General features: G+C 37.0%; 1 pseudogene; it reads right to left on the minus strand.

The window, feature by feature from the left end:
- Positions 1–63,125: 63,125 nt before the first annotated feature.
- LOC131519855 (vacuolar protein sorting-associated protein 29-like) lies at positions 63,126–68,833 on the minus strand (annotated as a pseudogene).
- Between the last annotated feature and the right edge of the window lie 219,525 nt (positions 68,834–288,358).

Raw genomic sequence — 288,358 nt, forward strand, 5'->3', positions numbered from 1 at the left:
ACATTGGTGAAAATTGCTCTCTTCTTCCCGACCCAAACCAAATACAAACGAACTAATTGAAAAACGTATCATATCCGATGTGTTCTAGAGGCCTTTTTTTTCCCCGTTTTAATTTCTAGGAGGAAAGTCAGTTTAGATTCCTTTCAAAACCTATGCTATATTGAATGCACTTAGAAAAATGAGGTGGTAATGGGGTGAGTGGGGATTGTTATCCCAAGAAGTATTACTGGGCTTATTAATGGAACAACTCGAGCTAACAGCTTCTAGGATATGAGCCATCAATGTGGTTCTCAAGCCCTTTCTTGGAAATAGCTGTCTCCGTGCACTTTTGCATCTACGTTTTTTTGTTTGTTTGTTTGGATGGACTGTTCTGCTTAGAATCACCACCATGTGATTATTTAGATATAATTACTTTACATGGAGCCTCCTGGGAAAAGCTAAGTTAACATCTCGCTTTGTGTTTGCCTGCACGTTGGTTGGGGAGGTTTAGGCCATTACTGAAGGAGGATAATGAATAGAATCAATATCAACATTCAACACATAAAAGGAACCAAGTCATGAGAAGGAATATAAGTTATAGGGGCACCTGGTTGGCTCAGTCTGTTAAGCGTCCGACTTTGGCTCAGGTCATGATCTCCCTGTTCCCTAGTTCAAGCCCCGCATCTGGCTCTGTGCTGAAAGCTCTGAGCATGGAGTTTGCTTCAGAGACTGTGTCTCCCTCTCTCTCTGCCCCTCCCCCATTCGAGTTCTGTCTCTTTCTTTCTCTCTCAAAAATAAATAAACATTAAAAAAATTTAAAGTGTAAGTTATAGATCCTGTTATTTAGGAAAAAGTAGTACAGTTATCCATGCAAAGGGTAAAGGTTAGGAAATGAAAGATAAAAGCATGTCTGCGAGTTATGAGGTTAAGAGAGTTAGGGGTAGGCAGCCTACAGAGGTAGCAATCAGAAATTTTTGATAAGAAACCTGAGAAATACTGCTTTTTGGTTCTCCCCAATTTGTGTAGTATGAATTATTACGTATGATAACTTGAAGCTAATTTTTTTAAAGTTTTCTCTGAAAGCTGGGGAATGTTCCCCTTCTGCCTCTTCAAACATCACTGAATGATAAGCCCTTGAAAATATTAAGTAACCGCTGCTATTTTGGATAAAACCAGACACCAAACAAGGAGGGTTCAGAAATAATTAAGTCTAGGTAGAAATATGAGTGTGGACCACAAAATGCACTAACAGCTGCTTGGGTCCCAGCTCAGCTCCCTGAGTAGGAGGACCTTGCTCCAAGGGATGTGGAAGGTCAAGCAAGGAGAAGGTCACCGCTATCCTGCCAATAAATAATTCTCAGCAAACCTACCTATAATAGTTTTCCAAGGCTGCTGTAACAAATTACCAGAAACTTGGTGGCTGACAGTGCTGGAGGCCAGTGTGGGCAGAGCCACACTCCCTTTGATGCTCCATTGGAGAAAACCTTCCTTAGTTCTCGCATCTTGCTTGCCTTCTTTGTCTTGAGAACACATCACTCAAGGCTCTGTGTTCTTCTTGTTGCCTCCTCCCATTTTCTGTGTCTTCTCCGTTTATCTTTTCCAAACTCTCTCTGCCTCGCTTTGTTTCTGTGACTGATCTAAAGCCCAGCTGGGTCCTCCAGGATAAACTCCTCCTCTCAAGATCTTTAACTGAATCACATCTGCAAAGACCCTTTTTTCAACTAAGGTAACAGTCAGAGGTTCTAAGGATTAGGACATGGGTATAAATGGGTGTATATGTATGTATGTATGTATGTATGTATGTATGTATGTATCCATGTATACGTATACTATTTGTGTGATACTTCTGTGAATAAGTCTAATTTGACAGAGAGAGAAAGAGAGAGAGAGGGAGAGTCAGCCACCATGCAGGTCCCATACACAATCAAACATTTTTTTTTTAATACATAGCTTCAATTTTAGAATCCAAATGAGAAAAGAAGGCTGTCTTTTTCTTTTGCATTGTAACCAACTCTAATCCTGTTTAGATACCTTTTCATGTTATTCGTTAGTCTGACATAGCGAGCCACAAGTTTACAGACTTGGAAAGGGACTTGCAGACTCAACATTGCCCTCTTGACAGATGAGAAAATTGCTGACCAGTTACGTGGTCTGTGACAAAGATAACAAAGTTACCTGAAGAAATGGAGCTACAACCAAGGACCTTGGTCTATTGGGCTTTCTGCTTCATGAGATTGAATGACCAGGACATTGCATACTACTTGGTTTAAGTGATTCATTCTTGCACGCTGCTCGATAAAGTTTCTTTTTCATTATTTGTCAATAAAACTAACAAATCTGATGTTTTTGTGATTAACTTGATAAGTAAACTAATAATAGTTAAATATACATGTATGAGCTCTGCACGTGCAATGATAAATGAAATTATGGTACCCTCTCTAAAATGGAGACTATACTAAGCAAACCTTTCACAGGCACTCCTGTGTTTGTTGCCTCTTAGTTTTAGTTTCCTTATCCATTCAAGCATTTACAGTATAACTTCAAAAACTGCCGTTACTTTGAAGAAATGAAGAAATACTTAGTTTTTGTTCTTACCTTTTGGAAGGTCTATTCCTAGCCCACTAGGAATACTCATGTGAACTGCTGTATAAGAATGGCATTTCTCAGAGAAACAATAAATATCTAAACAGAGCATACACTTTCATAATACTAAATTATGCTGTTTGCAGAATTTAGGAATGCATGGCTTTACATAAAAGTACATGTGGTTGTCTTTTCTCATCATGAAGAACTTCTTTTGAAACCAGAGATAAAAGTGGAAGTCAAAGTGAATCTTGTCTACCCATGGGAGGATTCGGATGTCTACAACATAAAAACAGAGAACCCAATTACAAAAATAATGAGAAACTATGTGTGTCTGTGAAGGCAGGAAAAAGGGAGGGAGGGATATCAAGATTGAGCAGGAGAGAGAGTAATAGGAGCTTTATAAATTCAGAATCATAGGGGAAGATAAAAGGTTGTTTACAGCGCTTTGATGAACCCATGGCCAGTCTCTGTATATCTTTATGTTTATGATCAAAAGTGCTATTTGTGTGATACTTCTGTGAATAAGTCTAATTTGACTGAAAGCTAACTTAATGTGATAAATTTTATTGTAGATTTGGCAGTATCCTTCGCACTTCCTACCCCATCTGAAGAACTTTGAGATCAAGGAAGTGGATTAGTCTTTGAGAGTTAAAATTTAATCAACACCCTGGACATTAGGAAAACAATACCTGAAAAAAAAGTTCTTGTCTTCCGAGATGCTAGACCTGATATAATCTGTCTGAAGTAACCTTTTACAGATAGGATGTGTCAATGTGAAGTGGTTTTGGAGATGAGCCAGGTAAATATACATAGAAAAAAAAGTTCTAGAGACGCATTTATTTTAAATATTTATTTTTGAGAGAGAGAGAGAAAGAGAGAGAGCACTCATGCGAAAGGGGGCGGGGAGCAGAGAGAGAGGGCGACAGAGGATCAGAAGGGAGCTCTGCTCTGACAGTGGAGAGCCCAATGTGGGGCTCGAACTCAGGATCTCACGAACTGTGAGATCATGACCTGGCCTAAAGTTGGACACTTAATGGACTGAATCATCCAGGTGCCCCAAGATACACATTTTTGACACTCATGTTAGCACCATCCAAGAAAAAGACTTGGCCCACAAACTTTAAGATCTCCAGCTTATTGTTTAGTGGATTCACATATTTATTTATATTGACAGGGGCAAAGAAAATACAGCCTCTTTTTAAATAATAAAAAAAAATTAATCATTTGAATTTTCATCATAAATATCTTGCCGTAAATGGGGATGGCAGCCAGAGATTTGACTGCAAACTGGTAATTTAATCTAATGCAATAATGAAAGAACCTTCTAGATAAACGCTCAGTCTTAGAACTCTACCCTCTTCCACATTTCTTTTCAAACTGCCATTTGGTCATAAGGGAAAGGGAATGACATGTGTCCTCTTGCTGGTATCTGCTGAATATAACTGGTGTGGATAACTGCCTAACTAATAACAGCTGGCCTCTTTCTTTTTAAAGAAATTAAAAAGAAATTTTTTTAAGCTTATCTATTTTGGGAGAGAGAGCTAGAGTGAGCAGGGGTGGAGCAGGGAGAGAGGGGGAGACAGAGAATCTCAAGCAGGCTCCTCACCAGCACCACAGAGCCTGACGCAGGGCTTGAACTCACAGTGAGATCATGTCCTGAGCTGGAACCAAGAGTCAGAAGCTCAACCACCTGAGCTACCCAGGCGCCCCACAGCTAGTCTATTTCTATGTTGTGTCAAGGCAATTCCCACGTTTTTCGCAGCTAACCTTGGCTGCCTGTGGCAGGATAAACTCCCTAACCTGGTCTGTTAGACTCTTAGTTTTTGCCTTGGGATGTCCCTCTGTTTTGCTGCAGGAGACTGCCAGGGGCAGGCCCAGAGAGTGTCAACTCAGCTATCTCCTGTGTGCCCATGGGCCATATGACATCTGTAAGTTTATGTATACCATGCCACATGGGTACTGAAGGAGGCTCAGTCTTTGTCTCATTGCTTATCTTATTCTGATATGGCTGTTTCTAGATTTGCTTGGGTGTAGTTTATATGACAATCGACTTCAGAATCCTCATTTTTTCAAACTTTTTAACTCCCCTTTCTTTGATTTTTGCCATGAGGAAGGATAGCGGGCATGTGTCTGAGTATCTGGTTCTATGAGAACTGAAATCTTACTATCTTCTGCTTGCTATTTGGCCAACATTATACAATAAATCTGTATCAAGGTCACCAAGCCTGCATCCCAATTCCAAAATGACAGATTAAGCAATTCAGAGCATTTGTTTTTCCTATAACATCACTATTGTCTTAGAGCAGAGAGAAGTGGATTATCTTTTTTTTCTCTTTAGGTTCTTGCTATAACAAGTTGTTAACCCTCTGTTCATCCCCATTTAGGACAGAGGCCTTAGGCTGACTCTACTCATGTCACACAGCTACAGATGCCAAAGAGAAAAATATTCAAATAGTGCAAACAATAGCCCCCCATTTTACAATCCCCATCGCATTATTCCCATTCGGGTGCCTGAAGTAGGCTATGAGAGGGTCAGACATGATTGGCGATATTCATCACAAGTCTCAGAGACAAATTGGAGAAAAGAGAAATCTGTCATGTATTTTCCATCCTTGACACAGTTTATATATAATTTCAGTATAAATTTCATTTCTTCTCATAATCCTAAAGGGTTTGAGATGCCTGCCCTGAGAAATAATTTTTTTAAAGTGAACATTTTCCTAGACATGCAGTTGGGCTGGGTTTTCAAAGTCTGTTTAGTCCTGTCTATGTGAGAGTTGAGGTGATAGGAAGGCATTTTTATGTGAGAGTTTTCTTTTTCTTCTTCTATTAACCATTAATTCCCTTAGGTTATTTGAGATCATAAACACAATTTTGGAAACATGCCTTTGGGCACGAATTACCTAATGTAGTGTTTATATGACTCTGTTCCTATACTTCCCTGAATCAATTTTTATTCTTTGTTTTTTCCATATAGCACTCTATTTTCTGTATGTTTCAAAGGTAATCAACCTGAGATAGACTATAGAATACACTCTTTGGGTGATGAAGCCTGTCCAAGTCTTATTGTGTTTTTTATGAGCATTTACACTCTGAAAGTAAAGTATAGGTCCTCGGCTCTCTGTTCAGTTTTTGCCTGGTTCCTAGCTTTGGCAGCCCCTATTTATTTGTATGGATTCCAAAAGTGTGAATGAAGTGGAACTATGATCTGTAGGCCTCGGCTGATCCTCCTGCTGTTTGAGAGATTCTCAGTATCAAGGAACCAAATTTAAGTATGACCTCTCCAAGGTCATCTCAGACCACTCTCTCTCACCTCCTTGGGCCATGTTGGCCTCATCTGTGTCCTTTGGGGCTCTACGATCAGTCTTCTTTCCCAGCAACATGACTGCACTGCATTTGGTATGATTTCTTCATTTTGCAATGTCATCTCTTTACAAAGGCCTCCTCTGACTTTTCAAACCAAGCCATGCCACTTCCCCGCCAAACTTCTTTCCATCAATCATGTTTTATTGCATCATGGTTTTCTTTCCACATGACATTTATCATGACTCTTTGCTAGCACTGCCCTAACAAAGTACCACACAGACTCAGTGGCTTAAACTACAGAAGTTTATTTTCTCACAGTTCTGGGGGTTAAGAATTCCGGGATCGTTTCTTCTGAGGCTTCTTTCCTTGACCGGTAGATGGCCATCTCCATCTTCTCAATGTGTCTCACGTAGTGAGATAGAATCCATTCCTGTTCAGCTTTCCTCTTATAAAGATACCGGTCCTACTGGATTAGGACCTACCCTAATGACCTCATTTTAACTTAATTACCTCTTAAAGACCCTATCTCCAAATACAGTCACACTCTGAGGTACTGGGGGTTAGGATTCCTATATGACTCCTATGAATTTTGGGGGAACACAATTCAATGATCTGTAACTACAAATAACTGTAATAATACGATTCTTTATTGACTTCTTTGTTTTTCTTTCTTTCTTCTCCACTGGAAGACAAAGTTAGAGCTTTGTCTTTCTTCACAAGAACATGACCCCCTGGACTAGTGCCTGGCTCAGAGCACATACTCACTGATCTTTATTTTTCATGTAAATGAAAATTAGGTAGAAATATGATATATGATTTTCTCCAATCTAAAGATTTACTCACTACTGGCATTACTACAATTCACCTTACTATATCCTTTGATTTGCACATATAAAGAAATGTAAGAAGGGGCGCCTAGGTGGCTCAGTCGGTTAAGCGGCCAACTTCGGCTCAGGTCATGATCTCGCGGTCCGTGAGTTCGAGCCCCGCGTCGGGCTCTGTGCTGACAGCTCAGAGCCTGGAGCCTGTTTCAGATTCTGTGTCTCCCTCTCTCTGACCTTCCCCCCGTTCATGCTCTGTCTCTCTCTGTCTCAAAAATAAATAAATGTAAAAAAAAAAAAAATTAAAAAAAAAAAAGAAATGTAAGAAAAAGATGTAAAGTGTAGCAGTTTCTTGTTCTAAGCTGATCCCCTGAACTAAGTGGGGGGTACTCAGCAATGGCTCCCTTTCCTTTCTGTTGCCACCCTTTCCATGTGATTACACACTAGAAGCTCAGGTTTTCTTGCTGCATCAGTAAAACATAAAGCTTATTTTCTCCTTATTTTAACAGAACATTTCTACTCCTGAAATGCCTTAATACTAAAATGTCTTTGAAGTTATTCTGTTGCATCCACACGACTCCTGAAACAGAATGCTACGGGCACCAGTGGCAGTTGCAACAAAGTTTATTACAATGAGAGGCAAGGCCGACCGATCGGGACCAACTCTTGACAAGAGTGTGGCCAACCGATTGGGACCAACACTCTTGTCAAGAGTGTTGCCGACCGATCAGGAACAACACTCTTGACAAGAGTGTGGCCTCGAACAGCCGGGGTACAGAGTTTTTAAAGCCGATCACATCGTTTTATCATTATCTGGGAACAGAACAGAGAAACAGTTCCCAGATGAGTTAGAAACAGTTGCCAGATGAGTCAGAAACAGTTATCGAATGAGGTGATTATTTTAGACTTTCTGCTGCTAAGTTGCAACCAGTGGATCTCCTTGACCTTGTCTCTGAGGCTCTTTTTTGAGCTTTTGTTTCCTTCATTGGTAAAGCCTGATTCACAAGAGTGTGAAGTATGATTTACAAGAGTAAAAGCAAGGTTGTTATCTTTTGACCTTCAGTGTCAGAACAAAGTTGTTATCTTTCAAGCTAAGCATTAGCCCTACAGTACAATTTAACCCTTACAATTCCTTTAGGCTAAAACATTATTAGCACCATTTTTCTTTCTTTTTTTAATGTTTGTATTTATTTTTGAGACAGAGAGAGACAGCATGAATGGGGGAGGGTCAGAGAGAGAAAGGGAGACAGAATCTGAAGCAGGCTCCAGGTTCCAAGCTGTCAGCACAGAGCCCGACGCAGAGCTCGAACTCACAAGCCATGAGATCATGACCTGACCGAAGTCCGACGCTTAACCGACTGAGCCACCCAGGCGCCCCTAGCACCATTTTTCTATATCTGGCCTTTCCCCCCAAATGAATTCAGTTGTCCCATTACATTCACTCACGATATGGCCGATGTCATGCAGCCCCACGTGACCTAAATGATTTTGTTGCTGTTGTTGTTAATTGTGTGATCTGACACTGCTGCATTTGACTGAGCTTCATAATCTTGGAATACAGTGAGGATCAAGAAATATCCATCTTTATGTCTGTAAAATGACTTACCACAAAGAAACATCCTACCCTGTATGACTTAAGACCCATGAATGCCCGTGACAAGGCCAGACATGTGATTAGCTAATTTGTTTTGCCCCAAAGGTCACTTAGAGCAAAATATTTGTGAATCAGACTTTATATGTCCCTCCTTCCCCTGGGCCCCTGAACTTTGACCCACTTTCAGCTTGAGCCAACATACAGCCTTTCCTGAGAATTGGCTGACTAGGACGTACAACAGTGTCTTACCTGTAGTCAGATCGTGCTACCCGCATTCATCCTGCTTTGTCACATGTGATAGTTACTTGTATGTGTCCACTTGACAAGGCTAGGGGATGGATGCCCAGAGAGCTGGTAAAACACTGTTTCTGGATGTTTTTGGGACAGCGTCCCTGGAAGAGATTAGTGTTTGAATCAGGAGACAGAATGAGGAAGTCTGAGCTCACGAGTGCATGTGGGCATCATCTGATCCCTCAGGGCCTGAATAGAACAAAAAGGCAGAGCAAGGATTACTTTGACTCTTTGTTTGAGCTCAGACATCCATGCTCTGCCCTTGAACACAGGTGCTCCTGTTTATGGCACTTTGAACTCAGACCAGGGCTTACACCTGGGCCCCTTGACTCTCAGGCCTTCTGACTCTGACTGAATGACCCCACTGCCTTTTGTGCTTCTCCAATTTGCTCTAGTATAACTATATACATCCTACTCTTTCTGTTTCCTCTGGAAAATTGTGCCTAATACCCCACTCCTGGCTCTTTCTAGCATAATCTACTCCTCCCTTTCTGTTTACCTTTGGAGAAGCTTGCACATCAGAACTTTCTCCCTATTGCAATTGTCTCCCTCCCCCCACTGAAATGATACTTTTGAATAAAGTCTTTTCTTAGCTAGGTCTGAGTTTGTTTTTTCCTTTTATAAATGTATCATTGGAACATTATATTACTTGAAGACAAGAAAGTGCAATATGTGTATGTAGCTTTCAATACTCTGTCTTGACTTTTATATGAGTTAAATAAAAGAGAACAAAGACCACTCAAAGGACAGGTTCACTTCATCCTGTTTTTGATAAGCTTAAATCTTAGCAGCCACTGCCACTATAGAAAATGCATCTACATTTTATTATTTATTTATTTATTTGTTTATTTATTTAATGTTTATTTATTTTTGAGAGACAGAGAGACAGCACTCAAGCAGGGAAGGGGTGGAGAGTGAGGGAGACACAAAATCTGAAGCAGACTCCAGGCCCTGAGCTGTCAGCACAGAGCCCGATGTGGGGCTCGAACCCATGAACTCTGAGATCATGACCTGAGCTGAAGTTGGATGCTCAACCAACTGAGCCACCCAGGCGCCCCTGCATATACATTTTAGGATGCACATTACTGCTCATTCTTATGATTTTTCTCAATATTATATGTTGAAAATGTAAGTGAGACTTTGTGTGGGTTAAGGAAAATAGATTGGCTTGTTGCTGGTTCCTGGTGAAATGGTCTTGTTTCAGGGATTCAAATTTGTAAAAACACCAAAAAAAATTTTTTGAAAGCTTGCTAATAAGTTAAAAACAATAAATAATATGAATTCTGTAAAAACTTGATATATTTTATTAACTTGAGTACAATAATTTTTTCTCCATTTGACATTTTGGAATTGGCATACTTTTCCTGTAAAGAGCCACAAAGTTCATGGGTCCTGAAGATCACTCCCAGCTCTAATGATTTACTAGAACAACTCACACAACTGAGAAAAGCTATTGTATTCATAGTTACAGTTTATTAAAGTGAAAGAATGCCTATTAAAACCTGCAAAGGTAAAATGTGCAGAGGGTCCAAGAGAAACCAGGCTCAAGCTTCCATTGTCCTCTGTTAATGGAGTTGTATGGACAGTGCTTAATTCCTATAGCAACAATGTATGACAGTGTAGGTTAGTTCTTGCTAACTATTGAAACTTACTCAAGCCTTGGTATTCAGAGTTTTTATTGAGATTGGTCTTCCAGGTTCTCCAGAGGTCATAAACTGACCATTGTGACCTAAGGACCCCACCATAAATCGCACATTTTTAAAACATTTTTTAAAGTTTATTTATTTATTTTTAGCAAGAGACAGAGAGAGGGCAAATGGAAGAGCAGAGAGAGAGAGAGAGAGAGCGAGGGTGAGAGAGAGTCCCAGGCAGGCTCAGATGTGGGGCTTGAACTCATGAACCATGAGATCATGACCTGAGCTGAAGTCAGATGCTTAACCAACAGAGCCACCCAGGCGCACCTGCCCCCCCTCCAATAAATTACAGTTTTAGCATGAACTGTCTCGCATGGCCCAAGGTCTCAAATAAATAAAGACACTGTTACCAGAAAGGGTATTCCAAAGGCATAGAGGCTATCTTCCCAGGGCCAGTCAAAGGCCAGAACTTTCTTTGGAAGCTACAAGGTTTGAACACCTCAGACTGAAGTCTACCCTCTTTCTGTAACGGGCCAGGTGGTAAATATTTTTGGCTGTGTGGGCTATGTGGTCTCAGTCACAGCTACTCAGTTCTGCCATTATAATGCAGAAGGAGCCATAGATAATATATAAATGAATGAGCATTATTGTTGTTTCCAATGAAGTTTTATTCACAAAAACAGGTAGAAGGCCAAATTTAACCCATAGGCTATAATTTGTGAACACTGGAATAGGGAATGCAACAGAAAATTGAATGTTGGGAGCTCCAGACTGAATCCCATTGAGAGAATAGCCTTGCTTTATCTTCATTTCTAAAGAAGACTAAAGATATGATGTTGCAAGGAATTGCTTCTAACATGATGAATAGCTGGTAACCTGAAGAGCTTTTTATACTTTTGGGGTGCCTGGGTGACTCAGTTGGTTAAGCATCCCACACTTGATTTCAGCCCAGGTCATGATCTCATGGTTCATGAGAACAAGCCTTTGCTGGGGATTCTCTCCCTGCCTCTCTGCCCACTCCCTGCTGCACTCTCAAAATAAATAAATAAACTTAAAAAAATTACACTTTTCCAATAAATTTTAAACTGTATGTCTGTTACATAAATAATAAATGACAATCCTCATAGTTAAAAAATAAAGTTATTTTCCCCTTTAGGAGATACCAAAATCATCTGAAATAAGGCTAAACAGGGAATTGTAACATTTTCAGGTAAAAAAGCAGATTGTTTGTAGTAAAAGAATGGTGGAGTTTTTAAATAATTTGGTAAAATTGATAATTTTGTCACATGGTCTGTTGCCTTTTTTGTTGTTGTTTTTCTTAAAGTTTACTTGAGATAGAGACAAAGCATGTTGGGGTGGGGGGCAGAGAGAGAAAAGAGAGAGAGAATTCCCAAGCAGGCTCTCCACTGTCAGTGCAGAGCCTGATACGTAATGCTCTCTCTCTCATGCACTTCGAGATCATGATCTGAGCCAAAACCAAGAGTCAGTTGCTTAAGTGACTGAGCCACCCAGGTGCCCCTGGTCTGTTTACTTCTTTGCAGAATCCTTGTTGTTTTAATTTTCTTTCATGAGTTAGTAAAGGTTTCAAGCTGAGTGTAACACAAAGTTTTGAAAACAATAGTTATTTTCATTATTATGTGGGATTTTCAGATCATAAGCCATCAGAGAAAGACACATCGGTTTGGTTTTATTTTCTTAATAGAGCTAAGAAATCCTGGTCTGGAACTACTCAAATGTTTGTCCAGGACAGAAGATGCCAACTCTGCAGATGAGCCTCTGTGTTTGATCGGAATAGGTGGATGTGCAGAGCTGGAAACCGGGGGCTAGGAAACATGGTCAGGGTGGGAATCCCAGCAAGCTGCTCAGTGGCCTAGTTGTGACCTTGGGCATCTTTCATTTCACTCTGAGTCTCCTTAGACTAACCAACAGATTAGATGGTTCTTACAGGTTTGTGAAAAGATTTAAATCAGGTGTTATAACTGAAAGTGCTCAGCACATAACAGAAAATCAGTTGCTATTATAGTAACTGAAATTTACAGAGTATTTTCTAAGCAGTAAGCATGATGCTAAAGTAGCTTTCACGCATTTCCCCATTTAACCCGCGTAGCAACTCAGTGAGGCAGGCTCTACTGCTGTTCCCACTTTACAGAAGAGAAGCACGTATAGCCTGATTAGGAACTGAAAGAACTGCGTCAAAGGAACGATTGGTGATAGAGCTGTCTGCTGAGCATTTAGTTCTCTCTCCCTGAATCCCCAGTTCATGCTCCTGACCACTGTCCCAGCGCAAAATAGCAGCCTGGAGTTGTGTCATGACCATAATGCTTTGTTTTGTTGTTTTGTCTTTTAAAACTCATCAAGGTTCACATCAGTGTTAACTTTCTGGATTCTCTTACATACTGTGAATATACATAGCAGCAACCATCGCTAGCTGAGAAGTAGCTCTTTCCCCTGGGGTGAGGCGAGTGCTTTCCAGTGTATCTCTACTCCTGACTGCGTTATGCTGGGCAGCCTGTAATCATTCCCTTATCTAATCCTTGCAACACCACACTCTATTCATGTTACTTAGTTTCTTTCCATCAGAGAAGTTAAGGGACAATCTTAAAATGATAAGTTATAAAACTGTGGATTGGGAAAGGCCCTCCAGCCATCTCATTTGGTGGTCTCTAAATTAAAAAAAAATTTTTTTAATGTTTATTTGTTTTTGAGAGAGGGAGACAGTGCGCGTGCACGCTAGTGGGGGAGGAGCAGAGAAAGAGGGATACAGAAGATCTGAAGTGGGCTCTTCACTGACAGCAGAGAGCCTGATGTGGGCTCAAGAACTGTGAGATCATGACTTGAACTCAAGTCAAATGCTTAATGAATGGAGCCACGCAGGCACCCTGCTCTCCAAATTTTTTTTTTTAAATTTTTTTTAACGTTTATTTATTTTTGAGACAGAAAGAGACAGAGCATGAACAGGGGAGGGTCAGAGAGAGGGAGACACAGAATCCCAAACAGGCTCCAGGCTCTGAGCTTTCAGCACAGAGCCCGACGTGGGGCTCGAACTCACGGACTGAGAGATCATGACCTGAGCCGAAGTCGGACGCTTAACTGACTGAGCCACCCAGGCGCCCCGGTCTCTAAATTTTTTGATTGTATGTCTCTATCAAAAATATCGTAAATTTCTGCTCACAATACATGCATATTTGATACCTACAATATTGTCAATTCATAATAAAACTTCATTTCTTTTAAACTACACATGTATTTTTAACATGTTTTTAAACTTTTAATGTTTATTTTTGAGAGAGAGAGACAGAGCGTGAGTGGGGGAGGGGCAGAGAGAGAGGGAGACAGAATCTGAAGCAGGCTTCAGGCTCTGAGCTGTCACCACAGAGCCTGATGTGAGGCTTTAACTCACTGACCTCAAGATCGTGACCTAAGCCGAAGTCAGATGCTTGACCAACTGAGCCACACAGGTGCCCCTCTTTTAAAGAATATTTTATGCAAATATTTTCCAATATTTTCTTCCTATGCTCACTTGATTGTGTTGCACAATTCTGCAGCCATATGCCTCCTGCTTTGGGATTCTCCAAGTGGCCTACTTATAGAAGCCAGGGTCTTCTCTGAAACTAGTCTGGCATTACTTATTGCTAATCTAGTCCCTTTGGTTTTTCTCTGTAATTCCCTATAAAATAGTAAAAACTTGATTTCAGAATCAAAGTTATGCTAGATGACAGAAATGTTCCAACCAACATTGATTTTTAATTTTTTTGATGGAATAAGCCTTATGCTTCTTTTGACAGGTAGGTCAAAAAATCAGATGATATGTTATTACCAGTATGTTATTACCAGCTTGTCTTAGTTATTACCAGCCTTAGTTCTGTGGCTAAGTTTTAAAATAATTATGGAAAAGTAAATCTTGTTTTTAAAAGCTCAGCAACATCTTAATTTTAGGATACTATTAGAGATCTCAGGACAGATTGAGATGATAAGAGAAGAAAGACTATTTTTGATCACTTTCTTAACTTTTACTTCGAAAAATCATGGAGGATAAATTTTTTATTATATGTGCATTAAAATATCAATCATTAAAAGTAGACAGATGTCTTTTCAGCTATCCAGAAAAAGAGCATAAATACAGAGAAGTACTACTCAGCTGCAATGATACTCTACACAGATGTAACATTCTATCATTTCTCAACATTGACTCAATGTTTCTCAGGCAATTTTATCTCTTTTATTTATTTATTTATTTACTTTTTTGAGAGAGAGAGGCTGCAAGCAAGCGAGGGACAGAGGGAGAGAGGGAAGGAGAGAGAGAATCCCACCTGGGGCAGAGAGAGAGAGAGGGACAGAGAGAGAGAAAAAAGAGAAAGAGAGAGAAGCTGGGCTCACCCGAAATGGGGCTCGAGTTTACAAACTGTGAGATCATGACCTGAGCCAAAGTCAGATGCTTAACCAACTGAGCCACCCAGGCACCCAATTTTATTACCTTTAAAGGAATTCTTTAACTGCTTTTGTTCTTTTAACTTAAGAAATTTAATTTGGGGGAAAGGTTTGGCAACATAGTCCCTGTTGAATAATAGTTTATTTTCTCACTTTTAATTAATCAATAGCACATAAATCTGAATACTAAGATTTGGTATTATCACAAGATAATCAGTTAATCCTATTAAATTGATGATATGTTTAAAAACAAAGACATAGGCTTATTTTTCAACTTGTCTGGTATTTTTGAAGATAAATTTCTGTTTTCTTTTTTGTAGTTGTCAGGCTTTGTGAATCACTAAAATAGTTTTACGCTTTTAAAATAATCTTTTTTGTGAGCTACCCCTGCCACTCAGGGGACTGGAAGTGGATGTCTTGTTGGGCTCCCCGGTCCTGGGAATTGCTCTTATTTTATAGTTTGGAATTATTTTTTCTATAGGGAATCTTACACATCCAAAGCTTATTTGATATTACTGATCTCGAGTGTTTGGTCTGAATTTTGCCATAACATCAAATTTTTTTATACTAAGACTTGTGGGGTTTGAAATCTGTTTACAAATGTGACTTAGGGCTAACCAGTGATACATGACGACCAGCTACTACCCAGTGATGGTTTCTTTCTTCTCAATCTAATTGGGAAAGGATTTGAGAAATGAACACAGCAAGAATAGAAGTCTAGGGTGGATTGGACGCTATGCGGTGTTTCCTGTACCAATGAATCTTTTATATCTTACACCAATTAAAGGTTGCTCGATGGCTGCTCTTGCTGGATTCCCGCCTCTTATTCCCCAGCTTAAGTCCCTGTGTTGCCTGTCGGCATCCTTATTTTCCTACAATTCTAGTTCTGCAAACATTTCACAGTTACTCATTATGTCACTGTCTTCCATCATTTACTTATTTATGATAGAATTTTTAACATTTTTACATGAAAATGTTTCTTTCCACATGAGGTTTTGAAATCCTATAAGGAATGGATTTTATCACTAAAAAAAAGGGGTGAGGGATCCCTTTTAGGGCTCCTAGCAACTGTACTCATTTTAAATTTACCAAACTGCAAAAAATGCGTTTGTTTTTTTTTTAAATATTAGTTTGACTTAAAAATTAAGTTTTAACTTACCCAGTCTCTATTTGGATAATTTCTAGAGCACTAAGAATCTTGGTCGCACATTCTCTGTTCCATGCTTCCTTTTCTAATTGGGTTTGATTTTTATTCTGTATCTGATTGTTTTCCCTGATGTTAATGATCTGTATATTCCTTCCTATTCATGCCCTGAGAACAGACTATTTTCTCCCCTCCACTCTCCCTCCTAACTTCAGCCTCAGGAAGGTTCATTTTAATTCTTCATTTTATTATTTCTCAGCTTGGACATTTCACAGTATTGTCTTCTTAGTTTGCTGTCTATAAAAAAAGAGTCTTCAGTTATTTTGATACTACCCAAGTATTTTAAAATAGCCCAACAATCAAATAGAGTGTCAGAAACTAGCAGGAGACCTTCAGTTGTCCATTCTCTCCCTGTCCCCAAGTCACAGGATCCCATGTTTTAGCAGAAGCAAAGGCCAGAATCAAAAGAACATTTTTCTGTCTTTGTGGCACCCACAAATGACTCTGTGACTACATGTAAACATGTGGTGACTTCTGTGAATGTGTCATAGCCTTTTTTTCTCCATTTTTTTAACCCCTCTTTATTCCTGCTGTCCGAAACATGAATCTGATTCCTGGAGTTCTAACGTCCCTTGTGAACCATGAAGATGAGGACTATACCGTATAGGTGATAAAGCAAAGAGCTGAAAGGGACCTTGATTCCTAAAGGCTCCATGAACCAGACCTTCCACTTTCCTCCAGCTTCTTAAGCAATAAAATCTCTCTTGCCTGAACCAGTATGATTTTAGTCTCTGCTACTGTTAGGTGATTCTAACTGATATACACAGAGTTAAATATATTAATATATATTTATATTATATTATGTTTATGTTTGTATTATATTATATATATTTATGTATATTAATATATAAAATTCCTTAATTCTCACACAAGTCCTCTAGAATTTCTGAGATATAGGTCATTTATTCAGTAGAAGTATGATACTCTTCCCAAAATAATCATATATATATATATATATGTGTGTGTGTGTGTGTGTGTAGATGTATATGTAATATATATACATATATGTGTATATGCATATATGTGTATCTATATATAATAGATACACATCTATATATATCTATATATAATAGATACACATATATGTGTGTATATGTATGTGTATAGAGCTCCTAGCAACTATGTATATGTATATGTATATATGTATTAGTAGCTTATTCAAATTTATGGGGTTGTTTATTCATAATGAGATCTGAAATTTCTAATCTGTAGAAATAATGCCAAAACACAGCAGTTATTTACAGTCACAGATCATTTTAGAGCCACGTCTCACCGGTAACCTTGTTTTCATCTTCTCTTTTGCAGTCATGAGCGGTGCTTTCACATCTATCTCTTGGGTCCTTCCTTATAATCTGCAAAATTTTAATTAATGCTTCTGTTACTTGGGTTGACTTGTATAATTTTTAAGCTACTTGGATGAAAACAGTCATTTGACAGAGATGACTTGGCAGTTTTATAAACTGGTAATTGGAAATCAATGCGTTCTCTGCTTCGGGCAGAAAACATAATGAACAGGCCAGACTATAGGGACAAAAGTTTATATGTTAATACTATTAAAAGGTCAGAACTGTACTAATTAAATTAAACCTGTGAGGCATTCCCAGGACCACCTCTGAATTATAATGTCCCCTCAGAGAATATAAGGTTGGGCAAGTGATAGTTGTATTCCCCTGAGTTACTCACCAAGTATGCTTAAGAGATATTGTGCATACATTTAAGTATAGTGTATAGTATGCATGTAATAAAATGTAAGCAAAAATAATTAAGTGAAATAAAATTTCTGTTAAAAATGAGAAAGGATACCACCCTTTAAAGTAATATTCAGGGGTACCAGGGTAGCTCAGTCGGTTAAGCTTCCAACCTCGGCTCAGGTCATGATCTCACACCCCGTGTCCAGCTCTGTGCTGACAGCTCAGAGCCTGGAGCGTGCTTCCTATTCTGTGTCTCCCTCTCTCTCTGCCCCTCCCCTTCTCACACTCTGTCTTTCTCCCTCTCAAAAATAAATAAACATTAAAAAAATAAAAAATAAAATAAAATATTATTCAGATCTGCCAAGACTCAAAATAGAAATACATTATACATTTAAATTTTAGGTTAAAGTTCATTTCTTTAAGAAGGCTCCCTATTGCTTATACTTATATAGCTGTTTGTATTTACCTATAATATAATGCCTCACAAACTTATCAAAGTTAGTTGCATTTATTTCTGTCATCCCTGATTAAGTAAAAATGTTCTTTGAAGGTGGGGTTGCTTTTTTTATATTCTTCACTTCAAAGATCAGTTTTAGACATATGGCGGATAATCAGAGGGTGTGTTGAAAACATTGGATGAATAAATACATGAATGAATGGCTGAAGAAATGACTGAATGAGCTTGGAGAATGCTCCTTGTTTACCTTTAGCTTTGTGAAACATGGTGGTGGTGAGGTGGTTTTTGTCGGTTGTGTACAAGAGTGTAGAAAAGTGTCTGGGTCATAATAATGTTATTTTGTGGAGCAAACATTTATCCAGGTAATGTTATCTGGAACTCTGTTTTTGTTCATTTAATCATGTCAACAGTTTTATGAAGTAGATGATATTATCCCACTATCTTTATTTGGTATATACACCACAGCTGCCTTGCTGGAAAAGTCCAGTTGGTGGGTCTGTATCAGTCTGCTAGGATGGCAGTAGCATTCATTTCTTTAGCCTGCCCCACCTGATTGGCTGCCTGGACCACTGTTGTGACAAAGATTCTGAAGTGTCCTCTAGGAAAGATAGCCTTGTAGGTTTTCCTATCAGGGATGGGCATGTGGGGAATGGAAGAAGACATACCGTATGTCACAGAAATGTGTTTGAGAAAAGTATTCTTCAGTCTGTTTTCCTATAATTGAAAAGCACTTGGGGTGCCTGGGTGGCTCAGTCAGTTGAGTGTCTGACTCTTAATTTTGGCTCAGGTCATGATCCCAGGGTCGGGGGATCATGCCCGGTGTCAGGCTCTGTGCTGGGCGTGGAGCCGGCTAAAGATTCTCTCTCTCATACCATATGATTTCACTCATATGTGGAATTTAAGAAACAAAACATGAACATATGGGAAACGGAGGAAAAACAGAAGAGAGGGAACCAAACCACAAGAGACTGTCAATGGTAGAGAACAAACTGTGGGTTGATGGAGGGACGTGGGTGGGAGATGGGCTAGATGGCTGATCGGTATTAAGGAGGGCACTTTTTCCAGTATTGGGTGTTGTATGTAAGTGATGAATCATGAATCACTGAATTCTATTCCTGAAACCAGTATTGCAGGGTGCCTGGGTGGCTCAGGCAGCTGAGCTTCCAACTTTGGCTTAGGTCATGATCTTATGGTTCAGTCTGTGAATTTGAGTCCCACATAGGGCTCTCTGCTGTCAGAACAGAACCTGCTTTGGATCCTCTGTCCCCCCCCCCCCCACCCCTGCTCCTCCCTGCTTGTGCTCTCTCTCTCAAAAGTTAACATTAAAAAAAAGTATATGAGTTTCCATTAAAAAAAACCAATTTAGCTAACTAAAATTTAAATTTAAAAAAGGGGGGAAAACATTCTCTCTTCCCCTCCCCTCTCTCTGTCTCTAAAATAATAAGAATAAATAAATAATTCAAAAGCTTTCATTTTCTCATCTTCTCTGAGATTGGCATTTAATTCTTGGGTTTCCTTTTTGATTTCTGAGTTAAATGGAATTAAGCATCAATCCTGTTCTCAACATTAATACTTATATATAATGTGATCTTGAGTAAGTTATTCATAAACCTTAAAAACTCAATTTTGTTCTTTCAAAAAAAGGATGTTAATAATAGTACTTATCTCATAAGATTTTTGTGATGATTAAATTTAAAGTATATAAAGCACTTTGATTTGTGCTTGGTTATAAGTAACTCTTCAATAAATGTTAGCTGTAATAATTTTATTCTCATATTAGTGCTTTGAGGTTTTAAAACCAATAAGGAAGCTTTACTATTAAATGGATCTCTGGCTTTTTTTTCCCTCTGAGGGTGGCCATGCTCCCAAAAGTAAGTGATTTCATGTAGAGAATTGCTAGGAAAGAGAAGCTTGACCTGTAAAAAATAAATTGGAAAATGTCTGTGAGAGATAAGCCTTCATGACAAGTATTTTGGAGAAGTGAAATAGAAGTCAAGAAATTCCAAAAGTTTAAATTTGATAAATTCAAGCCCCTGAATGAGATTTGTAGTATTTTAAAAGTTAAAGCCAATGCCAGAACCCAGATATATCTGTGGGCTTAGTCCAGGTATTTAGCAAGCAGCTGGACACTGAGATGGGCAATCTACCGTTTCCTCATAGTAAGTTTAAAAAGGATAGGCAGAAAGTGTCCCTGGGTCATTTTTTCTTTTAATTTTTTTTTTAATGTTCATTTATGTTTGAGAGACAGAGAGATACAGATTGTGAGTGAGGGAAGGGCAGAGAGAGAGGGAGACAGAGAATCTGAAATGGGCTCCAGGCTCTGAGCTACCAGCACAGAACTTGATGTGGGGCTCAAACTCATGAAGTGTGAGATCATGACCTGAGCTGAAGTTGGACGCTTAACCAACTGAGCCACCCAGGTGCCCTGAGAGTGTCCCTGAGTCTTTGACTGTGAAATTGACATTCTAAATGGAAATAGATGAATGGGCCTTCTGGGGTGGGTACAGAATAAACTGATACAGTGTGCATTGGCGTTAGAGTTTAACTGGCTTTCATTCTTCAGTAGATGCCAAAGGTATGTGCTCTTTTAAAGAAAAGAAAATTTCTTACATGCATACATTAAAAAAATTTTTTTAATGTTTATTTATTTTTGAGAAAGAGAGAGAGGCAGAGCACAAGCAGGGGAGGAGCAGAGAGAGAGGGAGACACAGAATCTGAAACAGGCTCCAGGCTGAGCTGTCAGCCCAGAGGCAGATGTGGGGCTCAAACTCACAAACTGTGAGATCATGACCTGAGCCGAAGTTGGATGCTTAACCAACTGAGCCACCCAGGCACCCCATCCATACATTTTTTAAACTGTGAAATTATATTCTATAGAGAATTGATGATCAGATAAACACATTTTTCTTCTAAAAGCTAATAGTGGGAAATGTGGTTAAATACCTTTTGTCACTCAGTTAATAAAATGTTAAGAAGCCATGAAAATGATAATTATTTAGGTATCGCCATGGAAAATTACAATATTAAACATTAAATGAAAATATAGAACAGAGCAATGAATATGAAATTTGAACATAATTACATAAAATATGTGACTAGACAAAATCCTGGTAGGAGATCTACAAATGTTACATTTGGGATCCTATTAAGGTAGAGAGAGATGTCATAGTTTTCCCCCAAACTTAAAGCTGTACAAATCAGTAAAGCTGCTATTTGATAATTTTTGTTTTAAAAAATTAAAAGATGAAGGAAAGTGATTTTGTGGGGTGATCCAAAAAGTTTCTGTTACAAATACATGGTATTTAAAAAATATAACGTACATTTTTTCTTTAAAAAAATTTTTTTTAATGTTCAGTTTTGAGAGAGAGAGCATGAGCAGGGGAAGGGCAGAGAGAGAGGGAGACACAGAATCTGAAATAGAGTCCAGGCTCTGACCTTTCAGCAGAGAGCCCATTGCAAGGTTTGAGCTCATGAACTATGAGATCATGACCTGAGCTGAAGTCAGATGCTTAACCTACTGAGCCATCCAGGATCCTCTTAAATTGTTTTCTCGTATAACAACCTTACATGCACTTTTATTCCCAGGTATCCATGTACTAGCACCTAAAGAGATGCTTTACATCTTTCACATTACTAAAGCCCCAGTTAGGATGGAAAGATACCCAGGTAATCGAAGGAGAATCTGAACTAATTTTTTTAAGTTTATTTATTTATTTTGAGACAGAGGGAGCATGAGTGAGGGAGGGGCAGAGAGAGAATCCGAAGCAGCCTTCAGGCTGTCAAGGAAGGGGCTGACATGGGGCTCAATCTTACAAACAGTGAGGTCATGATCTGACCTGAAACCAACAGTCGGATGCTTAACCAAATGAGCACATAGGTGCCTCAAATCTGCACTGATTTTTGGGGGTTGTGTTTTTTAAAATTCCCAAGGTATTTGATAACATATAAAAAACACTTATATTGTGAATTGTTATGGAAAATGAGTTTCGCAATTCAATAGTGTGCTCTTATACTCCTATGAGGTGCCCCCTCAAGAAATGTCATGAGGTTGATGAGAGTGATACAGAATGAAAGTGGGAAGGAAAAGCTGAGTTATTATGAGGTAGGAACTACCTTGATGCCATGTAATTTAGACCAAAGTTGTGGAAGATTTGTTATCCATTAGGCCCCTAATAACAGAATTCTTTAGAAAATCTGACCGAATCTAGTTTAAAGAAATAAAATAAATATCTTGGTAAAATAAAGATCTGACCAAAACACATTTCTGTGCTCTACTTCTTTGGTTTTGACTTGATTTTCAAATTGACTCTCTCCTTGTGACCCCAGATTTGGCTACAAAAGTGCCCAGGTCTTGGTAAATTATACATTTAGAGCCAGCAGAGAAAAAGACATCCAATTTGATACTCCTGATAAAGAAGGGGGGAAAATTTCAATCCACAGGAAATGTTTCTTCAAATCTAGTTAATTCTGAATGACACACTCCTGTTCTTGTACAATCACTGTGGGCAGGAAAATGGAAAGATAAGATTAGCTTAAAGTAGACAGAGCTTCCTACTGGAGCAGGGAGTTGAATCAATACTTCTAAACAGGATGTGATGAAGGAATATTTTAAATATAATTCAAAATTCTTTTGGTAGAAGAAAAGATAGATGGATACTGAAAAGGCAACTCACAATGGTTTATTACAAATGACATAATGACCATATCCTATCAATTTTGGTAAAAGCCAAAAATTCTTTCATAGTTTAAAAATAATGAAGACTATCAGAAAACATTGTTTTAGTGTGGTTATACTTTAATTCATAGAGCAGGGGACTTTATTAATTAAATAGTTGGAGACTTTAATACCCCACTTAAATTGAGGGGTGGATCATCCAGACAGAAAATGAATAAGGAAATTTTAGCCTTAAAGAACATGTTAGACCAGATGGACTAAACAGATATATAGAGAACATTCCATACAAAAGCAACAAAATACACATTCTTCTCAGTTCACATGGTAGTTTTCCAAGATAGATTTTATGTTAGGCCACGAAACAAGTTTTAATAAATTAGGAGGCATGAAAGCATAATAAGCATCTTTTCCAACCACAGTAGAATGAAACCAAAAATTGATTACATGAACAAAACTGGAAAATTCAAAGATATGCAGAGACCACACAACATGCTATTGAAAAATTAATGGCTCAAGAAGAAATTTAAAAATACCTTGAAATTAAAAAAAAAAATGGAACTATACCAAAAATTGTGGAATATAACAAAAGCAGTCTTAAGAGGAAAGCTCATAGCTATAAATGCCTATTTCAAGAAACAAAAAAAGCTTCCAATAAACAACTTTATGCCTTAAAGAACTAGAAAAGAAAAACAAAGCCCATAGTTAGTAGAAGGAAGAAAATGACAAAGATTAGTGCAGAAATAAATGAAGTGGAGACTAAAAAGACAATAGAAAAGATGAATGAAACTAAGAGGTGGTTCTTTGAAAAGAAACAAAATTGACAGTCCTCTAGGTAGACTCACCAAGAAAACAGAAGTCAATAAAATGAGAAATGGAAGAGATATTACGGATGCCACTGAAGTACAAAGGATCATAAAACCACTGTGAACAATTATATACCAACAAATTGGACAATGAAGAACTGGATAAATTCCTGGAAACATATACGACCCAACTAGACTGAATCATGACGAAATAGAAAATCTGAACAGACCATTTTCTATTGGTAGATTAAATAATTAATCAAAAGACTTCCCAACAAACAAAAGTCCAGGACCAGACAGCTTCATTGGTGAATTCTACCAAACATGCAAAGAAGACTTAATACCAATACTTCTCAAACACTTGCAAAAAATAGTAGAGGAGAGAACTCTTTCAAACTCAGTTTATGAGGCCAGCATTGCCCTGATACCAAAATTAGACAAGGATGTCACAAGAGAAGAAAATCACAGACTATTATCTCTGATGAACATAGAAATAAAAATCCATAAGAAAATATCAGCAAACCAAATTCAACAATATGTTAAAAGAATCATACACCATGATCACATGGGATTTATCCCAGGGATGCAACGATAGTTCAACATCTGCAAATCAGTCAGTATAATACCACATTAACAAAATGAAGGCTAAAATCATATGATCATCTCAGTAGATGCAGAAAAAAACACTTGGCAAAATTCAGCATTGATTTATGATAAAAACTCTTAGAAAGTGGGAACAGAAGGAACATATTTCAAGATAATAAAAACCAAGTTGCCCATTCTCACCACTTCTATTGAACATACTATTGCAAGTCCTAGCTAGAGCAATTAGGCAAGAAAAGTAAATAAAAGCTTCAAAATTGGAAAGGAAAAGGTAAGATTGTAAGTTGTCTGCAGGTAATATGGTAATATATATAGAAACTCCTAAATACACCATCAAATATACCTGTTAGAACTAAATGAATTCAGTAAAGTTGCAGAATACAAAATCGGTATAGAAAATCTGTTACATTTCTATATATTAATAATCAAGTAACAGAAAAAGAAATGAAGAATATCACATTGAAAATTGAATCAAAAAGTATAAAATACCTAGGAATAAATTTATCCAAGGAGATAAAAGACCAATATATTGAAAACCACAAGATATTAATGAAAGAAATTGAAGAAGACACTAACGGAAAGATATTCCATGCACATGAATTGGAAGAATTAATATGGTAAAAATATTCATACTACCCAAAGCAATCTACAGATTCAATTCAGTCCTTATCAAAATTTCAATAGCATTTTTCACAGAAATAGAAACAATAATCCTAAAGTTTGCATGGAACACCAAAAGACCCTGAATAAGCCAAAGCAATCTTGAGAAAGAACACACCTGGAGGCATCACGCTCCCAGACTTTAAACTATATTACGAAGTTACAGTAATTAAAACAGAATGATATTGTCATAAAAACAAACACATGGGTCAATGGAACAGAATAAAGATCCCCAAAATAAACACATGCATATATGGTCAATTAATTTATGACAAAGGAGCCAAGAATATAAAGTGAGAATAAGATTGTCTGTTTAATAAATGGCATTGGGAGTAGACAGTCAGTCAAAAGAATGAAACTGAACTATTATTTTACACCATACACAAAAATTAACTCAAAATGTATTAATGACTTGATGTAAGACCTGCAACTAGGAAACTCCTAAAAGAAAACATAGGCAATAAACTTCTTGACATGGGTCTTGGCAATTATTTTTTTAATCTCACATCAAAACCGAAAGCAACAAAAGCAAAAATAAACAGGTCAATACATCAAGCTAAAAGCTTCTGAACAGCCAAGGAAACCATCCATAAATTGAAAAGGCAGCCTATGAAATGGGAGAAAATATTTACAAATCATGTATTTTATAAGGAGTTAATATGCAAAATATATAAAGAACTCATACAACATTGAGTTGTATGAGTTCTTTATAACTCTGATTAAATAATAGTCAGAAGATCCTAACAGACATTTTTTCTAAAGGAAACATAGAGGGCCAACAGATATGTAAAAAGATGCTCATCATCATTAATCATCTGGGAAATGCAAATCAAAACTGTGATGAGATATCACCTCGTATCTGTGAGAATGGCTATTATTAAAAAGACAAGAAATATCAAGTGTTGGGGAGGATGTGGAGAAAAGGAACACTTGTGCACTCTTGGTGGGAATGTAAATTGATGCAGCCACTGTGGAAAACAGTACGGAGTTTCCTTAGAAAGAGAAAATGTGGTACAATATGATCCAGCACTTCTAGGTATTTATTCAAAGAAAACACTAAACACTAATTTGAAAACCCTCCATGTTCATTGCATCATTATTTACAGTACCAAGATTTGGAAACAGTGTAAGTGTCCACTGAAGGATGAATGGATAAAGAAATTGTGGACTGTATATACAATGGACCCCTATTCAGCCATATGGAAGGGCAAATCTTGCCATTTGTCATTTGTAACAATAAGGATGGACCTTGAGGGTATTATACTAAGTAAAATAAGTCAGACAGAAAAGATAAATATCATATGATATACCCTATATATGGAAACTAAAACAAAACAAAACTTACATGTTGGTGGTGGAGAGTGGGAGAAATCGGTGAAGGGGGTCAAAAAGTAAATACAAAAAGAAAAAATTTAAAAATAAAATACAATGAAAGTAGTGATGACCATCACAAAACATTGTCTTATTTTAATATGAAATTTATTGTCAAATTGTTTCCATACAACACTCAGTGCTCATCCCAACAGGTGCCCTCCTCAATGTCCATCACCCACCCTCCCCTCCCTCCCACCCCCCATCAACCCTCAGTTTATTTTCAGTTTTTAAGAGTCTCTGATGGTTTGGCTCCCTCCCTCTCTAACTTTTTTTTTCTTCTCCTCCCCCATGGATAGTCTTTCCTGCTTTGTCAATGATGAGTTGGCCATACTTTTCTGGGTCCATTTCTGGAGTCTCTATTCTATTCCGTTGGTCTGTGTGTCTGTTTTTGTGCCAATATCATGCTGTCTTGATGATTACAGCTTTGTAGCAGAAGCTAAATTCTGGGATTGTGATGTCTCCCACTTTGCTCTTCTCCTTCAAAATTATTTTGGCTATTCGGGGTCTTTTGTGGTTCCATACAAATTTTAGGAGTGCTTGTTCTAGCTTCGAGAAGAATGCTGGTGCAATTTTGATTGGGATTGCATTGAATGTGTAGATTGCTTTGGGTAGTATTGACATTTTAAGAATATTTATTCTTCCAAATCATGAGCACAGAATGTTGTTCCATTTCTTTGTATCTTCTTCAATTTCCTTCATAAGCTTTCTATAGTTTTCAGACAAAACATTGTCTTAATGTGTTTAGACTTTAATTCACATAGACAACAAAGTATGAAAATGGCTTTGTTAGATAAACTTAATAACATATTTTATTTTTATTTTTTATATTTAATTTTATATTTATTTATTTATTTAATTAATTAATTTTTTTCAAGAGAGCATAAGTGAGGGAGAAGGGCAGAGAGATAGAATCTTAAGCAGGCCTCATGCTCAGCACCGAGCCTGATGCAGGGCTCAATCTCACAACCATGAGATCATGACCTGAGCCAAAATCAAGAGTTGGACGCTCAACCACCTGAGCCACTCAAGGGCCCCTACTTCCTTTAAATTAAAAAAAAAAAATCTTTGGGTTATAGGCAGCTCATATATTAGTAAGAGGGCTATTCTTACTTGTTGCTCACATGGAGTGTCCACTAAATGTTCCCCATACACACACTTATTAAAAAAAATCCCTTATATATTTTGATATAAGAATTTATTGTGATATCTTTCCTTAGTTGATTAATTATTAATTATTTTTCCCTGTTTCCCATTGTAATGAGATCTTCATGAGGGCAGGAATTATATCTTTTTTTTTTTTTTTTTTTTTACCTCCATAGCCCTACCTTCTAGCCTAGTATAATAATATTGAATGATGAATGAATGAAATAGATTTCAAAAAAACATTTAGTGTTATTATTCTAGTCTGAACATAGATATAATATCCATGCCACTTTCACTGCTATAGCTACCACGAATAACAACGAAAGTCTCTATATTGTGACCCATTTTATTTTCCCAGAGTTTACAATCCTTTGATGTTTACTTTAAAAAAAAAATGGATTTCTGGGTTACTTTATATTCTAGTAAATTACCAGTCTAGCAGTTTTCTAGTGTAATTCTTGGCACAACATATAACTGGAAATCAATTAAAAGGGTCATTCATTATAAAAAATATATAAATTTCTTTCTGTACCCGTTGGAGGAAAATTTGAAGCTTTGTCTATCCCTGACCTCAACATTCTTTACTTCTGGGTCAATTTTAATTGTCTTATATTTGTAAATATATATTTTATTTCATTTTATTTTTTTATGAAAACTATGAAGAGGTATACAGTTCTTTTTTTTAAATATGAAAGTTATTGTCAAATTGGTTTCCATATAATACCAGTGCTCATTCCAATAGGTGCCCTCCTCAATACCCATCACCTACCCCCCCCTCCCTCCCATCCCCCATCAACCCTCAGTTTGTTCTCAGTTTTTAAGAGTCTCTTATGTTTTGGATCTCTCCCTCTGTAACCTTTTTTTTTTTAATATATATTTTAAAGAACTTAACTATTAAAGAACTTAAAGATGACAAAATAGCTAGTTGTCAAATACCTCAGGTAGGTGGTCAGCATGTTTTTTTTTTTTTAATTCTAAGATTAGAAAACAGAGTAATTTACTAGAAGAATGTGATTATGTGACGTAAACATCAATGGCAGAGGCTAATGGGTCCTACAGTTTTTGGTTCCAATTCACTTTCTTCTGTATGTGTATTATTGAAACTCCACTGGCATTAGATTTCTGATTACAGTATACTTCAAACAATCCATGTTTTGCAAAATTTATTTGTTAAATACTTTTTGTATCACTGCAATATTGTAAATTCACTTTGGGAGTTTCTCTCTTAAGAAAATCTTTGATAGGAGTACCTGGGTGGCTCAGTTGGTTAAGCATCCGACTTTGGCTCAGGTCATGATCTCACAGTTTGTGAGCTCAAGCCCTGCATCGGGCTCTGTGCTGACAGCTGAGAGCCTGGAGCCTGCTTCAAATTCCGTGTCTCCCTCTCTTTCTGTCCCTCCCCCATTGATGCTGTGTGTGTGTGTGTGTGTGTGTGTGTGTGTGTGTGTGTCTCAAAAGTAAATAAAGATTAAAAAAATAAAAAAAATCTGTGAGAAACTTATTTAAAATAATCATTTACAATATAAGCAGTATTTCCTTAAACTAGTTATTTTGCAAAGAGTGTAGAGATAGGGAAACAGTATGAGATTTGGGATTGAAAGTCTTTGAGTTTAAATGCTGTTCCACTACTTACCACATGTTTTATTCAAGATAAACTGATAAAACCTTTTGCTATCTAGTTTCTTCATCTGTAAAATAATGATAATAATCACTATCTTACACCCTGCTTTTGAAGACAAATTAAATAATGTTTGTAAGTTGCCTGACGTGTAGGGACTAAATGGTAAAATTTCCTTTTCTTTTTCTTTTTTCAAATTTTAATAAATATATTTTCTTATTATGTTTTTGCTATATTAAAAATAAAATGAGAAGATGTGGGTTATGTGGACCACCAAGTTGTAAGAGAAAGATGAGGAGTACAGAAGAAATCAAAAGAAAAAAACCTAGATCCATTTTCTTTCCCTAATGCATTTCTTTGGTCCCAAGTTGTTTCTGTGACTCATGAGACCATGCTTTTAATGTTTATTTGTTTTTGAGAGAGAGAGAGAGAGAGAGAGAGAGAGAGAGAGAGAGAGAATCCAAAGCAGGCTCCAGGCTCTAAGCTGTCAGCACAGAGCCCAAAATGGGGTTCGAATTCACAAACCAGGAGATCATGACCTGAAACAAAGCTGGGTGTTTAACCAACTGAGCCACCCAGGCGCCTCAGTGAGACCAGGCTTTTAAATGGTAAGTTCTTTCAAGATTTTGAGGTCTGCAATCTCTTTTGCTGGTTGTGGAAGCTGTGTAAGTGTTTCAGACGTTTTAAGTATTCGTATATTCAGTATAGTTTATTTGGTACCTACAATGTGTCCGGCGCTGCACTTACCATTGGAGGTACAAAAATCAAACTTTGTCATCCCTGCTTCTAAGGGACTCATAGTCCGTTGTTCTGGAAGGAGTGCACCCCCAATAGCAAATGGAGCGCTGTTTGCTCACTTGGCCTTTGTAGTTTTGTGTCCCTGATTGAACTAACGGGCACTCCTGCTTCATGATTTTAGCTTCTCATGCCCACTTTCTGACACAAAGTTTCTGGTTCTTTCAGACATTTACACCTTAACTCAAACCAAATGCAGTATGGCTAGATAGAAGATTGGATTATATAATGACTGCTTTGATTGATTTTACATAGATAGATATTTGAGAGAGAGAGAGAGAGAGAGAGAGAGAGAGCAAGTTAGGAGGGGTGAAAAGAGAGGGGGAGGGAAGATCTAGAGCAGGCTTTGCTCTGTCAGCACAGAGCCCGACGCGGGGCTTGAACTCACGAACCGTGAGATCATGACCTGAGCGGAAGTCAGACACTCAGCTGACTGAGCTACCCAGGCACCCCTATATATATTGTTTTTGGTGGAAATAAATTCATAAAATGACTGAGCACAAACCATGTGTACTAAAGAGCAAGAAAGTGGAAAATATTTATGAAGAAATCTGGATTTATAGAGTAATAAAAAAATCTTATCCCTGTTCCTATTTACTCAATATAACTGCAACCCAGAACTATCCCTTGAAATTCTAGAATTTTTCCAGGTCATCAAACAATAGTTTATCTCAGATAACAGATTTTTATAGTCACATCCTCTAACTTGGATGAGTTAAACTTTGGATTTTACTTGAATTCACCAAAAACGTCATTCTTTCATTTGTATTCTGGAGTTGAACGATATAACACTATCCTCTTATTTTCTTTTTCCTTCTCTCCTTTTTTTTTTTAAACTCAATCCTTCATTATTGCTTTAAGAAAACATATTTTAAGAAAAGTATATCCAATTTAATTCAGAATTTTAGTTTTCGTCTTAGTTCTAAGATTGGGGGCTAGTTCCTCCAAGAGAATGTGAGAGTAATTAGAGCAAATAGTATTATCTGTGTATATTTATGATATTTTTAAGGGACTTAAAGAGTCATGGGTATTGATTTCTACTAATGTTATATTACACATGTAACTTGAGCAAAAATTTTTCAAGAGAACTTACAAGCCAGTATTATTTGGCAGTTGTGAGACATTTATTTATTTATTTATTTATTTATTTATTTATTTATTTATTTATTTATTGAGTATAATTGGAACCCCAAACATTAGAAATGCATGTAGAAATGTGGTACAGGTAGATAGATATTCTCCTGAGAGAGCTTTTTAGAGAATTACTATTTTTATTTAAAATGTGTGTACTTTTAGGGCATCTGGGTGGCTCAGTTTGTTAAGCATCTGACTCTTGGTTTTGGCTCAGGTCATGATCTCACAGTTTGTGAGTTCGAGCCCTGCATTGAGCCCTTTGCTGACAGTGTGGAGCCTGCTCAGGATTCTCTCTCTCCCTCTCACTCTTTCTCTCTCTCTCCTTCTCAAAATAAATAAATAAGCTTAAAAAATTAAATGTGTGTACTTTCTCATTGTACTGTCACAGCAGCTTTGAATACAGGCATTTTCTTTCACTGTAGGTGAATTCAGATCTGAGAATTGACGAATAGTGGAAATTCTTTGATGTAGCAATTAACAGAGAATCCTCAGAACTATGACAGACAGATGAACGACTTACACTATTGACAAATTTCCTTATTCATTTCGAGAAGAGAGACAAGTCAAGGAACACAATAGAGCTTTGTTCTTTAGTCTCCCTTACCTGTGAACTTCCATGGCCATGTTTGTGAAAACGTTCCTCAGGACTAACATTGCCATTATATTAAAACTGATTCTCATAGCTTTATGCAAATTCCTTATGGGGCCTAAATTCTCTTGGTTTACTCATGCTCAGTCATGCTGGGATCTCTGGAGCTGCCACTTCAGAGCAACAGAAAATTAGAAGGCATCTTAGCTAGTGTGGCTGCCTTTTTGAAGTTTTGATTTTGCCCCCCAGCATTTTCTTCTCAGGATCAATTCCTGTCCTAGAAGGGAGCCTTTTTGGTCAGTATTGACATTTCCTATAGGCATACTGCTTTAGCTTTTTTCAGTTCTCCAGTAACTCTCTTGCAGTGACCTGCTTGTAGAGTGGGAACGTACAGTGCAAGATATGAAGAATAATGGATCAGAGATGAGAGAAGAAGGGAAAAGCCTTGAATGACATACTTTTTAAAAATCTAAAATTTTTTTTGAGAGTTTAAATGTTTTTAGCATAAAAATACAGAGGTAAGCTGGGGCGCCTGGGTGCCTCAGTGGGTAAGCATCTGACTTCGGCTCAAGTCATGATCTCACGGTTCATGAATTCAAGCCCCACATCGGGCTCTGTGCTGACAGCTCAGTGCCTGGAGCCTGCTTCAGATTCTCTCTCTTTCTTTCTCTCTTTCTCTCTGCCCCTCCCCCACTCGTGCTCTGTCTCTCTCTTTCAAAATAAATAAACATTAAGAAAAATTTTAAAAAATATATACAGAAATAAGACTTTGTTAAAAAAGAATCCCATTGACAGTTGAACAGAGAATAGTACAGGGTGGTTCAGCCAGAGACAGAGAGAGAATAATTAATAGGAAAGATCTAATATCAGATATTTTACTTTTCTTTTCCACAAATGTAACATAGATGTTCTTTGTAAAACATTGAGTTATCAATACGTATAATATTAGTGAATTAATATGCACAATAATCATCGACAGCAATGCTGTCCTCTTTTCTGGATTGTGCTTTTGATGTTTTACCTAAAACCACTTCACCTAACTGAAGACTACAGAGATTTTCTCCCACGTTTTCATCTAGATATTTACGGCTTTAGGTTTTGCATTTAACTCTGTGGTCCATGTCCATTTGAGCTAATTTTTGGAGACGGAGCAAAGTAAGGGTCAAGGTTCATTTTGTTTGTGTATGTTTGTGATTGTTCACTGCCACTTGTTGAAAGGAATATCCTTTGAACTGCACAGTTGTAGAAAATCAGTTACCAGTGTGTGTAGGGATCTAGCAGTGGAGTCTAAATTCTTCTCCATTGATCTATATGTTCATTTTTTTCCTCTAATACCATACTGTATTGATTACTGTGGCTTTATACTAAGTCTTGAAATCTGGTGGTATAAATCTACCTTCTTTGCTGTTCTTCCTTACAAGGATTTTGGCTATTCTACTTTTTTGCTTCACCACATAATTTTGGAACCAGCTTGTCAATTTCCATAAGAAATGCTGCTGAGATTTTGACTGGAATTATTAAATCTATAGAAGAGTTTCCAGAGAATTGAACATTTAAAAAATATTTATGTATTTATTTATTTATTTAGAGAGGGATAGAAAGAAAAGGGGAGAGACAGAGGGAGAGAGAGAATCCCACTCCACTGAGTGTGGAGCCTGCTGTGGGGCTCGATCTCAACAAAGTGAGATCATGACCTGAGCCAAAACCAGGAGTCAGACACTCAACAGACCGAGCCGGCCAGGCACCCGGAGAATTGAACATTTCAACAATATAAATCATGCAATGCATGATCATAATTTATTTGCTTATACTTTGTTTCGTTAGACTTTTGAAATTTCTTTTGTCAATGTGCTGTAGTTTTGGTGTACAAATCTTGCATTTTTTTAAGCTTTTAACTAAGTATTTAAAGTTTTCTGTACTTTTCAATTCCAATTTACAATTGTTCATTGCTAGTCTAGAGAGTCCCAATTGATTTTTGTATATTGACTTTGTATTCTGCAAACTTGCTAAACTCACTTCTTAGTTTGAGTAGCTTCTTTGGTAGAACCTTTGAGATTTTCCACCCAGACAAGCATGTTGTCTACATGTAGAAACACTTTTTTCTTCTTTTCCAATCTGTATGCCTTTTTCTGTTCTTACTTCATTGCTCTGACTAGAGAACCTCCATAATGATGTCGAATAGGAATTATGTCAGTAAAAATCCTTGTCTTGTTCTTGATTTGGGGGAGAAAGCATTAGTCTTTTGCTAGTAAGTGTAATGTTAGCTATAGAATTTTGGACAAAATTCCCTTATGTTCTCAGTTTGATGAAAAATTTTAACATCAATGCATATTGACTGTGTCACTTTTCTGTACCTATTATGAATTTTTTTTTGCTTTTAGTGTAGTGATACTGTGAGTTATACTGATAAATTTCTGTATCTTACACCAATCTCCCTCCTGCTAGATTGTAAGCTGTACAGAACAAGGCATTGTTGTACTTGAGCTTGTTCACACTGGCTTGTGAGAATTTGTAATATGGAATTTTGAGAATTAACCATTAAACCATTAGTAGATGGAACTCAGCCGTAGGCGGGTATTCACACAATGGAAATCTGCAAATGCCACCAATCAGGCTCTTCTTCTGGTTTTTTAATACTGCATACCCAACCATCCCTAAACTTAATAACTAAACAAGAGCATTTATTCTCGTCCAAGATATGCCACATGACAAGGTTTCATTCCCACCAGTGTCGGTGTCTACTGGTCCCATTCAGTGTCAGCTGGGCAAGATGAGGTCTAGGGGCTGAAATCATCTGAAGCTTCAATCAGTCACATGTTTGAGGCTTTAGATGGAAAGGTGTGTGTGTGTGTGTGTGAGCACGTGTGTGTGCGTGCATGTCTGTAGAAACCTTTAATGAGGATTCAAGATGGAGGAAAAAAATTGTGTCCATGTCTCCATGGAGATTCTCCAGGTTCTCAAGGTGGTGTTCCACCTGCTGCTTGACAGCCTTATCTCATCTGTGTTCCTTGTAAATGTCATCACCAGTGGGCAGCCCATGGAGGTATAAGGGGCAGGAACTTGTCTTGTTTACACAGGGAAGAATGTAGTCGGACTTGAGGCTAGAACATCTGAGGTTACTTAGGCACCTCTTATTTCGATGTAGCCACGATGATCTGTCTGGTGCACAGCCTCTGGGTAGCCAGACTTCTCATATACTGACTCAGGATTCCTTAGGTGTATATTCCAGGAGAGATACAGTCAGTCAGAAGCTATATCATCATTTATAACAAACCCCAAAGTCACACAAGAAAACGTGGGATGGATTTATAGGTACAGAAATATTTGGAAAATACAACATGCCATTTCAGTAATGTGTCTTAAATGTCTATGTCAATGCTTTGTACAAAGGAAGTACTCAATCAATATTTGTGGAATAAATAAATAAATCATTCATTCATTGTGTTCAGCTGACATTAAATGGAAATGAATGCGTCGTTCTGCGGTCTGGAAAGGACTGTGGTCTGGAAAAACATAGAGATCTCACCTCGGGTGCTCAAGTAGATCGATCTGGTTTCATGGTAACCCAGGCAATTCATTGCTGAGATTTCTTATTCTCTTTGCTACTGTCACAGTCTGTTGGCTCCACTCACAGGTGGGAGTAAACAGGGAGTAAGAGTATTATGTAATTTTATTTTTTCTTGAAAAGTAACTGTGAAGGAAATGAAAAGAAAAAACCCTTTCAGTGAAACACAATAAAGTTAAATGTTTTATAACATTTTTATCTTACGTTGGTCAAGGGAAAGGTTTTTTTCTCCGCATAATTGCCTCCCCTTTTACGAGTCCAAGTTGTTCAAGTGCTTGGCGTCTGGACAACAAATTCTACACACTGAGGGTAGGTCTGATGGAGCATATGGAAGGACTGAGTAGAGTCCCATCTAACTAGGCAACTGATGAGCCATGCATGACTGTTGGCAACACTCATACCAGAAGGCTATGTATGTAGTAGCACAGCATGAATTCTGCTTGGATTCCTGCCCTTGATGTGGTTGGTGCTATTGTGGTTTCTGTCTCTTGCTTTTTTATCTGTGTGATTTCTCTCTCCTCAATTTCCCTGGTCCTTAGAATCTTTTTAAAATCTTGGCTCCAAAATTAGGAAGAGAGAACATTTGCTGTGTGCCAATCTGAATCCCCTAGTTCCCACACTTGTAGTAGAGGGTTTGTAGCGTTCATTTTTGGTTTTAGAGTCATTTGTAGCTATACAGGCTGAGAAGGGTGGAACGGGGAAGTCAGTGATGTGAGGGTTTGAAAGTAGAGGGAACCTGGTTAAAATAAGGGATTCCCTGGCCATTAATTAGAGATAGATTCCCAGTGTGTGTGCATGCATACATGCACGCGCACATGCGCACGCACACACACACACGTGTACTCACATATACACACAGCATTAAGATATAGGAATGTTTTCTTTATGTGTGTCCAACCCATAGGATTACCAATTAACTTATCTTCTAAACCAGAGTATCTCAGAGATAATAAGGGCTATTATTAATTAAAGGCTATTGGTAATTACCTGCTGATAACAAGCATAAACCAGGGCTGTATTGGGCAAACTGGGGCTGTGTTCACCCTAACAATAACCCACGCATCTGAAGTAAAATTTCAGTGGAAATGACTCCCAGAAACAAAACATTTTTTAATATCAAAATCCTTCATGGATGGTCAGGTTTTATCAATTTTATATGAAATGTCCTGCAAGAATCATATTGGCTGGTTGAGCAGTGGTTCAGATGGTGCTGGACAATTTCTAGTTGAATAAAGTTTTTAAAAATAAATACCTTTGGGCATGCATTGCTTCTCAGTAATAGTTCTGAAACTATGGCAACAGTACGACGTTCTTCGAAACCATCTCGGACCAAAAAAAAAATATATCAGAAGGTAGGCTTTATGTGATTTCTGTATGTCCAATATATTTGCAGTATAGTGACCTAGATTGCTATCTTTGGAGCTGAGCACTTGCATTGGAATCCTAGGCTCCAGTATCTGCGGAGTTGTGTCGTCATGGGCCACTCGTTAAGCTTTCCACATTTGTGTTGCTACAAGAGTGAAGTTGGAATAATTCCAGTACTTGCTTCATATGGTTGTTGTGAAGATTAATTTGCTTAATAGGTAAAACAAGTACATCCCTGGCACAGAGGAAGTGCTTGATTGTGCATTTATTGTTATGATTCTTTGCTTTAGTGAATAGCATTACCATCCATTTACTGCCAGAGCAAGAAAACTGGATATGATTATTGTATTCTCCTGTTATTACCAACCACTAGATGTCCAGATAATTGCCAATTATGAAAGTGTACCATTCTCTCAATGAGCTTTCCTCGCCCCACTATTGTGTCTCATCCATGTGATATCCACAGGATAGCTAGCATGGCTTTTATAATGCATAATATAATAACCGCTTTCTACCTAAATCCCTTCAGTAGCTCCTCATCCTTAGAATGGCTTTACAAGAACCTTCACAATTTGGTTTGTGCATCCTTAATTCCCTAACCTCATTTCTTGCCACATTTTCCTTATACTAACAGACTAGCCAGACAAATTTTCTTAAAGCTCCAAGAAAAACTGCGTCATTTGAACCTGAGTTCTTTCATGTAATAGTTTGCTTTTTTCATTCTCTTTCCTTACTTTGGCTTTAAAAGTGTCTGTTTATCCTTCAGGGCTCAGCTTAGCTGTTAATTACTTAAAGAGCTATTTGGCCCACTTAAGTGAGGTTAGGTGCCTTCCTGATATCTCTCCAAATTATCTGTGCATGCTTTTCTCTAGTATAAGTATAGACAGTACACAGTCTGATACTTCTGGTAGAATATATACTTCTAGGGATGAGCTGGGGTGTTCTTTGTTGCATGTATGCTCCATGTACAACGTATGGCATAGAATGTTTATTTGAACGATCCTGGTTGAATGAATGAATGAATGAATAAATTCTTGACTGTGGTGTTGCTCAGTGAATTATAGGAAAAGATTTTTGTATTGGTTATTGGCTTCTTAAAATAAAAATGCTAGTATTTTTTTCCTATACATTTTAAGGCTTTTCTAAAATGACCTTTAAAAAAGTAGGGTTTTCTACTTAGAAAATCCTTATGATGAAATCAATTCTCATTAAATTTGTAGAGTTGTTTAGAGATAAGGAGACAAGAGAGCATAAAAATTTAATTAAGGAAACAAGAATTCGTGGAAATGTTATGTCATCCCTGAAATTGCAAAGAGAATTGAAAACACACTAATTCTCATGCCTTGTTGTTATATATTCTTTTCACTGCAAATACTATCCCATTAACCTGTCTTCCCCCGTCCCAGAGCCATATATCCATAGAGCAGCCTGGGCAGCTTTATGTGGAACATCCAGCCAGATGGATGCCTAGAGAGAGAGATCTCAAATTTTTATCTGGCGGCAATAAGAATTCAAAACTATAACTTGTGATTACATGTCGATACTGGACAACTAGTACATTAAATGAGGACTTGTTTTTGGTGAGATTAAAATCCTTTTAATTATTTCAGAATATTAATAAGCTTGGCATTTTGTGTTATTTTCATTAAGGAATACATTCTCATTACAGAAATAATTCTTTTTATAGGAAATTGCTAGTATCCATTCCTCTAAAGCTGTGCTGTCAACCTGTCGGCCCCTAGCCACATGAGGCTACTGACCACTTGAAACGTGGGTACTCCAAGCTGAGATGCACTCTAAGTTTAAAATTTGAAAGACTTTGTTTAAAAAAATGTAAATTATCTCCGTTTTCTAAATTATCTCAATGATTTTTACATTTTATTATATTTTTACATATAATTGATATGTTCGTTGAAATAATATTTTGGATATATTGGGTCAAATGAAATATATTATTAAAATTAATTTCACCTCTGCATTTTTATTTTTTAAGTGTAGATACCAGAAAATTTGAAATTATATCTATGGCTCACATTATATTTCGGTTGGGCAGCTTTGTTCTAAGTGGTTCCATTTTATAGCTTGTTTTGTGTGCATAGGGTCCTGAAAAAGTTTGAGATAAAAGGGCTTCAAGCCAAGCACTGTTAACAAAGCTAGCAAATATATTTATGTCACTGTGTCCCATAATTAGTCTGCACTGTAGATTAGTGCACATGGGTAGAATATTTTTCTTTTTTAAGGGTATTTCTTTTCTGTTTAATATAAATAGTATTTTTAAAGGAATCTCTACACCCAACATAGGGCTCAGGCTCATGACCCTGAGATCAAGAGTCACACGCTCCACCAACTAAGCCAGCCAGGCACCCTAAGTCTATTTCAAACAAATCAGTCACATGACCTAATATTTTTATTATTATTATTATTTTTAATGTTTATTTTTGAGAGAGGGAGAGAGACAGAGCGTGAGCGGGGGAGGGGCAGAGAGAGAGGGAGACACAGAATCTGAAGCAGGCTCAGGCTCTGAGCTGTCAGTGCAGAGCCCGATGCGGGGTTTGAACTCACAGACCATGAGATCATGACCTGAGCCGAAGTCCTGCGCTTAACCGACTGAGCCACCCAGGCACCCCCACATGACCTAATCTTGAATAGTTACAGCCTACCATCATATCCGAATCAGAATTTTTATGTTCCTTTAAATCTTTAGATATAAAAACCACACTTCTGAATCTTCAGCTGAATTTGTACTTATTTATGCTATTTTCTCTAAAATCTCTGAAGTAAATTGGGAAATTGTAACTTTTATTGCAGTAACTCTTGGCCTTTGCTGTCAATTTCCCTCCTGTCCTTGGGAACAGTGAATCAGGCTTGGGGACGCTCACCAGGGAACGTGATGGATTGGGAGGGACTTGCCTACCAGAGGCAATGTGTGACGCAAGGCCTTCTGGGAGTTATGCCAGGGGAAGCTGGAACCCAAGCCCAGCAGACAGCCCAAGTGTGCCAGTCAGTAAAAAGAATGACAGATTCTACAGAGGTTGTAACAGTTGGGAACTTTGGAGACTAGACCAGAGTGAGGGTAAACAAGGATGGCAGACAGAGCTGGAAAATCCCTTGAGCCTGTAGGACCAGAGGCAGATGGTGTTTTTATGGGGCATCAGTGGCGCTGAGCTGTGTGTAGAGGGGCGGGGAGGTTGTTAGGACACCAGCCCATTTCAGACAACCAATTGCTATTTGTACGAGCTTAATTGTATTGGAAAATAAAATTTCTATTTGATACAGAGATAGTGAATTTAGTTTGTGAACTGTGTCAAACAGTTTTTCTGCATTATAAAAATTGAGCCAATGGTTGTACATAATTGAAAGCTATGGTTGTGCCCCACAGAAGGATAAAAGCCGATATAATCTTTTGCATCAAAATTCTTAACTGAGCCCTCTTGTATTTGCTTTTCATTTAGGCATTATTGTCAAGTGTCTGCCCTCTGGGTTCATTTATATACAATACATGGTTTTCTAAAATAGATAATAACCTACCTGTTTGGGAGCTCTTCAGTAATGTGCTTCCACAGCCACAGAAAACAACTACAATAATCTGTGTTTGTATCTTGCTAACATGATAGCAATTTTAATTCTATTTACTCTTCTTAGATATGGCTTTAGTATAATCGATTTGTGTCTGCTAATATTTTGGCATTTTAACTGGTTCTTTGATAGTTACTCTAAGAATGATGTCAGTTACCTATCCTAGTTATCTCTAGAGGGATAAAATGATTCAATGCAAGTGACTTATTGGCTTGTGACAAGAAGAATGTGGTTGAGCTGGGGTGTGGTTTGGGAAGAGTTTCTAACAGGGTACTCCTTTTTTTTTTTAATTTAATTTTGCTTTAGAGAGAATGAGAACTGGAGATAGGGGCAGAAAGAGAGGGAGGGAGGGAGAGAAAGAGAGAGAGAGAGTGAGAGAGAGAGAGAGAGAGAGAGAGAGACAGAATCTTAAGCAGACTCCATGCCCAGTGTAGAGCTTGACACAGGGCTTGATCCTAAGACCCTCAGATCATGACCTGAGCTAAAATCAAGAGTGGGCCACTCAACCGCCTGAGCCACCCAGGCACCTCGGGGTGCTGCTTTTTAAGTTGGTGTAGAGTTGTGGAGAAGATAAATTTTTATTCTCTACAAATCTTTCTTGATTGATGATGCCTCTATGAAGTCACGGAAGCACATTCATGGAGACATTTTTCTCCTTAAAACTTTTAGGAAAAGCCTGAGGAATCAAGTACTCTCTGGCTCCCAGAATGAGATGGAGACTGAGGAGCTCAATTATCAAACTTCTTCGTTTATGTATCAGCATTATGAGATCAAAGAGGAAGTCAGAAAGTCTAGAACCATCTATTTGAATTTTAACTTTTTTAATGTTTATTTTTTTACAGAGAGAGAGAGAGAGAGAGAGAGAGAGAGAGACAGAATGCAGAGTGGGAGTAGGGGAAGGGCAGAGAGAGAGGGAGATACAGAATCTGAAGGAGGCTCCAAGCTCTGAGCTGTCAGCACAGAGCCAGTTGGGCGGCTTGAACTCACGAACTGTGAGATCATGACCTGAGCCGAAGTCGGACATTCAACCGACTGAGTCATCCAGGCGCCCCTCTTGAATTTTAGTAGAGACTCCCCTGCTCCCAATCTTGTCTCTATTTTTTCCCACACCACAGAATTCTCACCTCTCCAAGTCCCCTTGGGTCTCTGGTTTCCTACTTTCCCAATTGCTTTAGTTTTGCTTCTCTGCATAGAGGACATGGATGGGTACATTATGGTGATCCAATTCAAGAGTGACCTCATGTTGGTTTTGTTCACTGTCTGTGGTTAAAAGCCAGGAGGAAGGGCATATAGGAGCTATATAATTCAGTTGATAAAGCATGGATTCTAGAATCAGACAATGATTGGTTTAGAACAGGGGTTCCAGTGTTTTCCAGTTAGGTAACTTACTTAACTTCTTTATGTCTGTTTCCTTCATGAAATGGCATTAAAAATAGCACTTTTCTTATAGGGCTGCCATGAGGATAGAGTGAAGAGCAAATGAGAAGTGATTAGACAGTTCCTTGTGTGTAATAATTACTGAAAAATGCAGTGTTATGTGTTAGTGTTATATGTGTTAGTGTTATATGTGTTAGTGTTAGTGTTATGATTGAAGAAAAAAGAGTGTCACCATTCACTGCCACTCATCTTCTTTGAGCTCCCTCTGAGTAGCATCATAGGTAGACAGAGTTATAAAGAAGGTTGGACAGTTTGCAGTGTATTGACAATGGACAAATATAATCAGTCGATGGACAAATATAGTCTTCAGGGAATCCTATGTCTAGCATACAAATACACACTATAACAAAAGCCTGTAACTATCATTAAATTTTTGTATATGCAGAAATGCCATGGAACTCAGCTATTTTTAATGAAATTCCCAGGTTCTCAAAACATAAATCATGAACAAGTTTAAACAATTAAGGTTGCCTTAGAGACAGTCAAAATGTGTCTCTACACTGACTTAGATTTATCAATTCTATTTATTCATCTTTTCTCCTTTAATTAAAAGCTGGTGGATAGTCAATCATGCCATGAATTGTACACTCTGTCACTTCTATCAAAGCCTTTGAAATGAGACACAGAAACAATTTCCTGATTGGAATTTTTTTTTTGTTATTGTTGTTGTGTTGGCATGATTTCTGTTTATCTGATTAAATACTACAAAAAGAAGAGTATTTGGTGGATTGAATATCTGTCTTCAAACTGGATGAGTCATAGCATAGCAGAAAAATAAAATCTGAGGAATTAACAAGAATACCTAATGAAGGAGTCAAACGAAATGACCCCATTTGTTTAAACATTCAAGAAAAATACTAGCCTATTTCATGCTACTACAATCATAAATATTTCAAAATAAAGGCTGTAAGAATTTTACAAATCTGCTAGCATCTTGTATTATTGTAAAGGATTTTTTAGGCCAGTTAGCTCCAGAGATTTACAACTTTTCATTGAATATTGGATAGCTAAAGAATGGTAAACTGTTTTCCTCTCATTTTTAGAGATACGGGCCAGATGTTCCCATAGAAATAAGACTCCATTTCTGAGAGAGTAATAGATAGGATGGCATAGTAGATAAAAACAAAGCTTTTGAGTCAGACATTTATGCCTAGAAAATACTCTGCACCCTCAAGCAAATTTACTAATCATGGATAGGCCTTAGAAAAATTTGTCTCAAAGTAATCATTCTACCAATTAATATTATCATCAATGTTAATATTATTATTGGTATTACTATTATTCTACATAAAGGAAATTTTTGACCGAAGTTAGAAACTAATTCTTGTCTACTCAAAACTTACTTTAGGGTTCATTCCTAAGTGGTTTGTTCTAAAACAACAGGGGAGGGCAGGCTTGGGTGGCTCAGTCAGTTGAGCCATCAACTCTTGATTTTCGGCTCAAGTCATAATCAGGGTTGTGGGATGGAGCCCAGTGTCAGGTTCTCTCTTGCTCTCTCTCTCTCAAATAAAAAAATAAAAAAATAAAATAAAATAGAATAAAATAACAGGATTAAAAAAATGAGATGAAATGAGGATATAATGGGCCAGATACTTCTCATCATCTAAATACACCAACACTAAAATTCTAATAATCAATATTAATTTTAGATAAATATGCATTATCCTTACATTATTTGAATTGGTGGGGTGTTGTTATATGTGTCTTGAGTTATGAGATAAGTTACGGATTCATGTTGCTTAATTTCACTTTCTACATGCCTTCCAGAAATACTCTAAGTCTTTTTTTACCTATTTGAGTACCTGCCACTCCCCTTCTAGTCCAAAATTCTACAATTCTGAATATAATAATGAAATTTTTGTAAGGACTCTAATTCACAGAAGTAAATTAATATTAGATAATTAAATCTAAGGCAAACTCAATAAAAAGCATAAAGGCTTCAATTACACCAAGAAAAATAAGAGTTAAAATATAAGGAATCTTATTTTTGAAAAAAATCCATGGTATAAATTTTTATTATTCCTTATTTATTTATTTATTTATTTATTTACTTATTTAGAGAGCACAAGCAGGGGAGAGGCAGAGAGGGAAAGAGAATCTAAAGCAGGCTCCATGTCCAACACAGAGCCTGACGAGGCACTTGATCCTATGACTCTGGACCGTGGGATCATGATCTGAGCCAAAATCAAGAGTCAGATGTTCAACTGACTGAGCCACCCAGGCTCGTGAAGTGTATAAATTTTTAAAGCCATTCTGTACTAAGTGCAGTGAAACCTCGGATTGCGAGTAACCTGTTCTGCAAGTGTTCCTCAAAACAAGCAAAAATTTCTAATAAATTTTAACTTGGCAAATGAGTGATGTCTTGCAACAGGAGTGGTACGTGATGCTGAACATCACATGATCAGAGCTGAGCCAATGGTTCTTCTCTCTCTCTCTCTCTGTCTTGCTGTGGACTGCAGGTGATTGTCTCCTGTGCGCCGATGCTCCGTCTCATGCCTCAGTGTTTGACAGAAATCGGTGACTTTTCAGAACACAGGAAGGTGCCCACAACTGGCACTAGTGTATTTTTTGTCACTTCAAAGTACCTGTGGACAGTCATTTGCTTTTCCATACAAGATTAAGCTTACGAATGCTTTGCTTCATTCTAGGTCAGTCTGCCTGCAGATATAGACCCTTTCCTCTGCTGCCTTGTTGCCAGTTACATTAAATACAGTATATGACAAGAGTTTATTAATACTGTACTGTAGTCAACATCTATGCGAGTGTATACAATGGCCCCATGTAGAAAAAGATTCCACTGGGCCAATAGATAGCAGTGATTCTGTTAGTGATAGTGAAAGTCGTCCTCCACAGTAACCTTCCTCTCTCTTGTCTCTCTCACACCAGCCATGAAAATTTTCGTTTGTTTATTTTTCTTTATATTTTGTATTTTCTTTATTATTTTGTATTGTAATCATTTTGATATGAATATTTTGGGGGAATGAATCGCCTGAATTTCCATTATTTCATATGGGGAAATTCACATTGATATACAAGTGCTTTGGATTACAAACATGTTTCCAGAATGATTTATGCTCACAAACCAAGGTTTTACTGTATTTAAATTCTACTTCCACATGTTGTGCACAGGAGAGGGAGGTTGCTAAAAATATATCTACGTGGCTTTGAAGTGTATGTTCTATTTCCTTAGTTAGGGTGTATATCTCTTAAAATTAGGAAGCTCAAGCATGGTATGTATAACCTAACTGGAAAAATTGGATACGTACTTAAATGTTATGTACAGATGGTTTTATTCAATAAGTGGCTAATGTCATTTTTTTAAAGGTACCTCTAAAGTTGTATAAATATTGTATATTCTAAAATGTGTATTATTCTATTGAGATACGTTTAGTTGAGGAAAGTATACATTACAGGCGAGGAAAATGGTGAGAACTAAGGCTTGATAGTAAAGCTATATATGCTTTGTGTAGGAGTAGTGTGTAGACTGGTTTGGATGGAACAGAAGGTTTGGGGGAGTGGACAGAGAGCTTCAGAGTAGGATGGGGAACATGTTGCTGAGTGCCTTGAATACCAGTCAGGATGTGTAACATCATTCTGCAGAAAAAGTGGAATGAGTACAAATTTTTGAGAAAGACAGTAACTTATGCAAAGTGTTTTTGCTGAGATTTATCTGGCAGCAATTTTTAGGATACATTGGATGGGAGAGAGAGTGGAGTCAAGAAAGCTAGTTAAGTTTGGTTGAGCAGCGGTAAAAATATAGACAAAGGAATAAATGCAAGCGTTGTGAATTCATGAGGTGCCAAGTATGATAGTATTCATCTTTGCACCCGAAGTACACAGTATACAATAAATGCCTGACTTTTTAAAATATAAAAACACTTGATTACTGACTAGGTGTTGGGAGTTTGAGAGAGGGTTAAGTCAAAGTAATTCCAAATTTTTAAGCCAGGGTGTTTGAAAATAATACTGGCAAATGGAATTACCTTTGGGGTCAGCTGATTTGGGGAAAGATCACATATTAAGTTTTATGAATTTTGAGTTTTTGCCAAAATGAATCAGTGCCTAATCTATATTGAATTCAATGGAGAATATGTCAACCTACCTACTCAGATAATCGAGGAAGGTTTAAAAGAAATCCTTATGAAACTAGTTTCTTTATTTTGTTTTATTTTTTTAATTAATGTTTATTATTTTTGAGAGAGAAAGAGAGAGACAGTGCAAGTTGGGGAGGGGCAGAGACAGAGGGAGACAGAATCTGAAGCAGGCTCCAGGCTCTGAGCCTGACACCGGGCTCTAACTCACGAACAATGAGATCATGACCTGAGCTGATGTCAGACGCTTAACTGACGGAGCCACACAGGTGCCCCTAGTTTCTCTATTTTAGACTTGGAATCAAAATTCCAGTTAGAAAATAAGTCGCTTAACTCAATTGTCAGTAGTGACTATGTATCGATAGTGTGGCTCTTGTTTTAGTTTGATAAAAGATTTACTTTTCTTTAAGTTCTTATTATAGTTATAATAATCAAAGATACCAATATTTTTATGCATGTTTGACAAGCGTTGTATATTTAAAGTTATATAGTGGAGGGGGCCACTTTACTAACTATGAATCAATAGGCTGATGATGGCATCAGCATTCTATTTATATACTATATACCATGTTTTCTTTATCCAGTCATCTATCGATAGCCACTTAGGTTGCTTTCATATCCTAAGCCACTCTAAATAATGTTGCAATGAACATAAGGGTACACACATCTCTTTGAATTGAAGTTTTTTGTTTTTTCAGCTAAATACCCAGAAGTGGAATTTCTGGATCATAGGATAGTTCTATGTTTAACTTTTTTGAGGAAACCCCATACTGTTTTCCACAGTGGTTGCGCAAATTTGAATTTACACCAACAGTGTATGACAGTGCCCTTTTCTCCACATCCTCACCAGTACTATATGGCAGGAGCTGGGGTTGGTACAGGCTAGGAGTCCCAGAGTTCACCATTCTGGTGGGGAACACCTTGGCAGAGACAGCTGGATCAGGTGTGGGATGCCATGTCCCAGCGTGCACTGCAATGTGCCTCCTTGAGGAGCAGCTGGAGCTGGAATAGGAGCATGGGAGTGGGGGGGGTGGGTATCTGCCTTGGGAGGACAGCTGGAGCTGGTATGGTTCAGGGACCTGGAGTACATAGAGGCTTCTGTCCACGTTATTAAGGTGGAAGGGAAGTTAAGAAATGGTGCTTGCCAGAATCTCCGACTCCAGAGAGAGTTCCAGTAGGTCCCTCACCTGTTTGGTGGATGATCTAAGGTTAGAAAATGTTATTTCCTTTATTTAGAGTGTAGTTGCCCTTTAGACCACTAGGGGTTTTGTTGTTGTTTTCTTTTCTTTAATTTTCTTTTCTTTAATTTTCTTTTCTTTTCTTTTCTTTTCTGTTTTGTTTATTTTTTTGTTTGTTTGTTTGCTGTGCAGGCTTGCTGTGGGCAAGTCTGTGTGTGAGCCCCCCAGTGATATTCCTTTTTATGGAGGGTTGTAATGTTAGTATGGGATTCCCATCCTTGCTATGTCACCATCTCTCTGCCCTTCCCTGTGTGGTTCCTGTGTTGTTTACTGTGCAGAAGCTATTCTGGTCAGTCTTTGGTTCTTCTTCAAGAGGAATTGCTCTATATGTAGGTAGCGATTCAGTATGTCCATTGGAGGCGATGAGTTCAGAGTCTTCCTACTTTGCAGTCTTGTACCACCTCCCCCAACAACTGACATTTTAGAAAATAAGGAAGATAGAAAACAGATGTTCAGCAGTGAAGCATTACCATTCACAGACAATTTCTAAATAAATATACATTACCAGAATAAATGACTTAGGCAAACAAACTATATTTGGCAATATGCTTTCACAATGACCTGCTATCTGACACAACTCAGCCATCTAATTGTTCTTCTCTACTGTGGAGAGGGAGTGATTCAGAGTCATTGCTTCAAGTAATTCCATTCTTGTGGAAAAGCTCTCTTAGGGCCTGATTCACAGAGATAGTTATTCAGTTACCTTCTTTTTTAAGTCACTTATAATATCAAATAGTGATTCCTCTATGCCATGTAGTCTTTGCAAAAATATTAGTATTAATATACTCTTCAAGATTCCAGATTAGCTGAAATGACTTGTAACAAAAGTAAAGAAATTTGAAACACAATTTTGTGTCCACTGTGAGAAGACTGAAACTTCAGATACTGGGTTACCTGATTAATAAGTTTATTATAGGATGTTGGTATCTCATTATGCTCGTCTTCTTAATGAATACACATTGTGCTTTTTTAAAAGAAAGAATTACATAAGCCCATGAAAAGGGTACAACTGTTTTATTTCAGCAGTAATTACATTTATTCATGTACTCTAAGTTGTGTTCTGTGGTGATAGGTCTACTAAATCAATGGAGAAAGTGGCTTTCAATATCACTTGTTTTATGAAGATAACAAATTTATATCTCTGGCTTTGATTCTCTGCCATGAACTCCACACTTATATATTTAACAGTTAAGCTTTATTAGACACTTGACTGTCTAATAGATGGGTCCAGGTTGTATTTAAAACATGACTCTTGGTGTCCCCTTACAAGCCTGCTCCCCTACCTCTTGTCTATAGATCCACAAATGGCTCTTACATACATCCTGTTGTTGAGTCTAAAATTTTTGAGATATCCGTACTTTCTATAATCCCCTCAAATAGTCTACCATTGGGTAGAATTGGCAAATTTTGTAGCTGTTCTTTACAACTTTGACTCAAATCTGAAAAGATTTCAACATTTTACTTGTGCCATAGAAATATCATATGTCAGTTGACATAAAGATATTGTGTCTATTTTCTTGGAAAATGTTTACCTATTCTCTTTTCCTAATAAGATCTTTGGTTGGGAACCATATCATATGGAAAAACAACCATATGGTATGGGTGAACTCCACTCACACGCCTAACCAAATCAGAGGGATGGGATCTCATTCCCCTGATCTCCACATTCAATGGTTGACAAGGGAATTGTTTGGCTCAAGGAAAAGACAGCCCAAGACTTAGTGCAGGAAGAGAACATATTTCATATTTCTGGTCCCCTTATTTTGGATAAAGAAGTATAAAACTCTGATTGAACCTGGTAACTAATTTGAGAGCACATGGATTTGGGGGTATTAAGTAAAATTCACATAGTGGAAAAGGATGGAGAGTCACAATGAAATTGGAAGCTTATTAACATTATGGAGCAACTATTTCTTTAATTTTCAGTTACCTGAGCCCCTAAATACCTTGTTTTCCAATACTTCAAATTGAAGACAATTTACCTGAGAGAAAATCAAATAGGGATTAAATTTCCTGTTTCTTTATGAGAAACAGTTTTTTGAGAACTGTATATATTTAAACAAATTGGGACCAGATTTTTTATTTATTAGTCATCTATTACTTTCCTCCTCCTGTGTTAGAAATGAAACTTCATAATTTAGTAGGATAAATGGGAAATAATCTGAAAATGATAGGTAGCTTTATGTTGAGATTAAGTATTTTCTGTGAACATAGTGTCAGTTTTTGATAAATAATGATTTTATTCTCATAGTAAAACACAAGGATTGTTTTATTCCTTGGTGATTGAGTTGACATTCAACGTCACCAAGTTTGGTTTGCGTGCCAAAACAGCCCTGTGTCAGAGGGCATAACTGTTGGTAGCAGTTCAAGAATGATGATTTGCAATATGCTAAACATCCAAATGCAATTTGGCTTTCCAAATCAGTTTATATATGTAAATATTGGAAATATTTACTTCAAACTTTCTTTTTCTTTTTAAAAATTTTTCTATGTTTATTTATTTTTGAAAGACACCGAGAGACAGAGCACAAGCAGGGGTGGGGCAGAGAGAGTGGGGCACACAGAATCGGAAGCAGAGTTCAGGCGCTGAGCTGTCAGCACAGAGCCCCATGCGGGGCTCAAACTCACGAACCGTGAGATCATGACCTGAGCCGAAGTTAGATGCTCAACCGACTGAGCCACCCAGGCGCCCCCAAACTTTCTTAACTGTAGGGCTAAGGAAGTAGATTTTTTTTTCTTACACAATGTAAAAATTGAAATCATTTTGTATATTCTTTCACTGACTACCTATTGTCACCATACATATTATATATGTATGCTTATTTATATAAATAATCATTCTCTTTATACATACATATAAAATATACAAGGACACAGTACATATTTCTCAATAAACTTATATTTTCCTGAATGTAAGCTATTTTCTATAGTCTCCTTTTACAAATATACATCAATTGTTTTTATACAACTATTCTTATGTAAATGCAAATAAATCTGATTTGAAGGCATATTGTTTGAATAATGTGGCACTGACTCACTAGTACAGGAATGTTATCAAGTTATACCACAGTTATAAGGAAAATTGTTCAATGAAACATTTGATAGTTTTTTTGGGAATCAATTAGACTTAATTATAATGCAGAAACTGTGTGTATGTATGCAGGTCCTCAGGAAATCTGTGGATAGTGGTAGACAAGTCAGAAGGATTAAAATAAAAATAAAAAGAATGTTGTTGATAGAAAAACTTGTTCAGTAGGTGTTGAGGTAGAGAAACTATGGAAGATATTTTATTTTCAAAATGTTTTCTTAACATTGAAGTATATTTTTATCCCAAAAATGTTTTGCTAAGAGGTAGAATTATCACCTTTTATTATCAGAATATTAGGAATCATAGTTTTAGAAGGCATTTATTTCATCCTCTGAATCTATGTAGTCATTTCCCTGTGATATTCAAGATAGATAAGCTTCTGAAAAAGATGCTCAACATCATTAATCATCAGGGTAACACGAAGGAAAGCCACAATGAGATATCACCTCACATATGTCAGAATGGCTAAAATAAAAAACAAAACAAAAAGAAAACAAAAAACAAAAAAAAAACCAAAAAAAAGCAAAAAACAAGAAACAACAAGTGTTGGTAAGAATATGGAGAAAAAGGAACGCTTATGCACTGTTGGTGGGAATGCATACTGGTGCAGCCACTGTAGAAAACAGTATGGAGTTTCCTCAAAAAATCAAAAATCTAATTGCCGTGTGATCCAGTAATTTCACCACTGGGTATTTACCCAAAGAAAATGAAAGCAAACAAACAAACAAACAAACAAAAAACCCTAGTTTGGAAAGATACCTGCACTTTTATGTTTATTGCAACATTATTTACAATAGCTAAGATATGCAAGCAACCCAACTGTCCATTGGCAGATGAATGGATAAATATGTGATATAGATATAGATGATACAGATTATATAGATATAGATATTATATATATACACACTAATATTACTCAGCCATAAAAAGAATGAAATCTTGCCATTTGTAACAACATGGTTGGACCTGGAGGGTATAATGGTAAGTGAAATAAGTCAATCAGAGAAAGACAAGTACCATATGACTTCACTCATATGTGGAGTTTAAGAAACAAAACAATGAGCAAAATAAAAAAGAGACAAAAACACTCCTGAATACTGAAAACAAATTGGTGGTTGTCAGAGGGGAGGTGGGTAGGGGATGAGTGAAATAACTGAGGGGGATTAAGAGTACACTTATTGTGATGAGCACTGAGTCATATATAGAATTATTGAATCACTATATTGTACAACTGAAACTAATATAACACTGTATTAATTGTACTGGAATTAAAAATTAAGAAAAATAAGGTAGATAAGGTGCATGGATTTGATATCTACTGACAGCAGACTAGGCTCACCAGAAAAGTAGTGACTTCAGGAAGCTGAGTTGTGTTGGCTTCTCAACTGTTCTACTGCCTTAATCCTGTATTGACATTTTGGGGTCTCAGAAAAGATAATAATAACCTCTAAAAAGAAATAACAATTTCAAGTGATTAAAAATGATTGAAAATAGCTCAAAGCCATCCTTCACATAAGTAATGAATTAATCTGCCCCCAGTGATATAATAATTCATAGATAAAGACAACAATCTAAGGTTTCTAGAAATGTTCAGTCTACGATAGCTGATGTTTCCCTAATTTTAAGGAAAAACATAAATGCTGATTTAAAAATTAATCACATACATCCTTTGAATTTTTTAAGTTTAATATTTATATTTAATTTCATCTTTTTATTCAAAAAAGAATATGTGCAATTTTAAGCAAATAAATACATTATTCGGTAACAGTAAACTAATACCCCAGTTTCCTAATCTTGATTATCAGAGGTTATCAGAGTTACTGGTTTCTTATACATCCTTCTATAAGTATTCTATATCCATCTGTATATGTCTTCCTTTTTTTTTTAAAATATTTATTTCTGAGAGAGAGAGAGAGAGAGAACCAGGGAGGGTTGGAAAGAGGGACAGACAGAGGATCCAAAGCCAGCTCATGCTGACAGCAGAGAGCCCAATGTAGGGCTTGAACTCATGAACTATAAGATTATGACCTGAGCCGAAGTTGGACACTTAATCTCCTGAGCCACCCAGGTGCCTCCATCTTTTATATGTCTTTGTTCAGATGTGTAAGTCTATTAGATAAATTTTGCAGTGGAATTTCTAGGTCAAGGAGTATTTATGTCAGGGATGACTAGGTTGTGTTGAAGTAACCAATAGTTTCAAAGTTTTAAAGACTTAAAGCATAAAAGTTTAATTCTGACTCCTGCTATATGTTCATCCATGGTCATTAGAGGTCCCCATACTGCCCAGAGTAATGAAGCAGCAGATATTTGGAATGTCACTGGTCAAGATAAAGCTATGGAGCTGATTCTCATTTGTGGATTCTTTATTTGCAAATTCACCTTCTTGCTAAAGTTTACCTCTAACTCCCAAGCCAGTGCTTACAGTGCTATTGTAGTCTTTCAAAGACATGCACAAAATGGGGGAAATTTTCACTTGCCAAACATGCATTTTTCTAGCTGAGGTCAAACAAGGTAACACTCTCCCTTCCTGTTTCAGTTCTCAGATTATAAACAAGTGTGTGTGTGTGTGTGTGTGTGTGTGTGTGTGTGTGTGTGACCTATTTGGTAACATTTTTTCACATTTTGTTCTGTTTTGTTAGTAATTTTTCTGTTTAAAATGGCCCAAGAATAGTGCTGAAGTGCTGTCTACTGTTCCTAAGCAAAAGAAGGCTGTAATGTGCCTCACAGAGAAAATAATGTGTGTTAGATAAACTTTATTTAGGCTTTAGTTATAAGGCTATTGGCAATGAGTTCAATGTTAATAGATCAATAAAACAGTCCATCTAGAAAAAGGAAGAGGAAAATTGCCCATAAGTACCAGAGGCTGCTCCAGAAAGTGCTAAAGTAATAGCTATAGTATAAATATTCAAGCTATAGAGTAATATCTGAAGTTACGGAAAGTATTGTTAAAATTGTGGATTCATGAGATGTTGACCAGTTGTATTGACAGGTTGACAAAAATGTGACCAGAAGCTCGTAGGAACATAACCCTATGTTTCTCTTAGGAACACTAACTTAGTATTTGCTACTTTGTGATTTGTAGACTTTACAGAAAGTAACCAACTTGAGTACTGAGAGTTGACTATAGCTTGCATTTGCTCTTAAAGCTCAGAAATGACAGGTCATTTCTGCTCATATTTCATGGTTCAAAACAAGTCACAGGGCCATTACTGGCTTCAAAGGAGTAAGGAAGAATTATTTTCTTACAGGAAAGAGAAGTGGATATTTGTAAACAATAACACATTGACCAGAAAGGTCTGAAATAGCCACAGTTCCACCAGGCAGGCTGTATTCCTAATGATGGTTAGAATATCTTTGTCCCTATACACTCACTACTGACACTGGTGAGGTGTCAAAAGTAGGCCAAATATTGCCTTTCACCACACAGTGTGAAACTTCCTATAAATGTACTACTAACCAAGGACAAATACTACTCCTCCTTTGAGAGTTTCCTCTGATAAATTGTTTCCCCCCATTGTCATTTTTCTTTACCTTGTCATACTGCTTATATATCTGTCATACATGTGGGGAATGTCGGGGAAAGATTATTTCTCTGGTTGGCAAAATTAGATTACCTATATTTGATTAGTATATTTTACCTAGATGATTGTGTTTTTAAGAAATATTGAGCATTTTTAGGGTCATAGATGAATTTTGGGATGTAGTGATGTACATGAGCCTCTGGAAGACTGCTGGAGAAATGGTTTCTAGCCCGTTGTCTGTTTAATGTATTAAGATGTATTTTTAAAAATACCCATTTAAAAAACTCTTACTCATAGTATTAAGTGGTGGCAACACCATTCTTGTTTTCAAGGTGAGAACTCAGAATCCGACTTGTCTGTCTGTTCTATAAATTACTGAATGGCATATATTCCTTTGTTGTTTCTGTATTCATGTATTTTTTGCAGCTTTTTTTTTTTGCAGTTTTTTTTTTCAAGTTTTCCTTTACATGTTTTGAGACAATGTTATTCAATGGGAAGAATTTTAAGCTTTCTCTTCCTGCCTCTCTTGAAGTAGTTCTAACTCACAGAGTTTTCCAAGAAAATCCTTTCTGTGACTATTCAGTCTTCACTTTTTTTTCCCTTTGGTGAAGTGGCTGACCTTGAAGGATCTGAGTATATTTCTCATGCTCTAGCATTCATATACTACTATCTCTCTGTAGGATATATGGGTGCTTGGCACCTGTGCTATTGTTTTCAGCCTTTGGAGCCTAAGCCAAATTCTAGGTAGAAAGATTACCATTATATTTTATTAATTTTTTAAATATAATACATGTGACATACCATATTATATTAGTTTCCTATGTACAACATAGCAATTCGCCATTTATATGCATTGCCAAATGATCACCATACTAAGTCTAGTTATGAAAGATTATCATTTTAAACTCCTATTGCCGGGCAACTGGGTGGCTCAGTCGGCTCAGCACTAGACTTCAGCTCAGGTTATGATCTTGCTGTTCGTGAGTTAGAGCCCCGTGTCAGGCTCTGTGCTGACAGCTTGGAGCCTGGAGCCTGCTTTGATTCTGTGTCTCCCTCTCTCTCTCTGCCCCTCCCACACTGGTGCTCTGTCTCTCTCTGTCTCAAAAATAAATAAATATTTTAAAAAAACCTATTACATTAGTTTCTTCAGGATGTATTACATCTTTTTTTTTTTTTTTTTTTTTTTTTTTTTTTTTTTTTGTAGAATTGTACTTTTAAACTTCAGGATTGGTATAGGCTTTTGTATTCCCTTTAATATTACTTGCCTAAATTGAATTGCAGTAGTTTCCTTTTTTGATAGTGGCTATAACATATTTCATAAAAAGCATGCCAGAAAAGTGCAAGTATGATTCAAGTAAAATTAAAAACCCAGAGTTTAAGGGCAGCCTAAAGATTATGTTAATAGAGTGAGCTTTAGATTTGTTTAGGTAAAATTCATAACTGTGGTTTGAAAGAGACTGTTGGCAGTAAAACTCATTCCCGAGTCCTGCAATGGAAAAGATTACTTTCCTTACAAAATTAATTGCTCCTTGCCAACGGCCAAATAAATGGGTCTACTGAGAATTTCAAAGTTGTGATTGCTGTCCCATCCCTTTTGTACCAGGAAAAGAACATACAGTAAAACCCTGGATTGCAGGTGACTTGTTCTGCAAGTGTTCTGCAAGACGGCCAACATTTCTAATAAATCTTAACTTGATAAATGCGTGACGTCTTGCAATACAAGCAGTATGTGATGCCAGATGTCACATGATCACAACTGAGCCAACGGTTCTTGAAATTCACTTTGATATATAAGGGCTTTGGATTACAAGTGTTTCCGTAGCAGATCATGCTCGCAAACCAAGGTTTTACTGTATTTGTATACAACATCCAAACCGCTAGACCGCAGACTATATTGTAATTGGCCTGTGCACAGGCACTGTCCCTTTCACATTCTGTCTTTCTCTGTTGCTTACCTATATACATATTATATGAAGTAGAAGAAAAACTTCTTGAGATATGTAGAGTTCTCCCCTTTAGGATGCTTTTGACTGATTCGTAGAAGGTCATGAAAAATTACCAGCCACATTAATATTTAAGTTCATAGATAGAGGTACATTAGGTGATTAGTAACGATAAAAGGAAACGTTCTTGATTTTGTAATGGAGCCCATGGATAGTGTGATTTTATTGGAGATGATGTTAATGGATAATAAAAAGGCAATTTGCTAGTCTACTGGCATCTACCAAATCCTTGTGCATTTTGCTGGCATTCAGTAAGCACAAGCTGACTTGTAACTGGACAGCCGAAGATGGTTTTGACGTTATCACTGGTATGTCTGAATGAGCTTGGTAGCTTACCCGCATTAGGCAACTTTCTTTTATCTTCTGCTCCCCATAACAGATGAGTTTCACAAACACATTTCTTAATATATGTAAGCTAAAGTAGATTTGCTTTGGCTGCCAAACCTACATTGATCCTACACATTTCCTCCACTTCCAGCAATCCTAATCATGGTTAGTGGCTTCTCATATCCCTGGAGAATGCGGACACAAAAACTCGTTCAACCTGAAAATTATTAGCTGGGCACATGGAAGGCAAATTGTGAGCTAGATATTGGGATTTATGGGTTTTTCTCCCTCTGGTATTCATTAGCTTGGCTGGAGAGTGAGAAAAAGCACTTCTCAGATTCATGCTTAGACAAGAAGAAAGAGGCAGTCTCTGTGAAACAAAACTTGAGATGAATGACATTTATTATTTTTATGTTCACTACATGGATGAATGAAGAGAGGGTTAAGGACTTTGAAGCATTTTTATTTAAAATCTAATGGAAAGATATTATTCTTTTCACAAGTTTCCTAACTTCATTCTTTTTTTAAAATATTTTTTATTTATTTTTGAGACAGACAGAGTGCAAGTGGGGGAGGAGCAGAGAGAGAGAGGGAGACACAAAATCTGAAGCAGGCTCCAGGCTCTGAGCTGTCAGTACAGAGCCCAAAGTGGGGCTTGAACTCATGAACCAGGAGATCATGAGCCACTTAACAGACTGAGCCACCAAGGTGCCCCTCCTAACTTTATTCCTATACCACACTAGGTTATATATCTTTAGAAGTACTTTATTCTTATACCACACTGTATTATGAATCTTTAGAAGTTTCCAGAGGAAATGGCAGTAAGCGTTCTTTTCAAATGCATATTTCCAGGAAGTATCTGAGAGCCTAATTAGCATTCAGAAAGAATCATATAATTTTTAATTTATAAAAGATCTGTAAAATCACCAGCTGCCCTAATTCCTCATTCAATTGATAAGGAAATTGCTATTTCAAATAACTAGATGATTTGTTCAAGGTCACACAACTAATTTGGAAAGCTTTCTGATTCCTAGTGCTGTGCCTTTATTTTTATAACACCCGTCACTTTTGCAGTTGAGAGTTTTTTCCTTCTGCCACCAGTGTCGTAATTCTTAACACTGAATATCTGCTGAATAGAAGGAGTTTAAGATCTGTGCCCAAACTAGTCCTGTGTTTGAATTTCAGCTTCTGCATTTAGTGCTAATGGCTCCATAGCTGACCAAGTTTCTTATGAATCTCCAGCTCTGATTACCAATCTGTAAAAGAGGGATAATAACACCAAAGTTGGATGGCTGTTATTGTATTAGGCAATGCATATGTAATGCCACTACATATTAATGCTATTTATTGCACACAATAATGCACATAATAAATAATATTTGTTTTCATCTTTATATATTTTTTTGTTATGCCTCAAGCAAGCTATCTCACCAGCAACATGAGTGATAGAGAGCAGAGAAGCTTTTCATTGGCTTTTCCATGAGCTGTATCAGAAAGTCATTGTAAATTCTAATGAAGCAAGTATGGGTGTAGAGTGTAAGACTGAAGAGTCTGACTGACAGAACAGATATAGATACAAAACAAATTCAGAGAAGGACAATGTTTTGTCACCTAGTGGGTTATGGTCTTGGTGAGCAATCCACTCACCCTGGGTCCTCAGCAATGCAATTGTAAGAGCTAGGGTCTTGTGCACAGAGCTCCGGGCTCATCAGGGAATAAGGATACTACGAAGTTGGACAAGACAGACATGAAGTTTCTCTGGATGGCCCAACATGTAATGAAGGAGAAGGGAAATACTCAAGTACAGAGACCACATAAGCAAGCCCTTGATGCTTAATCTTAGAACAATGTCTACTTGTCCTATCAACAACATTATCATTCCATGTGAGGAGACTGAGAGTCCTGATCTATATACAATCCAGCAAGAATCTTCCCAGGAGCTAAGAAAGGGGTGAACCTCCCCTCCCTTCTCCAGATAGGATCAGCTCCTCCTTGCTCACAGATGACAGAAAGACTCCTGGATAACTCCACTCCAAAGCTACAAAGGCTCTAGATTTGCTGTGTGTGTGTGTGTGTGTGTGTGTGTGTGTGTGTTCATGTGTTGGGACAGGAAGGGACCAGTGAAGAGTGTAGAATGAAACAATAGTGTTATTTTAAAAATAGAATGGTCTGTATCTTCTATAGCTGCTTCAACCATAGTACTTGGCTCTGGTGTTATTAAATTTAGATTTTTGCATATATATATGGGGGTGTGTGCATAAATATGTTTAATATATATTTATATATGCATAAAATATGTAGATGTGTATACATACATATAAAATGTATAAAATGCATATGTATAAATATGTATAGAATATATAGAATCCATTTTATACTTAAATAAAATGTAATATATATGCTCCATTGAAACAAAAGCAAAAGAGTTTTTAAGCCCTGGGGTGAGCAGTGAAACAGTGCTGAAGGACTTTATCCGGTTGGTTAAAGTGATTAAGTCATCTGTGATTGCTAATTGGCACTTATCAAAGTTAGGATCCTATCCTGTCACAGAGCTTGAAGATGGGCTCTATCTTTCTTGATGTCTGCATTTCAAAGGGATGGCCCCCAGGTCCTTGAGAAAGACAGTCCTGAATCCAAAGACACTGGCAAGAAGTTGGGACAAGATTCACATCTCAAAGGACAAAGAAATAATTTATAATTTTAAGTTTTCTAAAATATGTCCTCTAAAAGAATAGAAGTCAGGGGCCTGTAGTCAGGAAGGAACCTATCTAAAATTTAGTCAAACTGAGGGGAACATTAAGGCCATCTATATGTATATGTATATGTATATGTATATGTATATGTATATGTATATCTATATCTATATCTATATCTATATCTATATCTATCTATATAATATATTATATCATATGTATATATATCATATATGATATCAATATATATATATATGATACGATTGGTTAACTTCAACGTGAGTTGGTTAACTTCAAACAGAAGTAGAATGCAATGAATATTCTAATTTTGTAATAAGCTGTAAACATTTAAATATATTTCTATTATCTTGCTTTCAAAGATTAAGTTTGGCTTATAACTTAAAAAAGAAAAGAAGTGTTAGAGTAATCAAACTTGCTTTCAAGGGAAGCACATAGACTTTAGTTGGTTAATGGCAGTAAAAGATTCAACTTCTCAGACAGCATTGAATCCTTCCCCTTTCAAGCTCAGGTATTTACAAGCCTCATGCATCAATAATGTTAGACAACACACCATGAGTCATGCAAAAACAACGGAATTAACAAACACTTTGTTAGGATTTTTTGCAACCAGAGCTAAAAATAATGCAGGCAGAAAAAAATATTTCCTGGGTAAACAATAACCAGATAATCACAACAAGGAAAAAAAAATGATTAAAAGTTAACTGAAATAACACCCGATTTAGCAAGAAAAAGAAAACCTGTATTTTAAAATCCTGATGGGGAAGTTAAAGAGACTGAAACAAATAAGATGGTTTTGTTTTAACCTTTTAGTCCAGGTTGTTACGCTCCGATGTCTTTTTGTATTTACCATAGTGCTCTCTGTCCCTTCTCGGTATTTGTGAAAAGAAAGAAAAGTGGTAACAAAGAAGGAGAGAGGACAGAAGGATGGGGAACTAAAACAACCTCCACACCAGTGAAGAAGAGAGAAAGAACACATTGTGTTATCGAGTAAACATTATCAGGTTTACAGGCGTGTAAGTAGCATGAAATCAACTACCAAATCTGGACAGGATTTCAAACAGATTTATACAGTAATGCAGAAGATAATTAAGATTTATCTCCTCCAGATACAAGAAGACTAATTTAGGGGTTATGTCCTGTGTGTCTCCTGAGAAACTTTAAGCTCCATTTCAGAGGTGTGGGCTTATAGTCCCACTAGTTAGAAGGCCCCGGATCTTGCCCTGCAAATCAGAAGGTTGGATCCCTAGGGGTGCCTGGGTAGCTCAATCAATAAGCATCCACTTCAGATCAGGTCAGGATCTTGAGGTTGGTGGGTTGGAGCCCCATGTTGGGCTCTGTGCTGATAGCTCAGAGCCTGGAGCCTGCTTTGGATTCTGTGTCTTCTCCTCTCTCTGCCCATCCCCTGCTTGCACTCTGTCTCTCTGTCTCTCTGACTCTCTCCCCTCTCTCTCCCTCTCAAAAATAAATAAACATTAAAATATTTAAAAACAGGTTGGGCCTCTAAAATTTACAAGAGGACACTTTAAGCCAAAGGGGTAGGAAACCAGCTACCTCCTTCCTCTTTATTAAGCAAGCAAACAAACAAAAAAACACATTGTCCCTGTTTGCTAAGGAGTTGAAAGTGGATCATTTCTTTACCTTTAAAGAAGGGAGAGTGGGAGTGAAGAACAGAGGGAAGGAGAGAGAAGGGATGTGAGAGTAGGACAGGGGTAGGAGGACACGGAATGGAGAAAGGGTACAAGGGATGAGAAAGCTGAATCATGGCCTGAAGCAAAATGGGGACCTTTCATTACCCCCTGTGTCAGGGGTGTTTTTCAAGAGCAACAGGCTTCTATTTCTTGAATCCTGTGACAAGACAAACTGCAAAGTACCTAGATTCAGGAAAATGTTCCCTGACCCTCTGGTCCAAACCTGCGAGAAGGGACTAGTGTTTATGAATAGGTTGCATGTGATTTTGTCAATTTCCTGTTGGAGCAGATTCTATCTTTCCCGGGCAAGCCCTGGGATCCTTAGTGCCACAGTTTTCTCCGCCACTGCTTTTCCAGCAAAAGCAAACCCTTTCCTGCCCCATTGCTCTTTCGTTCCTCATTGGCTGCTCATTCCCTTTTTCCACCATCACTGGGCAAATCTTCCATTAAGTGGCCTTAGTTCTAATCTCACATGCAGGATGGCAAAGAAGCAAATGGCTGGAATCTGCCAATGGGACATTCAGAGGGTGCTTCCTGGCCTGCACACCCTTAAATGGGTGGCATGGGCCGTGTTGGTCATTTAGTGGTTTGGGATCTCCTAACTGAAATGAGGTGTAAAAGGAATGCCTTTTCTCCATCTGACAGGTGTGAGGCAGGTCACACGTTCAAACTTGATGGTAACAATTGTGGTCATTAATTGTAATTTACTAAAAAAATTTTTTTCCCCTCAAGCACCTCACTGTCTGAGAAGATAAATTTTCAGAACTTGAAAATGCAGTCATCGATGCGTTTGTGATATTATTTCTTGGGTGGTTGTGGAAATCCAAGGAATTGCTTCTGTAAATACTGCAATAGGACTTTTGGAAAAAAGTTCTTGCCTGGTATCAAAACAAAAAATACTTGTCATTTCCTGTATTCTATTTTTTCTCCAAGGAACCTGTTTTTGTGCTGTATTTCTTCTAGATGAACTGATCATATTTTAAAAATTGTATATCGAATGCAGATTTACTTTCATTTACCTGCTCAAGATACCATGTTTCATAACTAAATTTATCTTTATCACTAATAAACTCATCTTCTATTGAAAATGAAATATTCTTTATGAAATATGCACACTCTACTTTTAGAAACCCCGTTTCCTTTGTTACCGGGAGAAAGAGATTCTTTTCATTTTAATGTGATAACCACCTGTTCCTTGAAATTTCTGTTTGGTAGACAGCCAATGGAATTCACCAATGTGGCTATATATATATATATATATATATATATATATATATATATATATATTTTATTTCACAATCATCCGAACAACTTAAAACCTAGACCAATTTTTGAAGTACAATAAATCCCCAAATTGAAGCACAAATGAAGCTTCTCAATCAGTCCCACTGATCTTTTCCTTGACCATTTAGTCAGGTGATTAAAGAAACATTTCTTTACCGTGTACAGTGCCCCTTCAAACAAGCTTTTGACTTTTGAACATGGCCGTCAAGTCTGGTTCATTCAGTGCCCATGAAACTCAGTGCACTTGTTTCTCTTACTGATAAGAGAGCTCTGATTACATATTTCCACCAGAATTTTCAGAAAGCCGTTTTGCCAAATTCCTGGAGAGGAAGAGTTCAGGTTTAGTGCAATCAGCAATAAGAAATTTTGTCTATTAGCTAGCTAAATTGGAAGGAAATCAGAAATTCTGGGTCTTGTTATGTTTTCTAAAATGGCTACTGCCTGCAGCTGAAATTAAAGAAAACAGAAGCATGTCTGTGAGATGCCGATTTTCAGGAATTTGTTTCAGGAAACAGAGAGACCTTGTGTCAGAGACGAGAGTATCCCTTTTTGACGGGTGACTAACACTGTTCAGCTTTTATGTTAGAACCTGTTTATCAGAATTTACATTTTATTGGTACTTTGGGTATTGATTCTTCTAAGAAAATTGATAAACTAGTAAATTAAGAAAGGATGCACATGTACAGGCTGTGTAAATTAATAAAAATTCCCCAAATTAAAAAAAAAGAAGTTTTAGATCAATTATAAAATATATAATCTGGAAAATAGTAATCCTTCCTGTCGTATTCATCCAATTTTGGTGGATTTATCAAGTAATGATTTTTCTCTAGGACACATGACAACAACAATAGAAATCAACTGACAAAATAGGAAAGGCAGTGCATTTCTGAGTTCTATAAAAATCCTCATGCTTAATATTTTCCTTTCTATTCAGACTCCTATTAATCTACTACACATCTAAATTTCTTTACTATTTATATACACGTACACACACACACACACCCTTGCACTCACACAAATACCATATATTTAAAGCAAAGTTCTGTCTCAGTCACAATACACAAATATACTTAAGCTAAACTGATAGTAGTTCTTGTCCTTCTGTAGCCACACTGAATTTACATAACGTGTGATAAGTAGAAACCCTGCCCAACTTAAATTTCCCATGAACTGCGTTAAAGACAGACATGTGGGCAAACTAAACATCTGGTTGTCTGTGCCTTATCTGACATTAAAAAAAAAAAGAAAGGGGGGTGCCTGGGTGGCTGAGTCGGTTAAGCGTGCGACTTCGGCTCAGGTCATGGTCTCACAGCTTGAGAGTTCTAACCCCACGTCGGGCTGTGTGCTGACAGCTCAGAGCCTAGAACCTGCTTTGGATTCTGTGTTGCCCTCTCCTTCTCTGTCTCTCTCTCTTAAAAAAAAAAAAAAAAAAAAAAAAAAAAGAACCAGAGGTTTTGATTTATCTGGTAAAGGTAATTGACATAAAGGAATCCCTTGTTCCCTAAGAATAATTGTTACCTGGTACAGTCACAAACAGAATCCATCAAAAATAGAAATAAAAATGTCATCATGACCAATAGAAAACATTTAATTTAAATTCTCTGTGGAAAAATAAAGCAAATTTATTTATTGTGTGTATACCAAAAATTTGTCCTCTTAAATATTTGATAATTACAAATAGAAATAACATATGAACCAATAATTCCACTACTGGGTATTTGCCCAAAGAAAACAAAACACTAATTTGAAAAGATAGATGTTTTTTTTTTTTTTTATGGCTCATTAGTGTTTAATTATTTGAACAGGGGAATGAAAAAAAAAGCATGGCAAGACAGGCCTGGCTTTAAGATTTTTTGTATTCAATTCATGCTACTTTCACATCATCTCCAATTAGCTGCTACACATAAGTGACAGCTGTGGAAGGCTGGATATCCATCGACATGAATGAAGGAATCATGTTTATTTCCAAGGCATTATGTGCTCCAGTGGCAGGACCTGGGTTAACATAAAATTTATTTTCATGCTCGAATGCTTCAAATTTGTGTGTGTGTCCTGAGATAAGAATGTCCACATCAGACACACTGTGCAACGGGGCTAAGCTGGCTGTGCCTCCCCAAGGAATAACTTGATGCCCAGGGAACCAGGCAATTCTAAATTGCCTATCAGTCAGCCCTTTCTGTTCTGGATAATTCAGATTCCCACGAACATCTCCTCTCACAATACGAACCTCACTGATCTGAGTTTTGAGATAGTCATAACTCTCTTTGCTCCAAAGGTGTCCCGTACAGAGAAGGGGCTGAATCTTTCCTGGCACCAGCAGTTTCTTGAATGTAGCTGGCAACCTGTTGCACCAGTGTGGGATGTAAAGTCTCCTAATACTAACACTGTGGTCCTGTCACTGGGCTCAGCTCAGTCTTGGCAATCACCACCACCTTCTTCCTCTGTGACCTAGTTTTTAGGATGGACTTTGAGGGTAATTTTGCTGACAAATGTGTAAGACAACACATTACTAATTCCTGTGTTTTACTGTTGACCTTTGCCATGTGACCTTAAGAGAGTATTTTGCAAAACAAACAAACAAACAAAAAATCCAAAAATTTTACAAATTGTTTTCAAGGTTGCTATGGATCCTTTGATATTCCAGTCATTGTTTCTGGAAACACCTTTCCTTCCACCATTCTTACTGACCCCTTTTCAGTTAACTGGTATAATTTGATTAGATCCTTATCTATGAAGAGTTTTGATATGATTCAAGTCATTCTCCAATACAAATTTTATGCAATCTCTGAAGATATTTGCAAATTTACTGCAGAATTCCTTTCCTTTTTTTCTTTTTTAATTTTTATTGGTTGGTCTTTGCAATACCCGGCTACCTGTGGGACGCTTTCTAACAAAGGACTTGATGAGATGAGGTAAGTTACTCACTAGTGATAAGCCACAGAGGGGTGTTTGAGTGTAGATTAAATATTTACAAATATTCGGATAATTGAAATGTACTTTCAACATCTGGAGCTTCAGAAACTTGTGGAATAAACACTACATATAATGGGCAATCTTAGAGCTTCAAGAAATCCTCCCAAACATAAAACATACTTTTTCAGGTGATGATAACCAAACACTGGTTATAAAATAGAAATTCTACCAGCAACTGCCAGGTAAGATATATTTGGCCTGCTTGTACCAGTTTTCATCTGCAGTTATAGTTTTAATCAGTTTGTAAAGGAGGATAGCTCCCATTAGTACCCCAGGTTCCTTGGAGCTCTTTCTTTAGTTATAAATTGCAATTATTTGGGAAGCCAAAATAGTCCATTTCACAGTGCAGAGGAGCTGGTGATGATTAATTACAGAAGGATTTTCAAAAACTTGTGTACAACATGGACAGTTTCTTTCCATTCACAAAGTTGCCATTAGCTTATGAAATATGTTATATTGTAACATTAATGAGTTGACCATGACATAATGATTTCAAAAAGATAACTATAGTTGATCAACCTTAGAAAAACTTCCTGGCAACCAAGGGAAATTGTCTTATTGTGATATAAAAAGAACACCTCTCAGAAACAAATAATTTAAATCTTAGCTATCTTTTAAAAGCCGCTAGTGAGTTATATAAGCTTAAGAATTAAAGGTTCTGGTGTGCATGGGTGGCTCAGTTGGCTAAGCGTCAGACTTTGACTCATGTCATGATCTCACAGTTCAAGCCCCACGATGGGCTCTGTGCTGACAGCTCAGAGCCTGGAGCCTCCGTCAAATTCTGTGTCTCCCTCTCTCTCGCTCTCTGCCCCTCCCCCATTGCACTCTCTCTCTTTCTCTCTCAAAAATAAACCTTAAATTTTTTTTTAAATAATGGTTCTATCTTCCTAAAACTACCACAGTACTAATGTAATTTTCAAAAAATGACAATTAATATGAGGTTCTTCTTCCAAATGATTTCTCAGTACATTTTCTTAAAAAATGAAAGTTCCTTTTAAGATTTTTAGGTTATAATTATATCAAAAGTGGTGAGAAATCAGAGCTTGTGTGTGACTCACACCCTGAATGAAATGAAATCAAGCATCATAAATTAATTAGAAAGGCTATTACCAGGTCAATCCATGATTGCATGCAGAGAGAGAGACACACATTTCTCTGCCCTTTGCCTACTAAAATGCTGAACTCACTTACCTGGCAGGTATTACTTGAAATTTATGATTCTTATCTTGCTTTGTTAAGACACATATTTTATTTATCTCTGTACTCGATTTATAACAACAATCAACAGGAAATGGAATTAGATGTTGATTTTGATGGTGGAGACCAAAATATGAGAGCAAAACTAATGGCCACTGGATTTCCTTCGTATATGTCATTTAATTTTTTTTAAGTTTATTTAAGAGAGTACAAGTGGGGGAGGGGCAAAGAGAGAGGGAGAGAGAGAGGATCCCAAGGAGGACTTGCATTATCAGCACAGAGCCCTATGCAGGGCTCAAACTCACAAACCGGGAGATCATGACCTGAGCTGAAGTTGGCTGCTTAACCGACTGAGCTGCCCAGATGCCCCTGTTATTTAATTTCTTAAATAGAAGTGAGAGCTCTGGTTAGTTCCTTGCCTCATCCTTAGTTTTTGTTTTTAGCTAGCCAGATCCTGTTTAAAATGCTATATAGTACAGACATAAAATTGTTCATGTAGAAAAAATAAAATATAAGCTACTTTGTATCAACTTTAGTCATGGCCACAAGAAACTTCTGATCTTGAAGTTTTTCTCAGTCTACATGAGGTCATCCCAGGTAATATTCTCCATCATGTAAGAACTTCAGGGATTCTTGAACTGACCCAGAAATTGCTAGGTTGCTACATTTCATTTTTCTTTTCTGGTTGCCTCAGTGAGTTTAGCTTCATTCACTTTTATTTTTATTTTTTTTTAATTAATGTTTATTTTTGAGAGGGAGAGAGAGAGAGAGAGATCGAGCTGACAGGGAAGGGGCAGAGAGAGAGAGGGAGACACAGAATCTGAAGCAGGCTCCAGGCTCTAAGCTGTGAATACAGAGCCTGTTGTGGGGCTTGAACTCATGAACCACAAGATCATGACCTGAGCCAAAGTTGGATGCCTAACTTATTGAGCCACCCAGGCACCCCAACATTGTGCTTTTTAACAAGGTTGCTTTTATCACCCTCACTAGACTTTGTGCAGGGCCATGTTGTACGAGTTTGTAAAGGTACAGCATAGGGAATGTGGCCAACAGTATAACAACAGTATTGTTTGGTGACAGATGTGGCTACTCTCCTGGTGAACCTAGTCTAACGCACAGAGTGGTCCAACCACTATACTGTATGCTTGAAACTAATATTGTGTATCAACTATACTTTAATTTTTTTCTATTATTTTTTTTAAGTTTATTTATTTATTTTTGAGAAAGAAAGAGAGAGCACAAGAGGAGGAGGAACAGAAAGACAGGGAGAGAGAAAATCCCAAGCTGGCTCTCCACCATCAGCACAGTCCGATGTGTGGCTCGAACTCACCCAGTGTGAGAACATGACCTGAGCTGAGATCAAGAGTCGGACACTTAACCAACCTAGCCACCCAGGCACCCCAACTATACTTTAATTTAAAAAAAAGACCAAAAAACACTGATGAATGCCTGAACACCTGTCAATCTTCGTAACATTCTCTGGGTGGGAACCTGAAGTTAGGAACCCATCAGAGGTCTCCAGTGGGTCACCATCAGTAGGTAAATTTCACTTGCACCTGCAAAGCTTGTGATCAGGTACCTTTTCCCGCGCACGGTCAGCCTCATATAAATCTGCAAATTTTTCTCTCCTTGCTTTTGATTCTCCAGTCTTTCAGTCACATGTTTGGGTGGGAGTTTGAGGAAGAGAGGTAGGATAGGTCTTCATTTAGAATGTGGCTGCTTTGGAAGGGCTAACATTTTAAAGGCAAAATTTCTGGAAGTTTTGAGTCCTTTCTAGATCATTTCACTCTATCCCCTGCAGTTTTTGCTAGTTACCTTGCCTCTAGCCTCTCAAAGGGACTGCAGCTATCAAGCGCTAACTCTTGCATATAACTTAATCTTCGCCTTGAAGCATCAGAAGAGTTCTATCTATCTCATTGCTTCAGAGGAAGTACATGCCTCTCCATGTTCTAGGTCTACTTCTTTGTTGCTCTCTGTGTCATGCTTTCATAATCAACCCTCCTGTCTTCAGTAACTTCAGTTTCTGTCTTTTCATAGGCTTATTCCCTTCTGCTTTTCTCATTAATAAAACACAAAGTCAGGAGTGCTGGAGTGGCTCAGTCCGTTTGGTGTTGGACTTTTGATTTCAGCTCAGGTTAGGATCCCAGGGTCTTGGGGTCTAACCCCATGTAGGGCTCTGCACTGAGCATGGAACCTGCTTAAGATTCTCTCTCTCTCTCTTTCTACAGGGCACCTGGGTGTCTCAGTTGGCTAAGTGTCCGACTTCGGCTCGGGTCATGGTCTCATGGTTCATGGGTTTGAGTCCCACATCAGGCTCTGTGGTGACAGCTCAGAGCCTGGAGCCTGCTTCACCTTCTGTGTCTCCCTCTCTCTCTCTCTGCCCCTCCCCAGCTCACACTCTGTTTCTCTCTCTCAAAGAAAAAAAAAAAAGAGGGGCGCCTGGGTGGCGCAGTCGGTTAAGCGTCCGACTTCAGCCAGGTCACGATCTCGCGGTCCGTGAGTTCGAGCCCCGCGTCAGGCTCTGGGCTGATGGCTCGGAGCCTGGAGCCTGTTTCCGATTCTGTGTTTCCCTCTCTCTCTGCCCCTCCCCCGTTCATGCTCTGTCTCTCTCTGTCCCAAAAATAAATAAAAAGCGTTGAAAAAAAAAAAAAAAGATTCTCTCCCTCTGCCCCCTCCCCGACTTGTGCTCTCTCTCTAAAAAAAAAAAAAAAAAAAAAAAAAGTCAAACTCTTATACACTTACTGTTACCCTTTTATTTCTATACTTATTTATTTAAAAATTAATAAGGGCTTATTTAATTGCCACCTTGGTGACAGACACATCTATTAGCACCTTCCTAGCTCTGTCTTTCCCTTCTTGGTTCAGTGTCTGAGGTACCTGATCTAAAACTACTTCATCTGAATTCCTTTATAACACTGTACAGTTTAGCTTCATTTCATCACATTGATGATGCTCTGCCCTGTTAGTTCCTATGTATCCTCTAAATAAATTGACTCTTTTTTATTCCTCAGCATTTATTCTTATCTTCATAGAATTTGTCACTACCAAATACCCTTCTGCCTTTTTGTTGGAATACTGTGATTTATTTATTTTTTTTTAGTTTTGCTCTTTCTCTATTTTGATTCTCTTTATATGAATATCTCCTCTCTATTATTTCATCCCCTTGAACCTAAATGTGAAAATTCCTCAAGACTCCACCTTGGACTCTTGCTTGTCTTGTTATACTGTTATCACTGTTTAACCACTCTTTCTGTGACACCCAAATATGTATCTTCAGATATGATCTCTGACCTTAGCTCCAGGTGCAGGCTTCCAGTTGTCTGTCTGAGTCACTCCATTTCTATTTGTGCCGTTAATTGTATCATCTGAAAACTCCTGCATCTTAGCAGGTCCTGGGCACAGTGAGGTCATACGAACAGATAATAACTTAAGTTTTAATGGCTCTGACGCCCATGTGCATAACCCGGGACATTAGTGTCCCTCTGGGGTCTCCCAGTTGTGTCTGGGTTTGCCTGCATATCCTGCATGTGCATATCTGTCCTGTCTTACTCTTTTTTTTCTTTTTGCCTAGTTCCCTGACAGATGTTCAGTGTCTACCGAGAACTGAAAGGAAGGTGCTGCTGTTAGAGATGCCCTTAGTGAGAACCACTTCCTTGCCAGATGATGCCCTGAGAACCCATCTCTTCCTTACTCGATTCTCTTACATTATTTGAGTTCTTTTCATAGCTTTTATTGCTACCAGACATGGTTTTCTTTAGGTGATTTGTTTTTGTTTTTGTTTTAAGCAGGCTCCATGCTGTCAGTGCAGAGACCAATTCGGGGCTCAGTCCCACAACAGTGAGATCATGACCTGAGCCAAAATCAAGACTCAGACACTCAACTGACTGAGCCGCCCAGGAACCCCTCTTTAGGTTTTTTATTTATTTATTTATTTATTTATTTATTTATTTATTTATTTTTATTGTGTAACTTTTATTAGAAAAGACTGTCTTGTTCACTATTCTATACTCAGTGCCAGCAATAGTACCTGACCCTGGAGCGGCTGAGTAAACACTTGTTAAATGAAAAATGAATGAATTAATGAAGAGTTAGGATGCCAACCTAGAATGCCAAGGTGGTGCCATTTTCCCTAGTGTTTTAATTGGTTTGGATACACTTTGAATTGGATTCAGACTGAGAATAATGTCTGTTTCAAAACTCTGTATCACATTTACTACCTGGGCATCAAAACAGTGCTTCTGTGGCCCATGCTCTCCACATGGCAGCCCAGGCCAATCTTGCAAGTAGACTTTCCCAAATTCGGCAGTCTCAGGTCTACTATGTGAGCATAAGAAATGAAAGCCAATAAATAAAACCTCAATACAATTTTTAAGTCTAATTAACATACACTGTTATATTAACTTCAGGTATACAGTATAATGAGTCAACAGGTCTATATGTTTATTAATCAATGCTCATCAAAATAGGCATACTCTTAATCCCCTTTATGTATTTCACCCATTCCTCCCACCTACCTCCCTTATGGTAACCACCAGCCTGTTCTCTTTGCTTAAGAATGTGGTTTTATGTTGGTTTCTTTATTTTTTTGTTTGTTTTGTTTCTTAAATTCCACATATGAGTGAAACCATATGGTATTTGCCTTTCTCTGACTGGCTTTTTTGCTTAGCATTATACCCTCTAGATCATCCATGTTATTGCAAATGGCAAGATTTCATTCTTTTTTTTTTTAATTTTTTAATGTTTATTTAATTTTGAGAGAGAGAGAGACAGAGCACAAGTGGGGGAGGAGCAGAGAGAGAGGGAGACCCAGAATCCAAAGCAGCCTCTAGGCTCTGTTCAAGCCCTCAGCATGGAGCCCGATGTGGGGCTTGAACTCACAAACTGCTAGATCATGACCTAAGCTGAAGTCGGATGCCCAAGTAACATTGAGAGCCACCCAGGCGCCCCTTCATTCTTTTTATGGCTGGGTAATATTCCCTTACGTGTGAATAATATCCATTTCTCCATTTCTCAATCTATTCATGGTCATTTATGTTGCTTCCATATCTTGGCTTATTGTAAATAATGCTGTGATAAACAGAGGTGCATATAGCTTTTTGATTTTGCTTTTTTGTTTTCTTTGGGTACATCTCAGTAGTGGAGTTACTGAGTCATATGGTATTTATATATTTAATTTTTTGAGGAACCTCTGTACAGTTTTCCACAGTGGCTGCCCCAGTTTGCATTCCCACCAACAGCGCATGAGGGTTCCTTCTCCTCCACATCCTCACCAATACTTGTTGTTTCTTGTGCTTCTGATTTTAATCATTCTGATGGGTGTGAGGTGATACTCATGGTGTTTTCAATTTGCATTTCCTTGATAATCGGTTATATTGAGCATCTTTTCATGTATCTGTTTGCCATCTGTATGTTTTCCTTGGAAAAATGTCTATTCGCATCCTCTGCCCATTTTAATTGGATTATTTGGGGAGTTTTTTGGTGTTGAGTTGTGTTAAGTTCTTTATGTGTTTTGGATATTAATCCCTTATTAGCTATATCATTGCAAGTGTCTTCTCCCATTCAGTAGGTTGAAACTTCAATAAAAATATACAATTGCAAATGTTATACTGAATGTATATCCAAATCAAAAGGGCTGATGTGCTTATTCACTCCTGGATGCATGATGTCTAGTCTTTTAGCAGGTTTTTATCCTTCAGTATTGTAGTGGGTTTGCTAAGAATTCTTTGTGCCCCCCAGTATAGTCCTGGTAGTCACTGGCCACATTAGGCACATGTCGTGTTGTGGATTAATGCTGATACTTCCAATGGTCTCTTTTCCCTTCACAAGTCGACTGCTGCCATCTCAAGGCAAAGTCCTCAACCTGCTCATCCTCTCTCCTGTGAAAATGGAGGTAAGGTCGTAAGTTGTAATCAGAACACAGAAGGATTGGGAATAAGGGAAGGGAAGTCTGATGCAAATAAATTAGGATGGCTCCTGAATGTGACTGTATGCAGATGCCACCAGCTGCGATTCGATGTCAGAAGGCTTCCCAGGATGCTCTTCAGCGCAGGTGCTAGCCTGACTCTGCTTGACAAAACCAAGTTTACCCCTCACGGGCATTTTATTCACCTCTATTCGGAAACCCCACCTGGCATGCTGGGAACAGCTTCTTTGGCAGTTTTGTTGGGAGTTGAATGGCTTACATCTTTGTTTTTCATCTTTTGTCATTGAATGACTTGTAGTCAGAATATCCACTCTCCTTAGTTAAAATCTTGCTCATACCCACAGGGAAGTGGTCTGGTCTTATGCTGTCAGCGTAGTCATTTGATATCAGAACATCTACTGTGGTCTGAATCATTCATCCTTAAATACAATCACATTTGATGTAGCACCAGGGCAGAACAACATATTCTTGGGTAGAAGATGAGGTTAGCAGGACTTTCCTGTGGCCTTTTGTGTCTCTGCTCATGACCCCCTTGGTCAAGAATCTATACATATGACCCCCCCAAAACAAACAGTACTATACAGATACAGGGAGGAAAAGAGCCATACAAGAAATATGTCAAGGTTATAGGGTCCAAATAGTTGCAAATCTGCTCACCTTCCAGACAAACTCTTTTATTATTACTTTTATTTTTTTCCCAAACAAAGGATAATTCAAGTCTACACTTCTTGCAAAGAGTGGTGCTTAGAGTTCTGGGATTGCATGATGTCTTGTTTTTTAAACTGTGACACAACCCTCCCCACTGGAAAGAAAAAAAAAATAGGTGTTTCTCTACTCTGCATGAGTAAGTAAAGGATTATCTTTAATTTTTTATTAAAATTAATAAGATTCATTTTAATTAAAATTTTAATTAAAACTAAAATTAAAAATTTTAATTGTCTTTAATTACCATTTTCACATAACTATGTTTAGGCTTTGTATTCTTGATTTGCAAATCATGAATGAGAAATATGGCTCAAGGCACACTAGGGGACACTACAAATGTATTGTTTCAAGTTTCAATTATGTTTACAAAAATGATGCCACGTAGGCAAGTTTTGTCATGTTACAATAAAACTTTTTATAATATAGGGGCACCTGGGTGGCTCAGTCGGTTAAGTGTCCGACTTAAGCACAGGTCATGATCTCACAGTCCATGAATTCGAGCCCCGCGTCGGACTCTGTGCTGACAGCTCAGAGCCTGGAGCCTGCTTCCGATTCTGTGTCTCCCTCGCTCTCTGCCCCTCCCTGGCTCATGCTCTGTCTCTCTCTGTCTCAAAAATAAAAATTAAAACATTAAAAAATTTTTTTTAAATCTTAAAAAAAAGTATATAATACACACACACACACACACACACACACACTTCCTGGAGGCTTCCAGTTATTTGTAGCAAAGTCTTATTACAAAATCTGGATTTTTAGCTTAGCTTTACAGACTTGATACTCTAGAAGTTACTGCTGAGGAGAAGCAAGCTTTTGCAAAGCAATACCAGTTATATTGTCCAGAGTAATACCAATCAAGAGGTAAGAAAGTACCGTCAGAAAACATAATTTTGAGCAGGCTTTGTAAGTACAGAGGACACACCTTGCTGACTTTTTACATTGCATTGATTTAATGTCAGTATGTAAAACAAGGAATATTTTAGATCTAAAATTCGGATATTCAAGTCTTACTTCCCTCGTCGACCTTACCGAAGCTTTGCCAATATATTGACTAAACACTTGCAAAAACTCTTTGAAGAACCTCTAGCAAATTCAGAGAGATGAAATGTAACGCTTGTAAAGAGATGACTTCGTCGGGAGCAGAGGCAAGGGCAGAATGAACTCATTTTGGAACATGTGTGGACGGGGTTGACTCGCTGGCTCATCTGTAAGTCTTTCATAAAAAAACTTGTCAGTATTTCACTGCCAGGTTGAAAGCTTAATGCATTGGGGTTTTTTAATAATGGCTTTTTAATTAGGACCCTAAAGAAAATGTGGCAGTCGGAGTTCATGGAAGCATTTAATTAATTTTTGTGGGGAGTGTCTGACACCAAGTGAAAATGGATGAACATTATTATTGCCATATCACTGTTTTAAAGAATGGCTCCCAATTATGTTATCAGGTTGAGAATAAATATAAAAAAGGCTCCTAGCTGCTTATATTATTTTAACTCTTGCTTATGAGCCAGAACTGTGAGATATATGACAAAGAACTTGCCTAAAGAAACTTACTAAACAAAAAGTTAAAGGAAAATGGTTTTAGAAAGCCAGACTATGGATCCTTCTCAAAAGGAGCAGTTAGCCATTGGCTTGAGGTTTAATTGTAAAGGCCAGTAATGTAGGCCAGGCAGGGAAGCTGGAATTCTGTGATTTGGGTTCACGGAGAGTAAGCTTACTGTCAAAGTTTCCTGGAAATTGAAATACCATATGGTTTCCCAAGTTTCAAAATATGTATATATTGGCCTCAAAATTGACTCTCAGGAAGGAATTTTTTCAGTTTGGCTATAGCAGAAATATTTTAAATAAGACTTTCAGGGGAATAGCATCATGCCCTAACCACAGCTCCAAAGTATGCCAGGCTTAATTTCCTCTTGAGATCATGGAAAATAATGAGTGGAAATATTTATAAAATGGAAACTGGTATTGAATAATTTGTTTATTTTTCGAAGGGAGGAACAATAATTTACCAAGTTAGTGATCACAAAGTAACTTGATTTAGTCACAATGACATATTAGAAAATGTAATTATTTGCTTTCTTTCCTTCCTCACTTACTATTTCCTGATTAGAAAAGTATTTTGTTCTCCTTTGTGGTTAAGAAAATACATAAAGGAACAAAGAAGAAAATTAAAGTCATTCACAATCTTTTATCCAAAGAAATAAACATCTTGATATATTTTCTTAAAGTATTTTGTTTAACGAATTTACTCGAGGGACTGATGTTTTACATTTTAGCAACTACTCATTCCATTGTATGGTGAAGCTCTGGGCTCTAGCAAAAAAGAATTGCCTCTATTTTAAATTTAATTTATGATCCATCTTGCCCCCAGGTCACTGTTTCTTATTCCTTAAAGATTTTAAGTTTCAGCTTACTGTCCTTTTCCCTAGTGTCAGTCTTGACACTATTCTTGATTAAATATTCATATGTTTTATCCATTCAAACCTCCTTGCTTCCACTGATCTTGTCTTGCACTCTCTCTCCGCCCCTTGTCCTGTGTTACCCTCCAGATCTTTACAGTTTCAAGGACCATACCTCTGACCACCACTGTCTCTCTTTTCCACTCACACCCTCTATTTCCCCCATCCACATAATCCTTTAAGCCTGTCAGCATCTTCAGACCAATGAGCTTCCTAATATTTCGTTGTTCCTTTTGTCCCTATGTGCTCTCCTTTCCCCTCAATTGTATGTCCTTAAGTTTCATGGCCCTTCATTTTCATCACCTCTTGGCATGCGTCCTTAATTCTTTTGTCCTTCTGTTGTTTAATTATACTCAGTGAAACCACAGTTCTAGTTAAATCAAACTCTCTGACAACCCATAGGGTTGCAGCATGAGAAAAATACATAACTGGACTGACAGATCTAACCTTCAATTCATGGTCGCTCATTCATGTTGGCCTTTAATGTGATCAAGATAAGCTTAACTGTTTCCCTCAGCCTGACTAAGCTTTTGACAGGTTAGAAAAGTAAGTAACGTAACTATCTGTAACATTTTGATTACTACCTTCTCCTTCAAACAGTTTCTTTACTTGTCTTAGAGGATACCATACTCTCTGTTTCTCTTCTTACCTCTCAGGCCATTATTTTCTTTCTGCTTTATCCATTTTTTCTTATCTCCCTGTCTCCCTGGTCTCTTAATGTTGGAGTGTCCCAGCATACAGTCATTTTTTTTTTCCTTTATTTTTCTTCACAATTCACTTCTTGGGGAGTTTCATAAAGCCTTAAGACTTTTAATATCCATCTAGAAGCTAATTGATCCAACGTGTATTTCTACAATCTACCTCCCTTCTCAACTCTAGAAATATGTCCAATTGACTTCACAAATATCTCCTGCTAGTTGCCTCATGGCCATCTCAAACTTGACACTAAAAAGTCTCTCCTCCTCTAGCACCACCCACAAAACTCTATTCCTCCATCATGGGCAACTTCCTCTTCCATTTGCATTGGCTAAAACTTTTGGAGGCATCCTTTTCACTTAAATTATCATAACCCATGTTCTATCTGTCATCAAAATCTGTCACTCTGCCTTAAAATATGTTCCAAATCTGACCATGTCTCCCAACTTCTATAACTAATGCATTGCCCCAAGCTACTACTGTTGTTTTTCTCATTTTCCCCTTTGCCTTCCTTTGGTCTATTTCTAATAGAGCACCCAGAGTAATATTGTTTAAAAAGTAAAATTAGATGGTATAATATCATGACCATCAAGTCCAACAAGGGCTTCCCACATCATGAGACTAATATCCTTACAAGTCACAGAGAGGCTCCACACGATTGTTCTTTGACCTATCATCTCAGTTCACTCTTCACCAGCCTCCTTGCTATTCCTCAGTCATTTCAATCAGATTCCCAAACCAACGTTTTGATACTTGTCCTTCCCTCTATCTGAAACATTCATTTCCCGGACGTTCACTTGAATTTCTCCTTCACTTCCATCACATCTTTACTCACATGGCCCCATCTGAGTGAAACCAGACCTACCCACTCCATCACAAACTGCACATGTGTTCAACTTTATATTCCTCCTGTTGCTTTATTTTTCTTCAGAGGACTCATTACCTTCTAACATACATGTTTATTTTTTTTAAATCTTATTTATTGTGTTCTTACCTACTAAAGAATAAGATTTTTGAGGATGGGGATTTGTTTTGTTCTATTTTAAGTTGTAATGCCAGTAGCTATAACAGGTACTGTTTCAATAGATAATCATTCCATGTTTGTTGATGGAATGATAGAAAGAGACTACCAAGGTTGCAGCAGAATGTAATCTGATCTGGTTCTTTTTTTTTAACGTTTATTTATTTTTGAAAGACAGAGAGAGAGTGCAAGGGCAGAGACAGAGGGAGACACAGAATCTGAAGCAGGCTCCAGGCTCTGAGCTGTCAGCACAGAGCCTGACATGCAGCTTGAACCCACGAACTGTGAGGTCATGACCTGAGCCAAAGTCACATGCTTAGCCAACTGAGCCACCCAGGTGCCCCAATCTGACCTGGTTCTTAATCAAAGTTTAATTCTCTTAAAGGAGTTTCTGATACAGTATAATGAGAAAGGAAATAAATGGGAAAATCAAAAACCTCTGTGGAAAAAGATTTCAAACTGAGCCATTCTTGGAATTCAAACTGGGGAGTTTGCTAGGGAAGATATTTGACCCAGAACTAGGCAAAAATCATAGCACTAAAAATCTATCATGTGGGAATCAAGTTATGCAGAATGATTTAATGTAATATATCCCCTTGTATCCATTCCCAGGAAAATGTAGCCAAGGAAATATATTTTCATGTGGGTGGGAAAGAATTGCAGTCTCAAATGAAAAAAGTGATTATTTTAATATTTTTTTCTATTTCATTGCTTCTAATAGATGACTTATATCTGAGTCACTTACAGGGTGCTTTGCACAGAACACTTGATCATGGTGTAGAGCTCGGCATGCAGTCAGGATCTTAGGAGCTGCATGGATATTTTAGGGATGCAATAGGGGGAAAGTTGGACTCTGTATATAGTTTACATTAATACAAAAAGTCCATGGGGAGCCTGGGTGGCTCAGTCAGTTGAACGTCCAACACTCGATTTCAGCTCAGGTCATGATCTCACAGTCGTAGGATTGAGCTCAGCATTGGGCTCCACACTGAGCATGGAGCCTGCCTGAGATTCTCTCTCTCTCTCTCTCTCTCTCTCTGTGTGTGTGTGTGTGTCTCTCTCTGTCTCTCTGCCCCTCCTCCCTCTCAAAATAAATAAATAAATAAATAAATAAATAAATAAATAAATAAATAAATATTAGAAATAAAAGTCTACCTGATTGGTGAATTACTAGGAAATCAGAACCTTGGAACAAAATACATATACATACATTAGAAAATACATATATCTCGGACGTCCAAAAGGAGATTTCAGGAAGTGTTTATCCCATAAAAGGTTGATGTTCAGACCAGAAATTCCAAGAGAAGGTTAGCTTGAAGAAAAAGTTTCTATATTTTAATGACACATGGAAAATGTATTTTGATGATTAACATATCATGAGACATCTAAAGAACCTGCAGTATCTGCAGGAACTCTCTGGTCACTTACAACTGAAGTAAGATATAGACAAATTGGAAGGAGGAACACATAATCAAAGCCAAGAAGAATAGCATCATATAAAAGCAATAATTGTCTGAAAGAAGAAAGCCAAGATTAAGCTAAGTTTTCAAAAAATTATATAAGGATAATTTAACGGGTTTTACAGACCTGCTCAGAACAAAGCAAACAATATATATTTGATCATGTACTTACCAAAAAAAAAAAAAAAATTGAATATGCAGCAATAACACAGAGAAAGAAAAATTAATCAATTCTGATTTTACCTCTGTGTCATTAAAGACGGTGGAGTTTTAAAGATGCAAAATATAACACAGCCATAGTTAAACTGATCTGAAGTCTAAGATAAGTGACACAAGGCATAATCTTAGTATCGGGAAAGAGTTATAACTGAAATGAATTGGGGAGAAATGTTTGCCTAAGTTCAAACTTTTTACTCTGGGTAGACTTAGAAGAAAAAACCTCTGTGAAGTGAATCGCACCATTGCAGATTCCCTTCCTCATGTCTACGTCCCAAGGCTTCCAATCTAACGTAAAAAAACAGAAATCTAAGATGTGTTGATATCTACAGTCATCCTGTGAACATGTCTAATATCATTTCTTTCTAGGAAACTATATTTTCCACTACGGTATTTAACTCCCCAAATCATTCCAGCAGTTGTTACAAAACCATATTTATCTTCCTCATTGACTTCATTTTGTTTTCTCCTTTATTGAGATTTCCCTTCTCAATCCCTTCTCAGGTATGAACCTGAAGTCTCAGGGCCCGGGTAAAGCAGCAGTCCACAGTGACACTTGGTGGCGGCCACAAGTTATGGTGGTGAGGACAGTGGCTATGGATACCGGGACCCTTCCAGAATTGGCACTCATTGCTCCCACTGTATAAATTAGAGGGCTCGAGTATTTTCCTGGGAAAGATTTAGGAAATGGGAGCTGGAGCATGTGAAAGATACTTTCAGTCTCTCTTGGAATATGAGCCCTGGAACCTGGATTTATTAGAGTCGTTGGACAACCGAGATGTGGATTAGTATGCTCCCCAAACTAAAAAGCAATTAATAGTGCTAAAATCTGTGGTGGTGGAATATTTGCCATATCTTTCTTCCTCGTCCAAAGTTTTATCGTATTCAGCTAAAAGATGAGATTAATGGCCATTTGTTCCCCAGACAGTTTTCTACCAGTTTTCTACCCAGACAGAAAAAGAAAAGTCATGTTCTAGCTTTATTTAGGTAATGTGTGTTATTTCAACATGATTTCAGATTTTGTAATGTGGCGCTTGAAATTTGGGTGAATTTGGGTGAATGAGAGGCAGAGAATGTCCCAGTTAACCATGTGAGTGACTCAAGGCGCTTAGCTTTTTAGTCAAATTTTGTTTTGTGAAGTTTCAGATCATTCTACTAAAGTTGTAACCTTAGAGAGTTTTTTTAGCCCACCTTTTAAGGTCACTTCATTGTTTTCTTTTTCTGAAGGAAATCATTCAAAATGAATAATAGTAGCTTTTATTATCTAGGTTCATATAGTTACTATTTAAAAAGATAAACTGTCTTGGTATGTAGTTTAGCTCAATGTTTAAAAAATAATCTCGGATTGTGCTCACTGTCCTGAGGTGGTACACAACTCTAAAGTCAGGGTTGTTTTTGTTTGTTTGTTTTGTTGTTTTGTTTTGTTTGTACCTGGTGAATGCTATTCGGCATTGTCACTCGGCTTAAAGTCTTTTTATGAAATTAAGTCTCTTACCCTGCTCATGTGTACTATTCTAAAGTACACATTTCTGATGCTAATGAAAACTATAAACCTGTTAGGGAGAATGTTGGCTAGTGAGCTGAAGAATTCGAGGGTGTAAACCCAAATTTAGTTAGCAGCTGCTCTTGAAATGATTGTTGTCATGAATGTGTCTCATCATCTAAACTAAGGGTCAAGCTAAAAGAAAAATGTGAGAAACTTCCTCTGCTGATGGTTTCTCTTCATTTAGAAAGTGATAGAATACTTTGCTGTTGTTCAGACAGCATTTAATTTGTTGGCTTAAAAATGGATTAATTATGTTTGTAATCATCAACTGGACCCAAACAAAAAATTCTAACTTAAGAAAAGTAATTGATAGAGTAATTAACCAATAAAATAGTGGAGGAGCGGGTTCTGTTGTGAAGGACCAGGGTGGAGGTGAGACCCACAAAGGGCCAAGCCCTGAACTCAAATCGAAGGTGTTCATTGGCTTTGTGATTTCCTTTTCAGGATGACAGCATAATTCCTAACTATCCTGCTGTGGCTCTTCCCAAACGGGAATGTCGAGACTTTCTATGCTGAGTGGATAATCCAGCATTTCCTAATATAACATCTGTTCTAATCTGAAAGCACAGTATTTTTTTTTTAATGCTTCCTTAGAATATAGTTTAGTTCTTGATTGTCTTCTGGTGGAAGCAGCACAGCTAATCCAGATAGCTAATATGAATCACTAATTTCCCTGAATGGGTTTGCTTGGAATTTTGCCACTGGAGGATTTTTCTTACATTTTAATAGAGATGAATCAAAAGTAGTCACTTCTAGTATACCCAATTGGCTAAAACTCAATGCCCTTTTTAATTTAAAATATTGTAGTCGCATCTCAATCTAGCCTCAACGACCTTCCACTCTTCTTTTAATTTTTTCCCCCAACATATGAAAGGTAAATTCCCCCAACATATGAAAGGACCTATTCACATCTGGACAGTTATTAGGTCATTTACAGCATTACTTCAAGTAGTATAAAGCAATAAAACGTGAACACATTACCATGGCAATTACTTTTCCATAACTGAAGCATTGTCATGCCCATTAACTTAGGAAAAGCTAAATGTAATCAACAAAACTCATTAGAAATTTGTGAATATAGCTTCTCAAAGTTAGTGTAAAATAATCTGAAGTCATTTATCTTAGGGAAGAGAAATACCTGGCAAGGGGGGGATGTGAAACTGCTATCCTTAGAAAACTTGGCTTGCGAGGTTGGTCTTTGGCTTGTATCTGGGCATTTGAACTTGGGGAGTATTCCCACTGGTCCGTATCTAATAAAGGTGGCTCCCTGTGATCAGACTGCACAATCAATGTGGCTTAAGCTGAAGAACTGTTTTCCTTCTAGGAGTCAAGAATCCTGGTGTGCGCTAAGTAGAATGTGACCGTGTGGCCTACCCCTAATAAAAATTTAGATGCTGAGGATCTAATGACTTCACTTCACGCATGTTGTCACAATTGGATGCTGGAGGAATTAAGCATATCCTGTGTAAGTCCAACTGGAGAGGACCCTTGGAAGCGTGAGATGGGAAGTTTCTTCCCATCTTTGCTCCATATGCCTTTCCTCTTCGATGCTTTGATTTTGTATCCTTTTATTGTAATAAATTATACTTGTGTATATGCTGAGGCTTGTGAGTCCTTCTGATGAATCACTGAACCTGGGGTGGTCTTTGGGACACTCATCACAAAAGTTTAATCAATCTGTCAGTACTTTGCATTAGTTAAGCTCTTAAGGGTTTTGAGGGGGAATCTTATTTGGGATTCCTTTGAGACAATATTTATTGCAAAGCTACATAATGACCATGAAGGACCAAGAAATAATACAAATTATAGCCCCCTTTTTGACAACCACTCCTGAACTGAGCATTCCCAGCATTGAGCTGTACAATAGCTTTTAGAGAAACAAACTGATGGGGATGGTCTGGTGCTTATTTTTATGTCATAAGCCCAAGGAATTGGGTCAGTTTATTACCATTACATATACAGCACCCCTATTGGGCAGAATTTAGGCCAAGTCACTTCAGAGACAGGCAACCTTCTTCTTGTCCAGCCTGGGCTTCTTTGCCCTTGATTTTGGTACCACCTTCTAATCTTATCATTTGTGGCCAGTGTATCAGAGATAGTATGGCTTGTATGTCATAAGATAGAAAAAAGATAGAAAAAATTAGGGAGAATGATTCTTTTGGGTTCATGTTTTACTGATAGAGGCTTCAGTTGAGGCAGATACTTAGATCTTAGTATTCTCTTTACCAGTACAGACAGAAAGAGCTGTGATGAGTGCATAGTTATTCTCTATTTCTTGGAAGGGGAGAGGCCAGTGGGAAGATCTTCTGGAGCCAGGGCTGGAAAGATGACACTAATTAAATCTGAATTAATGAAAAGACACCTATTAATGTTTAAATAAGAATTTCTTGATTATCCTAAGGGTAGCAGGGCAAAGGAATATAGGAGACTCTAAGTTCTGTGAGAGAAGGAACATGGCATCTACTCGACCCCTCCTGAAAAAGATTGGTCTACTTTATTTTTTTCCGTCCTTTCAAACTCTGTATAAATTGAACCGTATTTTACTTAGTCTTGCGTATTTTCACAATTCACCTACAGTAATAGCAGCCTTTCCTGATTCCTTCAGTGGACATCTTCACCTATATTATGCTCTGGCAATAAAGACTCACAACCAGAATAAAAATGCCAACTCCTAAAGTTGCAGTGTTTAAATTACATTGACAAGGACATGTTTAAAAAGCAACAGGCTCCCCAATCTTGCTGAAAGAAGGCAAAAGAAGGATGGAACTTGACTATTAAAAATAAATCAGTGCCTTTATAAATTGTGTTCTTTAGAAGGATTACCAAAACATTCTTGAGAGGCTCCTGAGAAGATATATATTTCCCTTTCACTTAGAGCCATAATAGATGACTTGAGATAATTAATACAGCTTCTGTAGAAAGACCATTTAATCCATAGAGATTACTGGCAAAAAAAAATGGAAATGGTAGAGGTCATAGGGGCTTAAACGATAATGACATTTTGTGTTGAAAATGCCACAGTATATGTGGGCAAATATTAATGGCCCTTTTACTTGGTTACCCGTTAAAGCATTCCCAACTATGACTACTGGGTATTCAGAAAGAGTCATTTTATTCATGTCAAGAGCAGATAGCTGTTCAGAGTGATCCTGAATAGTGAAAGAAATCAACATCAGAAAACAAAGTGGGAAGTAGTGAACAGTAGACCCTATAAGTATAGGTGCAAAAATCATTATCTTAAAAAGAACATCCTGAGATACAGAGGCAAATGCATGAGAATTCTAACTTCAGTATTATTCTAATAATGCCCAGTTGAAGTTCTAGATATCATGGAATGAAACAAGGCATTGCTATTGTATTCTGCCTGAATCCCCAACTTATAGAATCTATGAAGAAAATAAAAAGGACATGTTTTATACAATAGTGGTGTTTTTTTTTTGTTTTTGTCTTTGTTTTTGTTTTTTGTTTTTTTATTTTGCTGCACAGCATTAACTAAGAGGACAATTAGAGTATGACTCTACTCCCTTGCTTTCCCAGGACCCTTATTGTTCTAAGTATATTATTCTCCTACCTCAATGAATCTTTCACGCGGTCAGATCTTTCATTCACATTGTGTACTCAGTAGATGATCAACCAGTGCTTACTACTAACTTCTGGCAACAGTAGAGACCAATTTTAATTTCCCTAAAAAACCACAAGGCCTTGCTTTCAGAAGGAGTCATTCAGTAAATTTTATTTCAGCCATCTCCCAACCATTGTGACAGCATCAATACTAATTGCTACTTATTTATTTTTTTGGCATTTACTTCTCTCTCCCACTTTCCCTCCCTGCCAAAACCTCGCTTATTCTGTTACTCAGCTAGTGCTTATTACAAACTTTCTCAACGTCGAGCTCTATTTCTGGTCTTAGAGAACTTTCACTCTAAAAAATGTTTGACAGGGGTGTGCCTGGGTGGTTCAGTCGGTTAAGCGTCCAACTCGAGATTTCGTCTCAGGTCATAATCTCATGGTTCATGGGTTCGAGCCCCATGTCAGTCTCTGGGCTGACAGCTCAGAGCCTGGAGCCTGATTTGGATTCTGTATCTCCCTCTCTCTCTCTGCCCTTCTCCCACTCATGCTCTGTCTCTCTTTCTCTATCTCAAAAATAGATAAACATTGCAAAAATTAAAAAAATAATGTTTGGCAGTTTTTAGACCAGCATCATGGTCTAAACTCACTCTCTGCCTACTCTTTCTCCCTCCCCTTATATCTTTTATAGACATTACATTCAATCTCCTACATTGCTAATTCTATCTTGGCATCTATTTCTTAGGGGACCCAAGATGATGCCCTTCCCAACCTTGTTTGTCTGAATAGTTCTTATTCAAAATAAGTATGAAAGAGGAAAGTGTTGAGGAGTAGATGTTTAGTAATGCAGTCTTGATAGAGATAAAAGAAAGTGAGGCAAAAGAAGACAGTCTCTGACCTTCATCCATTATTGGACCTTGTATGAGGCAACTAAGAGTAGAACTGGACTTTCCACAATGATTCTTCTACACGAGGTAATTATGGCTAGATCTACAAACATGTAAGCCTTTGTCATGGGGCAGGAGTTAAGACCAAATCCCTGTGCCTCTCGCTGTGATGTGGTACTAATAGCTTTTCCAGATTTTCCCTCCGAGGCACTCAAGCCACTTACTTGCTGAGAATGCTAACATCTGAAACCAGGATGCCATTATTTCTCTCTGTTCTTCAAGACTGGAAGCCAGAGTTTGTTACCCTTCCTCTGTGCATGTTGCAATTAAAAACTATCTATTTGACTTACTATTTCACTTGTTTATGAATCTTCCAGTGAGAGTGCTGGGCTGCCATTTCTTTAAGAAAAAGAAAGGAGCCTGGCTCATTCCTACACTATCATCACTTACTACAATGACTGGCAAATGGTGTGTCCCTGACATGTCTGAGTGAAATGACAAATGTTTCATTATTTGACTTCTCAATATAAAAACTCTCTCTTTGCTGAGTTGAATTTTTTTCAGGTAATGACTCTGCTGTCACAGATATCTAGTTGGGAATTTGTGTTAAGAAAACAAAGAGGAAGAAGAAGAGAAACAGCAACAAAAAGCTAATTGTAGCATGCTATTTAAGACACTGCATTGCTGAATGATTCCTGTGGTAATGTAAGTATCATTGTCAAAACCTATTGACAAAAATGATATTTAAATTTAGAATATTATTTATTAGCCACACTTCCTCAATTATTGAAAATTAGCATAAACATCTCTGCCAATGCAATGTGAAAGTTATTCTTTTCTCATTAATTATAGAGACATCCATTTCTTGGCATTCAAATCCACTTACACTATTACCATTTAAAAAATAGAAATTTAAAAAAGGAAAACAACATTTAAAGCTTCACTTCTGGGTTGGTTTTCTCCCAGGGCAGAATTCTTGAACATATGGTTACTTGATTATATAAATCTATGGTTGGTATCTACGATGCTATCTATCTATTAGTTGTGCAGTTTTCCTTTTATAGAAGGAATAAATGTCAAATTTAAGAATAAATATATAAAATGCTGGGTATAAGAATTTTTCTACGGATGGGAAAAAATGAAGTTGTATCTCTTCTGTTTCTATAGGTATTTAAGTACACCTGAGGTTGTGATCTGCTTATGGGAGCATCTCATGGTAAATGCAGGTGAAGGGTCCATTAAAGAGTTGAGACCATGTGCCCTAGGGCTGTAGTGTCTTTGGGCAGGGGCCTGATAGGGGCAGGTTTAACCGTCTAGACCAGTCCTGCTGTAGAAGCCTCAAAACGGATTTTTGGAAAATCCCTTATCCAGTTCTGCAAAGTCTAGACTAAAAACAAACTAGATTTTGTTCTTTTATCCTTAATTTTTCATAATAAATCCCTTTCCGCTTTTTATATCTAGAGTCCTTTTTCTTTCCTGTACAGTGAATTGTGGATGATCTTTATGTCCACAGACCCCTAGAACCACCTTCCTATCATTTGTTTCAAGATTGATCAGGGATTTGGGGCTGAGGGTGATAAGAGAGTAGAGCTGTCCGCAGCCAACACAACTACTCCAGTACCTACTAGACAATACACAGAGAACTCACTAGGTACTCAACCATCACAAGACCAGATCACCTCCTTCTAGAATATCTAATGGTTTTCCTAGAAGGAGGTGGGAAATATGCAGGTAATACCATCTAGGTACAAGAAGCACCTCACACATACCAGCAAGAAATAGATGACAGCATCTCTTATCTATTGTGGGTGCTGAGGCAAGAGTTATGCTGAGTGGAGAGGTGCCCCAGGGACAGGAGGAAACCTCCCGGACACCAGAAGCTCTGGATACCTATGCCTGGGGTGCTTTCCATGGATCCGTTACCACCAAGGTGGGCTAACTTTTATGGCTCCTGGCTCTCTATAATGCTTCTTATATTTTTTGTGGATTAAAACATAGTAAGCATACTTACTTTATATTCTGTTTCATAATGCTGGTATTTTAAGTTTTTATAAGTCATTTGCTACTATCTTCTTCATTAAGCCTAGGTGTTTTATGATTTTTTTTTTTTTTTTAATGTATGGTCGTTTTTATTCAGAGCCCATCCATGAGAATTTTCTGATTCTTCAATTAAAAGAGGTCCTTGTAGAGCATACTTATGTTTGCTTCTGCCAAGATATTGGAATATATTCCTTGCCAAACAGGGCCACTTCATACTAACTTCTCGCTGTAAGATTTTTCAGGCCTTTCAGGTTATATGGATTCAAGCTACAAACATATAAAAGCTGAATTAAGGTTGCAAATCCTTTGGAGGGATTTATTCCTCTTTAGTCAGTGACGTTTTGGGGGTAGACCATTTTCTTTGTGGCACCCTGTGTATGCACCTGTGTCTCCAGGACTCCCTTACTCTGATAATATTATCTTTTGGATTGGACATTCTCCCAATATGCTTTACAATTTGGACAGTATCTGGATTTTTTTTTTTTTTTTTTTGCCTCAAGGTTCTAAAAGTCCATTAAAAAAAAAAAGAAAACAAAAACAAGCAAACAAACAAAAAACAAAACATAAATCACGGGTGTTAAGTCAGGCAATTGCCTTGAAAGTAAAAGCTAAATTTAGGGCTCCACCTGTGTTCTAGACTATAGAGCAGAGGTTGGTTGACAAACTTTTTCTTCAAAGGGTCATATGGTAAATATTTTAGGATTTACAGGCCACCTACTTGCAAGCCATGCAATTTCTGTCACACATTCTTTGTTTGTTGTTGTTGTTGTTGTTTTTCTTGTAAGCCTTTAAAATGTAAAAGCCATTCTTATCTCTGGGGACATGGTCTTATCTTTATAGACCACGGTTTTTATTCGGCCCATTGGTTTTGTTTTTGTTTTTGTTTTTTAAGTTTATTTATTTATTTATTTTGAGGGGGAGAGAGAGAGAGAGAGAGAGAGAGAGAGAGAGAGAGAGAATGAGTGGGGGAGGGGCAGAGAGATAGAGAGAGAATCACAAGCAGGCTCTGCACTGCCAGCGCATCATTATGGTCTCTTGTCTCCATGAATTGACCACTCTACATTCCTTATATACGTGGAATCATATAGTAACTATCCTTTTATCTGCCCTACGTCACTTTGAATAATGTCCCCAAGATTTACAAATGCTGTAGGCCTGTGTCAGAATTTCCTTCCTTTTTAAGGCTGAATAATATTTCATTGCATGTATATACAACATTTTACTTATCCATTCATGCATCCATGGATATTTTGGTCGCTTCCATATTTTAGCTATTGTGAATAAGGCTGCTATGAACATGGTTGTACAAATATCTCTTCATGACCCTGCTTTTCATTCTTTTGAGTGAATACCTAGATTTCCTGCATCATACGGTAATTCTGTTTCTGATTTTTTGGGGAACTGCTATATCATTTTCCCCACTTGCTCTGCCATTTTCCATTCCTACCAACAGTATGTGAGGGTTCCAGTTTCTCTTTGTCCTCACCAATGTTTGTGGTTTTCTGTTTGTTAGTAGCTATCCTAAAGGGAGTGAGGTGATACCTCTTGGTTTTATTTGTGTTTCCCTAATGATTAGTGATATTGAGTATCTTCTCATGTGCTTGTTGGCCATTTGTGTGTGTGTGTGTGTGTGTGTATGTGTGTGTGTGTTGGAAGAAAGAATAAAAAAAATATATTTTCTCCTTGTGGTGAGATCACTTAGAATTTAATCTTTTAATGACTTTTCTATACATCATGCAGTAACATTAGCTATAGTCATCACATTGTACATTATACCCCTAGTATATATTTATTTATATATACTTATTTATTTATAACTGGAAACTTTCACCTTTTGACTACCTTCCTTTAGTTTTCTCTTCTCCTAACCCCACCTCTGTATAACACATGAGTCTGATCTCTTTTTCTATTAGTTTAGTGTTTTGGATTCCTCATAAGTGACATTGTACAATTTTTGTCTTTCACTATCTGACTTATTTCATTTATTATATTGTCCTCAAGGTCCATCCACTTGTTGCAAATGGTATGATTTTCTCATTTTTTGTGGGTGAATAAAATTCCACTGTATGTATATACGTTGTGTGTGTTTGCATAACAACTCTTTTATTCGTTCATCCATCAGTGGACACTTAGGTTATTTCCGTGTTTTAATTATTGCAAATAATGCTGTTATGATCATGGAGTGCAGGTATCTTTATGAAATAGTACTCTCATTACATTTGAACATATTCCCAGAAATGTAATTCCTGGACCATATGGTGGTTTTATTTTTCATTTTTGAGAATTCTCTATGCTCTTTTCCACAGTAGCTGCACCAATTTAAAATCCCACTGATAAGGCACAAGGATTTCCTATTGTTTACATCCATGCCAGCATTTCTATCTTTTGTCTTTTTTTTTTTTTGATGCCCATTCTAACAGACATAAGATGATATCTCGTTGCACTTTTAATTTACATTTCCCCAATGACTAGTGCTATTGAGCATCTTTTCATGTACCAGTTGGCCTTTTATATGTCTTCTTTGAAAAAATGTCTATTCAGATCCTTTGCCCACATTTTAATATCAGATTACTTGTTCTTTGCTCTTGAGTTGTATGAGTTCTTTGTGTGGTTTTTGTTTTTTTTTTTTAGGTTGACACCATATCTGATATATGGTATGCAAATATTTTTTTCCTGTTCTGTAGATTGTATTTTCACATCATTGATGATTTCTTTCACTGTGTGGGAGCTTTGTAGTCCAATGTAGTCCCACTTTATTTTTTATTTTGTTTCTTATGTTTTAGAAGTCATATACAAATAACTGTTACCAAGACCCAGGTCAAGGAGTTTGTTCCTATGTTTCCTTGTATGGGTTTGAGGTTTCAATTCTTACACTTAAGTCTTTATTTATTTTGAGTTAATTTTTGTGAAGTGGCTTAAGATTTGGGTCCAGTTTTATTCTTTTACATGTGAATATCCAATTATCTCAGCACTATTTATTGAAGAGACTGTCTTTTCTCCATCAAGTATTATTGGCTTCATTGTCAAATAATAATTTGTTATATATGCTTGGATTTATTTCTGGACTCTTGATTCTGTTACATTGGTCTATTTGTCTGTTTTTATGCCAGTACCATACTGTTTTGATGGCTTTAGCTTTATAGTATAGCTTGAAATTAGGAAGCGTGATACTTTCTGTTTTGCTCTTCTTCCACAGATTTCTTTGGCTACTCATAGTCTTTTGTGGTTCCATATCCATTTTAGGAGTGGTTTTTTTTCTACTTTTGTAAAAAATTCCATTAGAATCTTAATAGGAATTGCATTGAATCTCTACATGGTGTTGGTGGTACAGTTGATCTTAGAACAAACAGGGGTTAGGGGCATGACTCTCATGCAGTCAAAAATCCATGTATAATTTTTGACTCCCCAAAGCGCTACTAATAGCCTACTGTGGAGTGGAAGTCTTACAGATAATATAAACAGTCAATTAACACATATTTTATATATTCTATGTATTATATATATGATATATTGTATTGTTGCAATAAAGTAAGCTAGAGAAATGAAAATGTTAAAGAAAATTGTAAGGAAGAAAAAAATACATGTACAGTGCTATACATTATTTATATAAAAAACAAAACAAAACTATGTAAGTGGACCCATGCAGTTCACACCCATTTGTCAACTGTATTGACATTTTAACAGTGTTAATTCTTTTGTTCTATTAACATGGAATACCTTTCCATTTATTTGTGTCTTCTTCAACTTCTTGCAACAATGCTTTGTAGATTTCAGTATGAGCTCATTCACGTCCTTACTTAAATTTATTCCTAAATATTTTATTGCTTGCAATGTTATTGTAAATGGGATTGACTTTTAAATTTCTGTCACAAAATTTTGTTCTTAGTGTATAACAAGGCTACTGATTTTTGTATGTTCATGTTGTATCTTGTGACTTTACTGAAGACTTTGATTAAATCTAAGAGTTTTTTTGTTGAGTCCTCAGGATTTTCTATATGTAAAATCATGTCCCCTCAAATAGAGACAGTTTCAATTCTTTTCCAATTCTGGTAACTTCTGTTTCCATTTCTTGCTAGGACATCCAGTTCCACGTTGAATAGAAGTGGTAACAGTGGGATCACTAGTCTTATTTCTGATCTTAGAGGAAAACCTTTTATTTTTTCACTATTGAGTATGATGTTAGCTCCACAGCTAACATTTCTCACATATGGTGTTTGTTATGTGGAGATATGTTCTTTCTATGCCTAATTTGTTAAGGGCTTTATCATTAATGGATGTTGAATTTTTTCAAATAATTTTTCTGTGTCTATTGAGATGATCATATGGATTTTTTCATTGTGTTATTAATGTAATGTATCTCATTGATTGATTTGCACATGTTGAAAGATCCTTGCATCTCACTAGATAAATCCCACTTGATTATGTGGTGTTATCCATTTAATGGGCTGCTGAATTCTGTTTGCTAGTATTTTATTGAGAATTTTTGTGTATTCATCAGGGATGTTGGCCTGTAGTGTTTTGTTTTGTTTTGTTTTTCCTAGTAGTATACTCTTTCACTTGTAGTATCAGGATAATGGTAGTCCTGTAAAATGAGTTTTGAAAATGTTCATTTATCTTTGATTTTTGGAAGAATTTGGAGAAGATTGGTAATTCTTCTTTAGATGTTTTAGAACATCTAAAGAAATTAGAAATTTTAGAATTTGCTAAAATTCACCAGTGAAGCTAGGGGGTCCCTGGCTTTTCTCCTTAGGGATATTTTTGATTACTAATTCTATCTCCTTACTTGTAATTGGTCCACTTAGACTTTCTACTTTATTCTGTTTCAGTCTTGGTAAGTTTTTTGTTTCTAAGAATTTTTCTGGTGTTTCCATGTTGTATGATTATTAATTGCAGCTTCTTATGATCCTTTGAATTTCTTGTGTTATCAGTTATGCTGTCACCTATTTCATTTATAATTTTGTTGATTTGGGTCTTTTTAAGATTTTTGCTTGGTTAGTCCAGCTAAGAGTTTGTCAGTATTGTTTATCTTTTCAAAGAACCAACTCTTAATTTGGTTCATCTTTTCTATTGTTATAGTTATTCTCTATTTCATTTATTTCTGCTCAAATCTTTATCATTTCCTTTCTTCTGATAACCTTGGGCTCAGCTTGTTCTTCATTTTCAAGTTCCTAAAGCAGTTAGGTGGTTTATTTGGAATCTGTTTTGTGTTTTGATATAGGTGTTTATTGGTATGAACGTCTCTCTTAGAATTACTTTCGCTGCATCACATGAGTTCTGGTGTGTTGGGTATGTTGTGTTTGCATTTTTCTTTGTGTCAGTATACTCTTTTTAAAATTTTTTTAATGTTTATTTATTTTTGAGAGAGAGAGAGAGAGAGAGAGAGAGAGAATGAGCAGGGGAGGGGTAGAAAGAGAGGGAGACACAGAATCTGAAGCAGGCTCCAAGCTCCGTGCTGTCAGCATAGAGCCTGATGAGGGGCCCAAACTCACGAACTGTGAGATCATGACCTGAGTCAAACTTGGACACTTAACCAACTGAGCCACCCAGGCACTTCTGTCTCAGTATACTTTTTTTAGTTATTGTGTAATCTCTTTTTTGATCCCTTGGTTGTTCAGGAGAGTGTTGTTTACTTTCCATGTATTTGTGAATTTTTCAGTTTTCCTCTTGTTATTGATTTCTAGTTTCATGCCATTATGGTAAGAGAAATCCTTGGTATGATTTCACTCTTCTTGAATTTGTTGACTTATTTTGTGGCCTAACATATGGTCTATCCTCGAAAATGTTCCATGTGTCATTGAGAAGAATGTGTGTTTTGGTATTTTGGATAGAATGTTCTGTATATGGCTGTTAAGTACGTTTGGTCTATAGTGTTGAAATTCACTGTTTCCTTATTAGTTCTGAATGGTCTATCCATTGTTGAGAATGTGGTATTAAAGACCCCAATTATTGTTGTATTGTCATTTATTTCTCCTTTTAACTCTGTTAGTTTTTGCTTTATATATTTACATGCTCTGATGTTGGACACATAAATACTTACATTGTTATATTTTCTTAATATTTTGATTATTATGTAATAGCATTATTTGTCTCATTTTACAAGTTTTAGTTTGCAGTCTATTTTAACCGATGTAAATTTAGCTCTTCTGCTTTTATTTTTTTAGCTGTTATTTGCTTAAAATGTCTTTTTCACCCCTTTATTCTCAGTCTATGTGGGTATTTAGAGGTAAAGTGTATCTTCTGTAGGCAGTATATTGTTGCACATATATATTTTTTAAATTTCTTTTAGTCATTCTATAGCTTCTGTTTGGAGAATTTTATCCATCTACATTTAAATATTACTGATAGATTAAGACTTACTATTGCTATTTTATTGTTTTCTGGTTGTTTTGCAGATTCATTGTCCCCCTCTTTCTTATCCTTCTGTCTTTTTTTGTGTTTTCATGTCTTTTGGTTAGTTGCTTTTTTTCAATATTTTAAATATGTCATCTCATTATCCCATGATTTTTTAATTGAATTATAGGTAACATGTAATGTTATAATAGTTTCAGGTATATAACATAGTGATTCAAAACTTCTATACCTTACTCAATGATCCTCATGATAAGTATAGTCACCATACAACATTATTACAATATTAACTGTTCCCTATGCTGTGCTTTTCTCTCTCTGTTTTCTTTATTTTATAACCAGAAGTTTTTCCCTTTAATCCCCTTCAACTATTTTACCCATCTCCTCACTCTTGTCCTCTCTAGCAAACACCAGTTTATTCTCTGTATCTATGATCCTGTTTCTGTTTTTTGTTTGTTTGTTTGTTTGTTTTGGCTTTTACTTTATTTTATTTTTTAAACAGAGTGCTGACAACCTTCCAGAACAGCAGAGTCTCCAGGCAAGTGCTAGTTTGGGGCAAGCACGTTGCCTCTGCCAGAAGCCAAAGTTTCCATTTTTTTGTAGTTGTTGTTAATGTTTATTTATTTATTGATATTGAGAAAAGAGAGAGAGAGCGAGCAAGCATGAGCAGGAGAGGGGCAAAAAGAGAGGGAGAGAGAGACAAACCCAAGCAGGCTCTGCATTGTCAGCGCAGGGCTCAATGTGTAGCTCGATCCCACGAACCACGAGATCATGATCCAAGACTCAACCACTTACCCAACTGAGCCATCCAGGTGCCCCTGTTTTGTTTTTTTAGATTCCACATATAGATGCAATCATATATTTGTGTTTCTCTGTCTGATTTATTTCCCTTAGCATATGTCCTCTAGGTCCATCCATGTTCTCACAAATGGCAAGATTTCATTCATATTTATGGCTGAGTGTTATTTCATTGCATATATTATACCACATCTTCTTTATACATTCATGTATTGATGGACACTTGAGTTGTTTCCTTATCTTGGCTATTTTAAATAATGCTGCAATAAACATAGTCTTGTGTATATCTTTTTAAATTAGTAGTTTTATTTTCTTTGGTAAAAAAAAAGTGGAATTACTGGATTATGTGGTATTTCTATTTTTAATTTTCTGAGGAAACTCCATACTGTTCTCCACTGTAACTGACCATTTGCTTTACCACCAACAGTGCACAAAAGTTTCCTTTTCTCCAAATCTTTGTCAACACTTGTTATTTCTTGTATTTTTCATACTGGTGATTCTAATGGGTATCAGGGCTATCTCATTGTGGTTTTGATTTGTGTTTCCCTGATGATTAGTGATGTGGAGGATATTTTCATTTGTCTGTTGGCCTTCTGTATATCTTCTTTGAAATAAACTGTATTCATGTCCTCTGCCCATTTTTTATTGGATTACTTGGGTTTTGTTGTTTGTTTTTTAATTTGGTGGTGTTGAGTTGAATGGTTTCTTTATATATCTTGGATATTAACCCCTTATCAGATACATCATGTACAAATATTTTCTTCCATTCGGTATGTTGCCTTTTTGTTTCACTGTTTGATTTCCTTCACTGTACAAAAAGCTTTTAAGTTTGATATAATCAAACTTTTTGTGTTTTTATGATGTTAATTAGTGTTTTGTTTTGTTTTGTTTACTTTTAATGCACATAAATGGTACATTATTCTCTTTTGTCAGGCTGCTTTTAAAATTCTTTCTGTGTCCTTGACTCCTGATGATTTAATTGCAATATATCTTAATGTAGTCATATTTGGGTTTAGCCTATCTGGAGTCTTTAGGGCCTCCTGGTTCTGGATGTCCAGTTCTCTCCCCATGTAGAGAAGTTATCAGCCATTATTTCTTTAAATATACTTTCTGTCTCTTTCTTTTTCTTTTCACCCTTTGGAATACCCATATTGAAAATAGTGTTTCTTATTTTGTTTGTTTGTTTCCCATAGGGACTTTAATCTTTCTTATCCTCCCCCCGCCTTTTTTTCACTTCTGAGTGGGTAATTTCCAATGTCCAATCTTCCAGGTCACTAATTCTTTCTTCTGCATCATCCAGTCTACTTTTGAAACTATTGAATTCTTCACTGCATTTATTGTATTTTTCAACTTTAGGATTTCTGTTTGTTTGGAAGTTTGCTATTTCTTTATAAAACTTCTCGTTTTGTTCATGCATTATTTTCCTAATTTCATTTAGTTGTGTATCTGTGTTTTCCTGTAGTTCATTAAATTTCCTTAAAATGATTATTCTGTATTCTTTCTCTGAAAGTTCTAGATTTTTATATTTTTAGAGTCAATTATTGGAATTTTATTAATTTACTTTGATGGTGTCATAATTATCTGATTTTTTTTTTTTTGTATCTGTGAACTTGAATAATCTGGCTCCTGTAAAAGACTTTACAGGTTTGCTTGGCAGAAACAGTTCTTTACCAGTCAGTTCAGTTTAGTTTTCTGTATGTGTCTGCTGGCGATGTGTTTGGGTGGTTATGGTCTGTTATGGTTTATTTGAGGGTGGCAACTAATCAAGCTCTAGGGACGGGATGGGAGGATGTGCTACTGGCTGAGAAAGGCTGGATAGGACTGCTGGCTCGATTCCCTACCTATATGAGTCTTTAGGAAGGGCTCCATGTCTGTGTGGCTTCTCTGGTCACGAATATGGGCTATATTCAGTAGCAGATATAGCTATGAATTAGCTTTCCTTCCCTGGCATGGCAGCAGGACAGGACTCAGAGACTATAGAGTTTGTTGTTTGAAGGCTCAAATCAGGCCTAAGTCCACCCTGAATTTCTTGGTCAGAGGCTAGCATTTTTGCTCTGCAGGTGGTAGAATCCCAGAATGTGTTCTCTGTTAAAAGGCCAATGCATGTAGGGCTGTTGAATGGGTTACACAGCTTTCTGTATGTTCTGATAAGTTTTCCTGGTTGGAAAAGCGAAACGCTGCATTCAGCAATGAGAAGGGCTACAGATTAGATTCCCTGCTCTCAGAGAAGCAGTTCTAAAACCAGTAAAACTCTTAGTTTATTGTCATTAACTCAAACTGACCCACACCACAAGGTCTCTGGCTAAACAAGGTCCCTGGCTTTACTCTGCAAACTATTAGCTCTGTTTGCCCTTCTCTGAGTTTGTGTTCCACTGGGCTGTACACTTTTCAGGCATTTCTACCACTTCTTTTGGCCAGTTGGGTTGAGAAGATACTCTTCCCAGTGGATGGGACTATGCTTCAGCTCTTTTGCCTAGGTGGGCGAGGAGAGGATGCTCTAAACTACTCTTTCCAGTCTCGCCAGTTGGGGGGCCTGCAGCTATGAGTTAATCATAGTCAGCATGGGCTATGAGTTAAGCCTCTGTCAGTGTATAGCATGGGGAGCCTCTATGCTGGTATTGCTTTGGTATGCTGGTATCTGCTCATCTGCCTCTTAGCTTGATTGCCACCGAGCTGCACACCTTCCAGGAGTTGTCATTAGCCCTTGGGGTCAGATGAGGCTAGAAGGCACTTTCCACAGTGGTTGGGGCTGTGACTCAGCACCTTGAGTGGGTGTGGGTAAACTGGGCTCTAAGGCCAGCAGAACTCCTCATTTAATCAGGCAAATCTGCACCTCATCAAGTTTCTGGGTCAGAGTACATCCCCTGACTTGGTTCTGCAGATGAACATAGCTTCTGGTTGGGATTACTACTTTGGGCACTGCATGTTAAGTTCTGCCAAGATCCATGTGCTTGTTGTTGCGAGTCCCTGCCCTGCTGTCTCTCACAGTCAGACTCCCAGTGGCTGAGCCCACAGATTCCCCTATAATCTCTGTGGCGCAAGATCAGAGTAGGAGTCCCCCACAAAGGGACCCATAACTTCTACAAAGGGAGGGGGCTGGTTGTCCCCTCTGAGTTTTCTTTTCCCTCTGGAGGAACCTGAGTCTCAGGGGAGCCCTCTCCAGGTGGTGCTGTGCTGGCCTGGGGGAAGGGCAGTGTGGCCAACATGTAGCCACATCTCTTACCCTTCTAATGCAGTCTGTGTAGGTCTATGTGGCCCCAGGGGTGCTTCAGCCTCACTCTCTTGTTGTAGGATTCTCTCAGTGGTGTTTTGTTTTTGAAGAGATTATGGTTGTTCTTATGAAAGGAAGTGAAGTCAGGAATGACCTGCGCCATTATCTTAGTGATATCACTGTTCTCATGTGTAATTTTAAATTCTAATTATTTGTACTACTTACAATGATGTATTGTCTTTCTGTGCTACATATTTGCCTGAAAAAGAATGTATTACTTCACCTTCTGGCAAGGGCAATATAGGAAGGCAGCCTTCTTTCTTAACCATAAATTGTTTAAAGTCCATTTGGTCACAAATATGTCTTGTTTCACAGTTATACAGTTGCATTTATGACTTAGAGGGAAATATTATTTTAATACATATATATTTTTGGTTTAATTGTTTGGTAAATACCCAAGAAAATATGATATTAATGTCAGAAGACATATGACCAATTTAGTTCAGTAAGATTTTTTTCTAATTGGGTAAGTTTAAATAATTTATGACAGAGAAAATAGGACCTACTTCCAAAGAGCAAACTGAAAACAACAAATCATCCTGAATCAGAATTCAATTTAAAACATATGTAAGGAGGTTTTATTTATCTGGTTTTAGAAAGATATTATAAAAATTATTCCATTTCTTGAAATAGATAAAAATAGGTGATACTTTTCTTTCAGGTGTACTTCTAAGCACTTAATATTAATATATTTAAATATTTTAATAGCCCTGTGTATCTCTTTCCTACACACTAGGAAACAAACAATATAGTGTGAAAAGTTGCACAGGGTCATTTAGATCATAGAGGGTGAAGTCAGAATTTGAACAAGGCTTTAGAGTCTCTCTCTATTGCCTTCAACAGAGTCTTTTGAGAACTAATTTATAATTTTCTGTTCATAGTAATAAAGTACTCTTTACTTTTCTTGAATATTTGAGATTAAAATATTTGGACTTTGGGGTGCCTCGATGGCTCAGTTGGTTGAATGTCTCATTCTTGATCTTGGCTCAGGTCATGATCTCACAGTTCCTGAATTCTGGCCCCTAGTTGGGCTTAGCACGGTAAGTGTGGAGCCTGGTTGAGATTCTGTCTCTCTGACCCTCCCTTGCTCATTCTCTCTCTCTAAATAAAAATAAATAAATAAATAAATAAACTTTAAAAAACTTGGATTTTAAACGAATGCTAGATAGCTCAAATGAATTTTGTTGATGTACCTTCAGTAAGTATATAGTAAGGCAAAATAAAAGAATTTGAGACAATATAGAGGAACACATTTTATACATGGGGACAACTAGAAAGCATATTCTTTGCAAGAAGTAGTTCCTGACTTTTCCCAGTTGTCTTCCAGTGCCCCAGTCCTGATTCTGGTATCTCTCTAAGTCTATTGACCGAGACAACGTTACTCTTCCCCTCAGCTTCGCTAAATTTTAGACAGGTTTCTAGATTATAGGCCCCTGACCTCCTTTTCTAGGAGTGTTTACCTAAGTGAACTTTCAATTGTAAATTCTTTCTCTTTGAGATGTAAAACTTCTCACAGACTCTCAACAGTTTTACAACCCAGGAGTACCTGGGAACCTTCCCACTGAAAGGTAAACCTCAAGAAAGACAGCCCTGCCTTTCAGACTATAAGAGTAGGAGCTTCACTTTGATAAGAACCAATTGGCCAACAGGATGGCCTCCTCACTTTGACCAACATTCTCTAGTACTTTTCCACTAAACTATAGCTCCCCCTAGTGTTTAAACACAAAAACCTTTTGTTTCAGTGGAGTGGAGTTCATTGCCTCTGCCCCGCTGTAATAGTCCTGATCTCTATTGTAATTTCTTTGAATGAAGTTTTTTTTTTTTTGCTGTTTTAAACCAGGGTCCAATGCAATTTTTCTTTCACATCAAGACATTCCATCACACCTCTGGAGCCACTCTGTGTCTTTTAATTAGAGATTTTAGTCCATGCACATTTAAAGTAATTGTGGATATGAATGTACTTTTTGCAATTTTGTTCATTATTTTTATTTTTGACTGGATATTTTCATAGTTCCTCCCTGTTCCTTTCTTCCCTTACTCTCTTCCCTTGTGGTTTGATAAGTTTTTTTTCCTTTTTTCTTTCTTTCTTTCTTTCCTTCTTTCTTTTTCTTTCTTTCTTTCTTTCTTTCTTTCTTTCTTTCTTTCTTTCTTTCTTTCTCTTTCCATGTTACATTTAGCTTCCTTTCTCATTTTATGTACCTGTTATAGCTTTCTGCTTTGTATTTACCATGAAGCTCACATATTACATCATATGTAAAACAATCTATTTTTTAAAAATGTTTGTTTTGAGAGAGAGTGAGAGAAAGAGTGAGTGGGGGAGGAGCAGAGAGAGAGGGAGACAGAAAATCCCCAGCAGTCTCCATGCTGTCAGCACAGAGCCTGATGTGGGGCTCAGTCCCATGTCCATGAGATCATGACCTGAGCTGAAATCAAGATCACTTGTTTAACCGACTAAGCCTCTTGAAAACAACTTATTTTAAGTTAATAGCATCTTAAATTTGAATGCATTCTAAAAATCTACATTTTTATTCTCCCTCCTACCATGTGTTATGTTTTTGAAGTCATATTTTATATATTTTTATTTTGCATGTTTCTTAACTGATTATTATAGTTACGCTTACTTTTACTACTCTTGTCATCTAACCTTCATATCAGGTTTATAAGCAGTTAATCTACTACTTTTGCATTACTAGTAAGATTTTTACCTTTCTATTCTCCTTATGCCTTACCTTTTCAACTTTAACATTTTTGTAAGGCCAGTTTGGAGGTGATGAATTTCTTTAGTTGTCTGGAAAACTATCCCTACTTCTGAATGATAACCTGCAAAGGTAGAGTATTCTTGTTTGGAAGTGTTTTCCCCTTCTAGCACTTTGAATAGATCATGCTACCCCTTCTGGCCTGTTAAGTTGCTGCTGAAAGATTAGCTTAATAGTCATATGAGGGTTCCCTTGTATGTAACCCATTGTTTTCGTCTTGCTGAATTTTAATATTCTCTCTTTAACTTTTGATAATTTAATTATAATGTGTCTTGGTGTGGAGAAAGGACAAATCTGAATGAATTATTCTTCAGAAAGACAATCTATTTCTGAGAGGAATTTTGTGCAAAACAACTTTGTTCTGCTGTAAGCCTTAAATTAAATCTTGTTACTAACCCGAAAGTTATAGACTATTGATTTTCTTGACCATTAATTCATGTAAGGCATTATCTCTGTCTCCATAGTATTTAGTTACTTTAATTTACTTATCAAAGCTAAGGGATTTCCTTAGCAGTTTCCTTTCCTCTTTCCCTAGACACACTGACAGGGTAATTTTTTTTTTTTTTTTTTGTAATGAGATACTCTTTACTGCAAAGAAACACATCTCACAGAACCCTGGCTGTTACCTTCAGATAACACACACACACACACACACACACACACCACAAAATCTCAATGTAATCATTATTGTAGTTTCATAAAGGGTGATTGAAAATAAAGTGAAATCTTTGCTTTGTGCACTCCGACACCATTAAACATCAAATTTGGGGTTTTTATTTATTTATTTTGTGTGTTTGTTTGCTTGTGCTTTCTCTGTGTGTAGGTGTTTCTGTGTATATGACAGACGTAACAGTTAAAAAGTTGGAATGTATTGGGTTGTCCATTATGTTTACATTTTGAATTTGATTCATATCAAATTTAACTTCTGTGACAGGGAAAACAAAACCTTTACCCAGCTCTACAAGGCTAAATCTCTAGTTGAAAGTTTGGCATTTGTTCTTTTTTGAACTTTGGACGCTATGAGCCCATTGTTCTTCTTTTTAAATCCACTTTACCAAGGAAACTCAACTCTCTTCAAAGTTTTCATTTTAATCTCCAAGGACACACCACTAGTCTTTTTAAACTTGAGCCTCCTTGAATCTCAGCCTTGTCATACTGTAAATGTTAATAATAAAGATAATAATAAAGCATCTTTAATATAAACTATGTTTACATTTACATATAAGCTATATGTAGGCTTGGAAAACACTTTCATACCTATTATCTTGTTATACCTTTGAAATATTTTGAGGTTGGTGGAGAAGATAATATTTTTTTCTTGAAATACAATCTACACAGACTTCTCAAGCCTAACACTGACAAAATTCACCTCAGTTGCCTTTCTGCTCATTTATTCCTACCAGAGGAATTCAAGCTAGACATCTCTGTTGCCTCTCTAGTTCTTTTCTTCCTGTCACCTGCTCTGTCGGGATGCATTATCATTTGTTGGCTCCTGAATCTGTACTTTCTCTACTTGCACATTCATTATACATTTTTGGTCTTCAGGATTACTCAACTAACTCATTCTAACAACATCCAGATTGTTTCCTACAGTTGGCTCTACAATTTTCTGTCTTTACACTGCATATTGAGACCAGGTCATCCTCCTAGGGCGACAGCCAGCGGCCAGGGTCCAAGGACGTTGACATTTTTCCACTTTCGTTTGCATGTATTCAAACGTTTCCTGGGCATCGAAGGAATTCCATATTCTGGCTCTGTCTTGCTTTTCTCTCTTTATTATTGTTTACTGTATCCAACATGGCCACCTGATTTCTGTCAAACTTGACTAGTATTGGGGTACCTGGGTGCCTCAGTTGGTTAAACCTCCAACTCTTGATTTCAACTCAGGTCGTGATCTTGCAGTTCATGGGTTCCAGCCCTGTGCTGACAGTGCAGAGCCTGCTTGAGATTCTGTATCCCTCTCTGTCTGCCTCACCCCTGCTCTCTCTCTCTCAAAAATAAATAAACATTAAAAACAAACAAACAAATCACAAAAAAAGGACTAGTATTATTCCCACACAATTTTTTTTGATTTTGACACCTGGGTTTTGCTTATGGTGCCTGACTTCTGTGACAATATGCCCTTTCCCTCTCTTCATATTTGCTTTTATTCATACCTTAAAACCAAAGTCTCATCTCAGTTTCTGAAATCCTTCTGGATCAGACTTAACTCATCTTTCAGACTGTAGTTTTTGTAGTGTGGAATTTAGGTCTTCATTTTTCATATTGTATTTTCATCACTCACTACTTCATCCACTTAGAAGTCATATTGTAAACATAATTTTTTTCCTGTGTAATATTAATCATCTAAATAGCATGTTTTGGAAAACTAGATGGTATGTTTTTTGAATCAGCCAAAAAATCTTTTGTCCCTTTTATTTTTTTTCCTTTTGCCTGAACTTACATGATTGGTTAAGCTTTAACGTCCCACAGGGAGGTTTATATTAGCATCCAGATGGTGAGAGCTTTGCATTTGATATGGATCCTGGTGATTGTATGTCTCCCTTCCTCAGGCTACCAGTAATTTCCTAAAGCCTTAAATACCAGCATCATGGCAGCTTGAGGCTCTAAGTCACTGTGGTTTAGCATGACATTTTATCTGGAACAAACTAATTTATTTAAATGACCAATATATCTGTAAATATCAATAAAATCATTTATTTCTCCCTCTTAAGATGGGCAGTACTTTACAATGAGTGTCATGTGTGTATCTTAGAGATGATTACTGAACATCTCAGGGGCTAAGTCTGAGGCTAAACGTCATATATGAGATCATTGCCTATGGCGCAAAACAATAACTAATAAGCTTACTTGTAACGTTTAGCTTCTAGAAAAGGGTGAAAAGGAGTCATGATTGGAGAATTGTAGGAATCATCACTTTTAATCCTCTGTTAAAAATAGCTTAAAGAGATAATATTCAATAATCCAAAGCACTTACCTTTTTCGAAGTGGATAAATTAAAATGAAAATAAGTATTTGAAAGCTGCCTCTTTTACAACTTATGTCAACGGCAAATATGGTAAAGAATGGACTCTGTCAAGCACCACAAAATTAACATGACTTGTGCTAGTTCCAGCACTGGATTTGCAGGTAGAAAGGGCACCATAGGAAGTGTGACACTGATGGAACTTATGAAGAGGAACATCAGTAAGATTCAAGGGTGGAAAGTTTTTAGCAACTGCTATGGAGTGTAGAGGGAAAAAAAATGCAATTTTGTTTTTGGAAATAATTACTTTCATTTGAAGCCACCTGTTTTCCTCATTCTATTTCTTTTCCTAATACTTAAAAAATTATGATAAAGTTCATATAAGATAAAACTTACCATTTTAACAATTTTAAAATGTTCTATTAAGTGACATATAATAAATACACGTTGCTATACAACAACTACTCTACGTAGTTCCAGAACATTTTCATCGCCCCAGAAAGAAATCCTGGACCCATTATGCAGTCACTTCCTGTTTTCCCTCTATTAGTGGGCCTTGGCAACCATTGATCTATTTTGTTGTTGTTTGCTTCTGTGAATTCATCTATTCTGGATATTTCATGCATATGCAATCGTACAATATGTGACCTTTTATATCCATCATATTTCACTTAGTATGTTTTCAAGCTTCCTTCATCTGATAGCATATATCAATCAGTACTTGTTTTTTTTTATAGTTGAATACAGTTGTATGTATTCAACTGTATTCGACTATATATATTCAACCATAGTTGAATATAGTTGTATGGCTATACCATATTTGTTTCTCTGTGCGTCAGTTGATGGGCATTTTGGTTGTTTCCGCTTAAAAAAGATTTTTTTAAGTGTTTATTTTTGAGAGAGGGAGACAGAGTGTGGGTGGGGGAGGGGCAAGAGAGAGAGGGAAACAGAATATGAAGCAGACTCCAGGCTCTGAGCTGTCAGCACAAACCCCGATGTGGGGCTTGAACTCATAAACCATCAGATCATGACTTGCACCAAAGTGGGACCCTTAACCGATTGAGCCACCCAGGTGCCCCAGTTTCTACTTTGTGACTGTTGTAAATAGTGCTGGTATGAATGTTTGTGTGCAGATATTTGTTTTAACACTTGTTTTCAGTTCTTTTGGGTATCTAACTGAACATGGAGTTGCGGAGTCACATGGTAATTGCTTGCTTAATTTATTGAGGAACAATCAAACTATTTTCCACAAAGGCTGCACTATTTGATATTCCCACTAGTCGTGTATGACAGTTTTAACTTTACCACATCCTCACCAATACTTGTAATTTCCATTTCCTTTGAAAATTTTGTATATAGTCCTAGGATAAGGGCAGTGTATTACACTGAGGTTTTTACTTGCATTTCCCTTATGTTGAATAATGTGGAATATTGCGTCCTGTGCTGCTGGCCTTTATTATATCTTTCTGTTTCTTTTTTCTTTTACATTTTTCTAAAGATTTTATTTTTACATAATTTCCACAGTCAATGTGGAGCTTGCACTTACAACCCTGAGATGGAGAGTTGTATGCTCTACTGACTGAGCCATCTAGGAACCCCATCTGCCTGTTTCTAGTGCTCGAAAATTATCCTGTGATTATAAACATTTCAATCTATATGTTAATTTTGTTTATTTTAATTTTTTTATGTTTTATTTATTTTTGAGAGAGAGAGAGAGAGACAGAGACAGAGCATGAACAGGGGTTCGGGGGCAGGGTACTGGGCAGAGAGAGAGGGAGACCCAGAATCCCAAGCAGGCTTCAGGGTCTGAGCTGTCAGCACAGAACCTGAGGCGGGGCCCGAACCAACGAACTGTGAGATCATGACCTGAGCCGAAGTCAGATGCTTAACTGCCTGAGCCACCCAAGTGTCCCTAAATTAATTCACTTTAAATCCTTTCAGGATTATCCCTAGGCTAATGCTGCAATATGTAAAAACTTTTTTTTAAACTAATAATTTGAGCAAAGGGTTGTCTATATAATTTTATAAACTTTAATTCATCATTGAATTTTTGGCTTATTTTTATGCCAAATTTATTTTTATGTGCTATTTATTAAGAATTTTGTGCCATTCAAATGATATGAAATAAAAAACGTTTTCTGAAAACTACTCATTAACCAAAATAAGGTTCAAATCTTACCACTTTTTTCCAAAAAAATTTTTTTCCAGATACTTTTTACAAAATTCAGTTAAATAATGGGTAGTTCAGTGTTGGGTATTCAAAGGGGGCAATGTTTTCTCTAAAGACACTTAACAATAGCACAGTTTTAGCTTCGGATTGCCCCCCTCCCTTTCTTCTTTCCTGTTCTATTACTATCTTTTCCATCTCTATCCTTTTTGGCAGAAACAGATTTGCCTACTTCTCAAAGTTAATATTCTGCCCAGAAAGGTGAGACGAATTGTCTCCTATTCTGATGATGCTTTTCTAGGATTTTAGTCATGTCTCTTGAAGATCTTTGCTTTCATACAACCCTTGACCAATTAAACAGAACCTGAGAGAAGACTTTGCTTATGATTACTAAGTTAGTAATGAAAATCTGACTCTTTCAGGGTTTCCATTTGGCCCAGTTTGGTTGGCCACAGGTGAAATGTGAGAGAATCCTGATGGATTTTTACATGGAGGGGTTGGATTTGTTGGAAACAGTGGTGGGCCTTGATTCAATCACGCCGATTTCCTCTAAGGTTCTGTGGAGAAAAAAAGGAACAGCTAAATTCTGCTTTTACTGCTGGTTCCAGCTATTCTTTGTTTTCACCCCGAGTTTTATACTTTTGCTTATCAGTATACATGATTTTCCAAAGAAGAATCTGATGAATTTGACTCTTGTCACAATGGAAAGTTAAAGCAAATTGTTCCCAAAGGATTTCAATATCTCTTCCATGGCCCCAGTTGATAACCATAATACAGTGGGCTTACCATAAGCAATAGTGTATATTTACTGAACATAATATACCCACATACTTTAAAAGATGAAGCCAATTACATTTGTAATGCCTGAAACTTTTCTATTGTACAAAAAGTCCTGTAGATAATTAATACAGTTAATTAACTGTGGATGTAATTGGCTACTTTAGAGAGCAATTCACCACTTCACTGTCATATGAGAGCAGAAAAGACAAGACACATACAAATTAGAGGGCATTCATTTAATTATTTGAGGTTATTGTAAGAGAACTCTTGTCTCTATTAGACATTTAAAATGACCTTGCATCAACACAGGCAAATTAGAGATATCTATTTTGACACTTTGGAAAAATACTACTTTCGCTTTTTTCAACTAATCTGTTTAAAACTTTGAGGCAACCTTAATAACATTAAGCAAATTTAAAGATGGTAGGCAACCCTCAATGATGTTAAAAACAAATTATTTGAGGGGCATCTGGGTGGCTCAGTCATTTAAGCATCCCACTTTGGCTCAGGTCATGATCTCACGGTTCATGAGTTTGAGCCCCATGTGGTGCTCGGTGCTGACACCTCAAAGTCTGAAGCCCGCTTCGGATTCTGTGTCTACCTCTCTCTCTCACTCTCTGGCCCTCTCCCCCCCACCCCCTTCAAACTAAACATTAAAAAGATTAAAAAAGCAAACAAATTATATAAAAACTTGTAGTGTTCATTTGTGTTATTTCCAGAGAATAGGAATTTAGAGAATTTAGAGAATTTCACCTTCTAATTTTATTGTATGGAGATACTTTTTTAAAAAAATATAGAAATATTTATAGCCTGAAGAACATTAATCAGCTTTGAACACAACTTGGTATATATACAAAGAATTGGCCACTATTCAAAGTTCAAAAATTCTGCTTTTCCTTAGCTGCAGAAACAAATCATTAGGGAAGAAATCCCTGATGGGCATTAACTCTGACAGATGGTCCTACACTCAAGTTAATACTAACCATTTTCTTGCTTGGAAAGTTGCTTTCTTTTAGAATTAATTTTCAAATGGTGACTCACTTGCAATTTACTGGAAAAGACAAAGTATGGTAGAGTTCATTAAGGGAATGGAAGAACAATACATCTGATTATTTTTGGCATATGATATACCTTTTAGATGATCTCCAAACAAAAGAATTGGGTATTGAAACAGAGCCAATTCGTATATTCCATCAAAACTTCTTTCATTATAATTGTGTCATTGGGGCAAATCAGTTAAAGTTTTGTATCAGAACCTCAGTTTTGTATCAGAACCTTTTAGCAGAGTCTCCCGAACATGCTTCAAAGAGTGGGTGTGATGAGGAACATTTTCCTTAGTGAAAGACCAAGCACACGAGGGGCAGCAACAGACTGAAGTGTTTTTGCTCGTGGACGTAAGGAATGGTTTGTACAATGCCAAGTTTTGTGCAGTTTTACTTATTTCTGCTTCCTGGTGAACCACATAAACTTACATAAAGCAGTGCTGTCATCAAGGAGGTATCAATCTGATTGGACCTCCGGAGTGTCAAGTTGCCCATTGTTTCACTCATTCATTCAACAGACATTTTTGAGCACCAGCTATGGGTTCGAAATCTTGTTGGAATGAATAAATCATGATGTATCCTCAGGGATCTTGCAGTCCAGTAAAGTGAAGGAATCAAATAAATACATTGGTATCTTAGTTTCTAATAAAGGTATGTGTAGAGGGTACAAAACACAGGGTCTATATCATAGATGTATGTCTCATGAAGTATAAGGGAGGGAGAGGACTGTGTTTGTTTGTTTTGTTTGTTTGTTTTATAGATTTTTTTAATTTTTTATTTTTTGCAAAAGACAGGAAAGATCTTATAGGGAAGTGACAAGAGTATGTCTGCATTAATTTGACAGCTATTTATAGGTTGCCTAGTATTTTCCAGGCTGGAGATAAAACAAGAAACAAGACACAGTCTCTGTCCTCAGGAAGATTGTAGCATTTTGCAAGGTGGATAGTTATCAACAGCAGACGATGGGGATAAAAGTGTATTCCAGGTAGAAACACACAGGCTTTGTGTAGGTTAATCTGTGTACCTTCCACACCCATCTGCTGCTTCCAGCTTAGCTTTCCACCACCTACAGAAATAATGCTCAATATTTAATTTTGTTTTGTTTTGTTCTATAGAGAAAGACACAGTTAGTGAGTGGAGGACATAAAAATTGAAAAAAACCAATACATGGTATAATCATCAATATGTTTTGCTAAGCAGTGATGGTTTGAGCTAGATTTTTAACTCAGTGACATGGAACAGAATAATTAATTGGTGATACGCTCTGGAGCTAGGAGGCATCTGGATCGTGGGCATGCACAAGGTGAGCCGAGTAGAGAAACCAGGTCAAGAACCTGCAAAGAGTAGTGCAGACTTGGGAGACATAGATTAGACACCATGCATTAGATAATAACTTAATAGAAATGTTCTAATTCAGAATTTCACTCCCTACGACCTGAGTTATACTTCTAACCCACATCAGAGTCTATGAGCTGTTCTTACCTTTATCACAAGTGTCCCTTTCCATTTTTGCCTCTAGATATTTTGGGTGACTTTTTGTTGTTTGTATCCAAAAGTGGCATGGGATGCTGGAGAATCTCCAGGTAGTTTTGTAAAACTAGAAAGTAGAATATAGTAAGGGATGAGTCTGGAAAGAAAAACAGGGCCATAACATAAACAGTTTTGTGTGCTAAGATGAGAAGTTTGGGCTTCATAATATAAACAATTGAACTCACTGTAGGCTTTCAAGCAACATGACCAGATTGTGTTGTCTCAAAGTCACTTGGGTGTTTTGGAGGGGTCATAAATGGAGGCAGAGGGGGCCTCTTAGACTTTGAGAATAACCATAGGATGAGATATTAAGAGTCTGTAGTAAGGCAGTAGCTTTGGGAATAGGAATTTTATTTAAGACATGTCCATGTTGTGGAATTTATGTGATGTGGACACTGATTTTGTGAACAGAAATAGTGGAAGATTAATGACAAAGGAATGCGAGTACTTTATCAATAAAGGAAACTCTGGAAATAGTGTTACATTTGAGGGGTGAAAAAAGTATAGTTGCAGAGATGTTAAGATTGGGGTGTTCCTTCAGGTGGGAATCAGTCAGGGAAACAGAAAGTGCAGTAACAGTCATTTGTATTTAAAAATGGTTGAAAGGGGCTCCTGGGTGGCTCAGTCAGTTAAGCATCCAACTTTGGTTCAGGTCATGATGTCATGGTTTGTGAGTTCGAGCCCCATGTCGGGCTCCGTGCTGACAGCTCAGAGCCTGGAGCCTGCTTGAGATTCTGTGTCTCCCTCTCTCTCTACCCCTCCCCTGCTTGTGCTCTCTCTCTCTCTCTCTCAAAAATTAATAAACATTAAAAAATAGCTTACAGTGTCAACGGAGAGCAGAATTAAATACAGGGGTAAAGTAGCAAAGTAAAACTGGATGATAAGCACTTCTTAAGATCACTTATTAAATTACACCTTTATTTAATTAATTTTGTCCTTTTAAAAATTGCAGGTGCTTCCATTTGTAGAAGCTGGTGACAATTCATGTGTATTATTTAATTTTTCCTAATAATCATCCCCTGAGGCAGCTTAATATCACTATTTTTATAGGTGGGGTAATTTGGACATGCAAAGTTTAAATAACTCGCCTGAGGTGATACTAAATAAATATCCAAGCCACCTAAAGCCACTTGTCTAATTCCATACCCTGTGCAGTTAACGATAGTGCTGTACCTTGCCTTCCAAATATCAAATACCAGGTGAACTGGAGAAGGCATTTCTGTCCATAAGATACATCACACCCATATGTCATGTGAACACTGCAATTCTGTTATACCCTGGTACAAACTTTCTTGTGACTCTGTGGCCTTAGTAAGAATGTGCAGGGCAAGGGACGCCTAAGTGCCTCAGTCATTTAAGTGTCTGAGTCTTGGTTTCAGCTCAGGTCATGGTCGCATGGTTCATGAGTTCGAGCCCCACATTAGGCTCCATGCTGACAGTGTGGATGGAGCCTGCTTGGGATTCTCTCTCTCTCTCTCTCTGCCCCTCCCCTGCTCTCACTGTCTCTGACTCTCACAGGATAAATAAATAAATAAACTTAAAAAAAAAATCTTTTATCTAAGAGGGCAGGGGAAGAAGGAAGAAGGTGCCACGGCGGAAAAGTAGATTGAAGGGCAGAGAATTAAATGATATTTTCCTCTTCTTTTGCCTCGTGTCTGCAACCTATGAACCTTACTTTTAGCCTAAGCAGCCTGTGAGTAGAAGAATCATGGAATTTGATTCTACCTGATGGTATCACCTTGGGCAGGTTGGGAGACAGACTTTGCTATTTATTTCTGTATGAAAATTGTTTGCTTTTGACAGATGACAGCATAGGACACAGACTTGACACCAGTCTTTCCTTTCTCTTCTCTTCTCTTTTCTTTTCTTTTCTTCCTCTTTCTCTCTTTTTCTCTTTCTTTCTTTCTTTCTTTCTTTCTAAGTAAGAACAATTTCTCTTTGTTGCAAAGAGTAGATAAGTCACAAATAGTTAATGTGAGTAACATCCTGGGAAATCTTTGCAAATGCCAACTCTTAGCTAGTTCTCTAAATGCAAATGTTAGATACCATTTGAGGAAGCATGTTCACATGTTTTATATCACTTCTCTTTTCATTTAAACAGCTGTACGTGTATATATATAATTCATTGTTTTGCATTAAGGAATAATGCCAAGAGAAGAAAATGACAGATAAATGAAGAAATCGAACTTTGGAGAGGGAGCAAGAAGCCAGGTGTGAACATACTTCTCCACATGCTGTAGTGCCTTTCTAGACAGAATATTACATAAGGCTTAGATGGTTTGTTTGGGGATAGAAGAGAGATAATCTGGTCTTGCACTGTCCATTACCAAACCTATTAATATAACCATGTGTGGCTGTTTGGACTTAAATTAGTTGAAATTAAATACAATAGTTAATTTATTTCCTCACTCATAGGAGGAATCAAAGAAACAGAAAACAGATTTTAAAAAACAGTATCAAGGAGAAGAGGGTTGTCACTTAAAAAAAAAATGCTTAATTAGCCCTGCTTTATGTATGGGAGATTATGTATCAAATACTTATTGTCTAGTTTGACATAAAGTTATTCTTCATTTATCTATTTCCAATTTTTTAATACTTAAAAGTGTGTATGTTAGTAATTACTTCTTCTTGTGTTAGCTAGACACACTTTTGAACAATGCAAAACCTATGATCATTCACCTATCCATTCATCCATCCATCTGTGTTTCTAAAAATTTCTTTAACTTCATAAATGTGAAAAAAATATAATGGTAATGTATCATTTTTCTATCTGTTATTTAAATTCTTTTAAAATAAATAAGTCCCCTAGTATACCATGAGAGATGTGTCTCCATAAGCATTATAGATATCAAATGACCTATCAAGTTAAATATATATAAATAATATGTATAATAGTTATTTATTATATATTTATATGTATCCCTCCTCAATTAATAATGTGTTTATTATATACAAATATATTTTATTATATACATATATAAAATAAGAAGAGAATGTTGCAAAATTATTAATTTTTTGAAAGACAACATTAACTGAGGGACTGCCAAATCCTTGGACCTTTCAATAGGTCCAATATGTAAAATTGTTTGCTGTAACAAAAACTCAAAACTTCGGTTTCCCAAAGTGAGACAATTTGTGTTATTTAACATTTTTACCTACCTGGACTCTTCCCATCCTGTGTCTATTAATAAAGTTCAATAGATGTTGTTAAAAATACCAGCCTACTCATTAGATCCTTTCAAGTTCTCTTATTGCATTCCAAATATCCTCCTTTAATAATCTATGACTATATTCAAATTATCCCATTCATGAGCTCAAACTGTTGAATATTTGATTTTGTTAGCATAGAAAAACAGTGTGAAATTAGATATTTATATAAAAGATTTGTCAACCTGTGGGCTAAAATTATAGGGTGAATTTGTCTAATAGTTTTGGCCAATTAACTATTGAATATTAAATTTTGGGGGTTGATATCTATTTTCAGTGCTTTATTATTATTATTATTATTATTTCTGTTGCAGTTCTAAATTCTTTGGACTCTTGCTCTGCTCCCATGTTTTCAGTTTCTTCCCACTACCCTTGAAAGAATGCAAGAATTTTAGTGCAGTTTTCTATAATTAGATAATGTAATGAAAGTACATGCAAACATGCAAAAATGTATGAAACTAACTTCTGAATTATTGATATTTCTTGTATTACAGAAATTGAGTGCCACATGTCTGAAAAAAATAGTTTTTTGGAATTAAGTTGGATATGATATCAGTGGATGTGAAGCTTACAGATTATAAGATATAAGCTTCCTGTTAAAATTGCTACTTAATTCCTTCTTGGGACAATGAAAAATCTGTTGTTTGAGAATGGAAATCTTCTCGATATGGTCTCAACCAAAAGATCATCTGTAAGATGATAGAGGACAGAATGTCCCATTTTCAGGATGAAAAAGTGTAGTGTTATAAACAATGAATGATTCTTCTGAACGATTAATCTTTGTTGAATGTCAGCACTAATATTGCTAAGTATGTAGAGTTTTCTTTTTTTTAGCAAAGTTTTTGTCCTCGACTGAAAAGAATTGGCATTTACTGGCATTTTGTTTAGATCTTTCATTTTGGCTTTTAGGTAGCATGACACCCTGTTGACTGACAAAGTTGGAGGGGACCTGCAAGGCTATGCTTTTACTAAGTCATACTAGTCATCTCATCAGTGTTTGATCCAAAATGGTACACTGGACACAAACAAGGCACATTAGCTTTCTTTCTCATGGTAGGTGTGTATATGAGTGTGTCTGTGATACACCAATGTATATCACATCATATATATATATATATATAGTGCAATATAAATAGCATAATGCAATATAGCAATATATATAATATAATGTATATCACATTAGTATATGTGTGTGTGTATACACATATGTACTCAAAGGTGTATGTTTTTTGAGTTGAAATTAATCCCGTGTATACTTTCAGAGATGTGCCTTGATAAGCATTACGCATAAAGATATCAAATGATCCATCATATTAAATATATATATACATATATATACATATATACATACATATACTTATATACATATATATATCTAATTATTTAAATCTTGTAATAAATTAAAATTTTAAATATAAATTTAAAATTATTTTAATTTGAGTTTAATTATAACATTATATGTATGTCTTTAAATAGAAATGCAGAATATGTACGTATACATACATATATATTACATACATATTATATATGTTCTTTGCATTATCACCACACACACACACACACACACACACACACACATACATATACACAGAGAGAGAAAGAAACAGAATCAACTTCTTTTAGTAATTGTATCTGTAATAATCCAAGAAGCTTTAAAAAGATATTTTCTATCACATGGCATGGTGCACAGCCGAAGCCAGTGTGTAGAAAGAAATATAATAGGACGATATGTGCAATGAAGCAGGAGTAAGACTCCGCTTCTGTGTCTCCAGCAGTATTTAGGTTCGCATTTGTGTAATCCTGACGCTCTGCTACTTCCCCTCCCTCTCCAAACAGTCATTAAGTTCTGAGAGACAGCCTTATAGCTTTTAGACAGAGCTTCTCTGTTTGGTATGAGCTCCCTCTACACAAAATCAAAGAGTCCAGATGCCATATTGGGGAAGAGAAACATTGCTTAAAGGGCAAGTAACCAGTTCTTCTGAAGATGCCTTATCTGTTTACCTGCTACAGAATGTTACTGTAGAATAAAGTACATTTTGAGTCTGGAGAGAAAGGCTTTATGTGTTTGGCTTTGCTTGACATTTAAAGATGTTTGACTTCTGTGAAAAAGTTTTCATCAAAGATGCTTATAATGGGCCACAGAGACAACTAACTGTTGGGGATCGTTGCTCTTTAATAGGCTCAGTAAAACCCATGGGATTGTCATTTCTGTAGGCTTATGGGCATACTGTGTCATGTAGTAAGAGGAGTTGTCACTGGTTTTTCTTCTTAATCTGCCTTTCTGTAAATATGGAAGTAGCATTTTGGAAACTTTGACAGAGATAGAACATAAAGGTTTTTTAAACTAGTCCTTAATGTTTATTACGTAGAGATAGCCATGCGAAAAATGTCCTCCCCAGAATTAAGAAATTAAGACCTTGATAAGAAATCTGCAGAACTGATTCATATTTATTTGTGATTCAGTCTCTGCAAAAGTGCAGAAAAGCTATAACACTAATTAACATTTTGGGTTCATAAATTCCATATTGCCCATGGCGAATAATAAGATATTCTCTAATGCCTCTCCCCCCAAAAAAGTTGATTTCAGTAAAAACCATTTAGACCCAGCCAGGGAAAGAGTGACTAGAAGGTGATCTGAGTGAACTGGAAAAAAGTTGCCTTAACTTTCAGTGATTGTACAGTGTAAATCTTATGTGTGTTTTCATTAAACTTAAGTTAACTTCCCCTTTGCAGCCCTTTCTACCCAAGTACAGTACAATTGATAAAAATGTGTAAACAAGCAGACTTTTCTTGATTTTCACAATTAAAGCTACCTTTTTCAACCAAATGACAGGCGATTTAATTCAACAGTATTTTATCAAGAGCTTAGTATATGCCACACGTTGTGCTTGGCACTGAGAACATTGAATGGAGTAAGACCCATACTTTCCAGGAAAAGATAGACACATAGGCTGGTAATCACAACAGTTGCAAGAGCTTTTACTGAAACATAGCAAGGTCCTAATCTAATACAAAGGAAATAAACTTAATGGAGACTTGAGTTTCATAGGCAGTTTTCTAGAGGAAGTAGCCCTTAATGAGGGAGACAAATTAGTTACATGGATCAGGAAATTCCATAGATTCCAAATGGCACACCAAAAGCAAAATCACAATAGAGACTGTTTTGTGTGGTTTGAAGATAAGGTATCTCTATGACAAGGGGGGCAAAGGAGACCCAGAAGACAATTTGAAGTGCTTGTGAATTCTCGAAGGCATGGGAAGCCATTGAAAGATTCTATGTTGTGGAAAGACATGACAACACCGAAATTTCTAGGTAAGATATTTTTGCTACTGAAGTATGAAAAGTAGACACAGAAGTGCATATACCAAAACATCATAACTCCATAAATTACTTCCAAGTGAACTCCACATATGTCAAGAAATTAAAATATCAGGTGCACATCAGAAACTCTTCTTATTCTCCATCATAACCTTACTTCCCTCCCCAAGGTAACCACCATTTTAACCTGAAACACTAAAGTTTTAAAACTTTATACAAATGGGATCATCCAGTATGCATCTTTCTGTCTGATATTTTTTCACTGAAAGTTTTACATTCTTGTTAGATTTATCCTATTGGCTGTGGTGGCTGTTGTTCATTAATTTTATTTCTGTATAGCATTCCATTACATAGTGGCATTCCCTAGTATAGCCCCACTTATTTAACCTTTCAACTGCTGATAAACATGATCATATTTCTAGCCTGGAGATATTATAGATGCTGCTGCTACGGACATTATTGTACTTAGCTTCTGGGTCATGCAAATCTATTTCTGTTTGTTATGAATCTAGGAGGATGGATGTATCATGTTCAAAGTTAGTGTATCCTGCCCAACACTTTTTAAAGTGACTGCGCTCATTTATATTTATAATTCCATTAATAGTGGACGAGCTTCCAGTTGTTAAATACCTTTGCCATTATATAATATTGTTAGGTATGTGCATTTACATTTTAACCATGCTGGTGGATTACACGGTGGCATGCTATTGAAGTTTTAATTTGTGTTTCCTTGATCAATATGAATGTTGAGCAACTTTTAAAATGCTTGTTGGTGGGGCGCCTGGGAGGCTCAGTCGGTTGAACGTCCGTCTTCAGCTCAGGTCATGGTCTCGTGGTTCGTGAGTTCTAGCCCCTTGTCAGGCTCTGTGGTAACAAACAGTTCAGAGCCTGGAGCCTGCTTCAGATTCTGTATCTCTCTCTCTTTCCCCCTCCCTTGCTCATGCTCTGCCTCTCTCTGTCTCTCAAAAATAAATAAATGTTAAAATGCTTATTGGTCATTTGGCTCTCTTCTTTTACACAGTGCTGATTCAAATTTCTTGCCCACTTTAAGTATTGATTTTTTTATTTAATAAAAGATCTTTATTATTTTCCTAATATGAAATCCATTGTCAGTTATATGTATTGTAAATATAACCTCCCAATTTAGGCTTACTTTTTTATTCTTTTTGTGTTTTGTGGGTTTTTTAAAATGGAAGTTATAATATTAATGTACTCTAATTTATTTACATTTTTCTTTGTGTTAGATCATTTTTTCCTATTTAATGAAGCATCCCATGCTATGAAGTCAATTTATCTTTACTCTAGAATTCTTATTTTTTAACCTTTTGCATATATAGCATCCACTTGGGTTTGATACTTGTGTATGTTGTGAAGCAGGGATTTCGCTTTTCATTATTTATTTATGTAGTTCATTCATTTGTAATTTACCAAAAGCCATTTATAGAAAAGACTGCTGTTTTCTTCACTGCTCTAGAATGCTAATTTTGTCAAAATCAAAGTGGTTCTAGTTCTGGACGATCTTAGTTCCACTGTCTTGTTTGTCTCTCCTGGCACCCATAAACACACTGGTTACTATAGTTTTATAACAATTCTTGATGTGTTAGGCGTTCATACTTTGTTCCTGGCAATTTATGGCTCTTTGCAGACCTATGTTTTTAGAATCAGCTTGCCCATTTCCACAAAAATGCTGCTTAGGTTTTCACTGTGTTCACATTGTATGTGTACATCAATTTGGAAAGATTTGCAGATTTTCAGTCCAAGGACATGATATTTTCCTTTTTTTTTTTTTAAACTAAGATAGTCTTTAATTTTACTCAATAAAGTTTTACATTCTCCTGATGCAAAAGGTTTTGCATATCTTTTGTCAGACCTATCTTTTATTATTTTATTTTTTTGATGTTATTACAAATGGTATTAGTTTTAAAGTTTTATTTCCTAAGATTTTGTTCTGACAGAGAGAAATGTAATTATTATTATTATTTAAAAAAAATTTTATGTTTATCCATTTTTGAAAGACAGAGAGAGACAGAGCACAAGCAGGGGTGGGACAGAGAGAGAGTGGGACACAGAATCCAAAGCAGGCTGCCCGCTCTGAGCTGTCAGCACAGAGCCCGACGCGGGGCTCGAACTCACAAACAGCGAGATCATGACCTGAGCCGAATTCTGATGCCCAACCGACTGAGCCACCCAGGCGCCCCTGTAATTATTATTTATATTGACTTTAGATCTAGGAAGCTTAATTAATTCCCCAATAACTTAAGTATGTTAGATTTTTGATTTTCTACATGCCTTCTTCAAACAAGGACGATGCTGTATATTTCCATAAGCCTAGCTTGAGCCATATACCACAAATTTCAATGCTATATTTTCAGTGTCATTCAGTTCAAAATATTTCACAATTTCCATTTTGGTTTCTTCTTTCACTAATGGACTATTCAGCAGTAGACAACTCAGCACTCCATGTCAATAATATATGGTTCTTTTCCATTACTTACTGCTATTGATTTGTAGCTGAGTTACGCCATAGTAAGAAAACATGCTCCATATAATTTTATATATATGAAACTTTTGAAACTTGTTCTATGGCTGGTAATGTTTGATGTATGACATCCTAGGCCTTCCGTCATCCAAGTTTTCTCCATTAGCCTCTCGAATCAGTTTAAACCAGCTCTACATCTCATTCCAATCTAATTATTTTTGGCACAACATTGTATTCATTTATTTCTGATATTTACCACAATTTATTGCGTGTGTGTGTGTGTATGTGTGCACGCTATATGATTTCTGGGACTATGCCCATTTTTTTCAGGGCTTCTTCCTGTGCCAATTGTGGACCATCAAAGATAAAGGCATTGAAACAATATTTGATGAATTAAGAAATCTATGTATTGGTTTCTTGAACCTAGTGCTTGAATCTAGGTTCACCGAGGTATAGGTGAAATAGGCTAGGTAGTGCATGTGGTTGTACAGAGACAGGAAGGACTTGGCATGCAAGTAGATTAGGATAGTATCATGGCATGCTTGCCAAAGGAGCAGAATATGTCACAAGGCAGCAATCAATAGCCAACTGTCAAAAGTTACCAGGAGTTCAAGAATATTAAGAGCTGAGGTATGTCTGTTTGAGGTGGGAAGGATATACTGATAATAAGGGTAGAAAATAGATTAAATGATGGGGATGCTGGACTTAAAGCAGATTTAAAAGAGTTGTAATATAGTTTATTTGGCTACTTTCTAAAAGTAAATATATTCTCATTAAAAGAATCCTTTATTTTCACTTTATACACTGTATGTAGGTATTGATTAGATTTTGTGGCTAGGAAAAAACTTGGTTTAGCTTTTCTTTTTGACAAAGGCAAGAGCTAAAGCCTGAAGTTGTGGAACCAAAACTAATTCTGTGCCTTGTTCTGGTTCCATTCTGTTTTCCTCTGACACCACTTGGCAAATGCAAGTCAACCTGCTCCCGGAGGAAAGCGCAACATCAGACCAGCGACCAAGAGCAAGGTTGGCCTCAGGAAACAGAGCTGGTAGTTTGCTGGGGGTACCATTTACTCTGATGGCTAGGGTGGTGTCTGAATTTTCACACACTGTCAGTGCTCTTCAGGTCTCCTTTAACAGCATAGGACTTTGGAGGGGATGAATGTACAGAGCCAATAAAATACTGGCAAGTTTCAGTTGATCTCAATGCTAAATGTGGACAAGATAAGGTGGCCAGTTCAGGAAACAACATGCAAATTGAATGAGGAGATAAAAAGTTCGTGTTGTGATGTAATATGGGACCAAAAAGCAAAACTGGAAAGAACATGATAACCTCGTGGCAACAGAGAGATCCTGAGCTCCTGGGTGTGAGACAGAAGGAAATGGGGAGGAAGAAACTCACATGTAGTGAGGACCCGTTCTATTGGGCATTTTCCTAAGCAGTTTAATCCTTACAGTGAATCTGGGAGTAGGGATAATTGTTATTATATTTACTTTTTAAAGGGAATCTCCAAAGTACAAAGAAGATATAGCAAGTACTCAAGCGACTAAGTGACAATTCTGGGATCTGAGCATTAGCGTGTCTCTCTTCAGAGACTGTCCTATCCGCTGTGTTCATATGGCGGGTGAGGAAACTGAGGCTTGGAGAGATTTTTACTACCTAAACCTGTAGTGTGACAACAGCATAAACCTGAATCTGTGTCCAAGTTTGTCTATCTCTGCAGTTCGTGTACTTCTTCCTCCACCTGCTTTGAGAAACTATTCATAGACACTCTCATTCTTGGGGGTTCCTCATTCAAATTAATATATGGAAAGCTTAGGGAAATTGTGCAAGAAAGCCTATCTTCTTGTACTCAACTCAGCTTTCCTGGTGTGTCCCCAATTTTTTTTTTTTTACCACGTTTTGACTATTTTACTTGTAGAATCTATTCACTTTGTGTCAATATCATATGTTATGGAATGCATTGAGAAATGGTGCTTCAGGGCAGTGGCGTCACAATTGACCAAAAGCTGTTTAATGAAGAAACAAAGACAAATATCTCCCAGACTTCCCATAAAAGCTTTCGTGATGATGGTTGAATATGCACCTCTTATACTGTTGGGGAGGTGGGGGTAATACTGTTTCGGAGACTGGGGCACCTGGGTGGCTCAGTCGGTTACGTGTCCGACTTCGGCTCAGGTCATGATCTCACGGTTTGTAGGTTTGAGTCCCACATAGGGTTCTGTGCTGACAGCTTAGAGCTTGGAGCTTGTTTCAGATTCTGGTCTTCCTCTCTCTCTGCCCCTTAACCACTCACACTCTGTCTCTCTCTTTCTGAAAGATGAATAAACCTTAAAAAAAATTTTTTTTAAAGAATATTACCAAGACATTTGCTACTTTGTTTGATTCAAGTCGTCTACTCCTGAGGGTGAGACATATTGAATGTTTATGATTTCATACTGTGCAAAGAATATTTTAAAAGACCAGAGGGGGGAGACTATGAAAGTATTTTTGATACCTGAAATTCATGTGTACTGACTGAAACAGAGATATTAGGGGTGGAGCTGAGATTAGCATTCAACTCTCATTCCTGGCCTGGGCATAAAGTGGAATTATGTAGCTTCCTGCCCAGTCTTTAACAGAAAACCAGACTTTAAAAAAAATTTTTCACACTAGGGATGAAAGGGATTTAACTTTAAAAACAGACTATCAAAGGAATTTGACTGTTGTTGTGGGAAAGTGTTGTTATTTCCACCGTCCCTGCGAAGAATCTGTTCCTTAAATACCTAAAAACAATTTAAATGCAATCAGATAATATGATGAAGTGTTTGGTGAGCTGTGGCTTAACTCCTACTTGAAATCCAATTGAGTTTGAAACATGATCTGGGTCAAGTGTAGCTTTGTGAAAATGGGAGAGGCAACATCTTCTTACATGATTTTTACCTAAAATTGTTTCATGCAATTGTGCATTACATTAGGATTAAAACTGTGTTTAAGAAAGGCAGACATTAAGAGTATGCTGTATAGGTTAGAAGAAGCACGAGATATTTAAAGTCTATAGTAGCTGTCCACGCAGCTTAGTAGTTAAACTTGTCTGCATAATTAATGAATCCCAATTGAGTACTCAGAATATGGATTTGTATTCAGCCATGATAGGATTTGCCTAAAAATATTATCCTAAATACCATTAAGCATATTATACTTACCTTATTTTTTCTTCTTTTGTGTATGTTTGCATTTGCCCCATTATATAAATGTTAAAAATCATCACATGAATCATTTCTGGGGGAGTCAATATTTTGTTTTCAATTTTGAGAGAGAGCAAGAGAGTGAGCACGTACGCATATGGGCCGGGGACAGGCAGAGGGACAGGGAAAGAGAATCTTAATCAGGTTCCATGCCTACCACAAAGCCACAGCCTCACGACTGTGAGATCATGACCTGAGCTAAAATCCACAGTCAGATCCTTAACCAACTGAGCCACCCAGGCACCCCTGAGGGAGTCAAATTTTTCATTACATTGTATAAAGGGGGAAAGGAATCTTTACGTATAGACTTTTACCAAACATAGTCCCAAAGATAAAATGCGTTGTCGTGGAGCAAGAAAAAGTAAATGGTTTGTTTCCATTTATGGTTAATAGGTTTTCTAAAGTTATCAAAATAAAGCTTTGTTTTCCAAAGCTAAGAATTCATAAAGAAGCAAAAAAACCCAGAAACCTCACAGTGTTATATTTTATTTTATTTTATTTTATTTTGAGAGAGAGTGCGAGTGGGGAAGAGGAGAAGAGGAAGAGTGAGAGAGAATCCCAAGCAGGCTCCACACTCAATGCAGACCCTGACGCAGGGCTCAATCCCAGGACTCTGGGACCATGACCTGAGCTGAATTCAAGAGTCAGATCCTCAGCTGACTGAGTCACCCAGGTGCCCCCCAAAGTTCAGAATTTTAAAAATCACTTTTCTAGAGAGTATTATTGGGGGCTGGTATTATGGAAAATGGGGTGACTAGAATTTATTACGAACATGACTGTTACGGGGGTTGGCACATGAAAAAAAGAAAAAGATTTGGAATAGTTTGTGTTTGAGATTTGGAGTTGAGAGGCATACCTGAATTGAGAGTATGTAAAAACGGGGCAGTATTTGTCTTGTTTTTCCTTTGTCCCTAACCCATTCCATAAACATTCGTGTTGCTCGTGAATGATGTACACACTAGAATGTGGGTAGGGAAGGGACTATGTGTATTTCCACTCCCATCCTTCCTCTTGCATAGGTGCTATAGATGGCATTTCTTCTAGTGAGAATTTGAAGCCATTTCTGAAGTGATCATCAGAAATGGCATGGGGTAAATTCTTGCTGCTTGATTCCAAAGATTGAACAAGCCTTTAAAGAAGCCACATAGATGAGATCACTTTTCACATGGCTTTTCAGTATGAAACAAAGCCTTCACTGTTCAATTCTGCTTTTTAAAACAACTTTTCAGGGCATTGTAATCTTTGTGTGTGCATAGATGAGTGATAGCATTATTCTTTGGTAGTAAAGTGACTTGCAAATAAATCTAAGCATGACTTTGCATCTAGATAGCTCATTAGATTATAGAAATGGAAAGAAAACATTGTTTCATGGATATTGCAACATAAAAAAGTAAGAATATACTAGAATGTAAACTGGGGCAAACTATTGATAGATTCATTGATTTTTTTTAAATGTGTGGGGAAAAATGTATAGGGAAATGTATTTTTTTTCAATAAATGGATCAATGTAATCATATTTGAAAGTCATAAATCACTGAAATTTTCCTTCCTATTTTGGGTTTTCCACAATTTTTATCTACCCTTTTAGCTCAAATTTCATGTTCACATAAATGACTCATTAGCCAGTGTATCTAGCTGTGCTCTCTCTCTTGAAAACATTACATACATTGACTTCTTCATTAACAAATTAGATAACAAAATACAATAAGGTTACTTCCCTAACTTTTGATCATTTGCAGTGTTGTAGCTCCTTTTTGTTTGTTTATTTATTTTGAGAGAGAGAGAGAGAGAGAGCGAGCAAGTTGGGGCGGGGCAGAGAGAGAGGGAGACACAGAATCCAAAGCAGGCTCCAGGCTCTGAGCTCTCAGCACAGAGCCCGACACGGGACTCGAACCCACGAAACTTGAGATCATGACCTGAGCTGAAGTCGGCTGTTCCACTGACTGAGCCCCCCAGGCGCCCCTACAGTGTTGCTGCTCCCGATACTGTGCCAAGATCTATAACATTTACTATCACGTACATTCCCTAAAAAGTCCCACCAGAAGGAAGGTCAAACTAGTTGTGATAAATAAGAAAACAAATAACTAGAAATTGTCAGAACTGGATTTCACATTTAGCTCATGACATTTTTACTGTAGCTTTTCTTTCTGGTAGCATTATTCCAATAATCTATGGGAATCTGTCATTTCATTAATTTATAGCAAATCAATATTTACCGACAATGTGCTTAATGTTATTATGGTAGCAATAAAACATTAGAAACAAAAATTAAGAAACCTGACATAAATGTTATTTATTTTCTTTGGAAAAATCTAACTGAATTCTATCATATCATCACTGAAGACTAAGGAATATTCATATCAGTAAGGCTCTACGGAAATAATGTAAAAGCTATTTGTCTCTGCCTTAGCTTTAGCACAGACCACCCTGTTTACTAATACCCTTTCAGCAGGCTAGATACTGCATGCCTAGTGGTGGCTGTAAGGACCTGCTTCTTTTTCTACCTGTGACCCTCCTTGCCTTGCCTAGAACTTTTTGAAAACTGGGCTCCTTCTCCTTGGCTGAGTTCCAAGGTCGGTGGTAGGTGCTTGGTGGATGGAACAGACTTTGGGCTGTCATCCTGAATGTGATTCTCTAGAGGGAGATGCAGATTGTACATCCATCAGTGTTGTTTGTGTGTGTTTATGTATGTGTGCATATACATATTTATGTATACACAAGCATTCTTTATACACACATATATGGATATGTATGTATATACACATGTATACATGCCCATACACAGATACATATGCTTGTGTCGATGTATTCATAAGTGATGTAAAGGTAAAATGAAATAGTTTCATGAGAGACAATAAAAGGTGGGGATACAATTTAGATGGGGTGTTTCTGTCTGTCATTACTTGGAAGTAATATTCAGGGTGAAAGCTAAAAGATGTGCAGGAATTAACCCAGTGAAAGGGGAGGGGAGAGGTCTGTCTCCTTGGAAGGCACTGTAAGAGACCGTGTGTCTGGAGCATGAGGAATGTGTCAGGGGCCCATGATGTGATATTGGAGAGGTCCTCTGGTCTAGATCATGTGCTAGTCTCCTTTCCTTAAAACACTTTGGATTTAGGTGGAGGCACATTAGAATGGCATTGGGAAGAGAGGCTTTTAGCAGATGACCTGATTTCATTTTTTTTTTATCTTTTTTTCACGTTTTTATTGAAATTCCAGTTAGTTAACGTACAGTGTAATATTAGTTTCAGGTGTGCAGTTTAGTGACCCAACACTTCCAGGCAACACCAGGTGCTGATCACAGGTGTACTCCTTAATCCCCGACACCTGTTTAACCCACCCTCCCCCACCTCCCCCCTGGTCAACTATCAGTTGATTCTCTATAGTTAAGAGCGTCTTTCTTGGTTTCTCTCCTCTCTCTCTCTTTGCTCATTTGTTTGGTTCCTTAAATTACACACGAGTAAAATCATATGGTATTTGTCTTTCTCTGACTGACTTACTTCACTTAGCATACTACTCTCTATATCCATCCACATTGTTGCAAATGGCAAGATTTCATTCTTTTTTATGGATGAGGAAGATGTGGTGTGTGTGTGTGTGTGTGTGTGTGTGTGTGTTTGCATGTACATACACACACATATACACAATGGATCTAATGTCATTTGCAAAAGAATACTCTAGCTGCTGCATAGGAGATGGATAAAAGGAAACCAAAAGCGAGGACTTCAGTCATGAGGCTGTTGTGTAAGGTGAAAGGTATTCCTGCTCTCCACCAAGGAGGCAATAATGCTGTTAGAGAGACACATAGAGGTAAATGGATTCAAAATATATTGCCGGTAGGCTAGATGTCAGAAAAGGGTCCAGGTTGACTCCTAAGTTTCTGAATTGACTGACCAGTAACTGTATCATTTTAGCATGTTTCTGGTTCCCGTAGAGGAGACTTTAGTTGGAATCATCTAAATCTCGATTTTGGACTCGTTCAGCATGAGAGATCATGGAATATGAAAGTGGCTATCTCAATGACATAGTCAGAAATATGTACCTGGGACTAAGAGCGCAGGTCTGTAGCAGAGATGTGCATGTGGCGATAACCAGGTTAGAGGTGGTATTAAAAGCCAAGGGAAAATAAAATCAACTATGGGGAAAGTATAGAAAAAAAGGAAAGAGGTCCAAGGCCAAATTCTAAATTTAGGTGATTGACGCAAAGGGAGATCCAGATGTGTCTGGTGATAATAGAAAAAAAATAGGAGATTTTAGTTTTTTTAAAAAAAGCCCTTATATTTCAAGAAGGGAAAAACTGGTAAGTGTGTCAATGCTTCTATAAATTCTAGTCAAGAGAAGAACTGAAAGGTGTACGTGGGATTTGATAACATAGGGAGGAAAACACTGCATTGGCTGCAAGCGACAGTAAAGAGTAATGGAGTTTATTCCCCCACATAAGAAGGGCAATCAGAGTTGGTCTAAGGTCGTGTGAGACTGTGGCACAATGAAGTAATCATCTTTTGTCTCCATAGTCTTTGCCATGTTAGCTTCACCTTCAGGCCAGACTCCAGGCTGCCACACTTCCAGGTGTCATATCTAGATACAGCAGTTGCTGCAGGGAAGAGACGACCTATGTTTCTGTGAGAACATCTTTCCCAGGATCCTGCACCAGTCTTGGCACTCAGCTTGCAATGGCCAAAATTACATCACACATCTAAACCCAGACCAATTGTCAACGGGAATGTAATGACTGAGATTGGCTTATATCATTTAGGACCCACTTCTTGGGGCTACAGATTGTTCCAGACTTCCCAGAAATGTCAGGATGCGACTGGATCCATGAACAAAATCATACTCTTTAAGGAAGGAGAGAGGGCGTAGGAGTACATGGGGAAGCAATCAACAGTGTATCCTACACAGGAATACAGGGTGGAAACCAACCATTTCACTTGGCTTGGAATATTCCATCGCATTTGAAAATTCTCAGACTGGGATAGGGTCCTATTTTTCAAATATACAATACACCCTCAGGAGATAAAATGAAAGGGATAAATTACATCTTTGCCGCCCACATTTTTCCTTTCTGTTACCTCCAGCTTTCCTGTCATCATCAGCTTTTGGCTTTGCAATCTTACATTATTGACCTTCTCTCTTCTCTTCTATGTCTGAATTTACCAAGCCAGTGTTCCCATCCTCCCTAGGGAAGTATTGAAGTACTTGAAGGTGTTCATTTAGCTTCTCAGAGTACCCCTCATAGGCAGTGTTTGAATTGTGAAAGCCATATTTAACATTAACAGGACAGAATAGAATGGAGGAGGTGTAGTCTGCCCTTGGTAGTTGTTCAGTTAATATAACTAAGTAATACCGACATGCATAAGTAAATAAGTATTCTTTTTGCTTCCACTCATTTGTACACAATGAACATACGCTGAGTTCTTTGTGTGGGCACGTTCATTCAGTGAAATGGGAAACTACGCACAGAATCTTTTCGCTATTTCTCACTTCAGAGGCTGTCCTAGTTCCATTCATACTACCAACTGACAGGCCATGAAAAATATACATTCTTTTTTTTGTTTGTTTTTGGATCTTTTATGTACTTTGAGAGAAAAAGAGAGAGAGAGCAAAAGAGCAGGAGCATGAGCAGGGGAGCGGCAAAGAGAGAGGGAGAGAGAGAATCCCAGTCTGAGCTCCATGCTGAGCCCAACACAAGGGCTAGATATCGTGACCATGAGATCCTGACCTGAGCAAATGCTTAACCGACTGAGCCACCCAGGCACTGCCCCCAAAAATACACATCCTAATTGTATTGTTCTTTGTTACAGACACTGATTGTGCATTGTGTGTTTAGTTTTGATCTATTGACTATAGGGTTCTACTTTCTAATAGAAAGAGGAATACGTTTTAACATTACCTGTGGACGTTAAATCTATATATTTTGAATAAGTGAACATTTATTTGTTGTTAGCCTTCTCTTTATATATCCTACATAGTATAGGTTAATCACCCCCATCTGGATTTATCATATTCTTATCTTCAAAGTTACCCAGAGCATGATGATGATGTTTGGTCAATGTTATGAAATAAATGTTTTTTAATGTTTATTTACTTTTGAGATAGGCAGAGAAAGTGAGCAAGGGGCAGAGAGAAAGGGAGACACAGAATCCAAAGCAGGCTCCAGGCTCTGAGCTGTCAGCACAGAGCCCAGTGCAGGGCTCGGACCCACAGACCGTAAGATCATGCCCAGAGCCAAAGTCGGATGCTTACCCGACTGAGCCACTCAGATGCCCCATAAAGTAAATTAACTAGAGATAAATAATGTTTTATAAGCATGGTTTTGTAAATTGTTTCAGGAGTAGAATGTACTAGCCTATCAGACAGAACTGTTTAGTAATTATAATTGGATTTTTATGATTTGTACCTTGTTTCCATGGAGTATGACAGATTTCAATAGTTAGGGATGGTGTGGTATTATATGTTTGCCAAAACTGGAATTTCCTGAGTAATTAGAGGTGTTTTTGGTTTTGGTTTTGTTCTTTTAATACTAATGAGATGACTCTTCTGGATGGAGGCTGGTCACCAAAGGAAATAGCCATATGATTAGAGCATTGGAACTGGTAACTCTTCTGTCTCCCGATTTCGGGGGAGGAGGGGGGAGGTCTGGAGATTGGGTTGTATAAACTCTTGAATGATAAGATTTGGAGAGCTTCCAGATCGCTGAACACATCAACACGCTGGTAGGGTGGCATGCCTGAAAAGACTCTCTGCATCACCTTTGTCTCTCTACTTTGCACCATACGTCCCTTCCATTTAGATGTTTCTGATTTGTATCCTTTATATTAAGCCTGAAATAATAAACACAACACTTCACCAAGTTCTGTGAGTTGTTCTAGCAAACTTTGGAAGCTGAATGGAGAGGGTCATGGGAACCTCCAAACTCGTAGTCAAGAAGGCTGAACTGCAGATAGCTTGAGTACCCCATTTACAGCTCATATCTCAGGGCAGTCTTGTGGGACCGCACCCTTAACCTGTGGGGTCTTTGCTGATTATGGATACTTAGTGTCACACCTAATGTTGGGAAGTAGAGAATTGGTTGTTGATGTTGGGAAACACATCACAGATGGCCACCTAGCTTGAGTGTGCGTAGAATGTGCCTACATGACCAGCTCACCTCAACAGACCTTCCTCTCCACCAGGGGCAGATTTTACACTTCTTGGTATCAAGGTGTTTTACATAGGCATAGGTAGTGCTTCTCTACTAGAAGAGAAAAAGTATGTCCTTTGGACCTAGATGTGAGAGGACAGGAGGGGCTATATCTGTGGCCTCAGATGCTTACTGATGCATGTTTCTCTTGCTGTGGTTGCATTGTATCTTCTGCTTGTAACTGAGCTCTTCACTGTGTAGAGAGGGTTTTAGTACTGTGAATCTTTTCAGCAGTTGAACACAAGGTGATCAATACATTGTTAATACAGATCCTTCCAGCAATCTTCCATAACATTCTTAGCCATTTCAACAAACAGATGAAGGAAGTCAAATATTTAAAAATCCATACTATCCAGGGAAATATCAGCATAACTGGCTACAATGTGTTTATTATTTTATTTTATTTTTTTAAGATTTATTTATTTACTTTTGAGAGAGACAGGAAGAGAGAGAGAAAGCACAAGCTGGGGAGGGGCAGAGAGAGTGAGAGAGAAAATCCCAAGCAGGCTCCGCACTGTCAGTGCGAAGTCCAACGCCAGGCTAGAACTCATGAACCGGGAGATCATGACCTGAGCCAAAATCAAGAGTTGGTTGCTGAACCAACTGAATCATCCAGGCACCCCCAATTATTTTAATCCTCTATATTTCCAAAAGTGAAAAAATCAGTATGCCTCTGAGGATTTCCCTAGAATATTGAGTTCTTTCTTTTTAAATTTTTTTTTTCAACGTTTTTTATTTATTTTTGGGACAGAGAGAGACAGAGCATGAACAGGGGAGGGGCAGAGAGAGAGGGAGACACAGAATCGGAAACAGGCTCCAGGCTCCGAGCCATCAGCCCAGAGCCTGACGCGGGGCTCGAACTCACGGACCGCGAGATCGTGACCTGGCCGAAGTCGGACGCTTAACCGACTGCGCCACCCAGGCGCCCCGAGTTCTTTCTTTTTAAATCAAAGTATAAAACTTGTAAAAAGAATGCAGAATAAAAATTTTAGTGTAAATTGTAGCAATTGAGCACACTGAATTATTTTCAGCTAGTCATTGTATTTATTGATCTTTCTAAAAGCTATTATTAACAGAAATGCAAGGAGCATGGTCACTGGTAATTATAGGCATTTATTCATTTCATATGCTATTTGAATCACAAAGAAAATTTTGGTAGTCCTGTGAATTTTACACGGAGTTTAGTCAGAATATGTATTTATCACATTCATCTTTCTGTACCATTCCTATAAATTACAAAATTTACATTTGATTATTTTAGAATTTTTGTGAGTAGATATAGTTTTACCACAACATTGCTAGCTATTATGAATAGACTTTTAAAAAATATATGTAAACAACAGCTGTATGTATAAATGACTAATGGAAGGATATATTAACATCTTAGAATTTAATTGTGGCACCTGGGTGGCTCAGTCGGTTAAGCGTCTGACCGCAGCTCAGGTCATGATCCCGTGGGTCCGTGGGTTCCAGCCCCAAGTCGGGCTCTGTTCTGACAGCTCAGAGCCTGGAACCTGCTTCAGATTCTGTGTCTCCCTCTCTCTCTCTGCCCTTCTCCCTCTCGCACGCTCTCTCTCTCAAAAATGAATAAACATTAAAAGAAATTTTTAAATATCGTCATCAAGCACAGATGAAGTTTTATGATATTTAAAAATACTGACGAAGTGAATGATAAGTGCTTTATTTGCTAGTAATGAAATTATGTGGAGTATAAGCACTGTTCTATAATCAGTGATTAGTGTTCATGTGTCTACTTTGAAAAATTAAGAAAATTCAGTTACTGCGGCTAATTAAGAATTAAAGTGTTGTTTTCAGTACTACATGTCGACACAACTGTCTCACTCAAATTACATTGTCTATCGACCAGACAGTCTGTGTGTGGCAGATAAACCCAAGCGATCTCTTGGCAATAAGCAGTTTTATTTTTTCAGGCATTCTGTGGGCATCATCTGCTTTTTGACAGCCATCCTCCCCCATAATCACCCACACATGGCGAGGAATGAAGCAGAAGCACCAGGTTCTTATTATAAAGGGAATAAGGAGTTCCAGATAGGCACTACATTAAAAGAAAAAGAAGAAGAAAAAAATACCATACGGCCATTTGTCCACTCTTGGATTTCTTCCCACACTGGCTACTATTTCTCTAATATCAGTCTTGGAAAATGATTTATCTGGATATGTTTTTCTGAGTCATAGGTTACCAAGGAAATGGGGTTTCATATTTTCTTTGTGGAAAATTCCACCTCCTATTTCTTCCTCTGTAACTTACCAATGGAAACTTCTGAAATTACTTTGGTATATGACATATGTCACAACTTTTTTTTATATGTTACAACTTTAGAGGACTTGATAATTCACTTAAGATCATCGATATGAAAATGTCTGCTTTTAATCAGAGAATGCAGTGAGCGTAAAATAATTTTTAAGTGATTTGGTCTAGGTCAGTTAGAAATAGAAGGCAGAGCTCTAAAAGTAGAATGCATAGTTTTTTCTACATTTGAATTTTGATGACTTGAATTAGAATAATTATTCTTTTTATTACCTCTTAGCTGGATGAATATGGAATAAGCAAATGGATGCTGAGAGCATTTATTAAGTGAGGATAATAGTCACCTCTCTTCTGTGTATCTTCTAAGATTACTGTGTGGATAAAAGCATGCCATGAAGATTATTCATGGAGCCTTTCCTCATGCTTCTGGTATTATTTACCTTTTTCTTTTTTTTAAAGAACATTCATCCCCGGAAGACCTTATCTTCTTTGAATTATATTTACACAGTTGTTTACTTCAATATTAATGTTGAACATTAAGCTCTTTTAGTGCAGAAACTACCTATTACTACTGTTGTATCTTCAACAATAACACACAGAGTGCTTTCTGTACTACAGTGATGATAAAAAAAATATCCTATATATCACTTTAGGAGTATATTCACATTCATTTACCAGTTTATTAGATTCAGTTACTAAGAATATTTGTATAAAATCAAACCATTAGGATTATTTTTAGAGTGTATAGATCCTCTCTCTCTCTCTCTCTCTCTCACACACACACACACACACACACCTGTATATCTGATATAAGTAAGACTTTGGAACTATGACTTTTTTTTTTTTTAATTTTTTTTTCAACGTTTTTTATTTATTTTTGGGACAGAGAGAGACAGAGCATGAACGGGGGAGGGGCAGAGAGAGAGGGAGACACAGAATCGGAAACAGGCTCCAGGCTCCGAGCCGTCAGCCCAGAGCCTGACGCGGGGCTCGAACTCACGGACCGCGAGATCGTGACCTGGCTGAAGTCGGACGCTTAACCGACTGCGCCACCCAGGCGCCCCGGAACTATGACTTTCTAATGTTAAACCATTAGGAACATTGAAAGCGGAGTTTCTTCTCCATCCTCAAGCATACAGCACTAGAAGCAAGCCTGGAGATCACTTTCACCAAGAGTGGTTATGAAGTCTGGAGTGACGTAGTTGAACTTCTTCTCGCTAAATCAGAGTAAAGATACCTGTGTTTTTTCTATGTGTTTCAGGGTTTTGGGGGGTGGAAATGGGATACTTTAGTAATAGGCTGTAAACCTTTTTCAGGTAGGACATGCACAAAAGGTAATGGTCTTGGAGGAAAGCACCCAGGACAGAGAGCCAGAAACCCAATAATCACACCAGGGTCTGGCTTGTTACTTCAGTTCCATCAGTTAATCTCTCTGTGCCATCCTTTCCTTGTCTGAGAAATGATACAGAAGAATGTTTGAGTTTGAGACAGGGAATGGTTGAAGGAGTCATGAAGGGTGAGAGTGAGATTTTAGTCCTGTTTTTAAATGGAATCCAGATCTTGTATTGTTTCTCAGGGCAGGTTAAAAAAAAAGTATGTTTTGCATTAAGAACTACTTATCAGATATGTTATATCCAGGGAAATTTATTGAAATCACTGAAAAATATGGCAGGTGGTTCAGTTTTCTAAAAGTTGATCATTCTGCCCAAAGATCTGTAATTACATCCCAGCTCAGAACAGAAAGCCCAAGTTTTCCCTGATAATCTCCAGACTGTCATCTTTAAAGGAATGGAACCCTTTGACTACCAGGATGGTAATAAGAGACACACTTAAAGATACAAGCTGAGTTAAAAGTAAAAAAAAAATGCAAAAGGTATTACAAGCACTCGATAATGATAAAATTCAGGACAAAGAATACTATTATTAGTAGAGAGGGCATTCGTAATGAATGACAAAAGAGTTTGTTCACCAGAAAAATATATCATAAATGTATATATGTATATATATGTTAAAAGCTCAACTTCTAAGGGGCACCTGGGTGGCTCAATCTGTCAAGCGTCCCACTTCAACTCAGGTTATGATCTTGTGGTTCAAGAGTTTGAGCCCCGCATCCGGTTCTCTACTATCAGCTCAGAGCCTGGAGCCTGCTTTGGATTCCGTGTCTCCTTTTCTCTCTGCCATTCCTCTGCTCACTTTCTGTCTCTCTGTCTCTCTCTCAAAAAAAAAAATAAATAAAAACATTAAAACAATAAAAAAGCTCAACTTCTAAATATGTGAGTGAAAAAGAGACAAACTGAAAAGAGAAATACATTCATGATTACAGTTGGTGATATCAACAATCTTCTTTCAATAACGGAGAAGTAATCAGAAAAGCTGTAAGGATATAAAAGAGTAACAATAATGTTAATGGATTTGATTTAAATGACATTTACAGACCTTCACAGAACTCAGAGAAGTCACTGTACTAATGGTTAAGGTTTATTACTGAGGTAATACGCTAATATCCAAAATTCTTGAGGTGAACTAACGTTGTTTGCTGAAAGCCCTCCAAACCAGTGTGTGTCCAAGTTCACGAAGACTGTAAAGTTGCCTATTTCTGAGCCTGTCTTTAGGCTTCACCTGCTAGAGGCAGTGAGAAGTTTCCCAGTCTTACCTAACCTTATGGCTAAACTAAAGAGATTGATTGTCTGACATTATTAAAGATGAAACTGATGTCCGAAGAGAAGTTAGTACGGACAAAACAATTTTAAGGTGGAGTTTGCTTAAGGAACGTCTTTGGCTGTATCATCCATCTGTAGACTGTTTCCAGGCTACCATCGGACTATGAATGTAAACGGCCTTATTAGTCCTGTAGATGCTCCAAACAGATTCAAGAAACTACTCTCCAAATCCATCCTCCTCTCTGGATGTTCTTGCTTGATAGGCTGAAAGGAAAAGCCCACAATAATCAGCCAGAATAAAGACTTGGGGAAAAAACAGTTTGAAGCAACTATGATTTTCTTGAGATTCACCATTTTCTCTTGATACACTGTTTGTAGTTGAGAAAAACTGAGTGGTTTATCCTTCCGTGGAAGGAAAGGTTTAACCAGCCTTAAATTAAACATTATAAGGGTTTAGAGATGTATTAGTTTTTTAAGTTTTTAAAAAATGTTTATTTTTGAGAAAGTGCGAGTGGGGGAGGGGCAGAGAGTGAGAGAGAGGGAGATGCAGAGTCCGAAGCAGGCTCCAGGCTCCGAGCTGTCAGCACAGAGACTGATGCGGGGCTTGAACTCACAAACCCTGAGATCATGACCTGAGCTGAGGTTGGATGTTTAACCGACTGAGCAACCCAGGTGCTCCAAGATGTATCATTTTTTGCCAGAGGTCATGATATCTTTAATTTCTAGTCATACATATGTCCTAGTGCTCAGTTTTGCAGTTTGAAAAAAGGCAGAACTCTCACTAAAACTGTGTAAAACTGAACTGCTATAAAATTAAAGGAATTTGTTGTTTTAAACGTAGGCAGTTTAATTATTTTTTTATAATAGGGAAAGCAAAGGTAAAAATATTTGGTCTGACGAGAACTTTGTCATTTTCTCCCAATAGACATCCATACCCTGTAGGATTATCTAACTTTGATTTGTTTTCAATATTGGTTATAAAGTAACTACAATAGTGGGGCACCTGGGTGGCTCAGTCGGTTAAGCCTCTGGCTTTGGCTCAGGTCATGATTTCATGGTTTCTGAGTCTGAGCCTCGTATCCGGCTCTGTACTGACAGCTCAGAGCCTGGAGCCTGCTTCAGATTCTGTGACTCCCTCTCTTTCTGCCCCTCACCCACTCATGCTCTCTCTCTCTCTCTCTCTCTCTCTCTCTCTCTCTCAAAAATAAGCATTAAAAAAAAAAAAAGTTTATTCCGCTGATCCAGTCACGAGAAGCCCTGTCTCTGGTGCTCTGTGTATGAGACTTGGTGAATGAGTCTGGGTGATATGTAGTTTAAAACAGAAACAGTTTATTTCTACACCTTTCCTCCTCACCCACTCTCCTATTGCTCATGCCTTCTCTTTTCTATGTTTAGCACCAATGTTTTTTTGAAAGATGGGCCTCTATTTTTAAGAAGAATTTTTTTTCCTCCCCATTTTCTTTACTAAGCATCTTCCCCAGACTGGTTTTAACGTCACTGAATTGACAGGATTGTTTTACTTGTTGCTATTGCTGTTTTAATTTTGCATGAATGAACAGTCAGACCATGTTGTGACTGTGTACCTTTTTATATTTGTTACTTGAAAAGGCACTCAGAGTAATTGCTTTTGTGACAAGTATGTGTGACAACCACAGCATTTCCCAGAAATGAGATGTCAGTTCAAAGAAGTTCATATTCAATTTTGAAAAATGTTTCTTTTATGTGTGTACCAGAAAATGAATTTTGCAAATACAAATGGAGTGAAATGCTGTGCAGTGACCAGGTTTATTATAGTTTCAGGGGTGTGTGAGTTTTTTTTTTTTTTTTGTACATCCATTAAAATTGTTCAATTATTTCCAAATGCTCATGATTTCCACTTAGTTTTAAAGACTTTTTTTAAATGTTTATTTATTTTTGAGATACAAAGAGAGACAGAGTGTGAGTGGGTGAGGGGCAGAGTGAGAGAGAGATAAAGAATCTGAAGCAGGCTCCAGGCTCTGAGCTGTCAGCACAGAGCCTGATGCGGGGCTTGAACCCATGAACCGCAGGATCATGACCTGAGCCAAAGTCAGACACAACGAACTGAGCCACCCAGGCGCCCCAGCTTTAAAGACTTTTCAAAAAACTAAATTTTTTTCCATGATTATTATTAAGATATTATACTTCTGTGTCCTTAAAATGTGCTTCATACAGTCAATTTCCATATTTTTATGTACCACCAAAATCCTAAAATAATCTATATCCATCTCTTTGCCATTTCTCTAAACTGATGATTTTTTACTTAAAACTCCAGTTTTGAATAAGGGGGATCTCCCTAGGGCTATATATAGAATAATACTCATTTTCCAATTTGTGGGAAAACACAGATTGTATAAAAATAACTACGTAGGTGATCACTTTCCAAAAAGGTGTTGTTTGTATTTTGACATAATCTTGTATTAATCAGAAATTACATCTACATGTCAACAAAATAACCATTTCCATTCTGTAATTTAATTTTTACTGTAGGGGCATCTGGGTGGCTCAGTCAATTAAGCGTCTGACTCTCGATTTCAGCTCAGGTCATGATCTCATAGTTTGTGAGATCGAGCCCTGCATCAGACTTTTTGGTGACAGTGGGGAACCTGCTTGGGATTCTCTGTCTCCCTTGCTCTCTGGCCCTCCCCAGCTCACACTCTCACTTTGTCTCAAAATAAATAAACTTAAAAAATATATTATTTTTTACTGTAGTTGCTAACTGATCATATTATGGTTGCATAGTTGCATCCCTATCAAACTCATTCTATGTTGAATAAATCCTAAGATTCCATTTCACATGCTTATTGTGATGTAAAATAAAAATAATTTCACCCACCGCTTGAGTAAAGTGTGGAGGAGCATGGAATTTCTTAACTCTCTCTTTCCCAAACCAACCAAAATCAATATCAATAAGATGCAGCAGAGATTAAAAAACAAAAGTTCCTCTGTAAAAACATAACCTTTAAGGAGCATGATTTATGAAGAAACTGACCTCTACAGTGATCGTTAGGCAATGTGCAGTAAGGATGTTTGGCAACAGTCCACACCGTGGAGAATTTCAGTCATGAGAGAGTAAAGAGCTCACCAAACTGAAACAGAGAAAGAGCAAGTTGGACCAACAATGAGAAAAGCAGCCCAGCAATGATTCAGTCTAGAGAACATACACGGTAAAGCCAGCGGCAAAGTTAACATGAAACATCGTTCTCCCCAAAGGCAAGTTGTGTTGCTGGTGAAGAATGCGAAACAGCCCCCCTCTTTGACTGATGACTGCTTTGTTATCAATGATGATCCCAACCTATATTTCTACACCCATGTATTACTGAGGATACCTTATTGCTAAGCTATTCTTACCACAGAGTAGTGCTCCATCACTAGATTGTTCCCACTGTCCCTAATCTCAACTCAGAAAGAGCAACCAATCCTACACTGATCCCTGCATCTCTTAGGGTCTCCCAAAATGATTCAGAATGCACCCAAACTGAGCAGAACAGCCTTCCCTTCTTCCTCTTGTGAACTATCATTAAATGGTTCCCCTGGTGTGCTGCATTGAATTATACAGAAAAAAATGATAATGACTAATCAATGTATAAATATAAATCCTGGGAAGAAAGCCAATTTGGTAATTCTTTCTCGTTGAAAGAAAGGAATCCCTAAAAAATCCAAGGGAAAAAAGAGAATTGTGTCCTTAGAAAAGAAAAAGACACCTAAATTATAGGTATCTTACCAGGGGAGAAAAAAATAAAAAGGAAAGAAGAGACTTGATTACAAAATTGCTCATAGATCTTCCTTACCGAAATGGCTTGGTCTCATTATGGGTTGACTTGTGTCTCTGCCAAAGATATGTTGAAGTCATAGCCTCTGGTACCTGGACACAGGACCTTATTTGTGAACGGGGTGTTTGCCGACACAGTCAAGTTATAATATGAAGTCATAGGATGGGCCATCACTCAATATGATTGGAATCCCAGTTAGTAGGGAGGAATTTGGATGGAGACACGCAAGGAAATGTCATGGGATGACAGAGGCAGAGATTGTAGTGATAACAGCTGCACACTAAGAAACAACAAAGGTTCATAGAATAACATGGATAACCTTGAGGGCATTATTCTAAGTAAGTCAGACAAAGACAAAAACCCTATGATCTGACTTATATGTGGAATCTAATACAATAAAAACTGGGGTGCCTGGGTGGCTCAGTCAGTTAAGTGTCTGACTCTTGGTTTTGGCTCAGGTCATGATTTCATGGTTTCATGAGTTTGAGCTCCACATTGGGCTCTGCACTGACAGCATAGAGCCTGCTTGGGATTCTCTCCCCCTCTCTCTCTTTGCCCCTCCCCTGCTCATGTTGTCTCTGTCTCTCTCAAAAATAAATAAACATGAAAACATTATTTAAAGAAACAGCAAAACTGAACTCACATATACAGAGAACACATCGTTGGTTGCCCAGAAATGGGAGGTAGAGGGTGGGCAAAATGGATAAAGGGATTCTAAAGGGATTGCGACTATAAAATAAATGAAGTCATGGGGATGTCATGTACAGCATGGTGACTAAAGTTAATAATACTCTATTGCATATTTGAAAGTTGCTTAGAGAAAATCTTAAAATTACTCATTACAAGAAAAAGTGATGTAACTATGTGTGTTGATGGTTGTTAACTAGACTTACTGTGGTTCTCATTTTGCAATATATAAAAATATGGAATTATTATGTTGTACACCTGAAATGAATATAATGCTCTATATTAATGACATCTCAAATTTAAAAAAAAATCCTAGAAATAGAAATTTTCTTAATATAACAAATGTCATAAATGATAAACGCACAGCTAACATCATACTCAAAAGCAAAATATCTGGAAACTCTAGGATCAGGAACAAGGCAAAGATGCCCACTCTCACCATTTCTAGGCAAGCTAAGACTGGTTCTTAAAGAGTCACAATATTTTTCTCCGTGAATCAGCCTCTCCTTCCATTCTTATTAGCACCTGTTAGGGTTTCTAACACAGTGGTTCTCAAGGTGTGGTTTAATGATTAGCAGGATTGGTTTTACCTGAGAACTTGTTAGAAATGCAAATTCTTATGCTCCCCCCAGGTCAACTGAATGAAGAACACTAGCTGGGGGTGTCATCAATTGTATTTAACGAGCCCTTCAGGTGAAATGGTTTCACACTGAAGTATAAGAACAGTCTTAGCATTAGTCAACAGAGTACAGCCAGCCTGCAAAGGGAGGAGCTTTTCCGTGGTATGCTTTACGAAGTGGCAGCCTACAAGATGACTACTTCTAGTATTTATTTTTGTAAATGAAAGGAAGGGGAAAGGATGTAGAAACAAAGAGTAGTGAAGTACTAAATCCAGTAATTAAATTAGCCACACTGGCAGTAGCAGGTCAGATTCCTGAGGACAAAACCCCAGAATTGTTTGGTGATTCAGTCATCTGCGGAGCATGGATTGGTGTTTGGTGCATGGTAAGCTTTCAAAAATATCTATTAAACTACCACAGGCCAATTTTATGGCAAATAATGTGGCTTATTCATATATTTTAAATATAAGTGTGTGTGTGTGTGTGTGTGTGTGTGTGTGTGTGTGTGTGTGTGTGTGTTTTAATAGTTCAGGTCTCTTGCTGTACAGCAGAGGGAAAACCAGCACGAATACTGTCTCAGGGAGCAGATTTGAGGACAGACAACTGAGAAGGGACTCCTCCAGGTGTGGGCCATTTTCTTCTCTGGAGTTCATCATCAAATCATATCACTTCCCTCTGGTGTGAAATTCACGAAGGTATGGAAGATGCTAAGATTTTTGTTGGACTACAAATTCTAAAACAATAATGCTCAAAATTCAGCAGGCATATTTTCTTAATTGTTTGATTAAAAATGCTTTTAAAACTATTGGAAGTTGAGAAATTGATCATCGTTTTTATAGAGTGTACTATTTAAGTTTTGTCCTGTATAAACATCTGGGAAATTACCACTACAATCAAGGTAATGAACATATCACATCCCCGGAATTGTCTTGTGCCTATTTGCAATCACTTCTGTCCATATCTGCACCTCCTTGTCCCCAGACAGCTATTGATGTGTGTTGTGTCATGAGAGAAGTTAGAATTTCTACACTTGTGTGTAAACAGTTCTAGACCGTGTAGGTTTTTTTGGTTTGTTTGGCTATGTTCTCTTTAAAAAAGTTTGAGGTTGATCCACGATGTGGAGAAAATGTATTTAATTGTAAGAATACATCAGCATTTGTCCCTTGATCTTTATTGGCTATTTGGATTATTTTTAGTTCTTGGCAGTTAGAAGTAGAGGTGCTATCAACGTTCATGAACAAACCTTGGTGTGAACAGATGGTCTCATTTCTCCCGAGTGAATGCCTTGACATGGATTTGCTGGCTTATATGTCTTTTGTATGTTTCGCCTTTTAAGAAGCTGCCAAAATACTTTACGAAGTGTTTTCTCATTCGTTCCTTAATGTTTGAGTGTTGGAGTTTGTTAAAAATCTCACTATGCTCAAGCTCCTTTTTTTTCTTTTTAAGTAGGCTTCGTGCTCCGTGTGGAGCCCAACACAGAGCTGGAACCTATGACCCCCAGACCAAGACTTGAGTTAAAAGCAAGAGTCGGAGGCCCAACCAACTGAGCCACCCAGGTGACCTGGTATGATGAAACTTTAAAAATATTAATTACTTAAACATGTGCATGTTATTGTTTCATAGTTTTAATTCACATTTTCTTAATGCTTTTGAATATTTTTTTTTTCATTTAGATGTTGGTGATTCTGTATCTACTTTGGTGTATTAGGGGTTTAAATATTCAATTCAGTATTCGGAGTTCTTTTATAGTCTGTATAGAAGTCCTTTATCTCATACGTGGCTTGGAAATGATTTTTACCGTCTGTATCTTGTTTTTAATTCTTGTAGAAGTGTTTGTTTTTTTTTTTTTAAGTGCAGGCATTGTGAATGTTGATGAAGTTCAGTTTATAAATTGGGCTGATTTATTTATTATTTTTTCTATTAATGGGTCATAGTTTGCCCTGCTCTACCTGCCTAGGGATTTTGTATTTGGATGCCTTTGTGGATTTTACCTTTGTGGGTGCTGGATTCTAATGTGTTTCCATAAATATTTTGGTGCTCTGTTATGAGATGGAGTCAAATTACTTGGAAGCTTTTGATTCTTTGGGGTCTTTCTTGTAAATTGTGTTAGATTGAGCGAGGACAGTGGTTTATTTAGGGACAATTTAATCCTTGTTCTGAGGCAAACCTCTATTGAATGCTGGACGTGTGCCTCTTGAATTAGGTTTTCTGCACAAAAGAGGTTTCTTCCTTTTAATACATTGAGGTGACTCCTTCCTGCGTGTAAGGTAATTTCCTCACATATGTGTGTGATGATTCTCTGTAGGCTAGTGTCTCTGCCCTTTATGATAAGCTACCCAATTAATTTTAGCTGCCTTGGTTTCTCTAGACTTCAAGATCCATTTGGTTAACTGAATGAGATGACTGGGCTCTGCTTTTCCTCCATATTGTGGTTTTCTCTTCACTATACTGTGACTATGATCTGTTCTCTGGGCAGTAAAGTGGGACAATAAAAAGCGATTATTTCTTTTGTTTCTCATTCCAGGCAAAGGGTGACTTCGATAATGTTTACTCTTTGCTTCCCAGAGCAGTTGACCTATTGAATTTCTAATACTAAAAATAAGAGGAATAAAGGTAAATATGTATTACATATGATTTCATACTTATGTGCTATTGTGTTTAATTGACAGAAAAGTTTAACAGAAAGTATATGGTAATCATAAGTTTTTTATATAAAAAACAAAATGGCTGGGGCTTCTGGGAGGCTGAGTTGGTTAAGCATCTGGCTCTTGATCTTGGTTCAGGTCATGTTATCATGGTTCATGATTTCAACCCCTGCATCACGATTCCTTGCTGTCAGTGCAAAGCCTGCTTGGGATTCTCTCTCTCCACATTCTCCTTCTCTCTACCCCTCCCACACTCAAACATGTGAGGGTGTATGTTCTCTCTCTCTCTCTCTCTCTCTCTCTCAATCAATCAACAAACTTAAAAAAAATTAAAATGGCTGCTGTAGTAATTTCACTGAAGCATTAAGGTTGTCAACCTTCTTCACAAAACAGACAAGTTGCTGGTAAAATACATAGGATAGGAAAAATGACAAATTGAAACTTGATACATGATGACTCTTCAGGAATATAGTTCTGCATAAATCTGAGGTAAGTGGGAAGAATGGTATTGGAGGGATTGCAGCTGTTGGAGAAACCTAGGGAAAACAAATCCTACTTAGCCCAAAACAGAAGCTATGGGAAATTTAGTATTCCTATTTACACCAACATCCCCTAGGCTGCATAAATGTCCCCCAGCCCAGAGCTTCCCAGTGTGCTACACATGGGTGATGGACATGTTTGAGATTCGGATCCTGTAGCCCTTGACATGGTTTTATAGAGTGGGAAATTTACAGAACTCTCTCCAGCTATAACTCGCTTCACCTTACCATGTTGTACTTAGAAATGTTACCTTTCCCTGTGTGTGCTCTATTGTAAAAAGGTCAGGACACTATTCCAGCATTTAACTGTTGCAGGTTTTATCTTCTATAATGCTGTGCACAGTTTATAATACGTCTTGATTTTCTTCAAGGGATGACTGACTTCCTTGGACAAGGGATTGAACCAGTGGCAAACAGAAGAATGTGTTTTCTTTAACAGTCCTATTTGTGAACTCTATTTTAGGGAGATACTATTTTTAAATAGAAACTTCCATGTAGGTGTCTTGCCTAATTCACATTTATAGTGGAAGAGGTAAAACAATACGGTGTAATTCAATGCTGCATGTGCTTAAAAAAATGATTCTTTTAAAATTACCTGAAAAGAATTTAATTATTTTAGAATAGATTGGATAATAAATCCAAATATTTATGTCGTTGATTATGATACCCGAAGAGAAAAAAACTGGAACACAGGTTTTGCCATGGATAAAATGTCTACCTAAACCTTGTCATCATTACTGTACAAGGATTTATGTGAAGATGTGGAAAACATGGTATCAGTTTTCAAAGGAGCATTGTTCTCAAATGAGCAACTGAAGTGGAAAAGTAAAGGGAAGCAATACTTTTATTAGGTAGAGGGAGAAGTCAGTAGAGTGGGCAACTTGACATATTCTGGCCTTCCTGTACACAGTGATCATAAAGAAACAGGTGCAACAGTATGATGGAGGTAGAGATAACCTATGATAAATGCATAAATTTCAAGTACATAATCTGATATTTTGACATAGATAAATAGACATGAAGCCATCACTGTTAACCAGATAATGACCGTATCTGTTAATGCAGAGTTCATTGGTGCTCTTTGTTGTAAACCTTGCAAACCACTGAACTTATTCCGGACCATCATGGATCAATTTTGGTTTTTGTTTTTTGTTTTTTTTTTTCCATTTTTAGATTAGTTTTTATTTTACGTAGTTTGATACAAATGTGACCCTATAGTATGCCCACCTTTTCATTCAGCATTATTTCAAATGATCCATGTTGTTACATTATCATTAGATTGTTCAATTAGTTACTCAGCAATGGACCCTTTTTTTGAAGGTTACATAATTCATTTATGATTCACTCGTTGATGGAAATTTGGATTGTTTCCAGTTTGGGGTTATTAGAAATAAGAATGTGATTAACATTCTTGTACAAGTCTTTTGTAGGAACACACCTTTAGATTTATGTTTTATCCATATAGCTAGAAGTAGAATGGCTGGGTTATATGCCAGGCATATGTTTAACTTTGAAAAAAAAATAAAAATTATTTCTCAAAGTGGTTGTACATTTTCTATTCCCAGTAACAGTGCTGAATTTTCTCCACCTTCTTTCCAATGTATGCTGTCCTTCTAATTGTACACATTGTAAAAGGTGTGGTGTCGCATTGTGGTTTGATTGACATTTCACTAGTGAAGCATGATGTTGAAAACTTTTCTTATGGATCCTTGGTATGTCTATTTTGGTAAAGTATGTTTTGACATATTTCATCTGCTTTTTATTTGTGTTCTTATCGTACTTTGATTTTTTTTTTTTTCAAAGAGATACATTCTGCATTACAAAGACTTCTTCAGATATGTGAGTTCTCATTATGGACTTCATTTTTGTTTTCTTGAGTGGTTTTCAAATAGCAGATGTTGTTAATATTGATGGAATACTACTAGTCATTACGAAATTATGCTTTTTCTGTTTGATCCATGAAACTTTTAACCTTAAGTCAGAAAAATTTTTTACCTATGCCTTCTTGAAGAAATGGTACAAGGTTCCCAGCTTTTACATTAAGGTCTATGATTGATTTCGAGCTTATTTTATATGACGGGAGATAATATTAGAGAATTTATATTCATATAAATATCAAATGATTCCAGGAATAGTTTTTGAAAATACTTTTAAATTGTTTTTGTACCTTTTTTGGAAACCAATTGACTCTAGATGTTTTAGTGTATTTTTGGACTCCATTTTCTGTGTATCTATCTTAATGCCAATACTCCGCTGGTTGCTTTAAAACTTTAAAATCGGTAGCGCAAATTCACCACCTTTTTTCTTTATCAATATTTTCAAAATGTATGGGCCCTTGACATTTCTATATAAACTTAAGAATTGGGTTATCAATTTCACTAAAAACAGTGGGATTTTGGTTGGACTGTAAGGACTCTAAAGTTGGGGAAGGGGCATCTGAGGGGCTCAGTCAGTTGAGCCTCCACCTTCTGCTCAGATCATGATCTGCAAGTTGGTGAGTTTGAGCCCCACCTCAGACTCGCTACTCTCATTGCAGCACCTGCCTCAGATGCTCTGTCTCCCCCTACTCCCTGCCCCTTCCCTGCTTGGGCACACACTCTCAAAAATAAAATTTAAACAATGAAAAAAAAAAAGTTTGGGAAAAAATGGCATATTAAGAATGTTGAGTCATCTCATCTAGGAACACAGTATGTTCCTGAATTTCTTTCATGGTTCATTTTCTCTCAGCAGTGTTTTGTGCAAGATCATGTACAGGTCACCAGCATCTTGTGTAACACATAGATCTTTTTGATAACACATAGTAATAAAGTTTAAGAGTTCAAATTAAGCCTTGTCATATATGTACATGTACACAAATGACCAATAAAACTTTCTGTATGTTCCCCTGATTATAACAGAATCTTTGTTGTTAACATGTGAAAAGTCTTGTTTTTTCTTTGATGCAGTGTGGGAAGAAAAATACTTCAAAATCCTTAAGCATTCTTCATGGGCTTTGATTTTGTTTTTTTTTAAGGAGCCATATTTAGTTGCCCATTTCCAAACAAACAAAAAAAACACCTTGCCTCATTCCATATTATTTTTTGAGATACTGCCCTATAATGGGGAATAAAGATATATACTGTGATTTTTGTGGTAAGAGGCTAAGCTTCCATCAAAACCTCATAATGAAGGATTTTTCCCCTAAATATCTTCGGAAAATAACTTTTAAGTCATAATATCTTAATGCTTAAAGGAGTTCTGGGGCTTATCACTATTGGAGATACGAAATTTTGATTATATGAAATTTTCTTTTGAAAATGTTATAACAGTGCATGTTCATTAGAATAGTTTTCTGGCTGTACTTTGAAACTTACTTGGCTTATTAAATAGAGTTGGCTTGATTTCACATAATTTAATGTACTAAAATAGAGTGAGGTAGACTACAGATTTTACAATGGACTTCTGAATCAGTTCCTCCCATGAAAAGTTGTGTCAGTGCAAGAAACCCATCTGCCATGAATATCTGTAGAGAATTTTTCTGAGTCAACTAGTTGTTAGTTTTGAGTTTCCATCTTGACAAATATTTATAGTTATTACATTGACAGTGCTAAGGTGAATCATGTATGTTTGCCATTTACATAACTCATGACATTATTCATCCTGATGTCGTATTAGGCATAGGATTGTTAATGTTTGTGAGATTTGGGTATCCAGGTTTTAACATGCAAACTTCATTTTGATGTTTTCTGGTACATTATGATCTCACTGCTTTCATTTGCTACGGTAAGAAAACCTGGTTGTCTATAATGAACAGAACATAAAAGTGGTATGATACCTATTACTTGGTTTTAATGAATGTAAAATCAAGGGAAGTTAGAAAAATATACCCATGGAACAAATAATAAGTAGCATAAACAAAAAAGTACTAATTTAATAAAAGCCTGAGTGTAGCTTCATGTAATGGTAAACTTACAGGTTTTTGCCTAAAGCGAATTTCGTTTCCATTTTTTCCACTGGATGAGTCATCTTTGAGAAGTCAAGTGCCCACTACAAAGATTCCACATCTGTCATTTGGGGACAATAGTACCTACGTATCTCATAGGACTGTTGTGAAACTTAAATGGAACAGTAGTTGGAACTCTTGTAATGTCTGTGTTTACCACATATATCCTCCCTTTCTTCTAGTTCATTCTACAGTGTTCTAAATAATATGATAAATGCAGAAGTAAAATATATATTCCTTTTGCTAATGACTTACTGAGCAATACTGACAATTTGAGGTATGTATTAACATTATAGAAATGTGTAACAGACATCGAGATAGAAAATACAGATACCTTGAAGGTTTTCAGATGGGGTAGGCCAGGAGTAAAGAAGCCATGTTGGCCTTAGATGTATTTATAAAAGATGCTAGTAAATAGGATATTTTCCTAAAAAATGATAGTACCTTATCCATTCACTTATATCAATTAAAAATTGAACAGATGTTTGGGACACCTGCGTGGCTCAGTTAAGGGTCATACTCTTGATTTCTGCTTAGGTCATGATCTAATAATCATGAGATCAAACCCCACATTGCGCTCTATGCTGACAGTGGGGAGCCTGCTTGGGATTCTCTCCCCCCTCGCCACCTGTGTGTGCTCTCTCTCTCTCTCTCTCTCAAATAAACATTAAAAATGTAAAGATATGCAACATCACTAAGCATGAGGGAAATGCAAATGAAAAGTACAGCGAGATATAGTTTGGTACAACCACTAGGAGAATGATAGGGAATTTCCTCAAGAAATTTAAATGTATTTATCATATGATACCCCAATTTCCAGTTATGAGTGTATACCTAGAGGAAATTTAAAAAGACTTTGGAAGTCAAACATAGTCTCGTGTTTATTATGGCATTGTTTATAATAGCCCACATAGGAAAACTTTCAAAATGTCCATCAATGAATGAATAAAAAGGTGGGGTATATGTATAAATGGGAATGTTATTCAGCCATAAGAAGGGGTACCATTTATGAGAACACTCATGGACTTTGCAGAAATTGTGCCAAGTGAGATAAGCCAGGCACAGAAAAACCAGGACTGGATGATCTCATATTCGGAATCTAAAAAAGAATAAACTCCTGAAAAACAGTGAAATTGTGATTATTGGGGATGGGGGCTGAGGTGATTAAATTGATGTTGTTTAATGGTACAAACTTGTAATGAGTAGTACATCATAGAGACTGCACATTATAATATGGACTAAAATATTCTATTACAATTACACAATGTGGTTGAGGTGCTAAATATTGCTATAACCACAATTGTTACAATATATACTTTTATCAAAATAACCTGTAATACACCTCAAATTTATACAATGCTATATGTCTAATAAGTTCAATAAAAATGAAAAAGAGTTAAATGAATTTATTAATCACCGATTACTGTTTTAAAATTGATAAGCATATCTAAAATCTGAATAATGAGGAATAGAGAAAACTAGATAGAATAAGTAGAGAATGTTTGTAGACCCACTTAAAACTCTCAGCTTAATCTGAGGATTCTACACAAGCAGTATGCATTTTTCTTTTATAGCAGTAGGAAAGTATTGAAGCTTACATAAAACAATTATTAAAAATAAGAATTTAAGAAATACTGGAATGACTTTTAGTAATTTGAAAGATCGACAGAAATAGGCATGAAGATGGGGGGGAAATCACATAAATACCATTCCAAGTGCAAAGAGAATGGTTTCCACTGCCAGTAGCATCCAAAATGGTTTTCTAGCAGAAAACAGTTTTTGACTGGAAAGCTACTGCTTTCCCCAGAAAGGACCCCTTGCCCCTACAAAACACCTGTAGAAAACCAGAAGATAATTGTTAACTTTGCTAATGCCCAGAAAGTATAACAAACAGAAAAGACATTTGCCCAAACAGAAAAGTTAGAAAGTGTAAGTATTTTCTGGAAGTATTTGGCAGAGGATCATAATATGGTGTATTTCTGAAAGAAATATATGGTAATGTAATTCAAATTGGCTCCTTGCTTCAGAAGTTAGTTGAGTAACTTCCCACTTTGATGAGCTATTGGAAAAAAAATAAAGGCCATTATTTTTTTAACCAATTTTTCAAATTTCTGTTGGCTAGTTGGAGGTCTTCTTTGGGAAAATGTGTATTTACTTCTTCGGGCCATTTTTTTAAAGATTTTTCAAAGTGTTTATTTTAGAGAGAGAGCATGAGTGGGGGAGGGGCAAAGAAAGGCAGGGAACATAGGATCTGAAGCAGGCTCTGTGCTGATAGCAGAGAGCCTGATGTGGGTCTTGAACTCACAAATTGTGGTATAACCCGAGCCGAAACCAAGAGTCAGCCGTTTAACCTACTGAGTCACCAGGCACCACCATCTGGCCATTTTTAATCACATTATTATTTTTTGTTGTTATTGAGTGTTATGAATTCTCTATATTGTGGATATTAACCACTTATTTGACATAGCGTGTTTGAAAACTGTTTCCTGTTTTGTAGGTTGCCTTCTTGTTTTAATTGTTTCTTTTGCTGTGTAGCAGATTTTAATTTTGATGTTATCTCATTTGTTGATACTTGTTTTTGTTTTGCTTTTGGTGTCATATCCAGAAAATCATTGTGAAGACCAATGTTGAGGAGTTTTTCTAAGATTTCTTCTAGGAGTTTTGTGGTATAGGGTTTCATGTTTAAGTTTTTGATCCTTTTTGCGTTAATTTTTGTGAGTACTATAAGACAGGGATTTGGTTTCATTATTCTTTGTATATTTATCTTGTTTTCCCCAACATTATTTGTTGAAGGGACTCTATTTTCCTGTATGGTGTTGTGTGTTCCTTTGTCAAATAATTGTTGACTGTATATGTCTGTTTAATTCGTCTTTGTGATTATTTTTATGCCAGTGCCATATTGTTTGTATTACTAAAGTAGTATAGTCAGAAATTAATAAGTGTCATACTTACAGATTGGTTCTTTTTCCTCAGGATTGTTTTGGGGTCATTTTTGATTCCATACTAATTTGAAGATGGCTTGTTTTTTTTACTTCTTTGAGGAATGTCATTGTTATTTTGATGGGGATTGCATTGAATCTACACACAGCTTTCATTTTAACATTAATTTTTTCCATCCATGAATATGTTTGTGACTTTGCCAGATTTTTTTAGCAAAGTCTTTTAGTTTTCATCGCACAGAATTTAACTCCCTTGGTTGAACTTATTCCCAAGTATTGTATTGATGCTTTTGTGAATGGGATAGTTTTCTTAGTTTCTCTTTCAGGTGTTTGATTATCAGTGTACAGAAATGCAACTGGTCTCTATATGTTAACTTTATATCCTGAAACTTAACTAAAATTGTTTATTAGGGTCAGCAGTTTTTTCATTAAATATTTTGGATTTTCTGGGTCGCCTGGATGACTCAGTTGGTTGAGTATCTGACTTTGGTTCAGGTCATGATCTTGAGGTGCGTGGGTTCGAGCCCTGCATCAGGTTCTGTGCAGACAGCTAGGAGCTTGGGGCCTGCTTGGGATTCTGTGTCTCCCTTGCTCTCTGCCCCTCCCCTGCTTTCTTGAATGAGAATGTGTGTTCTCTAAAGCAAACATTAAAAAAAATTCTTTAAATATTTGGGATTTTCTGTGTACCAAATCATACTGTCTACAAATACTGACAATATTACTTTTTCCCCTCTAATTGGTTTGCTTTTTATTTCTTTGTTTTGCCTCACTGCTCTCACTAGGACTTCTAGTACTAAGATTGAGTAGGTTTTGTTGTCTAGTTCTTGATCTTAGAGATAAAACTATTTTCTGTTGAGTATGTTAGCTGTGAATTTGTCATATGAGGTCTTTAATTTGTTGAAATATATCTTTTAATATCCAGTCTGTTGAATTTTTTTTTTTTTTTTTTTACCAGAGGATATTGTATCTTGTTAAAAGTTTTTTCTGGAGCTATTGAGATGATCATGTGAGTTTTATATTTTATTCTGTTAATGCAATGTATTACATTTATTAATTAATAATATGCTAAACTAACCTTGCAACTCAAGGATAAATCCCATTTGGACCTGGTATAATCCCTTAATTATGTCTTGAATTTGGTATGCCAGTATTTTCTTGAGAATTTTTACATCTATATTTATCAAGGATACTGGTCAGTTTTCTTTTTTGTAGTGTCCTTATTTGGGTATAAGAGTAATGCTTGCCTCATAGAATGAGTTAGGAAGTATTCACCCCTGAAGAGTTCCGGAAGATGGCGGCGTAGGAGGACGCTGGGCTCACCGCGCGTCCTGCTGATCACTTAGATTCCACCTACACATGCCTAAAGAACCCAGAAAACCGCCAGAGGATTAGCAGAACGGAGTCTCCGGAGCCAAGCGCAGACGAGAGGCCCACGGAAGAGGGTAGGAAGGGCGGCGAGGCGGTGCGCGCTCCACGGACTGGCGGGAGGGAGCCGGGGCGGAGGGGCGGCTCGCCGGCCAAGCAGAGCCCCCGAGTCGGGCTGGCAAAAGCGGAGGGGCCGGACGGACTGTGTTCCGACAGCAAGCGCGACTTAGCGTCTGGGAGGTCAGAAGTTAACAGCTCTGCTCAGAAAGCGGGAAGGCTGGAGGACAAAGGGAGGGAGAGCTGCTGAGCCCCCGGACGGCAGAGCTCAGCTTGGCGGGGAACAAAGGCGCTCGCCAGCGCCATCTCCCCCGCCCATCCCCCAGCCAAAATCCCAAAGAGAACCAGTTCCTGCCAGGGAACTTGCTCGCTCCGCGCAAACACCCAACTCTGTCCTTCTGCAGAGCCAAACCTCCGGCAGTGGATCTGACTCCCTCCTGCTGCCACAGGGCCCCTCCTGAAGTGGATCACCTAAGGAGAAGCGAGCTAAGCCTGCCCCTCCCGCCCCTGTGCACCTTGCCTACCCACCCCAGCTAATACGCCAGCTCCCCAGCACCACAAGCCTGGCAGTGTGCAAGTAGACCAGACGGGCCACACCACCCCACAGTGAATCCCGCCCCTAGGAGAGGGGAAGAGAAGGCACACACCAGTCTGACTGTGGCCCCAGCGGTGGGCTGGGGGCAGACATCAGGTCGGACTGCGGCCCCGCCCACCAACTCCAGTTATACACCACAGCACGGGGGAAGTGCCCTGCGGGTCCTCACGACTCCAGGGACTGTCCAAAATGACCAAACGGAAGAATTCCCCTCAGAAGAATCTCCAGGAAATAACAACAGCTAATGAACTGATCAAAAAGGATTTAAATAATATAACAGAAAGTGAATTTAGAATAATAGTCATAAAATTAATCGCTGGGCTTGAAAACAGTATACAGGACAGCAGAGAATCTCTTGCCACAGAGATCAAGGGACTAAGGAACAGTCACGAGGAGCTGAAAAACGCTTTAAATGAAATGCAAAACAAAATGGAAACCACGACGGCTCGGATTGAAGAGGCAGAGGAGAGAATAGGTGAACTAGAAGATAAAGTTATGGAGAAAGAGGAAGCTGAAAGAAAGAGAGATAAAAAAATCCAGGAGTATGAGGGGAAAATTAGAGAACTAAGTGATACACTAAAAAGAAATAATATACGCATAATTGGTATTCCAGAGGAGGAAGAGAGAGGGAAAGGTGCTGAAGGGGTACTTGAAGAAATTATAGCTGAGAACTTCCCTGAACTGGGGAAGGAAAAAGGCATTGAAATCCAAGAGGCACAGAGAACTCCCTTCAGACGTAACTTGAATCGATCTTCTGCACGACATATCATAGTGAAACTGGCAAAATACAAGGATAAAGAGAAAATTCTGAAAGCAGCAAGGGATAAACATGCCCTCACATATAAAGGGAGACCTATAAGACTCGTGACTGATCTCTCCTTTGAAACTTGGCAGGCCAGAAAGGCTTGGCACGATATCTTCAGTGTGCTAAACAGAAAAAATATGCAGCCGAGAATCCTTTATCCAGCAAGTCTGTCATTTAGAATAGAAGGAGAGATAAAGGTCTTCCCAAACAAACAAAAACTGAAGGAATTTGTCACCACGAAACCAGCCCTACAAGAGATCCTAAGGGGGATCCTGTGAGACAAAGTACCAGAGACATCACTACAAGCATAAAACATACAGACATCACAATGACTCTAAACCCGTATCTTTCTATAATAACACTGAATGTAAATGGATTAAATGCGCCAACCAAAAGACATAGGGTATCAGAATGGATAAAAAAACAAGACCCATCTATTTGCTGTCTACAAGAGACTCATTTTAGGTCTGAGGACACCTTTAGATTGAGAGTGAGGGGATGGAGAACTATTTATCATGCTACTGGAAGCCAAAAGAAAGCTGGAGTAGCCATACTTATATCAGACAAACTAGACTTTAAATTAAAGGCTGTAACAAGAGCTGAAGAAGGGCATTATATAATAATTACAGGGTCTATCCATCAGGAAGAGCTAACAATTATAAATGTCTATGCGCCAAATACCGGAGCCCCCAGATATATAAAACAGTTACTCATAAACATAAGCAACCTTATTGATAAGAATGTGGTCATTGCAGGGGACTTTAACACACCACTTACAGAAATGGATAGATCATCTAGACACACAGTCAATAAAGAAACAAGGGCCCTGAATGATACATTGGATCAGATGGACTTGACAGATATATTTAGAACTCTGCATCCCAAAGCAACAGAATATACTTTCTTCTCGAGTGCACATGGAACATTCTCCAAGATAGATCATATACTGGGTCACAAAACAGCCCTTCATAAGTTTACAAGAATTGAAATTATACCATGCATACTTTCAGACCACAATGCTATGAAGCTTGAAATCAACCACAGGAAAAAGTCTGGAAAACCTCCAAAAGCATGGAGGTTAAAGAACACCCTACTAACGAATGAGTGGGTCAACCAGGCAATTAGAGAAGAAATTAAAAAATATATGGAAACAAACGAAAATGAAAATACAACAATCCAAACGCTTTGGGACGCAGCGAAGGCAGTCCTGAGAGGAAAATACATTGCAATCCAGGCCTATCTCAAGAAACAAGAAAAATCCCAAATACAAAATCTAACAGCACACCTAAAGGAAATAGAGGCAGAACAGCAAAGGCAGCCTAAACCCAGCAGAAGAAGAGAAATCATAAAGATCAGAGCAGAAATAAACAATATAGAATCTAAAAAAACTGTAGAGCAGATCAACGAAACCAAGAGTTGGTTTTTTGAAAAAATAAACAAAATTGACAAACCTCTAGCCAGGCTTCTCAAAAAGAAAAGGGAGATGACCCAAATAGATAAAATCATGAATGAAAATGGAATTATTACAACCAATCCCTCAGAGATACAAACAATTATCAGGGAATACTATGAAAAATTATATGCCAACAAATTGGACAACCTGGAAGAAATGGACAAATTCCTAAACACCCACACTCTTCCAAAACTCAATCAGGAGGAAATAGAAAGCTTGAACAGACCCATAACCAGCGAAGAAATTGAATCGGTTATCAAAAATCTCCCAACAAATAAGAGTCCAGGACCAGATGGCTTCCCAGGGGAGTTCTACCAGACGTTTAAAGCAGAGATAATACCTATCCTTCTCAAGCTATTCCAAGAAATAGAGAGGGAAGGAAAACTTCCAGACTCATTCTATGAAGCCAGTATTACTTTGATTCCTAAACCAGACAGAGACCCAGTAAAAAAAGAGAACTACAGGCCAATATCCCTGATGAATATGGATGCAAAAATTCTCAATAAGATACTAGAAATCGAATTCAACAGCATATAAAAAGAATTATTCACCATGATCAAGTGGGATTCATTCCTGGGATGCAGGGCTGGTTCAACATTCGCAAATCGATCAACGTGATACATCACATTAACAAAAAAAAAGAAAAGAACCATATGATCCTGTCAATCGATGCAGAAAAGGCCTTTGACAAAATCCAGCACCCTTTCTTAATAAAAACCCTTGAGAAAGTCGGGATAGAAGGAACATACTTAAAGATCATAAAAGCCATTTATGAAAAGCCCACAGCTAACATCATCCTCAATGGGGAAAAACTGAGAGCTTTTTCCCTGAGATCAGGAACACGACAGGGATGCCCACTCTCACCGCTGCTGTTTAATATAGTGCTGGAAGTTCTAGCATCAGCAATCAGACAACAAAAGGAAATCAAAGGCATCCAAATTGGCAAAGATGAAGTCAAGCTTTCGCTTTTTGCAGATGACATGATATTATACATGGAAAATCCGATAGACTCCACCAAAAGTCTGCTAGAACTGATCCATGAATTCTGCAAAGTTGCCGGATACAAAATCAATGTACAGAAATCAGTTGCATTCTTATACACTAACAATGAAGCAACGGAAAGACAAATAAAGAAACTGATCCCATTCACAATTGCACCAAGAAGCATAAAATACCTAGGAATAAATCTAACCAAAGATGTAAAAGATCTGTATGCTGAAAACTATAGAAAGCTTATGCAGGTAATTGAAGAAGATATAAAGAAATGGAAAGACATTCCCTGCTCATGGATTGGAAGAATAAATATTGTCAAAATGTCAATACTACCCAAAGCTATCTACACATTCAATGCAATCCCAATCAAAATTGCACCAGCATTCTTCTCGAAACTAGAACAAGCAATCCTAAAATTCATATGGAACCACAAAAGGCCCCGAATAGCCAAAGTAATTTTGAAGAAGAAGACCAAAGCAGGAGACATCACAATCCCAGACTTTAGCCTCTACTACAAAGCTGTCATCATCAAGACAGCATGGTATTGGCATAAAAACAGACATATAGACCAATGGAATCGAATAGAAACCCCAGAACTAGACCCACAAACGTATGGCCAACTCATTTTTGACAAAGCAGGAAAGAACATCCAATGGAAAAAAGACAGTCTCTTTAACAAATGGTGCTGGGAGAACTGGACAGCAACATGCAGAAGGTTGAAACTAGACCACTTTCTCACACCATTCACAAAAATAAACTCAAAATGGATAAAGGACCTGAATGTGAGACAGGAAACCATCAAAACCTTAGAGGAGAAAGCAGGAAAAGACCTCTCTGACGTCAGCCGTAGCAATCTCTTACTCGGCACATCCCCAAAGGCAAGGGAATTAAAAGCAAAAGTGAATTACTGGGACCTTATGAAGATAAAAAGCTTCTGCACAGCAAAGGAAACAACCAACAAAACTAAAAGGCAACCAACGGAATGGGAAAAGATATTTGCAAATGACACATTGGACAAAGGGCTAGTATCCAAAATCTATAAAGAGCTCATCAAACTCCACACCCGAAAAACAAATAACCCAGTGAAGAAATGGGCAGAAAACATGAATAGACACTTCTCTAAAGAAGACATCCGGATGGCCAACAGGCACATGAAAAGATGTTCAACGTCGCTCCTCATCAGGGAAATACAAATCAAAACCACACTCAGATACCACCTCACGCCAGTCAGAGTGGCCAAAATGAAGAAATCAGGAGACTATAGATGCTGGAGAGGATGTGGAGAGACGGGAACCCTCTTGCACTGTTGGTGGGAATGCAAATTGGTGCAGCCGCTCTGGAAAGCAGTGTGGAGGTTCCTCAGAAAATTAAAAATAGACCTACCCTATGACCCAGCAATAGCACTGCTAGGAATTTATCCAAGGGATACAGGAGTACTGATGCATAGGGGCACTTGTACCCCAATGTTTATAGCAGCACTCTCAACAATCGCCAAATTATGGAAAGAGCCTAAATGTCCATCAACTGATGAATGGATAAAGAAATTGTGGTTTATATACACAATGGAATACTACGTGGCAATGAGAAAGAATGAAATATGGCCTTTTGTAGCAACGTGGATGGAACTGGAGAGTGTGATGCTAAGTGAAATAAGCCATACAGAGAAAGACAGATACCATATGGTTTCACTCTTATGTGGATCCTGAGAAACGTAACAGAAACCCATGGGGGAGGGGAAGGGAAAAAAAAAAAAAAAGAGGTTAGAGTGGGAGAGAGCCAAAGCATAAGAGACTGTTAAAAACTGAGAACAGGGGCGCCTGGGTGGCGCAGTCGGTTAAGTGTCCGACTTCAGCCAGGTCACGATCTCACGGTCCGTGAGTTCGAGCCCCGCGTCAGGCTCTGGGCTGATGGCTCAGAGCCTGGAGCCTGTTTCCGATTCTGTGTCTCCCTCTCTCTCTGTCCCTCCCCCATTCATGCTCTGTCTCTCTCTGTCCCAAAAATAAATAAACGTTGAAAAAAAAAAAAAAAAAAAAAAAAAAAAACTGAGAACAAACTGAGGGTTGATGGGGGGTGGGAGGGAGGGTAGGGTGGGTGATGGGTATTGAGGAGGGCACCTTTTGGGATGAGCACTGGGTGTTGTATGGAAACCAATTTGACAGTAAATTTCATATATTAAAAAATAAAAAAAAATAAATAAATAAATAAAAAAAAATAAAAAAAAAATAAAAAAAAAAAAGGAAGTATTCACCCCTATTCAAGTTTTTGGAAGAGTTTAAGGATTGGAATTAACTCTTCTTTTAATGTTTGTTAGGTTTCATCAGTGAAGCTGTCTAGTCCTGGGTTTTTCTATGTTGTGAGATTTTTTATTATTGATTCATTCTCTTTATTTGTTATTGGTCTGTTCATATTTTTTATTTCTTTCTGATTCAGTCTTGGTAGGTTGTGTGTCTAGAGATGTATCTATTTTTTCTGGGCTATTGAGTTAACATATAATAGTTCATAGTAGTTTCTTATCCTATGTATTTCTGTAGTATCAGTGGGAACGTTTACTTATTAGTTTCTTCTTATTCTTATTTTGATCCTTCTCTTTTTCTTATTAACATAGGTAATTTTATACATCTTTATGAAAAGCCAGATTGTAGTCTTATTTTGTCTGTTGCTTTTTAGATTTATTTATTTTTATTGTCATCTTTATTATTTCTTCCTTTTGCTAGCTTTGGGTTAATGTGTTCTTTTTTTAGTTCCTTGAGATGTTCTTTGGGTTGTTTACTAGACGTCTTTTAAATTTCCTAATATATGTATTTATTGCTATAAACTTTCTTCTCAGAACTGCTCTTGCCCCAATGCCTAAGATTTGCTATTATTTTTATTTTCATGTGTTTTTTGGTATTTTTAAATTTTCCCTTTTGATTTTTTTTGACCAGTTGATTGTGCAGAAGTGTCTTACTTAGTTTCCACATACTTGTAGATTTTCCAGTTTTTTTTCCTATTTATTTCTACCTTTATACCATTCTGGTCAGAAAAGATAGTTGGTATGATTTGAGTTTTCTTAAATTTGCTAATATTTGTTTTGTGTCCTATCATATGATCTTTCCTAGAGAATGTTTCATGAGGATTTGAGAAGAATGTGGACTTTGTTGATGTTGGGTGGAATGTTGTATCTATGACTAAGTCCATTTGGTTTAAAGTAGAGTTTAATTCCAGTCTTAAAATTGATTTGTATCTCACTGGCCTGTCATTGCTGATAATGGGATATTTAAGTGACTTACCAGGATTGCTATTTGTGTCCCCTTTCAAATATGTCAGCATTTGCTTAAAATATTTAGAGGATCTAATAGTGGGTGCATATATATTGCTTCTTTTACATTATGGTATTATGCTATGCTCACAACAAGTGTAGCTACCCTCTGTCACCGTACAATGTTACTATGATATCATTTATGGTATTCCCTATGCTGGGATTTTTATTTCTGTGACTATTTATTCCATCACTGAAAGTCTGTATCTCCCATTCTCCTGTATCCATTTTGCCCATCCTCCTCTCCCCTGGCAACCTCCAACTTGTTGTTTAGTGTATATGGGTCATTTTGAGTGATGGTTGATACATAAGGGCTTACCACTACAGGAGTATTGTTTGCCTTCTAATTGTTTTGTACATCTACTCCTCCCCACCCTCCTCCCGCTCTGTTTCTGCTTACCTTTGTAAATTGGTGGTTTTCCATGGTAATGTGACCAATCTCTTTGTTCCTTTTTTATGTTTCCTGAGTCTACTCTGGAGTTTTGCTTGTGGCTACCATGAGGCTTACATGAAACATCTCACAGATAAAATAGTCCATTTAATGTTGATGCAGCTTCTCTTTGTTTGCCTGTAAATGCTCCACCTTTTTATTCCTCCCCTTTTGTATTCCTAATGTCACAACTGATCAGTTTCATTAACAAATTATAGTAGTTACAGTTGTTTATAATGTTCTTTTCCTTTAACCTTTTTGCCTAGTTTAATTGGTTAATAGATCATAATAATATACAGTTACAGTTTTCTACCATAGTGTTGTGTACTTTCACATGTTTTTCAATTCATTGGTGACCATTTCTTAAAATTTCTGCTTGAAGAACTCTTTCAAGTATTTCTTGCAAGGCAGGTCTAGTGGTAGTGAACTCCCTCAATTTTTGTTTGGGGAAAACCTTTATTTCTCCTTCCTATCAGAAGGACACCTTTACCAGATAAATTTTGAGTATGCCCTTCTACCTTCTCCTGGATTATAGACTTGCTGCTGGGAAATCCACATCAGGGCTAATGGCGGTTCCTTTGTATGTTACTTTTTACCCCCATGGCTGCCATTAAGAAGTTTTTATCATTGGTTTTTGAGTTTTGTTATAATGTGTCTGGGAGAAAGCTTTTGTTTTGTTTTTGTTTTGCTTTGAGATGATAGGGTGTTCTTTTAGCACTATGGACTTTGGTGTTTGATGCCTACCCCAGATTTGGGAAGTTCTGCTACTATTGAAGTAAACGCTCTTCACCTTTCTCCCTTTCTTCTTCTGTTACACATTTATTCTTATATTTGCTTCTGATCAAATCTGATAACTCTCATCAGATTTCTTTGCTTTTTAAAATATTTTTAGTGTTTATTTTTGAGAGACAGAGCACAGCAAGGGGAGGGGCAGAGAGAAAGGGAGACATGGAACTGAAGCAGGCTCCAGGTTCTGAACTGTCAGCACTGAGTCCCACAGGGGGCTGGAACTCACCAACCACTAGATCATGACCTGAGCTGAAGTTGGACGCTTAATCGACTAGGCCACCCAGGCGCCCCTCTTTGCTTTTTAAAAATTATAATTCTATGTTCTCCTTTAACTGAATTTTCCTATATTTCTGTTCTCCAAGTCCCTTCTTCTCTACACATCTGGTTTGCTCTGTTAGCTATGTTCTCTATTCTTTATCTCGTTCATTGATGTCTTAAGCTCTCGTATTTGGTTCTTTTTTTTATAATTTCAATTTCTTTGGCAAAGAGCCCCTTATATTCATTAATTTTATTATTGAGTTAATTGATTGAGTTATTATTGAGTTAATTGAGTTAATTATTGAGTTAATTTCTGAGTTTTCTTGAAGTTGGTTGATTTCTTTATAAGTACTGTTCTGAATGCTTTTTCAGATTGCAGTATTCTGTGCCTTTGACTTTAGTTGCTGGAGAATTAGAATTTTCTTTTGTGATACCATAATTACTTGATTATTTTATAGTGTTTGATGACATGTGCTTTTGTCACATTTGAAGCAGCAGTCAACTTCCTTTGCTAAAAATTTATGTTTACTTTGTTTCTTGAAGTTCAGCAGATTGGTTATTCGATATCTTTCTTTTGTATTCCAGAAGGTGGTGCTATAGCCCAAATTTGTGGTTTCTCCTGCTAGAGCTGGATCTCTTGGCAACAGATTAGGGGAAATGTGGGCTTAGTACCTGGAGCGCTGGGGGGGTGGGGGGTGGGGCGGAGGGGGCTGATTACAGCCCTGTAAGGGGATCTTCCAGTGGGCACTTTCAGAGGTCCATCATGGACCCATAGCAGTGAGACAGAAATTTGTTCCCTTTGATAGTCTTGTCTTTTTCTTTCTTCTGTGTCTTCCAAGTCGCAGTGGTACCACCTCAGAAATCGAGATGCTACTGGAAGAAGGGGGCACCTGCACTTGCGACCTGAACATCTGAGACGGCTGGGTGGTTACTCACCACTTTGGCTTTTTGCCTCCTCTGCCAGAGTGATCACCTCAGGTGCCACTAGAAGCTCAACACCTTGCATTGTCACTCTGGAAAGGGGGGATGACTTGGCATGTTCGTCCATCTCCGCTGTCTCAAAACTCATCTCTTTCATGCTCAGATGGCCTGCTGGATTCCTCTAATAGACAGGCTGGATCTCCACAGATGCTCCATACCCATGGGTATCTGCCCAGTCCTGCACTCTCCCAGTTGCCCTTTTCCAGATCGCAGTGAGTTTGGGGGTAAGCAAGCTCACTAACTCGGCTACATGCTCTCGCCAAAGTCCTGTCTGCCCACTTTTGGAAACACAGGTGTGTAGAAACTCTTGGAAGTCTTGGTGTAGCGTGTAAAGGCAGTTAGTTTTGATTATGAGTATCCAATTAGTTTTAAATCAAAGGGAGAGGGAAAGGCATGCCTCATGCCACGATAAAGCTGACATCACTCCCCTACTCATTCTTGATAGTTGTACTTTGTGTGTGAGTTTTTTTTTTCTTGATCAGTTAAAGTTCAATGAATTTTATTGATGTTTTATAAAGTAATTCTTGGTTTTATTGATTTATTATTAATTTATGTTTCCAATTTCATTGAATTTGCTTTTGTCATTATTACTCTTTTCTGCTTATTTGAACTTTATTTATTTCTCTTTCTAGCTCTTTCTGGTAGAGGTTTGGAAAATTGATTTGATACCTTTATTCCTGTTACGAGTACTTAATGATGTAAATATTACTCTAAGCACTGTTTTAACACTAAAACACATAAATTTTGATTATGGTGTCTTTATTCATTCTTGTTAAGACATTTCCTAATATTTTTTATGGCTTTGACCCATGAGTTACTTATGTGCATTGTTTAATTTCTAAGTGATATCTGAAAAAATTCTGAAATATACTGGTATCGATTCCTATTTTTTTTATTGTCGTCAGAGTACACATTCTTCTATCTTTATGAGTTTATCAAGAATTAATGTTTTGTCTCGGTGAATATCCCTTGGTGAACATTCCCTTCAAGAATATACTTGAAAATGTATTCTGCTCTTTTTGGGTGCAATGTTCTTGAAATGTCACTAGATCAAGAGAGTAGTTTTGAAAATTTTAAGGATGATAGTAGCTTTGCTTGTTTCTTTTTTATTTTTATGTTTAACCTTTTCAAATAGAATCTGACAATCTATTCCTTTAATAGAAAAAATTTAGGCTATTTATTCCTAATGCGGTTTTTTTGTGTGGTTGACTTCGAACTTAACATCTTGATTTTTACTTTCTGTTTTGTCTCCTCTATCTTTGTGTTTTCAAATAGTTTCATGTCTTTTTTGGGGACCCTGAGTAGTTTTATGATTCAAGTATGTTTCCACTATTGATTCATTATGCAAACTTCTGAGTTTTAAGTTTTAAAATTTGCGTGAAAGATTACACTGTACATCTTTGAGATTTTTCTTGTTTCTTGAGATAGGCCTGGATTGCAATGTATTTTTCTCTATCAGAATTTGTCTACAAATGATATTCTATTTTATATATAGTGTAAGAATGTTCAAACACTTGTGTTTTTCTCTTCCCATTCTTTCAGCTTTTGTTATGATACATTTTACTATATTATGTGTTATAAGTTTCACAATGCTATGTTACTATGTACATTTTGGACTTTTACTTTCAGAAAGTATACAAGAAAAATACCTACATTTGTGTCATTTCACCATTTCCATTTTACTGTTTCTTTGTATGAATACAAATTTCCACTGTGTGTCATGTCATTTTTACATGGAAACCTACTTTTTGTATTTATTGCATCACAGCTTTACTGAAAGGAATACTGTAAGCATTTTTTTTTTTTTGCTAAAAATGTTTATTTTTATCTTTGTTTCTATTTACTTTTATACTTTGATATCTGGCCCAAAATAAACGTTTTTTTATTTTATTTTTTTAACCCTTGTTTATTTTTGAGAGAGAGAGAGAGAGACAGCACAAGCAGGTAAGGAGCAGAGAGAGAGGGAGACACAGAATCTGAAGCAGGCTGCAGACTCTGAGCTGTTATCTCAGAGCCCAATGTGGGGCTTGAACCCATGAACTGCAAGATCGTGATCTGAGCCGAAGTCGGATGCTTAACCAATTGAGCCACCCAGGCACCCCCCAAAATAAACTTTAGTTTTGATTATAGTTTTAGATTTTCAGAGGAAGGAAGACCTAGATAGCATTTTCATATACCCTCCACCCCATTCCCTCCTCTTATTTACACCTAACATGAATGATCTCTTTGATACAACTAATGAATCAGTATTATTAGTAGTAATAAAAGTCCATACTGTCTTCACTTTTTAACAGCTTATGTATTCATTTTGAGAGAGAGAGTGAGTGGAGGAAAGGCAGAGAGAGAGAATCCCAAGCTGACAGCATGGAGCCTGATGTGGGGCTTGAACTCAAGAACTGAGTTCATGACCTGAGCTGAAATCAGGAGTTGGAGGTTTAATTGGCTGAGCCATCCAGGCACCCCCATACTTTATTCACTTTTTAAACTTACTATCCAATGTCTTTTTTCTGTTCTAGGATCCCATCCAGGACTACATTACATTGAGTTGTTAGATCTCTTTAGACTCCCTTTGACCGTGAGAGTTTCTCAGACTCTATTTGTTTTTCAGGTTACTGACAGTTTGACAGAGTACTGGTCAGGCATTTTGTAGTATGTTTATTTGTTGGAATTTGTCTGTTTTGTCATGATTAGATTGGCATTGCGCATTTTGGGAAGGAAAACCATTGACCTAAAATTCCACTTTCATCATATCATTGCTACATACTGTCAACATGATCTACAAAAGTTGATATTGACCTTAAGCATTGTATTATGTATTCTTTGCCATTTTCCACTGTAAAATTACCTACCCTTCCCGAACTGTATTCTTTTGAACTAAGTACTATATGCAGCCCACAGTTAAGGAGTGCAGAGTTACATTCATATCAGTATAGCCTCATAGATATTTATTTAATACTCTGGATTATAACCTGCTACTATTTCTTTTTTGTTGTTTCTCACAGTGTTCCAGCATGGGCCCCTGGGGGATGTTTCAATTGGTTCCTGGATTTCTTTGATGTATCTCCATTTGTGTGTGTGTGTGTGTGTGTGTGTGTGTGTATAGTGTGTGTGTGTGTGTGTGTGTGTGTGTGTGTGTGTGTGTATACACACGTGTGTTGAGCACTTCCATAATCCTGGCACTGAATACTATTTCCAGCTCATCTGTTAAATTTCTTGCCCAAGTCCTAAAATTAGACATTTTTCCAAAGAGTCTTGTTCCCTTTTATTGTAGAATCATATTAGAAAACAAGATTTAAGAACTGGGTGATCTCATTGCTCCTACATGGCTTTGCTTTTAAGTTCTCTCCTCTGACAGAGCAAGGGAATGTGGGTTTATGAATCCATGTATAAATACATATCTATAAATGTTTCTTGATGCAATCATCTATATCTATATTAAACATGAGTTTATACCAATGTCTGCCACTTTAGTCCATCACCACCTAGATCATTCTAGTCTGCTTCTTTGGCTTATTTGTAAATTCACACTCCAGCAATGAAACACCTGGCTTCCACCATCTGCCATGCATTTACTTAATTGTTCATTTCCAGTATCCATATATAGCATTTTCAGAATTATTAACTTCAACCCCCATGTGGCAGAAATTTATCAACTCGACTACACTCCTTCCCCGGTTTCTTCTGGTGAAATTTATGGACTCCACTTATTCCAAAGTTACTTAGCACATTTTCTCCAATCACCTTCTTGGGTGAACTTATTTCATATGTTTCCCCAGTCTGCATTCCCTTCTGGGGTCCAGTGAATTATACACAATTTTTATTTTGTAAGTAGTTCACATTAAGGTTTACTCTCTGTGTTGTCTTGATAATTTCATGTCATGTATCAGCTGCTGAAGTATCATACAGAATAGGTTACCCTAAAAGTTCAGCTGTGCTACATGTATTCAAGCCTGCCTCACTTATTCCAACCCCCCAGCAACCACTGATCTTTTCCAGAATGCCATATAATTTGAATCCTACAGTATGTAGTTCTTTCACACTGGCTTCTTTCACTTAGGTGAACTTTAAATGTATATCACTATCTGTTTTTATGATTTCACAGCTCGTTTCTTTTTACCACCGAATGATATTCCATCATATGGATGCACAACAGTTATCTATTAACCTATTGAAGGACATCTTTTCTGCTTCCAGTTTTTGACAAATATTAACAAAGCTGCTGTAAATATTTACATGCAGGGTCTGGTATACACATAACTTGTCATATCAGCTGGGCAAATACCTAAAGCACTAGTGTTGGGTCATATGATAACTATATTAAACTTTGTATGAGACCACCAAAGTCTCTTGCAAAATTCTTGTACCATTTTGCATCTCAGCTATAAATGAATAAAAATTCCTCTTGTTCTACATACTCGCCAGAATTTAGTATTGCCTATTGATTGGATCTGAGCCATCCTAACAAATGAGGTATCTCATTGTTTGAATTTGCAATTCCTAAACGCCAAATGATGTTGAGCATCTTTTCATATGCTTATTTACCATCTGTATATTGTCTTTGGTGATGTATTTATTCAGAAGTTTTGCCCATTTTTAACTTTTTTTTCCCCCATTACTCTTCAGTTTAAGAATTTATTGTATACTTTGGACTTAATTCCTTTATCAGAAATGTGTATTGCACATATTTTGTCTCATTCTGTGGCTGCCTTTTCTCAGGAGTTTTTACTGGATCTTAAGTTTCTAAAGGGCCACTATGGCTGTTGAACAGCACCAGTTTCTCCCTATACCTCTTGTCCCTACTCTAGGGACACTACTTTTGATGAGTACTTAGTACAAAGTATATGGCAGGGTCAGAGTTTCTCAGTTCTCTCATAAAATGTCAATCTTTGTTGTTATCTGTGTTTTCAAAAGCTCCGTGGTCATATTTTTCAGCATTTCTGTTGCTCTCCTATTCATAGTGTCCTTGTACTAGTTGGAGGTATAGAGTAGAACATGTGTCCTGTCCCTCCCCCCATGACAGCAGTCTTTCACCTTATATCTACTTAGGATCATGAGAACAAGTGGATTTTCTCCCACTCCCTCTGCATGAGACTGCTTTTACTTTTACACAACCACAGGGCCAATTTTGCTTGGGATTAAGCTGGAGGAGGAATTTTCTCTTGTCTGTTGCTCCAATGACTGACAAGTTTCAATTGGCAAGAGAGAAGGAACTTGGTTTCACGCATGTCTGTCGGCATCATGCCATCACCTCTGGCATATCTGTGCCACTTTCAATTTTCTTCCATGTCTGTAATCTTTTCTCTTAATGCTAGTTGAGAGCTTTGCAAAATAGCTAGTGAGTAGTGAAAAACAAACATCCCTTTATACCTGGTATCTCAGAGAATCTAAACTATTTTATACTAAGTCACACGTAGCCCCTGAAAGTTTATTAAAACCTCAGTTTTCTTTTTACATCTTTTTTTGATCTCTCTCTTTCCTCTGTTTGTCCATGGGGAAAAAGGTCTATGTGTTTTGTCTTTCCTCAGAGGAGATTGTTACTCCTTGGAATTCATTATACCTGGTAGTCTGAGGACCTAAGTTTTCTGATGGAAAAGAAAATAGTTGTAAGTTTTAGATTACTTGACTTTTCCTTGTTGTTAATGTGAGAGTAACACTCCTGTATCAATTTGTTTTTTCTTTGCCTTCATTGGTAATATTTCTTCTAGTTTTACTTATACACTGATATACAACAGTGTATAAGTTTGAGGTATACAGCATAAAATGATTTGAGATATATATCATGAAATTATTGCCACAATAAAGATGAATTAACATCCATCATCTCCTATAGATACAATATAAAAGGGAAAGAAATAAATATGTCTTGGGGCACCTGGGTGGCTCAGTCGGTTAAGTGTCAGACTTCATTTCAGGTCATCATCTCACAGTTCATCGGTTTGAGCCCCTCATCGGGCTCTGTGCTGACAGCTCAGAGCCTGGAGCCTGCTTTGGATTCTCTCTCTCTCTCTCTCTCTCTCTCTCTCTCTCTCTCTCTCTCTCTCTTTCTCTCTGCCCCTCCCCTGCTCATGCTCTGTTTCTGTCTCAAAAATAAATTAACATTAAAAAAAAAGAAAGAAAGAAATCTTTTCCTTGTAATGTAAACTCCTAGGATCTACTCTCTTTTCTGTAAATCCTACAGCACTCCTCACTATACTTAACTTGTTTTTAATTTTATTTCTAGTACTTATTTTTCTTACAACTGAAAGTTTGTACCTTTTGGCCATCCTTACCCAATTCGCTTCACTCCCCATGTCTGGTAACCACAGAAAAGATCTCTTTTTCTGTTTTTTTTTTTTTTCTTTTTTACATTATACACATATGTGAGATCATATAGTATCTCTCTTCTTTGACTTATTTCACTTTGGACAATGCCATCAGGGACCTTCCATGTTGTGACAAATGGCAGGATCTCCTCATTTTTTATGGCTGAATAATATTCCATTGTATATATGTTTATGCCACAATGTGTTTATCCATCCATCTGTCAATGAGCACTTAAATTGTTTTCATGTCTTGACTATTACAAATAATGCTGTTATGAACATGGTAGTTCATTTATCTCTCTGACATAGTGTTTTCATTATCTTTGGATATATTCCCAGAAGTGGGGTTACTGCATCTGTGTTAGGGATTTCTACATCCTGCAAGAAAGCAGAAATCTTCATGTTGGTTTTTAACAATTATATTTCTTAGCCATTAGATTAGTGAGATGTTGTCATTGGTTTGACCATTATTGAAATTAGGACTTCTGACAATTAATAAATTATTTGCATGTTTTGGGCAAGAAGTATAAAAGTAGTATTACTATAAATGAGGTATGAAAGTATGTATAGTCCTGTACTACTGAAAAATTCATATTCATGCACATTTCAAGAACAAAGGCTTGATACATCTGAAATGTTCCACTTTACTAAGCAAATGTTAAATTATGGTACATTCGCACTATGGAATAAAATATAAATATGGAAAGAACAAGAGTGATATATAGTGATTTAGATGAATTTCTACAGGTGAGATTGAAAAAGACAAATTACAGAGTTTATGTACCCATTTTTGAAATAAAGAAATAACTATGTATGAACCCCTATTTGCACAAGGAAAGGAAAAAATATGAGATATGTAATTGGACTGGAACAGGGAGATTTTCATTTTATTTTAGATAACTTATAAATAGGTTTATTGTTGCAAGAAACAGGGCTTAATTTTGTAGGTCAAAGCCACATGCCTCCAAATATACTTATTTGGTATGTTGACTAATTTTAATTTTAATGTAGAATTTAAGAAAACAGATGCTTCCTTGCTGTGATTCTTATTTTTCCTGTGTAAGTGAGGATGCAAAATGGCTTTGCTGAGAGATCTTATACCTGTAGGTCCATATTTGTCATCTTTACATGTTTTGTAATTTGTCTCCACATTCCTACAACAGTATGTATAGTATAAGTTTAGAATGACCTAAGGGGAAATGCTACCTGAATATTTTGGTGGCAAAACTTTGACTTTGGTTTATCCCCATGATGCTAAGTAATGTATGTACTTCAGCATAAATCTTTTAGCAATTGGTAGACTTAAGAGAGCACTTAACATAACTTTGGTACACTTCCAGAAAATGATAATTTAAAAAGTGCTCAGTTAATGGCAACTGAAAAACTGATCCTTCAAGGGGTTCTGAAAGGTTAGATGATACGTCGTTCTGAGTCTGAGAAACATACACAGTAAAATACAAAGGTCAGACCATTGTGTTTCTCAGCACTCAGTATTTGACTCCACTTTTCTTGGTGGCTGAGTCTATTTCAAATGAATCCATGCATTGTTGATAGTTCTTTTTTTCTAGGACTGATCATGATGTCAGAATCATGAATGATGGTCTGCTTTCTACCAGATAGATAACTGTTAACATGTGTGTAGTTCTCCTGCATTGATTACCACACGGTTATATGTTCCATGTGCTCTTTAAGAAAAGTGTGAAACATGTCACCTTTCATGTGCTAATCTTAGGTGTCTGCCTTTACCTTTCTGTTCCCCATTCTCATCTCCACTTTGTGTATTCTTCCTTCTTTCCTTCCTCTTCTTATTTCTTGTCTCTCTCCCTTCCTTGCACTATCACTTCCTTTGTTTTCTTCTGTTGTTTTATTCCCATTTCCTCCACCTTCTTATTCTTCTACTTTACTGCTTTCTTACTCTTATCCTCCTCTTCCTTGTCATTTAAATGGATCTTCTTTCTTATTTCCTAGATTTTCTTTTTCTTGACTTTGGTCTCTTCTTGAAAAAATACTGAATTTGGAGAGATGGGCGTTAAATTACCTACAGCTATAATTCCTAAAACATTAAAAAAAAGAATTGATGTATAATGACATAAACACTGTATAAGTTTCAGGTGTTCCTCATAATGATTCAATATATTGTGAAATGATCACCACAATAAGTCTAGTTATCATCTGTCACCATACCTAATTACAATTTTTTTATGTGTGATGAGGATTTTTAAGATTTAGTCTTTTAGCAACTTTTAAATATACAATGAAGTATTATTAACTATAGTCATCATGCTGTATGTTATATCCCCATGACTGACTTGTCTTATAATTGAAAGCATAGAACTTTGATGACCCCCTTTTGACCTGTTTTTCTTAGATTGAAAACCATCGTAGAATGTATTGATCTCATGAACAGTTAAGGAAACATTTTATCAATGTGGGTGGCTGAAGGTAGTTAATCAAGACTTATTTTCTACATGGGGTGAATAGACAGGCTTGGGGAAAGTGAAAAAGATAGAAGAAATCATGACATGGCACATTTCAATTAATGGAGTATAAATTAAAGAGGAGTGATTGTATAAAGCTGATAACCATTCTTCCCCCATATAATCAGTAGTCATTCTAGACCTTTCTTGACCTAACTGAATTTTATACTTGACTGCGGTTAACTCGATGTTCTGCTTGTGACAGGCTCCTCTCCAGGCCTAGAGAGTGAATTTGGGTGGACTTGGGGTAGGCATATAATGCAGTTTTAGATAATTATTGTGAAAGTGGGACATCTACCAGAAGGCTCTAGGAGAGGTTTGTTTGAGTTTTATAAAGAGACTTTTAAATAGTTTCTATTTTTCAACTTGTATTTGACATGTCAGCATGTGGACATAAAATTTTAGCAACTGTCTTGGGCCATGAGGGAAGTGAAACTGAGGAGAACATGCTACAGATGATGGTGGAAAAGTGGAACGTACTTGAATCTTAAATAAAAGTACTGAGGCCCTGTATTAATTAACCTCCATTATTAGTCTTCTTCAGATTTCTGATTATGAAGGATCGTGTATTCTCTTATTGGTTAAACCTTGGCCTTGGTTTGTTACCTGTAACTACAGACTTTATAATGGCATCATGTTAAAAATTATGATTCCATAGGTAGTAAGATGTTTGGGGGAAGAAAGCCAGTCTATTTTTGTAAAGAAACTGACATTAAGGAAAGCCAAACGATTGAAATCCTTGAGGAGAGAATTTACATAAAAGAGGCTTAGCAATGAATACCAACAGCAGTATCTTAAACAATGAAAACACTTAATGAAATCAAGTGTTTTAGAATAATTATCAGAAATTTGCAGAAGAGATGGCAGTAGAAAAATTTAGATATTTAAAAAGATGTGGCAACACAGACGTTGAGTCCCTGTGTTATGCTGTCAAAACAATTTCCAAGGTAGCTAGAGTTTGTTTGTTTTTAAGAATGCAGAAGTTATATTTTTGAGGTGGCCTAGGTAGAATTCTCATGCCAGGAAATACACTAAAATATTTACTACCTTTTGGCCCTTCATTTAAAAAAAAGTAAGCTAAACACTCACCATGTAAGTTCCTCATTGAAAGTGTGCCCTTCAGTTTTGTTTAATGTATTCACAGAATGTGCAACCATCATTACAATCTAATTTTAGAGCATTTGCACCATCACGCTACCGAAAAATCCCATACTTATTAGCAGTCATTCCCGAATCCTTTTCTGCTTCCATCCACCCACCTGCCTGAGCCTAAGGCTACTACTAATGTCCTTTCTGACTCTCTAGATTTGCCTCTTCTGGAATTTCACTTAAAGGAAATCATATAATATGCAACTTTTGTGACTGACTTTTCTCTCATAGCATCAATGTTTTCAAAGTTCTCCCATGTTGTAGGCAGTGTTTAGTTAAGTTTTTTATTGTAATTCCAGTATACTTAACATCCAGTCATGTTCTGTGATGTTAAGATACAGTTATAGTAACTTAAGGTGTAGAATATAGTGATTCAACACTTCTATATATTATGCAGTGCTCATGATGATAAGTGTCTTCTTTAATTCCTTATTTTACCCATCCTCCTTCCCACCTCCCCTCTGGTGACCATCAGTGTGTTCTCCAGAATTAGGAGTCCATTTCTTGGATTATTTCTCTTGTTTTCTTCGCTCATTTGTTTGTTTCTTAATTCCACATATGAATGAAATCATAGGGGATTTGTCTTTCTCTGACTGACTTATTTTGCTATTATACTCTCTCGCTCCATCCATGTCACTGGAAATGGCAAAATTTTATTTTGTTATGGCTGAATAATACTGCATTGTATATACACATAACTCCTCTTTATCCATTCATCCATCTCTCCTTAAGGGCAGGGATTCAGCTTCCTAATGCCCCCAGGCTTTCTCAGAGCTGAGCCCACTGATGTTTAAAATTCCAGGCTTTAAGTCCTGCTGGTTGTAAGAACTCATGTAAGAACTTTGGCCCCTCTTGCTTCCAAAGCCAAATGTTAATGGGGATTTGTGTGGGCTGTGTGAGCTCCCCAGTGTGAGAGTTTGTTTATTGCCCTTCTCTGCACCCCCTCCAGACCACAGATGGCCATGGTATGTTTTACTCCCAAATTGCGTCTTTGCCCTTCCCACTTCTTCCAGGTTCTCAACCTTTAGTTGTGGAGTTTGTTCTGTCAGTCTCTGGTTCATTTTCTGGATTATTGACACCAAAGTGTTACCTAGTTTCAACGACGGGAACGGGGCAAGTTTAGGGTCTGTCAACTCTGCCATCTTCCCAGCCTCTCATCCTCTGTTGTAGCTTTTATGGGTGCTTCATTCTTTTTAATATTCCATTGAACGAATATTCTGTATTTTGTATATCCATTTATCAATTGATGTACTTTTTGCGTGTTTCTACTCTTAGTTATAATGAATAATGTAGCTATGAACAATCATGTATATGTTTTTGTGTGGAAATACATTTTTATTTCTATTGAGTATATGCTTTGGTGTAAAATTTCTGAGTCGTATGGTAAGTTAGCACTTAAGGAGCTGTCACACGATTTTCCAAAGTGGCTGCACCATTTGACATCCCCACCAGCAATGTATGAGAGTTTCAATTATCCATATCCTCACTAACGCTTGTTATTATTTTTTAATTTTAGATGTGCTAGTGAATGTTAAATGATATGTCATTGTCCCTAATGATGTTGAGTATCTTTTTTCTTCTTATTAACTGATTGTATCTATTTTTTTTTTTGTAGAACTATTAAAATCCTTTGTCCATTTTTAATTTGGGTGTGGTCTTTGTGGGTTGTCATTTCACTTTCTTTTTTAAAAAAAATTTTTTTTAACGTTTTTATTCATTTTTTTTTTTTTTTTTAAATTTTTTTTTTCAACGTTTTTTATTTATTTTTGGGACAGAGAGAGACAGAGCATGAACGGGGGAGGGGCAGAGAGAGAGGGAGACACAGAATCGGAAACAGGCTCCAGGCTCCGAGCCATCAGCCCAGAGCCCGACGCGGGGCTCGAACTCACGGACCGCGAGATCGTGACCTGGCTGAAGTCGGACGCTTAACCGACTGCGCCACCCAGGCGCCCCATTTTTATTCATTTTTGAGACAGAGAGAGACAGAGCATGAATGGGGGAAGGGTCAGAGAGAGGGAGACACAGAATCTGAAACAGGCTCCGGGCTCTGAGCTGTCAGCACAGGGGCCCAATGCGGGGCTCGAACTCACGGACCGCGAGATCGTGACCTGAACCGAAGTCAGCGCTCAACCGAGTGAGCCACCCAGGTGCTCTGTCATTTCACTTTCTTAATGGTCCCTTGAAACAAAAATGTTATTAATTTTGATAAGATTCTGTTTATCTTTTTCTTGTGATGCTGTGCTTTTGGTGTTGTGTCTATGCAACTCTTGTCTAACCTAATGTCATGAGGATTTCCCTCTATTTTCCACCTTAGGATTTTTAGTTATAGTGCTTACATTTAAGCCTATGATCCATTTTGTTAATTTCTGTGTATGATGTAAAGAAAGAGTCTAAATTCATTATTTTGCATGTAGATATCCTATCTCATGGTAATATTTGTTGAAAAGATCCATACTGCTTTGTAACATGATTTTGTAATTCCTCCCAACAAGTGTAGAGTCTATTTCCTCACCCCTTAAATCTTGTCTTGCCTTGTGACTTTATTATTTTCATTAGAGAGGATTCCACCAAATTCCTTACTCTGCCATTCCCGAAGTTGGCTCTGGACCTTCAATTTCACAATAACTTTTCAAAGGAAAAAAAAGAAAACATGAAAATAGATTTGGGAATATTTTGGTAATTTAAGACTATTACGCATTAATGTGCAAATATTTGTTTTAAAACTAAACGTTGTAGAGAAGAAAAGATGATAACTTTTGAGGAGAATGTGATTAGATTTGTTTTTCCTCCTGGTATTAAATAGGAAAAAATTTTTCCCTAGTGCTAGTATATGCTAGTATAGTATTTGGAAGTAGAAAAGACTTTTTTGTTTCCCTAAATTTTTCTTGTTTTATTTTTTGGAAAAAATAGCCTGAATTAATCTGGGTATTAACACATGTCACCATTTCTATAAATAGTGACTGTTTAGACACTGTTAAGTGTTATCCAAAACATCCACAGAGATATGAACCCCTCTTGCCAAGAAGACCATTATATATCATCTGACAGTTGCTGAAAACTACATTCCAAGCTCTGCCAGCTGAGACACATGGTTATAAGTTAAAGGATAAAAACTGCATAAGCAAGCAGACAAAAAATTTCCACAGATATTAAGCCCTGATGATGGATAGATACTATTCTGCACACTGAAAACCACTAGTATCTTTATCTCAGAATGTGACAGATTACAGTGGTTTTCAAGTTCAGACACATGCCTATGCTCTAGAGGTAGAAGGAATTAAAATATTGCCTTATAGAATTTCATGTGTGGCAGCATTTACGTTATAGAAGTGACTTGCTTATTATTTTTATCCTATCAGTGTCTGTGCCAAATAGGCTGTATGTGACCCTTGGTGAGTCCTCTCAATTCTCCTTTATGAATCACTTACTAATTTTTTTTCTATTAGCAAAAAGACTTTATATATTTTTGACAGGTTATATGTACTTAATTTATCACAGTGAAAAAAACAACCATTGTTAAGTATTTATCATTAGTGACAAAATATACATTAAGTATGCATTACAGAGTAAGTGGTTAGCCTGGTGCACAGCCAATGACGTAACTTTCATTATTCTTTGAGACGTATATTTGGGTTATTTTACCAGAGAGCAGAATATTTGCCCCTGAATGCCTAGGGAATGTACTCTTCAGATTTTACTTTTGTATCCAAAACCAGAGGAACATCCTCTAAATAAAGAATTGAGAGGTGAGCCTGAGAGTGAGTTGCGAAAGTCCAGGTTAAGGACATAATCCTCCACAAGACTAACCTCTGTTCAGACAGTAGCCACAAGTTCAGGGGTTTCTGGGTCCACCTTATTTACGGCTAGGTGGTTACAAATTGGGGAGTTTTCCCAACCACCCTCAGGCTTCATAGTTCACTAGAATGGCTCACAGTACTAAAGTAAGTACTGTGCTCAAAATTAGAGTTTTATAATAACAAAATAATGCAAGTTAGAATTGGCCAAATGGGGAGAGGCACAGAGAAAAGTTTCCAAATGTGAAGCTTCTGTTATCCTGAGAGATGTGTTAGTCTCCCAGCATCAGAGTGTGACAATAATTAGAGAGTATGGCCAACCAAGAGGTTCACTTGAGCTTTATGTCTAGAGTTTTTATAGGGTTTCATTATGAAGATGTGAATAAGTAAATCCTTGGCCATGTGGTTGAACCCAGTCTCTAGCTCCATTCCCCACCATGGAGGTTGGGCTAATATAATATGGCTCAGGTTCAAAACTCTGTAATCGTGTGCCTGCTCTTTTTGATAAGATCATCCTCCATTTTGAGTCAGTTTAACATAAACCATCCAATAAACGGCTATTAGCCTAAAATATCAGGTGTGGTACAAAGGGGTCACTTTGGATAACACAAACACTTCTAACACTAGGAAAATCCCAAGGGTCTAGAGGTTACCTCCAAGAAACCCAGGAACAAAGATCAGGCAAATTCCTTATTATACAAACCTTGACAAGGTTATCCGTATAAGAGCTTGATGCACCTTTAATGTAGGAGATAAATATAAAGTAATTGTCAATACCTATTACTCTATCTTTAAGTCTGGGAAAAATGAATCCATAGATGCCAAGTTGAAATTTGTATCACCATTCTTTTATTCTTCTCCAATATCAAAACATTATTCTTTGTATAATTGTAAGATGGGAGAAAAAAAGAAGCTGAAGTTATAAAAATAAATATATAAAGACATGGAATGTTTATATTTCATTGGACATTTAGTGTATACAAAAAGTTTGGCAGTAATGGATGCTTACATTTTTCTTTACATTATATAAAAGTAAATGATTTTCTCAGTGACTTTTTGAGTTTCACTCCAAAAGCTAGTTTATTTTAACCTAAACAACATTAAATCAGAAACCATGAATTTGATGGGTTAAATCCTCTTTTTCTGTTAATATGTAAAAAATATGTTAAAATCATAAATTTAAGTGTACTATGTAAAATCATATCACATATCACTAGTCACGTGTACAAAATTTAAGAACACCTTATATAAATTACATCACAAAGTCCACTGAAATGTGATTGAAATAGAACACTATATTAGTTTCAGGTGTACAACATGATTAAACATTGGTGTACATTGTGAAATGATGACCACAATAAGACCAGTTAACATCTGTCACCTTACATAGTTATAAAAAATTTTTTCTTGTGACAGGAACTTGAAGATTTATGTTCTTAGCAACTTTTAAATACTCAGTACAATATTAATTATAGTGACCAATAGGTACATTATATCCCCATGACTTAGTTATTTTATAACTGAAGTTTGTACCTTTTTTTTTTTAATGTTTTTTATTTGAGAGAGCTGGGGAGGAGCAGAGAGAGAGGAGAGAGAGAATCTCAAGCAGGCTCAGTGCTGTCAGTACAAAACCCCATGTTGGGTTCCAACTCCTGAACCATGAGATCATGACCTGGGCCTAGATCAAGAGTCAGATGCTTAACCAACTGAGCCACAAAGGTGCCCCTGAGAGTTTGTGCCTTTTTATCCTGTTCAGCTGTTCACCATGTTATCAGTATCTATGAGATTGGTTTGTGTGTGTGTGTGTGTGTGTGAGTGTTGTTGCTGTTTAGATTTCACATATAAGTGAGTCATGTGGTATTTGTTCTTCTGTCTTATTTCATTTAGCATAACACCTTCAAGGTCCATCCATATTGTCACAAAGGGCAAGATTATGCTATTTTTTTATAGTTGAATATTCCAAAGTGTGTGTGTGTGTATATATATATATATATATATATATATATATATATATATATATTCTATAGCATATTTATTCCATAGCATATATATTCCATATATATTCCAAAGCATGCATACACACACACACACACACACACACACACACACACACACACCTATTCTTTATCCATTCATCCATTGATGGACACTAAGATTTCTTCCATATTGTGGCTATTGTAAATCATGCTGCAGTGAACATGGAAGTGCATATAACTTTTTGAGTTAGTGTTCTTATGTTCTATTCAGATGAATACCTGAAAGTAGATTACTGGCTCATATGATGATTTTACTTTTAGTTTTTTGAGGAACCATCATACTGTTTTCCATAATGATTGTACCAGTTTATATTCCCGCCAATAGTGCACAAGGGTTCCCTTTTCTCCAGATCTTGCTCACAGTTCCTTCTTGCTTTTTGGTTTCATTTTTGTTTTTTTGATAATAGCCATTTTAACAGATGTGGGATGATATCACATTGTGGCTTTCATTTTGATTTTATAGATGCTTAGTGATGTCGAACATATTTTAGTATACCTCTTGGCCGTCTGTATGTCTTCTTTGGAGAAATGCTATGCCGATCCTCTACCCATTTTCCAATTGGATTGGTTGTCTTTTTGATATGGAGTTGTATGAGTTACTTATATATTTTGGATATAATTCCCTAATCAGATACCTGATTTGCAAATAGTCTCTCCCATTCTGCAGGCTGCCTTTTCATTTTGTTGGTGGTTTCCTTTGCTCTGTGGAAGCTTTCCCCACTTCTTTACTCTTGTTGCTTTTGCTTTTGCATTTGGTGTTAGGTTTAAAAAATCCTCACTAAGATCTATGTTAAAGTCCTTGCTGCCTATGGTTTCTTATAGGAGTTTTATGGTTTCAGGTTTTATATTCAAGTCCTTAACGCATTTTTTTGTTAACTTTTTGTGCGTGGTGTAAGATAACAGTACAGTTTCTTCTTTTGCGTGTGGTCATCCAGATTTCCTAACATCATTCATTGAAGACACTGTCTTTTCTCCTTTGTATATTCCTAGTTCTTTTGTCACACTAATTGAACAAATAAGTGTCACTTTATCTTTTTATCTATTCTGTTTCATTGTGCCTCTTTTTATGACAATACCATATGTTTTGATTACTAAAGCCATACAGCTTGAAATCACGGAGGATTATAGCACCAGCTTTGTTCTTTCAAGATTGCTGTGGCTCTTCAGGTCTTTTAGGGTTCCATACAAATTTTAAAATTATTGTAGTTCCATGAAGAATGTCATAGTTTTCAGGGTACAGGTCTTTTATATTCTTGGTTAAATGTATTGCTAAGTATTTTGTTGTTTTTGATGCAGTTGTAAATGGGTTTATTTATTTAATTTTTCTTTCAGATAGTTCATTATTAGTGTATAGAAACTCTGTAGATTTGTGTGTACTGATTTTGTATCCTGCTATTTTACTGAATTTGTTGGTTAGCTCTAATGGTTTGGGATGGATTCTTTAGGGTTTTCTCTCTATATAAATGTTACCTGTTAATACTGACTTTTTTACTTCTTCCTTAATAATTTGGATACCTTTTCCTTTTTTTTTTCCTTGCTTAAGACTTCTGACTAGGACATCTCATACTCTATTGAATAAAAGTGGCAATGATGGGCATTCTTGTCTTGTTTCTTAGAGGAAAAGCTTTCAGCTTTTAAGCATTAAGTATATTAGCCCTAGATTTGTCATACATGGTCTTTATTCTGGTATGTTCACCTTGTAGACTTTATTATAAGGTGATGACAACTTAAGTTGGATCGTATTCTAAAGGCCTACATTTTTACTTCCCCCACCTTCGTGTTATGTTTTTCATGTCACATTTTACATCGTTTTATCTTTTGGATCCCTTCACTAATAATTGTAGTTACAGTTATGTTTGCTATTTCAGTATTTTTCCTTCATACTGTCTTTATAATGTGATTAATCCACTACTGTTACTAGACATTTACCTCTCTCATGAGCCAGTGAGATTTATCCTTTTCTTTTTTTGTGTTGTTGTTGTTGTTGTTATGGTTATTAACGAATACCCTTTCTTTTCAGTTTAAAGAAATCTGATGAATTTCTCGAGGTTTTCCTTGTCTTGAAAACTGTATTTCTCTTTCAATTCTGGATGATAACTGTGCTTAGGTAGAGTATTCTTGGTTGGTTGGTAGGTGTCTGGTGTGGCTCTCTTGGGGTGTGTCTTATTTGCTGTCTTTCTGGATGACATCAGCAGGCTGGAGTGAGACAGAAGGAGAGCACAGAGATTGTGTCTACTGGCCTCTGTTCCCTAAAATTATTTATGTGGCTCACTAGATGTGCATCAAACCATAAGTTTGTCCCCCAGGCCAAAGCTCCTGGACAACTGCATAGTCTTTTACCAAATGACTGAGAGCGTGTTTCAGGTGTCTCTGCGTTCATTGCCCTGTTGGTGGTAGCCTGCCAGAAACCATCCCTCCGAATATGATAGTCCCATGGGACCCAGGAACACAGGCTTTATGGACCACGTGAGCCAGGTAATCAATGGTGTCCCTGGGTGATAGCCATAAAATTCAGGGCACCAGACATGCATAAAAAATCCCTTCCAAGAGATACTGGTGCTCTAGAACATGGCAGAGGGGGGGTATAAAGATGGTGCCCACTGCAAAAAGAAAAGAAAAAGAAAAGATAAGAGTAAAGCAGAGGGAGAGCCCAAATATGGTACCCACTAATGTCTATCCCCAGAAAATATTCCTGCTGGCTCTGACAGATGTGTGTGTTAGCTGCCTACCCCACATATTCAAACAACCCTCTCAGTTTAACTGCAATCAGGTTCCTTTGTGCCAGGCCCAACACTGGGGGGGCATGAGTGCATGAGCCTTCTGGGAGCCATTTCCCAGATCACTACAGTGTTGTGGGTTTTGTGGACAAGAGCCCCGCTATTTTTCAAAGCTAGATGTTGTAGGGGCTTGTCTCTCAGGTATAGGTCCTAAATTTTGAGGTGCCTGATGTGGAGTTCAAACTCTTCCCTCCTCAGGAAGAAACTCTCAGTTTAGACCCCTCCTGATTGTTGGTCACCATGCCAGGGGGGGAGGTATATGGTGAGATTATGTTTTCCAGCCTCTCCTACACAACTGATGTGGTTTTATTCTCAGCTGTTCTTTGTGTGGTGATTGCTCAGGCAGACTTTGAATTTTTTTCAGAGGACATTTTTCTTATAAAGCTGTAGAGTCAGTGCCCATGGGAGGAAGTGAGCTCCAGATCTTTCTACATTGCCATCTTGAACCTGAGCCCCTTAATATCTTAATATATATTCATAAAGACCCTTCTTATAATTCACAATTAACTATTCATATAAGGATATTCAGGTTACAACCCATTTACATATATTTCTTAAAGGAAATCAATATATTTAACTGCTCTACCTACTTAATTTTTTCATCAATAAACAGTTACTGAGTTGACTCAAATAATTGTTATTGGATTAAGTAATTGGTTCATTTTATGTGTCACCTTGACTGGGCCATTGGGTGTACACCTATTTGGTCTAACATTAATCTGGTCATTTTTAGATGAGATTAACATTAAAATCAGTCTACCACGGCTGTTGCTGTCTTGAATGTGGGTGGGCCTCATCAAATTAGTTGAAGGCCAAGATAGAACAAAAAGACTGACCCTCCTTTAAATAAGAGAGAATTCTTCCTGCCTGACTGCTTTTGAAGTGGGACTTTTTTTTTCTTTTTTTTTACTGCCTTCAGATTCTCACTGGAGCATTGGCTCTTCCTAGGTCTCAAGGAAGCTAGCCTTCAGGTTCTCCTAGGTTTACTGCTTGCCACCTTACTCTGCAGATCTTAGATCTTGGGAATTGCCAACCTCCATAATTGTGGCCTGGCTTCTATAATAAATCTCTGTGTATATGTATATGTGAATGTGCATGTATATGTATTTGTGTGTATGTATGAAGATATATTAGTTCTGTTTCTTTGGAGAATATTAGTACAATTCCTATGTGCAAGTAACTATATGTTTGCATCTAATCGGTCCTATTTGATTTACAGTCTTTTAAATTTAGGCATGCTTCTTGTATCTTTAATAGATAATTTTTAAAAAGACATTTTAAGATGAGTAAATTTCAATATATTTACAAAATTAGTGATTGTACCTTCTCTCTGGGATAGATGATTCCTTGAGTTTTTGATTGAATATTGAAATTTTTATTTATTTGTAAAGAGTCACTGATTAGATTTTCTCTGCCTTTATTGCCTTTGCAATTCTTCCCACAGTACTTTTTTGCTATGGACCACAGAAAAGACTCTTTACATATATAGCCCTTAATCTCTGAGATGCTGGCTTATTAGGTAGTGTTTGGGTTGAGATTGTATCCATATGGGTTTTGTCCTCAGCAAAAAATGGTGATTCTTACCAAAAAAAAAAAAAAAAAAAAAAAAATCCCCAAACCCTGACAAGGCATTTTTAACTTATTAAATATGATTTTTTTCTTATTTCTGGGAAGACTTACACAGAAGTACTAAAGTTATCTGCTTTTCCTGTAAAGGCATAAAAGAAATATAAGTATATGGGTTTTCAGGAGTTGTCTGGCATGACATGAAGATTTTCCTTAGCATTTCTATAATGGGAGATGAGGTGTTGGAAAAATAATAGGAGCTTTGCCTCAGTCTAGTCAATGCTGCTCTCAAGACTTGGGGAACTAAACTGACAGATGTGATGTCTGACAAGAGTGTATTTTTAGAATTACTGGCGCACCAGCACATCAGGTTACCCATTCCTGAAGTAAGAGGATCAGTGACACTGGTCCTGGCTTTCTGATCACTTGTGTTGAAAGTTCCTGCCCTGTAGAGTTTTTGTAACACTCTGGAGGGTCCAGTTACCTTGTGTTGAAAGAAATGAGAGGATTTTTTTTTTTCAAAAATGCCATCTACATTACAGAGGTTCTACATGATTTTATTAAATGAACAATTTAGTATAGAGAAAAATTAAAATAATGATGACTAGACCAAAGCTGATAATTACATATCTATTGTACATAAGAATGTGAAACTTAGGGGGCCTGAGTGGCTCCGTTGGTTGAGCATCTGACTCTCGATTTTGGCTCAGGTTATGATCTCACAGTTCGTGGGATCGGGCTCTGTGCTGAGTGTGGATCCTGCTTGGGATAGTCCCCACCTCTCTCTCTGTCCCTTCCTTGCTCATGTGCTCGCTCTCGCTCTCTCTCTCTCTCTCTCTCACTCACTCAAATAAACGTTTTAAAAAAATCTAGAAAGAATGTGAAATTTTCCTTCATGGTATAAAGTTCTATGTAAATTGATCATGTTACTATCCCATCCTTTGCCTATTTTTGTTATGGGGACTTTTTTTTTTTTTTTTTTTTTTTTTTTCTGACAAAGATAAAGCATTGCCCCAGACCTTCAGAATCTGAGTGGGTAGCTGCTGTGTTTAAAAGCAGAGAGAAACCTGTCACATGACAGAGATCCTTTTCTGTTGTTAAGTTTTATTTGAGATTAGACCTTTAATCATGTGGATAAATCCAAAATCGACACCAAAAAAAAAATGTCACAAAGAAGTCGTAGCTTTTAATTTCTTATTTAGGTTCTTCCTCATAAGCTGTCTATATTTGAGGAAACAATAACAGAAACAGCTTTCCATTGACCAATTAATGGTCCCTGAGTCTCTCCCATTAGATGGTCTTTTTTGAATTATTCAATGTACTGAAGGAAAAAGCTTATCATTGAGATGTCCTTCGATCCTCTTCCACTATTTACTCCTCCATAAGAGTGCATCTGGAATGAGAGGGTATGGACACATGTTTCAGCTAAAGGGAGAAGGCTCTTAGATCCACGTACTTTAGCACTGAAGTACATGTCTCCCCGTGTACTTGCAGTCAGGAAGTCCCTGAACTCTGCAAACTCTTTGCCCTGATCTCAGTCTTCCATTGGTTTACCCATGCAGTCAATAACTGCCTGTATCCTCCCCCAACTAAAGAAAGGGAGAAATTTTAGATAATCTTTATACCATCTCAGGACAAGAAATTTTAGATAATCTTTACCACTTCTCAAGGTTACATAGTCACTTCCTTCTGATGAGGCTGAGGCACATATCTTGTATATCCTGGGAAATGGTTTCACAATAAATGTGAAGCTTCTGTTAGAAACCTAACCCTTACCCTTATTATCCCTAGGGAAGTAGGCTAGAACCCAAAGTATCTTCTTACTTATTTGCTTTCTTCCATTATCCACACTTCAAGGTCCAGCCTTAAGGCAGATAGAGAGCACAGAAGCATAGAAAACCCTGTAGCAACTAAATTCTTCAATTTTTCATTCGTATCTTATTACTTTTCTATACTCCTAAGGTTATGAATTAGACTTCTTATTCTTCTCAGGAACTTCCTCTATGTAATACCCTTTTTCTTTCCAATGACACAGTTTCTTTGCTTTACCTTAATGCCTTATAGGAATAGGAAGAAAATAATGGTCTGATAATAAGAGGGCAACTGTAGGGAAAAGAGTGTTTATAAAATAGCATTTCTTTTATAAATTGTTATTGCTTAGAGAAATCCCTTATGTTATTGGAGAATATTTATTGTCACCTAGGGATTCCCTTACTTTTAAGAAAGAAACTGGAATTTCTACAGGTTCCAAACTTCTCAGTTCTGAATCCCTAGCTTTTCTTTAAAGATGTGTCTTGGTTAAGCCTGGATAATAGGTGAAATGATCACCTTTTAACACTGGGGCTCATCTCTAGGAAAACTGCCTTTTAAGTACTGGGTCAAAAACACTTTGCCCAGCCACCTAAGTGGATAAAAACATTTACTGCATGAAAAAAAGTCTCAGACTCTAGCATTATGCTATATCCAACAGCTATCATTGCTCAAAGACAGAAGGAAGTGAGGCCTCACAACCCCAAACCCAAATTTTACCATGACCCATTTCCCCCAGAATTCAGATGAGAGCCTGTCAACTTTGGCTACACATTAAAATCATCTACAAAGTTTTTCAGGAAGAGGTGGCAAGGGACACATCCAGATCAGTTGAATCATAATATCTGGGAGGCTGATTTTTGTAAAGGTTCACAAGATGATTCCTTTGCATATGAAGATTAAGAGCACTTGAAATTCTTGTCCAGTCTCTGGTCTTAGCTTCTGGCTTCAGAAGCAACGAGTATATGCTGGGTTAGTTTTGCACAAGTCCCATGGTCTATTTTCAGGTTTGACAAAGTTTTCAATCTGACTTAGTATTTGCATTTTTGGCTCTGGGTTCTGTTTCCGGACTGATTGTGGAAGTTTGTCCTACAAAGCCAAAGTACACTCAAATGCAGCATAAGGACCCCTTTAATGGACAGAGCTTTTGCAACTGGAATTGAATTGAGGACTTTCAAATTCACTGTCTACAAAGAGGACTTGACAGAAAATGTCCCAATTTCTCTGTCTCTCTCCCTTACTTGCCTCTTATTTTCTCTTTGACTCTGAACATTTGGTGTCACAAGGTCACATCTGGGGCCTTAGGATGCTTAGCTCTCTTACTTCAAGGTTGGAATAAACAGTGCAGAGATTTTAAAGAATTCCAGAGAAGCTCTTATATGCATTTCATTTTCTAGAACTGATTTAATATGCAATATGGTTGCTAGAAAAATGTGGGATATGGAGAAAGTGATAAGACAGATAAAACTTGTTCAATTTCCATTTCATTATTACCCATTGTTAGACTCAGTCTTTGGGGGTGGGGGCAAATTTCCTCATCCTGTTCCTTTCTTCTACTGAAAGGACCTTACTTGCTAAAGGAGATGGGTTTGGGTCTTTGGATGGTCAAGCTCTTTTCTGGTTTTTAATGTGTTCTGATCCATGCTGGTTGGTCTGCCCCATACACTGTACTACTGCCCCAAAAGATCACCTGGCTCTTATCTGGGATTTTGCAGACTTTGATGGTTGAAGTTTGTAGTCCACACCAGTTGCCTCCTGTTGTAAAGAGCTCATTCATGATACATTGCTCAGTCTCAAAACTTGGCTGTTCTACTTGTTCTCTTAAAAGTTTTCTGTCAATTCCCTGTGGCATGTGGAACCTACTGGAAGCCCTAGAACTAAATGCAGGCCCAGGAAGCCACAAAATTTGTCTCTTTCTTATCTCTTGACACCCTCTTCTATCTGTGTCATCCTGGTACTCTAACTTCAAATTGGGTTGAGGAATAAATCAAATGTCATTCCCCTCCCACGATCTTAAAGCTTCACCCAGGATACACCTTGGGAATTGTGTTACTCACCCTGATGTTCTCATGTTCCTTCATAATTTCTTCTAACTGCTGACCTGCTCTTCTATGGTCTGTCCCCTCTTCTTTCTATATACTCTCAGGCCACAATAATGGGATTTCTCCTTTTTCTTTAGAGAAGGGTTCCTCTTTTGTTATATCTTCCTCCTTTGTAGGAACACTAAGCACTTTGTACCTCAGCATTAAATGCACATGAGTTGGAAAATAAACTCATCTGATGAGAGAACACATTCTGAAAGAGTTTTATCAGTTGCACCTTCTTGAAAATCATAATTGTTTTTGGGCTCTGTTACTGAATGCACCTGGAGCTAGGAGAGAGATTCTGTTTGTTTGTTTTTTTGTTTGTTTGTTTTTGTCTCCTGGACTTCTAAACCCTGACTCTACCACTAAGAGAAATTACCACCAATATTTTAATGCAAATTAATCAGCAAATTGATCAAATGCATCCTATATATCAAACATCATTCTTTAAATAAGATTATTGGGGTGCCTGGGTGGCTCAGTTGGTTAAGCTTCTGACTCTAGGTTTTGGCTCAGGTCATGATCTCATGGTTAGGTGGGTTCAAGCCCCACGTCTGGTGCTGTGCTGGCAGTGAGGAGCCAGCTTGGGATTCTCTGTCCCTCTCTCCCTTCCCTCCCTGCTTGTGCTGTTTCTCTCAAAATAAATAAACTAAAAAAATAATAAAAAAAGGTTATTAAACAGTGTTTAAGAATAAGTTGGTCTGGGGTTTTTGGTGGCTCAGCTTGTTGAGCATCTGACATCTGGCTTTTGATTTTAGCTCATGTTATGATCCCAGGGTCATGGGATTGAGCCCTGCACCAGGCTCTGGCCCTCTCTCTCTCCCCCATCTGCCCATCTCCCCCACTCACTTTCTCTTTCTCTTAAAAAAAAATAGGGGTGCCTGGATGGTTCAGTTGGTTAAACGTCTGAGTCTGGGTTTTTAGCTCAGGTCATGATCTCATGGTTTCATGAGTTGGAGCCCCACATTAGGCTCTGTGTTGGCGGCATGGAGACTGCTTGAGATGCTCTCTCACTCTCTTTCTCTCTCTACCCCTTCCCCACTCATGCTATCTCTGTCTGAAAATAAACTTTAAAAATAAAAAAAATAACTAAAATAAAAAAGAGTAATTTAGTAAAAAACAAAACAAAACAGGAGACATGCTACTTAGAGTTAATAACACAAGTGAAGCAACTAAAAAGTGAAGAGAAGGTGTCTTTTGTTCTACAGATATAGGGTTTGTATTCTTGAGTAATTCACAGTCTACAGGGCCAGGGAAACATTTTATTTATTTATTTTTTTAATGGGTAAATGGTCTAGACACATGAGTTACAAATTTGTATGGAAACCTGGATGATTTTACTTGGGCAGTTCAGAACTAATGACTTCTTAGAAACTCTTGAATGCTGAACTTACTGCTGTCTGAAGCAAGGCAATTCTACTCAGCACAGCATGGTGGATTTTGCTTACAAGCCTTTACTCAAGCTTATCTCCTGTTTCTGAGCTGTTGTTAGGTTGGAAAAACTGTACTCACGATCATTCAGACTTAAAACATTACGTCTTTCACATTCAGGCACTCAGTTTGTCAAAGTGATTTTTTGGTGAACTGAAGTAAACTACAATGGGAACCCACGGACGGCTTACTATGAAGACTATAGCTCTAGTGAAAATTTAAAGATATTATGCTTTCTATAATTTTAATAAAATTAACATTAAGTGGTTATGCCACTTAAAATTTTAAGTCACTTATGCTTTGGCTCTCTCCCACTCTAACCTCTTTTTTTTTTTTTTTCCTTCCCCTCCCCCATGGGAAACCAATTTGACAATAAATTTCATATATTAAAAAATAAATAAATAAATAAATAAATAAATAAATAAAATAAAGACAGAAATCCTCTGATTGGAAAAAAAAATAAAAATAAATAAACAAACATATGAAAAGACATTCAGCTACAGTATAAACATCATGAAAATTCTAACAATAAGCAACAGGTTTTTCTTCTACCAGACTGGCAAAGAACAAAAATAAAATAAAATAAAATAAAATATTTTGTTGTGAAAAAAAAAAAATTAAGTCACTTAGGAATGTGCTCTTTGTGAGAAAAATCTGGACAAGGAGACAAGATGGGACAAATACTGCTACCTCTTATCAGTATCTGTCTTCTCTGCTTTTTGCTCATTCAATTAGTATTTCCATGTTGGTCCTTAAAGTACTTAGAGCTGTCTAAGTTCTGACCATGATCCCACAAGCAGTTAAGTGGCAAGCTAAGGCATGAACTGAATATTCTGGTTTCTGCTTTCTTCCCCTTAACCAACTAATCCTAACTGTAGGCCTTACCAAGTACCGTGTGATTAAGGCATTGAAGGCAGGCCACTGTGTTTGGGTCCCAGGAGATAAAAGAGAGAGGAGGATGGGAGTTAAAGTTGGGACCGTGCTGAACCACTTAGGCCATAAATTTGGGATGTTTTTTTTTTTTTTAAAGAGCATTAAGAAACTATAGGTGGGTTTTAAGTACACTAGTGACAAAAATCTCATTTATGATTTTTAAGGATCATTCTGCTCTGTGGCAAAATGAATATATGAGAGTAAGACAACTACTGCAACAGTGTAAGTCCGAGGTAATAGTTTTAACAAAAGCTTATGGTAAAAATGAACAGAAATAGTTGGATTCATTTATATGCTAGGGATAGAGCTAATAGGACATTCTTTTACATTGGATAGAAGCTGGGAGGGAAGGCAACATCAAGAAGAATAACTAAGATTTTGGCTTTAAGGAGAAGGAGTGAGTGGTGGTGACATTTACTGAAATGGTGAAGAATGGAAAAAATAGTTTGGGGTTAAAATCAAGTTCAAGTTTCATCTTGAACATGATATGTTTAATAAGCCTAGTACCAATATCCATTTAGAAATGTATGCATCTAGAGTATTTCAAAGGAATTGAGACTGGAGGTGTGCATTTGGGGATAGTTAGCGCTGAGAAGGCATTTTAAGTCATTGGGCTAAATAACATTAAATGCAAAGAGTGTTCTAATGTAGAATGGGGGAGCAGAGACGGTCTGAGCAGAAATGATACAGCTTGCAAAGAGACTGGTAAAGAGAGGTCAGAGAGGAAAGAGAAAAGGTAAGAGAGTTAAAATGCAAGTAAGACTTATAAGAAGGACAGAGTAGTCCTGTCTAACAAATGCTCCTGATTGGTCATTTAAAATGAAGGTACAGATGTGACCACTAGATCTGGCATCAAAGAAGGCAGATAATTATTTTGTGTATATTTTCAACAAATTAATTGAGATAAATCAATGCATAATAAACTTCTCATATTTAAAATGTAATGCACTATTTTAAAAGTTTTGACCTAAGTCTACAACCATGAAGCCATCCATCCCTGTGATCAGTTAACCTATCCATCACCCCCAAGAGTTTTGTTCCCCTTTGTGGCCTTTCCCTCCTGTTTGAATCTCATTCCTTCCTTGTGTCTCCAGGCATCCACTTACCTGTGGTCTGTTGGTATGTATGTATATTTTCTAAAATTTAATATAAATGACATTAGAGTTTTTCTCTCACCTCTTGATGAATTTGAGATTCATCTACACTCTGGAGTCAACATTTCATGAACTTGTATGGTATTCACTAATCCATCATGTGACTATTCTACAACTGTTTATTCATTCACTTGTTGAAGAATAGATGAGTTGTTTCCAGGTTTGGCTACTAAAACTGAAGTTTCTAAGAATACATGTGTGGAAGCGTGAGGGTGAGTCATGTGGCATGTTGAACTGCTTAAAACCTAACACAGTTTTACTTTCATGGCCTAGAATATCGGTGTTATATCCAAGAAATCCTTGTATAACACAAAACTGTCTTCTAAAAGTTGGATGGTTTTCAGTTTTACCTTTTGGCTTCAAGATTCATTTTGAATTAATTTTAGCATGTGGTGTGAAGTATGCATTAAAAGTCACGCTTTCTGCTTATGGATATCCAATTGCAACAGCATAATTTGTTGCAAAAATTACCTGTCCACCACTGTATTGTCTTTGGATCTTGGTCAAATATTAGTTGCCCATTAATAGGTGGGTCTTTTCTGAACTTTCTATTGTGTCTCATTAAAATATGTCTACCATCTACCCTGACTCCAATATATTATACTGTCACGATATTATAGCTTTAAAATAAGTCTTCAAGTCAAGTAGCATTTTTCTTCAAAGATGAAGCATTTGTCTTTTAAAATTGTTTCTCAAAACTACTCTGCCTATTCTATATCCTTAACATTTCCATATGAATTTTAGAACCAGTTCATTAATTTCTGCAAAAATCCCTGCTAAGATTTTAATTAGGCTCATGTTGAATCTATGAATCAGTTGGGGAGAACTGACATGTTGACAATATGCTGTCTTCTGACCCATGAATACAGTGTATCTCTCCATTTCTTTTAGATACGTTTAACTCTCTGTCAGAAATCTCTTGCAGTTCTTTTTTTAATGTTTGTTTATTTTTGAGAGAGACAGCATGAGCAAGGAGGGGCAGAGAGAGAACTCCCAAACTGAGATCACGACCTGAGCTGAAATCAAGAGCTGGACACTCAACTGACTGAGCCACCCAGGAGTCCCTCTTGTAGTTTTCAGTATATTATTCTTTCCTATCTTTTGCTAGATTATCCCTATGTATCCCAAATTTTGGAAGTTATTATAAACTTTATTTTATTATATTTCACTTTTCAGTTGCTGGTGGCTAGTATCTAGAAATACAGTTATTTTTTGTAAATTGAACTTGCAACCTGTAATGTTGCTAAAATGACTTCCTAAATTCTAGTAGCATTTTGTAGTTCTGTAGGATTTTGCATATGGATCTAGGAGTAATAGCAATTTTATTTCTTCTTCCCTAATCTAGATGCACTTTATTTCCTTATATTGTATGAACTCTGGATAGTTCCTCTAGTACAAGGTTTAGGAAATTTGATAATTGCAGTCTTTGTTATCTCTTCTGCTTTTGAGCATTAAACATTTGGACTTGACTATTAAATGTGATGTTAGCTATAGATGTTTAACAGGTTCTTTTAAACCATTTGAGGAAATTGACCTCTTCTTTAGTTTGCTGTGAATTCTGTTTGTTTGTTCATGTGTTTATTTTTGAGGGAGGGAGAGAGAGAGAGGGAGGGGGGGTCACAATATCCGAAGCAGGCTCCAGGCTCCAAGCTATCAGCACAAAGCCCACACCAGTCTCAAACTTAAAACCACAAGATCATGACCTGTGCTGAAATTGGATGCTTAACTGACATTTTGCTGTGAATTTTTATCAGTAATAAATGTTGGATTTTAACAAACATTCTGCATCTTTTGAGAGATCATACAGTTTTCCTTTTTAGTTTGTTAATATGATAGATCACGTTGGTTAGTTTTTAATATTAAATAAGTATTCTCCTGGAATATACCTCATTTAGTCATAAAGTAACAACACCCTTTTTAATATATTGAATGTTTCACCTGACAGATTTTTGTTAATTATTATTATTTTTATTGTTAATAATTTTTGTTAATATATTTTTATTATCTGTCTATCTAGAGATTTGTGCTAGAAGTTTTATATTAATTATTGTCTGGTTTTAATATCATGGAAATGTTGACTTCACAGAATGAACTGGGAAGTATTACCTTCTCTTCAATTATCCATAAGAGTTTCTTTAGCACAGGTATTATTTCTCCCTTAATATTTGGTAGGATTCACCAGTAAAGTCATCTGGACCAGGATTTATTTGGGGAAGTAGAGAGCATAAGGTTTTAATTAAAGATTTAACTTTCTTAATACATAGAGAGTTATTCGGGTTGTCTACTGACTCTTGAGTGAGCTTTGCTAATTTATGTCAGTTAAGAAATTAATCCCTTTTATCTAAACTCTCAAATTTATGAGCATAAATTTGTTCATAATATTTCCATATTATTTTTCTAATATCTGTAATATCTTCACTGATATCACCGCTTTCATTCCTGATATTAGTAATGCTACTTTTTCCCCTAATGAGTCTGGTTGGAGGTTTGTACATTTTAGGGATCTTCTAAAAGAACCAGCTTTTGGATCTGTCAATTTTCTTTTGTTGTATTGTCTTTCCATTCCATTACAATTTCCATTCTGTTTATTTCCTTCTGTTTACTTTGGGTTTGATTTACTAATTAATTAATTAGGTTTCTTATGATAGAAGCTAAGATAATGGATTTGACACCATTTTTCTTCTCTGTTATAAGCACTTAGAGCCATGATTTTCTTTATAAGTACTAGTTAAAATACATTAGCCAAAATTTAATATATTATGTGACCATTTTCCTTTTGATCACAAGACTTTATAGGTTTTTTTTTTTACATGGGTGGTTTATGAGTATGATTTTTTATTTTATATTTCTTATAATTCTTCAGATATCTTTCTGTAATTTCTTAACTCCATTGAGGTCAGATAATGTAGTTCAAATGACATCATTTCTTTCAGATATATTGATATGTGTTTTGTTATTAATTGTATTAATGTATTCTGACTGTTGTATAAATGTGAGTTAGATTTAGTTGGTTGATACTGTTGTTCATGTTTACTGTATTTTTACTGATCTTATGTTTACTTGTTCATTCATTTATTGACAAATGGGGTGTTGACATCTTTGTAATTGTGTATTTGTCTATTTGTCCTTGGCATTCTACCTGTTTATGTTGACAAAAGTAGTTGTGGAAATACCATTGCGTGAGTGATAAAGGCATGGGGCAGATTGAAATTCAACAGATTAATTAGACATGAAATGAATAGGGGGAAGAGAGGTAAAGTCTATTGACAAGAACTTTAAAGAAACCTGGATATTTTGAAAAATAGGATGAAAATTATTACAAAATACTGTCACCTATCTTACCTCCAGGCCTTAAGGTATGCATGGAGGTGCATATGAAAATGCCATTGTTAGAGAACAAGAAAAAGAGGTATATACTACTATGGGGTAGACTACTATAGGTATAGACTGCTGTATAATAACTGCAAAGCCCATTTGCATTCTCTGTAGAAAAAAATGTAATTTTCCATATTTATGTAAGTATTTTTATAAACAAATATATATTTAGTACATTCACATAGTCACGTCTGTGTGTAATTTTCCTAGAAGTTTGCCAATGTGATCTCTGAGGTTCTATTTTTCGGTGAAGGGAAACAGATTCCAAACAAATTTGCCATAAGAACCTAGATGTCTCTACCTGGTCACGTTACTTAGGTGTATCTTTAGAGCACTGCCAAAATGGTGTATAGATCTGAAGCCATCAGTTTATAATTACGCGTATATTAATTTTTGCCATTTATTTATATACTTACTTAGTCTTTTAATTATTTTATGCATGTTTTCATGAACATTGTACACTTTATCACTCAATACTTGTTAAAAGAGAGATATCTCAGGTGTAACTTTTATATTAGTGCTATCTTTGTCATACTGGTGTTGGGATGATTCAAGATTTATTAAATGAGTAGGGAGGCTTTGATCTTTTTCTGTTTTGAAGTTAAAAAAATTGGTTTTAGTGTCACCTCCCTCCTCCGGGGCATGGGGGGGGGTAATAGATGGAGAAATAATTCTTTGATTATATTTTTAGATCTTAAACCTAAGATAATTTCACTTTCACAAAATCTAGGTTAATGTGTATATCTAGCAGATATTTCTAGTGGGTCTGCTGGTATAAACAATATTCTCTTTTTCTCATGATCTAATACAATGTCTACAAGAAGATAAAGGTTTTTAATTTTAAAGAATTTGAAAGGACCTATCATACTCCACTCAGAAAATGTGTAATGCCCAGAATACACTTCTTGTCATTATTCTTCCTTTTTATTCCTATGTAAATGTATCCTAATTTACACTTGCCACCTGTCAAGATAAAAATTCACTCCTACTCATCTTCTTTCCCTCTGATGTTGCCAGATTCCTAAAATCGACTGCTTCTATACATACACACAAAGACAGGTACTGCTAGAGGTGTGATAGGTGTGAGATGGGAGAGAGTTGTTCATATTCCTTCAAAAGTGTTATGTCATGAAAAGTGCGAACAGATTTGTGCTTCTTCCTTTTGTTTTGATAAACTGAGATAACTTTAAAATATCTGGGCATATGTAAACTGTGTAATAATTCTTGGTCCTTGGACCGTACTTTGCTTTTTAAAAGGTCAAGTCCTGAGAGAGTTGCTAATTATTTTTCGAAACAGCCAATCTGTACTTGTGTTAAAATTGTCAGAATGTAGCATGTGATTAGACCTAGTATAATATATAGAGCTTCCAGTGCCACTGTTCTTTTGCATCTTCTATATGTCTTTCAGTGGCAGGTATGAGAGGGTTAATAAGATAAATCTAGCTAGTGGCAAAAAAAATCTTAAATAACTCCTAATTTCAACATTTCTGTTTTAATTTTATTTTGGGAAGATTTCTCCAGTACATTTTAGATGAGTATTGTAATTATATGAAACTAAATAACAAAACACGGTTTCTAAATGTGTTAGAAACCTATGAAGATTTAATGAAGAATCTAGAATTCATTGTTAGGCCCTACCTCCAACCCTCTTTCCGCTTATAGACTGTGAGTGGGTCTAAACCAGGAACACTTGCTCAGATTGTTTTTAATTCATGGCTCCCTAAATGTTCGAGCGTTTCCGACCCAGAAAGCATGACCACAATGAGATAGTTGGTATTGCTGTTTTTACTTAAGCAGCCCTGGTGTGAACTTCTTTAATTTTAATTTTGAAACAAAGGATCTAAGAAGAACTGTAATAATGGCTTGCTATGTATTTCTTGATTAGTTGAAAAATCAGTGCACAAATCTAAAACTGACTCAGTGCATCCAACGCATCCACATCTGAATTGTTGAATCACTTTCTCCTCCTCAAGCATGCCTGGTCTTCTGCCTTACTTGATTCTGCTGAGACTAAGGCTGTGGGGAATTAGTAGCAGGGCTTTTTAAATCTCTCTTCACACACAAAGATGGAAAATTCTGTTACTTACAGTTTTCTGCTCTAAATGTTGTTGCTATTACTTCTTTTCTTGTTCACCTTTTATATCCTTCTCTTATCTGGCTTTTTTTGACATGTAAGCCCAGTCATATGCTGCTGGGTTAAGTGACTGAAACAGGCTCCTTTTTATAGAAGAAAAGTTCATTTTCTTTTTTTTTTTAAATCTTTGTTTATTTTTGAGAAAGCACAAGTGAAGGAGAGCAGAGAAAGAGGGAGACAGAGGATTAAAAGTGGGCTCTACACTGACAGCAGAGAGCCTGATGTGGGGCTCAAATTCAAGAACACTGAGATTATGACCTGAACTGAAGTCAGATTCTCAACTAACTGAGCCACCCAGGTGCTCCAAAATGTTTATTTTCATAGTGTATGTTGGGCTCAGTTTCCTGATGCTACTCACCTGAGTTTTTATTAAATTGTGCTTCCTCTTGAGCCATTTCATCATCTATCCCCCAAGGCTCTTCTTTAGACTACTCTGTACAATGGGATTTGAAGACCCCATTGTGGTTTTACAGACATAGGGTTGATGACCTACTTGGACACATGACTACTTTTGAAATGGTCATTTCTGATACAGCTGCCCCAGAACTGTTAATAGAAACAATATAATATTAATGAATATTGTCCTTTTTTTTCTTAAGGAGACAGTAGGTCTTTCAGAGTTATCTTAAAATAAAAAGAAAAATTTTCCCCGTTTACCAGAGTTTGGAATCATCCAAGGACTCCTCTTTCTTGATTTCTTTCTTTGTTGTTGAAGCATAGTTAACATACAATATTATATCATTTTCAGGCATACAATATAATGATTCAATAATTCTATACAATTCTCAGTGCTCATCAAGATAAGTATATTCTTTTTTTAAACTTTTTAACATTCATTTTTGAGAGAGAGAGAGACAGACAGACAGACAGACAGAGTGTGAGTGGGGGAGGGGCAGAGAGACAGGGAGACACAGAATCTGAAGCAAGTTCCAGGCTCTGAGCTGTTAGCACAGAGCCGCAAGCGGGGCTCGAACTTATGAAACCAGGAGATCATGACCTGAGCCAAAGTCGGACACTCATCTGATGGAGCCACCCATACGCCCCAAGATAAGTATATTTTTAATTTATTTAAATAAAACCTTTTTCTACTATTACTGATTTTTCCCTTCAGGAAAGTGACTCCTTTAAAACTAAACATTGTATTGAAATATATTATTGTTTTAGTAGAATCCATTCTCTGAAGGAAGAAATCAGCAATAGTAAAGAAAAAGCCAATATTTAAATGAATTCTGAGCTCTCTTCCTACATATTTTGATTTTCAAAATAAACCAATTCAAGGACATTTTCTAGGCACTAAAAACAAAAACAAATCATAAGAACAAGCAAAATGTCTTGCTTTGTGGTTCAGTTTAATCCCTGCATATAATTGAACTCCGTTGCTAGATGTACAAGAATACTGCCAGAAATAGTCCTAAAATGATAAGCTCTAACTGTGGAATTACCGAATACAATAGATGCGAGTCTCATTAAGTTTAAGCAAATTCTAAGTAGCAGGTTTTTGAAATGCGGGTTTTCCTTTGGTGATAATGCATTTCTCTAGCACACTGATCAAAGCCCCCAAACAAATTGTTGTTTGTAAGCCAAACTCTCATTTTCTTACTTCCTGATTTTGTACTGAGGGTACAACTCAAACAGGCCCAAGGTGACTCGACATGATTCTAAGCTTATATTGGTCAGACTTACAAACTGTTCCTTTGCTGGGAGTAGTAAATGATAAAACAAACAGATGGGCAAGTGTGTTTACGTGCACAAACACAAACATGAATAGATACACTCTGGATAGACCAAGGGCTTTTCAACCCTGGGCAGATTTTTAAAGCCTGAGGCCATATCTGTGCTGTGAACACACAGCTTGGTATGTGCCAACATGAGACTACTGCAAACACTTGATCCAGACACAGTGGGTTATTTACAAGAAAACCAGCCATTATTTTCTAGTACCTATAGAAAATAGGTAGTTTGTTTTTCTAAATTACCTTTGTATGCTACAGTAGCTTCAAGTTTGTATCTTACAGTAGCTTTAGGTTTAGCTAAAACCCAGCAAGGTATTTAAACAGAAAAGAGAGCTACCTGTGCAGTTGTGTATTGAGGGTTAGAAGGAAAGCATCCCTATTCCCTGTTATGAAATATAGACCCCTTCTGTTACGACTAGTTCAATATCTGAAATTCACAAATTTTGATCAGTATGCTTTCACACCTCTACTAATTGCTGATTGGGTAATTTAGGGCATACCTTTTTAACATTCCTGAACCTTGGTTTATCCTTTTGCCAAAGGGGATAATGTATGGACATCATAATTGTTTTGCGGGCTCCCTGAAACAATTCATATGAATGATGGAATACTGTTGCTAAAGAGTTTCTGTGGCAGTTGTAATTATTATGACTTCCAGCATCATACTCATCAGGTCTTTACAAATCCTGATGCCTTTAAGAGGGCTCAATCCTTCCTGGTGGCAGGGTGGAGGAAGAAAATCAGTGGAACAATAACTACAGTTGTTAACAGCTCACGAATGTGATTTTCTGTCACCCAGGCCTGAGGATTGTGCCCATATAGTGGTGGATCTAGGAAGGATAAGTGAAGCCACCTTGATGTATGCAGACCCTGAACCTGTGCACTGAGTCTACTCATGTTAGTGAATGAGGCACAGATCAGCAGTGCGTGCAAAATTTTCTATATTGAAACATCACTGGGGGCACCTGGGTGGCTCAGTCGCTTAAGCATCTGGCTCTTGATTCTGCTCAGGTCATGATCTCATGGTCATGAGATTGAGCCCCATGTTAGGCTCTGCACTGGGCGTGGAGTCTGCTTAAGATTCTCTCTCCCTCTGCGCCCCACCTTCTCTCTAAATAAATAAGTTGAAACTACTCCATCTACTGTGTATTACTGTATCCTGGATTAATGTCATCATTTACGAATGAATTACTTCATCAGCATATTATTCTGAGGAGGATGCCTAATGTCTAATACAAGACAAATGAAGACTAGAACATTCAGATCAGCTTAGGAAAACGAATGACATATGCAAGCTGAAGAATGAGATGCCCAGTTAACCATATCCAAGAGACAAATTATCCAGTGCTCAGGCCAAGTATGTGCTCAGTGCATCATGATATGATCATGTTAGTTATCATAGATCAATATTCTTTCTTTTATTGTTTTTCCTTCTGAGTTCCATTTTTTATATACACGTTTGAAGGTTTATTTACTTTGAGGGAGCACTCTTGAGTGAGTGGCGGAGGGGCAGATGAAGAGAGAGAGAGAAAGGGAGAATCTCAAGATGTCTGTATGCTCACTGCAGAGCCTAACACGGGGCTCAATCCCACACCCCTGGGATTGTGACCTGAGCCAGAACCCAGAGTCAGATGCTCAACTCAGTCCCCCAGGCACCCCAAAGTCTTTTAAATCCAGAAAGTCTTTTATCTTACTCGTATTCTATTATTTTTATGTAATTATATATTTTTGAGTTATAGTTGACAGAGTATTATGAGTTTCAAGTATAGAACATGGTGATCCTATATCTATGTACATCAAGAAATGCTCAGCATGACACAAGGTTCCCATCTGTCACCACAGAAAGTTATTATAATCTTACTGACTGTATTCCCAATGCTGCACTTTTCATCCCTTTATCTTATTTTATAACTAGGTGTTTGTATTCTTAATGCCATTAACCTATTTCACCCATCTCCTAAACCCCACCCTTCTGGCAACAACCATTTCCCTATATTTATGTATCTATTTCTGTTTGTTTTTCTTTTTTAGATTCCACATATAAATGAAATTACATGGTGTTTGTCTTTCTCTGTCTGACTTATTTCACTTAGCAGTATACTCTTTAGGTCCATCCATCTTGTCACAATATTTTATTTTTCCTTTGTTGCCCTTGCCTGAGGAGACAGATACAAAAATTTATATATATAGTGCTAAGATTGATGTCCAAGATTTTACTGCCTATGTTATCTTCTAGGACTTTTGTGGATTCAGGTTTCACATTTAGGTTTGTAATCCATTTTGAGTTCTTTTCTATATATGGTATATGAAAGTGGTCGACAGAGCACCTGGGTGGCTCGGTCTGTTAAGCATCAGAGTTGGACTCAGGTCATGATCTCCCAGTCTGTGAGTTCAAGCCCTGAGTCAGGCTGTATGCTAACAGCTTAGAGCCTGGGGCCTGCTTCATATTCTGTGTCTCCCTTTATCTCTGCCCCTCCCTTGCTTGTGCTTTGTCTCTTTCTCTCTCTCTTAAAAATAAACATTAAAAAAAAAAAAGTGGTCCAGTTTCATTCTTCTGCACGTAGCTGTTCTTTTCCCAATACCATTTATGGAAGAAACCTTTTCCCACTATATATTCTTGCCTACTTTGTCAAAGATTGACCACATAAACATGAATTTATTTCTGGGCTCTGTATTCTTTTCCACTGATCTATTTGTCTGTTTTTGTGTCAGTAATATACTGCTCTTATTAATACAGGCTTGTAGTATGGTTTTAAATTTGGGATTGTGATACCTCCAGCTTTGTTCTTTCTCAAGATCACTTTGACTTTAGAGATCCTTGGTAATTGCCTACAAATTTTAGGATTTTTACACTTCTGTGAAAAACAGAACAAATATTGGTGTTTTGGTAGGGATCACATTAAATCTATAGATTTTTTGGGGCAGTGTGACCATTTAACAATAATGATTCTTGTAGTCCATCAGTATGGTATATATTTCTATTTATTTCTGTTATCATAAGTTTTTTTCATCAATGTCTATAGTTGTCAGAGTATGGTCTTTTCACTTCCTTGTTAAATTTCTTCCTACGTATTTTATTCTTTTTGGTATTCTTTTTAAAAAAAAATTTTTTTAATGATTTATTTTTGAGAGAGAGAGACAGAGACAAAGACAAAGCATGAGTGGGGGAGGGGCGAGAGAGAGGGAGACACAGAATCCAAAGCAGGATCCGGGCTCTAAGCTGTCAGCACAGAGCCCACTGCAGGACTCGAACTCATGAACCATGAGATCCTAACCTGAGCCATCAGACACTTAAATGATTGAGCCACCTAGGCACCTCTTTTTGGTATTATTCTTAATAGGATTTTCTTAATTTCTCCTTGTGCTAGTTCATTACTGGTATAGAAATGCAGTAGACTTTCATACATCAAATTTGTATCCTGAAACTTTACTGAACTTATTTATTCTAGTGGGTTTTTCTTCTCTGGTGGAATCTTAAGGGTTTTCTGTATATAGTATCATGTCATCTGCAAAAAATTACAGTTTTATTTTTTCCTTACAAGTCTGGATGTCTTTTAATTCTTTCCCTTGTTTGCTGTGGCTAGCACTTCCATCACTATATTGAATAAAAGTGGATGAACATCCTTGTCTTATTATCACAGAGTCCAAGTTTTGGCCTTTTGCCATTTAGTATGATGTTAGCTGTGGGTTTGACCTATATGGTCTTTCTTATGTTGAGATATGTTACCTCTATACCCACTTTGCTGAGAGTTTTTATCATGAATACATGTTGAATTTTGTCAGATGCTATTCTTTATTGAGAAGATCCTATGATATTTATCTTTTGTTAGCGTTGTGTATCATGTTCATTTGTGAATACTGAAACATACTTAAATCTCTGGAATAAGTCCCACTTCATACTGGTGAATAATCCTTGTTATATGTTTTTGAATTTGGTTTGCTAATATTTTGTTGATTTTTTATTTATGTTAATCAGGGATATCAACCCGTTCTTTTATTTTCCTTTCTCTTCTCTCGTGTGTGTGTGTGTGTGTGTGTGTGTGTGTGTGGTGTGGTGTGTTGGGATGGTTTGGTATCAGGATGATGCTGGCCTCAAATAATGAATTTGTAAGCATTTCTTCTTCTATAATTGTTTGGAATATTTGAGCAAAACAGGTATTAACTTTTCTGTAAATGTTCAGTAGAGTTTACCTGAGAAACCATAACATCCTGGAATTTTGTTTGCTGGAAGATATTTTTTTTAACTGATGTAATTTACTGCCTGCGATCAGTCTATCTGGATTTTCTTTGCCTTCCTGGTTCAGTCTTGGAATATTGGTATGTTTCTAGGTTTTTATCTCTTCTAGGTTGTCCAGTTGTTAGGATAAAATTTTTCATAGTAATCTCTTACAATTCTTTGATTTCTGTGGTGTTGGTTGTTAAATTCTCTGTAATTTCTGATTTTAGTTAAGCTTTCTTTTTGGTTGGTGAGTCTTGCTAAAGGTTGTATCTTTTCAATAATTATTTTTAGTATTTATTCATTTATGAGAGGCACAGACAGAATGCGAGCAGCAGAGGGGTCAGAGAGAGAGGGAGACACAGAATCTGAAGCAGGCTCCAGGCTCTGAGCTGCCAGCACAAAGTCTGATGAGGGGCTCAAACCCACGAACCATGAGACCATCACCTGAACTGAAGTTGGACGCTTAACTGACTGAGCCACCCACGTGCTCCAAAAAACATCACTTAAATTACAAGTAGTACTCTTCAAGAACATACTGAAAAATGACATCACATAATTTTTTCTTTGGTAAAAAATATTTTTAAGTGTAATACTCCAGTTTTCAATTATGATGTCTCTAGAATTCTGAAGCTCAATGCAAACAATTTCATGGTAGCTCCTCCAGATTTTCTGCTTACTGTCAGAGGTTTTAACATGTCAATGGCTACGTGAAGAAGAAGGTTGGAAGGTGACAATATTAATAATCTTGGAAAGAGTGGGTACACTGAGAACACAGTACGATTCCAGATTTCTAGGAGAGAGAGACATCAGAAAATAGCGGCTCAGCAGATCTGGTACTGATAACATCATAGAAATAAGCAAGTAATGTTTCCCACATCTCTCTTCCTGGTGCAAACAACAACTCTTCCCATATGGACTATGATAGGTATGGCATACTGATAATAGAACTCAAGAGAGCTGGATTTTACCAAAGTAAAGATAATGGGTGGTATTTTAGGCATTCATTGACTTTGAGATTTATCCTCTAATTTTGTGATGTACTTGTTAAAAGTACACTTGGTCAAATTCACTTTGATGTGGTGAGATAATGAAATAAAGACCATAATTACTTTAATGGCTATATGCAGAATTTCTATTTGTTCTGTGGGTATTGATTGTATTTTTCTAGGAATTTTGTCATATCATCTCTATTTTTAGGACCACTGCCATAAATACTACAGTATCTTAGGATCTTTCAATGCCTGTAGGATCTTTAGTCCTCTCCCCTTTTTAAACTGCTCTTGGTGATTATTTATGCTCTTTCTTTTGTTCAGTCTAAACTGGTGTTTATCACTTATATTAGTTTTCACAAAGATGCAATTTCAGGCCTTGCTGACTCTCTTCTATATTTTCAGCCTTTTTTTCTTTTTCTAATATGTTTATTTTTCTTTATATCTACAACTTTAGCTTCCTCTACTCATTTTCTTTATGTGGTACAATTGAGTTTAAAATATTTTATACTATTTATTTTATACTTTATATTGAGATATTTTCTTTGACCTGTGGTTTATTAGTAACCGTATTTTTTTATTTTCAAGCAGAGGGAAATTCATGGGAAGTTTCCCTGGATTATCTGTCTTGCTATGTAGAAGTATAAATTTTTAAAACTCACGTTGCAAAATTAAATTGTCATAAAGTCCATAATTTGTATATTTTAATCATTCTTGTTGTACATAAATATCTTAGAAAGTACTCTCCTTCACAAGACACAACTGCCAAAGTGTATATTTAGTTTGATTTCATAGAAGAAAAAAGGTGTTCCATGTTTATTTCAGACAACTCAACCTTACACCTTGGATGAAAATAACCACACAGAATATATAAGATAGTATGTTAAACAACACATTTCTTACATTAAAATTATTTATATTTTATATGATGAAAAGATTGTTTGCTCTGCATTCATATTATTTTTTACTTTTACATAAGTGAAAAGAAAAATACTGGGTCCTTTCCAGGATCTCTTGGCAGTTATTTTCCTGTTCATTTATTCACTTCAATATGATATGAACTTCTCCTATTTTTTTTAAGTTTTTTTTTTAATTTTTTTTCAGTATATGATATTTATTGTCAAATTGGTTTCCATACAACACCCAGTGCTCATCCCAAAAGGTGCCCTCCTGAATACCCATCACCCATCCTCCCCTCCCTCCCACCCCCCATCAACCCTCAGTTTGTTCTCAGTTTTTAAGAGTCTCTTATGCTTTGGCTCTCTCCCACTCTAACCTCTTTTTTTTTTTCTTCCCCTCCCCTCCCCCATGGACTTCTGTTAAGTTTCTCAGGATCCACATAAGAGTGAAAACATATGGTATCTGTCTTTCTCTGTATGACTTATTTCACTTAGCATCACACTCTCCAGTTCCATCCACGTTGCTACAAAGGGCCATATTTCGTTCTTTCTCATTGCCACATACTACTCCATTGAGTATATAAACCACAATTTCTTTATCCATTCATCGGTTGATGGACATTTAGGCTCTTTCCATAATTTGGCTATTGTTGAGAGTGCTGCTATAAACATTGGGGTACAAGTGCCCCTATGCATCAGTACTCCTGTATCCCTTGGGTAAATTCCTAGAAGTGCTATTGCTGGGTCATAGGGTAGGTCTATTTTTAATTTTCTGAGGAACCTCCACACTGTTTTCCAGAGCGGCTGCACCAATTTGCATTCCCACCAACAGTGCAAGAGGGTTCCCGTTTCTCCACATCCTCTCCAGCATCAATAGTCTCCTGATTTGTTCATTTTGGCCACTCTGACTGGCGTGAGGTGATATCTGAGTGTGGTTTTGATTTGTATTTCCCTGATAAGGAGCAACGTTGAGCATCTTTTCATATGCCTGTTGGCCATCCGGATGTCTTCTTTAGAGAAGTGTCTATTCATGTTTTCTGCCCATTTCTTCACTGGGTTATTTGTTTTTTGGGTGTGGAGTTTGATGAGCTCTTTATAGATTTTGGATACTAGCCTTTTGTCCGATATGTCATTTGCAAATATCTTTCCCCATTCCGTTGGTTGCCTTTTAGTTTTGTTGGTTGTTTCCTTTGCTGTGCAGGAGCTTTTTATCTTCATAAGGTCCCAATAGTTCACTTTTGCTTTTAATCCCCTTGCCTTTGGGGATGTGTCGAGTAAAAGATGGCTACAGCTGACGTCAGAGAGGTCTTTTCCTGCTTTCTCCTCTAGGGTTTTGATGGTTTCCTGTCTCACATTCAGGTCCTTTATCCATTTTGAGTTTATTTTTGTGAATGGTGTGAGAAAGTGGTCTAGTTTCAACCTTCTGCATGTTGCTGTCCAGTTCTCCCAGCACCATTTGTTAAAGAGACTGTCTTTTTTCCATTGGATGTTCTTTCCTGCTTTGTCAAAGATGAGTTGGCCATACGTTTGTGGGTCTAGTTCTGGGGTTTCTATTCTATTCCATTGGTCTATGTGTCTGTTTTTGTGCCAAAACTATGCTGTCTTGATGATGACAGCTTTGTAGTAGAGGCTAAAGTCTGGGATTGTGATGCCTCCTGCTTTGGTCTTCTTCTTCAAAATTACTTTGGCTATTCGGGGCCTTTTGTGGTTCCATGTGAATTTTAGGATTGCTTGTTCTAGTTTCGAGAAGAATGCTGGTGCAATTTTGATTGGGATTGCATTGAATGTGTAGATAGCTTTGGGTAGTATTGACATTTTGACAGTATTTATTCTTCCAATCCATGAGCAGGGAATGTCTTTCCATTTCCTTATATCTTCTTCAATTTCCTTCATAAGCTTTCTATAGTTTTCAGCATATAGATCTTTTACATCTTTGGTTAGATTTATTCCTAGGTATTTTATGCTTCTTGGTGCAATTGTGAATGGGATCAGTTTCTTTATTTGTCTTTCTGTTGCCTCATTGTTAGTGTATAAGAATGCAACTGATTTCTGTCCATTGATTTTGTATCCTGCAACTTTGCTGAATTCATGTATCAGTTCTAGCAGACTTTTGGTGGAGTCTATCGGATTTTCCAGGTATAGTATCATGTCATCTGCAAAAAATGAAAGCTTGACTTCATCTTTGCCAATTTGAATGCCTTTGATTTCCTTTTGTTGTCTGATTGCTGATGCTAGAACTTCCAACACTATGTTAAACAACAGCGGTGAAAGTGGGCATCCCTGTCGTGTTCCTGATCTCAGGGGAAAAGCTCTCCGTTTTTCCCCATTGAGGATGATGTTAGCTGTGGGCTTTTCATAAATGGCTTTTATGATCTTTAAGTATGTTCCTTCTATCCCGACTTTCTCAAGGGTTTTTATTAAGAAAGGGTGCTGAATTTTGTCAGAGGCCTTTTCTGCATCGATTGACAAGATCATATGGTTCTTATCTTTTCTTTTATTAATGTGATGTATCACGTTGATTGATTTGTGAATGTTGAACCAGCCCTGCATCCCAGGAATGAATCCCACTTGATCATGGTGAATAATTCTTTTTATATGCTGTTGAATTCGATTTGCTAGTATCTTATTGAGAATTTTTGCATCCATATTCATCAGGGATATTGGCCTGTAGTTCTCTTTTTTTACTGGGTTTCTGTCTGGTTTGGGAATCAAAGTAATACTGGCTTCATAGAATGAGTCTGGAAGTTTTCCTTCCCTTTCTATTTCTTGGAATAGCTTGAGAAGGATAGGTATTATCTCTGCTTTAAACGTCTGGTAGAACCCCCCTGGGAAGCCATCTGGTCCTGGACTCTGATTTGTTGGGAGATTTTTGATAACCGATTCAATTTCTTCGCTGGCTATGGGTCTGTTCAAGCTTTCTATTTCCTCCTGATTGAGTTTTGGAAGAGTGTGGGTGTTTAGGAATTTGTCCATTTCTTCCAGGTTGTCCAATTTATTGGCATATAATTTTTCATAGTATTCCCTGATAATTGTTTGTATCTCTGAGGGATTGGTTGTAACAATTCCATTTTCATTCATGATTTTATCTATTTGGGTCATCTCCCTTTTCTTTTTGAGAAGCCTGGCTAGAGGTTTGTCAATTTTGTTTATTTTTTCAAAAAACCAACTCTTGGTTTTGTTGATCTGCTCTACAGTTTTTTTAGATTCTATATTGTTTATTTCTGCTCTGATCTTTATTATTTCCTTTCTTCTGCTGGGTTTAGGCTGCCTTTGCTGTTCTGCTTCTATTTCCTTTAGGTGTGCTGTTAGATTTTGTGTTTGGGATTTTTCTTGTTTCTTGAGATAGGCCTGGATTGCAATGTATTTTCCTCTCAGGACTGCCTTCGCTGCGTCCCAAAGCGTTTGGATTGTTGTATTTTCATTTTCGCTTGTTTCCATATATTTTTAAATTTCTTCTCTAATTGACTGGTTGACCCACTCATTCTTTAGTAGGGTGTTCTTTAACCTCCATGCTTTTGGAGGTTTTCCAGACTTTTTCCTGTGGTTGATTTCAGGCTTCATAGTATTGTGGTCTGAAATAATGCATGGTATAATTTCAATTCTTGTATACTTATGAAGGGCTGTTTTGTGACCCAGTATGTGATCTATCTTGGAGAATGTCCCATGTGCACTCGAAAAGAAAGTATATTCTGTTGCTTTGGGATGCAGAGTTCTAAATATATCTGTCAAGTCCATCTGATCCAATGTGTCATTCAGGGCCCTTGTTTCTTTATTGACTGTGTGTCTAGATGATCTATCCATTTCTGTAAGTGGATTGTTAAAGTCCCTGCACTGACCACATTCTTATCAATAAGGTTGCTTATGTTTATGAGTAATTGTTTTATATATTTGGTGGCTCCTGTATTCGGCACATAGACATTTATAATTGTTAGCTCTTCCTGATGGGTAGACCCTGTGATTATTCTATAATGCCCTTCTTCATCTCTTGTTACAGCCTTTAATTTAAAGTCTAGTTTGTCTGATATAAGTATGGCTATTCCAGCTTTCTTTTGACTTCCAATGGCATCATAAACAGTTTTCCATCCCCTCACTCTCAATCTGAAGGTGTCCTTAGGTCTAAAATGAGTTTTTTGTAGACAGCAAATAGTTGGGTCTTGTTTTTTTATCCATTCTGATACCCTATGTCTTTTGGTTGGAGCATTTGGTCCATTTACATTCAGTGTTATTATAGAAAGATATGGGTTTAGAGTCATTGTGATGTCCGTAGGTTTCATGCTTGTGGCGATGTCTCTGGTACTTTGTCTCACAGGATCCCCCTTAGGATCTCTTGTAGGGCTGGTTTAGTGGTGACGAATTCCTTCAGTTTTTGTTTGTGTGGGAAGACCTTTATCTCTTCTTCTATTCTAAATGACAGGCTTGCTGGATAAAGGATTCTCGGCTGCACATTTTTTTCTGTTCATCACATAGAAGATCTCCTGCCATTCCTTTCTGACCTGCCAAGTTTCAGTAGAGAGATCGGTCACGAGTCTTATAGCTCTCCCTTTATATGTTAGAGCACGTTGATCCCTAGCTGCTTTCAGAATTTTCTCTTTATCCTTGTTTTTGCCAGTTTCACTATGATATGTCGTGCAGAAGATTGATTCAAGTTACGTCTGAAGGGAGTTCTCTGTGCCTCTTGGATTTCAATGCCTTTTTCCTTCCCCAGTTCAGGGAAGTTCTCAGCTATTATTTCTTCAAGTACCCCTTCAGCACCTTTCCCTCTCTCTTCCTCCTCTGGAATACCAATTATGCATAGATTATTTCTCTTTAGTGCATCACTTAGTTCTCTGATTTTCCCCTCATACTCCTGGATTTTTTTTATCTCTCTTTTTCTCAGCTTCTTCTTTTTCCATAATTTTATCTTCTAGTTCACCTATTCTCTCCTCTGCCTCCTCAATCTGAGCCATAGTTGTCTCCATTTTATTTTGCAGTTCATTGATAGCATTTTTTAGCTCCTCCTGGCTGTTCCTTAGTCCCTTGATCTCTGTAGCAAGAGATTCTCTGCTGTCCTTTATACTGTTTTCAAGCCAGCGATTAATTTTATGACTATTATTCTAAATTCACTTTCTGTTATATTGTTTAAATCATTTTTGATCCGTTCATTAGCTGTTGTTATTTCCTGGACGTTTTTCTGAGGGGAATTCTTCCGTTTCGTCATTTTGGATAGTCCCTGGAGTGGTGAGGGCCGGCAGGGCACTTCCCCCGTGCTGTGGTGTATAACTGGAGTTGGTGGGCAGGGCCGCAGTCAGACCTGATGTCTGCCCCCAGCCCACTGCTGGGGCCACAGTCAGACTGGTGTGTGCCTTCTCTTTCCCTCTCCTAGGGGCGGGATTCACTGCGGGGTGCCGTGGCCCGTCTGGTCTACTTGCACACTGCCAGGCTTGTGGTGCTGGGGATCTGGTGTATTAGCTGGGGTGGGTAGGCAAGGTGCACGGGGGCAGGAGGGGCAGGCTTAGCTCGCTTCTCCTTAGGTGATCCACTTCAGGAGGGGCCCCATGGCAGCGGGAGGGAGTCAGACCCGCTGCCGTAGGGGTGGCTCCGCAGAAGCACAGCGTTGGGTGTTTGCACAGAGCAAGGAAGTTCCCTGGCAGGAACTGGTTCCCTTTGGGATTTGGCTGGGGGATGGGCAAGGGAGATGGCGCTGGCGAGCGCCTTTGTTCCCCGCCAAACTGAGCTCTGTCGTCCCAGGGTTCAGGAACTCTCCCTCTCTTTGTCCTCCAGCCTTCCCGCTTTCTGAGCAGAGCTGTTAACTTACGACCTCCCAGATGCTAAGTCCTGCTTGCTGTCAGAACACACTCTGTTCGGCCCCTCCGCTTTTGCAAGCCAGACTCGGGGGCTCTGCTTGGCCAGCAGGCCACCCCTCTGCCCCGGCTCCCTCCCGCCAGTCCGTGGAGCACGCACCGCCTCGCCGCCCTTCCTACCCTCTTCAGTGGGCCTCTGGTCTGCGCTTGGCTCCAGAGACTCCGTTCTGCTAATCCTCTGGCGGTTTTCTGGGTTATTTAGGCAGGTGTAGGTGGAATCTAAGTGATCAGCAGGACGCATGGTGAGCCCAGCGTCCTCCTATGCTGCCATCTTCCTACCTGTCCCTAAGTTGTTTTTTTTTTTTTTTTAACATTTATTCAGTTTTTGAAAGAGCGTGAGTGGGGGAGGGTCAGAGAGAGAGGGAGACCTAGAATCCAATTCAAGCTCCAGGCTCTGAACTGACAGCAGAGTGAAATCATGACCTGAGCCTAAGCGGGACACTTAACCGACTGAGACACCCAGGCATCCCATGAACATCTCTTTAATTTAAAATTAACATGTATTCCCAAAGACAGGACATCTACTTATATGCATATGTAGGACTAAATGATACTATTACATGATCAGTGATCTCAGCTTTCTTCTTTTCTGTTTATTTTACCAAACTATAAACGAAATCTAAGCACAGCAAAACAAAAAAGTTGGAAAACAACAAAAGAATCTATGATTTCTATTATTTCGTTTATTTGTATTTTATGATATGCTAAAATGCTCTCCCTACTAGGAAAAATAAATGTCAATGACAATAAGCGTATTAAACTAACAGACCATGCATTTACAGCAGCAATAGTGTCTTATAGTCAAGTTCATTACTGAAAATATTAGATGAGAAATAGCAGTAAAATACCAACACAGAATGGTTAATACCATTCTAACTAGTTTTATTTTAGACACTCTTGAATTTTATATTAAAGTGAGAATTAGGTTAATAATAAAATAATGAAAGTGTAGAGTAACAGATTCATGTCATAATTTGGGGATAATAAATATCTCAATGTTTTGTATATTAATGGTAGGGCAAAATAAATTTACACATTTATTACCGATTTATTTTGACATTATAGTATAGGAAGAGATAATAAATTAATACAAGTTGGATTTATATGCAATATCATCTAAACATTTGCTTTATTATTCCTCTCAAACCATTATATATAAATGCATAGTATGCATGTGAAAATACATTTCTGGATACTATTTTTTTTTACTGATTTATAGTAAGCTCAAGCTGATAATGTAGATATTAAATTTGGGCCATAATTCTATTACTTTCTTGACTTTGTCTTAAATTTCTAATAAGTCCCATTGATAAGCTTTCTCTTATATATTTCTTGCTTTTATGATACTTCCTGTTTGGTCTAGAGTCTTTAATATATATTTACATTTAGGAACCTCCAGTACATTTTTATTTTACTTGTACCACAGTGCTGGGATTTAAAATTTTTGGTTTTCTAGACTTTGCATTCCATTTGCTTCCATTTTGAATGTGATTTCAACTAGGAGTTGTGAGGAGCAATCAATTATTCATTAATGTGTTCTTGAATAAATGAATTTATTCAATTGAATATTTATTAAACACTTGCTGTTTGGCAATTACATAGTGTAATCAGGTTGGAGAAGTTTTTCTTAGTTTGCCTTCTGAACCTGCAATGATAATGTTATGAAAGCCAAATTCTTGAATTCAGCAATAAAGTTTTTTACTGGTATATAGGGGAAAAATATTTTTGAGAAGAGTATCATTGGTATTTTTTAGCACATCTTACCAATTCTAACAACCCTCTGTTTCAAAAAATTCTTTTCAGTGTCAAAGAACTGGAAATATACCAGATCTCTGGCCTCCTCATATAGCAAAATGTTGGTTCTGTCAAATTAGGAGACCATTGCACAATACTGGAGATAACAGACATCCAGAAGCCCACCAAATTGCATTTTTTTGAAATGTATATAAGAAGTTATGTTTTCCAGGCATAATTACTCACAGATGAGCAGATTGTTGATTTTATGAAAGGATTTTCTGGAGTACAGTGTTTCAGGGATTGGCTGGCTTTCATTGACATCAATGAGTTGATGTCATTGGTAGAAGCACAGGGCTGCTGATTGGTTGGCATTGAGAAATGGATTCATTGGAACAGAACCAGCTCCATAAATTAAAGGCCCATTCCAACATTAAAATGTGATATCCTTTTTTCAAAAAGCAGGGGGGATACCCCATTTTCCTTTCTTCCGTTGTCTCTCTGGTGATCTGTCATGGCATTTTTGTTTTGCCGTCTAATGTCACATTTTCTAGGAAAGCCTAAACATAGACCCTTATAGGAATCTTAGGCCTATTATTTGGACCCAATTCCTAACAATCCCGAGGCCCTCATTAGAGAGGCTGAAATTGGCAATGGTGGTTGAGTGGGATTAGGAAGGTTCTCAGCTACCATCTGCCCTAAGAATGCAGAGTGGTGATGAGTAGTGGGGTTGCACATGAGCCAAGGATCCAAGCTGCTAACTTATGCTTCATTGATCCAATGGACTTCATTTATAGAATACACATTTAAGGGTAAAATTAATAATTCTAAGATAATAACCATAGATCACTAAATGCCACGCAATGGACCTTTTTGGAGGGCAAAGTCCTTTATTAATCACATGCTCATGAAGCTGGCTGTGCATTGGAGTGAGTTCTTCTTTGATTGGCCAAAATTAGAAGTAAGGAACTATCATTGCAAGGAACTTCCTATGGTTTATGCACTAGGATAAGTTTAGCTATTAAAATCCAGTTCTCAAAGTACTTGTTCCCAAGGCTGTAGAGAGCTGTCATTTATTATTGAATCAGGTTGAAACTGGTTCTGATGGCTACTTTTTACTATGGCTCTAAAACAGCCATTTCCTGGAAGTATGGGAACTTCTTTTTGTTTTCAGTGCTAAGTCAACCCAGCAGAGTGCTTCAAGGGTTGTCACAAGTCCACCACTCTTGCCAAATTGCTTGAAGATAAAGTCACTTGGGTAGTTCTCATTTTCACTTTCAATGCTGATTAACCTGAAGCTTGAATCACCTGTGAGGACAGTGAATGCAAAGAAGTACTTAGTACTCTGTAATCAATATTCGTGTTGCAGGACCTAGCCAGATTGAATTTTCTTTTAGCATGGAGTATTAGCAATGGCATAGATGCCCCCACCCATGGGCCAAAGGAAATCAATGCTATTCTGTTATTTTTTATAAGACTGGCTGATAAATATAAACTTGTTTGTTATGCCCCAAGGGAATGGAATTTATCATTACCATTGCTGGCCCAAATGGGGAACAAATTTTTTATTATCCCTTTGAGTGTTCCAGCTAGTATGGATGGGATTATTATACACAGGAGTACGTTCCATGAGTTATCATTTAATCCACCAGGAAAGGTTTGATCTCTTACGATTTGTAAAGAAACAAAGTCTTTTAAGGGAATTGGGAAGGTCATAAATTTTGAATGGTCAATAGCTCCATGAACAATTAATCTTGGCTCTGATGTGGCATTTAAAAGTCTAATTCCCACGAAGGTAAAATAGTCTAGTAGCCACACAACAGAGATATTCATCTTTATAAGATATGTAGACATACTATCTCTGGGAATTGTTGACACAAGCAGTAGGTGTTCAATGCCAAGAAATCCCTCTCTGTCTCGGGAAACATGGGTCTTTCTGTATTTATTTATTGTCTATACCATGTACCATAACGGGAAAGGTACCATGCCTTTTATATTCTTTACATTGGCTACACTAGCAATAATAATAATAATAGTGTTATTATTCAATGTTCAGGTTGAAGTTCTGATTACATAATGCAGATTGGTAGAACAGATATGAGACAATAGAATTATAATGAAATGTGGTACCAATAAATCTATCAACTGAGAAAGCCACTTCATGTAGTTTTTTTTCCTTACCTGTTTTAATTTTGTATAGAGAGAATATGAATGGGAGAGAGGGACAGAGAAGGAGGGAGAGAGAGAAAAAATCCTAAGCAGGCTCTGTGCTGTGAGTGCAGAGCTGACAGAGGGGCTCACTACCATGAATCATGACATCATGACCTGAGCTGAAATCAAGAGTCAGAAGCCCAACTCACTGAGCAACCCAGGTGCCTTTACATGATGTAGTTTCAACAAACTCAGGAAAATATCCTTTTGTGTCTTAGTTCTCAGGAAAGCCTTGACTTCTTGGTCCTGATGTGGTGAATATAAACTTGTGTTGTTCCACCCTTCCCTTCATAGATCACAGTACTGTGTATCATTTGGGAATCCAAAAGAAAAATCGAGGGTGTTATAAAACCTCGATTTAATGATAATTTAATGAGTATTGATTTATAAAATGATGATTTACTAAGATAGCTTAATAAGGTAACAGCAAAGCATAGCAGTAACTTTGGGCTAGCCTTTACCATCTCTAGGCCTGAAGATAGGAGAGCTGAATCTCATTGATGAAGTGAGAAGAAAAGTCTCTTTCATTCATTCTTTTATTCATTTTTATATTTATGGATTTATACCACTGTCACTACAATGTAATTTTAGAACATGTTCAACATCTGAAGGAAAAAAAAATGTCTATACACATTAGGAGTCATTCCACATTCCTGTCCCATATCCTTCTGAATATGTACCATTTGTCTACTCATTTATCAGTTGATGAGCATTTAGGCTATTTTTACTTTTGTGGTATTAGGAATCATGTTGCTAGGGACACTCATGTACAGTGGACATTTTCTATTTTTCTTGCATGTGTAACTTTCTCGAATGGCATTGCTGGGTCATAAATATATGTAACACTTTGAGCAACTGCCAGAAGGTTTTACAAAGTGGCTGTACCATTTTACATTCTCACGAGCAATGTATGAACTGTCCAAATTCTGAACATCCTCCCCACCACTTGTTATTATCCGCATTTTGGGTTTAAATATTCTACAGTGTAAAGTGGTATCTCAGTGTAGATGTGGTTTGCACTTCCATAATGACTAGTAGGGCTGAGCATCATTTCATGTGCTTACTGACCATTTGCATATGTGTTCTGGAGGAATGTCTATTCAAATCCCTCGTTCAGTTTATAGTTGGGTTATTTGTCTTTTTTTAATATAATTTATTGTCAAGTTAGCTAACATACAGTGTATACACTGTGCTCTTGGTAACTGGGTTGACTTTTTATTGCTGATGGTAAAAACTTTTATATATTCTGGAAACCAGTCCCTAACAAATAGGTGATTTGAACATGTCTTCTCCCATTTTTAGGCTTGTTTTCATTTTCTCATTGGAATCCTTTGAAGCACAAAAGGTTACATGTTGGTGAATGTGTTTTTTTCTTCTAATGATTGTACTTTTGGTGTCATATCTAAAAAAATATGGCATAATAGTAGCCCATTATGACTTACTCCTATTTTTTTTTCTTTAAGCAGCTTTATAGTTTTAATTCTTACATTAAAGCTTATGATCTATTTTGAGTTTTGTGCAAGGTGTGAGGTAGAGGTCCAAATCCATTCTACACATGTGGGTATCTAGTTGTCTCAGCACTGTGTGTTGACAAGATAATTCCTTCCCCGCTGAACTTTCTAGGTACATTGATTAAAAATCATTGATAAATGTGAGTGTATTTCTGAATGCTTGTTTTTATTTCATTGGTATGTAGCCCTATACTTTTATCACTCCCACGTGTCTCAGTTACTGTAGCTTTGAAATTGGAAATTGTGTTTCCCACCTTTCTTTTCTAAGATTGTTCTGGTTACTTCCATAGCCATTTTAGGACTAAATTGTCAGTTTATGAACAAAATAGAGCTGGGATTTTTGATAGGAATTGTGTTGAATCTTTGGGTCATTTTGGGGGTTATTATCATTTTAAAATGTTCGAGTCCATGTACATGAGATGTCTCTTGTTTGGATCTCGTTTAGTATTATTCAGTATTTTATAGTCTTCAGTGTACAAATTAGGCATCTCTTTTACTAATGTATAAAGTGCAATTGATTTTTACATATCAATCATTTATCCTGCCACATTGTTACACTAGTTTATTCTAATCAGTGTTTTAGTTGATTTCCTGGGATGTTCTATATATAGGATTATATGATCTGTAGAAAGAGAAAATTTTACTTCTTCCGATCCAATTTAGATGTTATTATTTACTCACCTTGCTTCACTGACCTGATTAGTAAAATGTTGAATAGAACTCATAAGGGTGGGCTTGTTCCTGATAATAGAAGGAAAACATCCAGTTATTCTTAAGTATGATACTAGTTGAGGATTACTTATGGATGCTCTTTATTGAGTTGAGAAAGTTTTATTCTATTTGTTGAGGTTTTTATCAGGAAAGGGTGTTAGTCTACATCTGTAAGGATGATGATGTGATTATTGTTCTTTAGTTTTACACTGTGATCATTTGACTTATTTTCAGATGTTAAAGCAACCCCATGTTGTGGGGCTGAATCCCACCTGGTCATGATGTATAACTTTTTTCATCAGTTGCTGAATTCAATTTGCTAGTTTTTATAAGAATTTCTGCATCTATTCTTCTCGAAACTAGAACAAGCAATCCTAAAATTCATATGGAACCACAAAAGGCCCCGAATAGCCAAAGCAATTTTGAAGAAGAAGACCAAAGCAGGAGGCATCACAATCCCAGACTTTAGCCTCTACTACAAAGCTGTAATCATCAAGACAGCATGGTATTGGCATAAAAACAGACACATAGACCAATGGAATAGAATAGAAACCCCAGAACTAGACCCACAAACGTATGGCCAACTCATCTTTGACAAAGCAGGAAAGAACATCCAATGGAAAAAAGACAGTCTCTTTAACAAATGGTGCTGGGAGAACTGGACAGCGACATGCAGAAGGTTGAAACTAGACCACTTTCTCACACCATTCACAAAAATAAACTCAAAATGGATAAAGGACCTGAATGTGAGACAGGAAACCATCAAAACCTTAGAGGAGAAAGCAGGAAAAGACCTCTCTGACGTCAGCCGTAGCAATCTCTTACTCGGCACATCCCCAAAGGCAAGGGAATTAAAAGCAAAAGTGAATTACTGGGACCTTATGAAGATAAAAAGCTTCTGCACAGCAAAGGAAACAACCAACAAAACTAAAAGGCAACCAACGGAATGGGAAAAGATATTTGCAAATGACATATCGGACAAAGGGCTAGTATCCAAAATCTATAAAGAGCTCATCAAACTCCACACCCGAAAAACAAATAACCCAGTGAAGAAATGGGCAGAAAACATGAATAGACACTTCTCTAAAGAAGACATCCGGATGGCCAACAGGCATATGAAAAGATCCTCAACGTTGCTCCTTATCAGGGAAATACAAATCAAAACCACACTCAGATATCACCTCACGCCAGTCAGAGTGGCCAAAATGAACAAATCAGGAGACTATTGATGCTGGAGAGGATGTGGAGAAACGGGAACCCTCTTGCACTGTTGGTGGGAATGCAAATTGGTGCAGCCGCTCTGGAAAACAGTGTGGAGGTTCCTCAGAAAATTAAAAATAGACCTACCCTATGACCCAGCAATAGCACTTCTAGGAATTTACCCAAGGGATACAGGAGTACTGATGCATAGGGGCACTTGTACCCCAATGTTTATAGCAGCACTCTCAACAATAGCCAAATTATGGAAAGAGCCTAAATGTCCATCAACCGATGAATGGATAAAGAAATTGTGGTTTATATACTCAATGGAGTAGTATGTGGCAATGAGAAAGAACGAAATATGGCCCTTTGTAGCAACGTGGATGGAACTGGAGAGTGTGATGCTAAGTGAAATAAGTCATACAGAGAAAGACAGATACCATATGTTTTCACTCTTATGTGGATCCTGAGAAACTTAACAGAAGTCCATGGGGGAGGGGAGGGGAGGAAAAAAAAAAAAGAGGTTAGAGTGGGAGAGAGCCAAAGCATAAGAGACTCTTAAAAACTGAGAACAAACTGAGGGTTGATGGGGGGTGGGAGGGAGGGGAGGATGGGTGATGGGTATTCAGGAGGGCACCTTTTGGGATGAGCACTGGGTGTTGTATGGAAACCAATTTGACAGTAAATTTCATATATTAAAAAATAAATTAAAAAAAATAATAAAAAATAAACATTAAAAAAAAGAATTTCTGCATCTAAATTCATAAGGGATGCTTGTGTTTTTCTTTACTTGGGATATCTTTGTCTAATTTTGGCATCAAAGTGATAGTGACTTAATAAAAGGAGCTGGGAGGTATCAACCCTCAGGCAATAATCTGTCTTTTGAATTTTGGCTGTGATATTTCAGGCCATTAAATGGTTTTGTGTTATAAATAAATCAACTTAAAATATTTTTGAAGAATTGGTATAGATTGTTTACTAAATAGTTGGTAGAATTCATCATTGAAGCCAACTAATTCTGCTCTTTTGTTAGATTTTTATTAGTAATTCAATCCCTTTGCATATTATAGGCCTATTCAAATAATTTCTTATTGAATAATATTGGTAACTTGTATCTTTTGGAATTTGTCCATTTCATCTAAGTAATCCCATTTTTTGACATAGAGTTGTTTATGCTATTTCTTTGTTGTCCCTTTTATTTCCATAAGGCCTAATGATGGTCTCTGTTTATTTTAGCAATTTGAGTCTTGTTTTTGTTGGAATATTTCAGTTTTGTCAACTTTATTATTTCATTGATTTTTCTGTATTGCTTCCCTACTCTAATTAATTTACCTTCTAATCTTTTTATTTCCTTCTTTGATAGCTTCTCAAGGTGAGGATTTAGAGTATTTATTTTCAATTTTTTTTTTTTCAAATAATTTACAGCTTTAAATTTTCCCTTAAAACTTACTTCACTGCATCTGGTAAGTTTCAGTAGGTTGTGTTTTTGTTGTCATCTCAATTTTTTCCCCCTGATTTCCTTTTACCTCATCCTCTGACATACTATTTATAAATGTTTCATTTCCATATATTTAAAGGGTTTTCAAATTTTTCATTATTTTTGTTTTTTGAGAGAGTGAGAATCTCAAGCAGGTTCCAAACTCAGTGGGAAGCCTGATCCAGGGCTCAATCTTGCTAATGGTGAGATCATGAACTGAGGCAAAATCAAGAGTCAGATGCTCAACTGACTGAGCCTCCCAGGCACCCCCCCCCCCCAATTTTTTACTATAATTTCTAATTTTATTCCACTGTGGTTAGAGACTATCCCTTGTGTGATTTCATTTCTTTTGAATTTATTGAGGACTTTGTTATAACAGAATGGATGATATAAACAATGTTCCATGTACCCTTGAAAAGCATATTCTGCTGTTGGGTGAAATATTAAATTGATGTTAGGTCAACTTGGTTTATAGGGTTGTTCAAGAGTTTTACCTACCTGCTGTTCTAATACCTATTTATTCGATACGTTATTCAAAGTGAGGTATGTAAGTCTCATTTCAAAAATAGTGACATGTCTATTGATCCTTTCAGTTAGGTCAGGTTTTGCTGCATGTATTTTAATGTCCTTTTGTTTGATTACATATTTTTAGTTGAGATATAACTGACGTAATGACATTAGCTTCAGGTGTAAAACAATTTCAGTAAGTGTAGTATTGACTCTTTTGGATTCTGTTAGGAATGGAATAGTTTTTATTTCTTTTTCAGATGTTTTGTCCTTAGTACATAGAAATGCAACTAATTGGCATCTGTTAATTTTTTTTATCTTGCAACTTAATTGAATTCCTTGCTTAATTCCACCAGTTGTTTTGGTTGAGTCTTCTGTATTTTCTAGATATAAAAATCACCTCATTTGCAAGTAGTGAGTTTTAATTCCTTCTTCCTGATTTGTATGCCTTTTGTTTCTTTGTCTTACTTAGTGGCTGTAGCTAGAACTTCCAGTACTATATTGAATAAGAGTGGTGAGAGTGGGGCATCCTTGTCTTGCTCCTGATTTTGGAGGAAAAGTTTTCAGTATTTTGTTTATGTATATTTTTTCTGTATTCAAAATGCTGTGTTTTCACCATGAAAAGATGTTGTATAGGGCCAGTTTTTCTTTTGCAGCTATTGAAATGATCATAGGAATTTTATCTTTAAAATTTTTTTAATATTTATTTTATTTTTGTTAGAGACAGAATATGAGCTGGGGGGGGGGGGGGGCAGAGAGAGAGAGAGGGAGACAGAATCCAAAGCAGGTTCCAGGCTCTGAGCTGTTAGCACAGAGCTCAATGCAGGGCTCAAACCTGTGAACCACGAGCTCGTGACCTGAGCTGAAGTCTGAAGCTTAACCAACTGAGCCACCCAGGTGCCCCCTCTTTAATTTTGTTAATATATTATATTAATTTGTCTATGTTAAAATATCCTTGCATCCTAGGGATAAATTCTACTTGGTCTTGGTCTATAATCCTTTTGGTATGTTTTTTAATTTGCATTGCTAATATTTTGTTCAGAATTGTTCCATCTATATTCACTAGGAATATTGGTCTGTACTTTTCTTCTAGTGCCCTTACCTGGTATCACGGTCATGTTGGATTTATAAAATGGGTTTGGATGTATTTTCTTAATTCTTTCAAAGAGTTTGACAAGGATTGGATTTAACTTTTAATGTTTGGTAGAATTCACTAATAAAGCCATCTGATCCTGGGATGTTCTGTGTTGGGAGGTTTTTGACTGTTTTTTTTTTTCATCTTGCATAGTAGTGATCTGTTCATATTCTCTATTTCTTGGTAGCAGTGTTGCCAGCTTGTGTATTTCTAGAAATTTATTCATTTCTTGTAGGTTGTCTAACTTGTTAGGACCTTAAGAGACTATTGTGAACAATTTTATATGCTATTTATTTCTGTAGTATCTGTTGTAAGGTCTCCTTTTTAATTTCTGATTTTGAGTCTTCTCTGGCTACAGCTTTACTAATTTTATCTTTTTGAAAGACAAGAATGGATCAAGTTATTAGTTGTCTGATTTTTATTTAAATTATTTCTGTCTTTCTGCTATCTTGGGCATAATTTGTTGTCTTTTTATAGGTGGGTTATATAGTTTGATAAACTTCCTTTTCAGGACTGTTTTTGCTGCCTCCCTTAATGTTTGATATGCTGTGTTTATATTTTTATTTATTTTGAAATTTTCCCCTTTTGACTTTTTCTTTTACCCACTGATTGTTCAGAACTATATTCTTTGTTTCCCCTAATTTGTATATCATCCAAGTCGCCTCTTGTTGTTGCAAACATAGGTGGTATGATTTCAATTTTAAATATCCTGACATGTGTTTTGTGCCCTGTCATATGACCTATCTTGAAAAATGTTCTGTGCTCACTTAACAAGAATGTGGATTCTCCTGTTGGATGGAATGCTTTATATAAGGCTAAGTCCATCTGGTCTAAAGCACAGTTCAATTCCAATATTGCCTTGCTGGTTTTCTGACTAGATGACCTTTCCATTGTTGGCAGTTGGGTACTGAAATCTTCTATTATTTTGTTGTCTATTTGGGGCCTCCAAAATATATATTCACCATTATTGTATCTTCTGGATGCATTGAACCATTTACTGTTATTACATAATGACCTCTTGATAAGTGTTTGGCTTGAAATCTGTATTGTCTGATGTAAGTAGAGCTACACCTGCTTTCTTTGGGAATATCCTCTTTCATCCTTCAGACTGAGCCTATGTGTACTTTACACCTAATGAGTTTCCTAAAAGCAATATATGGTTGGGTCTTTTTTCTTTTTTTAATCCATTCAGCCACTCAGTGACTTTTGATTAAATCTAATCCATTTATCTTGAGAGTGATTACTAATATGTAAGGACTAACTATTGCCATCTTACTGTTTTCTGGTTGTTTTGTACTTCATGGGTTTCTTACTCTCATTGTGTCTGTCTACCTTTGCAAAATGGTGGTCTTCCATGGTGATTTGCTTGGTCTCCGTTTGTATGTGTATGACTCTAGATCTTATCTTTATTCATTTATACAGTTTCCACGCTTATACTATTTGGGTCTTATGTTTTTGATGTCACAATTGGCCTCTTTTCATATTGTGAATGTGAAGACATAATAACTGAAGTCATTAGCATGCCATCCTAATACAGAATTCTCTGAACTTAGATGGTTCATATTTTACTTTTGTTAGAGTGCTGTCTCCAGAGCTTCCTCTACTTAAAACAGGGTTATTGGGACATAATCTCACTTTAAGTTGAAAAAAATCCTAAAAGAGATATGCTTAATACACCTAACATGCCAGACATAGCTCAATTTAGCTTAGATTCAACATGCCAAGAATAGTTATATTAGCCTCCATCTGGGCAAAGTCATCTAACACAAAGCCTATCTGAGAGTAAAGTGTTGAATATCTCAGGTGATTTATTGAATACTATACTGAAAGTTGAAAAACGGATGGTTTTGTGGATATAGAGTGGTTTTAAGCACGTATGCTGTTTACCTTCATGACTGCATGGCTGACTGAGAATTATCGCTCACTGCGGCTTGCCAGTATTATGAAAGATGATCACATCGCAAAATACTAGACCGGAAGGAGACTAGAATTCAATACTCAATGTACTGTTTCTACTGCATGTGTACTGCTTTCACACCACTGTACAACTGAATAATTGGAAGTCAACCACTGTAATTCAGGCACCACCTGCACTTTTCTCTGACTTTTATGTAGTAATTCGTGTCATTTCATTTGAGTTTGAGGAACTGTTTTCAGCAGTTCTTGCAAGGCAGGTCTAGTGGTGGTGAACTCCTTCATGTTTGGTTTGTCTGGGACAGACTTACCCTTGCATATCTGAAGGTTAACTTTGCCAGATAAAGTATCTTGGCTGACAATTTTCATCTTTCAATACTCTGAATATGTCACTCTCCTCTCTCCTGGCCTATTGCGTTTCTGCTGTGAAATCCACTCAGTGTTCTGGGGGTTCTCGGGTAGGCTACTTTCTTTTTCACTTGGCTGGCATTAAAAATGTTTATCATTGATGATAGTTTCATTATATTACATCTAGGAGGTCTTTTTACGTTGAATAATAGTGTTTTCTGTTAGCTTTATGAACTGGTATGTCCACTGTTTTCCTAGTGTTTGGGCAATTCCCAGCTATTATTTACCTAAATACACTCTCTCTTCCCTTCTTTGCTTCTTCTTTTTCTGCTTCTTTTTTCTGCTTCTTCTATTACTCTTTATTAAGAGTAATAAAAATTACTCTTAAATATGCATTTTTCTCATCAATACCGATAACTCTTGGAGGATTTCTTGACTTCTTTAAAAATCTTAGTTTGTGCTCTCATTTCTAAATTCTTACCTTCCAGGTTGCTTATTATTTGTTTGATCTGATCTGCCCAATTTTGTAATTGGGCATTCTAGTGCATTCTTCATCTGATTCATTAAATTCATAAACTCCAGATTTTGTCTGGTTCTGAGTTCACTCAAGTGCCTTTCTGGGTATTCTTGTAGCTGACTGAATGTCTACCTGACAGTTATTTGAAATCTTGATCAGTTAGATCAAAATATTCCATGCTTTTGGTTTCGGTTCCGGGAGAATTATTATTTTTTATGATATCATATTACTCTGGCATTTATAGTGTTTGATGGAATATTTCTCTGCCATCACATTTTAAGTAGTACAAACCTGTATTAGTTGTTGACTTTGTTACAGTTTATCAGACTAGCCATTAAGAACCCTTCTTTCATTTTTCAGAAGATGGCATTATAGCTCAAGGTGTTGGCTTCTCTTTATCTGAGTTGCCTCTGGGGCCGCATTCTTGAACATGTGCTTTAAAAAGAGCTGGTTGGGGTCACCTGGGTGGCTCAGTCGGTTGGGCGTCCGACTTCAGTTCAGGTCATGATCTCACGGTCCGTGAGTTCGAGCCCCGCGTCGGGCTCTGGGCTGATGGCTCAGAGCCTGGAGCCTGTTTCAGATTTTGTGTCTCCTCTCTCTCTCTGCCCCTCCCCCGTTCATGCTCTGTCTCTGTCTCGAAAATAAATAAACGTTAAAAAAATTTTTTTAAAAAGAGCTGGTTGGCAGGGGAAGTTTGGGTTGAACACCTGAAGCTTTGTGGGTGCCCACTGTGTGGTATGAGGACCCTCCCACATTTCCATGGGTAGAACTCTTGCTGGAAACAGGGAGCATGTTCCTTCTCAAGTCTTTGTTATTCTTGTGCATTTTCCTTTCCTTTCTCTCCCCACCAGTCAGAGGACCCTCCTTAGAAATCATGCTGCTTGTGCACCATAAACCAGTCATTCACCAGTTTGCTTTTACACCTCCTCTATGAGATAGGTTACCATGGTCACCACCAGCAAAAGCGCAGCACTTTGCAGTGCTGCCTTGGGAGGGGTACAGATTCCTTGAGATCTGTCTTGACATTGCACTCCGATGACATACCTGGTTCTCCCATCAGGCCAACTGGACACCCACAGATTTTGCTTTTGTCTTGCAGGCTCACCTTGTTTTGCACTCACCAGTTTTGCTTTTACTCAAATTGCAATGACTAGGAGTGGGGCAGTCTCAGCGACTCCCTTGAATCTGCAGCCCCATCAAAGTCCCATCCACCCACTTCCTGGAGCACAGGTAGGAGGAAATCTAAGTTCTCCAGTTTACTGTGCAGAGGCACCTTTGGTTACAAAGGACTACTTCAGTTGCAAATAAAAAGGGAGAGAAAAGAATGACTGATGCTGCCATCTCATGCTGATGTCACTGCTATTAAGCATTTTGGCTTATTTTATTATTGGTTTTCCTGGGAATTACAATTAGCATCTTAATTTAAAACAACCAAAATTCAGATTAATTCTGATTTATACCAATATTATATGAAAACTGGGCTTCATTAAGCCGCTGTCCTTACCTCTCTTCTGTCATATTACTGCCATACGAATTACCACTTTTTGTGTTATAGCCACACAACTTAGTTGTATAATGACTGCTTTATGCAGTTGTTTTTTAAAACCTACAAAAGAAAAGTGTTACAAACAAATATTAGACTCTTTCACAATATCTACGTGGAGAGGGACATGGGTTAGGAAAGCAGGAGTAAAATAATGGAAACTGAAAATTGAAACAGGTCTGTTAGGCTCTATGTACAATGCAGTACAGATTTAATTCTACTGTGTGAATATACAGGTAGATTATCTCAGAAATATTTAATAAAAACAAAAGTTAAATCTTACATTATAAACTAGTTAAATGTGGAAGATCTTTAAAATGTGGGTAGGTTCTAAAAGGAAAAATGAGAAATTGTTACTTCCTTAATACTATTAGAAGTCCGAGCCTCTCTCCTACTTAATCTATCCTCACCTACGACTCCAATATTCCAATTAATGTGTTTATTGTACGCAGCGCACTTCATGTGCCTGCATTTATCCCTAAAGGGAACATGGTTTGATTGTTACTTTTTTTTTCAGATTAATCATTCTTTATTCCTCTGGCAGTGCAGAAGTATTTTAGTTAATGTAGTCCTCTTCATTTATTGATACTTTCATAGGGTTTGCTTTTGGTGTTGGAGCCAAGAAGTCATTGCTGAGACCTGTGTCCAAGAGTTGACTGCGTATGTGGTTGTTTAGGAGTAATAGTGCTTTAGGTCTTCTATTCAAGTCTTTCATCCATTTTGAGATGATTTTTTCTGTTTGGACTAGGAAGCATTCCAGTTTTCTTCTTTTACATGTGGCTGTCCAGTTTTTTTCACAACCACTTGTTGAAGAGACCGTCCTTTTCCTATTGTATATTCTTGCCTCCTGTGTCCTAAGTTGAGTATAAATGCATGGGATTTTTTCTGGGCTTTGGAGTCTCTTCCCTTGTTCTATGGGTCTGTTTTGATTACTACAGTTTTTAAATATAATTTAAAATTGGAGAGTGTGATCTATACAGCTTGGTCCTTCTATCTCAAGATTACTTTGTCTTTTTGAGGTCTTTTGTAGTTCTGTACAAATTTTGGGATTTTTCTTTTATTTCTGTTTGGAATTTTGATGGGGATCGCTGAGTCTACAGCTGACTTTGAGTAGGAGGGACACTTTAACAATATTAAACCTTCTGATTCATGAACAGAGAATATCTTTCCAATCATTTGTTTCTTCATTTCCTTTCATCAGCATCTTAAAACTTTGGTTCTACAAGCCTTTCACTTCCTTGGTTAAATTTATTCCTAGTATTTTGTTCTTTAGGATGCAGTTATAACTGAGGCTGTTTTAATAATTTCTCTGATAGTACATTATAGGTGTATAGGAAAGTAACAGGTTTTTGTACATTGTGTAACGTGCAATTTAACTGTTAGAACTAATAAATAAGTTCAGTATTTCTGGTGGAGTTTTTAAGGTTTTATGGATGTAATACCAGGTCATCTGCACATGGTGACGCTATACTTCTTTCTTTCCAATTTTGATGTCTCTTATATTTCTTGCCTAATTGCTCTGGGTAGGACTTCCGGAGCTGTGTTGTGACAATAGGCATACTTCTTGTCTCATTCTTCATTTTTTGAGGAAAAGTTTTCAGCTTTTCACCATTGAGGAGCATGTTAGCTATCAGCTTGTCCTATACTGTGCCTGTATTATGTTGAGGTACATCCTTTCTCTACCCATTTTGTTTAGAGTTTTTGTGCTAAATTTGTGTTGAATTCTGTACAATGCTTTTTTGGCATCTATTGGAATAATCATATGATTTTCTCCTTCATGTTGTTAATATGGTGTATCAGTCACAACAACTGATTGGCAGATGTTGAGTAATCTTTGTATCCCTGGAATAAATCCCATTTGATGATCGTTTATAAGCCTTTTAATGCATTCTCGAATTTGGTTTGCTTATCATTTATTCAGGATTTTTGCATCTATATTAATCAGGAATTTGGACTGAATTTTTCTGGTGGCATCCCTGCCTGGATTTTATATCAGGTTAAGGCTGGCATCATAAAATGAGTTGGGAATTTGGGGAGAGTTTGAGAGGGATTAATATTTTCTTTAGCATTTGGTATAATTCACCAGTGAAGCCATCTATCTCTGGACTTTTGTTTGTTGGGAGGTTTTTGGTGACTGATTTAATCTTCTTGCTTAAAAATCTGTTCAGCTTTCCTGTTTTCATGATTTAGTTTAAATTCCCAGAAACATGCAATCTACATATTCATTGCTTCTTGGCTGGTCATTGTGTTGTCATATAATTGTTTGTAGTAGCCTCTTAGAATCCTTTGCATTTCTATGGTATTACTTTTAAGGTTTTCTCTTTCATGCCTCATTTTGGGTCTTCTCTCTGTCTCTGTGGGTCTTTTGATCTAAGGTCAATCTCTCAAGGGCAGCATTCAGCTACCCTGTGTATTTTGATTAAATATAAATAAATAGACTGAATTCTTCAAAGTAATTATGGAGGGATGTGTGGGTGGCTCCGTTAAGTGTCCCTCCTTTGATTTTTTGCTCAAGTCATGATCTCACGCTTTGTGAGATTGACATTCCCGTCCAGCTCTGTGCTGATAGTGTGGAGCCTTCTTGGGATTCTCTTAAAATTAACGTATAAACATTAAAAAATAAAGTAATTAGGGATAGGCATGCACTTAATGCCGTTTTGCTAATTGTTTTCTGGTTATTTTTGTAGTTCTGTCTCTTCTCTTGTTATTTCATGATTTTCTGTAATGTATGCTTAGAGTCCTTTATCTTTTGTTCATCTACTATAGGTTTTTGCTTTACGGTTAACCTGAGGCTTACCTATAACAACTTACATTTGTAACAGTCTCTTTAAAGGCCGTAACAGCTGAAGTTTAAAAGCACTCTAAAGCTCTGCATTTTTACTCTTCTTCCCCTGGCCATAATTTATATTTTTAATGTCACATTTTACGTCTTTTTATCTCGTGTATCCCTTAGCTAATGATTATAGTTACATCTTTGGTCTTTAAACCACAACCTCTACAACATTAAATTATTCTGAATTTTAGTACATATTTACCTTTTCCAGTGACATTTATACCTGATCAGTGTTGTGAGGCTAGTGTGCATTAGAAGAGTAAGAGAAGTCACTACACACTGACTGTCTGCATTGCCCCTCCAACAAGGCTGGTATAACACCACAATGAGTGGTTTCCCCTGAGCTTATGGTTCTTTCCCTTGAAAAAAAGAGCATGAGGGGGACATCCTGTGCCCTCCCCTAGTGCTGTGGGTCATTTAGGGGAACAAGGACTCTGATCTTGCCCCATGTCGACTGAGGGAGAATCTGTGAGCTCCACTACTTGGAAGGTGATTGTGACACTGAAGAGGCTGGGGACTGCAATGACCACCACTCAGATCCTGGCAGATTGAGTTTAAACCTGCAGAGCCAAAGTAGCAGTCCCAACCACCAGTTCTGCTCATCTGCAGGACAAATGGCACTACTTAGGAGTTTCACAAAGCACATAATTCTAAGGATATTATTAAAAAGTTAAGACCTATTTCTAAGTCAATTAAAACCCTTTGGAAAACAAGTAGTGATGGATGTTAAACAAAGACTTCATATGGAGAGTCTGGAGAGTCAGATAAGGACAGAACAGGGTAGATTCTTCAACATAAAATGATAGAACAAGTCTAGGTGATAAAGGTTGGCCTAATGTGGGCATTCAAACAAGGAATTTTTCCAGCTCTACACCTTATGTGCTCAGGCAAGAGGGAAATCAAAGTCCCACAATTGTAAGGAGAATATTTCCTGGCCCCGTCTGTCTAGAAGGATTGGCAAGAACACAAGGAGGTTATATACTAAAGCATTGCTGAGAGTTGGGCAAGTAGAGCTGATCACAGCTATGACAAAGCCAATAGCAGTGGAGGAGGGTTCCCCTGCTGGGTCTAGGAAGGGGAGTTAATCCACAGCCTCATTTGAAGCCGAGAGTAGCTGATGCTGAGAGTAGTAGTGCCCTGATGCTATAAAACTCCTTTGTGAAACTTGGGAGTTCCCTTGAGAAGCCCCTCCCTGTCTTGCCCAGACATGGAATTAAAACATAACCCCTCACAATAGACCCTGGCTACCCAGTCCCTTCTGAGCAGAGGGCTAGTGACAATATCTGGAAGCTGTATAACCCAGCAACACTCAAGCCAAGATCTGAGCAGGCACTGCAGACAGTCTGCAGAGCAGAGTCGGTGGCCCTGTTCAGTCATGAAACATAGGGTGTGGGTCAGATTAAGACCACAAACCAGGGACCCTACAAGCTACAACAGCACACACACAGATGACTAAAATGAAATTAGGAAAATTGCATGAATATAAGATGTTTGACAAAGGAACAGAAACCATAAACAAAAAGACTACAGAAATCTCAGAGTTGAAATAATAAATACAGTGCCTGAACTGTAGATTTCAAGAGAGAATTTCAAAGGTAAATATAACCTTGCAGAAGAACCAGGCTGTTTGAAATTATCCAATCAGAAGAACAAAAAGTAAAAATAAAGAAAAAGTGAACAAAGTCTGAGGGACCTATGTAACAAAATGAAAAGAAACAATATTTGCATTATGAAAATCCCAGAGGAGAAAGGACAGAAGTTTTGAATATATAAATATATAGTGGCTTAAAACTTTACCTATGTAGGGAGAGAAATAAACATCCAGATGTATGAGGTCTAAAGTAACTGAAAGTTTGAAATCAATAGGGCTATTCTGAGACACATTTAATTATATTGTCAAAAATCAAAAACAAGAAAGAATTTAAAAAGCAGCAAAAGAAGTAACAAATAAGGGACCCCCCCCCCCAAAGAACTGGATTTTTCAACTTTTCAGACCAGGAGAGAATGGAATAACATATTCAAATATGTCAAGCAAGAAATCTATACCCCGTAAAGCTGTCGTTCAGAGATAAAGGAGAAATAGACTGTCCCAAACTTAATACGGGACCTGCCATAAAAGAACTCCTAAGGAGATTGGAGAAGAAATAAGTAACATCATAAAAACATAAGAAGGTTGCATAAAACTCCCTGGTAATGGTAAATATATAGTCAAAGTTAGGTTTAACATGCTTTGGTGATGTACAACTCAGTTTCTAGTCTAACTTAAAGTGAAAAATGAATGTAGTAAAAATAAAAACATGATTACAATAACTTGTTAGTTATGCAATGTAAAAAAGTAAATTGTAACATTAGTAATCTTAAACATGAGGGGCAGGAGATGACAAAGTATACATCACTTTACTCATTTTAGCATAGTGATATAATTTTAAGGTATTTTATGTATACCTCCTGATACACACAAGGGAAAACCCGGTAGCAATTTTATCAAAGAACATGATAAACTATACTGATGTGAAAAGCCATCAAAACACAAAATAAGGCATCAGATAAAAAGAAAGGAACATTGGATCTACAAAACAATAATACTTCAAAATTTTCAACCAAAGATAGAATGACTGTGAATGGAAAAGAAAACAACATCCAGTGATATTCTGCCTAAAAGAAATTCACTTTAGCCTTAATGATACACAGGAACTGAGAGTGAAGAGAGGGAAAAAGATATTTTAAGCAACAACAACAAAAAAAGGCAAGGGTAGTTACACTCACACAAAATAGACTTTAAAAAAGATGAAGAATATCATTGTAGGAGTGCCTGGGTAGCTGAGTTCATTAAGCATCCAACTTGAGCTCAGGTTATGATCTCACAGCTTGTGAGTTTGAGCCCCACCATTGGGCTCTGTGCTGATAGATGGGAGCCTGCTTCAGCTTCTGTGTCTCCCTCTCTCTTTGCCCCTCCCCTGCTCAAGCTCTGTCTCTTTCTCTCAAAAATGAATAAACATTAAAAAGTTTTTTTAAAAAAAGAGTATCATTGTATAATGATAAAAGGTTCAAGCCAAGATATAACAGTTGTAAATACCTGCGCACCCATAATCAGCATACCTAAATCTATAAGGCAAAAACTAACAGAGCGAACAGGAGAAATAAACGGCAATACAGTAATAGAAGGGGACTTTAACACCCCACTTAGAACAATGGAGAAAGACCATCCAGATAGAGAATCAATAATCAAAGAGAATTGAACAACACTGTAGACCAAATGGACCTAACAGAAACACATTGTGCTCCCAACACCCCCCTGTCCACTATCCTAAAATAAGAAATCTTTAGCAAGCAGAAATGGCATAAAGTGAAGGTGCAATGACCATTTCATAAAAGTGATAAATCTATTTGTATTTCTTTTGGATAGTGCACACAGGTAGGTCTCTCATAAAAATACAGTGGCACAAAGCAAACTTCTAGATAGTGAGTGAAAACTGATTACATAACAATCTGACAACAGAATATGCTTTCAAGTCCACAAGATGCCTTTTCTAGGGCAGAACATATCTTAGGCCACAAAACAGGTCTTAGAAAATTCAAGAAACTGACACCATACGAAGTGTTTTCTCTGACCATAGTATGAAACCAGAAACTGATAAATAAGAAAACTGGAAAATTCACAAATACATGGAAATTAAACAAGATTCTCCCAAGCAACCAATGAATCAAAGAAGAAAATAAAGGGGAAATAAAGTTTCCTTAGACACCAAAAAATAGAAGAGCGACATATGAGAACTTAGGGAAAGCAGTGAAAGCATTCCTAAGATGGAAGTTTAGAGCCAAAAATGCCTCCGTTAAGAAGAAATACCCCCATAACCTAACTCTACCCCTGAAAGAATTCTAGAAAAAAGAGGAACAAACCAAACCCAAAGGAAGCACAAGGAAGGTTAAAAAAAATAGAGCAGCTATAAATGAAATAGAGAAAAGGAAAACAATAGAAAAGATTAACCAAACTAACAGTTGGTCCTTTAAAAAAATAAAATTAACAAACCTTTAGCTAGAATACCAAGGAAAAATGAGAATATCCAAATCACCGAATTATAAGTAAAGGAGACAAGTGATACCACAAAAATACAATTGTAACAGATGATTATGAACTACAGAACAACAAACTGGATAACCTAGATAAATGGAAAAATTCTCTGACACATACAATATGCCAAAAATGAATAGAAAAAAAAATGTGAACAGACCAATCACTGGTAAAGAGAAGGAATCAATCAAAACCCTCCCAAGGAAGAAAAGCCCAGGACGAAATGGCTTCTTGGATGAAATTCAGCAAACATTTAAAGAATCAACACCAATCCTTCTGAAATTCTTCCAAGAAAGTGAAGAGAAGGCAATACTTCAACCTCATTTTACAAGGCCAGCTTTGCCCCAGTATCAACTTCAGCAAAGCACACTACTGGAAATGGAAACTACAGGCCAATATCCCTGATGAGTATAAAAGACAAAAAAATCAACAAAATGCTAGCAAACAGAATTCAGCAGCGTAGTGAAGGATCATTCACCATGACCAAGGGGGATTTATCTCTAGAATGCAAGGATGACCCAGCATTTGCAAACCAACCAATATGATCCAATACATTTTTTTGATCTCTCGACAGACACACATGAAGTATTTGACAATATGGAACAGTTGTTCATGATACAAGCACTTCACAATTAGGCATAGCAAGAATGTATCCCAACATAATAAAGGCCAGGTATAACACACATATAGTTAACCTTTGATAATCAATAGCAGAAAGGTAAAAACATGCCCACTCTTGCCACTTCTGTACAACATAGGCACAACTAATGTGATTGCACTTGCTTGTGCTTTACAGATAGTGCATTTTTTACAAATTGAAGTTTCCTGGCAAGGCTGCACTGAGCCAATCTATCAGTGCCATTTTTCTACCATCATTTGCTTGCTTTCTATCTCTGTATATTTTGGTAATCCTTGCAATGCTTCAAACTCCATTACGTTTTGGCATGATGATCTGTGATCAGTGACAATGACTTACTGGAAGTTCAGATTAAACTTAACACTATTTAGCATAAAGGTATTTTTATTATTAAAAAATTATGTTTTATTTTTTGAGAGAGACAGAGTGCAAGCAAGGGAGGGGCAGAGAGAGAGGGAGAGACAGAATCCAAAGCAGGCTCTGAGCTGTCAGCACAGAGACTGCTTTGGGGCTCAAACTCACAAACCACAAAACCATAATCTGAGCCAAAGTCGGATGTTAAACTGACTGAGCCACCCAGGCACCCCTAACATGTTTTGTTGTCTTTTTTTAAACGAAGGTATGCATTGTTCTTTAGGCATAATGCTACAGCACATTTAATAGCCATCTGTATATTGTAAGCCTAACTTGTATATGCATTAGGAAATTAAAAAGTTCATTTGACTAGCTTTACGGTGATATTTGTTTTATTGTGAAGGGTTTCAAACTAAACTCTGTGAGATATGCCTGTATGGTAAGTCTTAGCAATGACAATCTAGCAAGGAATAAATAAAAGGCATCCAAAGGCATTGTAAAGGACGAAGTAAAATTATTTGCATATGATGTAATACCACATATATAAAACCCAAGATACTCCACTAAACTGTTAGAAATAACAGATAAATTCAGCAGTTGAAGGATACAAAATCAATGTACACAAATCTGTTCTTTATTCTCATAATGCACTATCAGAAAAAGAAATTAGTCCCATTTGCACCTCCCTCAAGGCATAAAATATATGAATACATTTAATCAAGGAGGTCAAAGACATGTATAATGAAAACTCTAAGACACTGGTGAAATAAAGATGCCACAAGTAATGGAAAGATTTTTTGTGTTTATGCATTAGAAGATTTAATATGGTAAAAATGTCCATATTACCCAAAGCAATCCAGAGATGCAATGAAGTCCCTACCAAAATTCCAATGGCACTTTTCACAGAAATAAACAATCCTAAACTTTGTACGGAATTACAGGAGGTGTGAAATAGGCAAAAAAATCTTGAAAAAGAATAACAAGGCTGGAGGCATCACAGTCCTTGATTTCAAACTAGATTACAAAGATACCATAATCAAAACAGTATGTTATCAGCATAAAAATAGACACACAGATCAAAAGAACAGAGCTTAAAAATAACCCATACATTTATGGCCAGTTCATTTATGAGAAAGGAGGTAAGAATACACAATGGGGAATGGACAGTGTCTTTAACAAATGGTCTTGGGAAAACTGGACAGTCACATGGAAAAGAATGAGGTGGTCTACTATCTTACACCATATGCAAACTTCAATTCAAAAGGGATACAAGACTTGGAGATGAGACCTGAAACAGTAGTCCTAGAGGACAGCATAGGTGGGCAGCTGCTCCTCAGAGGTCCTGGCAATGATATTTTCGCTGTGAACCCGAAAACAAAGGCAACAACATCAAAAATGTTGTTCTCTCCTTCTCTCTCCTTCTCTTTCAGAAATAAACATTTTTTTTAAATTAACAAGTGGATAAATACATCAAACTAAAAAGTTCTGTACACCATAGCAAATCCTCAACAAAAGATAAAAGCAGCCCAGTAACTGAGGAAAGTATTTTGAAATACATACCTGATAAGGGGTTAATAACCAAACTATATAAAGAACTCATATAGTACTATAGCAACAAAGAAGCTATTGATTCTGTCAGAGGACTGAGGTAAGAAGGCCAACTTTCCTCCCCAAATTGGGACAAAAAGGGGAATGTAGACGATCACAACTTACCAAAGCATAAACCCCATGGTGGAAATGTATGTGGCAACCCGTACAGCAGTACGAAGACCTGAACTCTAATTGACAAATTTCTGGAAGCTTAGTGTGTGATGAGCCAGTGAGATAAACAGCAAGGGGGTCCAATCACCAAAGGAGGCAAAGCATATGGCTTTGAGTTTTTACCTCCAGAAGCTTAATCAGCTTCTTACAGAGAACATGAGGGCAAAATCTCCTCTTGACTCTAACAGGGAGAGGGGAAAATCAATCATTTTGAAATATACCAGTAAACTCTGTTCTTCTTAGCAAGGCCTGCCCTTAGGAGTAATTTTTTTATCAGAGCCTCATGGGGAAGGCATAGGACTCTAGCTGCCTCTGGCCATCCTGTCATACCCACAGTGGGTGGACACTGAAACACCATGGTTATATTCACAGCCCTGGGACAGAGGTTTACCCAAAGACTGAGATTTATCATAGGAATATAGAATGCTCTCTTCCTCACATATTATGACTTCATTATTAAAGCCTATCTAGTACAATTCCTTTTTATGTAGTGCATCATGTCTACCTTTCGACAACAGCAACAAAAATGGAGAAGGCACAGTAAAAGGTAAGCACTGCTAAGAGAGCAAGCATCAGGACCAGGCTATTGAACTGATCCAACTATGAATTAAAAACTAGTATTAATATGCTAAGGACTCTAATGGAAAACAATAGACAGTATGCCTTACAGATGGGTAATGTAGGCAGAGAATTGGACGTTTTAAAGACAAAAATTTAATGACTAGAGAAAGAGAAGAATGATAGGTGAATGAGAGGGCTAATTCAATATCAAAGGCAACTGATCAATTATATCCATTCTGCTCAACTACCAGAAAAGAAATGAACGAGAGGAGAAAAGGCCTCTTTTCAGCATTGTCTGCACTGATTTTATTGTATTTATAGCTGATCTAAAAGATAAATACAAAATTGTTATTTTTTTTCCATATATGAAGTTTATTGTCAAATTGGTTTCCATACAACCCCCAGTGCTCATCCCAAAAGGTGCCCTCCTCAATACCCATCACCCACCCTCCCCTCGCTCCCACCCCCCATCAACCCTCAGTTTGTTCTCAGTTTTTAAGAGTCTCTTATGCTTTGGCTCTCTTCCACTCTAACCTCTTTTCTTTTTTTCCTTTCCCTCCCCCATGGGTTTCTGTTAAGTTTCTCAGGATCCACATAAGAGTGAAACCATACGGTATCTGTCTTTCTCTGTATGGCTTATTTCACTTAGCATAACACTCTCCAGTTCCATCCATGTTGCTACAAAGGGCCACATTTCATTCTTTCTCATTGCCACGTAGTACTCCATTGTGTATATAAACCACAATTTCTTTATCCATTCATCAGTTGATGGACATTTAGGCTCTTTCCATAATTTGTCTGTTGTACAAAACTGTTATTAAAAATGCCACAAAGTAATAATGACTCTGATGTCCCGATAGTTATATACCACAAAATATGGTGTTGAGATGCCCTCAGTGGAAAATACTTGGCCATTTTTACCCCTGAAGAACTGACCATAAAATTTTAATTTCTCATTATTTATGGATTTGGGGTGTATATATATTTTCTTTTCAAAAATCTTTTCATGGGTACATGGATGGCTCAATCGGTTGAGCATCTGACTTCAGCTCAGGTCATGATCTTGCATTCGTGTGTTTGGGCAGTGTCTCTGGCTCTGCGTTGACAGCTTGGAGCCTGGAACCTGCTTCAGATTCTTTGTCTCCCTCTCTCTCTGCCCTTTCCCTGCTCTCTCTCTCTCTCAAAAAGTGAGTAAACATTAATAAAATAAAAATTTTTATATCCATGCTCTGCCTATCCTTTACCACCACCCCCCCCCAAACATCAAAAACACAGCTGTAAACTGCAAGCTCTTGATTCACATATGGTCAGTACGTTCTTCACTACAACATTGCAGTCTTCACTGCCACAGACAGTAGCTTCAGTGGTCGCAGAGGCCTAATGGTTAATTGCTGTGGAGATGCTCTCCTGGTCAAGTTCTTGAACAGGTAATATGATCCACCTCACTTCCTGAGCTTCCACTCACATGTGCAGCCACTCTCCATTAACCCAGGGTCTGTGTCAGGGTGTCCAAGTCCAAACACCTTGGAAGGTTCATTCATATACTGAGGAGAAAACCAGACTCATAGTCTGCTTTCTAGGGTCTAAATCCCCTACTCAGTCTCCTACTGTCCACGTTAGGAGTCCTCCTTTGAGGCCAGTAATAACCTTTAATGCACAGAAATTTGGTTGCGAGCCACTGAGGGCTAATTCAATGAGGTCCTTTGACTTTGGTTTTGGGGACAGAGATCCTAGTCTTTGCTTCTGCTTCTATAATATGTTCTAGCCTGAACTTGGAACATAGGCAAATTGTGGAAGTTAATCTCCCTTTTCTAAAGGTGAATGGTTAACCGCCAAGGATAAAATTTCCATGCCAAAAAATACTTGGTACCTGATGGTAAGGAGGAACAGACTCTCCTAGGGGCTCTCTGCATACACCATACAGTTTTAAGTATTTTTTGTGCCTAAGATAGGAGCAGTGAAATATAAAAAGCAAATATTTATGGACCTAAAAGGAAGATTGGACAGCAATATAATAATAGGAAGGGGCTCTACTACTCCACTTACATCAAAGGATAGATCATCCAGATAGAAAATCAATTAGGAAACATTGGCCTTAAAAGGACACATTAGACCAGATGGATTTTACAGCTATATACATAACACTCCTTCCAAAAACAACATATGTACATTCTTAAATGCACATAGAACATTCTCCAGTATAGATCTTACGTTAGGTGCTAAAACAAATCTTAACATTTTTAAGTAAAATGAAACCTTATCAAGCATCTTTTCTGATTACAGTGGTATGAAACTAGAAATTAATGACAAGAGGAAACTAGAAGAATGACAAATATGTAGAGATGAAATCACCTGCTGTTCCAAAGAGTGAGTCAAAGGAGAAATCAAAATTGAAATGAGTGGAAAGGGAAATACAACATATCAAAACTTATAGCAACAGCAGTTCTACTGGGGCAATTCATCGTAATGAATGCCTACATCAATAAAAAAGAAAAAAACCCAACAACCTAACTTTATACCTCAAGGAATTGTAAAAAGAATAAACAATGCTCAAATTTAAAAATATAAAATAAATGCTAATAGAAAAGGTAAGTGAAACTAAGAGCAGATTCTTTGAAAAGATAAGCAAAATGGATAAAACTTGAGCCACAATCACCAAGAAAGTGAAATAAATAAGAATAAATTTAACCAAGGATGTGAAAGACCTCTACAATGAAAGTTGTAAGACACTGATGAAATTGAATAAGACAAATCAATGGAAAGAAATTTTGTGGTCATGTGTTAGAAAAATTAATATGGTTGATATGTCCATACCATCCAAAGAAATCTACAGATTCCAAACAATCCCTATCAAAATTCCTATAATTTCTCATAGAAATAGAACAATCCTAAAATTTATACATAACCATCTAAGACTTTGGAAAACCAAAGCAATCTCAAGAAAGAACAAATCTGAAAGCATAACGCTCCACATTTTTCAGGCAAATGGGAAAGCTCTCCTAGAGAACCTGGAAGGCAAATTGAATCCTTCCCCCATTTGTTTCCTGCACAGAGAAGAAAGAGACTTCAGCGTTCAATTGACATCATTGCCTTCTCTCTTGAATCCTGAATTTGAAACCTAGAGACAATCAGACTGTTGATGGCATTTTCTTGAAAGGTTGATCTTTTCACTTGGTCATCATCCTAGTTTTAACTGTGGGCAGTAAAACTCATTCATGTCAATGGCTGCACTGAGCATACTAGATAGATATATGTATGTCTGTGTGTGTGTCTTTATGTGGATGTATACATATATGTTAACATAGCCAACATTACTGATTATACAGGGTTCTTCACAGGAACAAAACCAACAGGGGGTGTCTGTGTGTGTGCGTGTGTATATAAATATATATAAATATGTATATCAATAAATATATAAATCTCTATTTTTAAAAAGGAAATATAGATGACTAATTTCCTTCCACTGTTCTCCAGTACTTTTCCATTAGCTCACCCTGACACTTAAAATCTCTTTTCTTTGTGTTTCAGCAGAGTTGAGTTCAATTTCTCACTCCTATTGCAATAGTCCTGAATATTAACAAGTGTCTGGTACAGTTTTCTTTTACACACACACACAAAGTTTCAAACAAACATGGCCCAGTATAGGAGTACTAGTTGACTAGTACTATTTTGTATGATTGATAGGCACAGTCCCTTTGAGTTCAGTTGACTCTGAAGATTATAAATTTATGGTAAGAGCAGTCTATCAAACAACTTTGTGCAATGGGACTTTGTCCTACTGGTTTTAATTAAGAGAAAGTGGATGGGAGAATCTAGTGAGGTTAGAATTTGGCAAGCTGAATGAGTTAGAAAGAGGTTAAAGCAACAGAGGTTAAGAGTATGGTCAAAATCTTTGTGAAGTGATGAAGCATGGCTTCTAGGTAAAACAAGGAAGCAAGTGAAAACCAGAGAACTGTTGTATAGAAAAAAATAGTATGTCAATAAAGAAAATCAACACAATGATCACATTTTATAAATACACATTCAAAATGAATTCAGCAGTTTTAAAAAACTACACTGAGGCATTCATATTATAGTTGAGAAAGACAAGAATGACTAAAAGGTAATAGGCAAATAAAAATATTAGGGTTAAAGTTAAAAGTTAGAAAACTCTTTTTAATGATGCAAAAAATATTTAATTCAGTCTTATTTATGAACAAGCTCTTAATGAACAGAGAGCCCATCTCCCTCATCCTGACCAAAGTTACTCATAAAGAAAATTTTAAAATTCTTTGCATTAAAAATAAAAGGACAGGAATGTCAGTATCACAACTTTTATGTAAACTTGTCCTGAAGGTTCTGGTCCATACCAGGATCAAGAGAAAGCAGAGGATTGTAATGGAAGAGACAAACAATTAATTGGCAATAAGATCAATGTGATAGGGCAACAGTGAGAGAGGGAAAAACTCGACTTAAAAGGTATGAATCTCAGAGAATCCTGTTATTTGTGGCTAGTTTCAGTTTTGTTTGTTCACCATTAAAAGGTTAACTGTTCTAAAGTTATACAAGAGTTAGAAAAAAAAAGAAATTTTGTCTTCTTGGTAACGAAAGACTTAAGAGAGGAAAAGACTTACTTGGAGAGCTAAAATGGAAAAGATGTCATCAGGAAAATGTTTCTTTATTGTAAAATGCCATAAATAACTTTTAGAGGACTTAGGAAGTAGGAAGCTTGTGGAACTACATAGGTAACAATGATTAACAGATTTACGGAAGTAGACATCAACTAGATTATCAGTAGCCAGGAAATGTTACACCTTGGGCTTTGATGAAATTAAGGGCCACAAGCTGGATATGGCTCGATATTCTCCTCAAAGAGGATGGACATAATACTTAATAACTTGCCCACCAATACCTTCTGAGTAACTTCTAATGGAAGTGTTGCCCTTTCAACATAGCCTACTTTTGCCTCTTTAATATCACACACTCCTCTGCAATTTCTGTTGTTATACTACAGCTACATGGGCACAGGGAACAGATCTTTTTCCCTACCTTTGACTTTACTTTCAAATTTTAAATAAGACTTAATCCCAAGAAAGATTAAACATCATTCGATATCTTCTAGTGTTTTAAACATTATCACCAATTTTTTTAAGTTTATTTATTTTGAGAAAGAGAGATGGGAGAGGGGCAGAGAGAGGGAGAGAAAGAATCCTGATGTGCAGCTCAAACCCATAAACAGTTAGACCTTGCCCTGAGCCATAATCAAGAGTTGGACACTCAACTGACTGAGCCACCCCGGCATGCCAACATTATCACTAAAGGCCTATTTAGCTGGAGAATTTGGGGTGCAGAGTAGATTGAGACAACAAATAGTTTCAGTGACTTTAGAGATGGTCCTACTACACTCAGGGAAACCAGTTTGTAGACCTACCCATCATTGAATCCAACCTTCAGCCTGCCCAACCAGGAAATCTAACCAGGCTACGAGAAGCTGTGTCACCCATCTAATAGCTCTACTTACAGTGTCACTTGAATAAAGAGCACAGCCCCTAGCTTTCCCTATCTGCAGTGCAAAACCAATGACCTCATCAGACCAAGTAATTCAGTACACACTCAACAGATTCGCAACCCCAAACGAGGAGCCTTATAGGCACTGAGGGGTCCAGTCCTGCTAACTTGTCAGGACAGGGAAGCAAATTCTTATTTCCATTCTTATTCAATGTATTACCCAGTCCTGACCCTCTCGTACACCTGACCAGAAAGTTCAGGCAACTACGGCAACATCCTACAGCTTCACTTGGGTATGGAACCAAGCCAGCTGTCTTGTTCAACTGTTCTCAGCCAGTGGCACACCCTTCCATCACCAACATCAGGGCTCTGTCACCTCACCACAATAGCTGACCTGCCTGTCCAGGACATTATCAGCATTCATTCCCAGACACCCAAATGAGCTGACTCATGACGATTGATCTTGGCCAAGGCAAACTTGTAAAGCCTGGAAGAGGAGCCCTATTCCCCGAATGTTCAGATATCAATGTAAAACAAGGAAAACAAAAACTCAAGTAAATATGACACCATGAACAGAAATAAAGTTCTGATAAATCTCCCCGAGGAAATGAGTCTATGTGAACTGTCAAGGAACTCAGAATAATCCTCATAAGAAAGTTTAGCAAACTATAAGAACACACAGACAACAACAGGAAGTTTGGAAAACAACACATGAAAAAAAACAAGTTTGATCAAAAACCAGAAACCACCAAAAAGAAAACCAGAAATCTAAGAGCTAAAAAATATAGTAACTGAAAACTTCCATACAGACTTGCAGAAGAAGATTTGATTATCCAGAAGAAAGAATCAGTGACCTGGAGAATATGACATTTATAATTACTCAGTCAGAGTAGCAGGAGAGCGGGGAGGAGGAGAGGGAGGAGGAGGAGGAGAAGAAGAAAGAGCCTAAGGGCCTATGGGACACACAACAGTATATGTATACCTTGGAGGTGTTGTGGATTTGATTCCAGACCACCACAATAAAACAAATGTCACAATAAAGCAAGAGAAAGTTTCTGGTTCCTCAGTGCATACAAAAATTATGCTTGTCTGGGGGCGCCTGGGTGGCGCAGTCGGTTAAGCGTCCGACTTCAGCCAGGTCACGATCTCGCGGTCCGTGAGTTCGAGCCCCGCGTCAGGCTCTGGGCTGATGGCTCGGAGCCTGGAGCCTGTTTCCGATTCTGTGTCTCCCTCTCTCTCTGCCCCTCCCCCGTTCATGCTCTGTCTCTCTCTGTCCCAAAAATAAATAAAAAACGTTAAAAAAAAAAAAAATTATGCTTGTCTATACTGTCATCTATTAACTGTCATAGCATTATGTCTAGAAGTACAATGTACATACATTAATTAAAAACATTCTTTGTTGCTAAAAAAATGCTAACCATGAACTGCCCTTTTAGTGCAGACAGATGGAGTACACTCCCTGTCTAGAACTTAGCACAGCACTGGGCACGTAGTAGGTCGTAGGTAAATGTTCACTGAACTGAATTGGTAAGTTTTGATAGGATAGTGAAATAAAATAAACTCATAATATCTTTCATGGTTTAAAAAAATACATACTTGAGAAGATCAAAGTCACAAAAGCTTTAAGTTACATGAAGGTATTTATAAGATTTAAGTTAAAACTACCATTAAATGTTTTTAACCAAGTGAATGACAAATCAATGAAATGTATTCTGATTTTTTTAAGTCAATACTCTTTTCCCTCCTGCCCCCAATATCTCTGTATCATTCCTACTTTTGATCATTTAGTAGATGGTCTAGTAACTTCACCTCTTGATGCTCAGCATTTGTATTCCTTTACATGTTACTGCTTGTAGGAACTTCGAATACATTGTGCATAACATTCTAAATGAAAGAAAACCATTGCTGTTTTATTGCCCATCTGATTCAGTATACCTATTCTCAAAATAGTTTTGTTCCTTTCTTGTCAGACAGAAAAAGCAATGTTATCCTGTTTATCATTCTTTGTGAGGGAAGAATGCAACTATGTTTCTGCTGGAAGAACCTCTAGTAAGGTAAAATCGGTTCATAATGGTAAGTCCGTTTTAATACTCTTTAAGTGCAAGAGTACAGTCCAAGAAGGAAAGTGCTTTATTGTCTTTAAGGCTAGTCATAGGCAAGCTTAACTTGCTTCCTGAAAGTTATATGTGAACTAGTGTATCGTATCAGAACACAGCCTCCTTTTCAGGAGCCACCATGATGGAAATCCACCTAGACTTGTTCTATCATTTCATGTTGAAGAGTCTACCCTGTTCTGTCCTCATCTGAGCTCTTTCACTAGAATGTCCATATGAAGTCTTTTTTTTTTTCCTAATTGAATTTAACATCCATCACTATTTGTTTTCCAAAGTGTTTTAACTGACTTAGAAATATGTCTTAACTTTTTATTAATATCCTTAGAATTATGTGCTTTGTGAAACTCCTGAGTAGAAATAGGCAAGGCATCCCTTCCTACTTATTTATAAGGACAATGCAATTTATATGATGGAATCCTTTATAATAATTTAAAAGGTTATAAAAGAGTATTTGTTGATATGGAAAAACATTAACAATACACACCAAAAGAAAAAGCTTATTACTGTATAGAATATGATTCTTTGTGTTAGCATAGATGCATGTATACAGAGGAGAGACAAGAAAGACACACACCACAGTATTAACAGTGGCTGTTTCTGGGTGACAGTTTTAGATGATGTGGGGAACAAGGGGGAGGTGTGCCCCTCTCTTCCTAAGTTCTCTTTTTTGAGCATATATTACCTTCCAATAGAAGAAAAAAGTAAAAGGCTTGTCTCTTAAGGTCATCTGTTGAGCAACAGAAATTTCATTGTAATATGAAATAGGTCATTAAGAGAAATGAAGCTATGTAATTAACAGATTTTTCAAGTTATCCGTCTTGACATTGTTCCCTCATTAAAATGATTTCTTTCACCAGAAGACTCCTTGCTGAGGGACCAAGACTGGTTTTTAGCTCAACCTAGTTTGTTGGAGGGTATAGGGTGGCAACAATGATTTGGTTTCTTTATATGAAATAAATATCACACAAGCTTTTAGTTAATTCAGAGAAGGAACACTTTTCAGGTTAGACTCAGCAAGAGATGATAAAATAGTTTTGGTACTCATTTCTGTCTAGCACCATTGATTCTCTGGGTGAGGTGGTTTCCCAGTGACCTTGAGTAGCTCAAAAGATGGCTAGTTACCATCACTGGATGTTGACAACACAATGTGGCTGGTATAGAATGTAATGCATTCTCTGATCCTAGAGGTAAGCCTTCATTTTAATTTGCAATATAGTTACTAAACTATTGTGCTATGCTGTATCACGTGATTATTGAAGAACCTAAGGTGTTTTTAAAGAAAAACTATTAAAAGAAATTTATGTTGACTGGCATGAGAACAACGACCAAGAATTTTTTTTCCCCCAACACGGTATCATTAGAGACACAATATTAAAATAGCATTTCCCCCTCTTTCCATCTCCCTCCTATTCTTCCCCCTGTACTGGGTGGTGGGTAACTGTTCCATCTGGAGAAGGGAGTCTCCAAAGTAACCAACAAGGATGCAGTAAAGCTTGGATATTGGAGAAGGATGCCTTCTTAATTTTCTGTTTTAAAAGCACTTTGTAAGAGTAATACTCCAGAACATTAGCCATTCATTTATAAAATATTTGAGTAGAAAATACGCCATGAAGATAATCTCTCTCACTTTATTACAGTTCCTTTGTCCTCTCAATTATATGAACATATTAATAGATGAACTTCATAGAGAAAAGACATGATAAAAAATAATTTAAGGTTTTAATGCTCATTTGACTTCTTCCCCATGTAAAACAGTATCTATGGTTATTAAAAGCAGGACTAACCCTATAAACATTAAATACATATATGGAAATATTATAGCTACCTGGTGCTTCATATTTAAGATGTATATTTCAGATCTTAATATTTTGAAATTTGAAAACAGAGGGCAGAGCTAGCTTAAAAGTAGTCAAGAAGATCAGCAGTGCATTTTCACATTAGAGCCTAATACCTTTATATGGTTCCACATGCTGTTATTTTCTTTCATTTGTGGATTGTATTCATTGTAGAATACATGAAAGACATTTCTTCCAATGGCCATTCTTAAACTTTTGGTTTATACTTTCACACGTGGTCTACCCTTCTTCTTCTAGGTTCCCTGGCTGGTAGTAGTAAACGAAGCAGATGGGAGTGTGGGTATTTTTTCCCTCCCAGACATTGTGCGAGCCCTGGTACTCACACCTGCGGGTTTAAATGCCGCTTTCTGGCCTTTCACATAGTGTGTGGGGAGAAGAGGTGGGCGGAGCAATCAGCGGCTTCTCTACCACCCATCTACACGTTACAGCATCATGTGCATGACTTTCTAAACTATTTTCATTTTGTGTGTGTGTTTTTTTCTTTAAAGTCCATTTGTTTATTTTGAGAGACGGCACGAGTGGGGGAGGGGTAGAGAGAGAGAGTGAGAGAGACAGAGTCCTAAGCAGGCTCCACACTGTCAGTACAGAGCCCAATGTGGGGCTCGAACTTATGAACCTTGAAATCATGGCCCGAACAGAAGTCAGATGCTCACCTGACTGAGCCACCCAGGCACCCCTGGTAGCTTTGTGGTTTTAAAGTTTTACTCCTCTGCTTTGGTAAGAGAGAAAAGTTTATATAAACTATGTTGATTTAGGAGCCTTCTATCAATACCCAGTGGTGCCTGAATAATGGACGGTTCATTGCCATATTCATCCAAGCTAAGATCTTTTCCATTTTGCTTTATTTTCAGGACTAATAACTGGAAAACATAGACAAAAAAATTCTTTGAGCTCTAACTATTGAAAACTTCAGCTACCTTTAAAAAAAGTTACTACTATTTTGAGTACATAAAACAAAAGACCTAGACACCTGCATATAAACTTTTTTCCATTGATACTATCAAAATTACATTAATTATCAATGAGCATCGAGGGCTAACCTCATTTTCTTCCAGAGTTTCTCTGAGTAACCTCTCAGATCACAGTCAGGGAGCATGCAGAGAGCGAAGGCGGGATCTGTGGACAAGAGGGGTTGGTGATTTCCCTGTGTCCCATGTTTAGTAGTGAAACATGGGCTGAAGGGGTCCTAAAACTGCCCACTGTCTCTTCTTTCTGTCACTCCCCTTTTCCCCCCTCGTGAAGTGCAAACAATCCAGCCTTGGGCTGCACAGACTTATACCAAGATGTGCCAAGACATCCCAAGACAGCAGACTATGACATATACTTTGAACTCTTACAAGTATTAAAGTGCACATACTGTAGTACTGATTTTTCTTCAAAAACCAACCAAAGTAGCTAAAACTAGTTTTTACACTTGGTGTATAACTGAAAGATACTCACTCTAAAGGAATCCCAGTGCCAGCAAGAAACATATCCCATTCACTCAATGGGAACACCAAGGACGTGATTTTAGTAGAGCTAACACAAGACCTAGAGACTGTCACTGATAGACATTGTGGAGACCTAACCCACATCTACTGACTCAAAAACTCTACAGATAGGACCTTGGAAACTCATTTTCAAATTTCAGGTGTTGGCGAACCTCAAAGTCATGTTAAATGTCATACTCAGGAAACATTGATAATATGACAAAATGAATGTGAATGTGATATTGCTTACAGCACAATTTGTAATAACCTAAAACTGGAAATAACCCAAATATCTGTAAGCAAACAGTGAACAGATTTCATTGCATTCATTCCCCAGAATGTTATGGCACCTTAACAGTGAACACACATAGCTGTATTCAACAGGGAAGGAACTTCACAGACCTAACAGCAAAGGGGCAAGACCAATCCAGAGTGTGAATACATTTAGACAGAACTATACAGCTCCTTCATGCACATTAGGAAAAGGCCTCGACCCCGGACAGACTCATCCCCCACAGGCACGTAACTTGGCACCTTAAAAAAAAAAAAAAAATCCCTTTTCAGGCGGCTGGCCCTGAGCCAAGCCACACAGTTTGCCCAGTGGAATCAGGCTGGATTTCAGCTCTTTTCTTCCCAGGAGGCTAAAATTGTTTGTGCACTGCAAAGTCAGAGTAAACAAGTCAAGTTCTTTTTCCTCTCTATGCCTTGGTGTCACAAACCAGAAGAATGTTGAGTTGGATGAGTTTCCATTTTCATCCAGATGTGATGTTTCAAAAATTCTAAGTCATTAATTGCTCCTCTGTGGGGACGAATCCTGTTCCACAGCCAGAATATGAAATGTAATTTACCAGTGAAAAAACACTGTAAACATAGGGATGGGTGAATTCGAATTCTCTACGATATAGTTTGTATAATGCTGTGGACTTAGGAAAATTCTCTGTGTTCCTAATAACTGGATCACAAACATTTGGAGCTCAACTCCCTTGGAACACAGCAGCAGCGATTCAGAGGCTCACGTGCATGGGACATGGAATGGTACAAGCCTCAAACTATGGGTTCAGCCTGGTTAGCCTGTTCCCCATGATCCTCTAGGAGCTGAGTGTGGGTAGCCTGCTTACTTCATGTAGCCTCTAGGCCACCAACTTTAGAATACGGAGGCTAACACAGTCCCAGAATCTCTGCAAAGATACCTTAAGTTAAAACCAAAAGCATGAGTGAAAACTGTGGACTATAAGGCGCCATACCCAGGAGAAGCTGTGTCAGGTGGGTGTTTATGGAATAACCAGTGTGAATCACTTTTAGAAAACATCCACTGTTACGTGAATAAAAGGTACCAGTGGTTATTCTTTCTGTCAGATGATAGACTCAACTTCCCATTAAGGATACCGATTCGATATAATAATATCTTCTCTTTTTCAAAAAGCGTTTTGCTCCTTGTCAAACTTAACTTGGACTGGCAAACGAGCCTAAGTATCTACATACACAGCTGATGAGTACGCAATCTCACAGAAGTATCTATTATTTTTGAACCCTTTATTTTTTTTATAGATTGCTAATCTCTTTGAAAAGTCTACTGTCTTCTAGTGTCTGATGACAAAAGAGGAAAAACACTACTCTCATGAGAAAAATGGTAGCTCTGTTTCCCACAAACTATGTCAAAATATCCTAGCCAGATAAGTATATGTGTTATGTGCAGTTATTCTTAAACATGGTATAATGCTTCCTTTTTTTAAATTTAGGTAATTACATACAGGCATACCTCAGAGATGCTGTGCATTCAGATCCAGACCAGAAGAAAGCGAATATTGCTGTAAAGTTAGTCAAAGGGACTTTTTGGCGCCCTGGTGCATATAAAAGTTATGTTGCCAGTACAGGTTAGTATAAGTGTGTGATAGCATCATGTTTAAAAGACAATGTACATATCTCGTTAAAAAAATCCTTAATTGCTCAAAAATGTGACCTGTCATCAGAGCTAGTGAGTTGTCATCTTTTTCCTGGTAGAAGGTCTTGCTTTCATGTTGGTGGCTCTTGACCCATCAGGATGGTGGCTGCTGAAGGTTGGGTGGCTGTGGCAATTTGTTTTAAATGAAATAGCAAGGAAGTTGGCCGCACTGATGGACTCTTCCTTTCACAAGCAATCTCTCTTGCATGTGATGCTGTTTGATAGCATTTTACCACAATACTACGTCTTTCTAAATTGGATTCAAATCTCTGAAACCTGCCTACTGCTTTTCAACTAAGTTTATGTCATATTTGAAATCCTCTGTTGTTTCAAAATCTTCATAGTGTCTTCATCAGGAGTAGATTCCACCTCAAGAAACCACTTTGTTTGCTCATTCACAAGAAACGATTCCTTATCCATTAAAGTTTCCCCATGAGATTGCGATCGTTCAGTTATAGTGACAGGCTCCATGTATAATTCTAGTTCTCTTGCTGTTAACACCACATCTTCAGCTATTTCCTCCATAGGAGTCTTGAGCCCCTCAAAGTCATTCCTGAGGGTTGGAATCAACCTGTTTGAAGCTCCTGTTAATGTTGATATTTTTACGTCTTCTGGTGTTCTGGATGGCACAAATGTTCTGAATGGCATCTAGAATGATGAGTTCTTTCCAAGAGGTTTTCAATTAACTTTACCCATATCCATCAGAAGAATAACTCTATATGGCAGCTACAGCCTTACAAAACGTGTTTCTTAAAAATGAGACTTGGAAGTTGAAATTACTTCTTGATCCATGGGCTGCAGAATACATGCTACATTAGCAGGAATCAACACAACACTGATATTGTACATTTCCATCAGAGCTCTCGGGTGACCAGGTACTTTATGAAAGAGCAATGTGCACAAAATATCAGTGTGCATAAAATATTCAGTAAACGATGGCGGAAACAGGTTTTCTATCACCCAGGGCTTTGTTGTTCCATTTAAAGAGCATAGGCAGACTATTTTTAGCATAATTCTTAAGGGTCTTAGGATTTTTGAAATGGAAATGCGCATTGGCTTCAACCAAAAGTCATCATCTCTATAAGTCCCTAACAAGAGAGTCAGACTTTATTTTATTTTATTTTTTTGTCTATTTATTTTGAAGGAGGGTGGGGTATGAGGGAGTAGGGGAGGGGCAGAGAGAGAAGGAGAGAGAGCAAGAATCCCAAGCAGGCTCTGCACTGTCAGTGCAGAGCCCAACACAGGTTTCAAACTCACAGACTGTGAGATCTTGACCTGACCTGAAGTCAAGAGTCGGACTCTCAACTGACTGAGCCACCCAGGTGCTCCCAAAGTCCCCACGTATGTAACTCCTAGCAAGAGAGTCAGCCTGTCTTTCATAGCTTTGAAACCAGGCATTGACTTCTCCTCTTTAGCTATGAAAGTCCTTGATGGCATCTTTTAATAAAAGTTATTTTGTATACATTGAAAATCTGTTGTTTAGTGTTGGCACCCTCATGAACATCTTACCTAGATCTTCTGGAAAACTTGCTTGCAGCTTCTATATTGGCACTTACTGCTTTATGATGTACTTTTATGTTATGGAGATAGCTTCTTACATTAAACCTTATGAGCCAATCTCTGCTAGCTTCTAACTTTTCTTCTGGATAGTCAACACTTTTAGCTTTCACAGAATTGAAAAAAGTTAGGGCCCTGCTCTAGATTAGGCTTTGGATAAAGAGAATGGTGTGACTGGTTTGATCATCTATTCAGACCAGTAAGACTTTGTCTGTATCAGTAATAGGCTGTTTTACTTTTCTATGATTCATGTGTTCATTGGAGTATAACTAATAATTTCCGTCAAGAGCTTTTCCTCTGCATTCACAAAATAACCATTTGTCTTGAGAGGCCTAGGTTTGGGCCTGTCTTGGCTCTCAACATGTCTTCCTCACTAAGCTTAAATATTTCTAACTTTTAATTTAAATTGAGAGATGTGTAACTTTTTATTTCACTTGAACACTTGGAGACCAATGTAGGGGCATTAAATAGCCTAATTTCAATATTGTTGTCTCTCATGGAGTATGAAGCCCAAGGAGAGGAAGAGATTGGGGGAGCCGGAAGACGGTGGTTTGTGCAGCAATCAGAGCACACACAACATTTAGTGATTAAGTTCACCATTTGAAGGGTGGCCCAGTGGGTTAGGTGTCCAACTCTTGATTTTGGTTCAGGTCATGATCTCACAGTTCGTGGGACTAAGCTGTACAGTGGGCTCTGTGCTGAGCATGGGCCCTGCTTAGAATTCTCTCTCTCTCTCTCTCTCTCTCTCTCTCTCTCTCTCTCTCTCCCCCCCCACTTCCTGACTCACCCTCTCTCTCTCTCAAAGTAAATAAATAGAAGAAATTAAGTTCACCATTTTAGATGAGAACAGTCTATGGTACCTTAAAGTAAGTACAATAATAACATCAAAAATCATTCATCACAGACCACCGTAACAAATATAGTGACAATGAACAAGTTTGAAATACTGTGATAATTACCAAAAAGCGACATAGAAACAAGTGAACAAATGCTGTTGGAACATAAAAGGTACCAAGAGACTTGCTTGATGCAGTGTTGCCCCAAATGTCCAATTGTATTTTTTAAAACTTTTTTTTTAACGTTTATTTATTTTTGAGACAGAGAGAGACAGCACGAATGGGGGAGGGTCAGAGAGAGAGGGAGACACAGAATCTGAAACAGGCTCCAGGCTCTGAGCGGTCAGCACAGAGCCCAACGCGGGGCTCGAACTCACGGACCGCGAGATCATGACCTGAGCCGAAGTCGGACGCTTAACTGACTGAGCCACCCAGGCGCCCCCAAATGTCCAAGTTTAAAGAAATTCACCATCTGTGGAACACTAGAGAGTAAAGTACAAAAAAATGAGGTATGTCTGAATTTGCATTATGGGAATTCCAGAAGAAGAGAAAGAGAAAGTTTAGAATATATATTTAAAGCAATAATGGCTGAGAATTTGTGACACCTGGGAAAATAAATGCACATTCAAATCACTGAGGTCCAACACATTGCAGATAGGTAGAACCTGAATAGGGCTACACCAAGACACATGACTCAACTCACAAAACTCAAAAACAACAAAAAAAAATGAATTTCAAAAGGAATAAGAAAAATTACAAACATGAGCCTATTGGCAGATTTCTCAACGGAAGTTTTTTAACCTAGGAGAGAATGGGATGACATATTCAAAATATTGAAAGAAAAAAAAATGGCAACCACAAAGTCTATCCAGTGAGGCTTTCTTTCAGAAATGGAGGGATAAAGACTTTTCCAAACAAACAAAAAAAAAGCTGAGGGAATTCATTACACTAGACCTGTCTTACAAGATAAACTATAGGGAGTTCTCCGAGAGGAAAAACATATTGACATAACAGCATAAAAGGTAGAATGATACTAGTAATGATATATACAATCATATATTCTGTAATATGATAATGATGGTACATAATACACTTAAATTCTAGTTTAAAAATTAAAAAATGAACTAGGGTACCTGGATGACTCAGTTAAGTGTCTGACTTCTGCTCAGGTCATGATCTCCGTGAGTTTGAGCCCCACATAGGGCTGTCTGCTGCCAGTGCAGAACCCACTTTGGATCCTCTGTCCCCTCTCTCTATGCCCCTCCCCCGTTTGTCTCTGTGTCAAAAATAAACATTAAAAAATAATAAAGAACTGGTAAAAGTAATCATAGCCATAATAATATGTTATTAGTCACACAATATAAAAAATATGTCACCTGTATTAGAAATAACCTAAAATATTAGGGGGTTAAATAGTAAAAGTATAAAGCTTAGGAATTCTGTTAAAATTGAGTTGCTAGCGGGGCGCTGGGTGGCTCAGTCAGTTAAGCATCCAACTTCACCTCAAGTCATGATCTCACAGCTCATGTTCCAGCCCTGTGTCAGGCTCTGTGCTGACAGTTCAGTGCTTGGAGCCTGTTTCAGATTCTGTGTCTCCCTCCCGCTCTGCCCCTCCCCAATTCCTGCTCTGTCTTTCAAAAAAAAAAACATTAAAACAAAAATTTTAAATTAAGTTGCTATCAGCTTAAAATAGAGTTATACTTTTAAATACATTATGTAAGCTTCATGGTAACAACAAGGAAAAACCTGGAGCAGTTACACAAAGGAACATGATAAAGAGGTCCAAGCCTACAAATACCAAAAGACATCAAAGTATGATCAATGAAAGCGTAAGAAACAAGAAACAGTGGATCTACAGAGCAACCAGAAAACAATCAAGAGCCAGAGTCCGTCCTTACCTATCAATAAATTACTTTAAAAAGATTAAATTCTCCAATCAAAACACAGAATGGCTGAATGGTTAAAGTTAAATCCTCGTTATGTTGCCCACAAGAGACTCATTTGAAACTTAAACACACATAGACTGAGAGTAAAGGGATGGATGAAGATATATGAAGCGAATGATAACAACAACAACAAAAAAACAGGGGTAGCTCTACTTGTACAAAATAGACTTTAAATTGAAAATGGAAAAATATACAAACTAAGGTCATTATCCTGGGATAACGTGGTCAATCTATCAAGATATATCAACTGTAAGTATCTTTCTTTCCAACATTGGGGCATCTAAATATATAAAGCAAAAACTAATAGAGCTAGAAGGATAAATAAACAGCAATACAAAAACAGTGAGGTACTTTAATACCTTACTTTCAACAATGGATAGACCATTTAGACACAGAATCCATAATGAAACCAAGGATTTGAATAACACTGCAGAATGAACAGATCTAGAAGACACATGCAGAACATTCTATTCAACATCAGAATATACATTATTCTGAAGAGCACTTGGAACATTTTCCAGGATATACCATATGTTAGTGTACAAAACAACTCAGCAAATTCAAGAAGACTGAAATCATGTCAAATGTCTTCTCTGACCACAGTGGCATCAAACTAGAAATCAGTAAGGATTTCTGGAAAGAAAAAGGAAATCTGGAAATCTGGAAAATTCATGAATATGTGGAAATTAAACAGCACTCTCATGAATAACCAATGGACCAATGAAGAAATGAAAGAAAAATAAAATTAACACAAAACATATCAGAACTTATGGATTATTGCAAAATTATTTCTAAGAGGGAAATTAGCAATAAATGCTTAGGAAACATTTAAGAAGCTAGGAAGATGCCAAATAAGAAACCTAAGTCTATACCTTAGTGAAATGGAGAAAAAAACTAAATAAACCAAACATAACAGAACAAATAATAAAGAGCAGAGCAGAAACAAATGAAATAGAGAAGAAACAAGCAAGCAAAAAATCAGTATAAAAGATGAGCCTAACTACCAGTTGGTTCTTTAAAAAAGTTAACAAAATTGACAAAACATTAGGTAGGCTAATCAAAGGAAATGGAAAAAGAACCCAAATTGCAAAATTATAAATGAAAAAAGGAGACATTACAACTGAGCCCTGAAATACAAAAGATCAAAGAGGCTACTATGAACAACTATATGCCAACCAACTGGACAACATAGAACAAATGGAAAAATTCCACTTCCAAGATAAATTTTTGGAAAAAAATAGAAAATCTAAATAGCCCAATTACTAGGAAGAAAATTGCATCAGTAATCAAAATCTTCCCCACAAAGAAAAGCCCGTGACTAGATGACTTCACTGGTGAATTTTACCAAGCATTTAAAGAATTAGCACCAATCCATCTCAAATTCTTCCAGAAAATTAAAGAGGGTGAAACATTCCCAGACTCATTTCACAAGACCAGGATTATCCTGATACCAAAGCCAGTTAAGGGCACTGCTAGAAAAGAATACTATAGGCTAATATTCCTGATGAATATGAATGCAAAAATTTTCAGCAAAGTACCAGCAAAGTGAATTTGGCAGTACATTGGAAAGATCATTCACTGTGATCAAAGGGAATTTATCCCTGGGATACAAGAATGTCTCAACCTATGCAAATCTACCAATATGACACTGCATATTAATAGGAAAAAAAGAATCATTTAATTATCTTAACAGACACAGAGAAAGCATTTGAAAATATTCTATAATTTCTCATAATAAAAAACTTAGCAAATTAGGCACAGAATGAATATATAAGAACCTAATAAAAGTCATATATGACAAACCCCCAGGTAATAATATACTCAATGGTGAGCTACTAAAAGTTTTTCCTTTAAGATCAGGAACAATAAATTCAGCTCAGTCTCTCTACTCCTATTCAAAGTAGTACTGTAAGTTCTAGATAGAGCACTCAATCAAGAAAAATAAATAAGCAGCATGAGAACTGGAAAGAAAAAAAAAGTAAAATTGTTTTTGTTTCAGATGACATGATTGAAAAAAATCTCAAGACTCCACCAAAAAAGAAAACTGTTAGAATTAATCAGTAAATTCAGTTATACTGCGCATAGAAAATAAAGATCAGTAGCATTTCTACACACAAACAATAAATTATTTCAAAAAAATTTTTTAAATGTCATTTTTAATAGCACACCTAAAATACTTAGTCATAAATTTAATCAAGGAGGTGAAAGATTTCTACTCTGAAAACTAGAAGACATTGATTAAAAAAAAATCAAAGACAGCATAAATAAATGGAAAGATATCCATGCTTATGATTTGGAAGAATGCATATTGGTAAAATGTCAATACAACCAAAACTAGCCAGAATTTTAATACAATCCCTATCAAGATTACAATGGTGTTTATTACAGAAGTAGAAACAAAACTGTCCTCCTATGTGCATAGGGCCACAAAAGACCCTGGCCGTGGATATTTTAAGAAAGAAGAACAAAGCAGGAAGTATCAACATATACATTCAAGCTACAGTAATGAAAACAGTATAGTGTTAGCATAAAAACAACTAAAACAATGGAGCTGAATTGAGAGCCCAGATATAAACTCAAGTATATATAATCAACTAATATTTAATAGGGGAGTTAAAAAAATTACTCAAATAAAAAATTAAAAATTTTTTTCAAAATAAAAATTATTTTCAAAATAAAAAATTACTCTCTTTTTTTTAATGTTTATTTATTTTTGAGAGAGAGAGACAGAATGAGAGTGGGTTAGGGGCAGAGAGAAAGGGAGACACAGAATCCGAAGCAGGCTCCAGGCTCTGAGCTGTCAGCACGGAGCCCGACGTGTGGCTCGAACTCACAAGCTGTGAGATCATGACCTAAGCTGAAGTCAGACGCTCAACTGACTGAGCCACCCAGGCGCCCCAAGACAATTGTCTCTTAAATAAGTGGTGTTAACAAAACTGGATATTTACATGTAAAAGAATGAAAATGACCCCTATCTTGCACCACTACAAATGTAACTTGAAATGGATGAGACTTATATTGAAGACTTGAAACCAAAAAAATCCTAGGGAGGAAAAAAACCCAAAACAAAACATAGAAATAAAGTTCCTTGACCTGGGTATTGGTAATGTTTTGGAAATCATACCAAAAGCAGAAGCAACCAAAGCAATAATAAGCAAGTGGAACCACATCAAACTAAAAAGACTGGGGGCACCTGGGTGGCTCAGTCAGTTTAGCATCCAACTTCAGCTCAGGTTATGATCTCACGGGTTCTGAGTTCAAGCCCTGCATTAGACTTTCTGCTGTCAGCACGGACAGCAGATCCTTCTTTGGGATCCTGTGTCCCTCCCTTTTTCTCTGCACCTTCCCTGCTTGTGCTCTTTCTCTCAAAAATGAACAAACGTTAAAAAAAAAAAAAAAAGCTTCTTCACAGCAAACAAAAAGCATCAACAAAATGAAAAATACCTTTGGAAATGGGAAAATTATTTACAATGATATATCCACTAAGTGTTTTATATTCAAAATGTACAATGAATTCATACCACTCAAAAACTAAACAAATCTCCAATTTAAACATGGGAAAAGGACCCTAATCATCATTTCCCCCCCCCCCTTCAAAAAAAGATATATATAAATGGCCTAGAGGCACAAGAAAAGATGGTAACTAGTTATCAAGAAATTCAGATTAAAACTACCATGAGATACCACCCCACAGTTGTTAGAATGGACATCATCAAAAGGTAAGAGATAACAAACACTGCTGTGGATGTGGAGAAAAGACCCCTGTGTTCTGTTAGTGGGAATGTAAATGGGTACAGTCACTGTGGAAAAGAGAATGGATGTCTCTCAAAATTAAAAATAGAACTACCAGGCCACCTGGGTGGCTCAATGGCTTAAGTGTCTTGATTTTGGCTCAAGTCATGATTTCACAGTTTCCTGAGTTCAAGCCCCACATTGGGCTCCATGCTGACAGTGCAGAGTTTGCTTGGGATTCTCTCTCCCCATCCTCTCTCTCTGCCCCTGCCCTACTCATACTGTCTTTGTCTCTCTCAAAATAAATAAATAAACTTAAAAAAAAAATTAAAACTAGAACTACCATATGATCCACCAGTTCCACTTCAGAGAATATATACAAATGGAACAAAGCACAAACTTGAAAAGATATCTGCACCCCATGTTCACAGCAGATTATTTGACAATAGCCGAAACATGGAAATAACCTAAATGGCCATTAATGGATGAATGAATAAGGACAATTTTAGGTAAAAGTACAATTGAGTATTATTCAATTATAAAAAATAAGGAAAATTTTCCATTTACAACAATATTACAGACCCTGAAAGCATTATGCTAAGTAAAAAAAAAAAACAAAGTCAGAGAAAGACATGTTGTATGATCTCGTTTATATGTGGAATCTAAAACTAAACACAAAACACCAAATCAAACCCATAGAAGAAGATATTAGATTTGTGGTCAGTAGGGGTGGGGGGGGGTGTGGGGAGGAGGAATGGGAAGAAGGTAGTCAGAAGGTACCAACTTCCAATTATAAGATAAAAAATGTACTAGGGATATAATGTGTATGATGACTACAGGTAACACTGCTCTGGGATATGTAGGAATGTTTTTATTTAAAAAAAATTGTAAGGGTATTTATTTATTTATTTATTTATTTAGAGAGTGTACAAGCAGGGGAGGAGCAGAGGGAGAGAAGAAACCAAGCAGCTGGCAGCACAGAGCTGGACATGGAGCTCGATCCCATGAATTGCGAGATCGTGGCTTGATCCCAAGATACACGAAACCTGAGCCAAAATCAAGAGTCAGAGGTTTGACATGCTGAGCCACCCATGCGCCCTTATAGGAATGTGTTTAAAAGAGTAGATCCTACGAGTTTTCATCATGCAGGTAATTTTTTTCTTTCCTTTTTTTTTTAATGTTTATTTATTTTTGACATAGAGAAAGAGCATACAAGTTCTGGGGCAGAGAGAAAGGGAGACACAGAATCTCTGAAGCAGACTCCAGGTTCTGAGCTATCAGCACAGAGCCCCAAGTGGGGCTAGAACCCACGGACTGTGAGATCATGACCTGAGTCAAAGTCGGATGCTCAACCGACTAAGCTACCCAGGGACCCCTTTTTCTTTCCTTTTTATTATATCTACATGAGATGATGGATGTGAACTAAACCCATTTTAATCATTTCACAGTATATGTACATCAGACCATCACGCTGTATACCTTAAACTTATACAATTATTTTTCAGTAAAATGAGGGGGAAAGCATGAAAAGAAAAGCATATGGTCCATTGGAATTAAAATAAACACAAGCAACATATACATCACAGAATAAGAAAAACAAAATTCGGTGCTTGAGGCTAAAATAACCAAGAAGAAATTCATATACTCTGTGTCACTAATGGGCGAAATTGATTTGCATCAAGTTTGGCAAGTGAGGAAGTGCTTAAGTTCCAAGTTAGAAAATATAATACTTTTGCAGGATAAGCTGAACCAACCATATTGGGAAGAGGGTGAGACTCTCCTTGCAAATTCACACGTAAAAACCAAACATCAAAGGCTCTGTTGAACTGCACTGTTCCCTCATTATGCTGGAAACAGTGAGGTTTTTGCTTAAAAATGTGCTCCTCACTGAAATAACTGAATACTGAATACATGATGACAAATAAATAAGATAAAACGCAGTAAGACCAGATGGAGGCAGAACACACATCATTCTGTAGTTTGAAGATAAAGGAGCTGAAACTTTTAAAATCATTAATCTGCTTGGTTTTTCAAGTCTCTTTTGCCAATATAATTGAACAAAAGAGTTAATGCACGATGATAATGACGACAGCTTTTACATGCTTCCCCTTTGTTTCTTTTTTATCAAGTTCTTGAGGCCTTGCCAGAATTTTGGTTCTTATGTTAATGTGGAGTGCTCTGCATGTTGAATTTCTTTCTCCTTTGATTATGGAAAGAACTACTTAATTTTGTTAAAGACACGGCTAATTAACAGCACTATATTTGTTAAAACAAATTTATTTGTTTAACCTTAGACTTCTAATAAAGAGGTATTTATGATCATGTTTAAGACCTTTCTTTAAATACTTCCTATCTCTTCGCAGCCCCTGCACTGAAAAACTAAAGTCTAGAGATTAAGTTTTCCCCTCAAAACTGTCAAACCCATTTCTAGTTAAGACATTTTATATTTTTTTCTGTCTTCTCTCTGAAGTGTTGATCTACCAGTCTTCACAAGGCTGGCTCTAAATATCCAGTTCATTGTGCAACATCACATCCCCAGAAAAGCCTTCCTCAACCATTCAATTCACTGTCCTTTACTCAACCTGTCACAGCATTCTGCTTAGTTTTTCTTAATGAGCAAGAAATATATATTTCTAGGATTATCTATTTTTGTCTGGTACCTTCTACTAGAATATAAGCTTCACATGCACACAAAAAAATCTTATCTGTTTTGTAAATTTCTTTATCTCCGATGCCTAGAATACCACCTGACATTATGGGTGAACAATAAATACTTTCTAGTGAAAAATCCACACATGCATGTGCAGCACATATTTTGTAATGTTAAGTAGAAGGAATCAAACAAGATATTGTGAAATTGTAACCTGATCAGCATCATCTTGATCCTGGCTCAATTTCTAGAATGAATAAATAATTAGATAATTTGATAAAAAAAAATAGTCATTCTTAGGACTTAATCAATTCCTGAAGAAAGCATGTCATGTTGTGACACATGCGAATAAAAAATATAAGGAAAAAATAGTTGATGTAAATTCACAGAAAACCCTATCCTTCAGTGAGAACCTCTGAACATTTCAGTCTCCACTAGAGTTTGAAAGTATATGCCCTGAGATGTGACTGCCTCTTTAAGTCCTTGTTCTAACACCCAATAGTTTGGTGTACTTGTGTATGTTATTTAGCATTTCTTTTTAAATTTTAGGGTTTGTTTTGCCCACATATAACTTCCTAAGGTTAGAGTCAAGTTTGACTGAGACCATGTAAAATGCTTCCTGCATTGCCTGGCATGTGGATGTGTAATAAATATTACTGTTGTTACTGTTAAAATTTCCTACATCTATATCTAAATATTGATTGGCGGTAAATGAGGTTATCAATTTCTGCCCGTCACTGCCACACTCTTTTCAAATGATGTATCATGGTAATATCTCCATATTAATAAATGCAAGTTTGAGTCATTATTTTTATTACTGCTTAGCATTACATTTTATGAACACCCAAAAGTTTTTATTGTCATCTCCATTGTTGAATATTATATTGTTTAATTCTTTTCAAGGAAGCTAGATTGATAAACCTTAGATATAAAATAATATCAAATGTTTGAACTATAGCAAGGTAAAAAGACAGAGTGTGCTTCACTATTGTTAGGATTAAAATGTGAAATTGGGACTTACTTATTCCCAAAGAAATAAAAGATTGGTTCAGGGATCAGTATTGATTTTTCCAAAGATATAACCAGGACATATCTGAAGTCCTATAGAGGAAAGGACCTCAGATCTCAGGGGAGAAACTCCTCTACCAGAGCTGTAGAGTGTGGATCACTATGGCTGGATTTAGAGCCGAAGTCTAAGTATTAGAAAAAAATGATAGGTTCTGGCACAAAATGGGAGCATAATCTTCTAAACTTAAAATTTAGCCACTCTGCTACTATGGTGACAATACATGGGAGGGTGGGGGACTGGACAAGTTGAGACATTTTGACCCTCAGGCTACTGGTACTGAATCTGTGGCAGAGGAAGGAGATAAGCTTTCCTCTGGTTTCCTTGACTTCCTAGGGGAACCGGAGAAGATGATCCCGGCATGAAGTACACGAAGAAATCTCAGTAGTTACTAAGTTCCTACAGGTATGGAGGGTCTATAGTATCAAGTCTCTGACTAGCCGGCTGTGGCACACACAACCTCGGTGACATTCCGGCTTCCCCAGTTCATCAGCAAATCTCTGGAGTTACTACCAGAAGTCCACTGGTAGCATCTCAAGATTGTAAGTCAGGGGTGGCAAACCTAAAATAGTTACTCTCAAAAACAAGTTCACAGCCTAATGGTGGGTCATAAGGACTATTTGCTAGGTATTGATAGATGAAAAACTAAAGTATTTTCTCTCATTCTTACAGATAAATGCCATGGATCCTTAAAGGCTCAATTTTAAACATAGGAGTAAAGGAATATTTACTAGCAATTTACTATCCTTAGTACATTACTATTACTAATAGTGAACACACACAGGATTTCTCTGTATCAGGCACCAATTGTTTATATACTGGTCGAGTTAACCCACACAAGAACTCAATAAAGCAAGGACTCTTGTTATCCCAAATTACTCAAGTGAGAAACTCAAACTTGGAGGTCAAATGATTTGCCCAGGGTTACAAAAGTGTTGGAGCTGGGAGTTGAACCCTGAACTATGAAAATGTATTTGAATTTGGCACTGACTAAAGTAAAATAAATGAAAAATGATATAAGAAGTGTTTTTCTTTTAACCTTTATAATATAAAAGCATGTGGTCTTTAAGAGTTGACCCCCAGCCCTAAGGGCAATGACAAAATCATATAAGAAGTGCTGAGGCAGAGGAACACAGCCAACATGCCACGGATACAGAATGAGACAATGAAGACCCAGAAGGGTGTGCTTGTATTTCTGCACTTGACCAATGGCAGTGACAGGAGAACCGGGCAGTGATTCGTACGTTAGAGGATGAAGGAAAATTTTACATAAGAAGGAAAAAGAGGAGCACCTGGGTGGTTCAGTCAGTTGAGCATCTGACTCTTGATCAAGACCCTCGTTGGACTTTGCAGTGACAGCGTGGAGCCTGCTTGGGGTTCTCTCTCTCCCTCTCTCTCTCTACTCCTCCCCTCCTTGTGCTCTCTCTCTCAAAATAAATAAACTTTTGTTGTTGTTGTTTTGTTGTGTTTTTTGAAGAAGGAAAAAAAAATAACAAGATTAACACTTAAGGAAGCAGGAGCTCAGAGGGTTGATGTCTTTGGATTAGATTCAAGTTCCTAATTCGTACTCCCCACAATGTGGACATGTGGCAACACGATTTACATGTGGTTTAAAAATAACAGGCCACGATTTTATACAGTGTCCATAAGACTCAATAATTTCAATAGAGTCAAAATGGCTAAATCTCCCAAATGTGCTGCTTTCCCCTTGTAGACTAGGCAAGTTAGGCCATATAATATAACAGAGAGAGTCCCAATCATGAGAACATTAGGTGTTTGAAAATGATAAGCATCTGAAAACAGGTAGGTGCTGGGAAATGTGGTAGGAAGCTTTAATTATCAAAGTTGCCATGGCGACTGTTTTAATTACAATGTTATTTCTGAAGTATTTTAGAATGGTACCCAATTACTTTTTAATACAATTTCCCAGTGTCCCTAGTGAAAGAAACAGCAATATTGAAATATTTAATAGTGCCTATAATTCAGTAGTTGAATTAATAATGGTTATAGCTCAACAACGTGTCTTAGGACCTGGCAAACTTTTCAAAGGTGTAGTCTTGGTATTTGTTACATTTATTTGATCTTATGACTTCACTGCAAAGGGTAGTAAATAGTTTTAATTTTAAAAAAATCACTAAGTATAAGTTTGTAAATAATTGTCAAAGAGGTAACTGCACTAAATTTCTCTCACAATTACTTTTGATAACAAAATATTAAGGAAAGCCAACCTTAGCCTTGGCTAACACAGAAAAATTCAAACAGGCAAGCATTCAATTCTATACATCTTTACATTCAGAGTAACATCTGCCACGTTATTTTTTTCTGATTAAAATAAATATAAAAAATTAGTAGTGGAAATCGAAGTATTTCATGCTTGATGTTTAACATTTTATTTTTTCCTATGGTTTAATTCAATACACAAGTAAGGTCCAAGAGTAAGAAGATATTTGTCACCCTGTTCTCCTATTAACAGCTTATATATCCGTCTCATTTCATTGTATTGTTGACCCTTGAATGACACGGATTTGAACTACACAGTGAACTTGTAAAACTTGAACTTACACAGCAATCTATTTTGGTAAATAGAGTACAGTACTAGAAATGTATTTTCTCTGCCTTATGATGTTCTTCACAACATTTTGTTCTCTCTAGTTTGCTTCATTGTAAGAATACAGTATGATTCGTTAGCTTTTTGGGGCATCACAAGTTATAGATCAACTGTCGAATGCCTGGAGGGTCAGCATCCCTAAACCCCTCAGAGTTCAAGGGTCAAAAATGTCACTGTGACATTTTTGAGTGCAGAGATTTTGTTTTTTTCACCATCTTTCTCTAGTAGCTACAGCGGTGTCTGATATAAAATAGATGCCAAGTTATTAATTTATTTGTAATTTAATCAATTCAGTGTACACCTTATGGCTTTTAAAAAGCAAGGCACATAAATGAGTCATGTAGAATTCCAAAACCTCTGATACCACGTGGAACAGAACCACCTCCTGGCTGAGCCCTGCCTAAGTTCCTGATTCACCCAAGTGTCAGATATAACCTAACGGTGGTTATTTTAAGCCATCGTGTTTTGGGGTAGCTTGTCACTCAGTAATTCAGAACTGGAGCGAACTGCCTTCTCTTCTGCAACCTGAAACTGAAACTACAAAGCAAAACTGAGTACCAAGCATATTTCACATGACTTTATGATCTCAACACAAATTGCTTTGTATAAAAAGAGCTGTTTATGAAGATAGTATTTTTTCTCAAAAGATTTAAATAATGCATTTAAATACATAGATGCCTTCCTCCTACCAGAAAAATCTGTATTATATTTTTATCCATATTAACAGATGTCAAAACAAAGGTAATGTTTACTATGGAGTATTTTCTGTCATCTTCTTTGTTTTCAACAGCATCCTTCTGGAACTGTCTGAGCACTCAGTTATAGTTGGATTTCAGCACCATTTCAGTGTGAGAAAATTTTATTTCACATTCTCAAAACACAGCATTGCATACTAGGGAAACACATCTTTTGTGAACATGAAACACAGTTTGGATTAATGGAGAAAATTTATTTTTCTATTTGTAAAAAACTATTTATTTTGAGAGAGAGAGAGAGAGAGAGAGGGGCAGGGAGAGAATCCCAAGCAGGCTCCATGCTCTGTGCAGAGCCCCACGAGGGGCTCAATCTCACAACTGTGAGATCACGACATGAGCCAATATCAAGAGTCAGATGCTTAACTGACTGAACCACCCAGGAGCCCGTTCCCCAATGGGGAAAATTTCTAATTGCTTCCTCTTACCCTGTTGATCTGATGTAAGATGACATCAGTGAGATGAGACCCACCAAAGAGAGTCTAGCAGCTTCTATAGCTTCTTTACATCTGCCCAGGATTCACAGTGGCTTAGCTTCAGTAGGCCTGACCTTGGACTAATGTAGTATTAGCCTAAGTTCAGCCTGTGATTACTTTTGGTATGGGTCACATTTGCCTCTGGGTACATGAACATTGCTATGAGCTAAGAAAAGAGAAGTTCCTCGCACATATGTGCAGATCTAAGACAATCAAGGTCTCTTGTGAGCAAAAAGTGTGTACAGAGTTCTCACTAGTGAATGTTGTTGGCACAGATGTGCTAGAAAATAAGAGTCTCTTCATTTACTAGCTTAAGCAAAGGGGCCTCTGCAAGAAAGAAAAAAAAGTATATGGTGAACTTCAAACAGAAGAACACTGACCAGCCAATTTTAAATAAGAGATTCTCTGTTATGTTTCGAGTTTAACTTTCCTTATCAGGGGTCTGGGAAGGTGATGTACAGCTGATGAATATGCCTATCTATGGAAATTTCCATGTCTATGGAAATCAGCCAACTCACCCAGAACAGCACAGGGATGAGAATTATACTAGTTTCTATTAAGTGCAGTCTGTCTGTTAGTTTGCATACACATGTATGCAGTATTCACAGAAATCTAACTGGCAAGTCTTGGAAATTACTCAAGTGTTTAATTTTTATTGTCCAACTCAGAAAGCACCATTTCACATTATTCATTTATAACAATAAACCTAAAAGTTTTCACTATTCTCTGGCATGTAACACGAATTTAATAAAAGCGAGTTATTATGATTACTATTATTACTGTGTTTATGCTGTAAAGGACCTGGTAGAAAATGTAAAGATATATGATTTATGGACCTGACAATATAAGGTCTTGCTATCTAGTTGGTAAGGGCAAACACAGAGGCAAAACTATCAATATATTGCAGGATGTTAAAGAGCAGGACTAATGACTAAGTTGTGGAAAGAATTTCGAAAGCATATTTTATTTCAGCAGGAACTGGAGGAATGACTAAGAGCTTAAAAAAAGAGGCTCAAGATGAGTTTACAAGAGAAACAGAAGTACTAACAACAAAGATTACCAATTTGAATGAACATATCACACTCAGTTTTGTGAGACCAGAAATACAAATATAATAACTTCATTGTGTATGAGGGATAAAAAGTTAAATATGATTTAACAGCAAATGGTGTGCATGTCTTAGGGTTGATAAACCCTTTTATTCTATAGGCTGGGAGAACAGGACACACACGTGAAAGAATGATATCAGAAGCATGCACAAACATCAACCCAATTATGAACTGACGACTTAAGATACAAAATTATAAATTCCTAAAAGGAAACATAAGGAAAGAGCCCCATGACAGTGACCTGGGAAACATTTGTTTTTTGATTATGACATCAAAAGCACAAGCAACAAAAATAAAAAAATAGCCAAGTGGGATTATATCAGAGCATATTTATTCAAATCAAAATAGTCAACAGAGTGAAAAGACAATCTACAGAATGGGAAAAAGTCTTTGCAAACCACCTGTCTGATGAGATGTTAATCTCCAAAATTATTTAAGGAATTCCTACAACTCAAAGCACAAACCAAATAACCCTATTTAAAAATACATAAAAATTGGGGTACCTGGGTGGCTCAGTTGGTTAAGCGTCCGACTTCAGCTCAGGTCATGATCTAGTGGTCCGTGAGTTCAGGCCCCGTGTTGGGCTCTGTGTTGACAGCTCAGAGTCTGCAGCCTGTTTTAGATTCTGTGTCTCCCTGTCTGACCCTTCCCTGTTCATGCTATCTCTGTCTCAAAAATAAATAAACGTTAGAAAAAATATTTTTTTAAATACATAAAATATTTGCATAGACCTTTCTCCAAAGAAGCCATATAATGGCCAACTGGTATTTAAAAAGCTGTTCAACACCAAAAATCAGCTGGGAAACTCAAATCAAAACAACAGTGAGTTATCATCACCTTACACCAATAAGATGGCTACCATCAAAAAGACAAAGATTGGGAATGCAAGCTGGTGCAGCCACTGTGGAAAACAATAAGGTGGTTCCTCAAAAAAACTAAAAATAGAACTACCCTACAACCCAGCAATTGCACTACTAGGCATTTATCCACGGGATATAGGTGTGCTGTTTCAAAGGGACACATGCACCACCATGTTTACAGCAGCACTATCCACAATAGACAAAGTAAGGAAATAGCCCAAATGTCCATTGATGGATGAATGGCTAAAGAAGATGTGGTATATATACACAATGGAGTATTACCCGGCAATCAAAAAGAATGAAACCTTGCCATTTGCAACTACATGGATGGAACTGGAGGGTATTATGCTAAGTGAAATTAGAGAAAGACAAAAATCATACGACTTCACTCATATGAGGACTCTAAGAGACAAAACAGATGAACATAAGGCAAGGGAAACAAAAATAATATAAAAACAGGGAGGGGGACAAAACAGAAAAGACTCATAAATATGGAGAACAATCTGAGGGTTATGGGAGGGTTTGTGGGAGGGGGGATGGGGTAAATAGGTAAGGGGCATGAAGGAATCTACTCCTGAAATCATTGTTGCACTATATGCTAACTAATTTGGATGTAAATTTTAAAAAATTAAAAAAAAATTTAAAAAGACAAAGATACCAAATACTGGTGAGGGTGTGGAATAATGGGATCTCTTACATATTTTTCATTGGGATAGAAATTGATACAACCATTAGGTAAATCAGTATGGAGGTTCTTCAAAAAATTAAAAATAGAACTAGCTTGTGATCCAGTAATCCCATATCTAGGTACACATATAAAGGAAATGAAATAAGTTTTTGGGAGAAATCTGCACTTCCAAATTCACTGAAGCATTATTCACAATAGCCAAACTATGTCAATCACTTAAATGTTCATTAGTGGATGAATGGATAAAGAAAAGGTGATTTTTCACACACACACACACACACACACACACACACACACAATGGGAGATTACTCAACCTTAAAGGAAATCCTTTAAGGATTTTTCAGCCTTAAGGATTACTCAGCCTTAAAGGAAATGTATGCAACAAAATGGATGAACCTGGAGGAAACTGTACTTAGTGTGAAATCAAAATGAGTCAAATTCATAAAACCAGAGAGTATAATGGCAGTCGCCTGGGGCCGTGAGAGGGAAATAGAGTGATATTGATCAAAAGGTCCAAAGTTTTATTTATACAAATTCTGGAGATTTCATATATAGCAATGTGATTATAGTTAACAAAAATGTATTACCTACTAAAAATTTGCTTAGAGAGTAGGAAGGAAGGGCAGATGAAGGGAGGAAAGGAAGTAATATAGAGAATGAATAAAGAAAACAAGGAAAATGGTATCCCCCCAAAAATAAGAAAAATGATATATACACCTAGTAGAATATTATTCAGCCACAAAAAGGAGGGAATCCTTATATATGCAACAACATGGATGAATCCTGAGAACATTATGTTAAGTGAAATAAGGCAGTCACATAAGGACGAATACTATACGATTCCACTTATATGAGGTATCAATAATAGTAATATTCCCAGAAGCAGAAAGCAGAATGGTGGTTACCAGGAGCTGGGAGGAGAGAAGTGAAGAGTTGCTGTTGAATGGATATAAAGTTTCAGTTCACAAGATAAATAAATTCTAGCTATCCTCTGTACATTATGCTTATAGTTAAAAATATTGCAACATTAGGCAATGCTTCAGAAAGTTCATGGCTATTGCTGCAACAGAAATTTATCAGAACTTACTGTTGATAGGGTCCTTGGCTAAAGTAGTATAAAAAATGCTCACATTTACGAACACAACAATAAAAACATATAAAAGATTTTACAACCTAAAATCCTGTTAAATTCTGTTCATAAACAGAAGCAAAGAATATACTGCTTTTGCCTCTTGAGAAACACATTAGTTAAAAAATCCATACAAATGTGGTGGGACAATGTGAGAGAAGTTAAATCTATATAAAGCTGTAAGAAGTTAACAGAGATTTGTAGGTTGTTTCCTTAAAATGATATCTGTTAGGAAAGAAAAAGAGATGGACAAATTGGAAATCGATAATGAATTTTGAAGATACACACTTACTATTCTCAATAATGAGTTTCCACTTTGTACTTGTTCTCATTTGCTGTGAAGAAATAAATTAAATGATTGTGAGTAATTAATAATGTATAATTATACATCATTTGTTATTCATTGAAAAACGATGACACATTAACCACCAAAATGAAAATGATCCATAATGTATCTGTCATATATGAAAAACTGAATACATAAATTAATATGTGATAGTCATACATCAATGTTGTCAACTCATCTAGCAGTAACATTTCCATCCACGTTATCACACTTGAGGTTAGAAACTCAAACTCAAGACAAAACTGAGGCAAAAAGAAATCAAACTGAAAGACAATATGCACTACAATAAATTGATGAGATAGCAGAAAAAAAAACATAATAAAGCTTGTATATGGCATGCTCTTTTTGAAAATCAATAAAGAGGATAAAGAGAAAAAAATTAGGACAGCCGTGTGCCAAACAACAAGATACTTAGAGTAAGGGGTGAATGTAAGGAAATCTGGACCAAATTAAAGGATAATAGCTACAGCAGATACAGATTGGCACAGCACACAGAGTAAGTTGAGACTCTGGAGCAGCTTATCCAAAGTTCCCTTACTTGGAGGGGTGCCTGGGTAGCCCAGTCGGTTAAGTGTTGGTTTTCAGCTCAGGTCATGATTTCGCGATTCCTGAGTTCTAGACCTGCAATGGACTCTGTGCTGACAGTTCAGAGCCTGGAACCTGCTTCAGATTCTGTGTCTTCCTCTCTCTCTGTCTCTTTCTCTCTCTCTCTGCCCCTCCCCTACTCGTGCTGTCTCTCTCTCAAAAAATAAACATTAAAGAACAAAGTTCCCTTATTTGGAGAGTGAGATCTAGTATCCTTAGACCAGGAGAACCTATTTACAACACATTCTACATGCAGAAGGTAAGTTGTAATAAGTTCTAAGAAAGAAGCATACTGATTTAATAAAATTAAGTGGTCAGAAGTAGCTAAATATACAAATATACAGAAATGCTAAATCAACATACACTTAAGCCAGTTATATAAAAGATTTTCCCAGCAAACCACAGAGAGATTACCTTCATATCCAAATGGAATCTGAAATGAAAAAATGCCCCCAGGACAAAGTGCCCAGAAGATTAGAGGATCTGTATATTGAAAGACTACTTACGCACAGATAATTTCATTATTTAGGCATTATACTTATGCCTAAAGCTTATTAAGCCTGAGGTTATAGATATAACCATTAAAAATGATCAACAAATTTTAGTGGTCAATCTTTAAAATCATAAAAAAATACAAAGACAAAAGAATTGGAAATACATGAGCCCTACTACATGCTGAAGGAAACAAAATCTCTAACACTGTAGGTTTTCTTAAAAATAGAAATGACGCATTAAACGCCAAAACAGGAAATATAAGACTTCACTAAATAGTTTTCAAATATATTTCCCAAGTGGAACTTATGACATAGGAGCTCCAAGCCATCAAGGAGGACAACGATCAATGTGAGCTAGCTTTGTCAGTGAAACGTTTCAGGACGTACTCCGAATGCTGTTTCACACAATGTTTGGAGATTCTGAGGTTAAAAGGTGAATAAATGAAGTTTAGAGAAGGGAAAGAATAGAAGCAAACCCCTCATGTTAGTAAGGAATATGCCAAGCTTGGAAATAAGGAGGTGGGACACTTAATGCAAAGCTTAAATACTAGGCATAGATGTGGGACTTCACGTTCTAAGTAACTGAAGCAGGTTGACTGACTGCGAAGACCGTGCACATTGATTGCTTCATCCTATATTTCTTGAGATTTCTGCTCAGCATGCCTTGTTGCAGTAATATTTTGCAGTGGCACAGAGTCATAGCTTCTTGATCAATGTCTAGTCCTATCAGAATTGAAACCCACTGTGAAGAATACTGGTCAATGTTCTAGAAGAACAGAGGAGAGGAACATACTTTGAGGGAAAGCCAAAAAGAAAAGAGAACGTTCCTGTAAGCAGATGAGTCTCTATGCCTGACAAGCACTATGTGAGCACCCCTAGGTACTCTCCAGAGGAGGGGAAACATTTCTCAGAATATATATAGTTTCATTTTTAGAAGTTTTCAACCACTGCCAGATAAACTTACAAAGTGCCTTTTTAACACCTATGGAGATAAAAATAGGTGTTTTTTTTCATTAATGCAGAAAATTATCTGAATAATTTTAGAATTCCTAGCATAAGCCCCACTTAATTAAAAAGCATTCTAAAAGGAATGATATAACCACCTGTAGTTGTCCACTTTATACTGTCTTTGTTGGATTTTGATACCAATGTCAGCTTAGCAGCATAAAAAAATTATAAATAATTTAAATACAACTGAAGTTTTTATTTCTTGGAAGTTTAATAGAATTGCCTCATTAAAATAACTGGGTTTGTTGCTCTTTTGCAGAGTAGTTTCTCAATAATTTTCTCTGTTTTATTTATTTTTAGTTTTTTTTAACATTTATTTATTTTTGAGAGAGAGAGAGAACATGAGTGGGAGAGGGGCAAAGGGAGAGGGAGACACAGAATCTGAAGCAGGCTCCAGGCTCTGAGCTGTTAGCACAGAACCCAATGTGGGGCTTGAATCCACAAACTGTGAGATCATGACCTGAGACAAAGTATGCACTCAAGCAATTGAGCCACCCAGGTGCTCCCTTCTCTATTTAATTTATTGTGATTAGTGAGTTTGCATTCTGTCTTCTGAGGTCAGATTTGATAATTTCATATGCCTATAAAGTTATATATTTCATTTCATATTCCAAAATTTATTTGTATAGTTAACCAATAGGATTCTTTTAGCGAGGTTTTGTGTGTGTGGTTATTTCCTTATTAGCATTCATTTTGTGATTTATGGTTTCTTCCTCCTTTTGTACTCTATTATCTGAAGGTTTATCATTCCCCTGCTCCTACCAAAGGTCAAATTCTTGCATTACTTTACTAATGCTGCCCTTTTATTTTTGTTTTCTAATTTTTTCTTTCTACCTTTATTATGCTTTGTTATGCTTTATTTTAATCTTGTTGTTCTAACTTCAGTTGAATTCTTAATTCACTTTTCATTTTATTTAATTTACTAATATATGCATTTCAGAAAATGTTCATCTAAATATGGCTTTAACTGTATCTCAAGCTATGCTGTAAAATGATTAACAACCCCAATCCTAGAGCTAGACTTCCTGGGTACAAATCCTATTTATTTTATTGACTAGTTGTAAGATTAGGAAGCAAGTCAGTATGCCTTGCTGCAGCTCTATTTTCTCATTGGTAAAATGTGGATGATCATAGTTCCTTCACTGGGTAGCAGTGATGATTAAATTGGTTAATATTTATAGCAAAACCTGACATATAGTAAGAGGTTTAGAAAGTTCTTGAATAAAATAATTACATGGCAGTATGTTTAAATTCAACTTTAAATTTTATTTTGCTGAGTCACTATAAAGGCTACCCTATAAGCCAGGCATAAAGGATATGTCAAATTTCTGAATCTTAAGCATAATCCAAAATCTTAAAAAAACAAAAACACAAAAACACAAAAAAATGCATTGGGCTGGTGAAAATATCTTGGCTGAGGGAAACTTTCCTAGCAACTATGTAGGCTCAAGGCTAATGGACTACCCACCCCCATACAGTGAATTGCTGCATCATCTAGTAAAAGGTGTGGAATAAAAAAAAGCAAAAAGAGCCAAGCTTTATTTTCATGAGAGGGTAAAATAATTGGAATTTAGGACAAAATTATGTTGATATCAAGTATACACACACTTGTCAACTATCCTTTAGGGCGATCACATAACAGAGAATAGATTTAGCCTTGTGTCCCAAATGGATAGAAAACCAGACAAAATTTATAAAATACTTTTTTTTTTAAACAAATTTTCAGTTGGTGGTAACCTGGACTATTATTCTTTAGCAGAGGGAAGAGAAAAGAAAACTCTATAATTGCATCACCAGAAGGCAGTTTCCACAGCATGAAGTAAATTCCAAGCAAACTCACCAATTCTGATGAATTTAAGAGAAAGAAGAGTCTCAGCAGGTAAAGGTGACCAGAATTTGTGAGACTGAGTGCCAGAAGTAGAGAGGTTCACACCCCAATGAGATCTTTGGAGATAAAAGCTTCCTTCTAGTTTTGACTGTGTGCTAAGCTTGGCAAGTATGACAAGAAACCTCACATTCAGGAAAGAACTGTCACAAAGAACTAGGTAGAAAAATCCTTAGAGCTTACAAAGGACTGGGAAATGTTTATATTTCCATAAGCCAGAATACATGAGTTTTGGATAACATATTCTAAAAGATAGTATAGTAGGGGTTCAAAATTAACTCTGAATTAAGCATTTCTCAATGTGTTCAACAAAAAAAAAGCTTGAAAAGGGTTTAAATGGATTCCAATTAACTGCATGATAGAAGAAGACAGTCCGGTACTTATTTAGAAAAACAGCAAACTGCAGCATCCAATAATGTACAACTTAGAGTGTGCAGGATTTAATTTAAAATTACCACTCATAAAAATAAATAGGAAAATGTGACCCATAATCAAGAGATAACAAATCAATAAAAGCAGACCCAAGAATGACATAAATGGAAAAACTGTAAGACAAGGAGGTCCAAAAAGTTATTATAAATATGGTCAAAATGTCAAAAAGGTGGAGAAAGAAATGCAAAAGAAGAGAAATGGAAGACATTAAATGAGCACAAATTAAACAGTGAGTCATGAAAACACAGTACCAGGAATGAAATCAACAGTATACTTGACAATGCAAAAGATTAGTAACTTTAAGACCTAGCAGTAGAATGTATGAATATGAAACAAAGGCATTATAAAGACAAAAAAATTTTAAAAAAAGAAAAATTAAAATAAAATAAAAGTATATGGTAATCTATAGCAACAGAAAAGGCAGATTTTGGAGTATCAAAGAGTCAAAAGATTTTAACATTTAATGAAAATTATAATCATACTGTTCTAAGAATCTCAACTAAGACCAAAGACATTCTTTAGAGGAACATAAATAACAATACATTTCTTGTGAGAAATAGTGCAAGCCAGAAGACAACAAAACAATATCTTCCAATTATGGGGGTGGGGATAGAAAGGTGGGAACTGTCAACAGAATTCTATACACAATAAAAATATATCTCAAAAATAAAGGTGAAATGTTAAGGCTAAAAAAATAAAAAGCTGATAGCATTTGTCATCAAAAAACATCCCAGAAAGCTTATAGAAAGCTTTTCAGGCCAGAACAAAAAAATGTGGACCCATGCTAAGGAATGAGCACCACAGGAAATAACCATCATGTGAGTACTTATAAAAACATTTTTCCATATTTTAAATTTCATTAAAAAACAAGTGACCATTTAATGCAAACAAGACCTTAATATGGGTTCATAACAAATGTATAAAATGGATGAAAATAGTATCACAAAGGATGAGTGGGAAAAGAGATGTGTATTGTTGTAAGTTTCTTAAAAAAAAAAATCTATGAAGTAAAGGAGTGCCTGGGTGGCTCGGTTAGTTGAACGTCCGACTTCGGCTCAGGTCATGGTCTTGTGGTCTGTGAGTTTGAGCCCTGCGTCAGGCTCTGTGCTGACAACTCAGAGCCTGGAGCCTGCTTTGGATTCTGTGTCTCCCTCTCTCTCTGCCCCTCTACCTCTCACACTCTGTCTCTCTCTCAAAAATAAATAAACCTTAAAAATTTTTTTTTAAATCTATGAAGTATGAAATTATTTGAAGGTATATTAATTATATAGGTCGTATTAAACTTCTAGCAATCCATTAAGAGTCATAATGCAAATAATCTAATAAAATTTGGATTTAAAAAGCATGCAGAAACTCTCCACTCAATGCAGAATCAGAAAAAAGTTTGAAACATACAAGTAACAAATGAGACAGAAAGAAAACCAAAAGCAAAACCAAAACCATAATTCCAAATATGTCAGTATACAAAATTAAACATAAAAGGTCTAAATACCCAACTAAAACCGGAGATAAAAATAAGATCAAAGAGCAAGATGCAACACCACGTGCTTCTGAAAGATCTAGTTTCACTGTACAGCCACTGATATGTTACACGTAAACTGGAGGAAAAGATACTCCATGCAAACACTAAACACAAGAAATCTGGTATAATATCAGCAAAACAGATTCTCGGATGAGAAATATATTCATGAATAAGAAGTGACATTTCATGATGCTAAAGTGCTCAAGTCATCAAAACAGCTTGACAATCCTAAAAGTACATATAAATGTGATAAAGGAATGTTAACGCACATGAATCACACCTTTTATAACTGATGAAAAAAATGGACAAATCCACAATTATAAATGAAGTTTTAAGTTCTCCAGTTTCAATTACTGATACAAATGGGCAGAAACTCCCCAAGAGCACAGATGGTTTAAATAACATTATCAACCAACATGGATGGAATGCTTCATGTGACAAAGCAGCATAACAATTATTTGAAGTGCACAGAGAACATTTACTAAGATAGACCATATAATTTGATATAAAACAAACATCAATACATTTTTAAAACTGAAAATATACAAAACAGGGATCCCCCCCACAAGGGGCTGATACCTGAAATAAAAAAAGCAAAAACAAAAACCTACAACAAGAGTAACAACAACAAAAAAGAGTGGTACCTCTAGTGAAAATATTTTGAAATTAGACAATACAATTTAAATAATCCACAAAATTTAAACAATCATGAGAGGTGATGAAACATTTTGAAGTGAATGGGGGAATGGAAAATTTATCTCGATTATGACGGTACGGGCATAAATATATACATTTGTCAAAACTTTGACTTTTTATCAGTCAAATCTAACAATCTTTTCCTTTTCTTTTTTAGCTTTCAAATTGATGTTTAACACAGTTATATTAGTTTCATGTGTACAATATAGTGATTCAATAATGCCACATTTCACCCAGGGCTCATCATGACAAGTGCACTCTTTAGTCTCCATTACCTAATTTAACTCATCCCCCCACCCACCTCCCTCGGATAACCACCAGTTTGTGTGTTGGTTTGTCTCTCTCTTTTTATCCCTGTGCTCCTTTGTTTTCTTTTTTAAATTCCACATATGAATGAAACTATATAGTATTTGTTCTTCTCTGACTTATTTTGCTGAGCAGTATACTCTCTAGCAGCTCCATCCAGGTCTTTGCAAATGGCAGTATTTCATTTCTTTCTTATGGCTGAATATATTCCATTGTATATGTATACCACATCTTTATTCATTCATCATTTGATGGACACTTGGGCTGCTTCCATATCTTGGCGATTGTAAATAATAGTGCTATAAACATAGGGGTTCATATATCCCTTTGAATTGGTATTTTTGTGTTCTTTGAAGAAATACCCTGTAGTGCAATTGCTGAATCGTAGGGTAGTTCTATTTTTAACTTCTTGAGGAACCTCAATCCTGTTTTCCACAGTGGCTGTACCCTTTGCATTCCCACCAACACTGTATGAGGGTTCCCCTTACTCCATATCCTCACCAACACCTGTTGTTTGTATTGTTGATTTTAGCCATTCTGACAGGTGTGAGGTGACATCTCATTGTAGTTTCGATTTGTATTTTCCTGATGATCAATGATCATGAGCATCTTGGGGCGCCTGGGTGGCTCAGTCGGTTAAGCGTCCGACTTCAGCTCAGGTCACGATCTCGCGGTCCGCGAGTTCGAGCCCCACCGTTGGGCTCTGGGCTGATGGCTCAGAGCCTGGAGCCTGCTTCCGATTCTGTGTCTCCCTCTCTCTCTGACCCTCCCCCGCTCATGCTGTGTCTCTCTCTGTCTCAAAAATAAATAAAAACGTTAAAAAAAAATTTAAAAAAAAATGATCATGAGCATCTTTGCATGTGTATGTTGGCCATCTGTAGGTCTTCTTTAAAATATATATATTTATAATATATAAAAAAATATATTTTATATATAATATATATGTAAAATATATAATGTATATATATTTACAATATATATGTATAACATATATCTATAATATATACCTATATTATAGATATATATCTATAGTATATATCTATATCTATATATAATATATATGTATAACATATATATATCTATATAGATATAGATATAATCTGTTCATGTCTTCTACCCATTTTTAAATTAGATTATTTGGTTTTGGGGTGGTGAGTATTCTAAGTTCTTTATCTCATTCTGGATATATATCATTTTGGATACTAACCCTTTATAAGATATGTCATACCTTCTCCCAGTCCATGTGGTGACCCTCAGTTTTGTTGACTGTTTCCTTTGCCATGCAGACACTTATTTTTATGTAACTCTAATAGTTTATTTTTGCTATTGTTTCCCAGGCCTCAGGAGAAATATCTAGAATAAAATTGCTGTGGCTGATATTTAAGAGGTTATATAGTCTGTGTTCTCCTGCAGGATGTTTATGGTTTCAGGTCTCACATTTATATCTTTAAGCCTTTTTGGATTTATTTTTATGTAAGAAAATGGTCCAGTTTCTTCGTTTTGCATGTTGCTATCTGGTTTTCCCATTTTTTATTCAAGAGGCTATCTTTTTCCCATTGGATAGTCTTTCCTGCTTTGTCAAAGATTAATTGATGATACAGCTGTGAGTTGTCTACTATACTCTATTGATCTGTGTGTTTGTTTTTGTGCCGGTACCACAGTGTATGGATGACTGTAGCTTTGTAATATAACTTCAAGTCTTGAAATGTGATGCCTCCAGCTTTTGTTTTTCAAGACCGCTTTATCTCTTTAGGGCCTTTTCTGGTTCCATATAAAATTTCTAATTGTTTCTTCGAGTTATGTGAAAAAATGCTGCTGGTCTTTTGTTAAAGATTGCTTTAAATCTGTAGATTGCTCTGATAATACACACATGGGAACAGTATCTCTTTTCTAATCCATGAGCACAGAATGTCTTTTCGTTTCTTGTGTCATGTTCTACTTCTTTCATCAGTGTTTATAGTTTTCAGTGTACAGGTCTTTCACCTCTTTGATTAGGTTTGTGCCAAGGTATCGTATTATTTGTGTTGCAGTTGTAAATGAGATTGTTAATTTCTCTCTGCAGCTTCATTATTAGTGTACAGGAATGCAACAGTTTTCTGCACATTGAGTTTGTATCCTGCGACTTTACTGAATTCATTTATTAGCTCTAGTAGGGTTTTTGGCGCACTCTTTAGAGTTTTCTATATATAGTATCACGTCATCTGCCAACAGTGACATTTTGACTTCTTTGCTGATGTGGATGGATGCCTTTCATTTCTTTTGTTGTCTGATTGTTGTGGCTAGGATTTCCAGTACTATGTAGAATAAAAGTGCTGAGGGTGGAATCCTTGTTTTCTTTTTAACCTTAGGGGAAAAGTTCTCAGTTTTTCCCCAATGAGGATGATGTTAGCTATGGAATTTTCATAGATAATCTTTATTACGTTCGTTGAGGGGTGTTCTCTCAAAACCTTTTTTTTTTTTTCAATCATGAATGGATGTTGTACTTTGTCACATATGTTTTCTGCCATGCACCAGGTGGCTGGCCAGGACCTGTGTGGTTTTAACAAAATTTTCTCCGAGCCCAGGGCCAAGGCAAGCAGACTTAGAGTGGGCGACTTCTCCGAAGAACTGGTGGGATGGGTGCTCTGCTAGCAAGTTAGATACCAAGTGGTCATGCAATGCCACCTTCTGCAGGTGGCTCTGTGTTTATGCTTAGGGGGCAGGGGAGGCAAATGGCGTCTGCCAGATCCCTCATTTTCAAAGTCACTGACATGTCCCAAATCTGTATGAATAGATATGGCTCCCAATTGCCTGGCATTGTATGAGCTTCCAGTTTTGCGTTGCCTCTCTGTGCAGGCTGTTGCGTCTTTAACGGCAGAGACCCAGCTTCCACTGGTCCTTGGGGACCATCCAGTGCTGAGTCAACTCCAAAGCTCCAGCCTCCAAGTACCATTGGTTTTGTAAACACACTGAATTCAGCGCCTCTGGTTTAAAGCCATGCAATAATCCCCATAGTGAGTAGCCTTCCCCATGTGAGCTCCCTGGTGCAAGGGTTTGTTTCTCTGCCCTCTCAGTGGAAAGCTCCCTTCCTCCTTCAGGCAGCCCCTCTCTGCTTTTCTGGCCTTCCTAACCTTCCAGATGCAGCATCATCTTGCTAGCCTTTGGATCCCCCTGTGGTTTACTGACTTGGGTGTGGATGACATCTAGTTGTCAATGTGAGAGAGGGAAAGCTGAGGGTCCACCTACTCTGCCATTTTCCCAAGCTCCTATCAATTGTGCACTTAAAATTGATGTACTTTTAAATGAAGATAATGCCATAATAAAGCTTAATTGATTAGGGCGCCTGGGTGGCTCAGTTGGTTAAGTGTCCAACTTCGGCTCAGGTCATGATCTCCTGGTTTGTCATTCAACCCCCGCGTCGGGCTCTGTGCTGACAGCTCGGAGCCTGGAACCTGCTTCTGATTCTGTGTCTCCCTCTCTCTGCCCCTCCCCTGCTCATGCTCTGTCTCTCTCTGTCTCAGAAATAAATAAAACATTAAACAAATTTTTAAAAATTAAAGAAGTTTAACAAATTAATGCTAGTGGTATTTTCCTCATACTTGAATTTCCTCATTGAGTTGATCACCACTAAAAATAAGAAAACTGCTTTTCAATACTGACTTTTAGAAGGAATCCTCACCAAATTATGTTTTTCTACTTTGTACTTGAATTTTTATTACCTTCATTTCTACCACCCCTTCATATCAATCACATTTATTTTTGCCATCGCTTAATCCTAGTTTCACTGAGTACACTTTAATTATAGGTAATTAATTATTGATCTAGATTTGCTCCATAACCAATATTTAATAGTCTGTTCATATATCCTATTTATATCGTTCATCTCTTATATAGTCTAGAATGTCACACTTTGTGACTTTCCGCACCAAATATAAACGAAGTTACTATTGGCTATTTGGGTGCTACTTTTTTTTTTTTTTTCTTATATGGAATAGCATCTACCTCAAGAGTTGTTTTGAGAATGCTGTAAGTTGAGAGGTGCCTAGGTGGCTCAGAGTTCAGCCTCTGACCCTTGATATCTGCTCAGATCATGATCTCATGGCTGTGAAATCAAGCCTGCATCAGGCTCTGCACAGGTATGGAGCCTGCTTGAGACTGTCTCTCTCCCTTTCCCGCTCTGCCTCTCTCTCTCTCAAAAAAGTATTTTAAAAAAGAATGCTGGAAGTTGAAATAAATTTGAACCTTCAGCACTAATAACACTCTACCAGCTATTTGTTCTAATTATAACATTTAGTAACATTAAAAATAAAATACATTAGCCTGGATCAAAATGGCAATTTGTCATTCATTGTGCAGTAAAAAACAGAGAATAAAATTAATATTTTTATATCTTAATAACAAGGAAAATATCTAGGAGTAAGGTATAGCATAATGCAAGAATTTGGAGGACATAAATAAATATTATAAAATGAAGCAAAACGTAACAAGATGTACTAAGCCTTTGGCTTGGGGTATGCCTTGGCTTTGCTTCAAGTATGAGACAAATTAAGAAAAACAATAAAGGTGTCGATCCATGAATCTTCCAACCTAACTGCACTCAAAATATTGTGAAACATAACAGAAAATTAAAAAGTCAGAAAAAGATGATGGAGGCATGGTAAGTTATGTTATTTGTATTCTGCTTTAATGCTGAATATGAGGTGAGGGACAGAGACACAGAGACAGTGAGCCCTAGACAGCCTGGCAGTGAGAATAAAAAGACTTCTAAAACTTCATCATAAAACTAAAAGTATTATGTGATCTAATAATAAAAGAAGTCAAAGGGCAATGAATAAAGGGAATAACAGGACAGATTTTGTGTTTAGAGGTTACCTCTTGCTGCAGTATGGAGACTGGCCTGGAATACAACATGAGCAGAAAAGAATTTGATAGGTCTGCTCGAATATAAGAGAGAAAGAAAATTGGAATTGGGTAGCATAGAGGGGTAGGGGTGGAGAGAAATGAAAAATATTTACGAGATATTTTTAAAGTATACTATAAATACTCAGCAACTGAGGTAATGTGAAGAGAGAGAGAGAAGGAAGTAAGGGTGATTCCTATTTTCTGACTTGGGAGACAAATCCCAAAAAATGGGGGGGAAAAAAGGCTTGAGCCAACAGATAATCAATTCATCAGAAGACATGGAAATTCTGGGTGGCTGTGAAACATTAAAATAGAAATATCAAAAAGTAGTCGTATATTGGTAGAATAATATGCATCTCTGTTTGTCCTCAACAGCTGTGGTTTGTCCTTGCTGCCCAGGAGGGTAGCTTTGCATTCTTTCAAGTGTCCACGTAGATGACAAAGTAAAGGACGTAATGATGTGACGCTGTAGGAATCTAGGTGCAGCAGAGATATCAGTTTTGCAGTTAAGAACACAGAAATGCTAGAGCTCTGTGTGTGAATGAGATTAACCATCAGTAATGTGAAGAATAGGAAGAAGGTGAAAAAAAATTTTTTGATGGACACCACCATTTTGAGAACAGGCAACACAACTTCACAAGACAGTCAATTACTGTGGGAAAAGAGGAAAACCAGAAGCTATGCTCAGAGCATTCAAACCATGAAATTTTAATTAAAGAAAACATTCAACTCTGGAAGCTAAATACCACAGACATGATATTCCAGTGTTTGAAAACACTGTTTATCAAGTCCATTGTTAGCTATTTGGGTTAGGCTGGGTGTTTCACTGCTAAGAATAAAAATGCTATAAATTTCCTTGCATAAATCTCCGGTGCTTGGTGCGAGAGTTTCAGCAGAGTATATTCTAAAGTTTAGAACTGCTAGGCACTAGGATATGCAAATGTTTAACTATACTACATGATGTGAAATTGTTTTTCAAAGGGGTTTAACAAAATTATGCTCATACAAGGAGACTCTGAAAAACCCTACTCTTGTAATCCTCACCAACACATGATTTTGTCAGATTCACACAAAAAACACTGTGCATCTGCTAGGCATGTAATGGCACCTCATTTGGTTTTACTGTCCATTTCCCTCATCACTAATTATACTAAATACCCTTTAAAATTTCCAAATTCATTTTATAAGGCAAACATTACCCTAATAATAAAGCCACAAAAAAGCACTACAAAAAAAGACAAGTATAAGCCAATGTCTCTGATGAACATAGACACAAAATTTTACAACAAAATACTACCAAGCCAAATAAACAATACGTTTAAAAAAAATCATTCACCAGGGTGCTTGGGTGACTCAGTTAAGTGTTCAACTTTTTTTTTTAATTTTATTTTTTTTTAATTTACATCCAAATTAGTTAGCATATAGTGCAACAATATTTCAGGAGTAGATTCCTTCGTGCCCCTTACCCATTTAGCCCATCCCCCCTCCCACAATCCCTCCAGTAACCCTCAGTTTGTTCTCCATATTTATGAGTCTGTTTGTCCCCCTCCCTGTTTTTATATTATTTTGTTTCCCTTCCCTTATGTTCATCTGTTTTGTCTCTTAAAGTCCTCATGTGAGTGAAGTCATATGTTATTTGTCTTTCTCTGACTAATTTTGCTTAGTATAATACCCTCTGGTTCCACACGTAGTTGTAAATGGCAAGGTTTTATTCTTTTTGATTGCCGAGTAATACTCCATTGTGTGTGTGTGTGTGTGTGTGTGTGTGTGTGTGTATACACACACACACACACACACACCACATCTTCTTTATCTATTCATCCTTCGATGGACATTTGCGCTCTTTCCATACTTTGGCTATTGTTGATACTGCTGCTGTAAACATTGGGGTGCATATGTCCCTTGAAAACAGCACACCTGTATCCCTTGGATAAATACCTAGTGCAATTGCTGGGTTGTAGGGTAGTTCTATTTTTAATTTTTTGAGGAACCTCCGTACTGTTTTCTAGAGTGGCTGCACCAGTTTGCATTCCCGCCAGCAATGCAAAAGAGATCTTCTCTCCCGCATCCTTGCCAACATCTGTTGTTGCCTGAGTTGTTAATATTACCCTTTCTGACAGGTGTGAGGTTGTATGTCATTGTGGTTCTGATTTGTATTTCCCTGACGATGAGTGAAGTTGGGCATTTTTTCATGTGTCAGTTGGCCATCTGGATGTCTGCTTTGGAGAAGTGTCTATTCATGTCTTTTGCCCATTTCTTCACTGGATTATTTGTTTTTTGGGTATTGAGTTTGATAAGCTCTTTATAGATTTTGGATACTAACCCTTTATCTGATATGTCATTTGCAAGTATCTTCTCCCAATCTGTCGGTTGCCTTTAGTTTTGCTGATTGTTTCCTGTTTGCACTCTCTCTCAATATTTAATAATAAAAAAAAACCTTAAAAAGTCACTCCCCATAATCATGTACAATTTATTCCAAGGGTGCAAATGTGGTTCTTAAAATGAAAACCAATCAATGTGATACATCAAATTCACAAGACGATGGATAAAAAAACATGATCATCTCAACAGATGAAGAAAAAGCATTGGCAAAATACAATATCCCTTCATAATAAAAACTCAACATAGTAGGTTTAGAGGGAAAATACCTCAATACAATAAAGACCATTATGAAAACGACACAGCTAACAACATAATGAATCATGAAAAACTGAAAGATTTCTGCTAAAATCAGGAACAAGACAAGGTTGTCCATTCTCACCACTTATATTCAACATAGTGCTAGAAGTCTTAGCCATAGCAATCAGACAAAAATAAGTAAAAAGCATCCGAATTGATAAGGAAGAGGTAAAACTGTCACTGTTTGTAGAGAACATGATTCTATATATAAACCTTCTAAACACTCTACTGAAAAACTATTAAAACTTATAAATAAATTAGTAAAGTTGTAAAAGAAAATTAATGTGCAGGAATGTGTTGTGTTTCTGTATACTCAATAATGAGGTAGCAAAAAGAGAAATAAAGAATATACTCCCATTTATAATTACATAAAAAAGAGTAAAATAGAAATCAACTTAAACAAGGAGGTAGAAAACCTGTATCTGAAAATTTTAAAATACTGATGAAAGCAATTGAAGATGAAAACACAATTGAAAAGATAAACCATGTTCATGGAATGGAAGAATTAATGTTGTTAAAATGCCCATACAACCCAAAGCAATCTACAGATCTGATGCCATTGCCCTCTCAACCCAAACGTCAATAGCATTTCTCACAGAACTATGACAAATAATCCTAAAATTTGTATGGAACCACAAAAGACCCTAAACAGCAGAAGCAATCTATAGAATGAACAAAGCTGGAGTTAACACAATCCCAGGTTTCAAGATATACTACAAAGTTATAGTAATCAGAAAAGGATGGTAATGGCACAAAAATAGAAACAATGAGTAATAGAACAAGATAGAGAACTCAAAAATAAACCCATATTTATATGGTCAATTAATCTACTACAAAGGAGGCACGAATATCCAATGGTGAAAAGATAGCATCTTTAATACATGATGTTGGGGCAAACTGGATAGCTACAAGTAAGACAAGAATCTGGGCCAGTTTCTTACACCATACGCTGAAATAAACGCAAAACAGTTTAGAGCTGGATTAAAATTTTTTTAATGTTTATTTTTGAGAGAAAGATAGACAGAGTCAAGTGGGGAAGGGGCAGAGAGATGGAGACACAGAATCTTAAACAGGCTCCAAGCTGTCAGCACAGAGCCCCATGTGGGGCTCAAACCCATGAGCCATGAGATCACAACCTGAGCTGAAGTCACATGCTTAACCGACTGAGCCACCCAGATGCCACAGAACAGTTTATAGTTTTCAATGTGGGACCTAAACCATGAAACTTCTAAAAGAAAACACAGGCAGTAATCTCTTGGACACTGACCTTGGCAACCTGTTTTATGGACATGTCTCCTTAGGCAAGGAAAATGAAAGCAAAAATAAACTACTGAGACTACACCAAAATAAAAAGATTTTGCACAGTGAAGTAAATCATCAACAACGAAAAAAAGGACACGTACTGAAATTAAAAACAGAAATACCATTTGATCCAGTAATTCTATTAGTGGGTATTCACTCAATGAAAACAAAAACACCAATTCTAAAGATATATGCACCCCTATGTTTATGTTTGCAGCATTAGGTACAAAAGCCAAGAGACAGTAGCCACCTAAGCATGTGTTGACAGATGAATGGATAAAGAAGGGGTGGTAAATACATACACAATGGAGTATTATGCAGCCATAAAAAAGAATAAGATCTTGCCATTTGCAACAACATGAATGGACCTGGAGACTATTATGCTGAGTAAGTCAGGCAAAGAAATACAATTTATCGTATGATGTCACTTACATGTGGAATCTAAAAAAACAAAATGAGGGACACCTGGGTAGCTCAGTCAGTTAAGTAACTGACTTTGACTCAGGTCATTATCTCCTGGTTGTGGGTTCGAGCCCCATATCAGGCTCTGTGCTGACAGCTCAGAGCCTGGAGCCTGCTTTGAATTCTGTGTCCCCCTCTCTCTCTGCCTCTCCCACACTCACACTCTGTCTCTCTCTCAAAAATAAATAAACATAAAAAAAAAAAGAAGCAAAGAAACAGGCTTTTAAATACAGAGAACAAACTGGTGGTTGCCAGAGGGAAGATGGCCATGGGATAGGCGAAACAGAACAAGGGATTAAGAAATACAAACTTCCAGTTATAAAATAAATAAGTCACGGAGAAGAAAATTGTATAAAATATAAATGATACTGTGTGGTGACAGATGGTGTCTACACTCATCATGGTGAGAACGAATATGATATAGAATTGGTGAATACATTGTACACCTGAAAGTCAATTAACAATTTTAATTACAGTTAATGATAATAATAAAGTTGAATATTCTTTTATGGGCTTCTTTGCCATTGGGTTATCCTCTTCGCAAAAGTATTACATTCAGTTTACTGGTAGTTTTCTCTTAGGATAGTCTTTATTTAATCTGAATACAATCCTTTTTATTTCTAACGTGTTTTTTCTCTTTTCATATGCTTGTGTTGTTTGATGAACATTTTTAAAAGAAATTATCATAAAATGAATAGCACTTTATGTACCTTACTCCTTCACTGGTACAGGATTTATGTAAAACAAAATGTATAGAAGTAATTTGCATGACAACATGGGTTTCCAAGAATGTTTATATCCATATAATCCAAGCCCCATAAAAATATTTTCCTCACCACAGAAAGCATCTCATGCCTTTCTTTCCCCAGTTCCTAACTGATTTTTGCAAAGGCATTTTATGAGTAGAAGTTTTTCGGGTTAATGCATTCATTTATCCATTTTCATTTAATTATTAGTGATTTCTGTGTCCTAAGGTATCTATGCCTACCTCCAGGTGTTCTCCCATGATCTATCTCAAGTTTGTTCACATGTATAAATATAAGTAGGGACTGAGGTTTATGATTTTTCATACAGATATCCAATTATTCCAGCATCATGGTTGAAAATGCTTTCCATTCCACACTGAATTTCTCTGGTGCCTTTGTTGAAAGTAAATTTTCCATGTCAGTGTGAGTCTATTTTTTATCCACTTATGTACATTATACTAATACTTCACTGTCTTAATAATAAGAGTATATGAAATCAGGCTTTATGAGTCTTCCAAATATTTTTGGGAGCTATTCTAAATTTTTGTTTTTAATGTTTATTTATTTTTGAGAGAGAGAGAGAGAGAGAGAGAAAGAAACATAATGTGAGCGGGGGAGGGGCAGAGAGAGAGGGAGACAGAATCCGAAGGAGGCTTCAGGATCTGAGCTGTCAGCACAGAGCCCGATGAGAGCCCAATGCGAGCCCGATGCAGGGCATGAACCCATGAGCTGTGAGATCATGACCTAAGCTGAAGTCAGATGCTTAACAGATTGAGCCACCCAGGCGCCCCAGGGCTACTCTAATTCTTGTGATCCAATCACTATTGGGATTACATTCAAATTATAGATTAATATGGATAGAATTGACAGTTTAAAACTTTATATTCCAATGGATACTCTTAAAAATTTAATCTCTACTTAAAAATTAATGTAAAAAAAATCCACTATCACTCCTCTTCCAAAAGAAGAAGTAATTATAAGCACTTTAATTACACTAACCCCTTCCATTCTTATTTGTTAGATTTTACCATTCTTTCAGATTCGTTATTTTAAGTCAACTGAAGGAGACATTTTCAGTCATCATTTGTTGAAATTTAACTACATACCTGCCAGGCTTTATTTAAGTAATTATTTTGACGTGTGTCAGATCAGAATTATTTTCATCTCACTGAAGTATAATATTTAAACTACCTCTAGTCATACCTCCTATTAATAAATTGCTAGAGTGCTTCTTGTTTTAACAGTCGACTTGCTTTCATTGTGGAAATGGTACCCAGGGTTTTCTTTCCTAATTTTTCTGCTATTTTCTATAAGCAGTATGAGGATATTTTACTCTTTCCTGTCTTATTACTCTTAATAAATCAGGGTATTTATCCTAAATTTCCATGTCCATAATCTGTCTATTCTGCTGATGTTTTTACCTATTTTTCCCTTATTTTTTATTCCTCAGTTTTACTACCCCATCTCCAGGTGTAGATATCTTCCCATTGATCTTGTTTAGGACTTTCCTTATTTCCTGAAACTAAATTTTTAAGTCTTTTATCTTTTCTGGGAAACATTCAAACATCGTTTTTAATAAAGTACCCCTGATGATCCAAGTATGATGGATATTTTGAATAATGAATTCCAAAATAGCAGAAAATTATATTCCATCTATTTAAATGCTACAATACAATAATTCACTTCCCACCTGTTAGTTAAATCCATCAAATTTTTCTAAATATCATTTATATAATTTAAATACCTGTATAAAAATTTCATTTTGTCTTGTGTATGATATAAAACATTCCTAATATCAGTTATCTAATTTAACTTTTAATGAACTCATCAGTGTGTATATTTTTGTGCAAGTGAAATAATACTGAGTGAAGTATTATAAAGAAATAGCAAAATGGTATTAAAGTGACATGGAAAAAAACTGCTTTTTAAGTAAAATGACTAAAAAATGCGGTGATCAACAAGTATTTTTACAAATTTTTTTAACATTTATTTATTTTTAAGAGACACAGAGAGAAAGTGCATGAGAGGGGGAGTGGCAGAGAGAGAGAGACAGACACACACACACGGAATCCAAAGCAGGCTTCAGGCTCTGAGCTGTCAGCACAGAGCCCGAGGTGGGGCTTGAACTCATGAACCATGAGATCATGACCTGAGCCAAAGTAAAAAGGGGTGGGGGCGGGGAGGGTGGGTGATGGGTATTGAGGAGGGCACCTTTTGGGATGAGCACTGGGTGTTGTATGGAAACCAATTTGACAATAAATTTCATATATTGAAAAAAAAAAAAAAAAGCTGAGCAACCCAGGTGCCCAGTATTTTTTGTATTATTAAAGCATTGCCTAAGTACACTTTCTTGGTTAGTCTTTCGTGTTGATTGAAGGTGAGAAGAATATTGTTCAAGTAGTGAGAAAAGCAGCAATTACTAAGTATTCATTTATGTCCAAATACAGAGATCTGGTAGAAAGAATTATTTTTGCACTTAAGACTCAAAATAAGGAGGCAGAACAATGACATTCTTAAAACTACAGGAAGACAAATAATCAGAAAGAAAGCAAAGACATACTTAAGATGAATATATATTTACATTACTTAGGATTATTTCCTGGTGACTTGATGCTGCAATTCTATTAAATTTTTTAATGTGATGCTGGTGTTATGCTCAGGCTCATGCTCACCTACAGAAGCTATCATTTAGGTGTGTGATACAAGTTTGTTGCCCGATTTGGGGTCTAGAATGTGGAAGCTGCTTTTACAAATTATGTAGACTTGGAATTCCTAAATCTTTCAAACCATCTTTGACTTGCTTTGAAATTTAAGTTCTTGAACAAAACATTTACCTGCCCCTTCATCATTTTCAGATATTCAAAGGTATTCAATGATTTTGCTGTACAAGCTTGGTAACATATGACACCCCTCAGTGATGCGGCTGTCATTCTACTATACAAGATGCTTCTCTAGGTTTTCAAAAAACATTACACCATGTGAGAAACTCCAGCTTTATAGAAACTACAATGTACTCATGATTTTATTTAAGTTTCCAAGAAGAGAAAAAATTATATATAGTGGTAGGGTTGTATGGATGGCCAATCTTACTTTTATAGGCATTAGTCCCACTGAATATGCTTTATCACTTGGAATTTTTTTTTCCCTGATGCTTCATCAATTCTAATGTTTTCTCCTAAACTTCTCCTAAACCAATTTTCATAGGAATTTCGGTCTTAGATGCTTTAGTTACAGACTTTGACAATTTTCATAAACAGAGGGGGAAAAAATGGGGAAAATTCAGAGCCTCCAAGAACAGTGTGACATATTTAATAGTCTAACATAAATAAATCTGGAATACCGGAAGGAGAACACAGAATATGCAATTGGAGTATTTAAAGACATAATGGCTGAAAGTTTTTATAAATTCATGACAGATGCCCAAATGACAAATCCAAGATATCCTGTGAATAATGTGAGGATGAATCCCAAACAAACATAAACACCTAGATATACATTATTGAATTCGCTGAACACAAAACATAAGCAAAAATTCCTGAAGGCACTGGGGGAAAAAGAGAGATACTACATATAGAGAATCAAAGATAAAAAGTATAGGTTTTTCGACGCATAATTTTATTTCCTTTTAGTCAAGGAGTTCCCTCATTCAAATCAATCTTTTGTTAATCAACTTTTTTACTACTGTATCTTTTTTTGAGACCATAATAAAACTCCCGTTTGGTTTATTTTACCTCCTCAAACCTACCCGTTTGACGGAGAAGGAAGAGAAGCTCTATAATCCGCATGAAAATGATTATAGAAGGAAAAGACACTAAAAGGAAGAATTCTCATCCCAGCACTGACAGCAACGGTGTCACAGAGATCACCAGGAAGTAGTGTAGGAGAGATGCAGATTTTAGGGAGAATATTTTGAGGTATTAGATCAAGATGTGGAAAAATCCTCAGAGAAGATAGAAAAGTGCCCTGCTGGGATGTATTCCTAAAGAAAGGGGACTGAATATTACCAGAAAGTCTAATTTTGTGTGCGTGAATGGGGAAATCTCATGAAACTTCTTTTTTATTACTCTCTGTATTTATTTTTATTTTTATTCCAACAAGTTTTTCATTACTCTGTAATACTTTTTTAAAATTTGTCTAAATGTTTATTTTTTGAAAGAGAGGCAGAGCTTAAGCAGTGGCAGGGTGGGGGGCGGCGGTTGCAGAGAGAGGGGGAGAAAACACAATCTGAAGCAGGCTCCAGGTTCTAAGCTGTCAGCACGACAGAGCCCCACACAGGTTCTGAACCCATGAACCAGGAGATCATGACCCGAGCCAAAGTCGGCTACTTAGCCGACTGAACCACCCAGGTGCCCCTACTCTGTACTACTTCTTTTTATCTTAGCTTGAAAAAGTCAAACTACTCAAACCAGCTTAAAATTCTTTCTCAAGGTAGGAGATGTTAGAGATGGTACATTTAGTTAGAGTTCATTCATTTAAATTTCTTTATTTATTTGCAATTCAACTAGAAAAGATCTTTACACCACCTATTTATAAAAAAAAGTTTGGAAACTACAAGTGTGTATAACATTTAAAGTCTTTTTAAAAAATTTTTTTCAGGGGCGCCTGGGTGGCTCAGTCGGTTGAGCGACTGGACTTCAGCTCAGATCATGATCTCACGGTCTGTGAGTTCGAGCCCCACATCAGGCTCTGTGCTGACAGCTCAGAGCCTGGAGCCTGCCTGGATTCTGTGTCTCCCTCTCTTGCTCTGCCCCTCCCCCACTCGTGCTGTGTCTCAGAAATAAATAAACATTAAAAAATTTTTTTTTTCATTTATTCATTTTTGAGAGACAGAGAGAGACAGAGTACAAGCGGGGGAGGGGCAGAGAGAGAGAGGGAAACATAGAATCCGAAGCAGGCTCCAGGCTCTGAGCTGTCAGCCCAGAGCCCGACCTGCGGCTCGGTCTCACAGACCGCGAGATCATGACCTGAGCCGAAGTCGGACACCCAACCGACTGAGCCACCCAGGCGCCCCTGTAACATTTAAAGTCTTAAACTGAGGGGTGCCTGGGTGGCTCAGCCGGTTAAGCGTCCGACTTCAGCTCAGGTCATGATCTCGCGGTTGGTGGGTTCGGCCTGGTGAGCTCTGCACCAAAAGCACTGGGCCCACTTCAGGTTCTCTGTCTCATTCTCTCTCTGCCCCTCCCTCTCCCTCTCTCTGTCTCTGTCTCTCTCTCAAAAATCAACATTTAAAAAAATAAAGTCTGAAACTGCGAATTAGTATGTTCAGTGAGTTTTAAAACTCTTAACAAAAAACTATCTGTGGCGGCACCTGAGTGGCTCAGTTGGTTTAGTGTCTGACTCTTGATTTGGTTTCAGGTCATGATCACAGGGTCATAGGATCAAGCCCTGCTTCAGGCTGTGTGCTGAGTGTTAGGCCGCTTAGGATTCTCTCTGTCCCTCTGCCCCTCTGCCCCTCTCTCCTGCTCATGCTTGCCCTCTTCCTCTAACAATAAAAAAAAAAAATTGTATGCATGACACTGGATTTTAATGAAACCTATTTTGTTGACTATTTCATAATACATACAAATATGGAATCATTATTTTGTACACCTGAAACCTACAATGCTATATTGTTAATTATATCTCAATAAAAAATAAAGTCTTAATTTGGAATCAGAAGAATTCTAGATTGGGGGCGCCTGGGTGGTTCAGTCAGTTAAGCGTCCAACTTCAGCTCAGGTCATGATTTCGTGGTTTGTGGGTTCAAGCCCCGCAATGGGTTCTGTGCTGGCAGCTCGGAGCCCGAGGCCTGCTTCAGATTCTATGTCTCCCTCGCTCTCTGCCCCTCCCCTGCTTGTGCTCTGTCTCTGTCTCTCAAAAATGAATAAATGTAAAAAAAATTAAAAAAAAAGAATTCTAGATCTGAAATTAGACATCATTTAGTTTAACCCATTTTTTTTTGCATATGAAGAAAATACAGCTAATTGAGTTATTGAATCTGTTGCCCAAGAAACTGTCATAATGTAAAACCTTCAAACATAGGAATTCTGAGCAAGTGACAGAGCTCTTCAGAATACTGAAAAAAGAACTGAGGCAGGACCATAGCATTTCCCCACTTACCAAGTCAGGGTCTGGACAACAGAAATCTTGCTATTATTTTAACAATAATTAGAGATAACATGCTGGGGCACCTGGGTGGCTCAGTCAGTTAAGCGTCCGACTTCAGCTCAGGTCATGATCTCACGGTTTGTGAGTTGGAGCCCCGAGTGGGGCTCTGTGCTGACAGCTTAGAGCCTGGAGCCTGCTTCGGATTATGTGTCTCCCTCTCTCCCTGCCTCTCCCCCATTTGTGCTCTCTCTCTCAAAAATAAATAAAATGTAAAAAAGAAAAAAGATAACATGCTAATTATAATCAATTTTATCTATTAATTATGTGCTAGTAAGAAAGAGATTATATATAACATATAATCTATATGTTGTATATGTTTATAACAAGATAGATTTCTTTTTTAACATTCTGTAATACTCTTTTTACTAATTTAGATCCTTAGTGAGAATTCTGTGTGTTTTTAAGATTATCCATTGTCTTATAGAGTAAATGAAACACACACACCACTATGGAAAACCGAATAGAGTATTATAAACTGATAATTTATATATATATATATATATATATTTTGTTGTTGTTGTTGTCTAATTGTTGTACAAAAAACCCTCTCTCTATATGTAATGTATACAATTTAATGAGCTTGGACATAGGTAGGCATATCTGTCATACCATCACTTCAATCAAGATAATAGATATATTCATCACTTCCTTGTGTCCCTATGTTGTTTTCTCTCGTACCAGGAACCCTTAATAAGAGATCTACCCTCTAAATTAATTTTTTTCAATTTATTTTGTATTTTGGAGAGAGAGAACATGAGCTGGGGAAAGAGGGAAATGGGGGAGGGGGGAGAGGGAGAGACAGAGAGACAATCATAAGCAGACTCCACACTCAGCACAGAGGCCAATGTGTGGTCTGATCCCATGACCCTGGGACCATACCTGATCTGAAATCAAGAGTCAGACACTCAGTTGACTAAGCCACCCAGATGACCGTACCCTCTAAACATTTTTCTAAAGTTTATTTATTTTTGAGAGAGAGGGAAAGAGAGGAGAGAGAAAAAGAAAGAGAGCTCATGAGTGGGGGAGGGCAAGAAAGAGAGGGAGAGCAAAAATCCCAAGCAGACTCCATGCTGCCAGCACAGAGTCTGATGCGGGACTCAAGTCCACCAACCATGAGATCATAACCTAAGCCAAACTCAAGAGTCAGATGCCTAAGTCACTGAGCCACCTAGGTGCTCCACCCTCTGAATTTTTAAGTATACAATACCACATTGTTTTCTCTAAGTAGTATGTTGTATATCAGATCTGCACAGTGTACTCTTTTATAACTGTACATTTAAATCCATTGAATAACTCACCATTTCCCCTTCTTCCTGGAAACTACTATTTTGAGCTTTTATAGATGCTTCATTTGTGTGGAATTATGCAGTATTTGTCAGTCCCAGAAGGACACTTACTTAGGATAATGTCTTCCAAAGCCATCCCTGTTGCCACAAATGCCAAGAGTTCCTTTTTGTGGCTGAATAATTTTCCATTGTATGTGTATACTATGTATTCTTTTTCAATGATCTGTTGAACATTTGGGTTGTTTCTATATCACAGCTGTTGTGAATAGTGCTGCGAAGAACATGGAAGTAAACCGATCTCTTTGAGAAGAGGATGTCAATTCTTTTGGATCGATACCCTAGAGTGTGATTGCTGCACCGTATGGTAGTTTTCTTTTCTTTTTTTTTTTTTCTGATAATCTCCACACTTTTTTCCATAGTGACTGTACTATTTCACATTCCCATCAGCCGTGCAGAACAGCTCTGATTTCTCTACCGTCACCAACACTTCTTGCTGGTTTTCTTGATAACAGCCATTCTTACAGGTGTAAGGTGAGAGCCTTATGATTCTTATATGCATTTCTTTGATGATTACTGATAGTAAGCCTCTTTTCACATCCCTGTTGGCTATCTGTAGGTCTTTGGAAAAATGTCTATTCAGTTCCTTTGCCCATTTTTTAACCTAGTTATTTTGGCTTTTTTTGTGTGTATGACTAATTTGTAGGAGTTCCTTATGTATTTTGGAAATGAACTCCTTATCAAATACATGGTTTACAAATATTTTCTCTCATTCTGTACGTTACTTTTTCCCTCCGTTGGTCATTCCTTATGCAGAAACCTGTTACTCTTATATAGTCGCACTTCTCTGGTTTTACTTTTGTTGCCTGTGACGTCATTTCCAAAGATCCATGTCTTTAACTTCAACCCTGCCTTCTTTCAGCAGTTTTACAGTTTCAGGGCTTATGTTTCAGTCTTTAATCATTTTTAGTTGATTTTTATACAGTGGGCTTCGTACTATTTACCAGACAAGTCAAAAGGCAGTAAAGTGATGTCTTACAGTGTTAAAGTCAGCTTTCAATCTATAATTCTCTGCCTCACATATCAAAAAGGAAATTAAGACTATCTCAGACATTAGTAATAATACCACCATCACTATCCACTGAAAAAATCCAGTGTCACAAGACTTAAGCTACAAAAATACAAGTTACTCATTCAGGGGGGAGAGGATACCAGATAGAGGCTTTTTATAGCTGATTATATATAATATTAATATTAATAATAACAATAATAATAATAATAAAAGTGTCCTTAACCTACTCTTTGAGGAAAACAGGTAAAGACTGGTGTGAAAGAAGTATCAAGGGAAAGCTTACACCGTATTAAGCCAAGTGAAAATGAAAACACACCC

The sequence above is a fragment of the Neofelis nebulosa genome, chromosome 1 (assembly GCF_028018385.1).
Source record: "Neofelis nebulosa isolate mNeoNeb1 chromosome 1, mNeoNeb1.pri, whole genome shotgun sequence".
In the NCBI taxonomy this organism is placed as follows: Eukaryota; Metazoa; Chordata; class Mammalia; order Carnivora; family Felidae; genus Neofelis; species Neofelis nebulosa.